This window comes from Podarcis gaigeae (assembly GCF_964106915.1).
Source record: "Podarcis gaigeae genome assembly, chromosome: 3".
NCBI lineage: Eukaryota > Metazoa > Chordata > Lepidosauria > Squamata > Lacertidae > Podarcis > Podarcis gaigeae.
In genome coordinates, this window is record NC_139680.1 from 47,132,170 (window position 1) to 47,420,527 (window position 288,358).

The 288,358-nt window shown below is 40.9% G+C and overlaps 1 protein-coding gene and 1 long non-coding RNA gene across 2 annotated transcripts; both read right to left on the minus strand.

The window, feature by feature from the left end:
• Window positions 1–14,016: 14,016 nt before the first annotated feature.
• On the minus strand, window positions 14,017–228,487 carry ASCC3 (activating signal cointegrator 1 complex subunit 3). Its single transcript, XM_083731023.1, has 42 exons — window positions 228,328–228,487; window positions 222,362–222,510; window positions 219,752–219,902; window positions 214,184–214,767; window positions 202,098–202,218; window positions 200,692–200,899; window positions 198,419–198,560; window positions 196,183–196,308; window positions 180,589–180,789; window positions 179,978–180,118; window positions 160,032–160,196; window positions 151,466–151,642; window positions 149,133–149,204; window positions 128,640–128,774; window positions 112,445–112,636; window positions 111,888–112,112; window positions 102,526–102,645; window positions 99,784–99,948; window positions 98,532–98,618; window positions 96,622–96,798; window positions 95,347–95,572; window positions 94,793–94,947; window positions 94,126–94,224; window positions 93,355–93,523; window positions 90,680–90,900; window positions 90,262–90,347; window positions 89,192–89,358; window positions 88,937–89,082; window positions 88,699–88,819; window positions 87,087–87,229; window positions 75,947–76,084; window positions 75,712–75,832; window positions 74,319–74,451; window positions 73,243–73,368; window positions 61,894–62,005; window positions 61,420–61,554; window positions 40,146–40,370; window positions 28,903–29,054; window positions 26,828–26,969; window positions 19,358–19,567; window positions 14,916–15,091; window positions 14,017–14,814 (listed from the first exon to the last, which is right to left on the minus strand). The coding sequence occupies exons 2-42, from the start codon at window positions 222,449–222,451 to the stop codon at window positions 14,667–14,669; spliced, it is 6,630 nt and encodes a 2,209-aa protein (XP_083587149.1). The 5' UTR covers window positions 222,452–222,510; window positions 228,328–228,487; the 3' UTR covers window positions 14,017–14,666.
• LOC310841083 lies at window positions 20,840–25,388 on the minus strand. The gene is made up of 2 exons (XR_014562335.1): window positions 24,140–25,388; window positions 20,840–23,911 (listed from the first exon to the last, which is right to left on the minus strand). It is a non-coding gene; the product is annotated as an uncharacterized lncRNA (long non-coding RNA).
• Window positions 228,488–288,358: the final 59,871 nt, after the last annotated feature.

Genomic DNA, 288,358 nt, shown 5'->3' on the forward strand with positions numbered 1-288,358 from the left:
AAACAATAATACAGTGGTACCTCGGGTTAAGTACTTAATTTGTTCCAGAGGTTCGTACTTAACCTGAAACTGTTCTTAACCTGAAGCACCACTTTAGCTAATGGGGCCTCCAGCTGTCGCTGCACCCCTGGACCACTATTTCTGTTCTCATCCTGAAGCAAAGTTCTTAACCTGAGGTACTATTTCTGGGTTAGCAGAATCTGTAACCTGAAGTGTATGTAACCCGAGGTACCACTGTATATGTATTTCTAAAAATAACTGCTTGGAAGAGAAGTAATATATATACAAAGAAGAGAGAACTGGGTTCTAACTGTACTCACTGAGTTACTTTGTTTATAATATTATATTTTAGTCTCAGTTCCCTAGCCCTAAAATGGGAAGAGTAGTCTGTTCTCTTGAGGAAATGAATGCTACAGCCGATACAACATATTGCTTGTGCTCTGTGCTATATGAAGTTTTATTTATTTATTCCAAACTTCTAAGGAACATCTACAATTTGCATTCTTGTAACCCGGAGCTGAGAGCCCATTTTGAATGTAGATTTTAGATTTCTATACTCAGTCCAGATGTACAACTGGCTTTGCCCTCTGATAGCGTTTTTCTTCTACTCAGCACCTTTTGCTGTTCCTGGTAGAAATGATAATGAGAAAGTATTCCAGCAGGAGGAGCTGGTTTAGAAGCAAATGGATTCCATGGCAACTCCTGACTCTGCATGACACCGAGTAACAAGCCTCAGTGTTGGAAATTGCCTGCATTATCTTCCTTCCCGAGATCAGGTCTTTACGTAGGGGTTTCCTTGTTTTAAATCAAAGATGTTAAGAGTTTTGCATTCTGTGCACGGAGAAGCACAAAAGGGAGTGTCTGTCCACGTCAAAATATACACATAGGCTACTATCCATTGAGCTTCAGGGGTCCCCCCCCCAATGCAGCTCTCAGATAATGATGATGATAATAATAGCTGAGAAATGCACTGAATTTGGTCCCTTATGAAAGAAGGCGCTTCTGTAGCAGCAGAAAAAACACAAGCGTTGATGAGGATCAGCAAAATATGAAAGCTGAATCACATTTGGATTGGGTAAGCGGTCAGCAGCTGCAGTAAAACTTGATCTGAAGCAGCCCAGTAGGCTTGCTGTACTCTGAAAAGAAGAAGATGCTCCAGTGAAAAACAATTAGTGCTTCCCCAAGGGGGCTATTCCATGAAACTTCAGAGGAGAAAAGCTGGGCAAGATGTTGCATCTGTGCAGGCTGGATGGGTATTTACAGGGGTGCTGAAGGCACCACACAGTTAAGTGGCATAGGACTGCCATACGTCTGGATTTTCCTGGACATTACTGGGATTTCAAAGGTGGAGTTGACGTCAGTGTGTGTGTGTGGATTTATGAAAAGGTGGCTTTGTCCTGGATCTTAGGCAAGTCAATTGAAAAATCACATTTTTAAAGTGTGTGTGTGTGTGTGTGTGTGTATAAAAGCTCAACTTTTGGGATTGAAATATGGCAACCCTAAAGCAGCAGGACTTTCAAAGTAAGAGTATAGCAAGAGTTTACTCCTTCAATGGGTTGCGTCTCTCAATCTTGCTAAGCATTCTTTTTTACATATTGCCAGTCGGATCTGGAGGGTTTCAGCCAGCCTCAAGGTGGGTGTGGCTCGAATTGCAGTTCAATAACAACTCATGTTTATTATGCATCAAACAGCTACTACTAAACTAATGAAATGACATTGTTGTGAACTTTTGGTGGGAGAAACAAAGCCAAACAGGGCCGCTGAGAAGCAAGGCGTATGAAGGAGGTTTGCAGAAGATTGGGCCTGTGTAATGGCAGTGGAATGTTGAGCATCAGCTGGAAATGGAAAAATGAGAATTGGGAGCAGGAATGGAATCCCTTGCTTGAAATGCACAATTTATGGGCAAAGAGGAAGGTTCCTGCTACAAGGTGAGAATATACAGCAACATTTTGTTAACTACAGTGGTACCTCTGGTACCGTTCCAGACCCCTGTTCACAACCTGAGCAGAACGCAACCCATGTGTGCGTGTCCGCGGGTCACGATTTGCCGCTTCTGCACATGTGCATGATGTCATTTTGAGCTTCTGCGCATGCTTGAATGGCGAAACCTGGAAGTAACCCTTTCCGTTACTTCTGGGTCGCCGTGGGACGCAACCTGAAAACATTTAACCCAAAGAGACTTTAACCCGAGGTATGACTGTATATCCATGGATGAGTACCAGCATGGTCAGTTGCTGTTTCTGACATATAAGATAGCACAAGGAATTCATATTTTGTGATCGATAACTGTTCTGATTCATGTATTTTATTCATTTAACCTATATTGTTTTGAATCATTTATTTTACTTACAGTGGCGTAGCATGGGTTGTCAGCACCCGGGGCAAGGCAAGTAATTTGTACCCCATAACCCGTGGATTTGCACCCCCTGACCCGTGGATTTGCGCACCCTAACCCTAACCCCCAGATGTTGCGCCCGGTGCAGCCGGCCCCCACTGCACCCCCCACGCTACGCCACTGTTTACTTATATCTTTATTGAATTTTTTCCTGTGTTTAGTAATTGTTGTTTGTATCTGTTCATGCTTTATTGTTCTTGTCAGTTGCTTTGACCTCAACGTGGTTGTTGGGAAATTAGCATACAAATATGAAATCAAATCAAATCAAATCCATATTGCCAGAATGGCACCCCCCATGCAGAAGAGAGATACATCTTCAAGGGGGTGTGCAAGCTCAAGCTTTGCAGAAGGACAGTTGTTTGAAAGAACAGCTGCCTCCCAAAACCGGCCAATGAGCAATGAATTCTGACTATTGGGAAAATTCAGAAAAAAACAGAAGAGGGAGAATGGAATGGAATCTATTGGAAGAGGGCTGGCTGACACCCTGAACAGAACCCTCAGCAACATTTTCGTTGCTGTTTCCGTTTGTTACTCCTTCTTCTCTTGCTAATACTAGTGATAAAGAGCTTAATCTGCTTTGTGTTTTCTGTGTCTGCAAACAAACAGATAAAATTCCATTTTTTCTTCAAATCTTTTTGTATTCTGTGCTTTAATTTGATTTGATACTTAGGAAGCAGCCTTATAACAGGACGGAAGCCTTCTCCATCTTCCCTGGCATTGACTACCCCAGCTATGGTCTGAGAATATACCTTCTCAGGTATATTTTCACAGCCTAGGCCAAGGGCTGGCAACAAAACCATATCTTTGTTACTTAACAGAGCCATGATCCTAGTAAGCTCCATGACATAGGACCCAGAGCTCTCTGACTTGACTAGATCTACAGATTACTGTTGTTCAGCATGTAAGCAGTGCCATATATTATAACATGGTTCCCATTATACAACTATGATTGTGTAATGGGAATTTATGAACAGTATGGTGCATAGGCATTTCTGGTTGGTCTCATAGCATATCTCACAATAGTTATCACTGTTGCATTGGAACAAAGTTGTCTCTTGTGGTTTGTGTTTATATTATATGGCTCCGTTAATAACAGCAAACACTTCTTTGTGGCAAATGCCAGTCTGCATTTCCAGTAACTTGCACTGAGAACAAACAAAACCCTACTACTTCTAAATTCCTGATGGGGGCAAAAAACTACCTTCTCCAATGACTCAAAGGGCAACATGATTCTTGTTTGGGGAGGCTGCCACCCAGCCCATTTCAGAGGCTCATCTTCATCTTCTTTTTCCTGAAACACAAAGTGAAACTAAAAAAGACAAATGAACTGAATCTGAATGGTAAAAATACAAGAGAAATAGTGGAAATAATTTGAAAACCCAAGCAGCTTCAGTGCACAGCATTAACACACACACACACACACACACACACACACACACTCCCTTGACTGTCCAATTCCTACACAGGAATTTAAGTGAAACTTAACTTTCACATTCTCAAAAACCCCCAGATAAATGATAGTCAGAAACTGACACTGGGAGCGATATTACACAGAGTAATTAATCCCTAATGATGGCAAATAAACGAAGTTGGGTGAAAACCCCCCAGCAACCTTCCACCAAGTGTAATTGGCAACAGAAGTTTGTTCTAAATGGAAGAGTTGTAACACTTAGCAGCAGGGAGGAAAGATACCACTGGAAGCACAGTGTGAAAGCATCTCTCAGTCTGTGCCAATTAATGGGCTGCACTACTGCTTCAAGGTGTGAATGCTCATGGTCCGAAGAATCTAGTTTACAATAATGGCTTCTAATATGTTAATAAGCAGCAAAGGAAAAGCAGTGCTTCACATTTGAAGGGACATGAAATGACAGCAATATATTAAGTTTATATATAAATGTAGGGATGCACATAGGGATATGTCACAGTCTGAGCACTCAGATCGTCCAGAGGGGGGCTGCTAGTTGTCCCACATGTAACAGAAGCCTGACTGGCCTCCACTGGAAGCCAGGCATTTAATATCGCTGGTCTGATGCTCTCTCTTCCAGCAGATATTTGGCAGGCACCCTCGCTTTCGACTTTCAGGCATCTCTTGAAGACTATTTTTGCCTACAGACCCATGCAGTTAACTTCTTTCTTAAGTAGCCATTCATTTTAATAATTGCTCTGTACTGCTTTTAATACTTTTTAAAAACGTATATTGCAGTGTACCATCCAGATATCTTGTTGGAGGGTGGAATTCTTATTCTTATTTGCAAATAAGTTAACTGTTGGTGATGATTTTGACTTTCAAACATCACTTTCCACATTCTTTTCTGAAGTCGAGCTAAACATGTCACAGCTATTTGGAAAAACGGCAATGCAGCCACTTTTAACTTCGATCTCCTCTGACTCCTACACAATTCATTTTGAAATGCAGTTGCATTTGTGCACTGGGATTACACAAATGGCTTTTAGATAAAGATTGAAGGCAACTGGCTCTGTATCTGGAACCCAAATCTGAACATGGAGATGACAAAAGCAGTGCAGTAGCCATTGACTGATCTGCCCTCCAAAAGTAAGAGTAGGATTCATCAAGTCCTTGAAAAACACAGAATTTGACTTGTGCCATGATTAGAATGACCGCTTGAACCAACTATGTATCTAGGATCTGTTCAAAAACTTTCTTGAAGCAGTAAAATAAATTGCCAAGATTTTCTCACCACATCAGTTGTTCACCCAAATTCACATCCTTTTGAATTTTTATGCAAAACGAACTCCAAACAAGATTGGAATGACTTTAAAATAAACAAAATACAAGTTTTGAGGCAGAAATTTTAGCTCCTTCAGCATCTTCCAAAGCAGGGACCAGGAAGCCCTTTTCATCCCTTGGGATGCATTCCTTTCTGGAAGACGCATGGCACTAGCAGGGCAGGGCCAGAGGAAAAAGTGAGCGGAGCAACAAAAGTGAATTGTTACTTTTACACAGGTAGGTTAGTGTCTACACCCCCACTAGGCTCCAGCCACCCATCAAAGCAAGAAGCACCATCAGGAGACAATCACTCATTCCAACCAAGTAAAAACACCCAGGAAAGATGCAAAGTAGGGGTGGGTGGTAAGGGATAGGGCCTAGGGAAGAAATTCAAGGGCCAGACAGAGAAGACCAGAGGGATGTATTTGCCCCATGGGCCTGAGGTCCCCCAGCCCCGTTCCAAAGTTATTAGGAAAAATTATGGGTCTTTAACTGCAGATTACTGAGTAGAATTTTGAAATGATATGCGGCTTTCACAAATAAGCACTTCTGTGTGTGCATTTGCAATTTATAACAGGAACTACTAAGCAATGTGAAGTGCAAGAAAAGTCAAAGCACATAAAGCATTTAAAAAACATATTGTCAGGAAAGCATTGTTCAATGTCTGGACAAGATATAAAGACCTACTTGAAAATAAAACCCCAAGGTGGTTGTCACAGATGGAAGCGAAGGCTCAGAAAAAGCTCAATATGGAGGCCAAATGGCCGAAATATTGGGAAATTTTGGAACAAGAGGGAGATAAATTGAAATTGCAGAGCTTTGAAAAACTAAAAGACAAAGTGCAAGATTGGCTTCATTATTATCAAATAATGGAGGCATACAATTTGGACAAGAAAATTGGCTTCCAGGTGGAAAAATCAAAATTGGAAACAGAACTGTTAGATCCCAAAACTAAGATTCTGTCAAGAATGTATAACTTGCTGTTGAAATGGAACACTCAGGATGAAACGGTGAAATCTGCTATGATTAAATGGGCACAAGATGTTGGACATAACATTATGTTGGCTGACTGGGAACAGTTATGGACCACAGGTATGAAGTTTACGGCATGTAATGCCTTAAGAGAGAATATTATGAAAATGATATACAGGTGGTACATGACACCAGTCAAGCTTGCAAAAATATATCATTTGCCTGATAATAAATGCTGGAAATGTAAAGAGACCGAAGGTACATTCTTTCACCTTTGGTGGACGTGCCCAAGGATTAAGGCTTTCTGGGAGATGATCCATAATGAAATGGAAAAGGTATTTAAATATACCTTTCTGAAGAAACCAGAGGGCATGGTCGGCCAATCGGTGTTAAAGAAGGATAGAACCTTTTTTATGTATGCTACAGCAGCAGCAAGAATACTCATCGCAAAGTATTGGAAGACACAAGATTTACCCACCAAGGAAGAATGGCAGATGAAGGTGATGACTATATGGAACTGGCGGAAATGACTGGCAGAATCCTAGACTAGGGAGAAGAATCGGTAGAAGAAGTTTGGAAGAAATTTAAAGACTATCTACAGAAACACTGTAAAATTAAGGAATGTTAGAAGGATGCTGGAATGAAGTTATGTGGTTTTAGCAGTAATGTTATAAAGGAGTATGTAAAAATGGGTTGTCAACAGGTTATTAAGATAAATGATTAAGATAAAAACAAAGATGGAAAGGATTTGCTGAATTAACTAACTGAACTAGAATACAAAAAAGGGAGGTGTGAGGAGGTCAAGGAAACAAGTAAATGAAATATAAGTTATAGAAAAATTGATTTGTTTTTAATTGTTTTTATTTTTCAGTTTTTTGTAATTTTTTGTTTTATTACCTTTTTTAACTTTTGTAATTTTTTGAAATTTTAATAAATATTACTTTAAAAAAAATGAAGTGCAAGAAAAGATTTGAGCAGTGGCCAGCAGCAGACGCAATTTGCCAACACCAACCATACAACGTTTATTAGGAGGCCTCATCAATGCGGAGAATGGTGGAGCCAAGTTAAAATGAGAAACCTGGAGCTTCATTAGAAGATACAATCCAAGACTCTTACTAATATATTTAATTGTTATGCAATGTAATAACTGTGGATAATCTTTCTTGTAAAGGGATTATTTTCTGTCTATAGTAAGAAATTCTCCATAAAGTAACTGACATAGAGATCCAAGTGGGAGATTTGCAAGAGATCTTTCTCAAAACAATTCCTAGCAGGGAAATTATACTCGCTCACTTAAAGGCCCAGTTGTTTAACCTCACCCTGCTGCCAGTCTTCCTTATGGATTTGCAAAATAAAAAACTATAGATTTTCTTCAGTGCAGGCTGGTTGTGTCTCAGATCCAACAAGGCATGCTAAAATACACAAGGCAAAGTTATGTTTCAGATTGTGGGGCTGATGCTTCTGAATTGACTTTTATTTTTTAAAAATTGTTATTTTCTATCATTTCTCATGACTCTGCACCGTGGAATGAGAGGTGCTGATAAATTCTTTTTCTCTTTTTTTAAATGTTACTTGGAATTCATACTCCAAATCCCAACATTGCACTTTAAAAATGCTTTCTCATAATCACAATTTAACATGAACTACTGACATTTTTAGAGGAGTTGGTGTTGCAATTTAAGAACCAAAAGTTGTCATCACTAAATGCTGACAACAAACAAGAAGCAGTTACAGATAGGTAGCCGTGTTGGTCTGCCATAGTAAAAAAATAAAATAAAATTTCTTCAGGTATCTGAAGAAGTGTGCATGCACACGAAAGCTCATACCAAGAACTGACTTAGTTGGTCTTTAAGGTGCTACTGGAAGGAATTTTTTTGTTTTAACAAACAAGAAGGGTTCACTAATCACAATACATTTTCCAAGGGACACTGCTGGAGAAGACAAGCCTTGGTCTTCTACAGAATAGTCTTTCTTAATTAAATCTAGGCTGTTGTTGTTGTTTAGTCGTTTAGTCGTGTCCGACTCTTCGTGACCCCATGGACCAGAGAACGCCAGGCACCTCTGTCCTCCACTGCCTCCCGCAGTTTGGTCAAACTCATGCTGGTAGCCTCGAAAACACTATCCAACCACCTCGTCCTCTGTCATCCCCTTCTCCTTGTGCCCTCCATCTTTCCCAACATCAGGGTCTTCTCCAGGGAGTCTTCTCTTCTCATGAGGTGGCCAAAGTACTGGAGCCTCAGCTTCACAATCTAGGCTAGTATGCTCAAATAAAAACCATGTTTTTAGAATTTAAGTATGTGGCTCAGAATGGAAAGGGTCATGCTTCTTACTGCGCAAATGTGCTCTCATATCATATGCAATCTTACAAACAGTTCAGTGAACTTTGGCCCTCAATTTCTATGGTTTCTGTCCGAAGTATGATTGTAATGGACCATGTATTACTCTACTTCAGAAAAACTGAGACATCCAAATAAATCAAAATACTCTCTGCCCCCCCCTTTTTTTGAAAAACAAAGGCTTAATATCTAGTCATGCATTTGTCCTGCAATACAGCACTTTAGGCTTGGCAATTGTTTTAAAAAAAAATAAAGTTTTTTTTTAAATAAAAATAAAAATAAAATAAAATGTTGCATTACATTTTAAATATAAGGTCATAAAGCAATGAGCTTGGGACCAGTTTGGTGAGAAACCACATTATACAAGCCGGAATAACTACTTATTAAGTTCTGAGATCTGCAGATAGGCTTGTGAAACTGTTCTGATGTTCTTTATCTCTCCCCTTGATAGCATTAAAATGACAGCACTTCAGTGACATTTTCCAGTGCATGAATATCATCTTTCAGCTCTATAATGGCTTCCCAAACATCTTTGGTTTCCATCTTCATTTTCTCTCTCTCCATGTGGCGCCTGAGGTTTTAGCTGTTGGTTGATTAAGATGTCATTTTCAACATCTCTTACCATTTTCTAAATCACCATCGTTAGTTATATGATCACTCCCTAATTCATTGTCATTTGTTCCAAGATATTCTCATAATATTGGAAAAATGCCTGTCACACAGAATTTGCCTTTAACCTGCAAGGTTTATCAGGGAACAGTGAAAAAAAAAACCACACACCACACATAAATAACTACATCAGATGTTTAGAATATATATATTTTTCCTTGGTTTAAAATTCTCCTGATTGATTATGGTTGCACAGCCTGCTGTCTGGAATATATATAAAGTTTGCTTAGGATCTATTTTATATAAAGCTGATAGCAATAAATTTACCTCCATTAGGTAGACTGTGAATTTATTTTACAAAGCCAATTATTTTTTCGCAACAAGGGCATTTCAGACATATTTTGAAAATCTAATGTCCTAAAAACATAGCAAACAACACTAAGTGACAAAAGTAATATGTGAACACAGATATTTGGCATGAATAAACCCGCTTCAATTAAAGCGCAACTTCATATTGTGATAATATGAAAACCATCCCAATGAAACTAAAACTAAAACCAACTAAAACTAAAACTAAACTAAAATTAAAACCAATAAAACTAAAACTAAATTAAACTAAACTAAAACCATCCCAATGAAAAGGAAATGCAAGAAAGCAAAGTGGCTGTCCAACGAGGCCTTACAAATAGCGGGGGAGAGAAGGCAAGCAAAATGCGAGGGAGATAGTGAAAGATACAGGAAATTGAATGCAGATTTCCAAAAAATAGCAAGGAGAGACAAGAAGGCCTTCTTAAACAAGCAATGCAAAGAAATAGAGGAAAACAATAGAATGGGAAAAACCAGAGATCTGTTCAAGAAAATTGGAGATATGAAAGAAACATTTCGTACAAAGATTGCCATAATAAAAGACAAAAGTGGAAAGGACCTAACAGAAGTAGAAGACATTAAGAAGAGGTGGCAAGAATACACAGAGGAACTATACCAGAAAGAAATGGATGTCTCGTATACCCCAGGTAGTGTGGTTGCTGACCTTGAGCCAGACATCCTGGAGAGTGAAGTCAAATGGGCCTTAGAAAGCACTGCTAATAACAAAGCTAGTGGAAGTGATGATATTCCAGCTGAACTATTTAAAATTTTAAAAGATGATGCTGTTAAGGTGCTACACTCAATATGCCAGCAAGTTTGGAAAACTCAGCAGTGGCCAGAGGATTGGAGAAGATCAGTCTACATCCCAATCCCAAAGAAGGGCAGTGCCAAAGAATGCTCAAACTACCGCACAATTGCACTCATTTCACACGCTAGCAAGGTTATGCTTAAAATTCTACAAGGCAGGCTTAAGCAGTATGTGGACCGAGAACTCCCAGAAGTGCAAGCTGGATTTCGAAGGGGCAGAGGAACCAGAGACCAAATTGCAAACATGCGCTGGATTATGGAGAAAGCTAGAGAGTTCCAGAAAGACATCTACTTCTGCTTCATTGACTATGCAAAAGCCTTTGACTGTGTCGACCACAGCAAACTATGGCAAGTTCTTAAAGAAATGGGAGTGCCTGATCACCTCATCTGTCTCCTGAGAAATCTCTATGTGGGACAAGAAGCTACAGTTAGAACAGGATATGGAACAACTGATTGGTTCAAAATTGGGAAAGGAGTACGGCAAGGCTGTATATTGTCTCCCTGCTTATTTAACTTATATGCAGAATTCATCATGCGAAAGGCTGGGCTGGATGAATCCCAAGCCGGAATTAAGATCACCGGAAGAAATATCAACAACCTCAGATATGCAGATGACACAACCTTGATGGCAGAAAGTGAGGAGGAATTAAAGAACCTTTTAATGAGGGTGAAAGAGGAGAGCGCAAAATATGGTCTGAAGCTCAACATCAAAAAAACGAAGATCATGGCCACTGGTCCCATCACCTCCTGGCAAATAGAAGGGGAAGAAATGGAGGCAGTGAGAGATTTTACTTTCTTGGGCTCCATGATCACTGCAGATGGTGACAGCAGTCACGAAATTAAAAGACGTCTGCTCCTTGGGAGAAAGGCGATGGCAAACCTAGACAGCATCTTAAAAAGCAGAGACATCACCTTGCCAACAAAGGTCCATATAGTAAAAGCCATGGTTTTCCCAGTAGTGATGTATGGAAGTGAGAGCTGGACTATCAAGAAGGCTGATCGCCGAAGAATTGATGCTTTTGAATTATGGTGCTGGAGGAGATTCTTGAGAGTCCCATGGACTGCAAGAAGATCAAATGTATTCATTCTTAAGGAAATCAGCCCTGAGTGCTCACTGGAAGGACAGATCATGAAGCTGAGGCTCCAATACTTTGGCCATCTCATGAGAAGAGAAGACTCCCTGGAAAAGACCCTGATGTTGGGAAAGATGGAGGGCACAAGGAGAAGGGGACGACAGAGGATGAGATGGCTGGATAGTATTCTCGAAGCTACAAACATGAGTCTGACCAAACTGCGGGAGGCAGTGGAAGACAGGAGTGCCTGGCGTGCTCTGGTCCATGGGGTCACGAAGAGTCGGACACAACTAAACGACTAAAGAACAACAATATTGTGATAATATGCATCAATGGAAAGCATTACCTATTTATATATGGCATGTAGTTTCCACATAATCCACATTTAATGGATAGAACAATGCTGCTAATGGTCTAGTCCATCTCCAGCTCAGTCCCGTATGGGGCTTCGCTTTACCAGATTGGTGTTGATTTTTTAAAAATATTTTACAGCCTGGTGAAGTAGAGGTAGCCACAATGTAAAACTCAAACTCAAAAGCACTCCAAGGATATAGTTAATTTCTTGAAACAGTTGACCCCTGCATCTCCGTACACTGGTCCTACTCTTAATGGGGGAAAAAATTAAGATAGATATTAACAACTTTTTTGTTGTATTACCACTATTCAGCTAATTATGCATCACACTGATTTAATTCTAGGAAGCAATTGCTTTACAGCTGTGGGCATTGCAAAGCCATTCAATTTATTTCCTGGCACCATGAGGTGTATAGTTAAAATATCATAGCCTTTTCAAAAATGTAGATTTGGATGCAAGCTGAACACAATAAAAACTATCTGCAGCTCTCTGAGGAAGTTCAAAATGGCTGGATATATTTCTCAGACTCTCTCAAAAATTAGAGCATTCTAGTGGGTATGTTTTAAAAAATGACTTTGAAAGGGTTATTTTTCACTGAGGAGCTGACCCTTTGAAACTATCCAGTCCATTGTGTGCGCAGGGATAATGAAAATATCAGGTAGATATTTCCTTTCTATGGAAGGCATTCAGAAATACCCTTCTGTATTCTCTGTGTTAACTTATCTGAAGCACAGTGAACATTTATGTAAAAATACCCTCCAAGGAAATATAAGTACTTTCAGGTAAAGAACAAAAGCACCCAGTATTGCAAACCAGAGAGTCCTTGAATAGACTCTTAAACCCATAAATATGTTACATTAAATAGCAGGATTTCAAAGGCAACAAGCAAATATGATGCACCTCAACCAATGTGACCAAATGAGCATGATATGTGTATATTAATTATTCTGTTTGCAACAAAATAGTTTAAGAGCTTTATATCAGAATATTAGACAGGTCTCAGCAACATCATTTAGTTGTGATACAAAAGGTAGGAGAATAGAACTATTATTGGCATGTCATTCCATATTTATTTATTCAACTTGTATGGTGAGGTAGGTGAACATAAAAATAATAACGTAATTATACTGACATTGGAAACAAAGCACATTTTTCTGAAACAGTGGAAAACCTTAATACTGAATACTGAATACTGAATTGTGGTGCTTTCTATCTAGCTCCCTGCTGCTGTTGCTGGCTTGTTAAATGGTTTAAGCGAAACGCTATAGCTGCTGCTCTTGGGCAATACCTGGGCTCACCAAAAACAAAGCACACGGTTCTCTGCTACTGGTTCAATCCAGACAACATGGAAATAGTTTTAGATGTGGTGCATCAATGCAGATGCGGGTTCATCCTGCTCTGGAGGGGTTTACATTGCCCCTAAAGGATCAGGGTTTGCAGCTTGGGAGATGTTCACTGATGCCACCTTGTTGGTAGAGACACAAGTGGCTTTTGCAGTGCAAACAGCCTTTTGTTAACTTTAGTTGATATACCAACCACAGCCACATCTGTATGGAGACAGCCTTCCTTCAGTTATCAGTGCTGGTAGCCTCCTGCTTTGATTATTGCAATGGAGTTGCCTTTGAAAATGATTCAGGAGCCTCAGTTGGTCGCACTTACCTGGGACCGTGCAATTAGCTCATATTACACCATTGCTTTGTCAGCTGTCCTGGATTCCAGTCCGCTTCCAGGTCCAATTCAACATTCTGGCTTTAACATATAAAGCTCCAAACACCTTGGGACTAGGTTACCTGAAGGACAGCCTCTTCCCTTATGGACCAACACATATCAGGAGACCACTTTTGGAGGCCCTTCTTCATGGACTTTCAGTGGCAGCACCTTGGGAGTGGAATGCTCTCCCCAGAGCACACACTTTACTGTATTTTTGGCAGCAGATAAAACCCTTTTTACTTTCTCCAGCTTTTTAAATTCTTGATTTTTATATCGCAAACCTATTGAATGTATTTCTTTGTGCTTTATTATCGTAAGCTGCCCAGATAACTTTATATGCCACCCAGAAACTAACAAACAAAAATACCCATTAACATTGTTTTGTACTAGCTATTAATTAGGCCTTTCTAAATACATTTATCAAGTACAGTAGCAGTGTTGTTTTAATGAGGAATTATTTAGACCCCCCCCAATAAACTTACCAGTATTATCCACTGCAGTACAAGTCACTCTACAGACATTAAACATGCATTGCTCCTTTACATTCCTAATTTCAGCTCGAACCCCTTTGTATGTAACTTGAAACGCCACAGCCTATTGAATGTACAGTCAATACTGAAGTCCTTTAAAAGGCCCGTGGGTACAATGACTTTTCAAACGTATGATGTGCTTAAGTGCTGAACTTTATTACTATTTCCTATACATTTTACACAGAAAATTCTGAGATGACAAAATGTGCCACAGGCATTGTCTTCAGTACAAAACCTTGCAATGTACCTCAGCAACGTTCCCCCATCGCCATGTCTCATAAATTAAAGGGGGGAAAGGACCATTTACACAGAGTGGCTGTGACTGAAATACTTCATTCGTGCACAAACCATCCATGCAGCTGGAACTTTCTTGCCTCTTTGAGAGCTAGTTTGGAATCTCCAGCTTACTTACACATAAATGGTGTGTTTGGATCACAGAAAGTGGCTGCAATGATGATTTCAGGAACACTAATGAAAAGGTTAAGTTTTTGCAAATCAAAGTATCTGTTCCTTTCATTTCCTGACCTGCTGAAACCAACAGTGGTAATATACATTAATAGGAAAACAGAGCCGCTTTGCAAGAAACCTAGAAAATGATTTATTTTTAAAAATGCAACCCTTTTATTGGGTAAAAGGCCACTGTGGCTAACTCTGTGTTATCAGAATCAATACAGTAGTCATTTTCAATTTCCTAGGTGTCGAAGTTGGATGCTGATTGCACTTGGGCAAACACAATTCCCTTTCCCAGAATGAACATGTGGGCACAGGTGAGTACAAAGGCCATGTTAGTTCAGAGCCAGGTCATTTAAGGCACCAGAGATCTCTGTGTTGACCTGTGCTGCAGTATTGGTTGGTAGGGTATTCAGATAAATGTCATACTGTTGGTCCATTCCGAGGTAGCTGTCACTCATAAGATACAATGTGTAGATATACCTGTGATAAAGTGAAAGAAAAGGATATCAGTTTGTTTTGCTCCCACAAAAAGGAGTCCCAGTTTCAAAAACCAAAAGACCTTTCATTCAGTAATATCTTACTTTCCAGGAATTTCTGGGGTGTAAAAAGCAACTGAAACCGCACTCTGATTTCTGACATATCCAACTCTTTTCAAAGCAACAAGTTCCTTTTTGTCCACTTCTCCTAGGATCAAGAACCACCCTTCGTCTTTAGTCTTGGGGAACCGCGGTGCAATGGCTTTGGTGTCTTGCCTGCCCTGGAAGGAAGAAAATGCACATTTATTGAATGACCACCCAAAATTTCTAAGTTGTGCGCAACAGTTTAAAAAAGCACAGTGGGCAAAATCAAAATTAATTGTAAAAACAGAATGCGGACTTAATATAGGCATTTTAAGCTGAAATAGAAAAGTATTTGTCAAGTACTAGAAGTTCAGCAGGGAGGTGGCCTGTCTAATTCTGGCCAGGAGGGACTTCCACAGGGTTGGGGCTACAATACTGAGTGCATGGCTCCTGGTGGATATGAGCTGTTCATCTGAGTCATGGGTAACCACTAATACAGACCTCCCCCCAATGTACCCATTGATTGGGCAGGAATATAAGGAAACAGGCAATCCTTAAGCCAGGCATAGCCAAACTCAGCCCTCCAGATCTCAGTGATCACGGGTAGGAGGAGGAGTTACAGAGGAGGCAGGTTTAGTCGTTGTCTGAGGACTACTCCTGCCTCCGGGTCAGGTCCTGACCGGATGGATACTAGAATCAGCAAGGGATACCCACATGACCTGAAGGTGCTGCTGTGCAATGCCAGGTCAATGATTCATAAGACCACTGCCATCCATGACTTGATCATGGATGGAGGACTTGACCTGGCATGTGTAACAGAGACTTGGTTGGATGAAGCAGATGGGCCTGTCCTTGCCGCTGCTTGTCCACCAGGTTTCTCTTACGCACAGCAACCCAGGTCATGTGGGCGGGGAGGGGGGGTTGCAGTGATTTTTAGAAAGTCATTAGTTTGCACCAGGCGTCCTATTGGGAAGACCCAGTTTTGTGAGTGCATGTTCTGGAAGTTGGGCAATAGGGGCAGTACAGGATTCCTTTTGGTGTACCGACCTCCCCGCTGCACCAAGGATTCCCTGCCCGAGCTGCTTCAGGTCGTGGCGGATGTTCTCCTGGAGACACCTGGCTTGGTCGTCCTAGGGGGATTTTAACATCCATGCCGACACGACCTTACAAGGGGCAGCTCGGGACTTCGTGGAAAGCATGGCCTCCATGGGGCTGTCCCTGAATAAGTCTGGCCCAACCCATAGCCGCGGACATGCCTTGGACCTGGTGTTTACCTCTACGGATGTTGGTGATCTGACACTAAGTAAAAGTGAAACAAAAGAAGTGCCATGGTCAGATCACTTCCTGGTGCAACTGGACTTCTCTGCGACCCATCCCCTCTGCAGGGAGGTGGGACCAATTCGGATGGTCCGCCCCCGCCACTTAATGGATCCAAATGGTTTCCAGAGAGTGGTAGGGGATGCTTTATCCCATGTTGATGGCCTTTCAGCTGATTCCCTGGTGGCCCGCTGGAATGCGGAGTTAACCAGGGCTATTGACTGTTTGGCTCCGAAGCGCCCTCTCCGATTGCATGGAGCCCGGAGAGCCCCGTGGTTTTCCACGGATCTGAGGGCAATGAAACAATCGTTGAGATGGCTAGAGCGCCGGTGGCGGATAACTCATTCCGAATCTGACCGGACACAGGTTAGAGCTCAAGGTCGAGCCTACCAAGTGGTGATAGCGACGGCGAAGAAGAATTTCTTCACCGCCTCTATTGCATCTGCAGAAAACAGCAGCAGGAGACTTTTTCAGGTGGTTCACAATTTAGCGGAACCACCTGTAACATCGGGGCCCAGTACGGGCCACATATTCTCCTGCAATGATTTTGCAAAGTTTTTTGCAGACAAAAACGCTCAGATTCGGGAAGAAGTAGACTCCACCGTGGGAGCAGGGCCGGGGCGGGAGAGTGCTAGAGTTCTGTCTAGTCAAGTTGAGTGGGATCAATTCCAATCTGTTACCTCCGAGGATGTGGACAGGCTGCTTGGACGAGTGAAACCAACCACCTGTCTCCTGGATCCTTGCCCATCCTGGCTTATAAAAGCTAGCCGGGAAGGACTGGGCGATGGGCTTCGTGGGGTGGTGAATGCTTCCCTCCGTGAGGGAGCCTTCCCAGACCCACTGAAAGAGGCGGTTATTAAACCGCTTCTTAAAAAACCATCTTTAGATGCGGCCACAATGGCCAACTATCGCCCAGTCTCAAATCTTCCATTCTTGGACAAGGTGATAGAGCGAGCGGTTGCCGAACAACTCCAGGCACGCGTGGAAGAAGCGGACCATTTGGATCCCTTCCAGTCAGGATTCAGGCCTCATCATGGGACTGAAACTGCCTTGGTCACACTGGTTGATGATCTCCGGCGGGCTAGGGACAAAGGTGAGAGCTGTTTCCTAGTTCTGCTGGATCTCTCAGCGGCGTTTGATACCATCGACCATAACATCCTTCTGGACCGTCTTAAGGGGCTGGAAGCTGGGGGCACTGTCCTACAGTGGTTCCACTCCTTCCTCCTGGGCCGTGTTCAGAAAGTGGTGGTGGGGGATGAGTGTTCAGACCCCTGGGCTCTCACTTGTGGGGTGCCTCAGGGTTCTGTCCTCTCCCCCATGCTTTTCAACATTTACATGCAGCCACTGGGAGAGATCATCAGGAGGTTTGGGCTGGGTGTTCATCAGTATGCGGATGATACCCAGCTCTACCTCTCTTTTAAATCAGAACCAGTGAGGGCAGTGAAGGTCCTGTGTGAGTGTCTGGAGGCGGTTGGAGGATGGATGGCGGCTAACAGATTGAGGTTGAATCCTGACAAGACAGAAGTACTGTTTCTGGGGGACAGGAGGCGGGCAGGTGTGGAGGATTCCCTGGTCCTGAATGGGGTAACTGTGCCCCTGAAGGACCAGGTGCGCAGCCTGGGAGTCATTTTGGACTCACAGCTGTCCATGGAGGCACAGGTCAAATCTGTGTCCAGGACAGCTGTTTACCAGCTCCATCTGGTACGTAGGCTGAGACCCTATCTGCCTGCGGACTGTCTCGCCAGAGTGGTGCATGCTCTGGTTATCTCCCGCTTGGACTACTGCAATGCACTCTACGTGGGGCTACCTTTGAAGGTGACTCGGAAACTACAACTAATCCAGAATGCGGCAGCTAGACTGGTGATTGGGAGCGGCCGCCGAGACCATATAACACTGGTCTTGAAAGACCTACATTGGCTCCCAGTATGTTTCCGAGCACAATTCAGAGTGTTGGTGCTGACCTTTAAAGCCCTAAACGGCCTCGGTCCAGTATACCTGAAGGAGCGTCTCCACCCCCATCATTCTGCCCGGACGCTGAGGTCCAGCGCCGAGGGCCTTCTGGCGGTTCCCTCATTGCGAGAAGCGAAGCTACAGGGAACCAGGCAGAGGGCCTTCTCGGTAGTGGCGCCCACCCTGTGGAACGCCCTTCCAGCAGATGTCAAAGCAATAAACAACTACCTGACATTCAGAAGACATCTTAAGGCAGCCCTGTTCAGGGAAGTTTTTAACGTGTGATATTTTACTGTATTTTTGGTTTTTATGGAAGCCGCCCAGAGTGGCTGGGGAGGCCCAGCCAGATGGGCGGGGTATAAATAATAAATTATTATTATTATTATTATTATTATTATTATTATTATTATCCAGATGTTTTGGGACTACAATTCCCATCATCTCCCTAGCTAACAGGGCCAGTGGTCAGGGGGTTGTAGTCCCAAAACATCTGGAGGGCCGAGTTTGCCTATGCCTGGCTTATGCTATCCTGAATCAAAGTTGTTAGGGGCCTTGTAAACTAATAGAAGAACTTTGAACTTTATCCAGTAATATATATGGGCAGCTGGTGCACACTTTTAAACAGCAGAGGTATGTGCTGGCACTCGTCTGCTCCCACCAACAGTCTAGCTGCAGCGGTTTGCAACACATGGAGCTTCTAGACCTGGTCTCGGAGAGATCTGGTATATACCACATCAAGAAAAAACAATAGCCGTGTAGATAATGTCTATGAGTCTGTACATGACTTAATGCCTTATAGCTGAGCATGTGGTCAGGGAGTGTTAGGTTCACACCAGCCGGCCCCACCTCTTTCACTATGTCATATATCCACATATGGGAGGTCTCATATGCACATGTGATGTCCTAACCACATGGTCCTAAGCACATGGCACATGTGATGAGTGAATACAGCTATTTGTCTGAATCTCAACCTCTTGATTATTCTACAGCTGTGACCATCCACATTGGGCTTAGAATTCACAATACGGCAAATACAAGCCCTACCATGTGATTTTTTCAAGCAAATTAGTCATCATATGAAACTGACCTGATGGAGCCATACCATGATGACTCTAAGATATCCAAAAGGAGGACAAGAAATGGGCATTAGGCACCAGTGAGAGCGACAGGGACAAAGAACAGCAAAAAAATTCTACCTTGGTGTAGCCCACATGCAATCTCCTCAAGTTTATTTGGAGGACATATTCTTGGTCCGCATGCAACTTGATCCACTTTTTGTTATCCCGCATGTTTGTTGCCAGCATTGGGACAGGTAGTTCATTCTGTTCTTGAACCTCATCATCCGAGCCACCTTTAATAGTCATATTAACTTCTATAACGGGCAAGTGGGACAAGAAATGCCAAGCCTGTAGAGTAGGAAAAACACAAAAAATAAAATTGTCTCCCAAACATTCTCAACTGTTTTTGTTTTTCAATTTTACGTGCAAAATCTCATTCTGTAATTATGTGTTTCATTCTGGATTTTTCTATATAACAAAACTGCTGTCCATTATTCCTTCGCAGGTCTTAACTTTCCATTGCAGGGGTGGGGAACTCTTTTGGCCTGGTGGGTCAGATCACTATTAGTCCCCACTCCTATAGGCCAACATTGACATTAGGACGCCTTATGAGTGGCAAGTGTGCTGCCTCACCCACCTGCCTAAGTCCCTTGTGCAGCATTTTCCAAGCGTCTGAATATCACTCAGTTGGCAGGCATTTGGGAAATGCAGAGCAGGGGGATCCGCCAGTCCCAGGCTTGACAAAGTGGCAAGCACAAGGCTGGGAAAGCTGCTTACTACAGGACCCAGCTGTGTGATCGATATCCCCAGGGGGAACTCAAGTCATGCAGCTGATCTGTGTCTCTACCCATATCATGTAAAATGTAGTTTGGCAAAAATGGCCTTGTGGGCCAAACAGGGACCTGTACTGGGCCAACTTTGTCCTGTGGGCTGCAGGATTCCCACCCCTGCTCTGTTATCAGCCTTTTTTTATTTGGCTCCTCTGCTGCATTGGGATACCAGGCTCTGATACCTACTTACTCTAGAGTTCAACAGATCAGATTGAAAGATTTGCAGAAAAGTGCTACCTGCAATGGGCACTCATATTATATCAACGGTACCCAAATTATTCCCTTTTTCAGCTGCTCAGCTTCCCTTAGTACTGAATCTATTGGTATAACCACAGGACATCTGCTGGGTAGGGAAGAAGATAGAGAGATCTCTCCACTTTTAATTTTGGTGAGAATTTTGGCCTACAATCCTACATGCCAAGCGTTGCTTGCCTGAAAGACATCTTATACCACTAGTTTACGGGAGGCTCCTCTGCACGTAATGCTACTCTATATGCTGTTTGGATTGTAGGGGATGTATGTTAATGAACAGCTAATGAATTAATAAATAATTTATGTTGCCTGATTAAAGAAACTTAACCAATTAAATAGTTTTAATTTAAACCATCAATTAATTACATAAGCATAATTTGACTATAACAATATTGAAGAAAACACAACCATCAATAAATTAAACCTGATTATGACCAAAACAATAAATTTGAAGAAAACACCTACTTTGTCTTAAGCCAGTGCATGCATCTGCCTTCTTGGATGAAGCGCACCCTGCCATGTGACACCAGGTTTCCCCCCATTGTGGCTTTGATTTAATGGAAGGCCCTTTTGCTTGTGCAATGCAGAGTATTCCATTTTAAAAATTATTCCCCTGGGTTATTGCAACCTGCCACACAATATTCCACTCTGTCACAGACGGTACCCCAAAACTTAACCACTCTGATGTCTGTTGGAACTCAGACTCTGCCAAGAATATAAGGTCCAACAAATCCCTCAATTGCGTCACTAACAATTTCATTTCCCAGAAGGTGGAAGAAGCAACAAGGGGGTCATCTCTCTTGGCCCTAATTGCATTCCTGTTAATCATGGGTATATGGTGAGCAATGATCAAAGCTGAGGGGCAACAGGCAAATGGTTAGAACCATAAAAAGAACAAGTAGCTAGGTTTGCTATCCTCCAGGTAGAACAAACTTAATTTGGGACTAAGCTGTCACACCCACTAACTCAGGGGCCAGCTTATTCAGCCTCTCATAGAACTGAGAATTTCAGTCAGTCCCCAAGATACATCCTGATGTGGCATCATTACCCATTGATGGGCAATGAAGGGGACACAGAAAAACACAAGGCAGGCTGGACACAGCTCACAGGCTGTGATTGAAACAAAACATGCACACATGTGTTTGAACATACAACAGGATACCACACACCATTACATTAAACGCACACACATAAATTAAATGGCTTATCTGGCTTTTCAATAGCTCAGAAACATGGAAGATCCATAAACACACAAAACCAAGACTGGACACCAGCACTCTGTGAAACATAGTCTTAAAGTACAAAAATAGATGTTTCAGAAACATCCACCCCTGTGTCTTTCACACAAGGATATGGGCTGGAGCTACATGTCACAACTGCCATGGTAGTCCAAGAGAGAGGGAAGAAGCATGGATCAAGGGTAGATCATTCCTGAATCCCTCCAAAATCGATCTCCAGTGCTTTAGGGATATTTCCCCATTTCTGTAAGAGCCAATGGGTCTGTTTGTTTTAACACGACTGCTAGAATTGTCACCATAAATATTTCCCTCCTTAATTTGACTTTGCCTGCACAAACAAAGCAAATATGAAACCCCTGAAGAGTACTACACATGCTTTAGAAAGATTATTTTATGTCCATTTTTTATGTAAAAAATGGTCTTACCCCTACTGATTAAACTATTCTTCTATAAGCCACTGAAAACTACTTATAATTACATTCTGAATTAAATCTTCCCAACATAATCCATAATGAGTGAGTCACTGAAGTGCTAATTAGTGATAAGGCAAACCACAGAGAGTTCAGAGGATCAGTTCAGATAATTACCCAAAAGTTCAAATTCTTATGGAAAGTTATCCGCATTCAAAGTTGCTTACTGCAACCAAAGTGGATTGAATCTTTAATGTCCTTAAAATAGTTAGCGACTATCACTTTTTCTATACCTGGCAGTTTTCAGGACTTCCTCAAGATCAAAAGTTCCTTACATTCCAGATCAGCTTTGTATTTCAAACTGGAGCTATAGTTTGAAGTGAGCAAGGGCTAAGCCTTGAGTAGCTTTGGCTGTGCCCAGAGATTTACTTCTATATGTGCTAGCTAGTGCTTGCTCTGGGTTTTGGGCAAGACAGTCTCTATGTATACCTGAAGGAGCGTCTCCACCCCCATTGTTCAGCCCAGACACTGAGGTCCAGCACCGAGCACCTTCTGGTGATTCCCTCATTGCGAGAAGCAAAGATACAGGGAACCAGGCAGAGGGCCTTCTCGGTAGTGGCGCCTGCCCTGTGGAACACCCTCCCATCAGATGTCAAAGAAATAAACAACTATCTGACTTTTAGAAGACACCTGAAGGCAGCCCTGTTTAGGGAAGCTTTTAATATCTGATGAATTAATTATTGTATTTTGATGTTTTGCTGGAGGCTGACCAGAGTGGCTGGAGAAACCCAGCCAGATGGGTGGGCTAATAATAATAATAATAATAATAATAATAATAATAAAGTCCCACCACTTTTCACTCTGCAGCAACTTGACAGAGATCATCAGTGGGCCCTTTGCTGGGATGTAGGTCCTTGGGAGATGCCTGACCATGTTCAACACCCCTCCCCCCAATGCTGGCACTGATGCTGACACAGGCACACACTCTTTAACCATTTCCTTATTCCACTGAGTACAGCAAACAAGGTTCCTTCAGAATTCTCAGCTTAGTCCCTTAACGGCTCACTTATTTTCTGTGACTTGGCTTGTACAGAACTGGGCAGCTGAGGGATGCAAGGGGGGAATTCTGACACAACTTCTGTTATAGTTCTCACTTGGACAAGGTTAAAAAGCTTTTCCTCTGTGCCAGTTGCCTGGCACTTGTGTGGCTCCCTGTTCCCACAGTGTCCAGTCAAATGCTTGTGGGAAGCACTCAGTGACAGCCTGATGGGAAATGGGCACTGGCCATTATTGCCTAATCCATCACAGTCAAAATGTCTTTCTTAAAAAAATGATTTTACAAGTCCCTTAACTGCAACTGCAACTTTGATAGCTTTAATCTCTATTTCAAGACAATGATAGTTTTCAAAGGAAACCAGATATAGATCTGTTGCAGATATTGCAAATCAGGAGTGGAGAACCGTTTTTGGCCAGAAGGCTACATCTTTATACCGCTCACCCCTGATAGGCCAAAGTTCACAGGGGGGCAGGGCCACCCCCTTTCAATTACCTGGCGCTGGGGGATGTTTATAAAGGGCTTTTAAATGCCCCCCACAATTCTATTTTGAATCTTCATGGAAGTTTGAAGCAGAAATGTGGGGGTGGGTTTTATTTTTGAAGGCCTTGAAAAATCCATGCTCCTACCCTCTTGTCAGCTGATGGGGTGGGGTGAAAATGCATTTTCAACCCCCCCCCCCATCCCCTACAGTTTCTCCTTCAAATCATGGAGGTCTGAAGGAGAAGCACTGGTGGGTTGTTGTTTTGTGTGTGTGAAAGGTTTCTCTTCTTCATTCCTCTCCTACCCCACTGCCTCTGCTGCAACAAGGAGGGAGAGAGAAAAAGGCTGCATGTTGAAATCCAGGTACCTATATCAAACTTCGGTACCCTTGACAAAATTGAAGTGCAGCAAACTCTTCGCAGGAACTACGTACAGTGGTACCTCGGGTTAAGTACTTAATTCATTCCGGAGGTCCGTTTTTAACCTGAAACTGTTCTTAACCTGAAGCACCACTTTAGCTAATGGGGCCTCCTGCTGCTGCCGCACTGCTGGAGCAAGATTTCTGTTCTCATCCTGAAGCAAAGTTCTTAACCCGAGGTACTATTTCTGGGTTAGCAGAGTCTGTAACCTGAAGCGTATGTAACCTGAGGTACCACTGTATTGTCTTAGAGCTTTGGCCCATATAAAGTGATGTGCTTTTGAAAAACTGTACAACAAAACAGTGGGCAGGATCTACTTTACTGAGGGTGAAGCACCTGCTTGTGCAGGGTTCCAATAGGATTCTATCTCACACTCCTTTACTGGAATGTTAAGGGGACTGTGGGAGATCGGTAGGTATATTTACCTTGTGTCCATCCAGCACACAAGAGGCTTCCAACCCCCCAAACATGCTGTCTACCGTGTGTAAGTGATGGTGAGGAGGAGAAACCTCTGCCTATGGATGCTGGACCTGTGTTGAGAGTCACTCTTGCCCATTCAGATTACTGTAGGTTCATTTTCACAGGTAATTCGTATTTTCTTTGGCTTCTTATTTATTTGGTTTAGAAAGAGGCAAATGAAAAATTAAGCCCAATTAAGCCCTGCTACTTATTTCTGTGATAGTTTCTCTTTTAAAAATAATGACAAATGTTTTAGAAGCATATTTTGATTTGGGCCTGCAAAGCACATTCATACAGATATGTTGCATGGCCACTTCGAACTCAGCTGAGCGTTTCCTTCTACGTTGTAATATAATGTATTTATTTACACTTACATGCATCTAGATGTATAGTGTAAGCAGAGTTTATGTTATTGACATATTAAAGAGACACATGAAAGATATGGGCACACCACATACACAAAAGCTATTTTTGAAGAAACTGCTAAGACATTTCAATACCAGCCAAACATATTTATCTGAGGATTAATCTTCATCTATTGAATCAGACGCGAACACTACCATGCATACAATTATTTAATTAGCAGCCAAATCCTCTGCCAGTCAGCCACTGTTCCGGGCATACTGATGGGGAGGGAGATGCAAATCTCACAGTAGTACTGCTTTTTCTCATTACTACTGCAATTAGCACTTAAATTGATGCTTTAAACATACTAATTTCTGGAATAATTCAGGATTTGTATGTTACCTGGGATCGTCTCACTGCAGAGACGACACCAGATTGCTACGCAAATTGAAGCACTTTTGAGCCAAATAACCATCATCGTATCAGACAGAGCCAATTTGCATTTGGTTTTAAAGATAACAGAACGGCAATTTATGCAAATAAATTAAGTTAGTTTACTTCTGAGTTTTCCCTGAACTAATTATAACAATGTTCTAATTTTTCAACACATCTACAACTTGGACTTAAGTCAATTGTATATTACGTTAGAAATCTGTTGTTAAAGAAGGTTTTGTTTTGATCTTAATGCATTTTTACTCACAATTTTGATGACATTTTATATATAAATACAGGTGTTAGTAATGGACATTAAAATAGTTACCTTTTGTTTGGAAGCAAAATTTTAGCTTATCTGAAATTAAGGAGATAAGTGCAAAGGACAAAGGATTATATTTAGGTGAGTCACTAACCGCGCAATCTAACTATGTTTACTAAGAATTCAATGGGGCTTATTCTCATGTAAGTGGGGTTAGGATTGCAGCCTTAGGGTACCTGAAATAAAACTTGAAGATTTTATTTTTAGTTAGCACCTTCAGTTTAACTTGACATTCCTGAACCCAGAAAATGCTTCAGCTTGCGACAATGCTATAACATACGCAATCTTTTAACAAAGTATTTTTCTTTTCCTCTCTAAAAACACAGGTGGCAGATTCCTCTGATTTAAGGGTGAATTCAAAAAAATGTTAGAATGTCTCTAGTCACAGTTCTGCTACACTTGAGTTGCCTTGGAATACTAAACTTAATTAATTTCAGCAGCATTTTCTTCTTCAAAATATTATAGCATACCATTTCTCACTGACATGCATTTTATATCAACTGTGTGCAGGTACACCCAAGTACAAGATATGGAGGACCCACATACCGGTACATAAAAACCCCCAGCCCTGTGCAGCAACTTTAAACACACCTTTGTGGTGGGCGATTCGTGTATGGTGGCTACCATTGACCAAAACAAACAGCACTGCTTATAAACACACACACACACACACACACACACACACGAATCACTTGTCATCCTGGAGTTCACCTGTATCAGCCCTAGAATGTCACAGAATACTAGCTCTGCTATGCAAACACTATTTACTGATTAATATATTAGGGTCTATTATATCTAAATATATTTGCTTCTGTTACCTGAAACAAAAACTTATCATATACAGTGGTACCTCAGGTTACATATGCTTCAGGTTACATACGCTTCAGGTAACAGACTCCGCTAACCCAAAAATAGTGCTTCAGGTTAAGAACTTTGCTTCAGGATGAGAACTGAAATCGGGCTCTGGCGGTGCAGTGGCAGCAGAAGCCCCCATTAGCTAAAGTGGTGCTTCAGGTTAAGAACAGTTTCAGGTTAAGAACGGACCTCTGGAATGAATTAAGTACTTAACCCAAGGTACCACTACACACACACACTTGTATCTTGTTACCTGACATTATGGCAAATACATTTAGGCTTCAGTCCTGAATATCTGGTCAAAACTGTTTGTGTTTGAAGCACGGAACACGTTAGATTGAATTAAGCTTTTCTGCACCAATTGTTGAAATCTTAGGTTTTAATTTTAGGTGGATTAAATATATATGTTTGCAAAAATCATGTTGCTCCACTGAATGTGTGTCAAGTGGATTTTTTCCATATATATTGACCCAATAACTTTAAACTGTACCCATGAGAGAAAATGTTACCTGTGTAATTTGTGTGGCATGGAAATCGCGGTCTACAATGGAAGCAAAAACAGTCTCTTTTCCATCACATGCAGCAATCAGTTCAGGAAGACATTCAATAGGCCCTTGGTAACCACTTTTCCTTTTCCCTTGGTTCCATTTCCTAGTAAAACAGTAAAGATATATCCAGTTAAGAATTGAAGCTCAGGAAAGGAGATAAAAAGAAAGGAAAAAGGAAAGTTGAGAAGGTGAAACTAGAAATACACATTTTAAGATAAAAGAAGGCAAAATCTATTTTAAGTGGGGCTTTGTCTTAGAGGTTCACATCCATAGCCTTATGTTTTAATGAATTTGAAATACAAGTTGCACAAACACCACCATTACTGCAAGCTTCATAGTTTAAAAACAGGGTAAATAAGAGAGACTGCATATACCACAGTCCAAGGTCAAACAACATTAAGTAGTTACCCTCTTGCTTTAAACTAGTTTAATAAGGAAGAAAATACCATGCGGATTAACATTATTTATTTCAATTTACCATTTAAAATTAAAAAAGATGACCATCTCTGCACATATCCTTATGCATCTACAACTAAGGTGAGTGTAAAGGTAAAGGTAAAGGGACCCCTGACCATTAGGTCCAGTCGTGACCGACTCTGGGGTTGCAGCGTTCATCTCACTCTATGGGCCGAGGGAGCCGGCGTTTGTCCGCAGACAGCTTCCAGGTCATGTGGCCAGCATGACTAAGCCGCTTCTGGTGAACCAGAGCAGCGCATGGAAACACCATTTACCTTCCCGCGGGAGAGGTACCTATTTATCTACTTGCACTTTCGAACTGTTAGGTTGGCAGGAGCAGGGACCGAGCAACGGGAGCTCACCCCGTCGTAGGGATTCGAACCGCCGACCTTCTGATAGGCAAGTCCTAGGCTCTGTAGTTTAACCCACAGTGCCACCCACATCCCTATAAGGCGAGTGTAGTGGTCCACTTATACGAATTAGTACACTCTGAAGACCACCACCCAGAAACCTATGTGTATCTATCTATTACCATATTTTCTCCTGTATAACACGCCCCCATGTATAAGACAACCCCATTTTTTGGGACTGCAACAAATTGTTTTTTGGGGGAAATTGCCCAAAGTTGTTGAGCCTTTTTGTGGGGGAGACTGCCCAGAGTTAGTGAGCTTTTTTTTGGGGGGGAGCACCCCCCACCAATCGCTCTACAGTTTGCCCGCCACTGTAAATTGCATTGCCACAGACACTTGCCACAAAAAGCCCACCTGACCACTCAATGCAACAACAGATGATAGCATGCCCTATCACTGCTGCTAATCTCTTGCTGGCTGCCACCACCAATTGTCCAGCCCCCCTCTGCTATACATGAATAAATGAAACTTTATTTGCGTCAGCCGTCGGCCATAGCAACAAAAAAACATTGCGATATACACAGAACAAAATAAAAAGTTGATTATATAAAACACAGTTTAGGGTCCTGAATCAGCAGTCAAATAGTGGACCTTATTCTGATTTCCCCCATCTAAAAACCTTGCAACCTTTGCAGTCGTCTGCTCCTTTGGATCTGCCAGGAGAAACGACACTGTGGCAGTGGTTGGGCGACCCGGAATGTTCAATAAAAGAGGCGTAATAATCTTGTTCCTCAGGTCTTTGTAAAGAGTGCACATGAGGAGGGCATGCACCACTGATTCCGTGCTGCCATCTCCGCAGGGACATCAGCATTTTTCGTATGTAATCTGTTGGAATCGTCCCTCAAGTACAGCCAATGCTATACGTGTATAAGATGACCAACAATTTTTGCCTATTATTATTAAGGAAAAAGTTTCATCTTAGGCACAGAAAAATACGGTACTACGGAAAGGATACAAGTGAATACACTCCCAAGTGTTGGACTGGAAACTTGGAAAGATCTGTGTTAACATATCTGTTCATAATGAAGAGGGTGGATGTAAACTGGGGAATAGTGTGTCGTGGGAATTCCCACAATCAGGACTTCATGAAATGGTCCTGGCTCATATGTCACTATGCGCATGTGGGGAAGCAAGGGATATCTGCATTCTGTACCCAAGAAGAATGCATACCTGAAGAGGTGAAGATGGTGGTATTCAACGTTAGGTAAAGTAAGCAAAGAGGAGTCGTGGATCCATCGCCCCTGAATCAGCATCTGTACCAAACTGGTTATGTTTAGAGCAGTCACCAACCAACCTTCGTTTGCTGCAATATCCAGCATTGCCTAAATCAAGAAGACAACAATTTTAGTTACTCCTTATCAATTTCTCACACGATCAATGGAAACCACATAATGAGAAATAATATGATATTGTTTATCTTCACAGTAGTTCTGTGAGACTGTCCACTATTACTTCCTTGTCCCCATTTGGGAAACTCAAAAGAACAGAATTAGTACTTCTAGACTGAGATCCTGTGCAGTGGTTCATGAGCGTATCTTTTTTAAAAAAGAAAAGTGCAGGTCACATCTTGCCTGAGGAAAAAAAGGAAAGCATAAAACTGTCTTCCAAAACAACTCTTCTCCAGTAAGGTGGGTTATGGGGGTCAGCACGATTTTCCATACCAGTGTTAATGGTCCCCAGGACAGTGTTAGCATGAAAACCAACCATGTTGCCAGTATCAACCATGTGAACCACTTCCTTTGAACAATACTGAAATTAGTCACACCACTGTTGAGAATATTTAAATCAGGCTAATGTTTATACAGAGTTTTTTTAAGTGTAATCACATGGGAGTATACCTATACATTTTTCCTAAGAATATTAGACTTTTGCAGCAGGTCAAGAAAGTACACTGCCCTACAGTAAAACCATCAAAATTGCATGTTGACATTAGCAGCAGCTAAAGGCTATCTAAACTGTACATGATGACAAAAGTACAACTGCCAGACAAAACAAGAAGCATTCAAAGAGGTTTGAAAAGCTTTAGTAGGTTGACACTTCATGAATATACCTGGAAAGCTAATCACTGACAGTATTGGAAGCAGAAGGTTTTTTTATTTTCAGTATAAGTTTTTGTTTTATTTTATTTAAAAAATAAATACAGGGAGCATCTAGGCTGCATTTTGATGCTAAAATGTATGCTCCAGCCTTCTTGTACAGCCCACTAGAGGAATGCTAAGCTCTCTATATTAGCCTGTACATTTAATCAAATGTTTTACAGACAAACAAAAGGCAGCATTTACTTAAGGCAAACTAAACAACGAAATCTTCTTTAAACAAAGGAGTTGTTTACACATGCAGAGCTATTTCAATTAAATTACACTGATCCTGGAGAAATGTTGAGTTTAAAAGGTACACAAAGCTGGTGGCAGCCATGGGGGAAGAGATTCAGCTTGGAAATGGTAGTTTGTGCTTACCTTTCAAAAGGTTTATTTCTGACCAAGTTTGCTTAGCGTTTGCTAAGGACCAATGTTCAAAACTATTTTGCCTATGGTTCAATGTCCTGTGAGCTTTTGATTTTTTATAAGAGAAAATGATGTCCAGTGTGATTGTATGTAAAAAACAACACTGCTACCATAACACTCATTGCATGACACTGTGGATTTCAGATGAAGGCAAAACAAATATGGACAGGAAGGTAACTTCATATTTTTTTAAATGGTGATTTCCAATCTCTCTCCTCTTGACACAATCATGTAATACAATTTGAGGAGGACAACTTTTTAGGATTCTTCCAACTGGTAAGCATTTAAAGGGGTGAATGGGCTACTCAGTAGAAAAATGCATGGATGACTTTTTGCATATGTTGGATCCTTACTTCTCTGCTTCCGTGGGAGAATGGAACACTACAAACCACTGCATGCGTACAATGGGCTATGAACTCTGTCTAGCCAGCACTACATTTTCATCCCTGGATGTCCTGGAGGTGGGTGAGAAGAGGAGCAATTCCCCCCCTAGCTTTTTCAATGGACTCTTCCTGAACTTTCAGTTGCCTACTTATAGCACCAGTTTGGACTATGCAGACATTCACTTAGCTTAGGTGTCATGGTACTTACAGAAAATGCAATATCTATCCTTTGAAAAAGCCTTATCAGCATAATTTCTCATTCATGCATTCATAGTCTTTATTGCGCTAGCCAAAGGCCATGGCATCATTCACAAGGGGAACAAAAGGAAAAACAGCAATAACCATAAAAACATTTAGCACTACCAGTGCAATAAACCACGGTCAAGTCTCATAGAAATTATTTGTTGCATAAATTAGAATAGCAGGGAAATCTCAGGTAAAATATGCCAGCTTAAATGTCCGAATCCCCTTTGCAGTTGACTGCTATTTTATCTAGCTCTTTTCTCCTGATCTTCTTAGCTGCCAACACATATAGTGCTACTTTATAAGTTACAAAGTCATTAGTATCACTCAGCAGCCATTTCACCCTTTCCACCCTGTTAGAGTGTATTCCATTCGTAAGCAGGGGTTTTATAAATCAGTCTCTTGGATCTATATATAGTGGGCATTGCAATAAATAATGGTACAGATCCTCTACACAGGGTTGCCCACATATACAAAGTCTCTCTTCATACTGTACTTTGCCGTAGCAACCATCCAACACCACTGAGGGCATCGATTGGAATCGTAATTCTGTAAAAGTGGTAATTTCTCACCACTCATACTTCTGGGGTTGCGGCTGAAAAGTAGCGATACGCGGAAGGGCTTAGCAAACCTCTCTCAGCACACCACTTCATTGCTTCAAACTGCACCCATCCCAACACCACTTTGCAATAGAAAAGATGTGTGGGCAAAGATTTGTGAGGTCATTTGTCTACCCTGATTTTCTATGTAAATCCCTGTAGCTGCCCTTGGGGGGGGAATGCTAGCCACCTCCACCCTGCCAATATGCACCTTTCATTGTTGTCTTTTAAAAATTGATGTATGGGTGAATTAGTTCCAAAATTTGCTTTGACCTTTATCATTATTGGCACCATCATCTGCCACATTAACCATTACTGCATCAGAGGACACCATTGTTTAACACATTCTGCCAGTTACTGATGTAAAACAAACAACATGCATGTGCTAATGCACAACAGGTTTCCTCTAGCAACAGAATAATGCTTAGATGCATCATAAGACAATTGAGGACAAGCATTTGCTGGTCCCAGCCACTCCATCCTTTCTATCTTGAGTTGGGTCTAAAAGAGCTAAAAAAAGAAGAACTGTGAGTGCATGGAGTATAAATGGTAAGGAAGTACAATTTGTGACACTGCACATTATTACTGATCACAGGGCATGTCTTTAAAGACATTAACCTTAGCTTCCAATTTCCTGGCTTTGTTGAGCTTGAATCAACATGAGATAGCCTTAACTCTTTTACCCCACCTACTGACCGTACTGAAATTTATGCACATAGACAGCTGCAGTGATGAAATTCTTATAGTGTAATATACAAATTCAGTGTGTGAAAGAGAGAGGGCTTTGGGCTGCACAATATTGGTGCTTTTTCTTTCGTTTTTCCTCACTAAGCAGATTTTTTTTTTTTTTGACAAAGGAATAAGGACCTGAGCAAGCAAATCTACAATCTGCCAGCTGCAGAAATTTGTTATAGGATCTTCTGCCACACAGAGAGCTTTGCACAAATTGACAGCCGTTTACTCGTATCCAATAAGGAATAACAAACGCTTGAGTGTGTGGGTGTGTTCTACATAGTGCCTAAGGCCCACACGGCAAATCCTCTTTCCCCTCTTATTCTGTGTTCTCTCATCCATAATATTTATTCATAGCATCTCTATCCTGGTGTGAAATCCAGCACAGGGACATTGTGAAGAAATCAGAACCGTAGCCAGATCAGCTTCTTCCATTTGCTGCTTGGAAACCCATTCACATTTTCATTCATTAGCTAAGTGCAACACGCATAAATGCTTAACACATCAATGGAAAATGAAATCCTTTCAAATACTCAAAGTAGCAAATTGAGTCATTCTGCTTGCGCTCTCCAAGTCAGTCAGTCACATGTATACTGGAGCAACTAATGGAGAACATATTTAACATATCTGCTCCATTCTGTAAAAACTGATGTTGCACCTGTAGCTATCACCATAATAGGTATTTTAAAAAAGACAACCTACTATCTCTTTCTTTGGTGAGGTAAATTCTTTCTTTTTAAAAAATGAAACAAAAATATCATATTTATTCTGCATTTCCCACAATGCTTAACTATGTTTTGTTATGCTATTTACTCCGTGCTTCTCTGTACTGACAGGATCACAGCTAGAACCCTCCTTAGATACATTGGGTTCTACAGGCAACCTTGGAAATGACCTCAGCCAAGGTTGCTCTTATTGGCATGAATAGTAATCCATTAATATCTGGCACTGAAATGTCAGAAGTTGTCATATTGAAATGGGATAAAGGACTACTAAACCAAGAAATCCTGACACCTAAGATGGAATATCCAAATGGTACCATTCTCGAGTTAGATACTGTAATGATGCCCCAAATTTGTAACCTGAAGCAACCACCTTGTTTTGCCTTATGGTAGTGTAAGTTGTGGAGCAGGTATATTGTATATTCTAGTGTAATAGCAGAATCTTTTTTACATTGACACAGAATAGATTGAATACTTTGAAAGCCTGAAAGTTCTATTATTTTCATGCTAAGGTAGTAATTCAAATTCCGAATTTTAAAACAGGTTTTACCGTATTTACTTGAGTCTAATGTGCCATCAAATCCAATGCACACCTTAATTTTCGCAACATAATTTGGCCAAAAAAGGTGAGCATTAGATTCGAGTAAATACGGTATTTTAAGTGAAATTTTTTTTGGGTTGAAAGGCACATGTGTTGAATAAAACAGCCACATTTCTTTGTGTGTGATTGTTTATATTATTACATTATTACATTATATTATATTATATTATATTATATTATATTATATTATATTATATTATATTATAAATACAGAAGATGCTCTAACAACTAGCAACAGAAGCATTAAATCATGTGAAGTAACTTCAATGAAATGCAGATTTTTAAAGTTTCTGAAAAATTTGAAGCCAAGGGGGGAAATCGAAAGTTTGTGGAAAAACTAAAATATATGCAGTACTTAATTTTAAAAAAATCAAACCAAAGCTTACTTTACTGCTTTAAGAATCTAACATTTATCATTTACAACTCAGATATGAAATTGTATTATCTGGCATATTTATGGAATTTACAGCTACAAGTACCTAGTTTTGTTAATGCAAAATTGTGACTATGCTCAGCAGTAGTCTGAGTATAGTAGAACTTCCTTCTGTTAGCCATGGTTAAAGTTCACTTTCTATCCAAACTTCCAGATATTTCATCTTAGGTTGGACACCCACAAAAGGGTTTGGTTTTTTTTTGCAGTTTTGCTCCTACCTTCTAATGTTTTTATTCTTCAAGCACAGCTGCTGTTTCCTGAACTGCTGGAGGGAAGAGCTGAAAAGTTGGCCGTAAGGAAGAGGCCAAGTCAAAGGAAAAGAAGAAAAGGACAGTTGCTTCTAATATCATCAAGCTAGACCAAAGGTCACCAGAAGGCAGTAAGCAGCAATTCACAAGCAAGCAACTCATGAAGATGGCAGAACCTTCTGGGTGCAGAAATTTATATTGGATTTGAGTGCTATGTATGTCAAAATTCTCATTCCCTAATGCTGGAGATTATATTTCATTCCCCCCCTCCGGTGTTTCCCCAAATTTCCTCTCTAGCTTTTTCTGTCCCCCCCCCCCCCAGCCAGCCCTTCATATTTCCATTTAAAGCAGATGATATACTATGTAAAAAACATATCTGTGATATCACGGGTGCCCTATATTTGTCTATATACAATTATTTAAGCTGGGCATTCAGAGTCTTATTAATTGTGCAAAGAATTAAACGAGATAACAGCAAATGAAGTGCTCTTTTTATAAGGTAATCATCGTTTACAGGTAATTACCATTCGGTCAAAGCTGCATTAAGATGGTAAGCAGATTTAATTAAGGAAAAATTAAAAAATAGAATTTATTACACAAGCTGACATATTTTGAAAATACGTCTCTCTCTTGTCACAACATGCATCACTGGATACTTTCTTCAATAGACATATTCATTATAGGTAAAGGTAAAGGTACCCCTGCCCGTACGGGCCAGTCTTGCCAGACTCTGGGGTTGTGCGCCCATCTCACTCAAGAGGCCAGGGGCCAGCGCTGTCCGGAGACACTTCCGGGTCACGTGGCCAGCATGACATCGCTGCTCTGGCAAGCCAGAGCCGCACACGGAAACGCCGTTTACCTTCCCGCTGGTAAGCGGTCCCTATTTATCTACTTGCACCCAGAGGTGCTTTCGAACTGCTAGGTTGGCAGGCGCTGGGACCGAGCAGCGGGAGCGCACCCCGCCGCAGGGATTCGAACCGCCGACCTTTCGATCGGCAAGTCCTAGGCGCTGAGGCTTTAACCCACAGCGCCACCTGCGTATAGTCAGCAAATTAAAACAATTAATTTATATTTCAGTGGAATGGTACCTAAATGCCCAGTGTGAAGATTTGCTGTTCAAGATAATAAATCCACATATCCACAACCATCAATTACCTCTGAGAATGAAAAGACATGTGCACATAAAGCTGACCCTTCCAGTGAAGTGAATGGGAAGCCTGGATGAAGACTGCATAAAGCTATAATAATGCATAACTGATTTGCAATTTGTCTGAGTTCTATGTCTGTGTGCCACAAGGACAGATCATGCACCACATTTTTAAGCCAATAGTCTTGTCCACATGCACAACCAATTTCTTCCAATGATTAAGTAAAAAATTGAAATATTCCTTCAAAAACCCCAAAGCATACCAAATTACAAAATTCCAATCCACTTGCCAGGCCACGCTCAATATTCTTGGAAAAGGAAAATCTAAAACCTTTTTTCTCCAGTCACAGCTGCACCTTTTTTTTTTGGGGGGGGGAGGGAGTGAGGGAGTTAAGGTCAATTTCCTTAGAATATTCAATATTTTGTAAATAATTAAATATTTATAGTGTTTCAGAGAATTCTTTTCAACGGCAACAGTTGTTCACAATAACTTTCTCCTGAACTTTTAGCCCTGTAAGGTTAGCATTCAGGAAGCTCAGCTGCTATCTAACAAACTTAATTAATCAAAAAGTCATTTCCGAGCAGTAACTATGAGTAAAAGTGCTTCAAGTGTGCTAGCAAGCCTACAAGTTAATCAAAATGCTAATGCAGTACAAATTAAAGTTGTGATTAACATTTCACAGTAGCTGCTTAAGTGAATTGATCACACAAATGGGTTAAGCATTAGTCATTTTCTCCAGTGCCAACTGGGAAAAGATTTGTCATGAGTTTTGGGGAGGGGGGGGAGGGGGAGAGAATTGTACATAAGGAGAGAACCGTATCATCAAATTGTCACCAAATATACTACCACATAGCAGTACCTACGGCTACCTGGGGTGTTTAAAAACAAACATGTGGGGAAAAAAGCTTAGACAGATGGAAAGTAACTCTGTATTGGCAATTAAGATTTTTTTTTTTAAAAAAATGACATGCTCATTTGAATTTATTAGCTATGCACCAGAGGTACACGGAAGAATATTCACATTTACCCCCTCTACCAAGTGACTTTTTAAAAAGGCTAAGGTATCTGAAAGACCCAGAGATAATTATTTGCACATGGAATGTTTGAAAATGGACAGTAATAATGACCAAGTGGTTCCAAAAATGAAACATGTAGCAAGACACCCAAACGCGATGGGGGCCACAGAAGAAAGATGTATGATGAAAACTGGGACTCTGGATTTAATGGAAGGACCTTTACTTGCCAAATCCACTTTTGGATTGAAGTCATGACTTTCCAAAATTTCTAAGCTGACAATCAAGTTTTTGAGGAATTAAATTGGCCCAGAAATATTGGACCATTAGAGCAAACAATTGTTGAACAAATAGACAACACACTAGGTGCAACATGCACATCAGGATGCGTATATTACACTATATTAATGACATATAAAATTAGCAGAGGGCGAGCCGTGTTGATCTTTTGCAGCAAAACCCACCATAAATACTAACGAATGTACTTAATTTGTTATTATGCTTGTGCCTTTGTGGCATGCCTTCAGATGCATGAAGAGAAATTTTAGTTGGAGAAAATTGTGGAAGTTGACTGGCAATGAGGTGCAAAAATGACAGTCAGTGAGAAATTAGCAATAGAGGCCAGGCAACAAAGTAGTGACAGAGGTCAGGCTTATTATTTCTCCCAAAGTCTAATTGTATGGACTTAGTATTTTGTCCGAAAATCACACTGTGTGTGAAACTGCTATCTCGATATAGTCTGTGGGCACTATTCCAACTACTGCATTCTGTCGCTGTATTTTCATTTGCGCAACGCAACTCCTCCCCTCCCCCTGCGCATGCCCATACCCTTCCCAGATCTTCTCCAGAGGATTGAGAGGATGCCCTAATACGGATAAATGGGGTGTGCTGGGAGAGGAGAGGAGGAGAGAGGTCCTGTGCTCAAGGAGAAATCCTTGTGCTGATGGAACGAGAGGTTTAGTGCCATGTCGGATTTCACCGTCAGGATGGTTTCTCATTTGATATGGGGTACTCAGATGGGTATGTTGAATCTGCCTACTAATAAAAGGGTAGGTATGCATAAACAGCTGAATTTCTCTATAAAATATATGCAAGTGGAAGCAGGAAAATAAATGAATTCCTCCTTCCATTTATTACAAGGGCCAACACAATTATTTCTATCCATGCCTGCCTTTCACAATGATGGGAGTTTTCATCAAATGAGAAGCTAATCTAAAGTTCCCCCCCCTCTTGTGTGTGCGTGTGTGTGTGTGTATAGTAAGTTTTCTGATTCGGATGAGGCATTAAAAAGTCATAAAAACCATGGAGTTGCATGGCAGTGCAAAGTCAAGGCATAAACACCTCCCTTAAGCAGTTAAGAAATACAATTCTAACATCTGAAGCCTTCTCTTCTCTCAATGTACAGGTACCCTACTGAGATGTGCTTAACTCATCCATGGGTAAACACTTCTCAAAGGTTAAGACCGAGCACCATGACAGTCTCACTACTTGGCAATGGTAAAATATTTTATCAACAATTCTACAAGTGGAGGCTCATTGCCAATCAAAATGCAAAGCGGGCAACTGTCAGATTATTTCTCAGAAGAAGTGATTGCCCTCTGAGTGAGGAACTGAAAGGTATCACTACTTCAATTACCTATTACAATTAATACAAATTCAAAAGGCGGTTTCAAACAGCAGAATGAAAACTAATCACTGAACTTGCAGTAATAAAGCATTTGAGGCGAAGAAGGAATGAGTGATTTCACATATTCTGGTACAACACTAATAATATGATGACGTAAAATTACTGAAGCTAACTTTTCAGTACCCCCACCCCAAGAAAGTCTTATTAAACTATTGCCATGCAAATGCTCAGCAATACAGATCAGAAACCACACACACTTTTAACAGAAAAATGGAGCACAGTATTACAGTGGTGCCTCGCAAGACAAAATTAATTCGTTCCGCAAGTTTTTTCTTCTTGCGAGTTTTGCGAACCGTCTTGCGAAGCACGGTTTCCCATAGGAATGCATTGAAAATCAATCAATGCGTTCCTATGGAAACCGCCTTCAGACCAGGTCCGGGGACAGTCTGTCCCCCGACCTCTTCTGAAGGCTGGGGGGGACGACAAGGGCTTTTCTTCCCACCCCCAGCATTTTAAAAAACCCCGGGACAGCGGAGGACTTCTCCGCTGTCCGGGGCGATCTTAAAATGCTGGCGGGCGGCAGCGCTGCCGCCCGCCAGCATTTTAAAATTGCCCCGGGACAGCGGAGGACTTCTTCTGAAGGCGGGCGGGGGGGCGAAAGTCTTTGCTCCCCCCGCCTGCCTTCAAAAGCCGCCTGGGATAGCGGGAAGCGCTTCCCTGCTATCCCGGACTGCTTTTAAAATGCTGGCGGTGGGGTGCAAAGCCTGTCGGCCCCCGCCGGCCTTCCTGGACCTCTTCTGAAGGCTGGAGGGGGGGAAAGGCTTTGCTCCCCACCGCAAGCATTTAAAAGAGGTCCCCGGAGATTTCCCTATGGGCTTGCTTCTTGCGAAGCAAGCCCATAGGGAAATTCGTCTTGCGAAGCAACTCGCAAACGGAAAACCCTTTCGTCTTGCGGGTTTTCCGTCTTGCGAGGCATTCGTCTTGCGGGGCACCACTGTATTTTTAACACACACATTGTTTGGGGAAAAAACCACTACTCGGGAACTTTATTGTGCTACTGGTTGTAAACAATGCTGGATGCCATAGTAACAAGGTAGACTTCTAAGCAGCTGAATCAAAGAATAATGAAAATGTAAGTTCTTGGGTGCTTAAATGCACAGAAACATTAATGACTTGCTTTAGGCTTAATATGAAGCCACTAAAAGACCAATAAATAGATTTCTCATATTCAGCATCCCCTGAGTATGGCTAGCACACGTAGCAGAATAAAGTGATATAACAGACTGTACCAATTTCAGATGGGAAATGGGGAATACAATTTTGAATGCTCCACTGTATAGAAGCACTCCCTCAAAGTTTTAAAGGAGACAAACCCTAGTATATCAGAAAAAAGTTCCCACTATATCTCATTCTCTAATAGGCTGTCTTTTTAAAGGAAGTTATTTTTTTTACAGCTAGTAAAGTCTTAAAAAATGTGACCCCCCTATCTGTGAACTGAAATAGTACAATCTATGCTAACACTTCATACTACTTTATTCTGTTGAATGTGCAGATCAGATCCAGTCTAATGTTTAAACACAACATTATCTTGCTTCTGTTAATCAGCCTTCTCCATTCTGGTGCCCTCCAGATACTATAAAAACTCCCATTAGCCCCAGTTTTGAAGGTATAATTGCTGTCACTGGAAACTGAGAAGCCAGGGTTCCAATTGGTGAGGAGATTTCTAATTGTGTTCAATTACACGTGCTTACAAACCTTCTTCATATGTTTGTTCTAGTTACGCAAATATCTGAAGAGCAGCCTGCACATTCCATTCTGTTGAGGGTGGGGCTTACACCCACTTCCCTGTCCCCATCTGTGTCTGCCTAATCACAACTTCTGTGGGATCAACATGGACTTTGCTTACACCTCAGTCCTAAATTAACCTTCTTCTTCTTCTTCTGACATTCCCTGCATAATGGAACCATCAAAGTCTACCTGCCTCACAGGACTGTTGTGAGGATGCACAAAGTAAGAACTGCAAAATACTTTGTACAGAAAAATTCTAGGATGCTATACTAATGCAATCTCTGTGAACAATTCAGGTGCATTCTTGGATCCGTATCATGACAGCTATCAATAGCAAACCAGGCAAGTGATCATAAAAGAGTGTAACTGTACCTGACATATTCTAATTGACTGGTCTAACACCGTCTTGGTATCAGTGACATAATCCGGGCACGGTAACACAGCGTGTTCAAAATGGGCTTGCATCAGAAGATGGGTTTTTGTGTGTGAACTGTCAAAAGAATGCGGATTGACTTCAAAGGGGACATGTTTGGCCAGTTCACTGTTCATTTGATCTTCATTATGTCGTACTGGAAGGTCTGCATACTCTTCAGCATCCTTAATAATAAAAAGGGGGGGTGGGGAGAGAAAGAGAAAAAACGTTAGTGCAGAAAACATGATGGCTGTGATCTACAGGACTGAGTTTGCTTCTGCAGATCTTGTTGCTGTTCCTTCCCTTCACAACAGCCATTGTGTCCTTCAATAAGCTGCTCACAAGGGCAGGGATACCCTCTGGGTGGCATCTGATGTACTGCAAGAGGCGGCAACTAGAAGCAGACATTGGGCAAGTTCCACATGTGTCCTTAAAGCTCTCCTGCCAGAGGCAGGTGCAGAAGAGGTCTCACTGGGAAGAGCAGTGCTTGGGGAAGAATGGAGAGCGTTTACAATATTCCACTATTTTTTCATCTACTACCAAAGCTAGCAGGTTTTCCACCAGAATGTTCAAGGGAGAGATTTGCAATGGCAAAATCAATACTTTCAAAGGGGAAAGGTCTCTCAACTTTTAATTTCACCAAATACACAATTAATATGGTCTGTTTTTCCATCATTTCTTGAACTGTAGATCTTTGGGACAAAACGGCTACAATTCTCACAAATCCATAGGAATTAAACGTTTGCCCAGATGAATCCCCCAAGAAGCTGTAAATACATTAGCCAAACTTCAGATGTTCCTAAAAGACAACCCACTGTTAATATTCAACAAAACTATTCACTTCTGATTATAAACAATATCACATGTTGCAGCAATGCTACTGCCCAAAGGTAAAAGGATGTTTAGAAAAACTTTGAAATAAAGTTTATGTTTCTTTAAAAAAATCATGCTCTTTAAGCAGGTTTCTTTCTTCCTTGTCATAAAAAGACTGACTGAAGACAACTGCTAACTAATCCTTGATGTCTCTGCCAGATCTCTTGTGAAAACTGTGGTCATTTATTTTCTGAACCTAAAGGTCACCACCATTTTAAGCCCTATTGAATTCTGCATGTTTGCCTCACTCTTATTTAACTTGCACCCTTTTAAAGATATTTTAAAGAATATTTACCAAGGAGATTTCTCCCCTCCCACTCAATACGGCCTAGCAGCTACAACTGGGAGACAGACCGTGCTGGGGGGGGGGGGAGAGGCTGGAGTAGGGGAGGCAGGGTCAGAGGAGTAGCTGCAGCTTAGCTGGTATTTCTGCAAAAAGAAAATAGCTCCCCAGACTCCTTCCCTCCCCCTGCAAATACAACCTGTTTTATTTACTTCCAAAACACTTCTCTTGTTTCAAACAACTTGCCTACTTCATTTCCTGTGTGTGATGGATGATTGTAAGTGAAGTTCATTTTCTTATCTGCATCATGTAAGTAATTAAAGGAAATTGAGAATGGGCACTGAAGCTTTTATACAACTGGGAATGAAGCTGAATGGAGGGCACCAAGGTCAGCACAGTCCATTATATTTTTATGCGAGAGGCCGGTCTGTCTGCCCTGTCCCTGTTTGTTTAGTGTAGGCAGGACAGACTGCTAACTGCAAATCTGTGCTTCTGATTTGCCCAGCTGTCCTTGAATAAAGACATCTCCCACTGCAAATGTTAAATGACAGTGATTGACAACCTGATGATGAACTCTGCTTGTAACCCCCTGCTACTGTTTTCAGATTGCACAAGGAAAGACAGAATAAAGAAACATCCTCCATAATCAAATCAAATAGGCCCGGCTGTTCACTCTGTATTTTCCATTTGGGTTTCCCTTTTCAGTACAAACCTTATCCTAGTCTGCAAATGCCGTGGGTTCAACAATGGCAGTCTAAGCACAAAAATATTTTGTTTCATTAGAGTATTGATTTCAACAAAAAGTTGGCAATAAAATGACTTTCAAAACCCAAGGTACTGAAGTTTACAATTTTAGGGGAACAACAGACAAGAACATCTTTCCTTGTTTTCTCTGATGTTGCTTTGTGTCCTATCATTTAGGACACAAATGAAGTTGAAAGTTGAACAGTTCCAAAAGCTGGAAGCTCTTTGATAACTCCTCTTGGAATAACATACAATTCTCCCATAGTGTCTATATTTTGTCCAGAGGAGGGGAAAGTTAGGCAACTGAAGGTAGATGCCCTGGATACATTTAACACTCACTTTGCTTCTTCACCACCCTCTCCCCCTTCTTTCTTTGGCAGGCTGAATGGAATCCAAGGGCCATTAATTAAGCAGTCACCAAGTTTACTGTGTGGAAGTTCTAACCTACAGCACCCTGACTAAACAATCCATCACCTTTCTATAGATTTCCAAATGCCTGAGGACTGAGTTGACTCACCATGTGCCAGAAGGACATCCCAGTGGCCACACTACATTTTTTAACGTCACCATCATATGTTAATGGGCGTCCAATTCCATCTCTACTATTCACTGCTCAAAAGGCAGTGGTGAGTAGGAAGTAATTCATGATTGTCTACCAGATGTGCTCATCCAAGCATTTTCAGCTTCACCCCAAAGTGACTGAGGAGTGATTCTCCTCAGTTTACTCAGTAACTAAATAAGGTCAGTTTGGAATGATTCATGAAAGAATGCAAAAGGGGAGGATCAGTGCAGAAAATAATAATTGAAATATGGGTGAGAAGAGCACACTGAAGATGACATAGACCAAAATGAGGATAGGAATAAAAACATAAAAATGGGCTTCCAACATCCTAGCTTACAATATTTGCACTTTCATTTTCACTGCTAATAATTGACCACAAAACCGAGATTAGCACAAACCTTTCCACCAACTGTGGAACCTTAGATGGGGAGTCAATGGTTCTTCAGATATTGCTGGATTACAGCTCCCATAATCACTGACCATTTGCTATGCTGGCTAGGCCTGATGCAAGCTGGAGTCCAACAACACCCCATGAGGCACAGGTTCTCCGCCATTCCTTTATTAATGGTTTCACAAACGCCCTCCAAAGCATCATCTTTTTTCAACCTTCTCCCATCCTGTTACCTGTCAACAGTGCCTTTCTTCCAGAAAAAGAGGTGCTGGTACTACGTACCCTGAGTACCCCCAGAAAAAAGCACTGCCTGTCAATTAAAATGTTTTGTTTACTAAAAGTTAGCACAATTTTTAAAAGACTGATTAAAAGGTACACTGGAACCAGTCAGTAATAAAATTAAAAGGCCTAACCTAATATCCCTAATATGACTAATTCTAAGTTAAAGATAAAGGGACCCCTGACCATTAGGTCCAGTCGTGGCCGACTCTGGGGTTGCGGCGCTCATCTCGCTTTATTGGCTGAGGGAACCGGCATACAGCTTCCGGGTCATGTGGCCAGCATGACTAAGCTGCTTCTGGCGAACCAGAGCAGTGCATGAAAACGCTGTTTACCTTCCTGCTGGAGCGGTACCCGTTTATCTACTTGAACTTTGACATGCTTTCAAACTGCTAGGTTGGCAGGAGCAGGGACCGAGCAATGGGAGCTCACCCTGTCGCAGGGATTCAAACCGCCGACCTTCTGATCGGCAAGTCCTAGGCTCTGTGGTTTAACCCACAGCGCCACCCGCGTCCCTCAATTCTAAGTTATGACTATGCAAACATATTCCCAACCGTGCCTATGTTTAAAACAAACAAAGGCAAATTTATTGATGCATAGCGTGGCACTCAACTGAGTCCCATCAGCAGAAGCGCTGATCAAGTACTTCCTCTTGTGTAAGGGGGATTTCCCTCCTCTCCCCACAAATGCCCCTGAAATTGGCCCCGGAGCAGCACAGCGGGGGGGGGGGGTAGGGGGGGAAGATGGGAGATTCTCCAAAATACTTGCTCTGATGGAACGATTGCCCTAGTGTGATGTTGAATTCCTTCCATTGTATCTGAAGGACTGAGAACACATGGCTTTCTTTCTTTTATTTAACAGTCTGGAAAAAAGTCCCTGTGAAATTAATTAAATAATAGGTATCACATGTAAGCTCTTATTTATTTCAGTAAGATTATTCTTCTATTCCAGTGATTTAAATAAAACAAAGCATTCAATGTAGATTTATACAGCACACTAGCTCAAAAATATAAAAAGCTAATAGGTAACACATTTCATAGTAGGCTAAGGCTGCACTCCTTCGCACGCTTGAATACAATGAGTCTTACCCCCAAGTAAGCACGCTAGAATTACACTGCAGGACTGTGATCCTGTGCAGGCTAACTAGGGAATAAGTCCCATTGAACTCAATTATGAGCAAATATGGACTGGATCAGGCTGTGAGTAAGAGATGTGGGATGCCATGACGATGCAGGTGACAAAAGAAAGCCTTATTTATGCTAAAACTTAAGTTCAGCTATGAGAACCGGCAAAGCCTTTAAAGTTAATGAGTTCTAGACTTTTCGGACCAAGCTGATTAATTTGTAACACTGAGGCTTTTAAGCCAAACCAAATTAGTCTCTCACATTCCTGGAGCTTGTTTCCACTACTGAAGGTGCAAAAGTGTCCTCTTTACCAAGAGATTGCAATATTGGCAGATTTCAGATTTCCCTTATGTTTAAATTGGAATTTGAGGTCAAAACTGCCAACACATGTATGCAGTTTTAGATCTATGTAATTTTAGGATGCAGGTTTCATTTTAAAACTCTACCAGTGCAGAAAAGAAGAGTATGCACATGTCAAAGTAGTGTATTCATGAAAGAAATATCTTGCTGCTAGTGATGTTCAGTGATATCAAATCTACACATTTTTAATGGACCCCCTCTTTTTTAAGGAATGCGAAAGGTCAATTGTATTTAATGTCAACTGTGCTGCAGAATCTCATAAATTGTTGCATTTATTTCATTTCATAAAATGTATACACCACTTGATTGTAAAAAAACTCAAAGCAGTTTACAAAAAGATAAAACTGTAAAATGGAGAAAAATTCACAACCATTAAAAATATATATATACAAAAGTTAAAATACTAAAATATATTTTAAATGACCTCAACTTTCTAAGCATCTGGGTAGACTTGTCTAAACAAGAATGTTTTTAGCAGGTGCTGAAGAGGACAGTGAAGGTGCCTGCTTGATCTCAATTGGCAGGGAGTTCCAAAGTGCGGGTGATGCCATGCTAAACAACTGAATTCTTACACATGCAGAATGGGTATTGTGTGGTACCTGTAGTAGTGGCAACTGCAGTCTTCTGCAGTCCGTAGCAGCTAAGGTATCCGATTGAACTGGATTAGCCTTGGAATTTCAAGGTAGCCATGCACTCTTTTTTTGAAGTGAGGCCTCTTACTCTAATTCGTTGCAAAAGAACTGGGACAAACTAGCCATGTTGTTGTTGTTTAGTTGTTTAGTCGTGTCCGACTCTTCGTGACCCCATGGACCAGAGAACTCCAGGCACTTCTCTCTTCCACTGCCTCCCGCAGTTTGGTCAAACTCATGCTGGTAGCTTCGAGAACACTATCCAACCATCTTGTCCTCTGTCGTCCCCTTCTCCTTCTGCCCTCCATCTTTCCCAACATCAGGGTCTTTTCCAGGGAGTCTTCTCTTCTCATGAGGTGGCCAAAGTCTTGGAGCCTCAGCTTCACGATCTGTCCTTCCAGTGAGCACTCAGGGCTGATTTCCTTAAGAATGGATAGGTTTGATCTTCTTGCAGTCCATGGGACTCTCAAGAATCTCCTCCAGCACCATAATTCAAAAGCATCAATTCTTCGGCGATCAGCCTTCTTTATGGAACTAGCCACAGGAGTGTATAAACAAGCTACTACTCTGTGAGTACAAGGGAGCCCCAGTAATTAAGCACTGAGAAGATGGTAAGGAGTCAGGCAATTTAAGGACTTAGGTGAGTTCAGCAACAGGGCAAGGAAGGCAGGGAAGTAAACATTCATAAGACTATAGAATATGGTCCGAAGGCCCAACTTAGTCCAGCATCCTGTTCTCACAGTGGCCAACCAGATGTTTATGGGAAGTCCTCAAACAGTTTAAGTACTCACTTTGTGAAGAAATACAGTATCTATTTTGTTCAGTATGTCCTGAATATTTCAGCATTCAGCTTCATTTGATGACCTCAAGTTCTAGCATCTTCCTTTCTATTTTCCCCACGTCATGTGCAAGCTTGCGCATCTCTATCATGAAGTCCAGCAACATCAGGAAGGTCACAGGTTCAACACCCGATTTATAGAAATGCTACCTCTTCTACATATAGGACCAGGAGTGGATTCTTAATGCATGGATGAAAAGGTGGTGCTAGATAAGGGGTCAAGATATGTCAGACACTGGGGAATATTTTGCGTCAATATGACCCCGATAAAAAGAGAAAGGCTTCACAACAGAGCCAGGCAGCTGAAGTGTATAAACAATAAGGTTTCAGAGCAGCTTTCAAACTCACTTCTAGGGGGAAACCAACAAGAGCTGACTTTGTCACAACTCATCCTATCAGTGATGATTGTGTGACTGCTTCAAATTCTCAAATTGCAATGGAGATACACTTTGCTGTTTCTTTAGCTGTGATTAATCCAGCATGCAAATAACACCAGTGTTTAATTAAGTAGCTGGGGTACAAAGATGTATCCAAGAGGAAGTTTTGAAATCACAAGTGCCTGAGGAAAACGTACATAAAGCCAAATGGCCTACTTTTTTCTGGACGGCCACACTTGGCTCTGACTGTTAATGATGTCAGGCTGTTATTCTCTGCACATTCCACTGAATAAAACTGCACTAAACATAATCTAACATCCCTTTGTATTCACACAGTCTCATCAACCCCCAGAAATGTTATATTAGCCTGAGACGCAGCTAGCCAAACAGCAATTGTTAGAGCACATTTACTAACAGAGTAATCTTAACTCCTCACCACCACCACTGCAGCTCTACAGAGCTGCAGCTGCTGCAGAAGGTGGAGACAGGACAGCTCAGACTTACCCTCAGAATACCTTATTTTGTGGCTTACCACAAGCAAGCCTGACATCTGCTTGCATGTTTAGTGGTTCACAGGGGGCCATCTGGGTCTGCAGAAGTTCAGGGAGGGACATCTACACTCAATCCAACCCCCACCTTCCAATTATCTTAGCATAAGGCTATGCGTGTGGATCGATGCCTAAGGCCTAAAATGAGATGATTATTGTGGGGAAAGTGTTACAGGGTCCTTAGCTGGTATCTTAAAATAAAGGGAAAGAAACCAAAGAAGCAACAAGAAAGGATAAACCACTGAGAGAAAGCTCAATTCTAATCCGTTGCTCAGTTTTTTGGCACAAAGTAAACTGAGTATGACCTACGTACAGGCATGAACCAATTGACATTTTGCATACGATTGCCCCCTAAATGCACACACAGTGCACAATCCACCCAGCAGAAAAGCAAGTGAGAAATGTGTTGTAATAGCTTTTACATGTACAATCTCACTTTTATTATCTCAGAGGAAAGGAAGCAAAACAAGACAGCACATTTTGGATTTTGCTGTTTTCCACGCTTGTCATCAAACATCTGACACAAAACTCCCATTCACTAGCAATACTTCATATTACCATCCAATACTTTATCATTCAACTCTTGGACAGCACATTAAGTGCAAGCTTGATTTATAAGCCCATACATATGTGTACTAGCAAGCAGATGGAATTGAGTCAGGCACAGATTTATGAGCAGCAAACAAACTTAGCAAAAGGAAATGCTGCTGTTCCAGTGGCACCAAGTAGTACCGCTGGTTAAAATTAGGTCTGTATCAGTTAATTCTTCTGACAACTTTCTATTTAGAGGAGTTTATTTCTAGTCCATAAAAAAAGATTGGCCTTCCGGTTCCAACTTTATATTGCACATGGATTTTGAAGTTTTAGAAGCACATAAACAAATTTTTGCTTGTTCTGGCACATATTCAAGCACAGTGAGGACAGCCCTCAAACTGAGGACAGATACGAGTGTGTCATATAAATATGTAAGGGTTTTAAGGGATAAATGTGCATGTCATGTGCTTTCTCTTGCTTTGACTCTATTAAACAATGTGCTGTTTGTACCTTCAAGGAGATTTTAAGGTCTTTGGCATGATCACTCTCAGCAGGCACCAAATCATCTGAGAGCCTGTCTAGGCATCACAGGCAAGGAAAACTCTCAACCGGTGCTTTTTAAGCCATTAGGTAGGGTGAGGATGCTGCTTCAGGTAGCAGAAGGCCCCCAGGCAGCATGCCCACGGGTGCCCTGTCACCTCCATCAGCGGTGGTGAAGTGCCGCCATTATTGCCAATTTTGGGCAAAATCACAACCATTTTCAGTGAGATCTCACCTGAAACCAGTGGGATCTTGCCCCAAATCAGTGCCAATGGCTGTGCCGCTTCTCTGCCAGTGGTAGATGCGGCAGGGTGTGTAGCAGAGCAGGTGGCAGCAGAAGGAAGTGGCGGGAGTGGCAGTATTCCCCACTGTGTTGCCCCTGCTCTCTACCCAACACAAGTCTCAGACCTCACGTACCCAGTTAGCGCCAGGCACAGCATGCAGTACAGTGGCACCTCAGGTTACACACGCTTCAGGTTACAGACTCCGCTAACCCAGAAATAGTGCTTCAGGTTAAAAACTTTACTTCAGGTTGAGTACAGAAATCGTGCTCTGGCGGCGCCGCGGCAGCAGGAGGCCCCATTAGCTAAAGTGGTGCTTCAGGTTGAGAACAGTTTCAGGTTAAGTATGGACCTCCGGAATGAATTAAGTACTTAACCTCAGGTACCACTGTACAAACAAAATGGACAATGCATTTATTTTAATGAAGTATTTCCTTGGACCCCTATCTCCAAGTGGCATGTGGTTAGGGGATACCACATTCATGCCCACATTCAAATACTGATACTTTGAGCTGACTGCTCATAATAGAAGATATGAATAGGCCGTGAAACCAGAGCTCTCTCTTCAGTCATGTTGGGATCATGCCTCACCTAGCAGTGGATGACCGTTAGCCTTTTGCTAGTGGTAAAAGGGATAGCTTTGCTCCAGTTGGCATTTAGTTTTTTCTTCTAAAAAAAGCTCAGATGAAATTAATGTTTTAGCAAAGCTGAGCAAAAAGGCAAACTCTTCCAAGGGTTTAAAGAAAACCATAAGTTCCTGTTCTTCTAGATGAAACTGTTTTAAACTGATTTTAACATTGCATTTTTGTATTGCTAAACCTTCCGTGGTACCTTATGGGGGAGAGAAGGTAAGAAATGTAATGGGTTCTGCTTTGGGGTCGCTAGACTAGGTTATGGTTCCCCTTGCTACAGTTCAACGCTTCAAAAATAAATATTTGGAAATGCATGCTCCTCCCACCATCTCATGTTGCCCTTATATACATATTGTATTCTGAGAGTCTGGAAACAGGAATGGAAAAGCCACAATCAAATATTTCCCTCTGCCAAGCAGTATTTGCTGGGCTGCAGCACCCTGAAACCAGTCCAAAGGGCATGAAATAAGTTTATGTTTGAGATTCAATCTTTATGTTCCCAAAGTTAATATAAACTGGATCATACAAGTTTACTGTCTAGACAAAAAAGGAAAAAAGAAAGAAAGAAAGAAGAAGCAACATTAGTTAGACTAGGACATGTGATCAGAACCAGTCAAGAGACTGAATGTGGGAAGGATCTAAGCTCTAAGAGATGAAAACTGAGAGAATATGTGTCGTTGGAATACTAAGGCTGAAAACAAGGCAGCCGTATAGGAGTTGCTGACAGTAACTCTTTGAAACACATTATATAGTAGCCCAAGTCCTGCCAAGGAGCTGGAAGGGAAGAAATGGAGAGCTCCAGTTCTAGTCTTGTTTTTCTACGCCTTTCTCCACCCTCCCATCCATCATGGAGGGAGGACCTGCCTCGGGCAGAAGACAGGCCAACTTTTAAAAACTTAGTTTGGTTTCCGGCCTTTAGTAGTTTAGTAAGAAAATGACTTCTGTAAGTCAAGCTGCTCCAATTCATTACTTTGAAAAGTACGTGGCTGAAAACAGACTGTGCTATGATCCACTTTTTCTTTTTTTGGATTAAGGAATTACTATTATATGACTATGGCATTTATGCAACAAGATTCCCCTTCATACATGTAAAATCTTGGTCGCACTAAGACAGATTGTTCCATGCTGTCCCAAACCTACATCTTCTTGTTTTTGTGGAAGTTCTCCCTCACATAAAGATCTAAATTCATGTTAGATGATACAATTTCTAGCACTGTGCATAGTGATACAGTGGCACATGCACATGAGGCACCAAACATGGTGCTCATGAGTAGTATGGCACATTCAGACACCTTTTTGGTTCCCATCAGGCCCCTCTGACTGCCCCATAAGTATAAGTGTAATTTTGCCTGCTTTTGGGGGGTGGGAGGGTTCTGAGGACTACCAGTTCTTTTTTTAAAAATGAAATGGGTACATTGTAGTACCCCACAATAGTTTCAGAGAAACACAAAGCACTGCAGGCTGCTTTTTAGCTACATGTTATGCTGCCAGAATTCATCTTCCCATCCCTGCCTGTGATGTAAGTTGTGCCATGCATATAACATGTCACATACTTTAAGCATGTTAAATGCATATTTTAACACACTGGTCCCATTAACATTAAAAACAACAATAACACACCACTCATGAGAAGTACATTTGTGCACAGCAAGACATCTCTATGGCTCCTTAAAACCCCCTGAGCGTTTATTTAGTCTCCAACTTTACCTCCTTACCTAACTGTGCAGAGAACTATGGATGGCATCTGTAATTATCAAGGGATCAGGGATCCAAATGACCTTTCCCACTGTGAAAGAGCACAGGAAGGTCAAACTTAGTTAAAAGCAAGGCAGACTGACCAAAAGTTCAGAGTTCTTTTGGGGTGTGAACTTAAATTGCCATGCTGTAATGAGCATTACACCATAGCAAAATTAGAATATCGTACAAATGACATTTAACACTTAGCACAGAATCAACAAGATCTGCAATTAGAGCAACCTTTTTCACAAACATTTTATAGATATTAGTTTCACTGCCACAACGAAGCATGTAAAAGAAAAAGCTACACCTGTGGATGTATTTGAACGGAGAGGAAATAATTCCTATCAGAATGAATCTTGAAGGCAGACCAAGAGTAATTTCATGGTAGTTTCTTTTACAACCTCCTGGAAAATCTCTGAAAAACTTTTATGTGATAATTTCGTTAATTCCTCACATAAAATTAAACTCTTTCTCAAGCTCCTACAAACCACTGCATTAAATGTAAGGTTCTGAAGTGATATCAGCATAAGGCATAAAGTCTTCATAAACCTAGGATACAATCTGATTCCTATGCCACAATATCCCCCCCCCCCCATTTTTTAGTATCTTATTGATGTTAAGAATGCAAAGGACTGTAAGCATCTGAGGAAAGGTTTCTGGCTAAGTATCAACAAAACTGCTATTATCCATGATAGCTAAATGGAATCTCTGTTAATATACTTTCTGAGTACCAGATGCGATGGACAAGCAATATGAAAATCTAGAGTATTCATAAAAAATCTCAACATGGGGGAAAACATTATCACCCTACATCAGTCTTCCCCAGATGTTTGGGACTCCATCTTCTATCCATCCCCAGCTAGCATGACTAATGAAAGTCCAAAACATCTGCTGGGCACCAAGTTGGGGAAGGCTATGTATTTGAGCAGCAGACCACACTTTTCATTGGAAAACATGAACACAATGCCATGGCGCAGAAAAGATCTCGAGAACCTTGTCAACATTTTATTCCAAACAACTTTCAATATTATATTATACATTGATAAAGTGTCCAAGGACACTTAAAAAGAATGTCTAGGTTTTATGGTTTAAGCTGACTTGTCAGGAGAAAAAGAAGTTTTAACTTACTGCAGTTCCATTAGAATGTCTGCCCATGTTTTTAAGATTAATAGACTGTTTTGGCACAGTTTGTATGAACTGATGACAGTAATAAAGCAGTACCAGCAGATTTGCTTAGCAGCTGCCCAGAAGGAAATAATCGGTCAACTTTTTGTTTCAGGCTTTGAACTAAATACCGAAAGTTAGAGGGAAGCAGACTAGAGCATATGCCTTGGTAAAGTGAAGAACTCAACTTATTTGGCCTCTGTATGGTGCCAAATATACGTTTCAAAGTATTCAGATGCAGGCTGGGAACATCACAACTCCCAACATCGTAAATTGGCGTGATATACAGTGCACTTCTTAGTTTCCCACAATCGCTATGATGCTAAACATACTCATTCCAATGAATTTTACTTCAACAGAAACATATCCAGGACAGCACTGTCTACTGAAAAATTATTTTAGAGCTATAAGTCTCATGAAGATAAGGTTTTTCAGGGTTGACACACACACATATAGTTACATCATTCCAGCATTTTTTAATTTTTTTATTTACTGAGGACTGGTAAAAACAAAACCTAAACTTGGGCAATTATCTTCATTGTTAAGGATATTTTAACAGCAGTTAGGGGAGCCTTGGTTCTCCAGAACTTGTTGCACTACAATTCTATTATTCTCATTATTATTGACCAAGCAGGCTGTGGCTGATGCGAATTGAAGTGCAACAAAATCTAGATAATGTAAGGTTCCCTAGCCTGTCTTACAGTCTCTATTGCCTGTAGGTAGGTGTTTTTTTGTTTTTTTTTAAAGACAAAATCCTGAAACTAGAAGTGAAAAATAGGTTTGTTGGAATCCTGTACTCAGGGAATGCCTGTGTAGATAGGTACTAGCACAACATCTCTCAGCTGCTGCCTGATCTTTGCTAGCACAACAGCACCCAACAGGTCTCTCTCCTTTTATCGACTTTGTCTTGGCTCCTGTTTGCCACATTTCCTACTTCCTCACCTCATTTTCTGGCTGCTCAAACCTGAACTGAGGAACTGAATTTGGACAGTCATTCAGTCAGTTCACATTCTGAACACTGGTGGGTCTGGGAGTCTGAGGCCCCTGGTGTTCCTTAGGGGAATCTTGCTCAGGAGTGCTGTCTCCAGGGGGTCCAGGTGACTCTGGGCTGTTAGGATCCAGTTCATTCAGGCTTGGTGTTGGGGCCTGTGTCTGCATTTACCACTCCAATGACTTGTGCTACTTGTCTTCCTGATCAAACTGACACCTCCCTCTTCATGAGTCCTGGATGCTAGTCAGGCTTATTAGATAAACCAAGGATAGCAAAAACTGATTTTTACTACCAAATTTCACAAAACGACACCACTTTAAAATCAGCCAGTAACTTGGCCCATTGTTTTGGTGAGCATAAAGCAAGCTACCAGGCAATATTAGCAAGTGGCTTTCATCCAAAGCAATGTTAAACTTTTAAGGAGAAAATAAAGGTAAAGGTAAAGGGACCCCTGACCATTAGGTCCAGTTGTGACTGACTCTGGGGTAGTGGCACTCATCTCGCTTTATTGGCCAGCATGACTAAGCAGCTTCTAGCGAAACAAAGCAGCGCACGGAAATGCTGTTTCCTTCCCGCCGGAGTGGTACCTATTTATCTACTTGTACTTTGACATGCTTTCGAACTGCTAGGTTGGCAGGAGCAGGGACCGAGTAGTGGGAGCACACCCCGTCACGGGGATTTGAACTGCCGACCTTCTGATCGGCAAGTCCTAGGCTCTGTAAATAAAGAATAAATCTCTATTTCATTAGCTTGGTTTAGGTGTTTTGAGCTACTAGGAGTACAGTATGTTCCCACTGAGCCATATCCTCTAAAATAATGGGGTTACATGCAACTTTTTGGGGGGGGAGGGAGGGAGGGGGATAACCTGGAACTTGGCAGTTTTGTAAAAGGGCTGGCAATACTGACATTTGATAAGACCTGTAAGCTCTATATTTCTACTCAGCTAACATTTCTATTTGCCACTTGTAAAAAGAAAGAAAATCTAACTATTAAGACAAGATCTGCCAAGAATAATAGAGGAAGATAACTGAAGAGAGCTACTTTTGCTGTGATTCAAACTTGCAAGAACTTCTATTAAAAACAACAAAGAAAAAACAAGAGATTTTCAGTACCAGATGTCTGGGAAGATCCCATTTGGATTTGAGCTACTTAAATTTGCAATCATGTATTTATACATCTAACAGAGCTTCTGTTTCTCCTAGAATCTGAAAATTAACTAGCTTTGTAGCATCTTCCTTGATCTGCCACCCGTGCCCTGAGGATTAGAGACTCCACCTGAGCTTGTTTTACAAGCATAAGAGAAAAAATTAATCTCTGCTGGCAGCGATCCCACTGGGATACTGATGAATAATGATATCCCTCTCTTGCTGCCCTCTCAGTCCACTAGAAAAGCCACTCTAACCCAGCAACGTGGAAAATGCTGAAACCATTCCAGCTGTGGATTAGCAGGCAGTCAAGCATCCATCTGCTCTGTGCAAGGCGAGAGAAGGCAAGCATGCATTCTTATGGCTCACACAGCGTTCACGACTAACATCTTTTAGAACCAGTTAGATAAATATTAAAAGAATCTTTTAATGAAGACTTACAAGTGCTTAATCTATTTTCTATAGAATCATACCATTTCCAACACGATTGCTCTGGGGTACTCTATATTTATTTATTTAACAAAATGTATACACTGCTCGAGTGTAAGAAAATCTCTAAGCAGTTTACAAAAATATAAAATAAAACATTAGAATTTTCAGTAAGAAACAGTTAAAAGCAAGTATACAAAAGCATTCAAAAGACTGATAAAACACATGTAATTTCTACGTGTCTGGACACACCTGCCAAAACAAAAATGTCACAAGCGGATGCTGATTTATATAGCCTTATCTATCATACAAAAGCCAGAAACCCTTCTCCAAGTCGTGAATTGGGCAGTTCATTTAAGCTATGAAATATAGTGAAAGCAATACAGAAGGAATTAAGTTGATGGCATTGAAAATTAATCAAATGTTATCTTATTTGTGGAAGGGGTAATACCAGGCAAACTTCTTGGGATCAAATTCTCACAAAAATCAATCGGAGTAACTTACAAATAAACACGTCTAAGGCACAAGGCAGTCTTGTACATTTACATGGAAAATGGACCATACTACTTTAAAAAAAACAAACCCCAGCATGCTTCACTAACATGTGTCACAAGATGGGCAAAATGACAAATCCAGCAAGCTCTTTTAGAATTTTAGACTAGGTTTGTAACAGCAAGGCCAGAATAACATTCTATTATAAAATAACATTCTATTAAGAATAACATTCTATTAAGTTAGAATGTATTTTAATTAATTGATTGTGATTTTATGTAAACTGTGTTATTTTTACTGTTGTTAGCCGCTCTGAACCCGGCATCGGCTGGGGAGGGTGGGATATAAATAAAATTTTATTATTTATTACTATTACAGCCTATTTCTATTAACAATGCATACGTTTTAGAAAACATACTGTACTTAAAGTTACATTTAATTAAGTTACCAGTAATGGTCGACATGGTGGTGGTGGTGAGATCTGGAATGAGATTCAACTAAATTGTCGTGTGCATAGAACAAGCTCTTCTGCTGCAATGGAATTTTCCATCTCTTGTCTTCCTCCAAGTCCCCAGCACCCCCCTAAATCTGCTCAGTGGGTTTAGAGGATCCACGGGGAAGAAGAGGGGAAATTTCATTGCAAAAGTGAATCTGTGCATACATACCCTACTTAGCACTATCATGAATTCTACCAACAGGCATTAATATCACTTCTAGACCTCCATTATAAGAAACAGAGAAACAGATGGGTCATACTTTTCACCATAAAACTCTTACATCTTACTTTATCTCAATATTCTTTTACCTTTATTTTAAAATCAGCTAGTTTAAAGAGAAGTGAAATTAGACCATGGCAAAAGAACGATAAACATTTGTTTACCCTGAATTAAAAATGAGCATAGAATGGTGATGTATATTCTTTGTTTCCTAAATGTCAGGGTTTTGTGCTTTTGAACTTGGTTCCTCTCTCCATCCCTCTCACCGCCCCCGAATTCTGTGCTGCATGAAAAATACGATATGCCACATTCAGTCAGCAATGAGTGGTGGGCATTGTCATCTTGATTTACCTACTGATTGTGCTTTGCTGGGAAGGCAGAGAACACCAGGTGTTTTTAGTTTAAAGTTAGCTTTAGAACTAAAAGGGAGAAAAAAGCAATGATGGAATTACTTGTGTCTGGGGAGACACTCAGAATTAAGGTCACGGGACTATGGAATGCATGCCCTGAAAAATACACAATGCCACCATGTTCTGGAAAGATGACTTTAGCTTGGAAAACTGCCCCAATTACTTAGATTATGGAAAACCAAAACAAATGTATTTATGTGTGAGCACTATTGTAAACGCATTTCAAAACCTGAGCTACAAATCAGTAAAAGCTATAGTACTTAGATTTAAGCAGAATTCAAAAGTTCCAGAATATTTCAATATTAGTTATACATTTAAGTCAATAGAAGACGCACCATACTCTTTGTGAGTTATGTGGCTGCAATGGCATAGAGTAGTTATGCCTGATACAGTTTCAGTCATAGGTGCTGGCTCCAGGGCACTGAGGCTCTTTGGGCCCCCTAAGTCTTTGTTTTTGAGGCCTACACTGTTGAGGTCAAAAGCGAAGCCTGGCGCAGAGCAACACTAGGATGTCGCATTGGGCCCCCTCAATGGACTTTGGAAGATGGGACTTTTAGTTTCAGTTGACAAATAGTAATGCAGATAGGGATGGTTGATGCTCATCTTCATCTCCCCAAACCATCAGAATCAGGTGAGGTAGTGCAAGTGCTTGGACCATGTTCTGAAAGCAGTAATGGGCTGGAAGAGGGCCAATAAACTGAAGGCGAATCTTCAATAATATCTAGGTGCTATTGGGAGATGGTTACTATGTCTGGAAATTGGGGAAACAACCTATCCTATATAGAGACCGAACAGTTTTTTTAGTTGGGGGGTATTCCTTGATCCAATCCATCTCTGGAGGTAAGATGGGTTCAGTGGAATGGGGTGCCTATGCCCAGGTCTTACGGGTATGCCAGAGGATGTCAGAGCACTGGTTTTGCAGGTGAAAATGGATAAATGCCCAATTAACCTCATGATTATATTACTGCAATGAGCATCTGAAGACAAGCCAGAGCTGCAGCTAGTGTAGAATGTGACCACCTGAGTTGTGAGTGGTGTATCTAATTGGAACGATAAAACACCAATTCGGCATGAACTGCATTAGCTGCCAATATGCCACCAGGCCCAATTCAAGCTTTTGATGCTAACATTAAAATCCCTGAAAGGCTTGGGCCCCAAATATGTGAAGGAGCAGCTCTCACTGTATTCTGCTAGCCTGGGCTTTAAGTTCTACTGGGGCAATGAGATACTGCTACTGTAAATAGATAACAGAGTCCAAGCAATCAACAACTTATAGCTTGCTGAAAGTTCCAGGATCAGTGTGCCTGGCCAGTTCCATGAAGCCAGTGCCGTTCTTTGCTTAAGATACTGCTAAATACAGTTAAAATAATAGACAACATCAGGGAGCTATTAAGAAATATGCAGCTTAGCTTGAGAGACTGGTTGTGTGCATGTGTTAGTGTTTCCCAGGGGAAACACAAAGATCAATGCCTCTAATTTCTCCCCAGCCTCTCTTATCTCCTTATGCCTTAAGTTACTATCATTAAAGAAAGGTAATAATATCTAGGTGCTAGAAGAGGGAGGCTCAGCTCTCCACCCACTCCATGTGGGTAAGCTAGATTGATCTAACATGGGTAGATATATTTCTCCTGCCCAAGTGAGCCCTCAGCATGCAGGGCTATCAGCATTCTGTGATGTGTGTGTTGCTAATAGGATATAGATAATCCTTTACAAGTTGTTTTCAGTTTTGAAAGGCTACAAAATAGAGAGACCATTCACTCTATCTGAAAGTTAAAGCATTTTAGAAAAGAATCGCTCTAACGTATTCAAGATAAATAAAAACCTTACAAATAGATTGTGAACTACACAACTGTTACTGCACCCATGTTTTGCAATGTTGACATGCCTTTTTTCACTGTGGCCCACATTTTTCGCTGCCAGCATCATTAAGAGATTCTTCAAATTACTTTTTAAATATTCATCTCCCCAAGGACTTTCACTTGCATCTAATTAGAGTACTTGCCCCATGCCATGTAATTCCCTGTTGCCAAAACTGTTAAATGCTCCAGTAAGTAAGTGAGAAGGGCATCAATGGAGCAAGGCAGATGCAATGCCACTGGTTAACAATAGAGGTGTGAAGTGACTCCCTTAATTATAAAGCTCATTAATGCATAGTGTTTAGAGAGAGAAAAACACAGCTTGGTGATAATTCTGTTAAAGTGCCTAATGCCTTCAACACAGCAAACAATTGCAATTATAACTTCCAATTTGTACCTTTGGTAAAAAAAAAAGCTGGGAGAGTAGCTTATCTAATAAATATGAAAACCAACATAAAAATGATAAAAAACTAAACTTTAGGTTGAAAGATATGATACAACTTCTCCAAAAAGCCAGTGTTTGAATATAACCACTGTGTGTACCCACTAGATGAGGGGTTTCAGGATGCAACAAAATGAAAAATGTATTTCACTACAATCCTGAAAATTCTTGTCCAGTGCACAGAAACCTAAATCAGAACAACTTACTGAACAATCTTACAAAAAACTTCTTCAATGGGAAGGAAAACATTATTTCTTCATGTATAACAGCTATTAATTCATTTATAACAATTGTGGCAATCTATGTTTGATGAAAAGGAATCCTTATTGATTGTTGGGCAGACTTTAAACCAGGTCAGTTACAGGCTATTTCATTTTTTATGGCTTTTACCAATATATTTCACTTAGGTTTGGTCCACAAGTTTTGAATGGACTTAGTAGTCAGCCTTTATTTCATCAAATCATAGAACCGTAGAGTTGGAAGGGACCCCAAGAGATTCCCATGAATCTTGGACTCCCTTCTCTTTGGGTATCTCTATGGGATCTCTCCAGTAGTTCCTTAAACTTTTTGAAACCGGGCTTCTTAAAGTCCAGAGTGCATGTCTTTCCCTTGCCTCTGTATCATGAAACCCAGGATGACATCATTACTTCCTCCCAAGTTTCCCAGTACTTCCATGGATCATGTCCTCCCTGTTGGGGTCAAAGATAGATGATCCCCTTGTTGTTGCTTCTTCCACCTTCTGGGAAATGAAACTTCAGCGACGCAATGGAGGAATTTGTTGGACCTTACATTCTTGGCAGAATGTCCCCAGTATCTGTTGAGTCCCAACTGATATCAGAGAAACTGAGGTCTCCCATGACTACTTTATCTCTCCTTTTTGAATGTCTGGTGATCTCGTCTAGGAAGGCATCCTCCAAGTCTGGCTTGGAGGTCTACAGCAGGTGCTCACAGTAAAGTCACTGCTGTTTCCTTCTTCTCAATTTTTATCCATTTACTTTCTATCTGCCTTCCTTGCTCCAGATCATGGATCTCTTCACAAGTGTACACATCCTTCCTCCTCCTCCTTTTCTGTTTAGTCTATTCCTCTTGAACAGCTTATATACCTTAGTTTCTACATTCCAGTCATGAGTCTCATGGGGGATCCAAGCTTGAAAATATCCATTCTCTCCCTGCTTGAAAAGCAGGATCCACACTTGCAAAGAAGTTCTCTGAATGCTGCAGGCAGTTCACAGCCTTGGGTTGCTTATATGTGACTTGGGAAAAGGATGCTACCATTGCTATCATTGCAGGTTAATAGAGATGGTTACATATTATTTATATAGCACCATCTACATACTAGGCAAGAAATTCAACACTGTGCTAAAGTGATTGTTCCATCAGAGCTAGCATTTTTGCTTGCCAGATGAGCAATCCTTCCTCTCTTCCCCCTCTGTGCACTTTTCTCACCTGACTCTGAGCCAATCTTGGAGTAAGCATGCGGGGTGGCGCAAAGAGGTGGGAAAATGCCACTGTGTAAGTGAAGTCCTTGTGCAGGCTTCATCACGCATAATACTAGACTGTCCTGCACCATTTCAGAATCTTCCAACACATAGGAGAACACACACATGCACACTGGGCAAGGGACTAAAATGAATTTTAGTTCAGCCCTTTTCCAAGACAGAAACATCCATACCAACTTGGCAAAAGTCAAACTATACAATCTAGATGAACTACAATTAAAGATCAAGTGGACTTCAGATAGCAAAAAGAAAGCCTACAAGTTACAACGCGGGGAATGGGAGCTGAAATTATAGTGATTGTCTCATTAATGGACCAAATCCACAGAATCACACAGCTAGCAGTTGAGCACACCCAAAGGAGTTTTGGATTTTGATTTCTAAAACTTTATGTCTCCCCCACTGCCATCCCTGACACATGTGAAACTTCTTTTGAAACTGAAGGGCCTTTCAAAAGTGGTTAGTGATATGGAATGGGGTTCTGCTGTTCAAAGGGATAAGAGTCACAAATTCCACTGGGTGTGCCCAAAGTAGCTCTCTGGATCTTGGCCAATAGGTTTCAGGGCTTTTGGTTTTTTGAAAAGAAAATTATACTACTGTATAACATGTGCTCCATCTTTCATAACAGCTGCCTTTGGCTGCCAGACAATACATTAAGCTGGCATGGACATAGTTTAAAATTAAAACCATGAAAGAAATTTCCATCATTACAACATGACATCTAACAATATTCAGCAGTGTGAAATATTTCTTTGAATAAAAGGGTAATCAAGATAATTACTCCAAGAAAACAATACTTTACTTTCAACATCTGTACATTCCTGTACTATCACTGTAAAGGTAAAGGTAAAGATAAAGGTAAAGGTAAAGGGACCCCTGACCATTAGGTCCAGTCATGACCAACTCTGGGGTTGTGGCGCTCATCTCGCTTTATTGGCCGAGGGAGCCAGCGTACAGCTTCCGGGTCATGTGGCCAGCATGACTAAGCCACTTTTGGCGAACCATAGCAGCGCACGGAAACGCCATTTACTTTCCCGCCAGAGCAGTACCTATTTATCTACTTGCACTTCACGCGCTTTTGAACTGCTAGGTTGGCAGGAGCAGGGATCGAGCAACAGGAGCTCACCCCATTGCGGGGATTCGAACCGCTGACCTTCTGATCGGCAAGTCCTAGGCTCTGTGGTTTAACACACAGCACCACCCGCGTCCCTCCCGCATAAAACCCATCAAATTCCACGGGGAGTGGTCTTCACATCTGTATTGCCCATTTCATTATAGTGCTGGATGAGCTAAAAATTACTTCATTTGGATTAAGAATTATTTAATCCAATAATTAATCAAACAAAATAGCAACTTACTGTCAGAATTGAGAGCAGATCTTCAACACTAGATTCGGGTTTCAAACGATCCTTGAACATCCTGACGGTTGGGTGCTTCAAATAGTAATATGACGCAATGCGGCCATGAGTCAGAGGTTCAATGCTGTGGTCGTCCTGTTACACATGGGGAAATATATATATTTTAGATAAATATGATTCAAGGTGCTTAGTGCTTTCCTGGAGGTAAGCACATTTTATGCAGTATTCTAATGGAGGTGTTATGTTTTAAAAACTTCACAATAGCGAGATCTGAGTCACAAATACATTTAACAGCATGTTACTGGTTCAAATGCCAAAGGAACTGCAAAACCTCAGTAGCTGCAACGGGAGGTCGCACAGCAGCCTACATGTATTTCATAATTCAACAAACATCAGGATGAAAGATAATCCCTAATAAATATTACTGCTGCCCAGTTCTTGTCAGTCTTTTTATGAAGTATAAATTAGCCTTACCTCCCCTAATTTAATGCAGTAAGAGTATTCCAGATCAACGAGTGATTTCTCCACAAGGTTTGAAAGGAACTTGTTCATGTTGTCATGGCTGACGGCATCTAAGTTATAATAACTGTGTAAATGAAAATGTAATAGAGTTAGATGCTTTGAAAATAGTGCTGACACAAATAAGGTTCTTGTAACACTAGAAAGAACATGACTAAAGTAAGAATGGTCATGTATTATAGGTGGCAATCAATGACCATATCCAATGTTACATCTGCCTGACTGTGATTTTAAAATGATTGCAGGGATGTGGCCAGTTAAGATGACAACAACAAGAGCCATTTCCAGCCCCACCTGAACATGGAACCCCCTAAATTTTAAAAAATGAAGGTTTCATTGTCAGGTTTGACCTACCAAACATTACAAATATGTATGGTTATTTTCTGGCTGCTGGAAGATACCCAATTCCACTCATCTTCTTCCCAGTAGTGCTTTGAAGATTACACAACAGACTGAATTATTTTGTACATGTACCAACAAAACTGTGTTATAATTTTGCACTATTTCTAATTATTCTGATTTCTTTCCTTGTTGTTCTTGATGTATATACTGTTATACAAATCAGGAATGTAGTCATTGAGATAAACATGTAACAAAAACAGATCTAAAACAAATATTTTATTCTGGACTGCTGCATAATAGGCCAGTTTCCTAGCAATAAGAGCAAAATTCATGTGCTTTTTTATTATTCTTGAGCAGATCACATAAGAAGCTAGTTTACGTTATTACATTATTAGCTAGCTGAATACAATGTGTATATTTACTAGAGACGTTGCTATGTAGGATAGAAAATGTGAACAAATGTGTGAATAAGTCACTTTAACAAATCACTTCTGTAGCAATGTGTGATTTGCAAATAAAGAAATAGAAGTGGAATATGAATATCTCTTATAAATATATGGCAGAACCACCCAATTTTAATGGACTAGCTTTAATTTAAAAAAATCAATTAATATAAAACAGTAGTGTTCCCCAGCACTGTTGTAGTCTTTTCATTTCATGTTTCAGTTTCTGCTCTTAATTCTTGTGCATTATCTTTCTCTTTTTCATGCATATCAACACAAAATCTAAGTGTTCTTTGAACTGTCAATTCGTTAATTTTCTTAAATAAGATACAATTTGGATCACTATTCTTGCTTTTCCAAATAACTCCCAACAAAACTCATGTAATGTGCCAAAAACGGTGGCTTGCTGAGAGTCCAGAGATGGGCTTCCAATCAGTATGATGCTGGGAACATGAAATTACAGAACTTTGGATAAAATGGACTTCAACTACCTTAGCCATAGTCCTGCAATTTCATGATCCCAGAATGGCAGCTGAGAGGTCCAATGGTGCTAAGTTAGTACACATTGTAAACATAAACAAAATCCTCCCTGTAATAAAGGAGGAGGAACAAATGAGACAATGGGTGAGAAAGCAGGAAGCTTATTGCTCAGATTAATCACTAGAAGGCCTTTATTTATTTAATGAAATGCACTGTTTGACACTCATGCATACACACAAAACCTGGAAGTGGAGCACTAATTTGCGATAGATTATGAAATATGTTTTTGAGTAGAAAAAGCAAGGCTGTTACTTAATGTGCGTTAGAGATGGGTGTTGTCTTAACTGCATTTCACGTGAATGGCTACTTATCATGGCCACACAAAATATACAAAGATAAAACGAGTGTTGAAGAAAATTATGACCACCTATCCCAAGCTTATAATTAAAAATGTTATACAAAATTTAATGAAACCACATGTTCAGTAGCCTAGATTCTGATTTAATGAAGGCATGATCTAGCCAAAAACTAAGAGACTATAAGACCTTAATTCTCAATGGGATTGGTATGCTTAAATCTCTCTCAGTTGAACCTAAATATGCTTTACAATACTTACTCAGATTTAAGTTCACAGAGTTCACTAGGACTTACACTCAAGTAATTGGGTATAAAATTGTAGCTGACTCGCACAAGCCAGGATCAAAAGAACTACATCAGATGTACCCAAATGATTAAACATACCTAATAGGTTTTTAATTTCCTCCCCTTTCAACAGCAGGCCCCAGGTCATATCACAAACTGCTTTTTAAACTTTCCACATTTCAAAATAGGCTTGTCATGTGGCAGGAAGAGCTGAACTTTAGGGAATACAAGTCTAAAGCTTGAGTAGGTGCACAATACTAGTTTTGCTGCTATTCGAATCCAGATTCCTATTTCCCCCAGGATGTATGTTTCAAGGGTCCGTTGTTTTGATGTCCCTTTGTGCTTTAAAGGTAACTGTTAGTAACTACTGCTGCAAAATTATTTATCTTAATTGCAGCATTGTTTTTAAACCTGTATATTCAAATAAAGCTACATTTATGGACAAGCCTATTCATTTCTAAAAGGTAAAGGTACCCCTGCCCGTACGGGCCAGTCTTGACAGACTCTGGGGTTGTGTGCCCATCTCACTTAAGAGGCCAGGGGCCAGCGCTGTCCGGAGACACTTCCGGGTCACGTGGCCAGCGTGACAAAGCTGCATCTGGCGAGCCAGAGCTGCACACGGAAACGCCGTTTACCTTCCCGCTAGTAAGCGGTCCCTATTTATCTACTTGAACCCGGAGGTGCTTTCGAACTGCTAGGTTGGCAGGCGCTGGGACCGAGCAGCGGGAGCGCACCCCGCCGCAGGGATTCGAACCGCCGACCTTTCAATCAGCAAGTCCTAGGCGCTGAGGCTTTAACCCACAGCGCCACCTGCGTTCTACTCAGAAGTAAATTCTGGAAAGTTTAGTGGGGCTACATCCAGGTAAAGGTTACAGGATTGCAGCCTAAAACTGGAATTATAGATAATTTAATGGTGTGTGAAAATGCTTTGTCGTGATCCTACCAATATAAGGAAAAGCTGAAAATCTTTCTTTTGTTTAAGGAGTGAATTTTGCCAAGCCTTTAATTTTGTTTTCATAGAGTTTGGCTGTTTTTCTAGTCCCAACGCTAGACACATTTCACAACTACAGTATGGCACTAAACAACGGCTAATTTAGCAAGAATGCAGTTGGTGAAATAGTTGAAGGCATTGTATAATACGAATTATTTTTTAAAAAGCACTTAATCCGTGGGAAAAAAATCTCAAAAAATACAAAAGCTATGGCACTTTTTAAAATAAAAAAACATAGCTCTTAATATACCTTCCTTTTTTTAAAAGAAAAACTCAGCTAAAGGAAATCCAAAATAGCCATACTTCTAGGAATCTTAGGTTCCAATCCTTAACACAAGAGAGAGTTAGCCCCACAGAACGCAGTCCGCCTAAGTGTTGAGTAAACAGGCGCAAGACTGAGCTGTATAGGTAGGATTTCAAAGTCATTTTCATGAGATCTCAAGTAAAATGCTTGTATTCTGTTAGATAGAATAGGAATCCAACCAGAGAGATTATGTACTTCTCAGTTAAGATTTTATTAATCCAATACTTTAAAAAGCATACCACAGAAAATCAGAGGTGTTTGAATGCTCATACGTTCAAAATACACTATATATCAGCCCCCCGCTTCTGAGTGACTGTATTATCTAACTATTTAATTACAGATAAAGAATAAAAACAGTGCAGTTTCATGGTCACTGCATTGAATCATCCAGTCATTATTTCCCCTCTGCTGCAAACAGACAACCCACCTTTTTGTCAGTGCACCATTTCATTTATTTCACAGTGAAACCCAGTTTCACAATAATTGACTTGTCAGCAGCTCTAATTTATGAGGCTGGGCTCTGTAAGCCTTCTCCTATATTCTGCTCAACCTGCACACAAGCAAGGTTGAATATTTACAATGCTGTTAACAGGTGCTGAGTTGTTTAATGATTCTAATAGCCAGAAGCGTACTGAGAAAGCCAGCGGGATCACAATTACAGGCTGTTTGAACACAACAATTACTCGTCCCCTGAGAGGTGTGAAAGTCAAAGGCAGTTTTATAGTAACAGCATCTAGCACATGGGGTAGACAGGCTAACTTCCATTAGTAGCCCATTGGGAAAAAAGCAATAACAAACCCCTAGGTATCGTAAAAATTTACAAAGTACATAACATTTAAACAATCAAAACAATGAAGGAAGAAACTTTTCCAATTTCCTTTTAAACAATATATAAACAAACAAACAAACAAACTAAAACTCCCACTGCTAAACCTGAGACTATATCTAGAATGAACTCAACGAGAAACACAAACTTGTTTTTCTAATCTAAGCCAGTGTGGCATTTCACCAGCTGAGAAAAAGGGAGCCGTGCAAGGACATAAAATGCAGATGAAGTTACACTGACCATTTTCGGTTTAATGTGGATTGTGGTGGCAATTGCTTCCTGTTTGAGTTTTATGTAAACCTGATCCAAGATCTGCCTGGGAAATTTTTCATCAGCCTTGAAATGGTAGTGCTATAACTGTCAGGCCTGTGAAGTCATTTGTTACAAACACCATGTTTTTTATGTTCAGATTATACGGTAGTAGTAATGACACAGATAATGAAAGCGAGTCCCCGGGACAACTGAAAAACACTTTAAGAAAAACTCTTGCTTGTAATCCAAGTATTTCTTGGGGGAAACCACAAGAGCTCAGCTCACAATAATTTGTTGAGATTTGCCATTTTGAAAAAGGACGTTTAATTTAAAGCATAGGGTAGACAAATAGTTATCTTCTCAAAAGGTGTTCTGTCGTATTCACTGAGACATGTTGCAACTGAGATGATTTTTCTTAACGTGAAATTTACTAAACCCAGGCCACGGATGTGAGGCTTAGATGAAATCTATTATTCTAAGCCTATCCCTGATGGATGGAACATTGGAGAGATGATCCAATCAACATATTTTCTGGATCTAATCCACGAGTTGTAACGCGGTTCAATGGGAAGGAAACCAAGACACTCCCTTGAGAGCAAGCTCATTTGCAAGAGAAAGAAGGTTTATGTCATTGAGTAATACATTGAATGGCCATCATTATCATTTCGGAATGGCAATCAAAGTGAACCAAATTTATTATTAAAATGGCCACCAACACTTAAAAATACTGTATCTCTGGCACTGACAATCTGAAATATTAATAGAGCCATCTTGTTTTATTATCTCAGAATATCTTTTCTTCACCAACTGTGACCCCCCACCTTTTAAAATATTATTTCTACTTTAATTGTGAAGAACTCAGATGGGTAATTGTCAGGGGTTCAGAAGGAGAGACACAGGAGGGGGAGCAAATGGAGAGTGAGGAGGAGGAGTACGAGGGGGGCGCAGGCAGTGACAGTGGCCAGAGTTATTCCACAAGCCTCTCTAGCGAATCGGAGGACTCACAGAAGGGAGCGCCGGTGGCCAGAGCAAGGGAGATTCCAAGGGAGAAACCTCAAGAGGGAGGGGCCAGCGGGGAGTCCCCCCCATCAAGCAACAGGGGGAGGAGGGCTCTTGGGTGATTTGGGGTCGAGCGCAGATTTCGAGCACACCGCGCAGGAGATGGAAGCGGAGGAGGTCGTCGTCGACGAGCCCATGGGGGACTTCCCGGACTTATCTCGATGGTTGCAAGCCTCAGGGGACGAGCTGTATCCTGGACTCACCCCTACAACAATGGAGCACCCGGAACCCGCACCGGAAGAGGGGGAGGGGGGAAGGGGGGGCTTCGAGGGGGGGATGGATGTCAGGGGTTCAGAAGGAGAGACACAGGAGGGGGAGCAAATGGAGAGTGAGGAGGAGGAGTACGAGGGGGGCGCAGGCAGTGACAGTGGCCAGAGTTATTCCACAAGCCTCTCTAGCGAATCGGAGGACTCACAGAAGGGAGCGCCGGTGGCCAGAGCAAGGGAGATTCCAAGGGAGAAACCTCAAGAGGGAGGGGCCAGCGGGGAGTCCCTGAACAGCAGCTGGAGATCAGGGCCAGCGTCTCCACCAGAGCGCAGTGGGGAGGGGGAGTCCCAGGAGTCGGGACCAGTGTCCTCACCACCAGAGGGAGGAGAGGAGTCAGGTTTGGCAACACCCACATCAGGAAGCGGGGAAACGGTCAGAAGGAAAGTCACCGGCTGGGCGCGCGCGCCAAGTTCAAATGTACAGGAGCGCGGCACAGCGGGGAGCCCGGGAAGGGAGCCAGGTCCTAAAGCCCGCCGGAGGGAGGGGCAAGACTCAGGAGGCTCCGCGTCAGAGGAGTCCAGGAAGGAGGGAACCCCAGAGGGCAGAAGGACCCAACGCAGGAAAGAGCAGCGCAAGAGGTGGAGCCGGGCTAGAATCTTAAACTGGTGTGGGTGGAGCAGTGAGTCAGAGGGGACTTAGCCGGTCTAGCGTTAAGACGTGGGCCTGCGCGCCCAGAGCTTGGAAATGGAAACTAAACTTCAATAAAGACTTTTGTATATAATATCCACTGGGCGTTGGTCCTCTGTGAGCTGGGACCTAGCGGCAGTTCTGACAGTAATCTTTTACTAAAAATTAATATTTTGCAACCATTTGTGAGTTTAATGTAATTTCTAAGGTCCCGATCTTGCGGACTGATCATTATGAAGATCCTTCAGCCATATCAGGGTCCCTTCCAATTCTACAATTCTATGTAATTCACTATGAGGCAAGGTGCATTATTTGTCTCATCAGGTAGAAGATAGAATGACTGGAAACATCCCAAGAAATGAAAAACTAGTTCAAAGTATGACTGAAGGAAAACTAGAAGGACGAAGGACCAGATACAGCCACATATGAAAGAAAAAGATGGGAGACAAATGTCAACCTGGAAAGGCTTATGTAAAGCAGACACAGTTGATAGCTGGGGGGAGCCCAAAATAGTGAATGACCACTAGATTTAAATAACTAAACAAAATAACTACACAGCTGGTAGTAAATGGGTGAGATGTCTTAGACCCATTAGATTCAGTGTAAGATTGCTATATACTTTTCGAGGTTACGGACTACACCTTCAGACTACATTTACAATTAGCCATTGCAACCTGACAGAAGTGCTTCAAGATGAGCATTTGATTTCATTTCAAGCATAGATCTGGACCTCTAGAGCAGTGTTTCCCAACCTTGTGCCTCCAGATGTTTTTGGCCTACAACTCCCATCATCCCTAGCTAGCAAGACCAGTGGTCAGGGATGATGGGAGTTGTAGGCCAAAAACATCTGGAGGCACAAGGTTGGGAAACACTGCTCTAGAGGACAGTAGGACCTAACAGTACTTAACAGAGCCTTCATATTCATCTTTACCCAGAGGTAGGTCTCACTGAGTCATATCTAACAATAGTCATACTCATAATAGTCCCACTGAAATTAATGGAAATGACTAGACCCATTAACTCCAGTGGGTCTATTCAGAGTATAATTTAGTTAGATACAACCCATGATACTCAATAGGGAAATTGCAGCCTTAGAATTATATATAAATGATGAGCCTTTCACTTCATTATAAGATAACTTGTACACCAAATCAAATGCCCATTTGATTTATAAATTCACATCTTCTCCTATTACTTTACTGGCATTTTAGATAATTAATCTACTGTTGTTTACTTCTTATCTTTTTTATATACTGGTAAATTTCCAGTAGTTTATTATTTTAGTATTGTATTTTACTGTGTGTGGCTGTTGTTTTTTCAGTAGTAGTTGTTGCTATTGAAAGCTGCCTGGAGGCCATTCAAAGAGAAAGGCAGAATGGAAACTCCATAAAATAAACATGTTTTTTAATTTCAGCCACATAGGTTGAATATAAAGATGGAAGAAGGTGTACCTAATAATATTTTTGTTCACAGAACATGTAATATATTACATTACAGCCTGCTTTTCTTAATAACAGACAAAATAGGTTTTGGTAGAACCAAAAACATTTTGAAATGCTATGGTCTAAATAAAATTGGGGGGGGGGAACCTACTCCTCTTCATAACATTATCAACAGCTACAACACACTGTGAGACATTTGGTTCCTTCATCAACACTGCCCAACTAATTTGTGGTCTATTTATAATCTCTATTCAAGCAAGGAGTCATTCAACATTCCTTTGAACAAGGCCAGCTGCCAACTAGCAACACTAGCATCAGGGTTTTTTTTGGTGTGTGTTTTATTTTGACAATAGCATTAAAAAAGCATTTTCACAGACAGAACAGATGAACTAACAAATAAGACCACAGAGTTTTGAATCCTATTTTTTAAAAATAGTCTATTGCATTGTGTCAAAATTACTTCAGTATCTGTCAGCAGTTAATTTTCCTGTTATATGTGTTTAAGAAGCACTCGGGTGGAACTGAAAGATAGCAGCTCATTTTTAAGATATCCTAAGCATTATTTAGGGGACACGGGTGGTGCTGTGGTCTAAACCACAGACTTAGGGCTTGCCAATCAGAAGGTCAGCGGTTCGAATCCCTGCGAAGGGGTGAGCTCCCGTTGCTTGGTCCCTGCTCCTGCCAACCTAGCAGTTCGAAAGCACGTCAAAGTGCAAGTAGATAAATAGGTACTGCTCCGGCGGGAAGGTAAACGGCATTTCTGTGCGCTGCTCTGGTTCACCAGAAGTGGCCTAGTCATGCTGGCCACATGACCCGGAAGCTATACGCCGGCTCCCTCGGCCAATAAAGCGAAATGAGCGCCACAACCCCAGAGTTGGCCACGACTGGACCTAACGGTCCTTTACCTTTGAGCATTATCTACAGGAGCCCAAATTTGGAAAAGTTATTTGTGTCTCTGTTTTGTTGAAATCAAGGAGATTTAAGTGAGTAGAGTAGTGGCTAAGCTAATTTAAACTGCACAGATTTAAACAGGTGTGCCAAAATTTCTCTGTACCAATGAATTAAAAATTTCGATAAATGTTTTCAGATACATATTTTCACTGAATCCCTGTGAAGAACACACTTCACAACAACATATCAAAATAAAACATGTTAACATTTAAATCCATACCAGATATATTAGTACATAGGGCCATGGGGCCTGCTCTGATTGTCCAAAAATGGAACTTATTACAATCCTAAATCTGTCTACTACTCATAAGTAAACTCCCAGGAGATTTTGTTTAGGATTGTTCCTAGCTATGGAAAATACTCCCAAGGGAAATAAGGCAATCCTGTCCTTACTTGCGTTCAAGAAACATGTAGAGACTTGTATTTATTGATTCACGTTTTTGGCTGATAGTTTTCTGTTTCTACACTACAGGTTTTAATGGCAGTCTGCAATATGTTAGTGTGTTGTTTTCATGCAATTTATTATTGTGAGCCCTCTTGGCCATCTTTTGGGGAGGGACGGTGGGTTATAAATTCGGACTAAATAAATGGAATAGAGTTATCCTTTTTTAAAAAATATCATCACTATAATCTTTTGTAAAACACTTTAAGCTTTCTACACCCTCTCCTTCAAGCAGTGTGTATAAATTTTAGGAAATAAATATAATTAAAATATTCACAGATAAGAAGTGGCTTCAAAAACATTTGTTCTGCAGATGGACAGTGTTCTGGTTGTGCTCTTTTAGCCAGCTGTATTTCGAGACTGTGGTTAACATAACTTTCTGGTATTCTGGTGGAGTCTTTAACTCTCTAGGCCAATCATCAAACTATTTCGGCTAGAAGAGTTGCACTGGTTTTAACAGAACTGGAATATTAAAATCCAAGTTGTGTGGTTTTTTTATATAAAGAAAATGGAATGATTCAGTCCTTAAGAAGTGTAATTAATTTTATGATAATTATTTAAGATTAATGCAAGATGGTCAGGATCAAGTGAGCCACAGAAGTGGTTCCAAAAGCTCAAGGAAGCTTGTTTTTCTCTAACAACAGCCTGGCCATACAGCCTTTGAAACTGAGGGAAGTTTTTCTGTAGCAGTTTGTGGCATGGCATGGAAAGGTCATTTGTTCAAAGACAAATTTCTACTGGTCTAAGGAAAGCAGCTTGTTTGAAACTCAGTAGTTCTGTGGATCCTGGCTGAGAGCTATAATTTGAGCAGCTTAACTGACAAACCAAGCTAACAAGAGCACTTGGATTTGAACCAATGTGTGTGGGCTTGGTTGCCAATTAGCATGATTAGAAGAAGAAAAAGCTCTGTTCTAAGTAGGGAGGGAGGAATCAACCAGCTATTTATATATTCTCACTTGGTAACATGCAAAACTGGGCACTTACATATAACTAACAAAATAAAAAGCTCTCATGCATATAGGAATTATTTAGCCCCCTACAACCAACAAAATTATCACCACCATTGTTATTATATTTCTTACCAAGATGTCCCAAGGGCAGATTACAAAAATTTTAAAATACAGTTTTAAAAGTAATTTAAAAAGCATACAGTTTGAATAAAATCCACAGCAATGGTGATCAAGATACAACAACACCTGTACTGAAATATATTCAACATGACTAAACCCTAAGCTTCATTTTGAAGATAAAATCATTTGTTTCCACCAGGACCTTGACTCCACTGTTATAGCAGATGAATCCTGAGAGGTGTCCAGAGGGGGATCCTATAGATGGAAAGGGCCCTGAGGTATGCAGGCAAATCCGGCTTTCCCAACCAGTGAGGATCAAAAGCTATGCATTTATGTTAACATGCTGCTACTATATGTAGACACCAGAGAAACATGTGTAACGTTGAGCACTCAGTCAGGAGTTAGTTTGGAGGGAACTAAGTGACTTGCAACACACTTGTGGAACAGTAGGGTGTTTGCGTAAGACCAGGCCTCTGACAATGTTTCCATACTTTCTTTGAATCAGACCCCCTCTCCTGCCCCAATATTCTTCAAAATGATAAGGAGTGAATCAGATACACTGCCAAATGCATTTCTGAGTTTAGAATCAGTAGACTGCCTGCAATGGAATGTGGACTCAGAGGTTACCCGTCATCTACACTACATCAAATGTGTGCCAGAGTGTTCATTCCACTGAAAAAAAGCAGTGTGGATAGACAGCTTTTAAACCTGGATGTAAATTTTGATTTAGGCCTACTGTCTCTGATTCTGAAAGTGATACATAAAGCAAAGTCTGCTTCCATGAGAGGATCTCAACAGCTGAAGTGGGCAAAAAAAGTATGTGGAAGGGATGAAGCAAGGGTGAAAGGATTGTCCTGTCCTCTTTCTCTTTTTTCAAAACAGAAAAAGGAAAATACACAAACTGTACTTTTTTTTAAAGAACCCACTCTTTTTGTTGGTCTAGTTATGATTTCTGTAGTAAACAAGGGTCAAAGTGATTTACCATACTATTACCAATCTACAGGGTGTCTACAAAGTTTCCATTTTACAAAGGAAGGACTTAGAAAAAAATATCTAAGTGATATGGCCAGCATGTCCATAAGCGAGAGGGGATATAAACCAAGGTATTCAAGGTTCCCTACTATGCACACTAAACCTCACTGGTTCTCAATTTCTTAACAGCTCACCTTGGATTCATGATAAGGCGACGGAAAAAGTAGGTCCAGGTGATATAATCCATTGCATCTTGCTTTGAAGTTATAGTTCCAGCTGCAATTTCAGCATTTAAGTGATCAGACAGAACTTCCAGTAAACTAAAACAAATCAACAAAAATTAAAATGGCACCATTTCACTTAGATTAATTGTGGAATAGTATTATGTACTCAAAACACTCAACTGGAGTGGGTAGATAGCTAATCTTATCTGACTACAGATGTTAAAATCTGTAAAAACTGGCTGCAGTACCTGGACTGATTCCAGTGAGCACTTTTTCCCCCTTTTAAATTAAGTTACTTATAGACTGCCTTTTAGGGCAGCAGGACCACAGTATCTTTTACGGAGAAAGCAGCTTGAAATGGATACGACTTTAGAGACTGTCTAAAATGGGGAAATAGCATTTGAGAAGGATACTGCTATTCTAGCACCTGCTACCAGCCGTTATGCTCATAGATGAAACATCTCTCTGCCTAGGGGCTATCAAAAATTACTGGACTAATGGGCTGAGGATCTCCCAACAGACACCGAGACACCAGAAACTTTAAAATGATGTCTGTTTGTGAACAATGTTGCTTTTGTTGCCACTGTTTCATCTATTGTCTTATCCACTTGCCTTTTTAGCTACCCCACCTCCACAGCCCAATAACTTTATGTGTTGGGATTTGTGTGTTTAGGTAGCAGCAGGAAAAAAAGGCAGATTTCACCACAGATACAATGTTGTCATCTACCTTAGATACATGTAATCAAGACTTAGTGCCAAAAATTGTAGCTAAGTCTACTCAGCAAAGGAATTTTCAGCAAAGTCCAACTGCATTCAATGAAGCTTACTCCCAGTTAAGTGGAGTTAGGATTGCAGTCTGACAAAGGAATTATCTTGGCAATAGGGTGTAACTTGGAAATATAAATTGAGTATCTAGGAGAAACCTCCACATGAAATAGAATTTGGATTATCTGAAGATGATAACTTTTCCGTTTGTAGTTCTGTGAAATACAGTGCCTTTGTGAATCACGTTTCCCCAAATTAACTGTGGTATTATTATTTTTTACCTTGATTCTACTGGGAAAGGCTCATAAAGAAATTTTTTGTAGAAGTCTTTCTTGATGTCATGAACCAGAATCACTGCTTTTCCTTGATCATCAAACTGAGGCCTCCCAGCACGTCCCATCATCTGAAGAACATCTGCAAATGTAAATTGATGACAACATTAAGCACACTGTGGAGTACTGTTTTTTTTTATATTAAGGCAAATGTCCAGATACAGCACCACCCTTATAAACAGCACAAATATTGATTAAAAGATATATGAATATTTAAACTGGAAAAAGGACCAGAAAATTTACACTAAAACTGTTCTTTTCCTAATGTTTATTTGCAACATCTGGCTACATACTCGTATCTGAAAGTCGAACTTTGATTTTGCAAAGTCTCAATAAAATGAGGTTTGGGAATCTTGTTTCAAGCCTCCCAAACGCCCCGTCCAAATGCTTTAGCAAGACGCCTCACCTCAAATCAGTGGCGTAGCGTAGGGGGTGCAGGGGGGGCTGGCCGCACCGGGCGCAACATCTGGGGGGCGCGCGTATGCACTTGCAGCTCTCTGCCCCTACTAAAATCCACGGTTAGGGGGTGCAAATTACTTGCCTTGCCCCGGGTGCTGACAACCCACGCTACGCCACTGCCTCAAATAGCCTTTGTTCCACATGGCTGATACAAAACTGACAAGTCTAGAATACAAATATATGAAATTTCCTAGTAGACCCAGTTCTGCTATCTGAGATACTTTTTAAGTGGAGATAGCACATCTGTGTGCAAAGCATGGACTCTACCCCTGAGCTATATCAGTTCACATAGTTTCCTATACTCTGTTCAGTGGTATTCTAGGGTAAAGGTACTGGCCTTCTCCTAATATACTTCTCTGTTCCCATTTGAGTAGTTTTATGCTGATAATTTTTTTTTTGAAGCAATGCTGAAATCAAAACAATGACAAGTATTCCCCATCTAACCTGCAATGTTGCAGGTAAGAAACTGAAACTAAATGCCTGGCTACTCTCATATGCTTTGAGATTAAACAATTAAATAAGGCAAGTTAATTAAGATCAGATTATTATTCATCCATATAATATATCGAATAAGCTATATATCATTTTCTTGTATGCACTTTATGGTATGTTTGTTCAATAGTGACTTTAAAAAAATTTGTTATACCATACCCTCCCGATTTGTTCTCTCTTCTCAGATATTGTTCTTTGCTATCAAATTCCACTCAATTATTCCAATTCAGTATTCTCAAAGCACAGCTAAAAGTTTACCATTGCTAAAGAAACTGAACAAAAGATATGACAGCTCTATTTCAGCTTCCATATTTAACTTCCATGTTCATGGATATCAGTAGTTAATTATAACATGTATTTTTTCTAAGAGTTTTGTGATTTCTGACAATACCTGTAATTGGGTAATCAACATAACGCCTTGTTTTTCCATCATAAAATTCTGTCCCTTTAACAATTACTAAATGCGCTGGAAAATTGACACCCCAGGCTAACGTGCTAGTAGCAATAAGGACCTAAAAAGAAAAAGATACAAGATTAAAAATATATAAAGGACCTCTGTGTGACGTAAACAGAAGTTTAAGAAATGAATAAGAACATCTTAGTATAATATTACAGAACAAGCATACTTGGATTTTGCAATTCACAAATAACTCTTCAACAGTTTTTCTGTCTCGTTCATGCAGGCCAGCATGGTGGATGCCTATTCCAAAAGCAAGGGTCAGTTTGAGATTGGACTCTCTGATTGTTCCTATGATGACACTCATCTGCAATAACAAAAAATAAAATAAAAAAGGATTAATCTAAGAATCTTCCAGAGCATTTCCCCCCAGCAATATGACATTAGTAAATACTTATCAATATACTATACAGTCTTAGTAGTAAACAGAGGAAAAAGACAGTCTCTTCATTAAGGAATTCACAGAAGCAAGCAAATAGAGAAGCATCAGGAAGGGGAGGGGAACAATAAGCTATACAAACACATAGTCACCTTTATAATGCTCTCCACATATTATTAATATACCGTATTTTTCCGTGTATAAGACAATACGTTTTGCTTTAAAAAAATAGGCAAAAATTGGATGTTGGCTTATACACGAATAGTGAATGCAGAGGGGGGACGTGCGATTAATGGCAGCAGCAAGCAGGAGATTGGCAGCGGCGATTGGGCGGGTGATTGGTAACTGCGGCAAGGCCTGCTGGCGATTGGCTGCGGCAAGTGGCCAGGTGATTGGTGGCTGTGGCGAGGCAGGCAGGCAATTGGCGGCTGCGGCAAGTGGGCAGGTGGGCTGTTGGTGGCTGCGAGTGGCAGGACAATTGGCGGCTGCAGCGAGGTGTGCGATTGGCGGTGGCTGTGGCAAGTGATCGGCAGTGGCGGGCAGGCGGGTGAGCGATTGGCGGAAGTGACCTCCCCCACCCCCCAAAAAAGCTAAGCAATTTAATTTCTTAATTTTGGGTTAAAAAAGGGGGTTGTCTTACACATGGGGGTGTCTTATACACGGAAAAACACGGTAACTTTCAGAAAGCAAACCCCCCATGAGTTTCATACTACTTTTGAAATTATAAAAGGATTATTCAAGCAGTACATATTTGCATACTGATGCAAAGGTGTGCATGTAGAAACCCTCAAGGTGGGCCTTCTGAATTGCCTTCTTTGGAAAGTACTCCTCCATGGTATCTCACAACCTGCCTCAAACTTGGGCAAGCTTCAGAAACATTGTTCAAGGCAGCATAAGATGTGTTGTCTAGAAATAATGTGAGTGGCATACTGAAAGTGGCATGGTCTTTAGTTCATGGACTTTAAAAATAGCCACATGGTATAATAGTTTTACATTTTAAGAAACCTTTCATAAATAGTTATAGAAACACAGGGTGGTATTCAACTAGCTTTAATTCAGAGAAGACCAATTGAAATTAATGAGCATAGCTGTGGTAGGTCCATTAATTTCAGTGGATCTACTCTGAATAAAATCTAGCTTAACACCACACATACAGTTCAACTAACTGTTAGTATTAGTCTCCAATAACACTCATTTCCAGGTGGTATTTAATGCCAGCTACATCAATATTCTATGCTGAAGACGCAAAACTACAACACAGATACGTTGAATGTATTTTGGTCATGCCTCCAACTAAGACACTTCCAGATTGCTGTACTAGAAGAAACAAGTATATAAAAGTAAATGTTTCACCACTGCGCAGTTACAGAACTGTGACACGTAAAATACCTTGTTATTTTAGAAGACAGGGAAACAGCACACTTTTAAACAGTGGCCCATATGGTAATTCTAAGTTGAAAAAAAATTAATGTGCCAGTACTGGACAACTGGATGGTAAGAGTATGGGATAGCGTTCAATTGTAAAAACTAAACAATATTCTCAAAATATGAGAAGGGAGACAAATTGATGAAAAATTCATCGAAAAAAGGAGCCCATTTATTGCATGTTGCTACTATAAAACACAATAAAATGCTGAACTATATTTACTGTTGGGTACCTTGGTATTGTAAGAGGCCAATCCTTTAATTCAAAGAGCATTGACATTGTACAGATGTCTGTAAATTGTTTTTGTAAAAGGAAATGTTGTACCTTCTATTATTCTTGCTATACTATTTGCTATTTGTCACTTAACAAAAAAATAATAATTCAATAAAAAAGAAAAAAAAATCTTTCATGAAGATTCTTTCATGTCTATCAAGTACAACCAACTATCCAGTATTATCTCTGCACTGACTGGCAGAAGCTCTCCAGGTTTTCAGATGCAAGTCTTTCTGAGCCTTATCTAGAGGTGCCAGGGACCTTATCTGTTTTTCTTTTTAAAAATTTGAGTAAATAGTAAATTGTATCATGTGAACATGTAATACCAATATTACTGTATACTTGTAAAATTATGGCAAAATGTCATTTAATTCACAAAACTCTTAAAATTAATACAATCTATTCATATCTCACCTATTTAGACTAGTTTGTCAAGCCCAAAGAGCCAAATATAATGTAAATCCCGCAACAATGATCTGACAATGATGCACAACAGGGAACCCAGTTTTCTGAAGTGATGTTTTGGTTCTGCTTGCTGCCAATTTACATGATCTGAGGAAAGCTCCTAGATCAGCCTAAGGATAGACGCTGCTACCCAAATGCTTATTGTAAATCACTGGAAAATGAAAGTTTGATGTGTGCACCAGAGTATTGGATGGGAACATAAGGAAATCATACATTTACAGAAGCTCAACTGGATGGGTAGAATGAATGAATACAGTGCATGGAGATAAATGCAACGGTAGAAGAATAAAAGTGAGGCCGTCTTTAACATACATCTTAAACAAAGACACTATTTTATAGTGGATTATAAAGGGAGCCCACAGCTTTCTGTAAAGGAGCAACAACTGATTTTTGTGTGTGGGGTGTGTGTGTTTGGGGTATGAATTCTTTGAAACTTCTAATCACTGTTCCAAGAAGTAAAATAAGCTTTGTGTTGAAGAGCCAACATATCAATGAAATAGTTTAATCAAAACCTTTGATTTTCAAACAATTTTTTGAGCCAGGAACCAGTCATTGTAAACTGCCTGCTCCACAATTGGGGTCCTGTAGCTAAAACATTTGGTTCACTGTTTGGGAGGAAAACATGCAATGATATTTAAAAGGATCAAGTATACCTAGTGCGTATATTCATTGTATTTGTAAGTAGGGAACATTGCACAGATCAGCCACATCCCTTTTAAGATTGGCTTATGTTGCAAGACCTGCGGCAGTGTAGTTATAGTGCTATTTATTCTAGCTCAACATCAGTGAAATGCTCAGACCTCCAAGAAATATAAAAACATGAAATTGTTTTCTTGTTTACTTTGGCCAATCAACTTTATACTTCCCCTCCTGGTTGTTATCAAAGTTTTAAGCACAGAACATCTCTCCCCATTACACTGCTGGACATTTGTTCACAGAGGAAGTTCTTACCATTTGCTGTGCTGATGATGTTATTCATCCCCTCCCAATCCACCCACTGCCTTTGTACTAAAGCAATGTCCTGCCGTGCTGTTAGCTATACCTGCAAAGCTGTGTAATTTAACACAGCAAAACTAAAGGACCCTTAGCAGGAGTGCTGGCATATGCACTGTGAGCCTGTCATTCTAGCAGCGGGGAATCTTGGCCATTTTTAGCAGACCCCCCTCACTTTCACATAAATCAGCGTAATAAAAAAACTCCAAACACCTATTTTACCCAGAAGCACATTCCACAGCTTTAAAAATTCTTAACAACAATTTGTCTTCTGGAAAACCACTTTCCTGGAGTCTATTTTTGCATGCATATTCCATTCACCTTATAAAATACGACAAAACATGAGGAATGCTGGAAGGACAATTGCCAGATCAACTATGCTGAGATAATAGTTCTCGTGAAACCTCGGAGATGGCTATCAGTGCAAGATGTTTGCAAACTGCCCATCTCAAGCATGAAGCAAACTTTAATGATTTTTCTAGCTTTGCTCAAGACATCACTGCCAAAAGAAAACCTGTGTACACATTAACACGCGTACATAACAGCTCTTTGGAAAGCATGAACAAGTGTTAACCATGAAAAGGCACAGTACATTTACCAGATGCATTTGTTATCAAAATTAATTTGAAGCAGTAAGAAAACTGTGTTTTCAGTCGCTCAGCTAAGGTTTGCTCATTTGAAGTGGGCTGGTTAAAACATTAATATTAATAATAAAAGCGATCCAACCCACTCTGATGTGACCTGTTGATTTTTAAACTCCGAAAAAAGTATAGCCCTCATGTTATATAATTTAACGATGAATGTGCCATTTAAAAGTGATCTTTGAAAGATGCACTTAAGATTCCTTTTGTAACATAAATAACATTTTTTTTTAAAAAAAGTTGCAAGGAGCGGGGGGGAAATCTCATGACAACACCAGCAAGATTTTTCTCAGACTAAAACACTGTATTTTCTCTCTCACTCCTTCCACACATGAAAAATTCTGAACAATTTCACGTTACCAGGGTTTAAAAATATATTTTAAAAAATTTATTATACCTAAAAAGCTTTTCGTAGAAAGATAGAATTCCATTTAAGTAGATACATTACCCTGAGTCTGAAATTCATTCCAGTCAGGGTATAATTCAGCAAGTTGATGACAACACTGGCTCCAAAAGAAAGGAGGAGACCAGATTGGACAAGAATGAGCTAACAGATTGTGCAGCCCAATTCTGTCCCTTTGAGTGTGATATATTGTTTCAAGATGCTAAAACCCCATACTTTCTCAAAGCATATCTGCCGCCCTGGTTTTCCCATTTTCGCAGAATCCTCATTATTAGTACTCTGTACCCTTTTCAAAGCACATCAGACCCAGACCATATGCCACTGCATAATGCTTATCGATTGTCTGAAATGGCTGGTAAAAAAGAAAGAAAGATGGGCTGAACAAAAGAATCAGGAAAGTTATGAAGTCTTTAAAAGAAAATATAATTACACATTTCACATCTGGCACAGATGTTGAGTTTAGTTAAAGTGCTGCTGCGTTAAAAGTTAAATGGCATTTTTTTTATGATAAAGCACAACACTGCAGAAGGAAGAGACACTGCAAATCCTGAGAAAGGACTACATGGATTCAGCCTCATTCTAAGCACCATCCATGCAGCAACAGTGGATACCGAATGGGGCCTGATTTGGGAGGTGTCTACTCAAATCCCCACTCAGCCACAAAGCTTCCTGGGTGACTTCCAGCCAGTTACTATTTTTCAGTCTAATCTACCTTATAGGGTTGTTGTGAAGATAAAATACATATCTTTCCTTAAGATGTTTGAGGGGGAAAGGCAGGATAAATACATATAAACAAGAAACACACACGCAATCCTAATATAAATGAATAGAATTTTAAAAATTGAATTCTAAAATACAGAGAGATTTACTGTGTATTTTTAAAAATTTCCTGCTGAATCTGTCAACTCATAGAAAAGATCCCAACCCTGTCACAACAAACGTTTTAATTTTAATTTTTTTAAAAAAGGTGAAAGCCTAGCTAAAAAAAATATTGGGTTTAAAATAGGAGCAATTGACATTATTTTACAAAGACAGATTTCCAGGTTTCCTGTGAGTGGAGTTCTGCTCAAGGGACACTTCCTGACTCAAGGAAAGGGAGCCTCCCCCCCCCCCGAAACTTTTTTCCTCTGGTCACCAAAAATCTGCTCCAAATGATTAGGGGACCCCATGGAACAGAATAGGAGCCAGTGATGTGGGTTACAGAAATCATTTCCCTCCTTCCTGTTATGGCAGCATTTGCTGAATCAGAATCTCTTCTGCGAATGGAAAGAGCTTTTCCATTTGTGGAAGGGCATGCCTTCATCCAACCCAAACGTATTTGTTTCAGAATATTAAAAGCCCTGAGAAGAAATGATTAAAGAAATATATTTGGGTGAAATCCAGTGCTGCCATTCTGCTTGTGAAATGGCTTTTGATCTAGCAGAGACATTTACTAATGTAAGAAAAGGGAAGGATATTTGCCCCAAATTCCCTCCACACTGCAGACCTTTGCACCCCCAAAAGATCTGTCCCAAAGGGTTGGGGTACTCTCCAGGAAGTGGTGGTAGAGGCCTGCAGACAGAAGGGACAATGAGAGATAATCACCTTTCTTTCTCTCTTTCTGATGGATCAAAATACATTTTGTGAACAGAGAAGCAGCATTAAATTTCACCCACAAACTACAGATTGCCCTAACATTGCCTTTAAAATTGGAGAGAGAGAGCTGTCACATGTTCAAAACCACTCTATTTTTCTTTCTTTGAAAATCATATTGAAAATATTAAGTTATTGATATGAATGTTAGAAGCAAAAGGATATGCTTGACACTCTCTTGACACTCTCTAAACAGAGCAGTTTTTTAAACTTCTATTTTTAGATCTATATAGGAAGCATATTCCTCTGTATACATGCACACACATTTTGCTTCATATTCACAGCTGCACATGCAGTTTCCTGTTCAGAAGCTATAAAGGCCTCCACCGCCTTCCACAATCATGTGGTAGTCTTTTCAATGTTCTTAGCAGGAATTGGATGCGGCCTTCCTAAGTGTTACTAAGCGTCATTGTTTAAAAGATGCTACATTAGCTTTATTAAATTAGCTGTAGTACAATCTTAACAAGCTGTAGATGTTTACAGTACTAAATACACTGTGGAAAGAAGTTGCAATTGTAGTTTAAAAGCCACATACCAGTACTAGATTTCCCTTCTCCTCATGAGTCTCATCTGTTAAAATTTCAGACTAGAGTAAAGAGAATCAAATCCAAGCAAATACTAATTTAGTATGTTGCACTTTTTACATTTGTCACAGGAACTAGCTTCTGTTTTCAACAGGATCTTTCCTAGGTAATTGGCACAATATTGTACGTTACACAGGACTGAATCTGTTGGATGCCCTCTTTGCAGTTTAGGAGTTACATAAATAAATATACCCTATAAATATAAATATACCCTATAAATAAATCTCCTTAGTTTTGTTTCACCTACACTGATCAATCACAAGGAGCTAAACCTTGTGATTAAATACATTAAAAGCAAAGCAAATCACACTACTATGTCTAGTGAGGCTATACTACTATTGCTTCCAAAACATGAATCTTCAGGGAAACTGTCATAGACCCTTTAAACAGAAAAAAATATGACTGTTTCCCTTGATGTAAGAATGCGAGGCACCAAAGTTTGTTCTCAGTACTGTGAGCACATTGCTCACTTGCATCTGGCTTTGGTTACTATGACCTAAGCATGTGTTACTTGTGTGTAGGGAACACAAATACAAACCAGTGTGGGGACACACAAAAAGCAAATGTGTGAGCATCTCCTCATTTGTAGGGGGCTCCCAGTGGCACAAAGGCCTCACGCCAGAAGAGAACCTCACACATTTGCTTTTTTATACAGGCAAGACAGTCACACAAAACACACAGTTCTTTAAGAAAGATGAGCTGATGTTGGAGCAAAGCTAAAAGTGCTGTTCCACTCTAGCTGGTATACATGAGTAACACTTACATAAGGCTGTGTCTGCTAGATCTGTCAAATTGTCAGAATAGCCTGGACTGCTCAAACTGGTGACACACCTAGTAATTTTCTATCTCTTTTGTGCTCTAGCAGGTAACAGACAACACAGGATATTCTCAGAATGGGACAGCATGACATATAGGTGTTTCAGCCTTGTGTTGAATGGGCAGCTCCGTCTACAATCATCAGCTGAAGAGTTTTCTTAAAAAGAATGTAATAAAAGGCAACTGACCTGGATTAATCAACTGGGATTTAAAAAGCGACAGTATTAGTCATCTCCTACAATTGCTCCCAGCACCTGTAGTAGGGTAGGAGAGCTGAAAATAATGCCAATATATTTCACATCTGGCAAACAATGTGCCCCTTTGGTTTCAGATAGTACATGGGTAGACAAGTCTAAAAAGCCCAGGACACAAATTGTCACAGCCCTCTAGAAGCTATGGTGGCTCATTTACCAGGAATAATGTATTTAGCATTATCTCTGGAAGTGTATACTTGATTCTGACCAAACTGAGCCTTCTGATGTATATGTTGCTTTAGGAAGCTTAGTTCTGTCCATCAGTCTGAAATAACTATGCCAAATGTTGTCTGTCCTGAAGAAGATACTGAATCTACAAATCTATTTGCCCTCACAGGAGGTGCTGATGCTCTGCAATAACATTGTTTACATGAACTCTCACAACCAAGGTGGAAGAAGAGGAGACTTTAAAACAATAACAGAAAACATTAAAGCCTACAGACCACATCTGGCCTACCAAAGTTTTTATCCTGACTTACTGCTGCCGTACAGTGATTTTCTGAGGACTGGCTCAGTGGAAAAGTGGAAGGTAGAAACTTTTCATGGGGGCCAAACAACTTGCATCTGTTCAATAAGACACCTATAACCTAGCCAAAATAATTTAGGTCTAAAATTGTAATTGAAGAAGAATTTGGTAAAAGCAGATCACTTGGCTTCAAAACACCTAAATAAATGAAAAGTCGAAAAGGTGATTTTAAGCCAACCAACTTTCAGAGATGTCTATGAATTTGTATGTCAAAGCTTCTAGAATCCTTCCAGTGATTTCAAAAATCTTTCTAAGACTAGCATTGCTTCTGAAGGTTTGTCAGCCATTTCCTAAATCTTAACTGCCTTTGGATAATTGAATGTCCTTAAGTAGACTCTACTTTAAGAACTATTCAAAAGCAGAAACTATTTTATTAGCTCACAACTCAAAAATCTTGCCCCCATCAGTTCTGTTCCATGGCCACTGTAGATATCACATAAACCTCTCTCTTATCAACAACATCTGCACAATGAATTCTCTTTCTCCTTGCTTATGCTACAGTACAATTCAGATGATCGTGTGCTGTATTAAAAATGTTTGGATATTAAGGAAGCTCTCCCAATGCACTGTACACCCTGTCAAGTAGTTTTTCCTGTCCTTAGGAATGTGTTAAAACCTAAAGGCCTATATCACTTGCAACTCAGGAGATACAAACTTAAGTACTTAAGGTGTCAAATCAGTAATAACCATTGTGAACCTGACGTTATCTTCTTTGCAATTTTGTTCTATTTTATTTTCTCTTATGTAGCTTCAGGTATTTCAGCTGATTTCATTGAAGAGGAGGAAGCAGCAGCACCGAAACAGAGTTTGTCGAGTTTTCTCTTTGTATTGTGGATAAGAATGAAAGGCCCACTAAAATATAATGGCCACAGCCACAAAATGGGTCCCACGGGATGCATGGCCAGTCACAAAATGTATTGTACACTGTATGTGAATTGGACCCTTCAGCCCAGCTGCACATGGTGGGAATAATACTGTACTGGCCTAGGTTACAGGGCTGTTGTAAAGATTATGATGATGTTGAAAGTACGTGAAGCAGTATGAGCACTGAAATGTGCTATGAATAGAAATGCTAGGTATCAGTGTGTGTTATCTTTATGTACACCCATGCATAAATAATATCCAACACCTGCACAATTCATGCAACTGATGATGGCTTATAGAAGGCTTATGCAATAATAATTGTATTTGCTTTTATGGTGCAACAGGACCCCTGGGATGTTTTAATTTCACAAGTATCCTCCTGACAATTTTCCTCCTCCTCTTTTACACAATTGCCAAACTTTTTGCCACAATTGTCAACATTTTTGTGCTGTTGTGCTGACGAGCAGTTTTTTCACACCTTGGAATTGGAAGAATATGCTTGCATCTAATGTTCTCAAAATTCCTGACACCCCGGGCACTGTCTCTCTCTGAGTTTGTGCAAAATGTCCCCCCCCCCCACTCCAATCAGAAGATCTCTAAAATGGTTCTTCTTCAATCCATTTACGCATCCAGTGAATTCCCCACCCATGTTCTGCTCCAAATTAATTCTCCTTCATTTACACCACATTCATCATTATACATACCACCTTTACATAAATACCTCTTAAACTGATTTAATTTCCCAAATTAATATCCTATCAATCAAACGGTCTGTGGACCTTTTAAATAAATACTTCTGCTTAGTATCTTTAAAACCCAAACCTCAGCAAGCAGCATAAGTTCCAATGCTTACAGCAACATTTCTAGCACTCAAAGCTTGCAATCACAAGTGCCCTTATTAAAGAACAAACCTCATTTAACTCAGGGACTTGCTCCCAAGTAAGCATGCTTTGGCTTTGGAGGTCAAACACCCTTCCTAAAAATAATCATGTCCAGTAACAATGTTGCATTAAACCACTGATGACAGTTATAGTTAACACTGCTTTAGTTAAAATTTTAAAGACATTACCATCTAAGGACACACTCTGTAATTTTTAGAATGCTCAAGGGAAGATGTGACATTTAGCTAAACGGCTAAGAGATACAAGGTCATTTTCATAATACAAAATGGGAACTGTTAAGTGACAATTTGTTCTTAAGAATTTGACCATACTGAATATGTGATCTGAATCATTTGTTGCTATTTGCCAATTGAATATGATTTCAAGAGTACCATGTGTAACACACCACAAGCCACCTAAGAACAACAAAAAACATAGCTAACTAGTAATTGAAGTCTAACCCTTCGTGCACCACTATTAAGAATAGGGTGCTCAGAACATTTCACTCAATGAAATATGAAGACGGGTTGGGGAGAATTCAACCACTCAATTTTAACATCAGAGGTAAATCATCAGTTTTGAAGCAAACGACCTGCGCCCGCCTAAATTAAGAGGGCAGCAAGTTTTACCAACTCAGGAGACTCCCTAGGCACAGAAAAGTGTGTAACTTTGGAAATTTAAACAAAAGGGAAAATATAAGCACTCCAAAAGCAGCACTGCAAGGAGCTTCCAGGGACTTATGGAATGTTGATGGCGTTGGAATGTATATAAATGAGAAATTCTGGAGTAACTCTCCCACCCATCTGCAGTGCAGGGCATTCCAGCTTCCCATTGAGTGAACTTCCATAGTTGCTGCTACCTTTTGGTTTTGGTAGGTGGAACACACAGCTGCTAAATCACAGCTATGGTATGCTGGCCTGCTTCATTTGTTACAGGAAGATTTCATCCTGTCCCAGTGAAGGGGGAATCTAAAGGAAGCAGAAGTTGAGCACATTGTGCAAGTTTAGTCTATCCTTGAGATCTGTTGTGAGATAGAATGCCAGGATGTCAAGTTGAAGAAAAAAAGCAAAGAAATAAAATGGAAGGGTGGTAAAAAGAAATTGGGAGGGAGGGGAGAGAAGAGAAGAGAAAAACCAGAAACCCCCCTAATTCAATTAACAGAAAATGTATACCTCTCTTTCATCCATATTCAGCCACTGTTTTGGATCATCCTCAGTTGCCAAAAAAGCAATCAACTCCAAAGCAGTAAGTCTAGTCTGACGTCTGGATGATACAAATATAAGAACTGGTTTGGCTGGAGAATGACTCCTGATAGCTGTGGAAAACCAGAAATTCAGAACAATGCAATGTATTTCCTTTAATCAGCAATCCTTGCACAATCCCTTTACATCAGCCATGGATTCATTTGAATGGAAACTGCCTGTGACTTAAATTGGTATTTTTATTATTGTTTTGTTGTGCTTTTGCACTTCGAATACCAAAACAGACAAGCCAAACAATCCAGTTTTATTTTTTAAGTATTTTCTTGCTGAGCATGAAAAGTTTCAGCTGGCAACAAAATTTTATGGGCTGTGAAATGGAGATTATAAAGGAAAATGTTGACACATTCACAACCATATTATATCAAACAAGTGTAAAGAAAACCTCTCTATAAATCAAATTTCTATAGCAATTTGATCAATCAGCCAAGGTTTTAAGAACACCAAGCTACTGTTTCAGATACTATCAATATGTACCACATACTTGTTTAAATGCTAAAGGATTTGCTGAATATAAAATGATTTTATCCCTTCATGCAGTCTTCTGAAGTTCCACTTAATTTTAGGATAAATCATGGCAAAACATTTCTGCAAATGGAAACCAATGCATGTACACATAAGTATGATAGGAGACAATGTAAATATTGTGTCTTCATATAGAAATCAATATATCTATTGCCTAAAGAAAGCTTGACAGCTAATGAATTTTTGTTGCTTCTGGAACAGGTGTAGCTGAACAGCTCTGGACAGATTTATTGTTCATTAGTGTTTTTCTACAATACTCCTCCTTGAGGTGTAAATAATCTGAACTGCCAAGATTGGTCTCCAGTCCCCAATCAATACTTAGTTTCTGTCATAAGGCTAATTAGATCAGCTAAAAAGTCACCTCACAACTGTCGCCTTACAATCAACAGCAGTTCACATCACAAAATTTATTTGGGGACTTCTTTTTAATTGATATAATAAATATTCCTTATGGAACGTACACAGAACATGTTTCAATAAAATATGAAGGTGGTTCTTAAATCTATCCCGCTTGCCAGTTTAAGAATAAAGAATTGAAAACAGAGACATATTTGGACACACTGAATATTCTGAAGTTTATGGTTATTGCCCTGAAATCAGAATTATGCAAGCTTAGCTTGACATGCAACTTCTGTTTGCAATTTTTTAATGCTTCCATGAGGAGCAAATCTCTTACTGAATTAATACCACAAAAGGTTTTATGTTGTAAATCTTAAAATATTAATAGAAAAATGTTTACACAGTGTCAAATGTGAACAGCAATTTCAATTATTCTGTTTGAAATACATTTAAGTTCCACTGACATGGGTGGTGCTAGCATCTTTAATGTACAAGGCCTGAAGCTGGGTAATGTTGCTGAAACAAACAAACAAACAAACAAACAAACAAACAAACAAACAAACATTCTTCTTAAAGCAACCCAAGAAGATACACAACAACACATAACACATTTTGTCTAGCACAGACTTATAAAAATAAAGTTGTATCTTTGGTTGCATACCCTGAAATGCTGGCTTGTTCATGCTAGCCATACGAGGACAATAGTGCTGGCCTGGGAAGCCCTGAATGTGTACTTCCAATGGAACTGGGCGCACTGACGGCCTGAAGTTGAATAGCCCCATCTAAAGAGAAAACATATAAATGGTTCACTGTTCATGCCTCAGGTTGTTTTTATCCCCAAACCAATGCCAGAGTGCCCCTCCTCTCAAAAACAACTGGCATTCATGTCTTTTGCATACCTGATTGATATTTAGCCAATCGGCAAGATCCCTGGCATTAGCTAATGCAGTCGACAAACCAACAACTCTGACAGGCTTTTCTGTGTGAGATGAGATGAAGTTAGTACGAGACACAATAACTTCCAGCACAGGGCCTCTCTCATCCCCTAGGAAAGGAGGAAAAGGAAAACAGACATCAATATTCTTTAAAGTTCAACTCGCAATGCCAGAGCACACTTCAATTCCAGCAATAATAATGGTGAAAACGATGCTCACCTAGCAGATGGATCTCATCTATGATGAGAATGGAAACTTTTTGAACATAGCTTCTGTTCTGCCAGCTTCTGCTGACCCCATCCCACTTCTCTGGTGTAGTAACAATGAGGTCAGCCTGGGCAATTGACCTCATATCAGGAGTCACATCCCCTGTCAACTCCACAACCCTGTAAAGGGAGTCAAATGGTCATTGTGAAGCAATACAACACAGATTCATATCCGTTTTGGAGTAGACAGTAGGTCCAGAACATTAACCCTTAATATAAACATGCAGAAAAACCCCAAACCCTTTGCTGTCTCTGACTAGGATGAATCAACAATAGGATCCAAAGGCTGACTTCCTAATCCATCACCCTAGCTGAAAATGGAAAGTAGTCAATCTCCATTCTAGTTGTAGCAGCTCCTTTTACAGACAAGATCAAAGCTGGAGTTGTCATGAAAGTGGTAGTCTAGAGGTCAGTAGGGAAAAACAATATTCATTTTAATACAGGACCCTACTTATCCATGCTGAAAAGCAGCAGATCTTCTATCTACCCTAGTCATGATTTTTATAAAGTCATCCCTATTATAAAGTGATTTCAAGGTGTGATGTGTGTAGATAATATCTGAACATTTATCACATATACAGATTCTTAGCTAATGCTAGATCAATGTACAGGAAGTTTCTGCTGGGCTAAGATATCTCTCTCTCTCTCTCTCTCTCTCTCTCTCTCTCTCTCTCTCTCTCTCTGTTTGATAGTGAGAGGATCCTGAGCCTGAAGAAATATTCTTCAGAAAAATACTTTTCTTCAGAAAAATACTCTTCAGGAAATTATTCTCTACAAGTTTTACAACTTTTACTGTCATGTACAAGTTATGCTGTCTTGTAAAGACAGCCGAATTCTCAAAGGACAACAAGTTCTGAAAAACACAACTTTCTTTTTTTATGCTACCTGTTGACAATTCTTTTGACATGGAAGCTAACCTTTATCTGAATATGAGGTATTACAGGATTGTTGTTGCTTTTCTTTTCTTTCTTTCTTTTTTTACAAAAAAGTTTTATTTCTGACCATGTTAAAAAGCAAGCTTACTTTTTACCAAGCTTTTCTTCAATTCTAATTTTCCAGTCTTCAATTCTCTCTCGCACCAGCGCTTTCAGGGGAGCAATATACACTGCCTGCAAGACAAAGGCCAAAGGAAGCAAGAAAAAGTGTGAACACACAGACATATTGTAGGTTTTAAAATAATTAATAAGAGCATTTAAAACAACTACAACATATTGCGTTTACTTCCTTGCATTTCTCATTCATTGGAAAAAATATATTCATATTTAGTAGTGGTTTTTCCATTTCACAAATGTGGTAAAACATTTTTTTAATGAACACACTCAGATAAGAAAGAAGTGTTCTTACACAATAGCACTGTCCATTTGCATGGCAAGTTCTGAACTAATAAAAAGCAGAATAAAAAAAGCGAACATTTCTCAGGAAAATAAATGTTTTTGCAAACCTTGGATGTAGGATAGTTGTTGAAAATTCTGAAGATAGCCAGTTCTGCTGCAACTGTCTTCCCAGAGCCTGTTGGAGCTCCAAGAAGAACATTACAATCTGTGTGATAAAGTGTATGGAATATCTGCGTCTGAATTGGGTTGAAATGAGTGAATTTATACAGGGCTTCATACTCGGGACGTCCCAAAGCTGTGATAGGTAAAGGCTGGAGATCCAGTAATTCTAAAAATTGAGGAATTACGATTAGTATATATTTAAGCTTGCAACACGGAACATCACATCATTTATAATGTCAGCACCAAAAACCCTAGAAAACACATAATATATGAACCAGATTGTGAAGGATGCTGTCCACATTGTCTTTTCAAACCTATTGAAATCTAGATCAAAATCTGCCATATCAAAGTAATTAAATCATGGAGAAAAACACTGTGGTTGAGGAAAAGGATACCCAAAGCGTTGAAAAAACAGGTGTCTGCTTATACAGTAGCAGTTCTACTAAGAGAAAAGTCTTAAAATACAGCTGGGATTGGGGGGGGGGGATTCAGAAGAAGAAAAAAGAAACTGTGATGTATAATTGGATTTAATAGTACAAAAGCACAGAACTCAGTACTTGCATGAATGGAAGGCAGCTCACATAACTTACTTCACTTCTTTTTCTCCTTACAATCCCATGCACCCCTCAAATCCCTCTCAATATAGGTTTTTTTTTGGGGGGGGCTGTGTTATTAGGGGCTACAATGGGGGAACTGACCAAAACTGAGTGGAGGGAGCTTGCTCCAATGGGTTCCCCTACAATGTTCTCCCAATTTTTCCATGTCTTGCTCATGACTCCACCGGAGGAGAGGCGATGTAGAAGCCCAAAACTCACTTAATGCTAAACCATAGTTAACTTCATGTCTGAACATGGCCGTTATGTCCTATGCCTAAAAATGATACAAATAGGACAATGGCAGATCTCCCATATTTGGACCTCTAAAAATCTATTCACATGTGCAGGTCTGAATTATGATAATCTCAAAGTTGTTCTACATGGCAAGGCGTGTGGCAGAGGATTGATGTTTTGGTGTTACGGGGAAACTGCATTTCTTTACAACAAAGCAAAATAAACAGACGTTTCTTAATATCTAGTGGGGAAAAACAACATTTCAAAAGAATGGGCCCACTCTATGGACAAGCAGAGGTGAAGCTGAGACCACAACATTAGTCTGAGCAAAGGCAGTTTGTTAACCTTATTGCAGGCTTCCTCAACCTCGGCCCTCCAGATGTTTTTGGCCTACAATTCCTATGTTCCCTAGTTAGCAGGACCAGTGGTCGGGGATGATGGGAATTGTAGTCTCAAAACATCTGGAGGGCCGAGGTTGAGGAAGCCTGCTTTATTGCCATAGTAAAGAAATGACAAATCACCACAGAATATTTGCTTGGTTGATCAGGATAGACCATATCCCAATTATATTTTAAAAATGCAACGAGAAATTCAAGAGAAAGCAACAGGATTATATAGAACATTCTGGAAGTATCTGATTGCTAAACAATTATGAGCTGTGGAGAGCTGAAGCTCTGATATGTATATAACAAGACTGGATTGGACTTCTATTAAATTAGTCAGGACTTGCATCGATTCTGTTACACAGATGCTTTCTTTGAAGTTACGTTTGGCTCAAGATCTCAGTGCCTCTTTTAGGATGCTTCACAGTAAGGTATGGATGGAGAGCCATAAAATCTGCTGAAGCTGCAGGACTTAATATTCACAACATACTTTTCATAGATATTTCAGAACTCTTTCATCATTCCCTGCTAATGCTGTGATTTCTTGGGATCTGTCAGAGGGAGAAAAGGCCTTTTCTTGATCTTTGTCTAGCAGGACCTTTGTACACTTCATTGTTTCAGAGGAACCAGATGGGAATGGCAGTCAATTACCATAAATCCTGGAGGTCCCCTATCTGCTGATGTGTAAATATCTTTTTGTTTCTTCTGAATAGCACTCATTGATCAGTCAATTAGATAAATAGGGTACACGTTTAGCCAGACAGCTTAGGTACAGCACAACAATGGCTAAACACATCCTATGCACGTATGAATTTATACATGCAAAAACAGGGAGCTGTCAGCTCCAGACATGTACATTCTGAATGCACTAAGTATACTGGATTTTAAACAGGGATGATGACAAAAGAAGTCTATACAATAATAGGCACACTGATGTTATATCTCTCTGGTAAACCTAGAAGCAGCAAACAAATGCATGTGCCACCTGTTTTTGATTTTGTGACTAATAAATGTGGGGAATGAATAAAATAATGTGAAAGTAGTGCCCTGTATTAGTTCCTAGATAAAACAAATAGTATAGTGAAGAGAAAATATTATCCCTCTCTTTTAAGGACAAAATATATTTTTCCTAATGGCACAAAATACTGAAAATTCCACTGAGAGACAATTAGAGAAAAATGTTGTAAAGCATAAGTCAATTTGCTGCAGCTAAGAGAGAAGTTCCAAAGATTCATTGAAGATTAGCTAATAGATTTCACTGTTGCAAAGTATTAATAATCTAAATTAGCAACAAGTGAGGAAGGAAAAAACATAAACAATGATGCATATTATCATTTTAGGACGAACGATAGCCTTAGAAATCAAAATGACCTATGATTGTGCAGGAATGCTGCTCTCCTTTGTTACCTGTATGAGGTGGATGTCTTTCTGGTAGAATCAGATGTTGAAAATTGATGATACAGACAGCCTCAGCTCCTAACCATCTATCAGATACAGCCCGGATATAGTACTGGGATGGTAGTGGTTCAAAAATGGGAATTGTGAATACCAACAGCTGAGTCTCTTTTGCAATGACCTATGGTAAAAATAAATGTAAAAAATACACACATATACTACAATAATCACTCTCCAGATGACAAAAATTATGTTGCTCTGTATTTTCATGTAAATGCAAAAAATGAAATACACATAAGCAACCGAGCTTATTGCATCTGTTTATATTCATAAAACACACAGTAAAACAGAAGAGAAGCAATTCCTCTCTTTTGGTTCTTTGGGCTTTAGAGACAGATTCTGTACTAAATGGCTTAACACAATGGGATTGGGCTCCTGCTTATTAAGTGATTTCTTTTGATGGAACTGTAGCTAGTAATAATCTGTATTGACATCTGTAATAGAAGGTAGCGTCACATATTTGATTTTTCATCTGCAAGTAATTGTTCTTTCAGACACACCAGAAAGGCAAATCCTTTATTAGATTTTATTTTTAAAGTGATGCCAGTGAATGATCACACAGAAAGCCAATTTTAGCATGTGAATCTGAAAACAAAATTCAGACAGATACTGGATACCTAATAAAATTGTATTACAACATTTATATTAAACTGATGTTTATGGAAGTCTATCCCACCACTTTACGTGGTATGTGCTTTGAACTGCTGTGTTGGATACATTTACCTGCTTTTTTTGAATAATGAAATATTCTGAATGGTAAATATGATCATTGGTAGGATCTTCCACCCAAATCCACCAGGGCTCTCCACCTGTTCCATGTACCTAGTTGACAAAGAAAATCCACACTCATTAAAAATATTCTAGCTCTGTTAAGACTTTCAATCTGCACATTAAAGTAAACTGGCAGGTGCATTATTTCGACTGATGAAAAAAGTGTTGGTAAAATGTCTCAGAATACCACTGTGCCTAACATCAGCAAGGCATATTTGAACCTATTTAGTCTGGAAAGGAAAGACTCCTATCTCCTATGCATGTCCCCATGCAAGAATGTGTGGGACCAACAGATTTTTTTCTTAGTAGGCTTCTTGCAAAAAGCTATGCTTTGCAGTTTCCCTGGATTCATGGGATTGCTTAAAATTTACCCATGTGGTTGGTAACATTCAGTGTGATGGATGCCAATTTAAAGGCATAGCTTCACAACCAATATGCTTCTGATCTTAGTGAAGCAAAATACAAGTATCATATACCATACGTCAATATCATCTGAAGTATAGGCAAGGAAAAGTTACTTTAAAAAAAATCATGCTCACTGGTTGTGTGTTGAGTTAAACCCAGAGGATTCCAAGTCACTTAGCAAATTCTCTAGGCTTTACGTTTTAGGCATCTTTACCTGATCGCTCCATTTGAAATCTGAAGTGATGTTCAACCTAACTCTCAGCACAGTGCGTGTAATTGGCTGGATGGTTGCTTCCATTGTAATGGAGGGAATTTGATGGACACACTGTTTGACCTTTAAGCCAATATTCACATGATGAAGCATGTGACCTGCAAAGTAAATATAAAACTTGAAACAAATCTGCATTTTACCAGAAGTCTAAGGGAAGTGGTGAGGAAAGGAGGCAATCACACAATCTCTCTCTGGGCCAACTTTTAAATATTGCTTGGCCCAAGACCTTGTCCATGTCATCAGGTCGCATTTCAGCTACATGGGACTCAGTAGCAGGAGGATTAGTATGTTTCTAATATCAAAGCAATGTGCAAGCAAGTCAATATAAATTTAGGTTGTGAGCCTTTATTATAGAGAAGTATTTTCAGTAGTCTAAAATTAATACCACAAAGGCCTCAGGATAAGGGTAGGATTGAAATGCAAGCAAAACAGTAAAGACAGAAATAGAGTTCAAATTAAGTCAAGACACACTGACTTAGCTTTTTCCTGTATCTTACCGATTTCATCTTTCCTCATGTCCTTCAACTTATCAATTGTGAGATTCTTTTGCTCCAATTTGGAAAGGACTGACGGTGGCAGGACTGAGAATTGACGCAGAGGGCTGACCCAACCCCACAATCGCTTGTCAATTACTTTGCTAAGGTTTAGTAGCCGGTATGTCATCGCAGGCCAGCGTTTTCGAAGAGCCACTTCAAAAAGAGCTCGGACAATACGTGCTGCATTCTGTAGGGTACAAGCAGGTGATAAATTGTATTGTTATGTCTATTCCTTATCTATTACAATACACATATGTTTCAAACGGAATGGTGCAACTATGGATGACATTAATTGCTCATATTTATTTCGGCCAAAAACCCAGTGTAGACTACAATTTAAACTATTAAAACAAACAAATGGCACAAAATATTCTCATTCCAACTTCAGGAGCTGACAGCACAAACTTCCAGGCCTGGCCACTTAATTCTGCCTTCCCTTGGGGGCACACAGAACTTTCTGAAGGGATGATGCCCCAACATGGATGTTCAGGAAAGTCTTTCTCCATTGTAGTTTCCATATTATGTAATTTTCTCTTGAAGCGGCAGCTGGCAGCTTCACTTTACAGTTTCCAACAACAAGCTGAAAGCGACTTAGTTTCATAAGTCATTTGCTGAGAAATTAATTTTTAAAAAAACTGCTGCTTTATCTTCTTATCTATGCTATCATATTGTATGTTATTTATTTGTTTCTTGTGGTTGAACATCACCTTGGATATGCAAATGCTTTGAATAGAAAAGCTTTTAGTCAACAAAGAGCACAAAGTTTGTGAAGAAAATACAGAAAGAATTTTCAACCAAAGTTTTTTGAAACCCTAGAGGATAGGCTTTCTGAAAGCCATGATAATCTACCATGATAAGTCTTGCCTTACAATGACCAAACACAGAAGTGAGCACTGGGTATATTCTAAGTCTGACCCTTCTTTCTTGGGTGACAATGGTTAGGTCAACAGATTTTCTAAAATAAGAGAACATTTCCATTGTCCTGTGCAATATTTCAGAGCTTCACGGCAGATGCACAGAGCTCCTCAACAAACAATGTAACTGTGAAAAGAATCCTCTGTGGGCAATAAGCTATATATATATGCATTACATATAGGTTGAGACACATACACACAAAACGATTAGTTTTTCAAATCCAAATCTCATGTCAAATATGTATGGGCTTCAACACATGGGGCCTCTAGTTTTCTGTGTTTCTGGGGTAAGTATTCATGGGATACATGCACACATTCATACCTGTGCAACATAAGCAGAATCAGAAATAAGGGAAAAGCTGTCCATCTCTCCTCGGCTAACATATGTTTGCAGAAGGATATTTATTTTCCCGTAACTGTTCTCTACACCACCAGGAGCGGGAAGTTCACAGAAATCACCCAGCAAGGCTTCAAGCTCTTCTATTTCTTCTTCTCTCACCTGAAACACAAATTAATAGACTTTGAAAAGACTGGTGCAACTTGTTAAATCTTCCACATGAAAATTAAATGCCAATTATCTCTCAATAAATGTGTTTTTAAACAGTCTACAGTTTCTGAAAAACAAGTCTCCCAGCACTGTACTTAATAAAACTTAATTGAAACTATCTTAATAATGACACAATTGCATTTCATTATGTATCACCTTTTATTAAGGTTGCCATTGACACATAAAAATGTGATATGCCTCAAAAATTAAGTCTTCTGACCGTACCATCCTCAACCTGATGAGATTTCCCTTTTTATTTGACCAGAGTATGACCTCTGTCCTTCTGGATTAGGGCCAACCTGAATTAACATTAAATGCATTCATTAAAATCATATAGTTTGCATGTGGCATATTATGTTCTTAGCTCAAAACTCTGAAGTACTATGATTCATGGTATTAAGGTTTTCACTGTTAATAAGATTAAGTCTGAATGCAAGTAAAGAAATATTCATATCTACAGTTTGAATAATGCATAGTATTTCAAATTTTCACTCATACTTGCAAAACAGAGCATACATTTACATATTCTTTGATTTGCTGAAAGTCTATTAGTCTAAAACTTATTTAAAGAGGGTAAATGTTTGGCACCTGCAGGGAACCATACAGAGGCCGTTTCCCTTAAGCCCTGACCAGCTCATTCAACATGAAAGCAGAGCAGAAAAGTCACAGATGTCACTTGAACCATTTGCAGGATTTCTCAATCATCCCCCAATTATGTCACTTCAAGAAGACCCCACGCTCTTAACTACCAAACTACAGTTTGTTAACATCAAATCCTTTCCTTCACTGGCACAGCTTTTGAATGAATGAAGTGGCGGAGGTTTCAATAAACTTGAAGCGGCACCTAAACTCTCATCACAACGTCAGTTTTGCCTTTCTTCCTAACGTTTAGGAACATTTGCATCCAGATTCAAAGCAGACTTTGGGAGATTGCAGTGATTTGATTTTTTAAAATTCTTAATTTTGCAAAAGAAAGTGACTATTCTCTAACACAATGCTAGCCAGTAAAACTCCAACTCATCTTGAAAGGATTTCTTTATAAAGTACACTCAACCTCTTCCCTGTTTCTTGAAGAGCTGCCAGAACAGAACACTCACAGCCCTCTGGGTTGCATTCCTCATTAAGACTATTCACTTTAAAGTGAATTCCATGAATTAAAAACTGGGGGTGAGATCAGATGTAGCATGAGCAGGCATCTGCTTGCGTAACATGGTTTCTCCATTCTTTCTCCCCCGCCCCCCAGCAGCTCTCTGCACACATTCAAAATCTGCTCTAGATAGTTGGGAAACCCTGAGAACAAATTCTGGAAGCATGGAAAAGGGCTACAGAGGAGAGAACAGCAACTGGAAGTCTTGTTGCACTGGATTTCCAGTTGTGCAAGGGAGGTAGACATCACTGAATGTTGTCCGGGATTAGAAAATGTACTCTAGTTAGAAAATAAGATTCTGGCCTAAATCATGTATATCCGGCCAGCTGTACTGAAGAAGCCCCTGTTAGTGTGGGCTTTAGCATTCACCAAACTGACAGGTGCAACACTGTGCATGGGAGACAGAGAGATGCATGGAGCTGTCATTATATAGCAGTAAATGAAGACGTTCCTGTATCCAGTAACACACACACACACACACACACCACTTTCCATGTGTAGAAAAGAAGCCTTTAAAAAAAAGGTGATGTGTTCTTACCTTGATCTGTTCAAATTCCTCTGCTTTAGACACTATAGCAAGAATGTCACCTTCTGTTTTATGAGCATCAAACAGTTCATTGAAAGTCTGCAAAAAAAGAGAGGTTCGCCTTTGAGAATATTTATCAATAGTGCCAATCTAGACACAAAGTGGTAGAGATGGAGAACTTATTGGCAACATCGCCGCTCAAACGAAACCTTTTTTTATTTTGAAAAGTGATGTGGAGTTTTGAACACAGGAAGCATATATACTAGTTTCACATTGTGCAATTTAAACATTAGCTCGAATTTGGTTAAAGGAGCTTGCTATACACAGGGCAAGATTCTTCTAAAAAGTCAAGTCATCAAGGTGCCAATGGTGTATCCATTTTTTAAAAACTGAAAGTTTAAGGTAGTGCATACTAAAATGTGACTGAGTCCAAATATGAGGACATCAATAATTTGATTTTAAATAACCTAAATGGGACTGTATGTTCAAAGATGCAACATCTTTCAATTAAGATCCTCACAGTAAGTCTTTCAAATATGGAGCAACAAATGCTAACACTTTTCAGAAGTTCATATCACTTCTGCAAACACATACACAAATGTTCTTCATAGGGTGTTGGAGAATTATGTCAGAAATGGAAATGGGAGCTGAAATTGCCACAATTCAAATGTCTGTCCAAGGTCATTAACAAAATCATACAAACAGTATTCACTATATATATTTTTAGACTGCAAATAATATGTAAATAATTGTGATTTTATGCATTGGTTTCAATGTTTCCTTTCCACTGAAATGCATTGAAATTAATTACACGATTAATTACATTAGTTCCAGCCATTGTGGATCATGAGACAAATAATCAAGGTTTTAGTGGAAACCATGCTCCTTGTGACCAACACATAACAGGATAGAAATCACTGCCTCTTTACAATCCCGAGTTCTGCAACACTCTAACTACTGAAATGTCTTCAGAACATACACATTTCCAACATGTTGAATAAAATGGTGTTTTCCACAGAGTCAATCCTACCTTACTAGTAGTTTTCTCTGAACCCTCCCTTATAGAATAAGATAATGCAAACGATAATGTTACACCAGATCAAGTCCCCTCACCCCTCCAGAACTTGGATTTAAAAGCACATAAGCAAGCACAGAATTGTAGCTATTTATTTTATTACAAATCTAAGATGAAGATGCTGTTAAACAGATCTTCGTGGCATTATTTCAAAATATGAGAAAGTATGCAGAGAAATAGCATGGGTACCTCAATTGTATTATATTTAATGTAGTAGTGGCTGGCAATTCTGCCTAGATCTGTAGAAGAAAAAAATCCAGTTCTCTCTTCAAAACGAATCATCCGAGCTTTGTCCAACTTTCGGCCAACTTCAATCACTAGCTGCTCTCTGTGCTTCTCTAAGCCTGGATCCATCTGAAATATAGTAAAGCATTATATATATTTATCTGTTGCCTGTCCTCCCACTTTTAGTTTCAGATTAATATATGGATATGCATACATAGTACAATTTTATTGATTTCATTTGACTCTGTTCAATTTATCTAGAATATTTAGAACTGAAATGCTTAATAAGTTTGGGATGTGTCGGTATACATAACTTGACAAATAACCTTATTATGGATAGTAATAACAAAAGGTGGCATATTTTCGAAGAATTTATTGTAGCTGTTGTTATACTAAGTAATAGCCAGATATATTAATGGTTTGAAGAATATTTGCTTAACATATGAAATGCAAGGGGAAGAGGAACTAATTTTTGCTTCGCTATTCCTAAAATTGCACTCACAAAATCAAGCTTCCCCTCTAAGATGAAACCCATCCCTTTGAAACAGTAGGGCTGGGACCAATTTGTTTTGGACTCAGAGATGAGCAAAGTTTTAATTCAGTGTAACCACTGGCTGCAGTAGGAAGAAGTTACTACAAACAACAACTGAATGTTAGCATGAAGTTCTAAATCCCTTAACTATATAAAGAATAAGAAGTCTCTTTTTACCCTGTAGTACATATGAAGACAGGCAAAGATTCACTGTATTGAATTCTCCCTTTTTTCCAGCTTGGGCTCCTAAAAGTCCTATTATCTCCCTATGAGAATATTCTGTGTTAAAGAGGGTCATTTCAGAATTCAAATATATTCAAGTATTCAAATATATTCAAGATGAGTAGAGGGAATTGGATTTTATTTAATGTTATAGGAACAATTTAAGCAAACACCAGGTACTAAAGGCAGATTTAAGAAATTTTCTTAGAATTTTATATTTGAGCCTGAGCAGTCTACATACAGCAGCAAAGACAAACACCTGCCTTTTCAGCATTTGTAAGCTGTAAGTCTCATTAGAATGTGAAAGTAAAGAATAAATTATCAGCCATAAAAAGGAGAAAAGGCCTAGCTTTGACCTAAGTGTGGTCAAATGATATCTTGTGTGACAAAAAATTATATTTGACAAACTATCCAGTCACTGCTTGTAGCTATGATGTTGCAATTCTCTTCCAAGAAAAATGGGTATTTTTTTATCGGAAAAGGATTATACCAAATAGCTATCATCATCACTTTGTCCTACTGAACAAGGAGAAGTTTTCTCAAGCAATGTGGGATGCCACCAATTATCTTTTTGTAACCAAGGTCGACAAATTATTACTATCCTTCTATGAGTAGCGGCAGGGCTGGATTTAGGTTTGATGAGGCCCTAAGCTACTGAAAGTAATGGAGCCCTTTATATGTCTAGCTGTCCTTTGTCAACAACAAATTGTCAGTTTTTTGTGTTGAATATATGCTGTTTGGTAATTTATGGACCTAATAGGTATCAAAATATGTATTTTATCAAAGTAATTGTTGAACTGAAATACAATTAAGAAGATGTTTATTAACAAAAAAGGTAAAGCACCCCTGACAGTTAAATCCAGTCGCAGACGACTCTGGGGTTGCTCATCTCACTTTACAGGCTGAGGGAGCTGACGTTTGTTCGCAGAATTTTCCGGGTCATGTGGCCAGCATGACTAAGCTGCTCCTGACGAAACCAGAGCAGCGCATGGAAGCGCCGTTTACCTTTCTGCTGGAGTGGTACCTATTTATCTACTTCCACTGGCGTGCTTTCGAACTGCTAGGTTGGCAGGAGCTGGGACTGAACAACGGGAGCTCACCCTGTCGCGGGGATTCGAACCGCTGACCTTCTGATCTGCAAGCCCAAGAGGCTCAGTGGTTTAGACCACAGCACCACCCACGTTTTTTATCTTATATTTTGGAAATGTACATCCAGTTTTTCCCCCTTTAAATTTTTTGGGGGCCCCCAAAAGAGTGGGGCCCTAAGCTATAGCTTATTTAGCTTATATGTAAATCCAGCACTGAGTAGCGGTGCTGATCATAAGATTACCTACTGAGTTCATTCAACAGGCTTGCATATTCAGGGTTTATTCTCTTAACCACTATACCAGCACTCACTCTCAGATTCTGAGTGTTGAACTGAAAGAGCTAGGGGTTATCCAACTGCTGGTGTGCCTGGCAACCACACATCCTGGTAGCTGCAGAAGGGTCACATTGAACCCTTTTCTCATAACAATGAATGTGTGGATGTGAAGGGGCATCAGCGATTGCTTACCCACAACTGCTCATGCATTCATGAATGCACAAGGGGGTTCACGTGAACATTTTCACATTTAGTTTGCAAAGCTTATATTTAGCACCGAAATACTGAGAGAGATTGCTGTACGAAACCAGGTCTGAATAGGCCACCTTCACATACGCTGTGTGCTCAGTTGACTGTATTCTGTGTGTTCTGCCTGAGTGTTCAAAACTTTATCTATCAGGATGACTCAGGAAAAATAATTCAAGTTGCTTTCCTTTTTACATTTTGTTCAATGGAGTATTTTCCATGTTTTAAAGCACTTAGAGGAGTTGCTGACGTCAGGAAAAGCAGCACTGGCAAATATTTAATCTCCCATCAGGAAAGGATTATGGAACCAGAAAGCAGGTTAGTTTTTTCATGCATTTTCTACCTGATAAGCCTTGTGACTGATGCCATATACTAATGGGTTTGCTCTCATCCGTACATAAAGGTAAGTGTAACTTATCCACTTTACTGCTTCCTCGACATTTGTCACTGTTCCGAGAGCAATCTGCAAGTAGGAAGAAATAAAATTAAATTTACATGTTAAGAGCCGAAATTGATATAAAGGCAACCATAAATTCTATGAGCAGGAAATGAGGAATTATAATGAAATATTCCCAAGCTGGCAAATTAAGGGGCTTCATTTAAAAAATAAAAATAAAAAAAGATGTACCAAGATTTATTTCACTATTTATTTTTTTGAAGTATTTCCATCCTATGGCTTTTTCTTGAAATCAGAGGCCCTGATAGAAAGTTTCTCCACAGTATCAGTTCTTTCATAGTAGGAGTGTCATATTCTAACAAACTTAGAACGCAGTACACTTGGAAAACCAGATTATGCATTTCAACATTACTGTGATGCTTTATGGAAAATGTTTGCTCAAGTGTCCTGGGCATCAACAGAATATTGAGTTGCATCCAGTTTTTATCCTTCACTCAGAGAAGGCTTTTTACTTTCGTGGAGAAATTCATGAACAGAAGAGAGAAGGCAATTTCTTCTGATTCTCATTTCCCTCTATGGCCTCCCATCATGCAAATGTGCTAAAGGAAGCTGGAAAACTCACTGGTACAATATGGGAGGTTATAATCTTGCCTTCTGTATATTGGTCTGGGTTTAGAAGTTCCATTCCATAAACAGTAGGAGCTTCAATTCATGGGAGCAGAGTTCTACTCACTAAATGATACCTTTCAAATGAAACTTTGGATCCTACTGCATCCCATCATCATTTTGGGCGTTAACATTTTTGTACAATTCCAAGTGGGGAACACTCTTCTATTTAGTCATATGTATTTAAGTGGGAATGCATGTCAAGGTTAACAGATACACACACAAACACTGAAGTGATGCCACAGAATTTGTGTACAATTTTCTTTAAAAAAATACATTTCAATTATTTTACAGCTATATCATTTCTCTTGAACTGCACATCTAGCTAAAGAGGCTGTTTTTAAAAGGGCAATGGCAGAATGGAAACTACCACGATAAGACAATGTCCTGTCACCCCATATAGCTAAAATATATTGTAATATGGACTCTGCAAGCTGACTCATACAACACAAATGCTGAAATGTGATTGAGACGTATAGATAGGCCGTAAATGCACACAATGTCATCAAACTATATTAAGTGCTAAGTAAAAACCAGCACCAAAACTACACCCATTTACTTGGCCAATTCCAAAGCACTAGATTATATGGAATCACTGTAAAAAAAAAGTTCATAAAATAAATTCTGAAATTCCACACTTTCATTGATATTCACTTAGAAATTAGCCTCACTGATTTATATGGAAACTAGTTCCGAGCAAGTGAATTTATAATGGAAAACCTTGTATCCCCAACAAAGCACATTTACTTGAAAATAAGTACTACCAACTCATTTCCCAAGAGTCTAACCATCGTAATCCAATTCCCCTCTCCAAAATTATCCTATAAAACATTTCCATTCGTTCTAACACCCCAAGCTTCTATCTTATCATAAACAAAGCCTTCTCCTAACCGAGCCCAACAACCTGTGTCAGGATGACATGAAGCTGTTTAAAGTATCTTTAATACAAAATTCTCCAACTGCATTAATAGCACCAGATTTTGTTTGAGCCAAATTGTATCTCTCTGCTATCATGGACATTTAAAGTCAAATAAAGGTTATTTTGATATCTAGATGGGGCCGCATAAAGGTTAAAAATGCAGATTTACACTAAATGAGTGCATCTCCATCCAAACGAGAGGAAAAAAGGTACTAAGCCACAGGCATATCACACAATTTGTTACCTAAACTAATGTATGCATTTGATTTCTGCCCATGATTCAGTGAAGTACTTGCTTGTTCTATTTTGAAAGAGGAGTGAAGGCATTTCATCCTATTACACAACATCATTATTGCTCCTGGAAATGTGAAGTTTTGGACTACTGAAACTATAACACTCCTTTCAGAAAAGGTAACAATGTGCTCCTTCTCAACATGTTCTCCCCCTGCCCTGCTATGATAGCGATATTGGCCTTGCAAAAATTTACCCCTCTGAACCAAAATGCTGCTTTTAAAAATAGATAGCAAACAGGCAAATATGCAAAATAGCCCTAAAAAAAATCCTCACTGTGGAATTGCACTCGTTAAACATCAACAGGGCTACTACAGAACGAATGGATTAAAGACTGCAGCCATGAAGATGTTAAACTCTTTAATGTTATTATTATAGCCCTTATTGAACACAGATGGTGCTGCAGAACATAAACTACTTTTGAAGATTTGCTGCCACCTTGTGTCCTCTTCAGTGCCCTGTCGGCTTTTCTTTTTATAGAGAAAAAGGAAAGCTGAGCTGAAACCATCTATTTTGTGTCACTGCTGCTTTTTAAACACCTCCCATTTCAAGGGGGCACAGAAAAATATACTGAAAGTATCATCTATCTTTTTTTGTTCGGGTCATGTGCAAAGGCCCCAGGGAACTGTGGACACACAGACCTTGGAAGCCCCAGAACTCCCGGGATACAAGGGAGAAGAAACCCATTATCCTTGCATGATCACACCTAGGGCAGGTTCCAGACATGAGCTGCCACTTAGGCAAAATCTCTTTGCATACTGTACTCTCCAATCTATTTCCTCAGCAGGCACATTCTGACCTCTGCCATCAGTCAGGAATCCATGCACCACGGGGGGCAGAGGAGGGCCAGCTGCACCCCCACTTCTCAGGAAGAACATAATGGCAAGGGGGACACAAATCTGCCCCTTTCCATTGGCCAAGGAATGGACAATTACAGGAGTTTGCTTCCTGACACCTTGCCAAAGGAACACTCTGCTCCAATGTCCAATTGCCCTCGAGCTGCAGAAGGGGTGGGAGGGAGGAAAGCAACACTCGGGTTCCATCCATTGGCCAAGAGAACAAGGACCACCAACTGGTACCCAAGGAAGACCAGCAGAAAGGAAATTGGATTTAAATGGCTGTAGTTCACCATATACTCTAGGCGTTTGGCCTTTGGCCAAAAAGGCTCAAGAGTGGTTTACAACAATCTGTTCCGACTTTGTTTTGACCTTGAAGAAGAACTGATCTCAACCTTTCCTCTCCACATTCTGCCCCTTATGTGTCTTGTTCTCTTTGTTTGTAAGCCTGGGCCTGTTCCTTTCCTCTTTTTGAAAACTCATGAGAACGGCTTTGGGACAGAACAATTGTCTGAAGTGGCATAAAAATATAGTAAATAGATAGATGGATATGTAGAAAAGAGGGGCTCTCCCTAGACTCCAGTTCCAAGTATGAAAGCTGCCATAGGCATTGCCATAAAAGTACAGCTTCCCCTCTCCCCAAATCTTGGAAGATATCTCTGAGCTGTGCCCTATGGCAGAACCTTAAAAAAAATCCTTTCGGAGGTGTTGGTATACAGGACTTGGACACAGAGAGAAACACTTCATTTTGCGCATGTGTTTGGTAGCTTGGCAAACATGCAAATTTTGACACTCAACATCGCCACCCCACCCACAAGAAAATGAGTTCTAAGACAGGGCTTGGAAATGCTTTTGATTTCTGTGGATGATTCGTAACTACATAACAAATAACATTTTAACATAACAGTTTTGTTGGTTTATTTTCTCCAGAAACTTGACTCCTAAAAAAAGCAAAAAAGCATTGTATTGCCTGTTTGATGAGAAAAACCAAAGTAGAAGGTATAATTCTGCTTTGTTTTTTCTCTTTGCAAAGCTGAATTGATTTTGTTTGTAGGTAGGCAGGCAAAGAAGTAACTGTTCCCTGTTATTTACAAGAAAAGAAGGCAGGCGCAGAGCTCTGTTAGAACCAACATATGCCAGAGGAGATAACAAAACAACTGCTATGTCCAACTGCCATTAAAAACTGTACACATAGATTAGCTCATTTTCAGAAACATAGACTATAATCAGTTAAAATCACTAGGAATGCTGTCCCTAGAGAAAATAATTATTCATTTATTACGTTTATAATTCTATTATTTTAAAAAAATCATACAAACGATCCGAGAGATTGTAATGTGGATTAGTTTTGTTTCCATGCCCTTTTCCCTCTCAAACCAACCATACTTGTGCAGATCATCAGTAAATGTACATCATTACAAATGACCTTGTCCAAGATAAGCGTAGAGGACACTGTAATGAAAGGAAGATCTACACAGAAAGATGTAAAACACTTTTAATGAACTATATCCCTGCACAAAAGTTACTGGGTAGCTGAAGTATTGAACACTATAATTAAATCAACATTTGCAAGGGGGGAAATAGAACATTTGCCTTTGAACTGGCACAGCATGAATTCTTTTGTCAAGTGCTTCAATAGCATAGTCATGCCAGTTTGCTTGTTTTGGAACTGCTACTATATTCTGAATGGCCACCTATTTGCCACAACACCCTCCCACCCCAATATTTTATGTCCTGCCTGAGCAACCTTCAATTTACTTGTTATTTTTAAAGCAACATTTCTGAACTTAGTTGCCATACTCAACAGTGGGAGACATGCTTCATAGTATTTTAAGTCCTTAACAAAAGCACTATTTCAGATACTTCCAGAGGCCTGTTCCACTCCCCTTTCTCTTTCTATATATATTACCCCATCATGTTACAGACCATGTTACATACATCTTGGCATCAATCCTGAGCACTGTGCATACTGATACTTCCCCTCACTTTTCAGAATATGTTTAAGGATGCCAGGTGTTGCACTACTGTACCGCAGCAGGCTATTTATATGAAGCCAAGGCAAGGTTCTCTCATGTCCCACCTTGGAATACCCTCCCCACCCATTGCCTCCCTAGCCACACACCCTCTCTCTGGGTCATGCCCCTCATCAGCCCTGTCCTTGAACTCTGATGATGCCTTTTGCTTGCCTGCATAAAGGTCAGAGACTTGTATGTGAGCATGCATACAAACTAGCCTACTTATAAAATGTACACTCTAACACTGGCACGTGCCCCCACAAGGCTGCCCAGCAGGGAATGTGCCCCTCAGGCTGCAAACGGTTCCCCACCTCTCTCCCTTAGAGCACCCAGCAGCTCACAATCCACCAGATTCCCTTGCAGAGCTTAGGTGCCAAGGCCAAAGATTGAGAGGCTTCTCTAAAGTGAGGTGCTGGGGGCGTGTTTTTCGGTTTGAAGACTCACTTTTCCAAGCTAAGTATTGGAAATGTATGAGCATATCAAACAGAGAATAGCAGCTTTTGCTTGGTCTTTTAATAACATGTATCATTAGTATAATCCATAACACCTATAAACAGCTTACTCTACTAAAGAATCTTATTTTTGAGTGATGTTGCTTATGGAGTCAAAATGGCACCACACACACACACACGGTGCCAGAAGGCTCTGGGGAATTCCAAGGTATGCAGAACTAAAAAACATATTTAGAAAAAATACACTATGAGAAACCACATGTTAAGAACTGAGCATGCTTAGCAGCCATGGAAGGCCGACTGACTATTCCAGGGAGGGGTTATAAAATCGAGTGGGAGGGAAGACAGAATGGAGTATTGTGGAGGAGGGTATGGCTGGCTGGCTGGAGTAAACAAACAGGAGTACTCCAGAAGGGTCAACATTTTGTTGCAGGTTCTCATTGTTCTATTTCTAGTTTTCAGGCTGTGCATGCCGTTGCTTTTGCAGTCAAAATCCCTAATGTGAGCCACCAGCCATGATGTAAGAGAGAGACCTTACCAGAGATACCAACAATCTCAAATCCATCTTGATTTCTGATTAAATTCCTAAATCACCACAACAATTTACAGTGATTTTATCTAACTCATTTTTCCTGGTTTGTTTTTTTTAAACAGTGCATAGGGGTGGGCACTGTGTGTGTGTTAAAAAACGATTCTTATCACTCAAAAGAAAACAAACGATTTCTGCTGGGGCGTACCTGCTTATTTTGTGAACAAAGGTTTCACAAAACGATCTTTTGGGTCTCTCTATAAGAAGCAGGCTACCTGATAACAAGTGTTGTCTTCCACCTGAGGTTGACCACAAATACAATGCCTGTCTGCGTGTGGGACCTTCCTGTAGCAGCCATCTAAGACTGCAGCGGGCTTAACTAGGAAACGCAGTTCAGTAAAGGCATTTCTTATGGAAACTGGTGAGAGTTTGGTCAGATAACTATCTCTAAAATACTCTATCAAAAGTAGATACAAAGGGAAAATCTGGTGTTTCCATTTAGTTGGAGGTCCCTTCTGGATTCTATCCAGAAGACCCAACACCTTAGAACATTCCACATTACAACACTGTGTTGCATGTCCGTCTTGCCCATCTTATTTTGAAAGCCTTTCCTTGTTTTAACCCTAAATTGGCCTTTAACAACCAAGTGTCTTCCCACTGGGACTGATAAGAATGCAGCAGTTTTAATTATGAGCCACTGAAGCATGGCCTTAAACCCAGCTTAGTGCAAGTGGAAGGCAGTTACACACTTACACACACACACACACACGCACACGCACACACACGAACACACAGGATTTCTGATGTCCACTGACATATGCCATTGTTCCAACTGTGGCAACCCCCACAGCCACATTAAATACCATTCTGGAGGCTTCCAGCCAGATGGGTATAAATAATAAATTATTATTATATATATTATTATATTATTACTTCCCAGTAGCTTTCGGGGAAGTGCAGGGTATTCCAACAGGAAGAGAATGGATGCAACATCTTTTTGTGTAATTTCAACAGAATTGAACATAGAGAAGCAGGTGGTACTAATTGCTCTCTGTGTTACTTTTGCTTTTTCAAGCACCGTTAAACAGAAACGCTGGTAAATTTATTAGGATTTCTCCTGATGACTCCAAAGCCCTTTCCCTCTGATTATAGCAAAAGCTAGTTAAGCAAGAATGGAAGATATTTATAAGATCATCTGAACTGAAAGAGATAAATGACTGAGTTACAATCAAGAGAAACGAAAGACTTTTGTAATTGGCCTGACTTACAATTGATTTTCTGTAATCAAGCAAGTACCGATCTTTCCTGGCTTGTCATGTCAGCAGGAAAAGTCATGTCCAGTGTTCCAGAGTACATAAAAAATGATGGTTTCATGGCCCTGTCAGTGCTTCACACTTTTGCTTTTCAGCATTTTCAGTTACACCAGCTGAGATGCATTGCTATTTTCACTAACATAAGTTTATTAGAAATCATTAACACACTTCAACATTGACCCTCAGTTGTCGGAAACTGGCACAGTTCCTGACCATTGAAGATTAATTTTATGCTTACTGTGCACTAGATCTTTTAAAGCATAATTAAACTTTTACGAAAACGAAATTGCATTTTGGGGTGGCCAAAGAAAAATGAGTGTTCTAACTTTCTTTCTGCTTTTTTTCTGATATGGAAGCTAGATTGCCTCCTGTGGTCAATGTTCAAAACAGTACGAGGCAGTCCATGCATGCCCATTGTCAAAATAGAGAGCAAAACAAAGGTCAGGACCAGCAGAGCAGTCCTTCACTTGCTTGTCTCTATTGTTGCCTCAAGAATATGCAATTTTACTGGAAGATTGGGGGTAGGGGGAGGAAATAGGAGAGTGACTACATCTGGGGATCAGGCAAACATTTGTCTTCTCCCAGGCCTTTGGCTAATTAAAAAATCTATGGCATTTAAACCATGTGTCAGGTGGCGGCGGTGATTGCTTTTGATTGTTACTGTTATATGTATTTTGTGTTTTTGTATTGTAAACCATCCTGTGATCCTCAGATGAAGGGTGGTATAAAAGTAAAGGTAAAGGGACCCCTGGCCATTAGGTCCAGTCGTGACCGACTCTGGGGTTGCGGCGCTCATCTTGCTTTATTGGTTGAGGGAGCCGGCGTACAGCTTCCGGGTCATGTGGCCAGCATGACTAAGCCACTTCTGGCGAACCAGAGCAGCGCACGGACACGCCGTTTATCTTCCCGCCGGAGCGGTACCTATTTATCTTCTTGCACTTTGATGTGCTTTCGAACTGCTAGGTTGGCAGGAGCAGGGACTGAGGAACGGGAGCTCACCCTGTCACGGAGATTCAAACCGCCGACCTTCTGATCGGCAAGTCCTAGGCTCTGTGGTTTAACCCACAGCGCCACCCGAATCCCCGAAGGGTGGTATAGAAATCTAATAAATAATAACACATCTCAGAGGACAATTGGTGTATCTATCATACAAGGTAATACCAGCTTGCTAAATTTTTCAAAGAGATGTAAACATAATAAATGCCCTGTTGGTTCAGGTCAAAGGTCTATCTACTCCAGCACTCATTTTGTGGCCAACAGATGACCCTGGGAGGTCCACAAGCAGGGCATGAGGACAATACCCATCTCCTTCTGTTGCTCCCAAGAGATGGGTATTAAGTGTCATGCTTCCTCTGATCCTGGAGGTATTATATAATAATCATGACTAGCAGACTGATGGCCTTTATCCTTTTCTTTTTTTAAAAAAAATGCATTTGTTCTCACCCACAATTGTTTCAGATCTGAATCAACAGCACTGTGATGGGTGCCTTTATGAATCTGCACACTATGCCAACATAATCCTGGCAAATTAGAAGACTGCTACTACAGCTTCTAATATTAACTACTTCTTCTTGACCCAAGACACACGACTCACAGCATTCTCATAGTCTAGGAGACTATGGGAAGGAAGCCCTCTGCAGTAGCCCAAGAAGCATAGAAGTCCACACTTGTGCTGATCCTCCCTTTTCTGGCTCTTATAGCTTGACAGAAAGGTATGTGTCAGAATCCTAAAAGGAGCACAGTTTAATGTGGAGCTTGGAAAATGAATTGGCCTATCCCCTAGTCTTTCCTCACGACCCATCAAACTTCACACAACTCACTTTTTTTGTTTTTACATTTGCGTGTGCAGACTGAAATCCACTTGAGAAAGGTTTGTACTGTACAAGGAGAATAATCAGGAAAAGTATAATCCCTTCTGGTAATATGTAATTATCTCCTTTTTTGGGCCAACCTCTTACACACAACATGTTGCAGTAAGAAGAGCCATTAAATCTTCTGATGTGTTGAGCAGCTTTTAAAAGTGCTTGAGAGCTGTTAAACCAGACTTGGTCTTATTCATAAAAATGGCTAACCACATTAAAAAAAAACAATTCAGTATTCTTTATTTAGAATACTGCTACATTTGCAAAATATGTTACCCAGTGTCATTACGCAAACCCCGGAAACTATTTAGTGAAGCTGTATAATTTAGGAATATAAACAGTACTGAATTTTCTCACATTTTATTCATATTGGTTTCAAAAGGGTCGTATGTATTAGCTACGCAGAATCGCTTAAGAAAACGTACCTCTGCATTCAAGTTGTCTGCCAGACTTTCAAGAAACTGGCTCTCAATTGGATTCTGCTGAGTAAGCAGGGTCAGGTAATGGCTGAGTTTGTCATGTGTTGTAATAATGACGCCTTCTCCAAATTTGTCAAACTGAGGTCGTCCAGCTCGACCAAATATCTGCATGACATCTAAAATTCCAAGGTCAACAAAGGAGCCTCTTTTTGCAGCATAGATCTGTGTTCCCTGGTTGACGAAAAGTTAATAAAAATTAACATAAACACACATGAGTCTAATCCAGATGAGCTGAAGACCAAAATTAGGCAAATACAGAAGGATTTCAGGAATGTACTTAAACTAATCCTTCCATAATCTGTGATATATTTAAATCTTTACTATCCAACTAGATTCCCAAAGGGGATAGACAGCTTTTTCAAGCAACCCCCCCTCCAACATTACTAGATAATTAGCAGCATACCTTACCCCCACAAACCTACCCTTCCTTTTGCAAACAATGGTAAATATATGACACTTTATAGATTTTTAATGGATGATAAGGAGAGAGGATATGCTCTTACCTTAATAATGACAGCATGAGCAGGAAGATTGACACCCCAAGCTAATGTAGCTGTACAAACCAAGACTTTTATATATCCACGAGAAAACAAGTTTTCCACCAAACTTCTGTCTTGCCGCAGCATTCCTGCATGATGAATACTGAATCCATCAGGAAACATTTCACGCATTTGCTTGTTTCTGGATCTTTGAACCTTTTCATGGACAAGTGAAAAAATAATATTTACATTAAAATACAATAATCCTGGCAATCCATACAAAATTGCTTCCAACAACCACAGATAGGATGCAAATAAATGCTCTTCTAATCACATTAGTGGTTTGTTGTTGCTGTTACTGGAAATGGATATCATACTGTTAGTTCTGCATCCCTAAACAGTAAGGTAAAAGGTAAAGGGCCCCTGAATGGTTAAGTCCAGTCAAAGGTGACCATGGGGTTGCGGTGCTCATCCTCGCTTTCAGGCCGAGGGAGCCGGCGTTTCTCCACAGACAGCTTTCCAGGTCATGTGGCCAACATGACTAAACCACTTCTGGTGCAACAGAACACCATGACAGAAGTCAGAGTGCACGGAAATGCTGTTTTCCTTCCTGCCACAGTGGTACCTATTGATCTACTTGCACTGGTGCACTTTTGAACTGCTAGATTGGCAGAAGCTGGGACAGAGCAAAGGGAGTTCGCCCCATCATGTGGATTTGAACCACTGACCTTCTGACTGGCCAGCCCAAGAGGCTCAGTGGTTTAGACCAGAGCGCCACCCGCGTCCCATTCCCTAAACAGTACAGGCCATGAAGGCCAAATGGTGTAAGAGACAGTAAAGCACTGTTTAAGCCAAGTCACAGGGCAACTGGATGTTTTCTACTGCAGACCGCTCCGCAAAGAATTCCACCCTCGCAATCCAAATACACATTTTGAGACTCACTTAATTTACTTCTTAATATTTGTATGATGTTAGTGCTGCTGGAGTGGCTCATTTTAGGTCAGACTTGTTATATACCTTCATTCCTAGTAAGCTAGGAAAGTTGGATGTCATCCATAAATAATAAAGTCAAACTCAGAGCCGATTTACTGAAATCAGTGGATTTGATTTCAACGGGTCTACTCTGACAAACATTGGCTATCACCCTGTGACTTTAATTTTAATCCTGTAAACCATGTTGTGTGCCCACAGACAAAATAATAAACCAAATCAAGTTAATGGAAGTAACTCTTACAAGATCATTCTGATTCAGAGGCCTGACTTATGTCTCAGACAGCAAAATCCTGCGCAAATTGAAGGTTTTACAAAGAATATTGGGATTTCATAACATCCTTGTGGAAATGAGCTCATATTTGTGGGCCAGAAACTGAGAATTTGCAATTCTTCTACAGAATTGCCCGTGTATGCTCAAAGGGGCATTCTCGGGTCTTCCTTGAGCAGCACAAGTAAAATACGCAGTGTAGAGAGGCAGTTAATAGGTTTCTAAATATGCACATCTGCATATTTCAGTTGATGCATGTTTTGGAACAGAGGAACGGACATAGCATCCCAAAACAAAATTGTATTATTTGCCTTCCAAAAGATTGGGTTCTCTTCAGATACTGAATAAATTTCAGTTACCAAATGATGTAGTTCATCTTCAAGAATGCTTCATGGTTAACTTCTGAAGAACTGATATATTACTAGGACACAAAACTCCTTCCTTTCCTGAGGTTGTGGGCAGTAAGAGGAAGCCCATTTTCCAGAACAAACATTTCATGTCTCCAGATTTCAAAGGCACATTAGAAAGGGATTTCTGCTGAAGACCTTAACATAGCCAAGCAAACATTACGTTCAATTTACAGCCTGGGCTCAATTCCTCACTTCCTTTTCAGTAGCTTGTAAAGTATGGATGCAGGACTACAAATTACATTTGAAGGCAAAGAAGAAGAAATTGAGATTTCAAGGGTGCTCTCTCAGGATTTCCATTAAAAAACATAAAACTGGAAAGACTGCTAAAGTGGACTTTGCTTCAGTGGTAACAAAGATAAGAACATGCTCCAAATTGTTCCGCCTCCTAAATGCACACAATCTAACCAACAAAACACATTCTGAAAAGACCTCTGAGTATAGGGAGGAATATAAATTCAATCAATCAATCAATCAATCAATCAATCAATCAATCAATAAAATAAATTCAATGGTTGGTAACCAAGTCCCAACCTACATATTTCAGAGTTCTTTCAAAGGAAACTCATCCTCCAGCAGTTTGAACAATGCCTATTTAGCAACCTTGATTTAATGTTGTCCACAGTGCAATAATCTCACTGGGCTTTCACTATTATTGTGTATAACCTTAAGATTAAATCACAATTAAAGACATTTCTGATTATGTTTGTTCAACCTTATGAAAACCAGGAGATTATACAAAATTACTATAATAAAAATCTGTCACAAAGTTCTGACACTAAAGCTCACCTTCTGAGGAAGTCTACCAACATACACATCCTAAGCTGCCAACTTAAGTATCTCCTCAGGCCATAGAAATTTCAGGCAGGGAAAAGAAAAAAGGGCATGGTTGGTGTAAGAAACAGAAAAGAAGATAATGATATGGGGTTCCTCACCTTTCCTGTCTGTCCTGTCTCCTGCAGGTGCTTTTTTGCTCCTCGACAACAGCTCCCAACAAGGACAATTGTGACATTCTAGGCAATGGCAGATCACATCGCACCATTTCCAAGGTATAGTCCCAACTCTACAATTCTATGATTCTATGAGCTAGTGTAGCAGGAGTTGTTCATTGTTTCACAGTCCAAAAGCAAATGACCCAAGATGGCTCATATGATGGTAGTCTCCTCCCCCCTAGTTGTTTTTCTTTAATGTTCTCATACAATCTTGCATGCAGAGAACAAAACAATGTCATAATGATGTATCTTCTCTCAAGAAGTAGCCAAGAGAGATTAATTTTACTATTGACACTTTTCCTCAAAATATCTTGCAAAGGAAAATGTGCAATCCTAGAATGCTGTAGAGATGGTGCGTCACAGGGAAAACAGAACTCGTATATCAAAGGCAGCAATAATAACCATCTTAATGCAGAATACAATGAATAGGCATACTCTACTTAAAAGGTAAAGGTAAAGGTACCCCTGCCCGTACGGGCCAGTCTTGACAGACTCTGGGGTTGTGCGCCCATCTCACTCAAGAGGCCGGGGGCCAGCGCTGTCCAGAGACACTTCCGAATCACGTGGCCAGCGTGACAAAGCTGCATCTGGTGAGCCAGCGCAGCACACAGAAACGCCGTTTACCTTCCCGCCAGTAAGCGGTCCCTATTTATCTACTTGCACCTGGGGGTGCTTTCGAACTGCTAGGTTAGCAGGCGCTGGGACCGAACGACGGGAGCGCACCCCGCCGCGGGGATTCGAACCACCGACCTTTCGATCGGCAAGCCCTAGGCGCAGAGGCTTTAACCCACAGCGCCACCCGCGTCCCTATACTCTACTTAGGGGTATCTAAATAATAAATACATTTTAAGCTGATGTACTTTGGATTAAGCTGCTTTTCTCAATTTACTTGAGTAGGATTAAACATATTTATCAGGTTATATCCATGCTGCCATTGCATTAGTACAAGAGACTTTCACTCATGCAATGTGAGCCCTGTGCACTCTCAAAAATTTGTTCCAGTGGGTTGAGGGAATATCCACAGCAGATTCTTGGGGTGAATGGGGGCAGGGCTTCAGGGGGGGGGGAAGAGAGGTTGGGTAAGCCCTGCTTTGTGAACTGAAGTCTGTTCTGTTTACACAACAGCAGCATTAGATACAACCCATTGGGTGGGAGTTAGCCAATGAGTCCTGTCAGCAGACACCCTGCCCAAGGACAGCCACTTGCACAATGTGGCTTTCCCCCTGTGCGCTCACAGTGGGGCAGCCAGGAGAACCCTCAGAGCAGAGGAAGGCATGCCAAAATGCTTGCCCTGATGGAACAACCACTTTAGTGAGATGCTGAATTCCTCCCATTATGTTATTTATTGTGGGTTATATTCAGATTGGGACGCAGGTGGCGCTGTGGGTTAAAGCCTCAGCGCCTAGGACTTGCCGATCGAAAGGTCGGCGGTTCGAATCCCTGCGGTGGGGTGCGCTCCCGCTGCTCGGTCCCAGCACCTGCCAACCTAGCAGTTCGAAAGCACCTCCGGGTGCAAGTAGATAAATAGGGACCGCTTACCAGCGGGAAGGTAAACGGCGTTTCCGTGTGCGGCTCTGGCTCGCCAGAGCAGCGATGTCACGCTGGCCACGTGACCCGGAAGTGTCTCCGGACAGCGCTGGCCCCTGGCCTCTTAAGTGAGATGGGCGCACAACCCCAGAGTCTGTCAAGACTGGCCCGTACGGGCAGGGGTACCTTTACCTTTACCTTATATTCAGATTAGTGGAAGGAGACCCTGAAGCATCTGCAGGAAGGAGGAGGGGAAGTGATTCCTCATTCTCCCTGAATCTCACAAACATCTGCTCAGAAGTTAGGGAAATGGTGGTGGAGGGCTGCAGAGGGAAGGGCAAACCCACAAAATTCCCCCCTTCTCATAGAATCATAGAATTGTAGAGCTGGAAGGGGCACCAAGGGTCATCTAGTTCAACCCCCTGCAAAGCAAGAATCTCAACTAAAGCATCTGCTTAAAAACCTCCAAGGAAGGAGAGTCCACTACCTCCTGAGGGAGTCTGTTCCACTGCTGAACAGCTCTTACTATCAAAAGTTTATCCCGATGTTTATTCAGAACATCCTTTCTTGTAACTCGAATGCATTGGTTGGTTCCTAGCCTCTGGAGCAGGAGAAAACAAGCTCGCTCCATCCTCCATATGACAGCCCTTTAGATATTTGAAGACGGCTATCATATCTCCTCTCCTCCTCTTCTGCTAGATCTCAAACCATTTTGTAGAGAGAACTGCAAGGATGAATCTTATTCTATATTTCTAACCAGTATTTCCTATGGTGACTTACCTTACAGGGCAGCTATGAGGAAAAAATGAGGTGGAGTAATGTATCTCAGTTCATATAAAGTAGTTACAAAATAAGTTATAAATATGCCCTTCATAATATGCAACCAGCTGCCAATATACATGACTATAGTTAGATATCTAGTCATACTAGTAATCTATGAAATGAGTAACAGCAAATTTCATTATGCCAGCCTGAACAACTCTATCATCCTATATGCAGATGCCATATCCATAGCAATATTAGGTGGGTTCAAAAATATGTAGTTATCTGCTTTTGAGGTGGCTATATCTTTCAAGAGAGTACATTTAAAACGTTGACATCAGGAGACAGAGGCCAGCATCGCCCAGTGGATGGAAGATTAGGGTTGGATCACTGATGGCAAGGTTCACAAGGCAGCCTCTGCCAGGCTCAGATGTTCAGATATTACAGAGAAAAGTGACGAAAGGGGGGCGGGAAGCTACTTGTGCTTTTGCTTTCCCAATTTTTACTGCACTTTGCAAAGCAAGATGTAAATGTCTCAGCTATAACTGAGATCTTACTAAGAAGGAGAGAGAGCAAGCCCCTGTGCTTCAGTTTTCTGTGCTTTCCCTCTTTTTCATTCAGCCTAAGATTGGTGGCCAACAAACTGGAAATGAGTTAAAATAGCTTACTCACAAGGCCGCAGTGCAGGGAAATGAGATTATAAACATCCCTTGCTAATTGAAACATTCTATGTAGAATGATAAACACAAACTGACCCCAAATAAATGGACTTCCAGTCAGGCTTACACAAGAAGTGGACATGTGATTCTTACAGGACTATCCTACTCAGGTTTACTCCGAAGTCCCACTGTGCTCACTTGGGCTCACTGCCTAGTAAGTGTATTTAGAATTGCAGTCTTAACGTACTACATTTTGATCTACTTTCCTGTAGAACAGAAGGAGTGCTGGAGGGTTACATATATCCAGCCAGGTGCTTGTTAAATTCTTGCAAATATACAGCCAATTTAGGCACCTGACATTGTTGAAGCATAGAACTGGCACCAAAGAGACATTCATTAGTCCTCAATGGTGTTGTTTTGCAAGTTTCAGAGACAAACAGGTAATATACATAATCATTCAGTTGTTTTATACCATCAAGGCATATTTAACAGGGAAGTGTAAAAAGCAACTACACTACCTACAGGAAGGCATTATGTTATTTGGAACATCTGTTATCATTTATCACCACTGAGCATGTTTGAACACAATGGCCCAGGTTGGATGATCCTGGCTTAGTAACCTGAGATTCATAAGTGTTTTCCTCACACAAGCTGCTTTGTGTGAGCTGTGATTAAACCAGGAAGTCTTTAACCATAGTTTCCCATTTTGTCTGAACCAGCTTCAGTCTTTAAACCAACTTCAATGGTTAAGATCCTGTCTTGTTCTGATGCTGGTGAGGATAGTTTCCCAGTTCAGGCAACTTATGGTTAATTAGAGACTTCTTGGTTTGATGACCGCAAACTGTGAAGGGAGGAATCAAGGGGCTGTGTGTGTGAGAAAGACTTCTGCAAATCTTCACTTAAGAAACCAATATATGATCATCTAAATACTGCCAATAACTGCAGAAAGTATTGACCTTGTTAAAATCATTCCATTTGTCACATTCCCCCTCTCACCAGCTTAAAGTAAGAATAGAGGAAAGGTTACTTTCAAAGTGCTGAGTGTAGAAAGTATATTGAAAAACATAATCAGAGTATAAACAAAAGTACTAATACTTAAAAAAATAAGATATTAAAAGACAGCAGCAAACCAGATTATATACTAAAAACACAATCAAATAAGAAATGTGCAACAACAAAAAATTCCACAAGGTGGCTCTCAATACTATATATATGTGTGTGTGTAAATATATATATATATTTGCTTTCGTAGATTTTCACGGGTACAGGAATGCAGGTTTTGGTGTCCTCGGGTGTCTTCCCGTGTAAAAGTTGGGGTGTCTAGGCGACGTTTCGACGAGGTCTCACTCGTCATCTTCAGGCTGGTGCTTTCGGCTTCTTGTTACTGGAACAGAGCGGGATCTCAATGTTTGAGTTCCTATAAATACTGTAGAGGGGGTGTGGTGTCTAGCCTCCAATGTTCTGGGCAGAGAGGAAGTTCCCAGGCTAGTGTGCCTTTTCTTCTTTTGTTCCTTAATTACTTGAGAGATACCTTGAGTGATTTCTTGAGTGATATCCTGAGTACCACTTAGGTGGGTCATTAGGTGTGGATTAGTTGCTAAAGTCTTTGTGTCTTGACCTCTTGAACTTTGTGAAGAGTTTTCCTGAGAAGATGGCTGTATTGCACTTAGTTGTGCTTTGGCTTGGCTTCGTGTATAGGGGCGAGCTGTGGTTTTGTGGCTTGTGTCAGCCAGATCTGTGTAGGGATTGCAGGGGGGTGCAGCATCCGGAGGTGCCACCATGGATTGGCTACTGGATGGTGTCAGTAATTCATCTGTGGAGAGGGTCTGGGTTTGGGTCTGGTGTGGTTGATTGGTGTTGGCGTTCTGTGTGCCTCTGGATCTGGTGTCAGTTTTTGTGGGGAGGGCTAATTTCCAGATGTCTGGCAAGCGGGATGTGTCGTCACGCTTGTTCATGTTGTGAGGGTGTTTCTCTATCTCGATGGCTTCCATGATTATTCTCTTGTGGTGATGTTCCGTGTTAAAGAGCAATTTGGAATCTGCAAAATTAATTTCGTGTCCTGTTTCTTTCATGTGTTGGAAAAGAGAGGAAGTTTTTTCTTCTTTTTTGACGGCATTCTTGTGTTCTGCGATACGTGCATTTATTCGTCTGTTTGTTTGTCCAATGTACGTGGCTGGGCAGACTTTGCAGGGTATTTCATAGATCCCTTGGTTTTCCAACTGGATTTTATCCTTGGGGTTTCTGAGGATATTGGCTATTTTTTGGTTGGTGCAAAAGGCTGTTTTGATATTGTGTTTATGGAGGATTTTGCTAATTTTATCTGTAGTGCCCTTGATATAAGGAAGGAAGAAACAGGACACGAAATTAATTTTGCAGATTCCAAATTGCTCTTTAACACGGAACATCACCACAAGAGAATAATCATGGAAGCCATCGAGATAGAGAAACACCCTCACAACATGAACAAGCGTGACGACACATCCCGCTTGCCAGACATCTGGAAATTAGCCCTCCCCACAAAAACTGACACCAGATCCAGAGGCACACAGAACGCCAACACCAATCAACCACACCAGACCCAAACCCAGACCCTCTCCACAGATGAATTACTGACACCATCCAGTAGCCAATCCATGGTGGCACCTCCGGATGCTGCACCCCCCTGCAATCCCTACACAGATCTGGCTGACACAAGCCACAAAACCACAGCTCGCCCCTATACACGAAGCCAAGCCAAAGCACAACTAAGTGCAATACAGCCATCTTCTCAGGAAAACTCTTCACAAAGTTCAAGAGGTCAAGACACAAAGACTTTAGCAACTAATCCACACCTAATGACCCACCTAAGTGGTACTCAGGATATCACTCAAGAAATCACTCAAGGTATCTCTCAAGTAATTAAGGAACAAAAGAAGAAAAGGCACACTAGCCTGGGAACTTCCTCTCTGCCCAGAACATTGGAGGCTAGACACCACACCCCCTCTACAGTATTTATAGGAACTCAAACACTGAGATCCCGCTCTGTTCCAGTAACAAGAAGCCGAAAGCACCAGCCTGAAGATGACGAGTGAGACCTCGTCGAAACGTCGCCTAGACACCCCAACTTTTACACGGGAAGACACCCGAGGACACCAAAACCTGCATTCCTGTACCCGTGAAAATCTACGAAAGCATATATATATATATATATATATATATATATATATATATATATATATATAATCTCATATATTTTAGTGTTACATTAAAATGTTTCTGTTCTGAAAATAATTTTCAGTTTAAAACTGATTCAAAACTAAAATGCTGGTTTAAGGCATGTGACGTAGAAGTACATTTTTTAAAACATAGTCTTCCTCTCCTCCCCCCCCCCCCTTTGCTTGGTGGAAACAGCTAACTCAAGGTTCACATAACAGATAAGTGGTTAGAAAATAAAAACATAGCAAACCTTTGTAAAGTTGCAGGTGGTACTTTATTTATAGATTGCTTCTTTTCAATCATCACACCAGCTCAACAACTTTGCTAAAAAACCAACTTTTGTGTTGGGATATTCACTTTTTGAAATATGGCAACAGGAGACTAGGGTTGGGAATCAATGAATGAATCCTGTCAGTGGAAGATCTGCGCAAGGACTTGTGGTTGTACAATAGGGGTTCTCTTCTTTCCTCCCCCCCTCTCTCCCATGCCCCTGAAATTGGCTTTGGTGTGGGGTCAAGAGAACTCCCGGAACAGCATGTAGGTGGAAGAGAGGGAAGCCAAAATGCCTTCACACAATGCTGACTTCCTCCCCAGGGTTCAAATCCCTACAAATGAAGCTCACTCAGTGACCTTGGGCCAGTCATCATCTCTCAGCCTAGCTACCTCACAGGGTTGTTATAGGAAGATAAAACAAACAGGGGAGAACAGCGTATAAAACATTGAGCTCCTTGTTCCATGCCCCTCATTCCTAGTCACTACTGAATTTACTAAAATGCAACTTGAAAGACTGTACAACAGCTGCCTGTGGTTTAGCATCATGTCCTAGGAATCTCTAGCCAAGAAATGTGTTTGTTTTTTAGTTACATCTTAGACACTTAAAGCAACTCCCATGGTGCCCCAGATAAGCACTTGCACATGCTTCTAGCCTCTAGGCATCTGTCCCAAAGTCTGTGCCCTGGGGAGCAGTTGCAGTAACAGTGGGCCCTTGCCCCTCCACCAGCTTATGTACCCTCACCTGGCGGGGTGCATGTACACAACCTGAGACTTCTCCTGCACAGAAGGCATCACTGCTCTTCCCTCTTCAGGCCTCTCCTGGTTCTAGGAGACAGCAGGGAGGGAAGTGGTGGGGACTTAACTGACCCAACCCTCGCCTGAACAGCCTCTTCCCCCAACATGCCCATCTCTGTCTCTGACGGCCCTCATCATTCATCTCCCCCTGCTGCCCTGGCTCCAACCTCATGGCCAGTGACAAACCCCATAAAAGGCTGCCCCCCCTCTCCTGGATCAATCCCCTGGCCTCCTGCCTCTATCACACGCTTGTCAGAGCCCTGCCGGTCCCTGACACATTATGTCTGAAGCAGGCTTTCAACTCTGATGAGCTGTTTTTTCTATAAGCCACTGTTTTCCAGATTCTGTCTCTCTGTGTGTGCGTGTGTTCCTTCTCTGTCAACTATTTCCAATTCTTAATGTTTCTGAAAGGGATTGACATCATCCATAATGCCTGAAAGCTTTAGTCGAGAATAAATTCCTGAGAGTAATTCTTAATTACTTACAGATGTCTGTTAATTCCTATGAGAGGTTTTATTTCAAAATTGAAAGGGCAGGTTGTCTCCTGTCAGGCTCTTAAAAAATCCACTGGCTCTTTATTTTGTCAAAATGTTATGCTACGTGGAATAGGAAGCTGCTGAAGTAAAATAGACTCTCTCTTCAATGTCATCTTTCCCAGCATGAGGACAAAAGTAATTTTGTTTCTAAAACTTGAACGAGTTTCATTATTGACTGGTATCCAAACAAATTACAGTTTGTTAATGATTCATGGTGTGGGTTATTCAGAGTGAAGGGGAAGATATGCCTAAAACTATCCACATCTATCCACACATGCATGTATGTGTACATACACACTATCACTGTGGGTCTGCCTCTCTGCCATATGGCTATTATGACAGAAGAGTCCATGTGCCCCAATTAAGTCTGGGTGAAGTCAAGCCAACCATGTCCCAACAAAGCTGGGTTGCTCCTCTATTGGCAACCCATAAGACACAGAATTGAGGTTGGAAACGGAACTGTCCCAGGAACAGCAAGCCCTATGACCTCCATATGTTGTGGACTATACTCCGATCATCTCTAACCACCAACCATATTAGCTGGGGCTGATGGGAGTTGTAGCCCCAAATATCTGGATGACACAATGTGGATAACCCCAGACTATGGAACACCCTCCCATCAGCTGTCAAAGAGATAAACAAGTATCTGACGTTTAGAAGACATCTGAAGGCAGCCCTGTTCAGGGAAGTTTTTAATGACTGGTGTTTTAATGTATTTTTAATCTTTGTTGGAAGCCGCCCAGAGTGACTGGGGAAACCCAGCCAGATGTGCAGGGTACAAATAAAAAAATATTATTATTATTAACAACAACAACAACAATAATAATGTAATGTCTAATTTATAATGTTTGGTTACATATGTTTGAAGCTAGCAAATATCTGCTTTTAGCCCCCTTGCCCCATTGCTATAGTAAGAACAGAAAAATGGAAAAATATTGTAGAGCTGAACTCAAAGTTCCCATTGCTCATAATTTCATTTTTCGGATGGATGTGCTGGACAGTTCACAGCACAAGCCAACAATGAGGGAGGAGCAAAGGGCCCAAGGGTGCGCATCAGCAGGTTGCTCTTTCACATTAAACCATAGTGTATTTTTGCTATGATGGATAATGTGATGCACAAACCAGGCCATTTCCTCTTTTGAATACAAGGTGGATAAGAACACAAGTTCGTTTGACCGCAGTGGATCCCCCCCAATCCCTAAACTTTATTCTACTGAGATATTATCTCATTTAATTATGCCAAAGATATTGCCAGAGTATAGATGAGAATATGAACAGTGTTAATTAATAACACCTCCTATATCTCTCTCCTACATTTATTAAACACTTTTTTCCATTTTATAAGTTCATCTGCAGAATTTTGTAATTACCTGCTTAGCAAGACGCAAAACAGATTAACTTATCTTTTACTGAAAAAGTATTATTGTTCTCAGTAAGCAAATAAGATAATCCTTTTTTTAAAAAAGTCATTTTCATTCAGAACATTTAAAAATAAGTCTTCAGTAAAAGGAATTCATTACAAGATTGCAACATGCTAAAATCAGAAGGGGAGGGGGGAAATGCAGAAAAGGATGCTAACAGCAGAAAGCCCAGAAGCTATTTGGCAGCCAGTGCAGTTGGACCAGGATTGCTGTCATATGCTGAAACTGTCTTGTCCTGGTGAGCAACCTGGATGCCAAATTCTGCACCAGCTGAAGTTTCCAAATTGTCTTCAGATGCAACCCCACGTATAACATGTTGCAGTAATATAACCTAGAGGTTACCAGAGCATAGTCATCAGAAGTTAGGCAATCTCTGCCCAGATAGGGGAGCAGCTGAGCCATCAGTCAAAGCTGATGGAAGTCGCTCCACATCACTGAGGCCACTCAAGCATAGGCGCCGACTCCATGGGGCCTGAGGGGGCCCGAGCCCCCTCAAAAATTCGTTTGGGGGGGCTCTGCCCCCCCAATAATTTAAGAAAATTATTACCGTATTTTTCCGGCATTCTGCCTCAGGGTCTTACTGCCCACCCTGCTCTGTTTCCTTGCTGTGTTTGCTCAAACGGAACAAAGAGCAGGGAAAGCCCCTCCCCTCCAGGCAGAGGGAAAGCAGAGTGTGTCTCTGTGCTCCGTGCAGGAGGGAGAGAGAGAGAGAGCGAGAGAGAGAGAGAGCGAGCTGGCTGACTTGGGTGGGTAGGTGAGGGAAAACTTTTGCCTTCCTTTCCTCCCTCCTCCTGTTATACCCCTCTCCTGCATTCTTAGCCAGCTGCTTCTCTGCACACCCCTCTCCTGCTCCGTGTCCCTTCTGTGTTTTTCCTTCCCTCCCCACTTAAAATGTGGTTAAAAAGCATGGATCCACATGGATCCTCAGGATCTTTGCATTGGGTCAGCCCAAATTCACCATCAGATCACATAGCATGTCCATGGCTACAGCCTGCCCCCCAAAACCACGCACCCACTGTTGCCTGGGGCTGCAATGGTGCAAAAACGTGGTTAAAAAGCATGGATCCACATGGATCCTCAGAATCTTTGCATTGGGTCAGCCCAAATTCACCATCAGAGCACATAGCATGTCCATGGCTACAGCCTGCCCCCCCAAAATCACGCACCCACTGTTCCCTGGGGCTGCAATGGTGCAAAAACGTGGTGACAAAACATGGATCCACATGGATCCTCAGGATCTTTGCATTGGGTCAGCCCAAATTCACCATCAGAGCACATAGCATGTCCATGGCTACAGCCTGCCCCCCAAAAATCACGCACCCACTGTTGCCTGGGGCTGCAGTGGTGCAAAAACGTGGTTACAAAACATGGATCCACATGGATCCTCAGGATCTTTGCATTGGGTCAGCCCAAATTCACCATCAGATCACATAGCATGTCCATGGCTACAGCCTGCCCCCCAAAAATCACGCACCCACTGTTGCCTGGGGCTGCAATGGTGCAAAAACGTGGTTACAAAACATGGATCCACATGGATCCTCAGGATCTTTGCATTGGGCCAGCCCAAATTCACCATCAGAGCACCTAGCATGTCCATGGCTACAGCCTGCCCCCCAAAAATCACGCACCCACTGTTGCCTGGGGCTGCAATGGTGCAAAAACGTGGTTACAAAACATGGATCCACATGGATCCTCAGGATCTTTGCATTGGGTCAGCCCAAATTCACCATCAGAGCACATAGCATGTCCATGGCTACAGCCTGCCCCCCCAAAATCACGCACCCACTGTTGCCTGGGGCTGCAATGGTGCAAAAACGTGGTTACAAAACATGGATCCACATGGATCCTCAGGATTTTTGCATTGGGTCATCCCAAATTCACCATCAGATCACATGTCTGTGGCCACAGCATGAAGCACAAAAATGATACATCCACTGTTTCATTCAGAATGTTTTTTTCCCTTGTTTTCCTCCTCTAAAAACGATGTGCGTGTTATGGTCAGGTGCGTGTTATAGAGCGAAAAATACGGTAGTTATATTATGCTTTGTAAAATCACAAAATTATGTTGGTATTTTTTATTTTCCTTGTTTGATGATAGTTACCTTTTAAAATACATTCAGTAATGAGTTAAAACAAATAATTATTACGGTAGTAAAAGAGGCGGCGCGAGTAGTTTTGCTCGGTGCGTGCGACTGGCCCAGCCCCTCTTTCCTTTTCCTCTCTTCTGCTCTCCCGCCGGGCGCCTGAGGGAGAGTTACTTAGCGGTTCTGAGGAGCCGCTGTTGTTTCGGCAGGGGAAAAACCGCCGCCCGCGAACCGCCGAGCTCCCTCTCTCTTTCCAGCCTCTCTCTCTCTCTCTCTCTCTCTCTCTCTCTCTCGCTATGGCCAAGGAGGAGGAGAAGCCCTTCAGCCAGTCTATGGCCGAGTGGCGGAGGTTCATCTACAACCCCAACAGCGGCGAGTTCCTGGGGCGAACGGCCAAGAGCTGGGGTGAGGAGGGCGAGCGAGCGCGCGCGCGCGGGGAAGGGAGGGGAGGGGGCGGCCGGCACGAGGGGCGGTGGGAGGCGAGGCGCGGCGGGCACTTGCCTTGCCCACCACGCATCTCTCTCCTTCTCGGTCTCTCTCCCTCCCTCAGCTGGCGAGGGGGCCACGAGGCGGGCGGCAGCAGCAGCAATGGGCCGGGAGCGGATCTTATAAAACTTCCCGGGGCAGGACCCCGGTATGGGCCCCCCCAATATTTTTTATAAGTCGGCGCCCCTGCACTCAAGCCATAGAAATGGACCCAGAAGTACCCTCAAGCTGCATACCCAGAGTGGACTCCCTCCTTACTGGAGGTTTTTAAGCATATGTTGGATGTCCATCTGTGATTAATGCTTTAGTTGGGATTCCTGCATTGCAGTGGGTTGGACTAGATGAAGCTCAGTGTCCCTTCCAACTCTGCAGTTCTATGATTCTATGAAAGCCGCTGACATTTTAAGCAAGGTTATATCTGAAGCAAGCCTTTGATGTGCTCTGCTTCAGTTTTGTTATGATAAATGTTTTGCATAAATGAGCTGCAAACTACAAATGACTCTTTCCTGCAAACATCAGCAGATGAAAACATCTCTTTTGTTCGTGTGTCTCACAGGGCAGTGAAAAAGCTCCATTAATTATCACTAATGAGAGAGCAACCTATGGGTTTTAGCAGCAAACTGTCACTTATGGAAACTAATATTAATGTTTTAGTAATGTATAGCTGTTTCTTAACAGATGGATTTTAATTAGCATGACACGTCAAGGAGTACCAACAACAACAAAAAATAGTGAACACACGTAAATCCCATGTTGAAATATTAGCAGACATCAAACGTTCTGCCACCGTAAATTAACCATGGTTGAACTTTGCAGCCACAGCTGGAGCCAGGGAGAAATACAGAAGTCAATGGTAAGAGCTCAGTGAATAAGTAGAGCAGGTAAATTATTAGTAATGTTTACAGTTGGTTTGGTAAATGAAGTCAAGGATGCAGACCTTCACTTCTCCAGCTAGAGCCCGTTTCCACAGTACTGGGGATGATAGGAAGACAAGTCTGTTAACTGACATGAGCATAAACTCAATATGCACCTAAATGTACTCACAGAGCAACATCTACACTCTATTTAAGACCGCCTTAGAATGCCAATGATTCACTCTTGGTAAGCTACCATAACACTAGCATTGATTAACAACCGCAGCTGCCACAATGTGAATGTGAAATACTATCAGAGATACAAAATGTTGTGAATATTTTATCATATTCATATCACATCTCCCCACCCCCAAAGGACACTAGGAATCCTACAAACAGGGCCCACTTGACAGTATATTCATGGGTGTAGGTGTCATGTTGTTCTAGCTAAAAGATTGAGGCCTTTGAGAAGAATGCACACGTGCTCCTTCTCAGTGCAAAATTAATCTCCTGACAACTTAAAAATGGTGGCATGAGAAGGAACCAAGTTGAGGACAGCTCTCATATAGTCAAGATCTTGTGATGTTTCTAAGGTGGTGCAAGAGGGTTAAATGGTACATTGGCTCCCATGCTATGAGGCAACAGCAAAAGTATTATGGGTTACTTCTTACAATATGTTTTGACATACATCTGCCTTGCATAAATAATGAACGCTACATTCATGTTTAAAATACTGCTTTCATCAGAAAAAAACGTATTTGCAGCCCTAGAAGCAGACACAAGGTAAATGCAATGCTTGTGAAATTTAACCCTTAGAATGAATCAGTGTGTTCAAACACAGAACCAATGTTTAATCCATTGAAAAACAAAAGAAAAACACACCACGGTAAGCAGTAAAAACAGGAAGGTATTAATGGACCTTGTTATGGTAGGACATCAAAATAAATTAGCCATAGAAACCACTTACTTGTTTTTCTAGTTGCCCATAGTCAGGACCTTGGGTTGGCAAAAAGTAGCAAATGTGACCGTTATTCTTAGCTTTCTCACGAAGAGCCATTGCAGTTCTGACAGTAGCATTCCGTGCATGAACAAACACCATCACCTTGAAATAAAAGAGATTAAAAAAAATATATTGAGCAATAGGAATTGGTTAAGAATACTAGTGATTTAGGACTAAATTAAATAATAAACAAATAGAAGTCATTTTAATCAGGGTTAGTTAACCCTCCAGAGATTGTTTGACTCAAATTCTCATCAGCTTTCGCTAGCATGGCCATCGATCAGGGAAGAAGGGAATTGGAGCCCAACAACCCTTAGAGGTCCACAGGTTATCCAGCCTGTTCTAATTCAGTGCAAACAAATACAGTGGTACCTTGGGTTACATACGCTTCAGGTTACAGACTCCGCTAACCCAGAAATAGTACCTCAGGTTAAGAACTTTGCTTCAGGATGAAGCGCAGCAGCAGTGGGAGGCCCCATTAGCTAAAGTGGTATCTCAGGTTAAGAACAGTTTCAGGTTAAGAACGGAGCTCTGGAACGAATTAAGTACGTAACCAGAGGTACCAGTGTAGATGGTATGTACACTAAATGAAAGCATGTACACTTTCCCCTCTCTCTTTTTTCCCGCAGTCTATAATTCAGTTTCAGAGCTCTAACTTAGGCTCCCTCACAGGGAGCATATGAGGTTATACAAGTAGTGCCTGGACCACTTCAGACTGTATATGAGTGCTCATAGACTTCAAGAACAAAAGATGATCACAAGTAGAAAACTGATATACCAGGGAGAATGATATTTTAACTGCAGTGTGTATACAAATGTGGGTGACCCAGAGTTTTAGCATTATGAGAAAGAGAGAAAAATGTATCCTATTCCTTTTCCTAAAACTGTATATAGTTTTATAAACCCGCATTACGCTCCTGCTTAGTTATCTTTTCTGACTTGGATGGCAACAACTTCATTTACTTCAGGACTAAAACTTTTTAAAAAGGAAAGGAAAAGACCAGCCTCGATCCAAGACCACAATGTACAGTACTTTCAAAAATATATCTTTTTATTTCAGTCTACTGAATGAGCATATAAAACAGAACAACACTGCAGTTCTAAGCGGGTTAACTTAGCCTGTCCTAACTATGTCAAGAGATTTTTTTATTTTATTTCAGTGGCTAACCTCTATGCATTACATTATGCAAATAAGTTGGGAAAAGTAATTTGGAATAGAGAAAAGTGGTTCCACAGCTACAAGCTGTGTAATTAGATCTGTACTCTGAAGTTCAAAGCTAGTTCTGGTGTCTCAAGAGCTGAGAGCTTGTGTAGCTTTTCTTAGGGAAAAACTAAGCTTTTAAATGACAAAATATGCAAGCAAAGCACAAAGGAAATGTCTCCAGGTTAACACTACAGAATTTTATGACTATCTGGGGGGGAGGGACTAACAATTCTTGCTGAAGACTTTTAAAAAACACTACTGAAAGTGGTTTAAAGAAAGAAGGTGATACTTTCCTTGAACAGAGGTAGTTTTAGTAAAAAGAAATAAATCAAAAATATATTTCTTACTATGTTAAAAATGCAACAGTGGATTTAATTTCTACCAAATACAGCACCTTCTCCCTCATATTCTGCACTGGGTGGCAACAAACAAACAACTTGAGGCAGCTTCCCCCAATGTGGCGCTCTCAAGAACTATAACTCTCATCGAACCCAGGACAATGTCCATACTGCTGGGAGTTGTAGTACAATAAGTTGGTTAGATCATGGTGCCAATGATGCCAAGGTTGCAGGTTTGAACCCTGTATGGGGCAGCTGCATATTCTTGCATTGCAGGCGGTTGGACTAGATTATCCCCAGGGTCCCTTCCAACTCTACAATTCTATGTGAAGTGAACACCTTTGAGACACATTTGTCACTGAACATTCCATTTTGGTAGCACTATTTCCTATTCAACCTCTTTGATGGGATGGCTGACTACCATTGTTAAGACTACCAACAAATGTGGATATTCTCAAAACATTTCCAAATGATCTCTGTGGCTAGAAAACCTAATCATTTTGTTGATCTGTCACCAAAGAGTCTGGTGGTGGCAAGGGCAGATTAAATGGTGACATTTTGAAGCTGACCAGTTTTGGCACAGATCCTTTTCCTGCCCAGTGGAGCAGGCAGTGGTAAAATCCTTCTTCCGTGATGCCACTGCAACTGACAGTTAGCATCCTGTTAAGAATTTCAGTTTACGGTTAAACTAGTAAACCAGGGGGGGGGGAGAAACATTTGGTGGGGGGTGCTTTATCCAATTTTTATGCATGTTGGCATCTGGTTTATAAATAAAAATTAATTCAGCTTGAAGTTGAACAAACACTCAGATTTTGATGAGCAGAAGGCTTCATCTCATGCCCTTTGATTATCTGTAATTAATATTGCTCATCAATAGAGAGGAACACTTAAAAACTAGAAGCCACTTCAAGCTGAGCCATGTTAGTTCTCCATTATTAAAGTTAGTTCTGATAAGCTGGGCCTTCTGTTGTTTTCTTGCTGGGCAAGATGAATCAATGCCTCCCAACAGGAACATTTGGCGGGGTATAAATAATAAAAAATAAAATTTGTTATTGTTGTTGTACACCAATGTGGCAAATCAGCATCATTCTCCCTTCCAGATGTCCACCATCCCTGACCACTGGGCATGTTGGCTGGTGCTGATGAGAACTGCAAATCACAACATTTAGAGGGCACCATGCTGGCTATCCCTGCTGCACACTATTTTTCAAAGCCTCATTTCCCTGCAGGTTTCTGCTATTTCCCCCGATTAACTTTTGGCACAGAATCCGCTCATGGTTGAAATATTTTGCTTAGGGTAGGCATGGACAACCATCCTACAGCAATGAGTGCTCTTTAGCAAAAAGTGTAGAAACTGTGAGCATCTATTTAATATTTCTTGAGTGGCTTTTCTCATTCTGATAAGGAGGTTGCAAAGGCAATTCCTTTTTCTCAAACTAGGATTTTGCTTGTCTATGGATTGTGGGAAGATTTACAGTTCAGTGCTATCAATATATCCAGCCTTAAAAAACTTCTTAAAACTTTTGCGTACAAGTCAGTCAGTAGTGGCACACTGATGGTCTACTACTTCCAATAATAACCAGCATCTTTTCCCCTTCCCTAGTTTGTGTGTATAAATAGGCAAAACTATACTGGGATGACCAAATCGAAAGAAGATACATTTATCACTTCAAGGATAAAGAAAAGAGAATGTCTTTGCTATATCTTTAGTAAAACAGAATTTTAAAGGACTTGATGTCTGCCTGTCCCTGACCTACTTACTGTTCTCTTCCATGGAATTACTCTCTTGCTAACAAATCTCTTCAGTGCTTGACATCAGCTTTGAACCCTGTTACATCTAATAGTCTCCACAGCCATTGCAGATGCCGAAAATCCTGTTAACCATCAACTTCTTCAATCCCCCTTTGGACTCTAAAAATTTCCTAGGTTCACGTATACTTGACCACCAAAGCAAACAATTTCCAAGATACTACCTAATTTAATTTCAGTTCTATAAAATGGCTAGCTGGTAACAAGCAAGTAAGACATCATTACTTTGTGCTTGGTACAAACTTTACATCTTGCCGTCTAGATTTACAGAGCTGCTCTTGCCCCTTCAACATTTGCTGAACCACAGCAAGTATTGCAACAAGCACTATTTTAGCCAGATGATACATCTATCTTGTTATTGGCAGATTCCCCTGCCAACTTCTAAGAGGCAAATGATGAACACCTACAGATTTTGAAGCTTATTAGCAATATTGAGATCGGCTTTTTTCTGGCCAGCTGGGTTTAAAGTGCTATTCAGTCTTTATTTCCTCATTATGGTTTCCTAAATATTTTTTTTTTTAAAAAAATTTTTTATTCATTTTCACAAATATAACAAAATAAAAACATAACATAACATACAATGACATAACATAACATACTAAGACATAACATACAATAACATACATAACACGACTTCCCCAAGCCTTCCCTTCACTGCACCCTTATTTTTTTTTTTAAGACAGCATTTCTAGCAATCCTTCATTCCAATTCATAACTGATTCTCTTTATATTTTATTTAAATTTAAGATTTAACAGCTATAATTCTCTATCTTATGGTTTCCTAAATAAGATTACAGCCTAATCAGGAAAACTTTCAAGTATATCAGACCACACCATCACCGGTGATTTAGTTAAAACAACTTCTGACAAGATGCATGAAAGGGATAATGGTTGAAATGACTGCAAAGCATTTGTTTCCAGGATATATACTTCAATAGCCTTAAAGTTGGTATTTCAAATATGCAAGTCATATACTCCTCTAATTCTTCCAAGGCAACTGGATGAAGGGTTTTGTCAGCATTTATATTCAGTTTCCTTGAGTTTTGGCTTGTCATACTATCTGGACCATGGGTGGTTTATCTTTAAAATATGACCTCCTTTGAAGGAGAGACAGGCCGTGTAGGCCTGTTGCTGCTGCTAAGTATTTCAGCTACTTTTGATACCATTAATCATGGTATCCTAGTAGACTATCTCTGTGGTTTGGGAGTTTGGTGGTTCCTATCCTATCTGCATGACCACCAGCAGAGAACTGGGGGACTACACGTCTACATCTTATGGGGCGTTGCAATTGGGTATCCACATTGGGAACAATCATCAGGAGGTTTGCAACACTCAGATCTAGTTTTCTGTTTCTAAGAAAGGCCATACATAAGCTGAACCACTGTCTGGATGCAGGGGTGCAGTGGATGAGAGTCAGTGAACTGAAGCTGAATCAAGTTACAGAAGAGACACTATGGGTAAGTGGTTACCAGGTCTGACAATTGGTGTGTGTGTGTGTGTGTGTGTGTGTGTGGCCAGCCTGTACGGTCTCCCTTTGGAAAACAGGTACACGGATTGGGTCCAACTTTGTCTGTGGACCTAGGAGGCCTCTGTGGTAAAGAGTACCACCAGCTTTGGCTGGTATGTCAACGACACCCTTTCCTGGATTGCAATAATTTAGCCACTGTGACACATTCATTGATAGCATCATACCTGGACTATTGCAATGACTCTGTGTTCCCTGGTTCAGAGATTGCAGCTTATGCAAAACGCTGCAGCCTGGGTGGTGCTCCTTATTGGACATATCCTGCCAGTACGGAGGAATCTTCACTAGCAGCCTATTAGCAATTGCTCCAGTTTTAAGGTTCTGCTACTAAATAACTCTGAACAAAGTTACCTGAAAAACCATATTTCCTTCCAATGCCTGGTAATGGCAACCAGGAAATGGAACATGGTTGGTTTGGCCACAACCTGGTGATGACCAGCTTGTTGTAACACAGAGGACGGCTTTTTCACTGGTGGTACCAGTGTTGTGGATTATCTTCCTGCTTAAATATGAGAGTTTCCATCTGTATTGGCATGGCCTCTTGAAAACATGCCTTTTTGGCTAGCATTCATCTGAACCTGAGCTTCTAGTCTTATTGTTTTAACTGTCATGCTTTTAAACTTCCTTGATTGTACATTTTAGCTGAGGAAGTTTTAATGCTTTGCTTGGCTTATTCTTGTGTATTTTAATTTTGTACAGATTTTATAATTGATTTTATAGTCGTAAACCACTTAAAAGCCATTTTTGCATAGAAGCGGTTTATAATTTAAATAATAATGTTAATTTATTCCAAACTGTGGCCAGCTGGTTTATTTAAACTGTAATTTGGAATAAGCCATGATCCCTAGTAGGACGCGGGTGGTGCTGTGGTCTAAACCACAGAACCTAGGGCTTGCCAGTCAGAAGGCTGGCAGTTCGAATCCCCGTGACGGGGTGAGCTCCCGTTGTTCGGTCCCTGCTCCTGCCAACCTAGTAGTTCAAAAGCACGTCAAAAGTGCAAGTAGATAAATAGGTACCGCTCCAGCAGGAAGGTAAACGGCATTTCCGTGAGCTGCTCTGGTTCACCAGAAGCCGACCCAGAAGCTGTAAGCCGGCTCCTTCAGCCAATAAAGCGAGATGAGCGCCACAACCCCAGAGTCGTCCGTGACTGGACCTAACGGTCAGGGGTCCCTTTACCTTTACTATGATCCCTAGTTTGAATAAAACAAGTCAAGATCAGCCAAAGTCCATCTCTTAGCCATGTCAGTATGAGAAAAAATTAATATGCAAGCCTGAAGGTCACTGCAGCTCCCTCTTGCGATTGGACATACCATTGTTTGTATGCAGTGCAAACACAACCATGGACACATTACATGTAATCTCCTGCTGATCAAGAAGTTCATTAATGGTAAAAGCTCAGTATAATGACTCAACTGCCTGTACATACATAAAGCTTGCTGAACTAATACTCCAAAAGTTACAGACCAAGGTTACCAATTAACTATTTAATGACTCCATTTGTTGAAATTGGAAAACATAGTGAAGGAATGCTAGCATATGCCATACAAGCATTACATTTGCATTCTTTTTGAATTTACTTCGGAATTGAATCAAGTGTAAAGTTAAAATAAATCATGAAATGTGGTTAAAAGTGGAAGATGTGTGAAAGGGACAGAAACAAATCTCTCATGTCATTTGTTATTTGTGCTGTAACTTAGATGTTTACAGCTCTTGAATTTAATTCTCATTATTAACTTTCTACTTAATTTGTGAGGCTAGAATAGTCCTGTATAAAGCCTAAAACTCACCTGATTGAAGAAAAATCTGGAATACTAATAGCAAAACATGACTTCCAAAGGTAACTTTTGCAGTTTAAAAGCTTGTGGGGTAATTTATATTTGCATAATCTACTTTATTAATTTTTTTTAGCAAGAATCAATTTGTTACCAGTTAGCATGCAAGATCAGCACTAATGGCATATTCACTACACCTTTAGAGCATAAAATCCGGAATTAAAGGCATGATGTATTTACTTATATCAAATTAAATTATGCACACTGAAAGACAGAAATCTTCTTTCCAACTATTTTACTTATGCAACCATCTGAAGCAACCAAATGCTTAAAAGTACTATGATGTCGTTTCTGAGATAAGGTAAACAGAAATGTAAATAGCATTCAAAAATGGTCATACTATGAATTTATATAGAAGGTACAATGTTACAAAAAACAAATAAATGCTACCATATATTCTAAATTTTACTGTGTGAAAAAGAGGAACATTTAGCACACCAAAAGGGGTCCAAGTTAGGATGTGGCTTGCTTTTATTTTATACCAATGTGCACTTGCACTTACTTATACTGAACCCTATTGATCATTCTGTTGCCCAGCCATACGGTTTGAAGAAATTCCTCTAAAATTCTTCACAGTCTGATTTTTGTTATGTTAAATAATTTGGCGTTCTCTGCAACCTGGCTTAACTTCACTTCTCACCCCACACCAGATTATCTGATTCAGTTAATCCTAACACGGATTCTTTCCTCCATTGTGTAAACTGTCCATTTGCTTCCTGTCCTTAGCCAAATTACTGATCTATAACACAAACAGATCTAACCTGCAACTACTAAATTTATAGGAAACTTTGATTATCATAAGCCTTTTCAAAATCCAAGTATGGAGAGCCTGAAGGTTAAAAAAGATTTTTTATTTTTTTTACTGTGACACAATTGATCGCTTAATCTTTTTCCAGCTTCTACTGATAGGTAAACATTCCTGTCAGTAACAATTCAAATATATAGAAAAGCAGTGTCTATTCTTGTACAAAAATTAAGCAAGAGTGGCTAGCCTATTGCCTTGAAAATTTAAGTCATTAGACAGCTAACAAACACATTTCTGTGGATGCCAATGAACTTGAAGGGTTATTATTCAAAATTACAAGCAGCCCAACCAACCCTGGAATGAAGAAAACTAATAAATATTCTGACTGCATATAGCCAGACACCCTAGTTATCTTCCCCCATATTCTCATCTACTCAGGATTAGTGCAGTGTAGTACTTACCAATGTATAGTCCTTCAAAATACAGAGTGTGTATTATGTACAGGTGTATTATATACAATTTATGTTGGTGTTTGGATAGATAGATATAGATAGATTAGATAGATAGATAGATAGATAGATAGATAGATGATAGATAAATGAAGAGTTGGAAAAACCCACTGTTCCATTTATTTATTTCCCCCCCATCCCACACATCCAGTGGGTTTTCCTTGCACGCTGGGCTCTGGGAATGTCATGGGACAGCTCTGGAAGCATCTCAGGTCCTTACTGCAACTTTCCCAGAGCCTGGTTAGCAGCCCTCCACCTTGCAGGGGTAGGGGTGGGGTCGGTTCTGGGCTACCTAACTTTGAGCCATTTTGTCTTTGTGTGTGGACCCCCTGGAACCAAACCCACATTACAGAACACAGGTCCTAACTGCCCCTGCTAAAACAGATTATATTTAACGACAAATCCCCCTAATAATATTAAACTAGACCACAACCATATTGCTTTAGCAGGTGGTACATAGTTTAAGGAAGGGACGCGGGTGGCGCTGTGGGTAAAACCTCAGCGCCTAGGACTTGCCGATCGCATGGTCGGTGGTTCGAATCCCTGCGGCGGGATGAGCTCCCGTCGTTCAGTCTCAGCTCCTGCCCACCTAGCAGTTCGAAAGCACTCTTAAGGGCAAGTAGATAAATAGGTACCGCTTTATAGCGGGAAGGTAAATGGCGTTTCCGTGTGCTGCTCTGGTGTCGTTTCGCCAGAGCAGCTTCGTCACACTGGCCACGTGACCCGGAAGTGTCTTCGGGCAGCGCTGGCTCCTGGCCTCTAGAGTGAGATGAGCGCACAACCCTAGAGTCTGTCAAGACTGGCCCGTACGGGCAGGGGTACCTTTACCTTTACATAGTTTAAACCAGGAATCGGGGAACCTGTGGCCTGCTGTTGCTGGACTACAGGACTGGCCAAGCTGGATGGAGTTTAATGTAGTTAGGAATCCAACATTTGAAGGGCCACAGATTCTCTACCCCTGGTGAAAGAGGAAATTCCAGAATGTTCATAATGGGCTAAATATGTTATACAGCTAAACTGGCCTCTAAGGAACTCATTTGATTCATTCATATTCACGTGCAATGGACCCTTAAAAAGACTTACATGCTTGATATTTTTTTAATGCTTTACAGTGGTACCTCTGGTTACGAACTTAATTCATTCTGGAGGTCTGTTCTTAACCCGAAACCATTCTTAACATGAGGCACATTTTCGCCAATGGGGCCTCCTGCTGCCGCCAAGACCACTTCCGCTCGCATCCCTGGGGCAAAGTTCGCAACAAGGATCATTTATCTCCGGGTTAGCGGAGCTCGTTACCCGAAGCATTCAGAAGGACGGTACGTAACCAGAGGTTCCACCATACTGCAAAACACCTTGAGTGAGATGTATATAAAAGGTAGTCTACGACTAAAGTGATTGATGCCCCCAAAGCCTACAGCCTACCATGAGTGTTCCCTACCCCAACAGAGGGGAAGTGCCTTAAATTCGTCAGAAAACTTCAATTCCCTTTCCAGCTTAGCAGCACTTTTATGCCTTCCAATTCACTCCAGGCTTTTTGCCTCATTACCTCAGAGAAATGAAGGGATCTGCCACTCTGCTCACCTCTATACTACATGTCACAATAAACAAACCCAAGGCTGCAAAAAAGAAGTGAAAAGCAGGTGGCATAGGCCAGTTCTGTCATATGAAAGCATTCAGATACATTAAATATTGCTGAAAAGCACAACTATAAACATATGGCTATGCCACCAGCAACCCACAGTACAGAACCGAGTGAGTGGCTGGATGGTAAATCCTAGTGTTTACCTAAATCTACCTGTGTAAGATTGCATTTAGACATATTCCTTCAGGAGACTCAACACCCTACATTACACGGTCATTACAGTACATAGGAAAATCTTGCTGATATACATCCTTCCTGGGGTGACACTCCAAGTAGAGGCTGGCTATGACAAACAGCCGATTAGCACTTTCCAGCTTTCCTCTTCAATGTCAGAACCCACCCTTAAACCAAATCAGGAGATTTATAATGCAAAAAAAAATGGGAACGCCACTAAGCACAGACTTTTCAGAGAGGAAGGAAGAATATTACTTAAACTGGGACTGACATACTATGAGCTAATGTACACTTTAAAAAATATAAATAGCAGCCACAGGTTGCATCCTATATACACTTATATGGGAGTCAATCTCATTGAACTCAATGGGATTTACATCTGCATTGTCACGCAAAGGATTCCATTGTTAATGTGACTTCAAAATGGTCCTAAATACTCCTAAACCCAAGTCAAGTAAAAGACAGAAATTCATCTATATATTATGACAGGGTTGAAGTAAATATAGTGGTACCTTGAGTTACAAACACCTCAGGTTACAAATGCTTCAGGTTACAAATTCCGCTAACCTGGAAAAGTTACCTCGAGTTGAGAACTTTGCCCCAGGATGAGAACGGAAATTGTGTGCTGGCAGCGCAGCAGCAGCAAGAGGCCCCATTAGTGAAAGCACGCCTCTAGTTAAGTACAGTTTCAGGTTAAGAATGGACCTCCGGAATGAATTAAGTTCGTAACTAGAGGTACCACTGTACAAAAATTAAAAGAAAATGAACATTTGAATAAACTTAAAGGAAATGCAACTAAGCAACCTGCAACCACATTCCACACAGCACTCACTAGTTATTGCTCTCCTACCTAAAGGACAAATTATATTTTCCTAGCACTATAATATGATGGTTTTGAGCATTGGGGCAAGCTCATGAGCACCAGCTACAAATCAAAGGTTCCAGGAAGAGAATGGAATGTGAAACATGTGAAAACATGTTGGAGGAGGTGGCAATGCTGTGGTAGGGGCCATTAATACTGAGGATGAGCATTTAAGTGTGTGAGCTGTATGGGTGAGGATGGCAGGTATACATAATATGTATAGGAAAGAAAGGGGGTTTCAAGAATGCATAAAGAGGATTGCAAATGAAAAACACGGCGAATTTTTGCAGCTTTCCCTTTCTTGGGACTGTTCCTGAAGCAAAGTGATTTGAAAAACTAAGCTGTCTTGTTGACAAGAAAGACAGCTAGCTGGTTCTACAATATGGAAAACCAAACTCCTCTTGCATAAAAAAAATTCCCTTAAAAACACCACACACAAATTAGGAGTGCATGCACTGCAGTTTATAGATCAGGAAACATCCATGTGTGAAATTAGAAGAAGCTGCAAGCAGGTCAAAACTAAAATGTAATCATTAGTTCAGAAGACACTACTCAGCAGTGCCACTATTCTCCACTCCTGCAATTTCTGTCTATAATAAAACCAGTAATATGCAAAGTAACTAAAGGCTGACATTCTCAACAGCAGTTCTCGCTTCAGTGTTACTGTTAAAGCATCATTACGCATTAGTGTATTATATTAAGAGTTTTATGGATGCATGTAATCTTCTCCCCAATATGACAGGAAACGTGTGAGAACCAACATGCTTTACATATATTTAATGTTTTGAATGTGTATTCTAGTTTTACTTTGTAGAGAAGCACACCAAGTCTAACATAGTGCTTCTCAACCTTTTAAAACCCATGCCCACTTTTAGCTAACTAGAAAATCCATTCAAACCTAGCTTTCTGAATTATTTTATTCAAATTTTCAAAAGCATTGAAATATTGTGAATTTTAATTATTATTTTAAAATTATACTGTACTTCTTCTTTTTTGAAACATTTACACCTACCCTGAAACCTTCATAACTTCCTCTGGGTGGGATGGAATGCCCCACCTTTTGATAAGCACTGTTCTAAACATACATGATTAAAACAAGCCATAAAAATGCAAAATCTGTTGACAGCAAGGAAGGATTTTCTCAGTTAATCAACAAATGACAATCTAAATAACAAGTTTCTGCTTCTTAATACGTATGATCACGGTTAAATTTGTTCCTTCTCTTCCTTCTTGTAACGCAAACCAACACTTACTCCTTGATAAGGTGGTCAATTACATATTGACAGAAAAGAATAAAAGAAAAGAAAGAAAGTCATCACTAAAACAGAGGACAAAAGAGAACAGTAGTTTGCATAAAAACTGTACAGTATATCCTAATTTATATGTACAGATGCAAATTTAGAAATAATTACTACTGTAATGTAAATATTAATTATATCATCATAGTGGAGCTGACTGTGACCAGTGACCTATGTTCCTCTGCTATCTGAGTGCTGCTGATGGACAGCTTTAAAGTGTCTGCCCTTCCTTATGGTTTCTTGGGTTTAAACCAGATCTGGGTTGGACACCTTTCAGATAGAGGAGGGTGGGCAACGTTTTACAGCCTGAGGGTCACATATCCTTCTGATCAACCTCCTGGAGGTAACACACCAGTGGAAAGCAGAGCCAGAGCCAAAGCATGGCAGAGCAAGAGCAATCAATGAAAATTTTTATCTTGGCCTGGGGTTCCCCCATCCCTGAAAGAGACTGTACTCTGACAGCCCTTCAAATAGTGTCTCCTCTGTGAAGAGGACATGTTGCCATCCTACTCCATTATGTCAACATCACATTGTTCTGGTTCATTTATTGTATTGGGAAGTGTTGTTTTTATTTCACAACATTTTACCGTTGTGAGCTGCTTTTGAGTTCAGATTGGTTGTTGGGAAAGTGGCATAAAAATATACAAAAGCAAATCAAATCAGAGTTTTCCCACTCCAGGTTCAGATCATTAGCTGCTGGCGAAGGTCTCTCTCCCCCCCCCCCAATCCCGAAATTCATAAATACAGTGTCATTTCCCCAACACCCATAACCTAGTTGGGTGTAATATGCAGCTGTATCCTAATGTACTGTTGGGCTTTGGCTGACTTCCTTTTTTGGGAGGAATGGGCACTCAAAGTTATAGCAAAGGAATGCCACACTTTCCTCCAAATTCATTTTCCCCTTCCCTGTGTCTTGCTGGCTAATTAATAAAAGCACCCCATGCTTTCCACAATCCTATCTAGCCCAGCCCACTTCACCAATATATTGACCAATTTTGCCCAAGACTAGTCACACTAACCTAGGGCAGAAGGAACGTAACATGACTCCTGAACTTCCATTTGAAAACAACAGTAACATGCTTGTCAAACTGAAACGAAGGATCTCTTCTTCCATCTTTTCCAAACAAGGGGAAAAAATAATAATTAAAGTTTAAACTAGCAGGCATAGGAAAACATTCACCAGGGGAGGGAGACAGTTAACCATTTGGAAAGGGAACTCAAAACAGCATCCAATGTCATACTCAAAATCTTGTGAGTATTTAGATTTTTCAATTAGAACTGTTCCAATACATTTTTAGTAGAAATCTTAAGGAAGCAGGCAATGCTCTAGTACAAAGCTAACCTTAGAAACCTACAGCTTTCGTAAACACTACCGAGAAAGCAAGTCAACTCTGTATGCAGGTTTTGTGTGCGTGTTTTTTCACCTATTTTTAAAAGGTTTCCATAAAAGAGGGGGAAGCACAGCAAGACTAAGATATCTATTATGAGCCCTTTCGGCAAGTTAACGCAGGAGGAGGGGCTGAGGGAAGAATGCTATCACTGCGCTTGCATTGAGTAATTCAAAGTGAAGCCTACGAACGAGACATCTCATTAGTTTGAACAGATGGATAAAAATTAAAGGCTGATTCGCCAACTTCTAATTTCCCAATAGCCAAAAGGAGCTCGAAGTCTTGCGGAGTAGGACAGTTGAAAAATCAACATGAAAAGATTTTCTTCCATCTGTCATGAGCACATGCCTGTGTAGAATAAATCTACCTCCCACTGTCCTTTAATAGCAGTACAACATGCAACATCTATTAATGTACACTAACATACAACATCATCTGAATATCACATGCTACAACCTGTATTACAGTAATGGGACTGAACCAAACCAGCATGAATTGCAGACGTGAAAATTATGCCTTGTTAGGATGCTATGTTCTTTGAGGAGCTAAGAATAGTAGATAAAGGATAACCCGTGGATATAATTGATCAAGCTGTCAAAAAGCCTATCACAAACTATTAATAAATCATAGTAGCTACAGTAATGCAGGTAATAAATCCAGTCCTAGCTTTGAGTATGGAAAAATGCATTGCTTCCAAATTATTTCTTCATAATGCTATTCTCATTCTGCCAATGCCAATAAATCACTAATATTTTCAGACACCTGAAGTGGTGGTACATTGATACCAAATAAAGTACCTCCAACAAATAAGTAATACCTTTGAGCATCTTAGAATCATAGAGTTGGAAGAGACCACAAGGGCCATCGAGTCCAACTCCCTGCCAAGCAGGAAACACCATCAGAGCACTCCTGACATATGGTTGTCAAGCCTCTGCTTAAAGACCTCCAAAGAAGGAGACTCCACCACACTCCTTGGCAGCAAATTCCACTGTCGAACAGCTCTTACTGTCAGGAAGTTCTTCCTAATGTTTAGGTGGAATCTTCTTTCTTGTAGTTTGGAACCATTGCTCCGTGTCCGCTTCTCTGGAGCAGCAGAAAACAACCTTTCTCCCTCCTCTATGTGGCATCCTTTTATATATTTGAACATGGCTATCATATCACCCCTTAAACTCCTCTTCTCCAGGCTAAACATGCCCAGCTTCCTTAGCCGTTTCTCATAAGGCATTGTTTCCAGGCCTTTGACCACTTTGGTTGCCCTCCTCTGGACACGTTCCAGTTTGTCAGTGTCCTTCTTGAACTGTGGTGCCCAGAACTGGACACAGTACTCCAGGTGAGGTCTGACCAGAGCAGAATACAGTGGCACTATTACTTCCCTTGATCTAGATGCTATACTCCTATTGATGCAGCCCAGAATTGCATTGGCTTTTTTAGCTGCTGGGTCACACTGTTGGCTCATGTCAAGTTTGTGGTCAACCAAGACTCCTCAATCCTTTTCACATGTACTGCTCTCAAGCCAGGTGTCACCGATCTTGTATTTGTGCCTCTCATATTTTTTTTTGCCCAAGTGCAATACTTTACATTTCTCCCTGTTAAAATTCATCTTGTTTGTTTTGGCCCAGTTCTCTAATCTGTCAAGGTCGTTTTGAAGTGTGATCCTGTCCTCTGGGGTGTTAGCCACCCCTCCCAGTTTGGTGTCATCTGCAAATTTGATCAGGATGCCCTTGAGTCCATCATCCAAGTCATTGATAAAGATGTTGAATAAGACCGGGCCCAAGGCAGAACCCTGTGGCACCCCACTAGTCACTCTTCTCCAGGATGAAGAGGAACCCTTTGGGTTCGGTAGCACCCTTTGGGTTAAAATAACAAGGTTCCTCCCACCTCTCTGCACCATAGGATTCCTTTTTTTGGCTGCCTTTGAGATGTAAATAAAGTCAGTGGAACTGAACCAGACATGACACTGAATGGATAATTTCTTTAACGAGCACTTTTAAACTGGAGCATAAGAGACTATGACTGTGTATGTTGTTGACTCTGGCTCCAGTGCTTCTGAATCGGTATACACACAATGTTACCCACAACGTAGAGCTATCCTGTAATTTCTTTAGAAATACTGCTGTTTGATGCCTTTCTTCTCAACAACAACTTTATTACGGTCATAGACCAGCATAAGGAGGGAGGGGTAGAATAATTCAAAATCAATCTCAAACTAGCTTCAATCTTAAAGAAAAACGTATGCCGCCTTCATGTCACAGTCAAGCTGAGGTGTACACTTAAGACAGCCATTGCGCGTGTGTGGATGACAATGCATGCACAGATGACTGCTTCATTGAATAGAAATTGGAGGGGAGATCCTGGGGAAGGGAAACCATACGGGCATCCAGTTGAAGACATCCCCACCCCCTCTCCGTTGTGTACAACAGTGTGCAAATGTGGCTTGGAACACAGCAAGGCAAAAGAATCTCACTGCCTTTTAACTCTGGCCATGTACACAATAGTAGCAGGTAAGGATGGAGATTTTAACCCTTTCCTCCTCTGCCAAGACCCTAATGAAAATGGTTTCTTTGAAGCTGCTATTTGCGTTGAGAAGAAAACTCATAGGCCCTAAAGGAGCTTTCCTCACAATGCAAACAAGCTGCTTTAAAAGGAAAGATTCTCAGCAGGTCTGCAGCAGGGGATGAAAGGGTTAAACTCTCCCTCCTTGTGTGCTTCCAGCAGCTGCTATTTCCATTTCACAAACAAACAAACAAACAAAGACATTAGAGTGAAAGACATCTCTGATATCACAGATGGTTTGGGCCCCTAGTAAGGCTAGTTATTTCTGACTTCCATACAGTTCAATCTAGGGACCAAATGTTGAATGGAAATGCCTAACACAATTAGCCAAAAGCTAAGAACCACCATTAAATTTATACAATTTGCCTCATGCATGCTTAATGCATATGGAATCATTAATAGGCCCATGGGTGTCATGGCAACCATGAAATCTTCCATTGGTGCCCATGAAGCTTCTGTTTCCCTCCACTCATTGACCCCTTGGTCAGGAGATAGTGAGTGGTTATCTTTTTGCCCCTTGAAAAGTACATAGAGCTCTTTCCTCACTTCCTCGTTCAGCTTTATAAGTCTTCCAACGCTTAGATTAATTGTACTGCACCACACTTTTACACAGATCCTTTGGAAAAGGGATGTGCACTCTGCCTCTCAGGGAACTGATCCAAGGGAGGGGATGACAAATGACCAGGCAGAGCGGCACCCATGACACTCACTCAACATTCAAAATTTGCCCACAGATTTAAAAGGGCTAGTGACCCCTGTAGTAAGTTCTTACACATTAGAGCAGGAATGGGAAATAGCTGTTCAATGGCTCTGAATTCAGATTGCGGCTGCCCCTCCTCAGTCTTGCCTCCCGCCCCAGCAAATATGCTAAGAAAAAGTTTCTGTAGGTACCAATGAAAACTTCCCCCCCTAAGCTTAACTGCTGTGCAGGGAGCAATTTTTAAATCTCTCTCTCCCTCTTCTTTCTGTGCCAGGAGGAAGGGTAATTGAATGGCTCCGCTCACTTTGGACTGGGGCCTCCATTCTGGGTATGCGGTCCCCAAGGAAATTTTCACAGAGGGTGGAGTTCAGCACCCTCTGAGAAGGAAGGCAGCTCTCTACATTGCGTTATAACTTGTAAAGCAGGCATAGGCAAACTCGGCCCTCCAGATGTTTTGGGACTACAACTCCTATGCTCCCTAGCTAACAGGACCAGTGGTCAGGGATGATGGGAGCTGTAGTCCCAAAACATCTGGAGGGCTGAGTTTGCCTATGCCTGTTGTAAAGTGTTTGATCTTCAGAATCCTTGGCTTATTCAACATGAATGGGGTGAGAAGGGTGATCAGTAGCATCAAGTATCACTTAAGTACAAAAACTTTGAGAAACCTAGAATTATCATTTACCCATGTAGGTTGTTGTAGCTTGCTCCTTCAAGATACATTTTTAATTCCTTTGTTTGCTTCTAATGTAAATTCTAATTCTCTTACACCTGCCTCCATTCCTGTGGTTTTTTTAGTATTAAAAAATATAAGTCTGTGGCGGTATAATAAAATCTTATTTCCTGATCTGACAGTAGGAAATGGAAGGAAGATTACCTGCTAATAAAAATGAACTCTTTCAACAACAAACAGTAATTAGTGCTGAATATCAAACTAATCTTTAGGAAGCTTTTTTAAATAAAAAATATTATATATTAATAGCATCTGCACTTATTACATTTACAACAGAAGCTGCTCACCTAAGTATTAAAGAAAGCCACACTTACCTCACTTAAAAGATTAGAGTTTCCAGTGTATAACTGGCTACATTACATGAAGTTAATATTTTTCATACCATATTACAAGTAATGGAACAACAGATAAAACACTGATTTGATCAGTTCTAGTATACAGTTCTGTTTCTGTAATACAGAACTACCTTGGAGAGCCATTGACAGTAAAAACAGACAATACGGAGACAAGTGGCCCAATAGTCTGATAAGGCCACTTCAGCTATTATTTCAATATTATAACTCATGTACTACTTTAACGATCTTGGTACAATTTAGTTGCATATCACAAAATAATAAAATGAACCCACCTTATTTTGTACCCACAATATTTAAATCATGTTTAACTACCGGTACATTAAAATAGCATGGCTTGATTATATTGGAGACAAGTGAGAAGTCTGCCCCTCAGGTATGTATTATAGTAAAAAATCAAAATATCGAACTGTGCTCTGAGTGCAGTAAAGAATCAGCACAGTCCCCAAGCGACTGATGAAATGGAGTTCCAATTTTTATTTTTATAAAGAGCAAGTTATCATATTTTCCTTTAGGGAATTCTGAATGAACAGCTGTCAAATTCTATAGCGTTTTCTAAAAGGTAGCATTTATCAGTGTTTAGGTTACATGTAGGGCATTTTTAAGAGAAAGCAAGTAGGATGAATTAAAAGAAAAGATGATAAAGGTCTTATTTCTACAATAATCTATCTCTTTGGACATATATCTGAAACCATTCAAAACACATCATTCAGGAAAAACACACGTTAAAATTCATTTCAGGAGGAAAACACTTTCTTAGTAGAAACAAACCCATGGAATATAGATTCGGTAACTTGTCATGCATATGGAAAGAAACCAGTTTTGGAGAAGAGGAAGGAGGAAGTATGTATTAAGGACACCATATGAAAACAGCTAGAGGCAGCTTTATTATAGGTTTACTAGTAGTAGGTGGAGAGGTTTTATGTCATACTTTTAATACTTCAATAACAAGTGGGGATATATATTACATTCAACATCTTTTGCTGCCAGAATGCTTGGCACTTCTAACAGCAAAAATAAAAAAACTGCAAAAACATCAGACTCCGTTCTAAGCACACCCAACAAACCTCCCCCCTTTTTTATAAAACGTCTCAGTATACAATCACCATTTGGAAATCCTGTGGCTGTGCCATATAGGGTACATATCCACTCTCCATGCTATTAAGATCAGTGAGACTTATTAGTTATGACCCACCTCAACTTTTGACCCAACTAAAGCCCTGTTAATATTTTCAAGTAGTTATGGATGCTGAATGACTGAAAGACCCACCTAGAATGCTCCAGAATCTGATAGGCACACTAGCCTCTCTCTCTCTCTTTTCTATTTTTATGGAGAAGTGGGTGGTAGTAGAGCTCAATTTTCTTTTCCCAGAACACTGCAAATGTTGAGTAGTTCAACAACATTCTTTGAAACTGCCTGCCGGCACAAAAAATACCAGCCCTAACTAGTAACCATCATTTCCACCCTGGAATGAGATAATATCCTAGCCTTTGAATTACTGTGATGTAGTAAATGGGTCAGTCTTGAGGCTACAAATGGTGCAGAACGTAGTGGTTAGGTTGCTTGTGAGAGCAGACTTCCACAATAAAACATTGCTTGCAGAATTTGCACCAATGGCCAATCTGCTACCAGGCAGTTCAAGGTGTTGGTACTAACATATAAGGCCCTATGCAGCTCAGGTCCAGGTTACTTGAAAAACTGTCCTCTCTTACAGTGGTACCTTGGTTCTTGAACTTAATCCGTTCCGGGAGTCCATTCGACTCCCGAAACTGTTTGAAAACCAAGGCGCAGCTTCCGATTGTCTGCAGGAGCTTCCTGCACTCAAGTGGAAACCGCACCACACATTTAGCTTCTGAAAAACGTTTACAAACCGGAAAACTTACTTCCGGGTTTGCAGAGTTCAGAAGCCAATTTGTTTGGGAGCCAAGCCATTCCAGAACCAAGGTACCACTGTATATACTTTATATATCACTGCAGTCTATTAGTGAGTTTCTCTTGCAATTTTCAAAGATCTCAGAAGCTCACTTTCCAACAACTCAGACAAGGCTTTCACTGTGGCTGCCCTTGTTCGGTGGAATAGCATTCCTGACAAGATATGTCAGGGACCCACTATTTGTACTTTTTGTTCCAGCAGGCTTGACTATTTGTCAAAAAAATTGCCTATTTTGCATTGTTTTAGTTTTGTTTTAAGTGTATCTGCTGTTTGTTGTGTTTTTAGCTTCTTGTTTATTGAACATTGCTTTGAGATGATTGAGCAGAAGGTGATTAGTAACAATAGTAATAATTTCTTTGGAAAATAAAACAGTGCCCACAGAAATCAATAACCAAAAAGTAACCAATGGGTATAAATAGGATAATGACAGTGAACATATTTGCACCCATTCTGATATTTGTTCTGAAATGAAAGAAAGTTGAACCAAATGGGCTGCATTCAGTTAATTTTTCATCTGGTATGAAATGAATGCATACCTTCAGTGGAAAAGTACATTATTTCATTACAGCAGCGTAATTTTTCTCAAGTTACTATACAGCAGAAGAAGGGCAAATAGCAAACGACGAATGGAAATAAATTCTACATGTGCTTGCATTTGCATTCTGCAGTATTTGATTGTGCAGACTTCCTTACATGAAAACCTTTCATTTTTAGAAGCTTTTCACCGCCTCCAGAAATCTCAAAAAGGCCAAGTCAGCTGGTTTCCTGAATAGAACGAAATCCAAGTGTTTATGTGTGCAAAGAATAAATCCTTGTGGATATTCACAAGCAGGTTCTAACTTAAAAGCCAATGAATAAACATACCTGATGTCCAGCTGTTACTTGCTTCAACACATTTTCATAACAAACTTCATCCATATTATTCAGCTGCTGCACCTGAGCAATACAAGACAAATGCTTTATTGTAGTATCAAAATGTAAAAGACAGTATTCCCATGCTACCAACTTTAACGTAGCATAATTTTAAAAATTTATGGTGTTTTACTAATGCTTGACGAAGGCATACTTTTATTATATTGTTACATATTTCTCTTTCATTGAGATGCCGTGGAATCAAAGAGGTACAAATATTAACACCAATAACTTAAAATCATTTCTTCTTAGAGAAGTTCTGTTCCTCAAACTTGATCAGGTCTGCAGCTTGCCTTGATCTGTGCAGGGTGAAGATTTCCTAGTCACTATTTCCATGTCATTAGCGGCACTTGAAATATTCTGAAGTCATCAGAACGACACCACAATTTCAGTGAGTTCCAAGGCCCTACTAGAATGCAAGGCCTGGCAACCTTTTGTACTTATAATATCAAATGGAGCTAGAAGTCACCCCATTTTTTAAATGGACAAAACCAGCTTCACCAGCTGCATACAACACTATGGAACAAACAGATGCCCTACAGGATCGCAGAATAAATATTCAAGATTTGCAGCTTCATGGTTAACAGACTGCCTTAGCAGTCTGGTTGCTGTTAAACCAATCAACTGATGCAAAGCTGCTATTTGCTTCATTTGCAGAGGTGAGGTAAAAGAAGACTTAACAGAGCAATCCTATATATGTTTGCTCAGAAGTAAGCTAGAAGTCAATGAGACTGACAATCAAGTAAATGTGTAAAGCATGACATACTAAATTTACAGGCTGAGGCGAAACATGATGTGTGAACATGTTCAGTGCCACACGGACATAGAGCATGTGACTGTTAATCTCAGGATTGTGGGTTTGAGCCTCACGTTGGGCAAAGATTCCTGCACAGCAAGGGGTTGGAACAGAAGAAACTTGTGGTCCCTTCCAAATATATGATCCTATCCTTCTATCCTTACTCAGACTCCTTATCCTCTCCAGAGAAAAAACCACTGCTATCTGTATAGCCACTTGTCCTGTCTCTGGAGCTTGGTATGTTCCTTCTGAATGAAAGCAGAGGATGGGGAAGCCATCAACTTACATGGAGAAACCTGAACTTCAATTTCACAGGCATTTTGCACTATAGAACCCCTTGTGCCTCTTGACTCTTATGCATTAACATTGATAAAAGACAGCTTCAGAGAAGTAATCTGATATTAACTCTCTATTTATATTAATACTTGGAGAGTAACATAATTCCTGATCACACTGCAACACAGCCAGCTCTACCTGAGTTCCAAGGGGGAAATAATTCAATCATGAAGGCAGCAACAGCTTAAAATGAAGCCAGGGAATTCATAGTCATAGCTGACACTCTGTCCATAGCACATCATTACTAAAAGGGTAGTTGACTAAAGTGAATAAATAACTCGCTAGCAAAGAAATAAAATGCAAACCGCCATCTCTATTATCGTGGCAAAACGTAATCATGAAGGAGGGAAGGGAATTTGACACTATTGAGCAAGTCAAAGAAGTCTCAAATCCAACTCTCAAATGCAAACTTAATGAAGAGAAACAACAATATTCCAAGGAAAAAGAGACGCTGGATATTTCTTCCAACATCAGCAATACTGTACTGCTGTAGTATTATGCAGGAACACATAAGAATCAGACAGCAGAACTGAAAAGAGAACTCCAAAGCAATTCCCATGCTTCCATGAATTTATCTATCATAATTACTGTGTTGCTGGGTAAAGTCTGAAGCAGTAATTCACACATCTCCCCTGTAATGAGTGTTGCACAGTGACTAATAGTTTATTACTGCACAACTATAGTCAGATGTTCTGTTGTGCAATTAGAATTGCAGGCTATGTTCCAAATTCAAATCTCAACTCAGCAAAAGATTCACTCTGTTGCCTTATGGCAAACCGTGGATCATCATTTGGTACACAGGGACCTTGCAGGTTTGTCATAAGGATTGCCAAGAAAGCATACGTGAATCACTTTGAACAATATACACATGTTAACATACTGGATATTGTTTATTTTCATGTCTGTGAAACAGACAGGGCAATTTGTAGAGTTTTGTAAACCAAACAAAAATTTAATAAGACCCTGACCCCAAAGTAGTAGTCAATCTAAAGCTAATGCTGAAGAAGGTATTACAAGGAAGGGAGAGACAAAGAGATGATAATATGACAAGGATGGTGACTACTACAGATATATAGGGAAGTACTACTTGAACATGTTCCTAAGAATGGTTGTCTCAACATCTCATTCCAAATATTTTATAGCAAAACTGTACCTTGTTAGTTGTCTTGATACCAAGAAATGTCTGCCCAAGTGGAACAGGCCGGAAACGGCCATCAAAATAAAACAGTCCAATATAGGGATTAACATGCAGAAATGTAGCAACATCAAGGTAATTAGGTAAAGTGGCTGAAAGGCCCAAGATCCTAATCATGCTTTGGGTAGATTCAACCTGTAAAAAAGAAAAGAAAATGTCATTAAGTTAGCACATTTTAAATAAAAGTCTAGAGTTAATATTACCTTAATAAAATATAAAAATAATTTCCACATAAATATATAAATATGTGTTAGTGGATACTAATATTTTGCTCAATGTGTAGTACAGCAGAAGTTTTTCCTTTTCCTAACAAAACCCCCAAGACCCAGCAATTAGAGACACATTCAAAATAGCAGATTTGAGGGTGTGTTGTTGTGGTCAGAACCTGAACTGAACTCATAGTCCTTTCTCAAAAAACCCACTTCTGATTTAGAGCAACTCAGTTTAGAAAGCCAAAGCCAAGTTGCTTCCATGGTTAAACGACTGAGTCAGAAGGCTCTAGAAGTACTGCAAATCAGTTCAGTTCTGGCATTTAAGGAGGCTTTTAAAATGTATCTTTTTACTATTGTCTTCACTTACAAGAATTTTTGTGATGTACTTCATTATCTTTCATGTAGCTTACTTGTCTGCGCCAGCTCTGCCTGTGGTTCTATAGCAATATTTCTCTCTGAGGGTCACTTTGTGAAATCTTAGCTCTGAAAAGCAACTAATAAATTACCAGAATGAACAAACAAGCAAGCCACATCACTCAGATATCTGCAGTAGGTCCTGATAGGTCTTGCAGTGGACCCAGCACTTATCTACAGAACGTGCTCTCGCTCTCAAACCATGGCACAAAAAACTGTGTGTATGCTCCAGATGGAGAACACTTGAGGTAAGATCTTCAAAGCACGTGGAGTTCAGAACAAAAAGAAGCTGAACAAAGTTGATGATGTTAAAGAACCTGGCAGCATTAAATTTATAAAGCAGAGCAAGGATTTTCTCAGTTCATGTTCAAATCCATTAATTCTGATATTCACTTGGGTGTGCTCAGAACTTTATGGAAACTTGGTACTGACGGGTTTAACCTCTATGTAACTTTACTGAAGCTATCTGTTTTCTGAGCTAGTGTTTGAAGACTGGTGTCAAATGGATAGGGGAAGAATAGACTAAAACTGAACACAGAAAACAAAAAAAAAGAGGTGAGGAGGAGGAACGGCTGTGGTCTGGAGAGGGAGATGTCTGCCTGTGAGTGATTGTATCCATGTGAAACAATAATGAAGGGGCCTTGAGGATATTCCTAGATCCAGCATTGATTCCTAAGTTGTCCGTACAAGTTGTTGCTAGGAGTGGCTTTATCTGTCTTTGGCTAGTAAGGGGGCATTTCCCTTTCAGACAGATCAGATGGATGCATGGTTCTGGATCTCTCAGGCTTGATTACTACAATGCACTTTTCACAGCACTCCCCCCCCCCAGACAGTTTTGAAATTTCACCTGGTACAGAATGCTGCTGCATGTCATCTAACAGGTGTTGATAAGGGAGAAGGCTTTCCAACCTTTTCTGTGGTTGTCAGTTTGCTCCAGGGACCTAACTTACGTATTTCTTTCAAGGAAGAAACTTTTTTGTGTCTGTTTCAAATCTGTATAGGTGTGCTGTTCTTGTGCTTATTGTTTTGTTTTTAAATCTCATGCAAGTCACTTTGAACTGCTGCAAAAGGAGTACAGAAGTAGACAGACAGACAAACAAAGAGAGGCAAAGAACCAACAAGGACTTGTTTTTGATTTTTTTAAAAAGCAATTTAATTTGTACACCAAGTAGTCTGAAAGCAACGCTGTTCCACATTATGATGGTAACACCGAAACGGATTTGAGTCAAAGAGCAATCCTGTCATGATTTATAGGTGTATCTAATTGACAGGTAACTGTAACAGTGTGAGGAAATATGGGAAGCGTATAATTTTTGCAATTACTGAAACTAGTGCATGAAAAAGAAAAGAAGGGTGTAGGCAGTTTTTATGGTTCTTTCCAAAATGTTTTTCAGTGACACCTAATCTTACTGCAAGTAGTTTGAGGGGGAGATCAGTACTATACAGTATTATGAACTGTTCAAAGTAGCTCTCTGCATGTCTTAAAATGGCATCATGGCACTGAATGTGACATTTGAAAAACCAGAAATATATTTTTGATAAAGATAGTAAGTTCAAATATTAAACAACACTTTTAAGGTTCATCTCCAGCAGCTTTAGATGCCACTTAGATTGAAATGTACTAAAAAATTAACATGTGATTATAGCTGCAATACCATGCTGTTGATACTGAATTTACTATGACTGGGAGTGGAAGAATTCTGACGAGAGATTATGAGGTTAATTGGAGACACGGCTGAATACTTTAATCCCTCATGATGCAAATATACTACCATTGAGTTATTTTAAGGGAATTAGTATTTAGCTAATTGCAGCAAAGATTTGTAAAGCTGAAAAAAGGGGGGTAGTGGCAGGTGAGAGAATGCACCGCCCCAACAGAATGGTTCCAGAAGATATGGTCAACAGCTTTTATGACCCAAGTTTTGTTAAGAGTATACGGAGACAGACAACAAAACTCACTGAAAATTGAACTTTTCATTATGTATTAGAAGAAGAAGAAGAGTTTGGACTTGATATCCCGCCTTTCACTACCCTTTAAGAAGTCTCAAAGCAGCTAACAATCTCCTTTTCCCTTCCTCCCCCACAACAAACCCTCTGTGAGGTGAGTGGGGCTGAGAGACTTCAGAGAAGTGTGACTGGCCCAAGGTCACCCAGCAGCTGCATGTGGAGGAGCGGGGACGCGAACCTGGTTCACCAGATTATGAGTCTACCGCTCTTAACCACTACACCACACTGGCTCTCAATGAATGACAAATTAACAAACTGACGACTAACACCACCAGGTAACGCTTTTAGCATTGCCATGAAAGCTTATCTTTAATTAAAATATATTAAAAGTCTGCATGGTAATGTTTTTTGTCTGCAAATCTTTACTTTGGATTTTGTGAGTACAGCAAATCCTATTTGCCAGTGGTGGGAGAAAGCCCAACACACTTGAACTCAACACTCTTGGGCACACATATACACAGGACAAAGAGCTCCCCACTTTCCAATCATGCCCTCTTTCCGCTCATCAAATGATCAATCTGATGAACGGCGAGGAGTCAATTAGCACTCCTCTCAGAGAGCTGAACTACCTCAGCACCATGTCTACTTTTTCTTTTTGCACCATTCAGCAAAATTGGGGGGGGGGGGGGGCTGCTTGGCGGGCAGCCTGATCCAGTCTCTGGCTACACACATTGGCCTGAAATCCATGGTACATGGTCAAGTCACATTTCCAAAATCCCCATCCTGTTTCTCCTTTGCATCGCAGCAGTGGGATGAGCAATTTGCAAGAAAGAGGCGGAGCTTAGCCCATTTCCTATCTGCCACTTACCCCCTACAGTCCTCCACCCCACTGTTTACCCCTCAACTAATCTTCCCCCCAAAAATGTTGCTTTCCTGACATTGAAAGAACACATCAGAACTCTCTCTCTCTCTCTCTCTCTCTCTCTCTCACACACACACACACCTGTAAGTTAATGGAGACTGACAGATAGGATGGAGGACTGTAATTTTGGAAGACATAGAGATTCAAGTCCTACAACAGAACTATTTGTTACCATTAAGCCTCTATGAGGAAACACCATGCTAAATACTTTTATTCAAGACAAACAACAACAGTGGGAGTCAGGGGGTCATAGCTGAGCACCAAATTCCATATCACAAACTGTTATGGGCCTATGCAAGCAGGCATTTCTACAATTATGACTAAATATTCAGGGTTTAATTATTTATCCATCCTTAACTGCAACAATGTAAAGACACAAAACTGCAATAATGATTAGCATAGAAGTTATGCACAAAAACCAACTGGAAAGCATATGTGCCTTCACTATTCAGAACAAAAATGCATTTGTTACTAGGCAACTACCTAACTGAGTAATGCTATATATGGGTTAATTCTAGCAAATGAATTCTGGTGTTTAAAGTACTCTGGCCTCCTGAGCCTCTATTAATAGTAGTCTTAAATCAAACAATAGAGGGAAAACCCACTGAGTGAAGACAACACTCAAAGCTTTGTAACTCTGCAGTATTCTGTGATGGATAAACATCCATACCTATTTTATGAAGCTTTCACACCTGATAGTTAAAAAAGGACAATCAAATTTCTTTTGTACGTGGTGTGAGCGTACCATAACAGAGGTTCCTGTAAATGCCAGATAGAATGCAAGAGAATCCCAACACACATTCGACCAAGCAAAAGTTCTGCATTTTTATTATAGAGCAATTTAAAATTAATTAATTTTATTTTAATGAAATAAATTTCTATATTGCCCTTCACCCAAAGAACACAGGGCAGTTTACAAAAGAAAAACACAAACATACATACCCATAACAACAAAAACAATACCGCCCCCCCCCCCAGTTTAAAAGGTCATAGATTGTTTAAGTAAAAGGCCAAGGATGATAGACAGAGGAAGGGTTAGAATATGTATAGAGAGCATGGGAAATATACTACTATTATGTCCCATCAGCACAAGAATTTCCATGTGTTCAGTAGGGCTCCCCCCCCATGCCCTCCCCAAACCTGCCCCAGAGAGTTCAGGGAACACCTAGAAAAGACTTAGGGTGGGGTTGGGGGACAAGAAGGTAAAAACATTCCATTGCTGACGCAGAAATCCTTGCATTGATGGAATGATTGCCATAGTGCTACATTGGATTCCACACCAAGGGTTTGCAGCATTTGCACTGAAATTAATACAAATTGAATGTCCTATTTCAATGAGCACACCACCGCTTCTGGGTTTCTTATGGGGTCAATGTCCAGAGACACCTGCTAGCTTTGACAAATTGATCGCTGAATGAGTAATGCAATGAACAGCAGCAACACACCACTAATGAGGGAGAACGCAGGAGAAGTCAAAAAGAGAAGCAGCGTAATAAAGGGACAATGGTCCAGGTGCCTATTCAGAGAATAGAAAACCCTACAAAAAAAGTGAATCTACGGGGCTTCAAAGTAGATGTAAATTCTATGATTCTATAATCAGAAGCGTTCGCTGCCTTAACAAAATCGAAGCAATGGAAGGGAAGAGATAAATATCTGAAAAGAGGAAGGCTTCTGTTTCCACCATTGCTGCTTAACCCCCTACCACCACAAATCTTCCCCCTTTCTCAAGGGTAAGATTTGGGAATTGGTGTGGGGTACAGGGGGCTGATGTGTAACTCCTTTGTTCTTATTGCAAACCTGGACAGAGCTCACAAAAAATGCTGAGTTTTTCTCCCAGACTACTGCAATAGAGTTTAGGAAAAAGAAGCCAATTTCAAACTGAGAAGGGGGACGGGGGGGGGAGAGTGAGTGGTGGGAGACTTTTACCATCACTAATTTAGACAAAATGTCTAAGTCAGAAAAGGTAGGCATCAATGCACCAGCCAAATGATGACCAGAAACTTAGAAATTTAAAGTGCACTAATTTGCTAAGTAGATATTACTGAACTGCATGGTTTTTTATTGAACTTTTTTTCTATTTTAAACATTTAAGCATTTTCATCTTACATCCCTGTTATTTTCAGGAATGCACAATTTTAAACATCAAAGCTACAATTAGTTTCAGAAGAGTCTTTTGATGTTGTATCCACAGCATATGAGCAAAGCTCAAAGCCTTTTTCCACTAAAAAAAAGTTTTGTCAATTCAATTTAAATATCTTGTAAAAGGAACCTTTAGAATTCACAAAGTGCATAATGTGCATTCGTGTTTTATACCCTTTTAGCTAAGGTCACATCAGCTTTTACCCTGCGAGATATGTAACTTGACCCCTGAGTTGAAGGGACCAAAATCTGAGCTCAGCAAAGCACATCAAAAAGACAGCTATCCTCCAACCTCCAACCATCATCTCATATACTGCTCTAATTCACAGTAGAATGCAAAAAAAAACCCCCAACCCTTGAGTATTGCCACTCTTCCAATATTTAAACAAAGAATTGCTGAAAATTTTAAGCACCACTTTAGCTAACATCTTCAACCAGAGGATTTCATTTTCACACCTGTGCTATATTCAGTGTATAATGACATTAATATTTCTTAACCAATGTTTAAATATTGTAAGAGGACTCAACACTTTCTGAGGGTTCCAAGTGTCAAGAACTGTTCAATTTCAAATATGAAATCACAGAACTGAAACTACAGACAGGATTCTGCGGAAGCCCTGCACAATGGGGCTTGATCCCGTCTCTTCTTCTCCTGAGCACCCCCAACGCCTCCCTCCCCAATTTGTAAGAGGGATCAGGAAAACCCCAGAATTGTACATGGCGTAAGGGAATGGATCCAGCTGACAAGCTGCTATGGAACATTTGTAACAGTGTAACACTAAATTTCAACCACAGTATTAATACTTCCAGATATTCAACTACAATTCCCATCATCCTTGGACCTTGGACATATGGGCCAGGAGCAATGGCATTAGCAGTCCAACTATATTTCATATTCTGACAGAGCAAGGATTTACCGTTGCCCAATGGAACTCCACCAACAGAGAGGAGCGCTTAACCCCAGAGCAGATTATTGGAAAAAGGGGGGGGGGGTAAAAAGACGGGGAAAGTTGCATTGCACAAGCACAAACTATTGCACTGATGGAACAAGTAAACCGGATTCCGTCCTCTGTACTAGACTGCAGGAATCACCCTTTCAATTTTAAATAAGGTCCTATAACTCCAAGATAGGAATAAATTGTCTGCTTCAGATTGCCTAGCAAGAGGCATATAGTTTTTTGTTAAAAAATACTTAGGACCTAACTCCTGCAAATTGGCCAAAATCAACAAAAACCATAATAACAAATGTTGGAAATGTAAACTACAAGTGGGAACCTTCTTTCATATGTAGTGGTCATGCCCCGAAATAAAAAAAAAATCTGGGACACGATCTACAAGGAAATGAAAAAATTACTAAAAATCACATTTCACAAAAAAATGGAATCATTCCTTCTTGGGATTCTAACTGACAATATCCCAAAAGAAAGATTAAAACTATTTTTTCTATGTAGTGATGGTGGCTAGGGTACTAATAGCCAAGTACTAGAAGAGTGACCATATACCAACTAGAGAAGAATGGCTACAAAAGCTGAGCAAGTGCTTGGAACTCGCTAAGTTGACTGAAGCCTTAAGGAATAAGTCAAACAAAATAGTCCAGAAGGAATGGGAATACCTAAATATCTACCTATCGAGTCAAGGTTCAACAACCAAGATTTGGTTGTGTTTAGAATAAACCCGTAAGTAGGAAAATGTCTCCTTATACCAAGACGAGGAATATATTGAAATACAGAGAAATTGCTTTAGTTATAAGAAACGTACCACCGTGAGGTCGACGGAAGTCAAAAAACCAAAAGTATAATAAAAAGAGATTCACCCCAGAAGGGTCAGCATCTCTGTAGAGAAATGACATTCTGGGCTGTCTATTCTAGTTACCCTGAGGTATACTTATGTTCTTACTTTTTGCATTTGCTCTGCTTTGCTGTTTTCTGTTTTCTTTTTCTTTTGTTTCTTTTTGTCTTCCCCCCTCTCTTTACTCTTCTTTTTTGTATTCAATTGAAATATTTTTATACCGTATTTTTCACTTTATAGGACGCACTTTTTCCCCTCCAAAAATGAAGGGGAAATGTGTGTGCGTCCTATGGGGCGAATGCAGGCTTTCGCTGAAGCCTGGAGAGCAAGAGGAGTCGGTGCGGAAGCAAGAGGGGTGGGAGACGCAGCTCTCCCACAGCTAGAGGAGAGCTGCCTGCACCCCGAAGCCTGGGGGCACGCTGAGCTCAGCCCCCCCCCCAGGCTTCGGGCATCGCACAGCTCTCTGCAAGCTGTGGGAGGGCTGTGTGAACTTGCGTAGCTCTCCCACGGCTTCCACAGAGCTGCCTGCACCCCGAAGCCTGGGGGCGCGCTGAGTTCAGCGCCCCCAGGCTTCGGGCTTCGCGCAGCTCTCCAAAAGCCGTGGGAGGGCTGCGCGAAGTTGCGCAGCTCTCCCACAGCTTGTGGAGAGCTGCCTGTTCTGGGGGCTGGGGAAGCTCGGGCTTCCCCCCGCCCCAGCCCTGCGCCTGGGGGGGAAATAATTTTTTTCCTTTATTTCCCCCCAAAAAAACTAGGTGCGCCCTGTGGGCCGGTGCGCCTGTGGGCTGAAAAATACGGTACTTTGTTTCATTTGTATTTGTATAACAATTCAATATAAAAAATACTTATGAGTGTCTTATTTCAGGAATTATGTGAGAGATTTTGAATTATTCCTTATTTTATTCATGTTACCAAAACAGAAAGTTTCCAGATTTACACATTTTCATCCTTACTCTCTCTGTTGTCTTTCACAGCAGCCTTAATTGACAGCTACACGATCTGGAGGTAGCTTAGGCACAATGAAGGAACCAACTAGAATTATTTGTCTTCTCTATGTTCATTCTAATGTTTAATCTGGCAGCTCCAAAAAGAGTTTTGCACATACCTGACGTAAGGTGCGTGCCACTAAACTTTCCAGCACAGGTCCTCTATCTTCATGTAGAAGGTGCACTTCATCAAGAATAAGGAGCTTCACAAGTTGGGAGAGGGCTACATCTCCAACACTCTTCCTTGTCACAACATCCCATTTCTCTGGAGTGGTCACCAGCATCTGACAAAGACAAAAGGAGCAGACACATTTTTATTTATTTTTTACTGTTTTTTTAAAAAGCAAAGCAAAACAAAACAAACAAAAAGAAATGGCTAATAACAAGTTTGTAAACCAATGAAGATAAGCTTATTCTTGCCATAGCAGAATTCCACTGCCATTTTGTGTTACAAAGCACCCTGGCCTCAAACCACTTTCCTCTGATCTCATTCTGAGCTATCCAATGTGGCTCTTACCTTTCTACAATAGGATACTGTGATGGGATAATGAGCTGCTTGTGCGTAAAAGCTGAATCCCTCAGAGCTTTGCATAGGTCTCAAAGCTCTGCCTTTACGGGAGCCCTCAAAGCATGACTCCCTTAATCGCTGGCAGAATCCGTCAGTGGACGCTTCCGGAATTTACGCCAACATAAGAGTTCCTTAACGGAAACTCTACGTCTGGATTCTCTGCGTGACAGTTTCCTGCGCGGAGTGGGCGTCCCCAGCGGAGGTCCTGAGCCCTCCCCGCTGTTCTCATTGGAAGCATCTTGGAGCCATCCCTCCGCCTGAGTTTCTGCAGGAACTCTCCCTCTCCCCCTGCTGGTTCCTTCCTCAGCATCTGAGGGTCTCTTAGCCTCCTTGAGCCCTTCCACCACCTGACTCTCCGATGGCAGTTCCCTGACAGATACATTCAGGCCATACATACAGTACACCTACCTCCATTCAAGCACATAAGTAGTATCATCAACACAATCCAAGGGCACATTCTAGCCAGGAAAAAGAATTCAAGGAGGGCATGGAGCAGGGTCAGTAAGAGGTATGGCCTGGGGAGAGGCCTAGAGGGAGGAATTCAGTCTCCACGCCTTAAGTTTCCCACTTTCCCTTAGCAAAACATTTCAGCTAAAACTTCTGAGTTATTCAAAAGCAGTGTTAGAAACTGAGATATAAAGGCTAGGAGCTAAATGGCACCTTAAACCTAGGTTATGGGGGCAACAACGGAATGTCTAGGCGCACTTTTTTATAAGATGAAAATAAATGAACTGCATCTAAAATATCTGTTCATTTTTCACATGGTCTAGTCCTGACCCTGCTCACCCCCCTAATATTCTTAGGAGGGCCTCTTCTCCAGTCTTCAGAAAGTAGCTGGAAGTGGGGAGGCAGAAAAAGGTCCTCCTTTCCTTCCATTTTGCAGTGTTAATCTGAAATCTTAGGTGTGGTATTGCATCCACAGCTTAGAAACTGCTTGTCCTAATGAAAGTCCCTGCCACAAAATGCACCTAGAACAATGGGAGTTTCGAACACTGTTCAAAAGAGCTTCCTTCACAAATAAGAAGAACTTTGCAGGTAGATTTTAATCTGATTAAACATCCCCTCTCAAACAATGCAGTTCTAAAAGACCACAGCCCCAACTAACTTAAAAACAGCCAAGATCTCTCAGTCTTATTTCTTATCTAAAAAGAACAGCAGCACCAATCCCTGAGAAAGCTGTGCACCTGGAACTTCTCTCACTGATGCATCATGCACTGACCTGCTCAGCTGGCCTTAGCATAGCACTGGAAATCCCTCTGTACCTTTCGGTAGGGAATCTAGCAGCCAAGGCTGCGGCTGGTAGACTGGCAAGTCCCCAGAGGACATTAAGGCCAACAAAACTTCATCACTTAATCAGGAAATTTCCTCCTACCATCCGATATATTTTGCCCTGCAAGGACTACATCTGAATAACGCTTACTGGGCAGTGTGTGTAGTTAAAAGGATGATTGTATCCATAAACTTCTTTAAATATGCCACCATTTCATGCATTAACACTGCAGGATTAATCATGTCCACCAGAAATTCAGAGTAACTTCCTAGATGTTCACTGCCTGGCACTTATTGCTGAGATTTGAGGGAAGTTATCTGTTGTATATTTGCATCCCTGTAGTAGAAGTGATAAATCACCAGACTGGAAATAATAAATCTGAGGTTTCAAGGACAGGCAAAAAACATTACCTTCCTCGTTCTTTAACAAATTCAAGAACTACCTTATAAATGGGAACAATTCTAATCAGGCTTCAGCTACTATACAGAAGGTACAGCTTTAGATGTTAAAAAAAGGAGGCAAATTCTCATGTAACTTAAAGGGGGGGAAAATATAATGAGCTTTTGTTTATTAGCTAATTTAGGACTGAATTTTTCTTGCTACACTTGAAAATGGTGCCTACTGGTTAAATAATTTATTCAATGTGGCCTTTATAATAGCAATACCTTCCCCAACCTGGTGCTCTCCACATGCTTTGGAGTACAACTTCCAGAGTTGCCAATGGTGAGATGTTTTTATTGTTTTATTACTTGTTGCTTGCTGCCCTGGGCTCCTTTGGGAGGAAGGGCCTGATATAACTGTTTTGCTAGTCAGCATACTGAAACGGAACATGGACACTCTATTATTCACTACCTATTGTTAATAGTCATTGATAGCTTCCCTTATGTAACTGGCTAACTTTTAAAGAAAATTTTTCCATCACGTATTTTGTGCTAGAAGACTATGTAAGTTGGTACTACTTTTTTGTTTCTGTTGTTGCCTTCTGCCAACCAATGTGAATGGATGTCCTGAAAGTTCAACTTCTAATGAAGTTGGTGTGTGTATGCTTGCACACAGGCACACACACAATTATACAAATCTTTCACATTATCACTCTACTGAAACCTAAGTATCTAATGTATTTACTGATACAACCTGGGGGGGGGGGTTATTTAAACATGGTCAAATTTTAAAACAAGCTTTAGTACAATCAGCTAAGTCTAAATGTTGTTTGAAAGGTGTAACGTGTGTTAATTTTTCATCCAGGATCCTGTAAAATGTGATGTGTATCTTTCTCCACACACAAGCATACGCAAGTGCACAGTCACCTATACTACTAAATGCTATACTATACCTATACTACTTTTACCTTTATACTGCTAAAGGTGGTAGTGGTTATTGTTTTGTTTGTTACCGTGTTATGTATTTTTTTGTTTTTATATTGCAACCTGCCTTGTGATCCTTGGATAAAAGGGTGGTATAGACATTTAATGAAAAAAATAAATATAAATTTAAATTAGGAAACAAATAAATCTAAGGAAACCAGTTGGAATTGCCCTACGTTCTCTTTTAAATGTGTAGGCTGATCTAAATGAATCTATACAAAACAGAACCAGTGAGTGTGTGTGTGTGTGTGTTTCAAAAATAGAAGACAGCTAATAAATCTCTATGCCTATGCTATGTAACCTAATAAAACATTTATAGATGCTGCAACACTCTATATGTGGAAATAGAGGCAGAAATCTTCTGTTTTTGTCCACTTGTCAGGCAAATCCCTCTTTATCCAAACGAACCTTACTGAAAGTACTGTCAGTGCCCTTATAGCCACGCCAGCTAACAATCTACCCTGACAATAGCTAACAATCTTGCTAAGATAGCTAACAACTTCCAAGAGGCACAAGATTCTTAGAGCTATTCTGCATTGGCGCTTTGGCTATGGTTGGATTCCAGGGATGGTTTGAAGGGACTTCAAAGTCAGAGTCAGACCACCGGTCAATTTAGCTGAGTTTTGTTTAACTGATTAGCAGCAGCTCATCCAGATTTCAAAGCACTTTTCCTAGTCCTACCTGCAAAGATTGGAACGGGGAGCATGTGCTCCATCACCCAACTTTGACCCTTCCCTATTAAATGCGGAAGTTTAATGCAGTAGAAAATGTGGTTTCCAATTATGTTAACTTTTAGACTGACTCGCTTTGAGAAAATGAGAATAGCTAGTGACAAAAGAACAAATCAAAAGCCGAAAGCTACAGGCCAGCAGTCATAGCTAGTCAATTGTCCCTGCATCTCTCACAAGCAAGGGAAAGGGAATCATCCCCCGTCACCAGCATCTGGTTGCCTGATGTGGAAAAAGATGGACATGTTAGTCACATTAGACTCAGAGAATCGCAACAATACACTGTGTACAGGGAAGATACTGGCTTCTAAGTCTTTGTATGTAATGATGGTGGCCTTTAATGAACCCACTCTAACTCCAAATAGTGAGTGTACAACCAGCATTTATAAAATGCCATCATACCACTACAGATGTAACTTATTACCACTTTGAAATGAGCCATGTCAACCACGAAAATTAGCAGCTGTAATTTTCATAGAACATTAATTAGCAAACTGTGATGAAATATATTTAGCAAGGCATATTAAGAATTTAAAGGTGTGAAATGCTACAAACGCAAGCTACTTAGCTAATTTGCCAAAGCTAAACTGGTACTGCTGCGATCACACACTTTCTTGTACCACAGCCCTGCTGTCACAATTTAAAATAAAACAGATGCATATTTTCTTCTTCTTCAGTTTTAAAGTATTTAGACACATTCGGCGCTAAGCGTAAAGCTCTTTTACGGCTGCATGTTGTAATTAAAAGTTGCTGATGGCACTCTAAATAACGACGTGAATTAAATGCGGAGTTCTGTATATTGTTATTCTGAAGACAGTGTGAACACATTGAGCACAGCTGCTGAGCAGTCTCCAGCATTGAATTTCAATAGGACTCTGACACAAACACCATTTAAACAAACTGAGGGAGAAAAACAGTGCCAGTGTCTGATGGACTGGACCCAAAGTTAGAAGAACAGTGCATGTCTTGCTAGACAATGCTGTTCATTTTCAGATTTATGACTAAGAATTTAGGCTCCTGTGAGGAAAGGAGAACAAACAGTCCGAAGATTTCCTCCTCTAAGTGCAGTTGTGTGAGTTGTTTCATCTCTGAGGCAAGATGAGTAGTTTACTGCTCATCTTGCCTAGAATTCTAACACTGTAACCCAATTGCCTTGTAGCACTAAGTGCCAAGGCATGGGGTGGATGAATGAGGGGCTGTTTGTTCCTCCCCTCCATTTGCTGCATAGGATAGTTGGAAAGGAGATTTGGGCAAGAGCAGGTGTGGCTAACATGCAGCCATCCAGATGCTGTTTGAATCCAATGCCTATCAGTCCCAGCAAGTATGGCCAATAATCAGGGATAATGGGAGGCGTGCCGAGGAGAAGGAAAAATATATAAAGTCTGAAGAAGGGCCTTTTAAGCTTCAAAAATTTAGAATTAGATTTAAAACGTTGAGCTTCCAAAAGTGGGATTGATTATGGTTGTAAGATACACTTTTCAGGTTACCTTCCCCAACCCACCCTCAGGATATGGTAAACCAGGGATAGGGAATTTATGGCCCTCCAGTTGTTAGACTACAACTTGCACCATTCCTAAGCTCTGGAAATGCTGCCTAGAGATAATGGGAGCTGTGAGTCCAACATCTGGAGAGCCACATATTTCCCATCCCTGTGACAAACTGTTAGGTCTTAAGCACACCCATGTCTACCACCCTACTCCAGTTTATTATTTCCTTTTGACATATTCAACATGGCACCTAGAGAAATGCTCAGTTCTTGACTGAGTAAATACATTTCTACGTACTTGGGCAAGTCCTCAAAGTATTCGGAAATCTCTACATTCTCTTTCCAATTCAACTGTCTTTCTGGTAGGCACAAGACCACTACTAAAATTAGCTACTGGAATAAAGGGTTTAAAAAAATATTTACATGTGGTGAGGGGAATCAACACCCCCAATCCAACTGTGTTTGCAAGAAAATATTCAAGTACAGTAGCACCTTGTGTTACGTACTTAATCCGTTCCGGAGGTCCATTTGTAACAGGAAACCACTCGTAACATGCTGCCACACCGCTGGGAGTACAACTTCCACTCGCATCCTGGGGCAAAAGTCGCAACAAGGGGCATCTACTTCTGGGTTAGTAGAGCTCGTAACCCACAGCATTCGTATGGGGGATGGTGAGTAACATGAGGTACCACTGTGGAAGCAACTCTCTATTTTTGTGCAGCCAGCATGCATACAACCGCTGATGAGCACACAGTTTTTGGCACCACAACCGCTGATGAGCACACAGTTTTTGGCACCGCAATGGGGCAGGGATGGAATGGGGCAGGGGCACAACAGGCTTACACACGTTCTGTTGACGCGAGCGGTGCCTTGGAATGTAACCACCCACGTCAATAGGCAGTTGCCTGTATAACAACAAGGAGCTTGCCTAGAAATGCAAATCTCTGCTCACATCAATACATTCATCTAGGACAGGCATGTCCAACTCCCAAGAGACTGTGATCTACTCCCACTATAAAAAAACTGGCAGTAATCTACCCATTGGATTGACCAGAGATGTTGAGCTTTTTGGGGGGAAGGATGAGCCAAAGTTGATGAGCTTTTCAGGATGAGGAAGAGCCAAAGTTGTTGAGCTTTTTTAGGGGAAGGTAGAGCCAATGTGATTGGGATCGAACAGGGGCAGCCCACGATTGACCGGTATATCGCGATAAACCTGTTGGACATCCCTGATCTAGGATATACAATTGGGGCAAAATGAGCAGTACAGTGAAGCTGGGTATATAGGTTGCCCATGGGAAGTGCACATTTCTATACCACTAGCCCACACTGAGTTGGGATAATCATAATTATTTTTGTCATCTCTTCTTTCTTACAGTGACCATGGCAAGCTTCACAGATAGTCATAGCATATTCATTTCGTGACACTGGAAAACCATTTCATTTTTAAAGGAGTTTTAGAATACCTTTCTACAGCCATGTTTTCTATTCTCAGTGAGCAGCACTGCAAAGAGTTTTCATTTATATCACTATTACATTACTTCAGTTCTCTCAGCACAGAAACAGCCAGGAAATAAAGTGTCACATTTGGTTAATGAATTGAAACTCATGCAAGACATTTCAATCTGGTTTTCGTATTAGGGCATGGCCAAATAGAAATGGGCTAACTGTCAATATTTTGACTGTCAACTTACATTTCTCTCTGTCCATGTAATTTCTTCCCACACCCTCTTCAGTGGTGCCCAGATTAGTATTAGGAACTACTCCAAAACTAGTTCCATCACTGGGTAAGCATAGAATAAATGCGTGCAGAAGTCCAAAACCGCTGGTCAATAAAAAAATTAATATCAGCTAACAAAAGTGCAACATTTAAGACTTTGGATACAGATATTTAGGTTCCAATCCTATGTTGTGTTACCTGGGATTGAGTCCCATTGAATGAGGTGGGACTTTCTTCTCAGTATACACAGGATTGCAATGCAACAAAAAAGTATTGTAAAGGCTGCTATTGCTATGCTAAACCTTTGCTCGTTTCCACCCGCTCCCCTGCCCCCAAGGAAGCATGTCACAAAAAAGCAAACCTAACTTGGCACACTGTCAGGACAACCTAGTGCTTTAGTGCAACGGAAGCATGACCAATACCCATTCCCCAAAATGGGAACTTTTTTTGGCATGAAAAGTTACAGTCTTTCTGTAAAAAGCTATGGATCATGCACAGATTGCTACAGATTCTACATGACCATCTAGAAAGTCTGAGGGTGCAAATCAACTGGACTGCAGGAGCGCACATGACCATCCCAGTATATTCAAGAGCAAAAATAAGCCTGATAGCACACTGTCTTTGCAGGACTCCTAAAATTTCACTTAGTAACTACAAAATTCCTATATCCCATCTGGCCAAATTACAATAAAGTGTTAAAATCATCATAAAGTTACTAATGAATTAAAATAAGTGAAAAACATCACCCTTATAAAAGCAGCATCCAGATACAGATCAACTGGAGTTAAAAAATTAAAACCCCAGTGAAATTAAAAATGCATTCACCTCATGGTAGAAAGGCACCAGATTGCCGGGCTAGCATTCTCTGGGGAGAGAAATTTTAGAGCTGGGCATCAGCACAGAAAAGGCCTTCTCCCAAGTAGCCACCTGCCACATTTCAGATACAGGGGGAGCCCACAAAAGAATACCTTGTGAAGTACAATGTGCTCTTAATGGCTCTCTCCCGGTTAATCTAACAGCTGTATTCTGAATGGATCACTGAGACCAGCTATCTCTGTTCGAGCTGGAAAAAGTTGTTCCATGTCACTGAACATGTAACATGCTCACAGTAACATTACGACAGAAATATTTTTTAAAACAAAAACGAAAAAGGTGTTGAAGCTCTCTTCATCCAGATATCCACATAAAACCAGAAGTCAGGGAAGATGCTCACCCTAAATTTAAACTCATCAGTACAGAAAAAACCATGTCAAGATAACGGAGGATAGCAGAGTTTTCTTGTGACATCTCAACTATTGCATGCCAGAAGTGGGTGAGACCAGAAACTGTGGTGGATGTAGAACTAGAATAGTAAAGATGGTAACAAAATGTGACTCTGCTGAAGATGCATAGTTGTTTAACTGGGAATAAGCTTTAATAGTTTACTAACCAATTAAACTGATTAAGATTTGCACCTATATTTGTATAATAATCTGCAAACATATCAAAAGATAAAAGGACATAAGGGAGCAGAGAGGAGAAAGTGCAAAGAAGGAAGGATAAGATGGGGGAAAGTCATCAGAATAAAGCATATTATGGTATACTGATAAAAAGCAGCATCAAAACAGTATTCCAGTACATTTTTCTAGGGTAAGTATGTCTACACAAAGCACATTTTTAGCCTCCAGAACAAAAGAGGAGGAACAGCTTGTGTGCTTTGTGAAATCCAACACTTGTATTGTAAAATACATAATTAGCTTCTCAGTCTGCAAGTTTAAATAATGATTTAAATGTTTTAAACAGGAGAGAAATTCCATATTATTATCCTACTTTCTTTGCTCTAATTCATTTCACTAATCATGGTTATATCAACTCCAATACTCCAGTGTCAGCTTTGACTGATGCCAATAAGCTCCTTAATCAGGTATGACAACTTTCAGCTAGCGTGCCTCATTAGCACACAGCAATCCTGTTCATAATTTTCTCTTTCCCCCCACATTTCATTGCCCATTTTAACAGGCGATTCTGTCAAAGTGTGAGGTATAAATCAGGCATGGGGAACATCCAGGCTGCAGGCCAGATTAGGGCCATAAGCCACACACACCTGATGTCATACAGAGTTTCAGGTATGGCACAGGCATGACCCCCTGCTGAAAGTGAGGTATGCAGGTACCACCAATCAATAGCATCTTCAAAACCCTTGTGCCTTTGGGGGGGGCAGGAATATTTTTTATTAGTTTTCCAATATTTCTCCAATAATAGCTAAATTATAAAATTATTACAAAACCCTTGTGCCTTTGCCTGCACAACTTTATTTCAAACCATGTGACAATGTTCACCTACTGAAATGGCCCATGGGAGTTAAGGGAGGTGAGGATCTGTCCCTCTGGCTAGATCAGATTCCCTACCCCTGTGTAGTGAAAGCTGATTGACAATTTGTTAAGAAAATATTCAGTTCTGAAATATGAAAAAAATTGTGATGTAAAGCAAAATGAAACAAAAACCAAGTGTTTTCCTTTTCCTGTACATCACAGGGACCTGACTGATTGTGATGGAACACACGCACAGCTAGGAAATCCTACCATCCTATTATTCTGCCTTCACAGAGGGGATTCCTTACATCTAGGAAATGCATTCTGGCTTTCCAGCATGGTAGCTTATTGGCGGCTACATAGTGCAATTAAGTCTCCATCACATACTCTTCCTTCATTCTCTAGGGAGGAAGAGAATGTTTGTACTATGACCATGTTAGACTATTTGTCTCGCTCAGGCAGAGTGCTTCTCCATTGCCTGCTAACTTACTCTTTCAACCAGGAGAACAGGGTTGAACTTAAAAATATTCTGCATTAACAGCACATGCTCTGCTACTAAGATGTAGTCCCGACCCACTGCTTTATTTCAGACCTAAGTTCTAGTACACAGAGTCAAACTACATGTTGCAAGACAATCATAGCGATCCAACCCCCGTTTGTAATGGGATGGGAGTGTGTTGGAGGTGGGGAAATATCTGCAATAAAGGATTGGCAGATATGTAAAATGCTTAACGGTTTTTAGTCAGTTTAGTCAGTTTTGTTTGTTTGTGCCAACTGAGTTCAGAAATGCAAATTAAGCCCAGCTGGAGGATGAGCCTCTGAGAGCTAATTTCAGAGGAGACTTGGCAAGTGTAGGAGGGATTAAGCACTACCTTTTCCTGATCTGCCCCTAAAAACCCTGCCTCCATCCTGCGTGTGAATTTTATTACTTCTGTAAATGTGAACTAAGGGTCTCTTCCTTTGCATGTTGCAACATATGCAGGGAAAATAGTCCCTCTGCTTTCCCCCATCTTCTCCATAATGCAACATATGAATTAGCTCTATGGTTCTTTCATTCTCAAATATGACCTACTCATTCTTCATTAGAGACAAATCAGTGAAGGGAATTCATTCCTGCAACATTACACCATTCCCAAAACACTAAGACCTCAAAGCCTTGGAAAATCAAACTGCTGATGTTGTTTTTTTAAAAAACCAACAACAATTCAGCAGATACACTCAAAACAAAATCAAAATACCTAAACAAAGGCAAAACTTGTGCAAGCAAAACAAGTGCCTCAGGGTTATATTCAGTTGGTATCGGGTAGCTGACAGAATGTTATTTGATTCAGCATATTTGATTCAGGCTTGGGTCAGAAGAACAGGGATCAAGGTGATCATTGGTGCTTTCCCCACAAAAAACCTCTGCTCTCAATAGCTTGGGGACACTTCAGAACAGCAGGGAGATGATGCAGAAGATCACCTTCATCCTTGCTGCTGCTGCTTTTGATTCATCAGAGTCTTCTATCAAGACCTTCTGAAAGCAAAGAAATGGCAGGAGGATGCAATCTGCAGAAACAGTGTTTAGACTACTTAGCTTTATAGAGGCTTTAGCTTCCCATTTAAACTTCCATCATGCAAAGATTGCACACATTTCTAATTTAAAAGCAGAAATCAAAATTAAAAGATTGCTGATTTCCCTAACTGCAAGTTGGTCAAACAGGGACTAAAATCACGCTGGGAACAACAGCGCTTTACTTTTAAGGCTTTTAGCATCTGAGAGGTAAAGATTAATTTGTGTGTTTCAATTAAGCAGCTGAAGTAAATTCAATCTGATGGCTACTGAATTGGCAAACAAAATTATTCTGCATGAATTTCAAAAGAAAGCCCAGTACACTAAACTGTTATAAAGTCATTTTGCATGCACTGATACTATGGTTATATATATAATACCCAATTTGTTCTTCATTTCTGCTTTTAGATTAAATGTTAAGTACTATTGGATTCCTCGGTGTTGTTGCTTATTCTATATAATCATCACACTAAAAGACAGAATGTTTTTGTTTTTAAGAAAAAGAACAAAAAGAAAGAAAGCATTCCTGTGTTCCTCCACTTCCATTTTGCCATCCCTCCCCTACTCTCCACATTTCTCACCATTCAAATCCATTTCTCTGCTCAAGAATATTCACTCAACAAGCACAGCTGTTATTCTGAAATCTTTACAGCTAAATCAAAGATAATTGGACTTCAGAGTACTTTTAAATTGTAGCCTAGGAAAAGAATCTAGCTTAATGCATCATTTGCATTACCTATAAAGACTGCTTTTCTATCCTTTTAAATTTATAGTGCTTTTTGTATGGGGGGAGCACAAAAGAGTTATACAGTAGTTTTACAGATATGTGGATTTCTTTGCACAAAAGGGTTTTATGAGAAGCTATTAAATCTTGCAAAAGTAAAAAAAAATCAATAACCAACTCTGGGAATTCTACAATGTTTAAAGTTATTAATACAAGTAATGAAATATTTCTCATAAGTGGGTCCTATTTGTTTTATGTATGTTGTAAAAATCATATTTGCACTCAACACACAGTAAAAAGGGTCATCATTTGGTGAGATTTTTAAAAAACCATAATGCAATCAAGCATTAACAGATTTACAAAGCAATTATATAAAGGGAAATTAGTAAAGCTTTATTGTTATAGCAGTTTAAAATGATACAAATCATTATACCCAGAGTTTGCCTGAAAAAACAAATAATGTAATGTTGTAATTCTGGCATGAAGTTGCACACAATATCACCACTTTGCCACAGCAGTCAGTATACCATATCCTAAGCAGTTAACACATGAGCATAGAAAGTCCTGCAGCTCTACTGTTAGATATTCCACATCTGTCTCTGTAAAAATATTATTAATAAATCTATTAGTAACAAGTCGGCCATTTATTAAACAAGCACTAATTGCAATCATATCTGGCAAAACATTGCAAGGAGGGCAGCTAGTTATTGTTGTTGCTACTTTTCAAGGAGGAAAAAGGAATTCTGCCTTTAAATGCTTTCCACTAGCACCCAGAGCACTGAACTGCAAGCCACTTTGTGCGACTCTGCAAATGATCACCAGAATGAGCATCTTTTGGTCCACAGGACAGGTGGTCTGCTTTTCCTCTTCTCATCTTGCTCTTCTGCTTCATTTCCCACCAGATGACGAGCCCTCTTGAGGCAAGGTCTCTCTCTTTTTCATGTGGAAAGCAGAACAGGTTTTAGAAATTCAAATTGAAGTTTGAGATAGTAAGCAGTTACAAGAGAAAAGGCTTCAAAGTGAAAAACATTTTAAAACTTTGTGAGGCAGGTGCACTTGCTAAATAGCTTATTCAAAGCATTGCCAGTGGTTGACATCTGCAGTCTCAATGCTGTGTTGTGGAGGGCAATAGGAAATCACCGCTCTGATTTCCCAAATCCTGCAGCAATCCTACAGCAGCACCATGCAAAAAGCATGACAAGGACCATTTGTAAGCCAGAGATAATAGAATTGTGAATTTTGAAGTAAAAAGTTTTCCCAGCATCTTCCTAAGGGTTCTCTTTCCATTTATGAAGCCTGACTCTGAAAAAAATAACCTTAAGAGATTTTGATTTTGCATTAATATAAACATTTAATAAGATTTCAAAAATAAAAAAAATACTCATCAGACAATGGAATGTCACTTCAAAATGCTTGCCTGCATGAATAAAGACAAGACTATTAGTGTGTTATCATCACGTTTTACAAATATTAAATCAGATCTAAAACTGACTAGGTAAACTTTCAGAGCAGGGATGGGGCGCTATTCAGATGATGTTGGACTTCCAGCAATCATCAGCTGCAGTCAGCATGGCCAGTAATACGGGTGACAGATGTAGTTCAGAAATATTCAGAAGACCACACATTCCTCATTCCTGATTTAGGGGAAGTGTCACTAATTTAATCTAATGTACTGTACTGTGCGCTTTATTTGAAATTCACCCTGAATTCACTATAAACATTCTTTCAACCAACGTGGAGATGAAGAAAAGGTAGATGAAAGGTTTGTAGGCAAAAGCATTGCTAGCTTGGGTTATATTGAATTGAAAAGTAAAACATTTAACCTTTTTTATTTTTTTATTTTAAAAAAACACTAGCTCTTCTACAGCATCATATACTGGATTAACAACTACAAGAATTAAGAAACACATTTTGTTCACCTGCAGGTGACACTGTTGGACCAGTCCATGAAAACACATAAGCAACAAGCAGTAAATATTCCTTTTCAGCGTGCTCAACTATTTTGGATTGATGAGGAATCCAAAGAAAAACATTATTTCTTCTTTTTTATGTTAGCCCTTTAAAGTTGTACAACAATAAACCTCAGCATAGCTATTAATTTAACTATTTCATTTTTAGGCCTACTAACACTGATTTTTTTCAGACAGTGAGTAAAATAAATGGAAGAGTGTGCATACTTGAAACTAAATCTTCTAAGCAAAAAGCCTGCTTCAATCAACCAGAACATATATAGTTTTGAAATAAAAAAGCCTTTATTCTAAAAGGGGATTAAATAATTTTGTCATTTAAAAAATAGGAGAGGGTTCACAAGGAAAGGAGGCTGAATGAAATCAACATACTTTAAAAAAGGAAAGTCATTTTTTTGCAATATTAAATTTAAATTACCATTAGTAATTTAAAAATAATAAAATATATACTACCTTTCCCAAAATTCAAGGTGCCTTACTCTGCTCTTATTTAGCACTTACTGAACGTTCACACTTCTTTGTACAAATCACCTCCCTTCCATCTCTTGTCCCAGTCCAAATTAGGACCCCTTGGCTGCCACCATTTAAAAGGAGGAGAAGGAATGCAGTTGTGGCCACAAACCTAACACACTGTCTAGCTGGGTTTTGAGCAGCATTAGAAATTAGTTGCATGTTACAACGGGCTAATCAGGAGAACGAGCACATGTCTCAGAATGGTACAGATGACTGTTTTGCAAAGTGCTTACTTGAATACGTTGGTAGCTAGTAATCTGCCATCATCACCTGTTAGCGTGTCACACGCAGGAACCTTGAAAGCTGCCTTATATTAGGCCTGTCTACCTGTCCATCGGAACCAGTACAGTGGTACCTCGGGTTAAGAACTTAATTCGTTCTGGAGGTCCGTTCTTAACCTGAAACTGTTCTTAACCTGAGGTACCACTTTAGCTAATGGGGCCTCCTGCTGCCGCACAATTTCTGTTCTCATCCTGAAGCAAAGTTCTTAACCCGAAGTACTATTTCTGGGTTAGCGGAGTCTGTAACCTGAAGCGTCTGTAACCCGAGGTACCACTGTACTGCTTGTTAGGACTGTCAGTGGTTCTCCAAGTTCTAGTCAATCCTCTTGCCTTGAGATGCCATGGACTGTACCTGGGACCGGCTGCAACGGAATGCATGCGCTCTACCACTTAGCTGTCTAGGCATAATGGTATTCCATATGACAAAGTGATACAGAAAACCCACAAAGGGTGCATGCAGAGGGTAGAACTCAGCACAGTGCTAAGTGGGGCATGAGTGTGGGAATGAGGTCCAGTCACACAATAAGACTTCCTCCTCTTGCCCCTCACACCACCTAAAACTGTTCTGGGTTTCCCCTCAAACCCCCAGAACCTATTTTTTTTTGGGGGGGGGGACGGGTGGGAGGAGAGAGGGAGAAAGTTAGGTTGTGCAAGCAGACCTCATTTTGTGCATGGAACAACTAGTTGAATCTTGCCTCGAGCTCTTTGTGCAATGAATCAAGCATAAAAATGTTTAGATGTTGTGCTCTGAATGACATCTGGCAGAAGCTCTGTGAGAAGATGGGATGGGCAAGGGAGTAGATAGTCTTGGAGTTCTGCCCTAAAGACTGGGGGCAGGATTCCCCATATGTGTTCCATGAGCATAAGGCATGCTGGATCTGCTTGCACAATGGGACTTTCATGCCGTCCTCCCCCTCACCCCCTGAAATAGCCAATAGGGGGCCCGGAAGAACCTCCAGAACAGCATGAAGGGGGAGGAGAGAGGGGATCATTCTATCTGGCAAGCTGCAATGCTTGGACAGATGGAAGGTTCGTAAGAGCACTGCTGAATGCCTCCCAAAATATACAATCAAGTGGGATGTAACACTTTATTCTGGGGCACATAAACCACTCTACTATAAAGATGAATCCATAAAGGGAGAACACAGTGTGAAATAAGGAAGACTTCAGATTATAAAAATGATTGCATATGAAAAGGATGTTCAGCTCCCTCTGGAGAGCTAGACGTTTTTCCTAAGTATCTTCAGCCTCGAACACCACTACCAACCTTTGGGTACATTGTGCTACATTTGAAAAAAGACACAGACATTTTTATATTTCCATTTGTAGTTCGTTTAAGGGGGAACAAGAATCTAATTTTAAATAGGGCATGCCTTTCTACCTTGTGAATAAAAGAAATTACTTTCAGCATAGCTGTGCCACTGAGAAATGCTGCAAGAGATTTATCAGCAAAGGAACAAGGCTTCCTCTTTATTAGCAATAGCTTCTTGATGTATTCTGGTATTGCTACAGGTCCCAGCCCAAATGTCGATCAAAGGCAAATATTCTGATCCCGAAGCTCTGTGGGTGGGCAAAACGCTCAGCATTAGTTTTTTTCTCCATCTAGTTATGACGGAAGAAAATACAAGTATTATAACAACTGCTTTTTCTTTTCAGATGTAACGTTTTTAATGGGGAACTTTTCTTGGTAATGTCGGGGTCTTCAGAGAACCTACTGTGATTCCAGCTGCTCCTATTTGTGCTCAAAAGCCATTATTCCAAAAGGTCTCACATGTAAAAAAAAAACAAGCTGGTCTTAAAAACAGCAAACATTAAGAAACCAGGCTACCCCAGTTGTACTGTCCTCACTTATGACAGTGCAGAGTTGTGATGCTGATGAGCGGAATAATTTTTTTTGTGTGTGTGTGTGTGAATATGTGTGATATATGTCTATAGTATTTTAATTAAAACAGACCTTTAATACTAGAAAAGGATACCCACAGACTCCACAAAGTGTCTGTTCAGCGTATCACCCAGTTATTAAGGCTGCACATCAGTGGTACTGGGCTTCTCTCTTTCATTCCGCCATTTTAAAAAAAGGTGGGTTTTTTTAGTTTTTTTTACTGCCAGGTGGTAGGTAGAAAAGGGGTGAGGAATCACAGAGTATAAATTAAAGAAGAGGTGAGCCATGGGAGGATACACACATCTGGCTCCATCTCGTGTAGCATTTAGGAACCAATGGCCCTTTAAAAATTGCAAGTGAAGCAGCAGTCATCAGGAGAAGGAATGTCAGAGTGAGCAGAACAGCAGCTGGGCAACCAACAACCTGAGTAATTAGCAATTCCAAATGGAGACTGTACTGACTGAACATACAGAGATTTTGTCACACGTGCTTAATAACTAAAATTAAAATAAATAATAAAATTATTATAATCACAATTATTGTATTTCCAGAAATGAAGCCATGTTTGTCTGTTTCAGTTTAAGTTATAATGCATTTGTTAGACTTTAAAGTGCGACAAAAATACTCTTAGTGTTACATTATATACTAGCAGGGAGTGCCCAGCCCTGCATAGTATTCTTAAAAACAGAAAATATTGTGATTTTTAAGTGGGTAGTGCACTTTGTGAGTTTGAACCAATCACGTCAAAAATCAGGTAAAATCAAGAGTCACCTTTTGGTCTGCCATCTTGGTTCAAAATGGCACCTGATACTCAAACATTATGGGAAACTGCTGTGCACACCTGTGGAAGCCCTCGTGTCAAGTTTGGTGATGATATCCCGAGAGGCAGATAAGCCTATGCCAAAAAACAGGCCAAACAAAAATGGGAGTTGTGCCAAAAACTGTTCTCTCTGACAAAGGCAGGAAGACACCTCGGAAGTGAGGAATTCTAGCCCTTCCCCACACACTTTTGCTTACCTAAAGCTGGTTGTCGCTCTCCCCTTGAAGGGAAAAACTGCATTGTTCCCTCTCCTGTCAGGATCATTTGCCACTGGACAGAAAAGCCATCATAGCTGAAGTGTCTGAAGTCCATCAGCGGACAAACCCATCAGGGTGCTAATCCATACAGCTCAAAAAGTCCTGATATCATTTGCCACCCTCAGGGCTACTTGCTCTGTTCAGCTGTGACACGTCTGTTGTCTGCTTTACTTCTTTCTACTGCACTGTCATCACAAAAGCAATCCATCTACTAATCTTTGAAATGGCAATCTGCTTGCCCCCTCCAAGCTATTTCTCCATTCCAGAAAAGCAACACTGCACGCGTAACTGGAGAAGTGCCCACTTCACTGAAATATTAGCTTACATAAACAAGTTGTATTTTCGCAAAGTAATAAACCAGTTATATGTAGGAGTTGTGCTACCGACTCTCATTATGGATTTATTAACGTCTCTGTCTCAGAGTTTCCAATATTACCTAACATAATAAACCACATCAACATCTGTCTCACAAGTGTGCTTACCACAAATCTGGTTAAAATAGACATTAATGCTGCTCAGATCTTTACAGAAAACCTCTATAAAGGAGCTTCAGGAAACTAATTTGCCCACGCCACCTTTTCTAGTATGTGGGGAGACAATATGTAAACAGACAGTCCCTGCTGGGTTCTGCTGTGCACAAAGAACTGTGAGTGAACAAAGGCAGCCACATTGACTTAAAGTGTCTGTTCACCATAATAGATTTTTGTGCACCCACGTATCCACTGCATGTGGCACTTTTCCAGTTACTGGAATTGGGCTCTTCTGGCTTATCCAGAGCTCTGTGTGCACATCCCAGCCCCTACATCTGAGCCTAGAGTTTCTGGTTTAGGGCTAGAAATCAGAGCTGGCGTAAAAAAGGATGAGACATTTTGAAAACACTTAAGTGCTTCAAATACACATTTCTGTTGCAACAATCCTTACAAAACTCCTTTAGCTAGGTCAGTATTAAATCCCTATGTTGCGTATGGAGGCTGGGGTGGGTAGGTTGTCGACAACGTGTGTGTTTAATTTGTGCGATTTCAGCTGGCCAGCTGCCAAACATGTAAAGCTGGGATTGAGCAAGTTAACCAAATGCAAGTTGCAAGTTGACCTGTACACAAATAGTTAGATAACAATTCAGTATCTGTTTGAAGGAAAGAAACAGAAAGGCTGCAGAGAGATAAGAACAGGGTATACATAACAGCACAGTGCCCCTTATGACTGACATGACTGACATCACCCAAATAAACTGGCCCACATCTTAAAATGAGTTTCTGCTCTCTATCCTGTCACTGATTAAAAACTCAGGCGATACTTAGGGTCTTCTCAGAGATGGTGCCACAGTTTTGCAAAACCCTCTTTGGTGAAATTTAACAAGCTCTCTCCTGTCTCACTTTCAGCCAGAGTGCTAAGATGATGGTGATGATGATGATGATGATGATTTAGACATGCTTTCAGTATGAACTCTTGGACATCCCATGAAGCTCAGTGTTGAAAGCTTCAGTACTTTCTCACACAGCGCATAGCTCAACTATGGGATTCACCGCTACAAGAGGCAGTAATGGTCGTCAACTGCAATGGCTTTAAACGAGGATCAGACAAATTCACTAAAGATAATCAATGGATATAAACAGCTCTCAATGGCTACTAGCTACAAATGGCTGCCTCCCTGGTTGGAAGCAGCATGCTTCTGAAAATCAGTTGCTAGAGAACACAAATGGGGAGCCTGTACTCAGGTCCTGCCTATGATTTTCCTGTAGGTATTTGGTTGAGCACTCATTTGGTATGAGAAAAGCAAGCCTTTGGCTTGATCCATCAGGGCTCTTCTTATGCTTACACAGAAGCTGAAAGCTCCATTTGTGTATCACTAGATCCATTCACTTCTCTCTCAGATCTGCAAGCGGTAAGAGCACTGATACTGGTGCCATGGCATAAAACAGTTTTTCAGAGTCATCCAAGAGACACTAGGGCCATTTGGAAGTTCATAGGGAGTTGGTTTCCCAATAAAAGTATCAGTAAATAAGAACAAGTTTCACTGGATGACTTATTTCTTCATCACTACAGTTTGTGCCTTGCCACTTGAAAGCAGGCATACAGTGGAGTGGTGTGTGTGATCTCTGCTCATGCAAGGCACTTGTGAAACGCAAAAGGCTTGACTAGCACTATGCATGGACTTTCTTTTTTCTTTTTTATAAATTTTATTTTCCAATTTTGGATTCCGCCCCCCCAGAGACATACAAATACAAAACTTCCCAATAAACGTATATATTTTGACTCCACCCCTTTTGCAGTTTCTTATCATTTGTAATACTGTGTTTCCTATGTTATTCGATTTATTACCTATTCCCTGATTTTTCTTTAACGTTGCATTTAACTTATTGCTTTACGTTAATCCTGCTAACAAGCTTAAATATATACAAAAACTTTTCAGATATTCCACAAATGTTTCCCTCTATGCATGGACTTTCAAGGCAGCTTAGAATGTTTCCCACCATCTTCTGCAGCAGGTAGCATTGCAGAAAAGCTAACCTGATGGCAGTAAGTTTGAAAAATCACTGCTTTAATTCATGAATCAAGAATATTTCATTGTTTTGTTAAAGCACATTTATACACTACTCTTGCTTGCTTGCATCCATCAATATATTTATGTTTGTCATGTAGCATACCTGGGTTCGTAGAATCTCACTTTTCGACAACTGCATATCACCAGTCAGCTCTTTCACTGTAATGCCTAGTGGCTCCAGCCGCTTACTGAAGTAATTTGTCATCTCAGCTGCCAATGCCTTCATAGGAGCAACATAAACAATCTGTACCAAAAAGGACACCAGTTTGATAAATGAGCAAAGTGTACAAGACTGTTGGTTTTGTAGCAACTGATACAAATCACAATTTATTGTGAAATATTATACCTAGCACTTACAGCAACGGGGGAAAAACTTAATAGTTGTATATGGAAAGTGGTTATCGGTGCTGGATAAGTGTGCAGCTTTTTAAAAGACAATAGATTTTGTTTACATGGGCTTATCATTTTGAAAATTGGTTCTGCATCAAAGCTAAATATATTTTCAAAGCTTTTCACATGGGTAATAAGATTTTCAGAACAGAAAAAGGAATTACATAACAGAGATGAAGTAAATCAACAGGCTCCATCTCCGTGTGACTTGGGGAAAACACAATGTCCTTGAAAACTTCTTGAATCCATATAAATGTGCACAACTCTATAATGGGCTTTATCTTACAAGTTATAAAGCTGTCCTGCAGTTCATTAAATTCCTACCTTAAACTCGTCCTTTTTGATGACTCCTTGCTGAACATGCTGACGGATTTCATGCAAAACTGTTAACATGGCAATGTTAGTCTTTCCAGCCCCAGTGGGCGCACAGATTAGCATGTTTTCATTTGTATTGTAGGCAGTTTCAAAAACTATGGACTGGATTCGATTTAACCTTTTCATGCCCTTGAAAGCAAGTTGCCCAATCTGCAATAAAAGTCCAGAAAAGAAAAGAAGCATTCAGCTAAATAATTAAAACAGTTGCTGTTGACAAGGACTAAAGCCTACAATTCTCTCTAACTTTAATATGGCATTGTTATGAACTACACCAGGGTGGGGAACCAGTAGCCCTCTAAATGATACTGGACTCCTGGCTCCCATCACCCCACCCAGCCAAGCCAACAGCCAGGGATTATGAGAGTTATATTATTTGTCCAACTTTTAATTAATTTGACTATTTATGTATTTCTTACCTGCAGTTGATTCTATTTGGTTTATATCAAGGTCAACAAATGCAATCAAGATAAAAAAAAAGTTAAAAACAAACTATAAAAGCAGAAATTACTTTAATTGCTCGCTCGAATAAAAGTCTTCAGCTGTAGTCACAACAACATCTGGAGGGCCCCAGTTTCTATCCCTAGACTACATCACACCTAACATTCAACTAACTGAAAAGCATAGTTTCACATTTATCCATTCCCTTCTTCACTTTTTTGCTCCTCAGGTCCTCTTAGTTGTCATCACCTGCCAACTTTCTTTCCACTTTACTAAAAATAAACATTTCTCACAACTTTTCCCTTAGTCACACTTCGTCTCCTTTCAAGTTCAGCTAAGATTACAGTCTACCACTTTGACCATTACATACTTCCCCCCTCCCACTTTGCAATCAACTTTTTTCTTCTAACAGCATATATCTTGTGGCTTTGCACTCCTTGATACGGACTGATAACAGTTCATTTTAGGCAATTTATAAGCAAGTAACGTTATAAGAATGCTATGCACAATGCTGGTTAGCCCATATCAATGGAATATGATTACTTACTATATTTCTACACCCCCTTTCAACTAAGGATCATGGGATGGATTTCAATATAAAAACACAAAAAAACACAAACCATAGTAGCAAACAAAAACAATACACCCCCCCCCTTTTAAAAGGCCACAGATTTTTTAAATTAGTCAAAGCCTGGGAGAAGAGGAAAGGTTTTTTCCCCCGCTTTGAGGTTTTTTCCCTTTTCTTTTTTTTCCACATATTACTTTACAATACAGATATATCAAGGCCAACACCATTTCCTCCCCATCCCCCATACATTTACATTTCTATTTCCTCAATCCATCATATTATTCTTTTCTCCCTTCCACTTCCCTCCTCCCCCACTCGATTTCCTCTACATTATACAATTTACAATAATCTTTGCATCCTACAACCTTCTCAAATTATCTACATATTCTTATTATCTTTCCTTACTAATTTTTCTTCCATCCAGCACTTCACATTTTAATCTAGGCATATTAGGAAAGTTTTTGCCTGACACCTAAAAATAAAGGGACCAGGCGAGTCTCCCTGGGGAGAGCATTCCACAAAGGGAAAGCCACCACAGAAAAGACACATTCTTGTGTTGCCACTCTCTGGGCCTCTTGAGGAGGAGGCACATGAAGAAGGGCCTCAGATTATTACTGCAGGGTCTGGGTCAGTTCATCTGGAGAGAGTTATTGCAGTCTTGAGACATTTGAGGCTTTTAGGTCAAAAAAAGCACTTTACATAGGACCCAGAAACTATTTGGCAGCCAGTGCAATCAGGCCAGGATTGGCATCATATGCCCAAACTGTCTTGCCCCGTTCAGCAACCTGGCAGCCAAATTCTGCATCAAACTGCCTTTAGAGGCAGCCCCATGTGTAACTTGTTGCAGTAATCTAACCTAGAGGTTACCAGAGGATAGATGATAGAAGACAGGCTATCCCTGTCTAGATAGGACATAGTTGGACTAACAGTTGAAGCCAATGGAAGGCACTCCATGCCACCAAGGCCACTTGAGCCTCAAGTGTGAGCAGTGCATCCAGAAGTTGCCTCAAGTTGTGTTTGAAGTGGGTAGGGGGAACCTGTGGTCCTCCAGCTCCTGCTGGCATACAATTCCCATCATCCCTGGCAATGCATATGGGAGTTGGGACCAATCACAACTGAGGTTCAGCAACCTGTGGTGGGCCACAGGCTCCCCACCACTATCAGGAATGTATATTACGAGAAGCAAATGTTAAAAAGCAATTGAAATGATTAGGGGGATCAAGCATCTTCTGTACAAATAACATCAGGACTTTTAAGTATACAGGGAGCAGAGAGGATGGAAATTATTATTTCATTTTATACAGTAAAACAAAAACAAAGCAGTTTTAAGATTTCCTCACAGGAATGCACAATAAACCTATGAAACCTACTGCCACAGAATATTAACACATCACTTACGTCAATAGATATTTTTTTAAGGTAAAGATAAAGGGACCCCTGACCATTAGGTCAAGTCGTGACCGACTCTGGGGTTGCGGTACTCATCTCGCTTTATTGGCCGAGGGAGCTGGCATACAGCTTCCGGGTCATGTGGCCAGCAAACCAGAGCAGCGCACGGAAACGCCATTTACCTTCCCGACGGAGCGGTTCCTACTTATCTTCTTGCACTTTGACGTGCTTTCGAACTGCTAGGTTGGCAGGAGCAGGGACCAAGCAACGGGAGCTCACCCTGTCATGGGGATTCGAACTGCCAACCTTCCGATCAGCAAGCCCTAAGCTCTGTGGTTTAACCCACAGAGCGACCCATCTCCCTTTTTTTTTTTTTTAATGAGATGGTAAATTCATGAAGGACATATTCACGTAGTATATTCCTGACACTCAGATAACAGGGCACAGAGATATGGGGCATGCAAGCTTTCCTGGCACATTAGGCTGGCCACAGATACCAGAGAGAATGTTGAACTAGACAGATCATTTATTTCACCTAGTATTCTACAGCTGTTGTGCAAGATTATGCATGTTAATATACGCAATCCAATTTTTTTAGCAATTTCTTGATCATGCTAACTGGGGTCAGGCTTGGGAATGAAAAATGTGTTCCCTTTGTTTCTACAGCAGTTCTCAGAAACTCGCCACGTGAAAAGTCAAAGTCATCTTAAGGTTTTCTATTCCAGGTGTGATCAATTCATAAGTGTAGAAGAAAAAGAGAAGGGCAGAAACAGTTTCCAGGAGAAGAATTGCTACCGACATGCTTTGATTTTTTTTTTTTTTAAAAATAATGGTTACACCAGGCAGAGGAGGAAAAGTAGTAGGAGTGAGCAACGACAGATTTTTCAAGATGGGCTGGCAGTCTGTCAAGTCACTACTCCTAAAAGGCGGCAGGAACAAGAAATCAAAGCCCAGAAAGAATGAAGCGATCTTGGAAAGCTCTTCAAACATGTACTTCTAAGAGACGGTGGCATGAGGAAAGAGAAGGAACCACAATTTATGAAAACAACCTAAAGAATAGTCTGTTTGAGCAACACACCTTCAGATGCAGATCACTGCTCATGAACCCAAGTCTCTATTCTTGCCTGTTTGCAATTGATCAGTTTGCAGCAATGGGAAAATAGGCAAGGGTTAACCCTATCACCACTTCCCCCCTGCAACCCCATCCCCTCCCCTCCGCCAGTCACTTTCCCTCACAATGCAATAAATGTATCTGGATGGCTACAGGAGCTGGAAGAGGTAAAAAGTAATGTTTAGTGCAAGTCCAGAAAATATTTCGCTTTTTCTGCTGCACCCCATTTAATTAGCCAGCCCCTTTGCAGCTGTTTCAAAACGACCTGAATTGCCAAACTCAGATCTGACAAATTGGTAGTTCTGAACTAGTTTTCTTTGTAAGAAAAGGCAGGGGTCATCATGCCTTTCATTTCTCAATGAAAACTTTCCCACTTGTCATGTATTCCCAAATTCATTGCTACTTATGACTCTTGCTTGATTTGATAAGAATTAATTGGTCTTGAACAACATGTTTACCTAACAAAATAATATAAACAAGCAAAATGGAGAAGAGAATTGAAGTTTGCGATGGCTTTGATTTGCCTTGAAAATTATCATTAAGTTTGTTCTTTCCCTGGAGAGCTTGACCATTTGGACTTTTATGGCTAAAGGAAAAAAATCGGGACAGTATAATTGCGCATTGATTAATGGGTATGATGCTGCCAGTTCTTATGAGTTGACTCTTTTAAAAGGTTTAGCAGCAGAATTCTAGATTCCTGTGTAACATCCACTTATTAAAATAGGTTTTGGGAAGATGATTTATGATGGTTGTAAGATATTTTATCCCAGCTTGTATTTGTCCCTTCAAGTCACACTTTGAATATGAAATACAAAGGAGTGAATAGAACAATATCTCACTGATACCTAGTTGCCAGCTAACCTGTGGTGGTACGTTAGGTTTGTGCCTCAAAGGCATTGGGTTTAAATCTTACATCCCTGGAGGTCACAGAATGCAAGGAGCTCGTCTGTTTGTGGAGTTTATTGTTCCTCTACTCAGAGTTGCATTTGTTTTTACCATCCGTTGATCTGCTGAAATGTTCTGAAAAAATCCAGAGCCAATCTATTGTTCAAAATTTGCTAATAGCTAAAAATTTCTTTGCTGGACCACAACAATATCCACCTATTCCAGAATTCCGCAGCTAAGAAGCAATTGAAACCTGGGTCTGCTACAGTAAATAACATAATTGAGAGGATTTGATAATATATTAACCAACTCAAAAGCCCTGTTGTCCGATACATATTTCCTTTGAACAAGGTTCTGTGGGACCTTAATGTCAGCCATGAAGTGTCCAATAGCTGCTTATTTCCTTCATTCCACTGTTGATTCTGGCAGCAACATAACATCACATTTTCGATGAAAAGGCTCGGCTGGTGAGCAGTTGCACTTCTGGATCATGACAGGACACAGGAAAAGCCAATTAGCCACCTGCCAGCTAATCTTATGCCTACAGCCAACATTGTCAGGTCCTGTTATTGTAGATGAAAACAGTTCTGCTGTTTGTGTTACAAAAATAGTGATCTACCCTAGTTTCTCCTCTGTGCCACTGCAACAAGCAACAACACCCACTTGTTAGAAAAATCAAGTGGAGTACAGAGTGAAGATGGCAAATTAAAACTGGAATATAAAGAACAAATGCAAGACTATGTTTGGCCATGCAAACAAATTTAAAAATTCACCCACCCACGGTTGCCACTGTGACAAGACATGACCAAAGGCTTCTCTCAGCATCCGTGTCTCTCTTCTTCCTTAGATTTACACCATAACCAAGCACTTGGATTGCAAAAACAAACCAGCAACAAAGAACTGGGGGATTAGTACAACTCTTCCTTTAAGCTCATAAACTACAGATGAATACATGACAGGACACATGAAACAAACCACAAGTTCAGGTTCAGATTCTGGCATGTTTCATCACAGGCACAGCAAGAGTGTGGGACCAGCGCCCTGGGGGTTCCACTCTTCATTCACATCAAACAAGTTTTGTTTTAACCTATAGTTTACTGGGAAATGCAAACTGGGCCACTGCTTTTATTTTTGCATGTTGCTGTATTCATGTTTCCCCACTAAACAAAATTTACTTTCGTTTGGGAACAAAATAAAGAACGCTGTGGTACCTTAGTTAACCAAGTTACAGAGGCATGAGCTTTCATTCACCATTTGTCTACAGTGGTACCTCTGGTTACAAACTTAATTTGTTCCAGAGGTCCGTTCTTAACCTGAGGTACCACTTTAGCTAATGGGGCCTCTTGCTACCGTCGCTGTGCCACCACCATGCGATTTCTGTTCTCATCCTGAGGGAAAGTTCTTAACCCTGAGGGAAAGTTCTTACTACTTCAGGGTTAGCGGGGTCTGTAATCCGAAGTGTTTGTAACCCAAAGTACCACTGTACTTCATCCCATGCACAAAGTAGACAGTGAAGATGTTGAACACCGCTGTCACCTGTGTTTGGGCAACATTCAGAATAAACTACAATGCACTGTAGATTAAGACTGCCTTTGAAGACATGTCAGAAGCTTCAATTGGTCCAACACTCAGCAACTAGGCTCCTAACCAACCAGAAATTTAGAACAATGCTCACCAATTCTAAAACAGCTTCATGAGCTCTCCCTCCACTTTATAGGGGATAATCATTTTACTTCAGATCTGAATACTTCTAGAACTTCCTGTTCCTATATGAACTAGTTGGCTCATCAGGAAAAACTCTTCCCAACCTAGCAAGGTAAAGAGAATGACCATTGGGCCTTCCCTGTCAAGACATCTAGATTATACAATACCCCGTTATGAGTTGTTGACACAAGGTGAAAACCCAGGCCTTTTAACCGAGGAACACTGTAAATTTATTTGGAGCCTGTTTTTAGCACTGTTTTAGCCTGCCTGCTATTTTACATGCTGTTTTAACTATTCCCCCCTTTTATATCTCTTAATTTAACTGTTTAAAAGTAATAAATTACAGACTCTCATGAGTCAAGAGAGCTATTAAACAAGGTGGAGTGCACAGCTTTCAAACAATGTTTAAAGCTACATTGGGGTGGGAGGAGATAAAAGCTCAACAACCCATTCAACAAAATGCCCGGTCACTGTCGCAGGAGGTAACTTTGCTGGTATTCCCTACTTTTGAACAGCTTGAAATTAACAACATGAGAATGCACAGGGATTAACTCTGTGTCAACCATAACTAAACTACAGAGATATTCAACAGGTGCCCAATATGCTCATCCAACCATATTCCACTCAGCCTTGCAGTCACATTAGAAAACAAATGTGCTCTCTAGAAGAGCACCTGGTTCACCCTACTGCACTTTAAGTTATTGGAAAAGATGATTTCACAGCAACAGAAGCACAAACTGCTGGAAGGTGTGCTCAACAAATGTGTATTTACTGCGAAATAAAATGGTTGAGGAGAAAGACCGTGAGTGAAATTTCCTTCTCTACAGGCACTAACTAATGGCACAGCTTCCAGCTGTTCAGGCATGAGTCACGATTAAAGCTCTTAACAATCTTATCACTTTAGAGATTTCCACATGTACTGAATAATGATTTTCAGAGTACATATTTAACTTGCTTGTTCCCTTATGATGGGAGATAAACCACCTCCTTCAAGCTTGGTGCTACAATATCTATTTAACAAAAAGGGGAAGAACTAACACACGCTACTTTAAAGGGTAATTATAGCTGACAGAGATAATAAACGTTAACCCGTCAAGTAGGAGTGAGGCAACAGAGAATGGAAAGAACTTTCTTCTGGGGGGGAAAACAGAAATGTCGCGAGCATCTACTTTTTAGAGTGCACTTATTTTTTTCTTGTTTTTTATCTCATGCAATAGCAAGCTAGAGTAAGCAACTAATTATGTGTAACTGTTCAGGATCCCAATAGCTCTTCATCAGGTTAAATAATAAAAAATATAAGGTGGCGGGCATAAAGAAAAGGCTGTTCCTCAAGCCATATATGTGTGTATTTTGTAAGCATCTTAAGGTAGAACATGAGAGAAAATTCAAGCAAAGAAAACTTTTTTTGCCTTAAAAACTTGAAAACCTGCACAATGTTTTGTGACGTTTTGGTTGGTCTGATAACGATATTACCTAATGTGTAATTTGGTCATCCCCCCCTTATGGGTTGACATGGTTACCTTTTTGTTTGTTTGTTTGTATCCTAATTTCAATCTCACAGCCCCAAAGCAGATCACCTTCTGTGCCAAAATTAAAGCAAAAATGTATTAAAGCTGATAATTTGACAAAATTGGTACCATTACATTAGTTTACACAGAAGGAAAATTGGGGGGTGGAGACTTGGTAAAAGGCACATCTCATATTGATGCAAGCTATTTACTTTCAGGCAAAGAACATAGGAATACAAATATGGACAAGCTTCATCATGACAGTACCTTCTCTAATTTTGTGTCCTGCCATGTCCCCCTGACACCCATTTTGTTCTATGTCAAACCCCCTTGGAAGCCATTTTGTAACTGTAACCCATTGTACTCTGAAAATCTGAAATGTGCCCACTACATCAAAAAGGTTGACAACCCCTGTCATAGATGATATCAAGCTGTGGCATCCAAATTAAAACATGGGCTTCTGTTTGCACAAATTGAACTTCCCCTTTCTTCCCCTGACAGTACCACTTCACCAGAATCTGCTACAGAAGGCTGGGAGACCATCTGGTATACCTATGGAAAACTCCACAAGCACATCTTGGAGTTGGCTGAGGACCCACAGAATCCTAACTCCATTCCACAGACATATCCCCCAAAATGGCCCTACCTACGCCAGTCCTGGAGGTGGTGTAGTTAATTTCTTTCAGTTGACTGCAATGGAAGAAGACGCACCCCCTCAAAAAGGTAAAAAAATAAAGTCTCCCACCTCTCATCCTGGCTGCTATGTGCTGATAGGGCTTAGCAACATGTGATAGCTCCCCAAAGAGATTCCCCCCTGTTTCCCCCCACAGAAAAACACCCATAAAATTCCTCTGTAAACTCTGTAAACATCGTTTCTATTTTAAGTGTGTTTTATACTTTGAAACATTCTAACAGGCAAATTCTCCAAGTACCTAAAATATTATCAGACGTTACAGCCTGTTCTGGAAAAGAATAGTTTTCCTAATAATTATCATCTATAATTTTTTAGGGCACATTATGTATATGTTCTTAATGTCTAAGACTGAAACAACAAGATGGCAGTTCATTATTGTTATAAAAAACATACTTTTAATATGTAAACCTTTAAAATAATTAAGAATGTTGAGAGCCAGTGTGGTGTAGTGGTTAAGAGCGGTAGACTCGTAATCTGGGGAACTGGGTTTGCGTCTCTGCTCCTCCACATGCAGCTGCTGGGTCACCTTGGGCTAATCACACTTCTCTGAAGTCTCTCAGCCCAACTCACCTCACAGAGTGTTTGTTGTGGGGGAGGAAGGGAAAGGAGAATGTTAGCCGCTTTGAGACTCCTGAAGGGGAGTGAAAGGCGGGATATCAAATCCAAACTCTTCTTCTTCTTCTTCTTCTTCTACTGTTTGTATAACTTTCATCAAGCGTGCTACACAGAAATCTTAACTCCAGTTAATAACAGTGTTCAAACACTAGTTGTTTCCTAGTAATTATAAGGGAACAAAGCAGAAACTTCATGTTTCCTGAAGTAGAAGTTACACAACGCTTGCTTTTAGAAAAACTGAGAAAAACTCTGTACATTTTAATTTCACCAAACATTTTCCTGTTCTTGTTTTCAACGTGAACAAAAATGAGGTGTGGATTTTTGTTCTTAGCTAGAACAAATTAAAAATCAAAATTAAATATAATTTGTGAAGGTGAAAATGTATGGCTATAATCTGAAGTACAGCCTTAGTATGCAAAACATCCCTGACTAAATTCCTGCCATTTTCAGGTAGGGATAGAAAAGATCCCTGTCTAAAACTTTGGAGAGCCACTGCTGGTCAGTGTGGAGCTGGGTTGGAGAACCTGTGGCCCTCTATATGTTGTTCGCCTACAGTTCCCATCATTCCTGACCACTGGCCATGCTAGCTGGGTCAGACGGGAATTGAAATCCAGCCACATATGGAAGGCCACAGGTTCCCCATGCTCAATGTGGACAATACTGAACTAGGTGGATCAAGAGTATGACTCAGTATAAGGCAGCTTCTATGTTCCTGTTCTAGGAAACAAGTAAGAAGGTTGTAGAATGAGGAACAAGAGGAGCAAAGATACACTGGGAGTTGAGCAAAACACATTGGACTGACTTGAGCAATTCCATGACATTTGCTTTAACAGCTATATTTGAGTCCCAAGAATTCTGAATATTTATTCCTCATTTACTGGTGGTAAAATACATTTATGTCCAGTGATTTTGAGCATCTCTGGGGCTGGTCCTGGGTACCTCCATTTATTAACATGGATTTCACCCTCTGATCAGGGGCACTCTTTCATTGGACTCCAGCTTCCATCAGTCCCAGCCAGTTTGGCCAATGATAGGGGAAAGAGTTGTACTGCAGCAACATCTGAAGCCACATGTTCTTCACCCCTGCATAAGCCCAACCCTTCAGACTATTAGCAATTCACCACCATTACCACTTCAATCCAGAACTCTCCCTATTTCCCACATACATTTCAGCTACAGCATGGCTTGAGACGCTCCAGCTAGCACCCTAGTTTCCCATTGGTTTACATGATACATATTCTGTGTCCAATTTTGTCTCTGGACCAGCTCAAGGCTTGATGAGCTACAATGCATTCTGAGCTGAAAAGTTTCAAACTAAATGTTTATTTTTACTTGTTTGTAATGACACCTTTTGTTACACTAACACAGGAACAGCTAAGAGAGCGAGGGAGCCATATTCAAATGGACAATAAACCATGGAATAGTGATGTACAAATAGAGAGCATTGATTACAATCAATAATGCAAATAGAAGCTTTCTACTTGGTAATTAATACCGTGATTAAAATCAATACCCATGAGTCTTATGGCCATGTCCCTTCATCACCAATCCCTGATTTTATAGGTATGTTTTAAAAATTTTAAAAGCATATTAAACAATTTTTTCTTTTTAAAAAAAAGATAAACACATTAGGAAATACTCCACAGGAAGCAACACTTAACATCTATTTTCTACACTAACTTTTTTCAAGATGTATTGTTGGTTAATATGTACTCCCTACTCACTGTTCTTTCATTGCACTGTTCTAATAAAGTGCATCTTGCTATACAAATGTATATGATTCTTGTAGACAGTGATACTGTATCCATTCCAACAAAATGCATCAGTCTATATAAGCAATTTTTTTTGTTTTTTGAATGCTGAAACCCTCTTTGGAAGGAATGGAGGTGCCTGAATCCAACTTTACCCCTTCACTTCTCCCATACTGATCAGCACAGGATTCTGGATATTGGACTGGGCTAGAAAATGCAACTGGCCCAGTTCTTAAGCCATGGTTTGAAGTTGGTTTAAGTTCCTGGCTTGTACTGAAACTGACAAGTATAATTATCCAGTTAAGACTAAATGGGAAACCTTGGTTATGATGTAGATTTCCTTGTTGAAATTGCAGCTCACCACCATAAGGAGGTCTGAATGGGCTGTATGTGTGAGCAAAAGGCTTGGGCATATCTTGCATTAATGAGCAAGCATAGGCCCTCAGCGTGGCTCAAGGTTTCATGCAGCTGAAGCCATCCTGGGGAGAGTGGCTCTGTAAGCCCCTGCTAAATAAATGCAAGTGGTCCTGTGATAGGGTCTCACCCAGTATTGAAACCACCTGCCTGATAAAGCCCAGCTAGCTGCAGCCAAACAACTTGCTAGCAACCAAATGCCTGGGAAGTTCGTGCCAGAAGATAATCAGCCTAAGAATAATGCCTACCAACTATTTTCAAAACTCGCTTTTATAAACATTTCAGATATGTGGCCCCAATACGTCTAGGCAGAAGGAAAAAATAGCACGACTTCAAAAGAGGAAGAAGATAAATTACTATATTACATCAGAATATCTGAGCAAAAATGAAGGTCATTAATGCTGGATTTTATGCTATCTGGACAGCTCTTAAAAGACGCATAAATAGCATTTTAAAATTTTCACTTCTTAATAATGTGCATGGTTATATAAATGACTGCTATATATAAATACACCCCATCCTTCCCGTTACCCTCCTCAAACAATATCTTGTTCTGCATTTTCAAAATCAAGTAGTCCTGCCATACCAAAAAGTGAGTGTTCAGTTATCTCAGGAACTTCTCTAGTGCACGATATGCACCTTTCAAACAGCGCTCCTTTTGTCATCAGAACAGTTTTCAGGGGATGTGGAGGTATGCAGGAGGCAGGGGAATCAAAGCTTGCCTCCTTGCCCTGTTATGCCAATGGATTTCTTCCAATACCAGACAGACAGAGCACTGGTTACTCCCAATAGTAAGGATTTCCAGGTTATTAAAATAGTGGTAGAAGAAATGTACACTCTCACTCCTATCCCCTCCTGCTTGTTTTGCTACAGAATGTTGTTATGGCTGCACACACAGCAACAATATTCTTCAAAAGACATCAGTTACTGTCAAGCTTTCATGAAATATCTAAAAAACAATAATGATTGACCTCATTCTTCAAGGGAACCTAAGAAACAGTCAAAACATCCTGAAGGGTGACGTCAAAAGTAAAATTTATACATTAATATGTCTGCCTTCAACCAGCCCTGCTTATTAACTAAAACCATAAAAGCAAGAAAACATTACGGAAAGAAAATGAGGGTATTGATTTTGTAATCATTCCTAACCATTATGCAAAGAAAAATATGTACTTTTTTATATTTAGGCCATCGATTAATTACAGCAAGTGAAAGAAAATGGAAATGACATGAAACAAGGAAATAAATCCTATCACAGCCATCCACTTTAGGTAACAGTAGAGCCATTCATCAGCAACATGGATGTGTTAGGTAAGCCTTTCTTTAACCTTAGAAGAGTGGTGAAGAGAACAGGTTTAACCTTGTATCGCAGCCCTGTAAATAGTTTCAATACGCTGGCCTACACAACTCCCATTCCAATGCTACACATCACCCTCTGCCTGCCGGCTCCTTGCTTGCACCACAACAGCGTTCTGTTTTTGAGGAAGAAAGAGCATAGCGGAAGGCATAATAGCATCACAGCAGTTTGGCCAGTCCAGGATAAACCACTGCAAACCTTTGCATTAGGCTAAGAAAGACTACCACACAGCCAGTCTTGGCTATCCTACCCAACAGGAAATAGGACTAGTCTTGACAGTACCTCTTTCTTTCATATCCCAGTACGTTTCCGAGCACATTTCAAAGTGTTGGTGCTGACCTTTAAAGCCCTAAATGGCCTCGGTCCAGTATATCTGAAGGAGCGTCTCCACCCCCATCGTTCTACCCAGACACTGAGGTCCAGCACCGAGGGCCTTCTGGCGGTTCCCTCACTGCGAGAAGCTAAGTTACAGGGAACCAGGCAGAGGGCCTTCTCGGTAGTGGCGCCCTCCCTGTGGAACACCCTCCCACCAGATGTCAAAGAGAAAAATAACTACCAGACTTTTAGAAGACATCTGAAGGCAGCCCTATTTAGAGAAGCTTTTAATGTTTGATGGACAATTGTATTTTAATATTTTGTTGGAAGCCGCCCAGAGTGGCTGGGGAAGCCCAGCCAGATGGGTGGGGTATGTATGTATAAATTATTATTATTATTATTATTATTATTATTATTATTATTATTATTATTATATCAGCAGTATGCTCTGGCAAAATGTTAGAGAAACAGCAGCATGGGCTTTGCACTGCTTTGTCAGGCTGGCAAATACTAGGCCTGTAAAAGCAGCATAAATTACCTGAGGAAGGAAGGGCAGGCCACCATTCACTTGGTCAGCAAAGGAAAAGAAAAAACTTCTCTTTGTCCCAAGTAAGCAGCAAGATTTTAATACCTTAAAAGCACACATTTCAGGGATGCATAAAGTAAGCATGTTATATGGGAAAGTTTAGCAAACTGAACCATTTTTCTTTTTAGTCTGCTGATCCCCCACTGTCGTGGGGACTGCCTTCAAGGCAGGCTGGACTGGAAGCCTCAAGTTTCAAAACATTATAGATCAACTGTTATCCAACCGCATGCATATTTCTAGGGACCCTTTGCGTTTTAAGCAAAATGTGTGAAGGTCATCCTTTTAATTACTATGATGCTAATACTTCAAAATCACATGTAATTTTCAAAAAAGAGATGCACTCTGCCAAAGTATGAAATCCTGCAATGGGTACTAAAAATCCCAGCTCAACTTCTACCAAGCAGCTTACATGACTATGTTCCACTGGATAAAAATGTTGGGAGAAGCATAGAGGGAAAGGTCACAAGTACAATAATGTACCTCCTTTAGCTCTGAAGGCTTATGGCATATCATTTCAGCTTTCCATCTGCCATTGGAATCTATTGAAAACCGGTTGACAGATGTCCTTTTACCACCTACTGGGCATTGTGTAACCAAAATTAAGCACTTGTGCTTTTCTAAGTGAAATCAGAGAGCCCAAAGTGCTAAACATTTGCTGGATGATGCCCAAAAGCTAATGCTAGAAAGAGTCCACATCAAACATTCTGTATTATTGCATAATTAGTGCAATAAGAAGAGAGGTATGTAGAAAAAAAGAAGTGTATGACCTGAATCAGAGAGAAAAGGATTTAAATTCCTGTCCAGTGGTTGTCTTGGTTACATCTCTGCCTCTTAAGACTAGCTTGTAGTGTCTCACAAACAGCTGGAGTTCAAATGTACACCCCCCCCCCAATATTATACTTTTCTGTGGCTCACTTCATAACTTCATGTTCTCAACATCCCACCATAAATTACCATGTAGCAATCCAGCCTCACCATCCCAAATCTTGAGGAAAATCTAGATTTATTCTTACAGCTAGATTTATTCTTCACTAGTTTTAGTACTAGTGAAATGAAAAAAGAAACTCAAAAACTATACACATAAGGTGCTAGGTGTCAAAGAAACTGTCCAAAATGTAGCTTGCTAGTTAATTCATGTCTACAAATACTTAAACCAGAACCTCTTATTGCCATTTCTTGCAGCAAAGGAGCACAGAGGGGAAACTGTTTATTTTCCCAACAGACAAATCCCTTAATATCTCGACCAACAGTATCAGGGGTCAACAGTATCCCACAGGTTTACAAAGCCTTTTTACAAACAAAATTAATCTCTGTGCCCCCACCTCCAGTTAAAACCTCCTTGTGAAAAACCTGCCTTTTTCATCATACCTATTTTATGTATGTTTTTGTAGTCCTTTATACTTTACATTGTGGGGTATTGCCAACCCAAATTTCTTATTTGCAACTATGGTGCATTGCTGGAAAAAAGAAAATTCTCAATGAAGGCATAATTCTTTAACTTGCACATTATGTCATGCTTATTACCTACCCTTGAAATAATTTGATTTTCTGGTTTTTGTAGCATGCATTTGACACACAGACACCCGCATCCAGACTGATTAAAGATTATGTATTGACAGAGGGTTAAGGCAGATTACATTATCAAGTTTTCAACTAAAGATAACAAAATTACGGTCTATAAATAATTACTATATTCTCTTCCTGTTTCTTCCATCTTGAATGAATGAATTGATTTATTTCGGTCACTGACCAGAGTGATCTTGGATTTGATCTTCTACCGCCTTTGCCACCCCACCCAATAAAAGCAAGCATTTGTCTTTTTTCTACTTATGCCATGCTGTAAAGTGTTAGAACATGTGAGAACACTATGGCTTGAATCAAGAGAAGTTCAAAGAAAGTTGGGCTTGCACAATGGGGCCTTCTTGCCCTTTCGGCCCCACTGCAACCTTCTGTGCCTGCAAAAAATCCACTGTTGAGTGCTGACAGCGAGAGATGTGGGGTGGGGAATGGGGGTGGAATGGGGTGGGGTGCTCAGTGACGTGCAGCTTATCCAAAACAATCCTTGATCCAACCTGATATCAATATTGAACCACACAAAAACTGAATTTATCTTTTTCTTTCAAACACGCCTGATTATATACTGATACAATGGAAGAAAAGTTTGTATACATGTTCCATAGCACACCACAAAAGTTAAGTTTTCCTCACCTCATCCAAATCATTAATGTAAACTGGTTTTTCCTCCAAACCAATAGGCATCGGTTCGGTGTGAGGGATCTTTACTTCTTCATACATTTTGTTATTTTCTCTCTCAATACCCTCTGGCAGAAGCATCTGTGAAAATTAAGCAGGAGAAAAGAAAGGGGGGGAAACAACTTAAAAATAATTAGCTGAATAAATAATGTTTTGATTCCCTTCCACAAACAGGTAAAAATCAGTTTGAACAGAGTCCGGAAATAACACAGCTAGCATCAAAAAGCACAAAGTAGCAAAAACTAAGCAAAATAAGTTCCATGGGGGGAAATCAGTCCCATCTCCACTACAGATTTTAGTGAGCTTTAGGGGATTATTTGGCGGTTTTACAAATAAACAACAACAACAACCCAGTTTTACATGAAGGTTTCAAAGTAAGCCTTCTAGAGGAAAGAGAGAGATCAAAAATGTATATAGAACATCAATTAAATCTTTATGGAAATCATGGTAAAATTGAATCTGTATGCTGTTATTTATTTCATTACTTCAATTATATTAATTCCAGAGAAAGGCTTCTGCTTATAATTTGATTTAATCTTGATTAAAGATATCCTCTTGGAATGTAGAAATACAAAGTGAAGTTATTTTCCAAGCGGCAAAAAATGTGTAAGCAGCCCAGAAACTGAGTAAGTGGTTTGGAGAAAGTCATACTGATGATTACAAAAAATGTGCATCCGCAAGGTATTTTGTTTCTTGCTGTTTATTTCATGAAATGTATATACCGCTTGATTGTAAAAAACCACACACCTTCAAAGCAGTTGCAATACATGTTTTAAACGCTTGCATTTTGGGTGGTAGTGACCAGTTAAGCTAACCAGATTTATTAATTCTATTAGGAAAAGAGCTTGAACTACAAAAATTTCATATTACTTAATTCAAGCTACTGGTGGACATGTTCTGTGCCACAAAGGAAAAGGTACAGAATCAGTAAGCATCTTTCATTAATCTGACCACTACTTTAAAAATATTGCCACGGGCTTATTTATTTACAGAGAAGTCTATTTCAAAGCACAAAGTCATAGATCACCTGCATGTCCTGTTTCATAGTATCTTCTCTTAGATGGTGCTGAAAGAGGAATTCGGGAAGGAAAAGGCTACCACTGCTTACTAACCATGATGGTTTTGTTCCATCACTATTGGCTGATGCTCTACGCCTCTGAATGTCAGTTGCTGGATATCGCATGTGCGAAGCGAACTGTTGTGCTCAGATCCTGCGATAACAGGATGCTGGGATACATGGGCCACTGATCTGATCCAGCTGGGCTGCTCTTGAGCTGTTTTGTGTTCTGTCTCTCTCTCTCTCTCTCTCTCTCTCTCTCTCTCTCTCTCTCTCTTTCAAACCACATTTGGAGGCATGCTGTAGGTTTCACACTGCCTCATATCCTTCTCTCTCCTCCCCCCACAACTTTTCCCCTGCCCCCCATTGTAATGCCAAGAAAATTTCACGGCCAACAAAATTTCTCTACCAACCCTTTAAGCAAGGTTTGCAGATGTGTTTTCAAACTCTACCTAAAAGCCAATCACACCTATATTGAAACACAGATGGTATGGCATGAAATCACATGCGAAATCAAAGGAGAGAAAGTGCGAGCATGGGACACTTGCCCGATCTCTTACCCATGGCTAGGAGCTACAGAACAGCGCTTGTTTCTAATTAACATGGAGCTCTAAATCCAAAGGCTGGATTTGGAGGACAAATGCATTCTGCACTGTTTCAGCTGGGAAAGACTTGAAATGCTGTAACCTGAGAGCCACCAAAACCAGCTCCACTCAGGAACAACTTTAATTCACAACCATAATGTGAAAGCTTGTAGCAATGTCTTTAACTGCTGGGTGGTCCATTGTATATATAATCCCACCAATAGTCCTTAAGAGGATTGTTCCACTTTCAATATTCCAAGAAAAACAGCTGAGTATGGCAGAGGCTGCCAAGACCTCAAAACCACTTTAGTGGAACTAATGGCAATGAATTCAGCAGGATCTCTCTGGAATAAGTGACTTCTGGCTGTCACCAAGATTACCAAACATGCAAGTGTTCATTGAATAGGGGGAAATATTATTAAATCAACGTGAAGACAAATTATTGCCTCCTTTGAGTGGAAAATGTGTTTCTTTTTAATATACAAATGGTTTTAAACAAGTTTCATACTCCCTCAAATGCAGAATTTAGAAACAAACACCCAAAGCATACCTTTGATCCTCCAATAAATGCTGAGGTTCTCCTAGCTTCAGCTTGAGAGTCGTAAACGTGAGGGTAATGAATTTTTTCAAATTCTGTGTCTCGCTGTCTGCCCAGCACTGGCGCTGTGCGGGCGTTCAAAAGCGCTTGTTCTCTGTAATCACAAAATAAACCACATTATAATCAAGAGGTTATATCATGCAAACTCAGCAAAACATTTACGTGTATTACAGTTGTTAGAAATACCTTTTACTTGAGCAAACCTGTAGTATAAAATGAATGAACCTCCTATTGAAACACACAGGAACTATGAAATTTCTCTCAGTTGCTTTTTAATTCAGTAAACATATCAATATAGAATAACTTTTCACAACCTGTTTGGGAGTGGTTTTTTAAAATTATCTACTGGTTTTCCATCTTTTCTTTTTCTTTTTAAGTAGGTATACAGCTTGAAGTTTCAATTAAATTCAGCTTTCTACAAAGGAGACTAACACCCAAAGCTGACTGCTTAGGCGAATTCACATGGAACCTTCCTCCCACCAAGCAAATTCAGCTTCAAAATAAATATTCAAAAGAGAACAAGTGTGACCTGAAACAAAATGTTACAGTAGGTAGGACTAGCAGCCATTTTTGCCCTCCTGCAGGATACACCATTCCATTTCCCCTCTTGTTTTTTGTTCCTGCCCCTGCCCCCATCAGCCAGCATTCCATGCCGATGGGTGATTCACTCCTGGTATATCAGACAAAGGCACAATAGTTCCCAAGAACATTTTTTTGAATGTTGACCCTGACAAACCACAAAAAAGCCAGTCGGGAGCCTGCAAGAAACTTGGGCCAATTCACACACTGAGCAGCTTTTATAGATGGGAGAAGAAGATTGAGAATAAAAATTTACGGTGGAGAAAGATGGAGTCCTATCACTCAAATAGCATCTAAGCTAAAATATTACTTGCACCAAAATACTGATGAGTAAAAAGTAAGCAAAGTGTAATATGCTAAACCCAACACTGTGCAAGGAGAGGAGTTGGGTGGAAAAGAAGATTGCAAAATGCTGGTCAAACCAAGAGCTCTCGCTTCAGGAAGTAAATAATGAATGGTGCTCGTCTTAATTAAGGTGGTGATCAAAGGGTGAATAGCCCAGAAATTTCCACTGAACGGGTACATACGGGGTTGGAGAAAAGGTTGAAGGGGCAAGGGAAGTAGAAAAAACAATGGAAAGAAGAAAAAGCTTTTGGCTTTATTATTACACACCTTACTGTTCCCCGACGAGCCTCTAATTGTAGCCCAACCTTCATTGCCCCCCTGACACCTTTCTCCCTCACTTCCTCCACTGTATTTCCTCACCTTCTCTCACTACCTCATCTTTCTCGTACCCTTTATATTCTCCACTTGTTCAGAGTAAAGGACGCAGCCTGCCCATTAAAGGACATGCCCCACTTGCTTTCTGGCATACGCAGGAAGCCTGACAACATCTTTTAAAGAGGGGAGGAGGTTCTTCCTTCAACAAAGAAAAAGGAGCTGGCAAGGGTAACCGCTGTTCCACTCACAGCTGGACTGGAGGGAAGCTCAGGTGATTTTCAAGCAAGAGGCAGGCTTAGCTTAAACAAGGAAGAGAGTGCAGCTGTGTTTTGACAGCCAGCTAGCATCTCTCGCCAGCAAGCAAGAGTTAGTGGCCAAGGACAATCCTCTGCCACCAGAAATATCCCCCAGCAGCACAGTGGTGCAAGCCCTAAAATGGGATGGTTCCAACAAATATAGGGGCAAAGTGAGGGCCATTCCAGCTCCCATTCCTTTCTGCACTGATGCAAAGTCTTTACTATTGGAAGGGATCATCCACTCTTACCACTCTCCTTCCACTAATGTACCTGTCTAATTACATCCTATTTTAGAAATAAACAAATATTGTAATCAAGCTTTCTGCACGCCCCACTCCTCATCCATAATACAATGGCAATGTGAAAAAGGACTGATCTAATGATGAGACAGACAGTTTTAATGCACTTAATATAGACCTTTTATGTTTTAAACTAAATGGACAGTACCCAAGAATGATAGGGTGCCTTTTGCATCTTTACCTCTAACCTGTGTGGGTTAGACTGTGGAGAATGTAATTAGGCAGATCACTGCTCTTTTGTTTCAAACCAAAAATAATCTGTAGTTGTAATAAAACATGCCCTGAAGGTCAGGTCTATCTAATCCCTAAAGATGCACTATGAGATAACAAATGCTTACTATACATTAAAAGTTAACAAGAACAGCATTTTTCCACTGATGGCATTTATTACCTTTGACTGCGGAGCTCTTTGGGATCAAAGCACATTCCTCCATCAACAAAAACGTCTCCATCCTCCCCAGTTCGTTTTTCTCGCCGGGCATTCCGCTTTTCTTCACGACGACATAGTTTCATTAACTGCTTCTCTTGTTCAGACTGGATTGTTACTTGACAACCATAGTTTGGCTTAGTGTTTTCTCCAGCAAGCTTCCTGAACTGTTCTGCAACATGGAAAAGGGTACAGCTATTTGTAGCATCATGCTGTCTGCTATGTGAGCTTTTAGCAAAGTTATTAAATTTCTAAGTAGCCTGGAACATTATTTTTAAAAGTTGGGAGGGGGGAGCTTTCTTTTGAGAATGTTTTTAGATTTCTAAAATATTGTTAAGTTACTTGACACATTCTGAAACATTTGGTTCACCTCCCATACTGGGAAATAATTAGCACTGGGGTAAGGAAGGAAGTGGATACAGTATAACCAGCTTGTTTTCCACAACACATTCAACCTCATTTGAATGATTGAATCTTAGCTTAATAAACTGAGATAAGAACAAGCCTTTTGGCTGCATATACAGCCCCTTCACTCCTTCATTTATAGGAATCATCAAACTAATCAGCAAGGCTTCCTATTCCTAGTTTAATCAAAACTAGGATACTATTATTAATAGCTTCAGAATAAACTAGGAAATTAAGACAACCATGGTTTAATATCTTGGTTTGTTGTTGTATATTTCTTTATACCCCACCTTTTCCCCTCAAAGGAACTTAAAGCAGCAAAAAAACAGAAAAAGCAATGATTAAATAAGAATTAGACATTAATAAATTTAAAATATCTTTATTAAAAACATACTGATAATTACAAAAAAAAACCAGCATGGCACCACCCCTTCCATTAAAAGCAGTCAGTTCCCAATAGCCCATTCCAAAGTGTGCCAATAATAGTTTCTCTATTTCTTTCAAACTATTAAAACTATAGTTACAGGAAGACTTTCTAGTTTTCAGGCTCATGCAAGGGGAGAAGAGGCTTCATCGTGTTTCAGCCTATTAAGCTGAGATGTGATTGTGTGTACTCTCCCTCACTATGAAACCATATACCCTTAACTGTGGAGTTACAGCAAACCCACTAATAATTGCTGGCCTTCAGACAAGTTTTTTTAAAAAAAATTACTAAAACTATGAACTTGGAAAAGGAGAAAAATTGAAGAATAAATTTGTGATCTCAAGTTATTGTATTCAGCTTTTCAAATTAGAAAATGTGTTTTGTTTTGTTTTTTAAAAAAATACACTAAAATAAGTTATTTTTGGATGTCTGCCATCCATACCCATGACCACCTCTTTCCCCTGTGTGAGTGGTGTTGCTAAGTTTTTAACCAAGAATTAAGCCATGCAACTAGTAAAAACCCTGTGTGCTATTACTTTACCTTGCAGAGCCTGCAGCTTATAATCATTTGGTCCCGAGAAAGATCTCTCCACAATTGTTGATCTGTTCTGCAGGAGTTTCTCTATGAGTTCAAATCCCTCAGGTCCTAGCAGCTCAAACAACTAAAGAAATGGAAGGAAAAGCCATTGTCTTAGTATTATCAATTATTGGATGAAATATACATTACAGAATTGTACTTGTTCACAACTTCCAGGCACTAAGCTGTGATCAAGAAGGCTAAGAACATGTGGAGCTCCCACGACCCATTATCACCTATGCTGCTGCTGTGTATGGAGGATACTTCTGCGGCTGCATCGAAGGATGCCCCCCAAGAGCTGATTTTCAGGAGTGAAAGTTTCTGTCCGTTTACACAAATAGATTCAACACGCTACCAAGCAGCAAGCATGCAGATGGCGGCTGCTCTCAGCACTGACAAAACTGACTGCTTACGAGGGATATTATGCAGAATCCAATCCAAAAGATGATTCACACATGGAAGCCCAAGTTCACACTAGTTTTCTGATTAGTGCTGGGAGATGAGTCCAGATCAATCAAGGCATTTAAAAAAAGAGACTTTCTTGACACAATATCAGTTCTGTTGGCAGAACAGTTGATCTGTAATGTATAAATGATAATCCAGACTTAACGAGTAGCGCGCGCACACACACACACACACACACACACTGCTTTCCAGTATAGCTAAAAGCATAAGGCCAGATTCAGAGTTGAACCCCATTTACTACACATTCCTGCAGGTAAAGAGTGGGGAATTTTTCACCAATCCCACCACCCCAAATGTTCTGCAGAGGATTGACAAAACCTCCAGAAAGCTGTAGAAGGTGGAACAGGGGGAAGGTGGGGAGGAAACCAGTGAAAATCACCTCCCTTTTCTGACCACAGGAGCACTCAACAAGCAGAGGAGTGAGAATGGAAATTCCACTAGCAAATGGCAGCAGACCTTTGCAGAGGGTGATTGTGATGTCCAGATATAACATACCAGCTTCCACATAAAACATTACAAAATGCCTGGATACTACTAGGAAATCCCCCCCCCCAGACCATGCACATGTCCCATAGGATCAGCCAACAACCCCTCTCAGTTAAATCAGGCTATTTATATGGAAGTAATGGTAATTGATCCCTGGTAACAAGTCAACTGATCTGAGGGAAGTAGAACATGAGTCTCTATCCTAGGATTGTCGGTTTGAACCCAGCATTGGGCAAAATATTTCTACACGGCAGTGAGTTGAACTACATTATCCTCGTGGTCCCTTCCAACTCTACAATTTTATGATTCTACTTATAAGCTGAGGGTTGCCAAACATATACATTTGGCACATTCATACTTAATACGTTAAATTTACACCTAAAAAAGGAAACATAAAGGTTTCCTTTACCTTTTCCATTACTGACACTGCCTTTTCATACATAAAAGGACACATATGGATCAGGCTTTCAGAAATGAAGTGATTGTTTCAATACTGCAAAGTTGCCACAGCCTTCACTCCTTTCACACAAACAGAGGCATGGAAATCCTTTGTGCAACATGTCAGAAAATGTATGATTAACATTAATTAAGATTGTTAAGCTGTGATACTCCACTATCAAAACTCCAGTGAATCACAGTACGCATTTCAAAATGAAGCAACCCTCCCAGTAAAGCTGTAATTATTAATAGTACCATGACACTATTTTGATAAGTTTGGAATGAAGTGACATAGGTAGAATCATTTTCAGAAACAAGAGAAATTATTGCCTTTATACTGCATCGCCTGTATACTGAACACCATATTATTCCTTCCATGGCATATGAAAATCACCTTCCTGGCCATAGGCAGATGTCTAGATCAGGAAAATCCAATTCAGCAGCCGCCATATGCTATTCAGACTTCCAACTTCCATCTGCCCTAGCCAGTGTGGTCAAGCGCCAAATGTAACATCTGGAGGGTGCTATATTGGCTATCCCTCGTCTAGAGCAACTGTATTTTATATAAGAAAATATATCAGGATCCAAAGCACAGCATGCTCAAAAAATCTTTGAGCTTTTATTTTTCAAACAGCAACCAGCAAGCCACTTTTGAGACCCTGGGGGCTTTAAAAAGCAGCTTCTCATCATATGGCAGGAAAGTCTGCTGGAGAAAAAAAAAAAGACAAGGAAAAGTGTACCTAAAGCAGATCTTTGGATCTCAGCCACTGTATCTGCATCCATTTTCATCAGTTCTAGCAAACCACTAAAAGACTGAAATTCCCAACCCCATTTGCTACTAAGTAACGTGTGGAGATCTGCCAGTTGATATAGGTCTTATATGGCCACATGTGAGATGGAAAGGTGTGGTGGAATGCTACATGAGGAAGACAACACAAAACAGGGTCCAGAATAAGTGCTGCATTTCCAGACTCAGTCATATGTGCCAAAGGATTTCTACGCACGACTGAACTTGTAAGCATAGCAACTGTAAAAGGTATGTCCTACTAGAAGCTTTAAGATGACATGACACATGTCGGCCAATTCCAACCTGTTTGTGTAAGGTTGTTTGAACCGCAAGATGATCACATGCTCCTTAGACATATAAGATGTGTGGACCCCTGTCAACTTTGCCAGCAGATATAACATACCATAGCTGTACTTGTGACACTGTCCAACAATGAACTATTAAAACCATTAAGGACCACCCCCATTAGATCTCCCATGCGTCTTCAACACATGAATGAAAATACCAAAAGGAGACACTTCATGTCTGAGGGGGAAAGATCTACTTCTTTTCGATCCACACAAGTCAACAATGAAAATGAAGTCGAGAGTAGCTTTCTGAAGGATTGTGATTATGTTGAACTATGTTGTTACTGTGAGGAGGAATTAAAGTGAGGATGAATTAAAGAACCATTTCATGAGGGTAAAAGAGGACAGCGCAAAATATGGTCTGAAGCTCAACATCAAAAAAATAAAGATCATGGCCACTGGGCCCATCACCTCCTGGCAAATAGAAGGGGAAGAAATTGAGGCAGTAAGAGATTTTACTTTCTTGGGCTCCATGATCACTGCAGATGGTGACAGCAGCCACGAAATTAAAAGACGCCTGCTCCTTGGAAGAAAAGCAATGACAAACCTAGACAGCACCTTAAAAAGCAGAGACATCACCTTGCCAACAAAGGTTCGTATAGTTAAAGCTATGGTTTTCCCAGTAATGATGTATGGAAATGAGAGCTGGACCATAAAGAAGTCTGATCGCCGAAGAATTGATGCTTTTGAATTATGGTGCTGGAGGAGACTCTTGAGAGTCCCATGGACTGCAAGAAGATCAAACCTATCCATTCTTAAGCAAATCAGCCCTAAATGCTCACTGGAGGGACAGATCCTTAAGCTGAAGCTCCAATACTTTGGCCACCTCATGAGAAGAGAAGACTCCCTGGAAAAGACCCTGATGTTGGGAAAGATTGAGGGCACAAGGAGAAGGGGACGACAGAGGATGAGATGGTTGGACAGTGTTGTTGAAGCTACCAGCATGAGTTTGACCAAACTGCGGGAGGCAGTGAAAGACAGGAGTGCCTGGTGTGCTCTGGTCCATGGGGTCATGAAGAGTCGGACACGACTAAACGACGATGACGATGTTGTTACTGATATCAACACACTCCAGTTCAACAGTGCATGTGACCAAAACTGAAGTAAAATAGATTATTAATAGATAGCTTATTAATAGTTTATTAGTTTATTAATATATACTTTTTCCTCCACAAAAAACAAAACAAAACTCAGTTTTGCTATTAATATTAACTTTTGGTGACTTATAGATATAGGTCATAAACTTTAAAAAATCTTCTACTTATTTTTTGCAAAAAATGTCATTTTTCAAGACCCTAATTTTAGTGTCAGTTTTGTTATAAATGCCGCCACCACCATTTCAGAAGAAACCAATTGATTATATAGTGGATCAGAAGCTTTGCTCATGGTAGGACAAAAAGCAGCTGCAATACAAACGCTCCAAGTAAACCTTTGGTTCTGTTTCAACTAGGAAGAAAGGCAGCAGCTGGAAGGCATTTGGGAACATTGCATGTTGATTCATCTAGAGCAGTGTTTCCCAACCTTGTGCCTCCAGATGTTTTTGGCCTACAACTCCCATCATCCCTGACCACTGGTCTTGCTAGCTAGGGATGATGGGAGTTGTAGGCCAAAAACATCTGGAGGCACAAGGTTGGGAAACACTGATCTAGAGGGAGAGAAAGGGCACCAGCTAATATCTAGAAACTAAGCTTTGGATGCTATTGGAGAGCAGCGTGCCAGCAGGGAGCAGAGGTGGGCTGCAGAGTAAGATTTGGAAGCATCTGCTTCGGGACAATTAAAACCCAATTTCCCCACTGTTATAAACAACAGCGCATGCTAGATTTTCATACATTTTTCTGATATTAGAAAAAAACACTGTACATAGGCATGTATTAAAACAATTTGCATTCTATGTAACGTAAATAAATGATACATTCCTACCAGAATACATTTCTTTACTTGATGATGCTGATCTACATTAAACCTAATTCCAGAAGCTTAGAATGCTAAATGTAAATTGTAAAGCAGATTAAAAGTAGATTAAAGTAAAAAAAACAGCCATGGAGCACTGAAATTCTTTATGAGTTTTGCCCATCTCTCTGTGCTCTTTATGAACCCCCTTCCCCCTGCAACAGACTCCAACCTACACTTCCTGCTGGCCTTGCCTGCTAGCTCTCAGGGGTAATCAAATTCAAATGTGTGATCTCTTCCTAAAATGAAAAGGCAAGGAGACATCTTTAAAGGCCCATTGGGCTGTTTAGTCTTGAACTTGGCCCCATCAGTCTCAGAAGAAGGGTATGTAATATGGAGAATCTGTTAATACACAAACTTCCCTATAGAAGATCTAGCTCAAGCCTTCCCCAGCCTGGTGCCCTCAAGGTGTTTTGCACTACCATCAGCAAATGACAGTTGTAGTCCAAAACATTTGGAAGTAGCTCCATAATTCTCTACCTAAATTAGCCAACTGGCAACAAACATTGCCACAACCACACTAGATTCTACAGATGGACATGATCTCTTTGTAGCTATGCAGTAAAATACACAATATATTTCTATCTACTCCTAGGCATTCATTAGCATCCCATCTTTACTGTACAGTGGCATCAGTGGCGTAGCGTGGGGGGTGCAGGGGGGCCGGCCGCACCGGGCGCAACATCTGGGGGTTAGGGGGCGCAAATCCACGGGTTAGGGGATGCAAATTACTTGCCTTGCCCCGGGTGCTGACAACCCACGCTACGCCACTGAGTGGCATGACTTTTTAGCTATTGTTACTTACTGAGAATGTCCTCATTAGCATTCTTGTACTTGAGTTTGCTCCCAGAGTCCACTCCTAAGTCAATGAAAGACTACCCTATGAAATCTAAAGACAGGTTAAAGGTAAAGGTAAAGGGACCCCTGACCATTAGGTCCAGTTGCGGACGACTCTGGGGTTGCGGCGCTCATCTCGCTTTATTGGCCGAGGGAGCCGGCATACAGCTTCCGGGTCATGTGGCCAGCATGACTAAGCTGCTTCTGGCGAACCAGAGCAATGCACGGAAACGCCGTTTACCTTCCCGCCGGAGTGGTAGCTATCTACTTGCACTTTGATGTGCTTTCGAACTGCTAGGTTGGCAGGAGCAGGAACCAAGCAACGGGAGCTCACCCCGTCGCAGGGATTCGAACCGCCGACCTTCTGATCAGCAAGCCCTAGGTTCTGTGGTTTAACCCACAGCGCCACCCACGTCCCAGCTACCATTAACAGGACTATAAATTACTATGAGGCTTTTGCCCTGTGTTTTTCTTTTAAAAAAAACAAACATTATGTAGATATCATTGCCGTAAATCTGTATTTATTTGAGTTTTCAATCTTCCCTATCCTCGATGGTGTGATGAAAGAACACAAAAAAGAAAACAAAAGCATTTAAAACTCTTGAAACAGATTGAGTTGGCTGCAAAATAAGTGAGTCATGACCAAGCATGACTAACGTGTTCTCGATCCAAACCACAGTTCCAATTAAGAACTCATCAACTTAATGAGATTAGTAGAGAATACCCCCAATAAAGCATGAATCTTTATTAAGCATGAATCTCTTAAGAATCTTCTTATCACATCTATTCAATGGGCCACGATTCATCCCATCTGCAACAGGAAAATAAAGAAAGTGGCCTAACAAAGTTCTTGTAAACAGCAATGTGATACTCTCTATGCCAACACACTATATCCAATTATCAGCAACACATCTTGAATGAACATTCTTCCCCCATCCCCCAAAAGTCCCACCCCAACAAATAAATCTATCTGTAGTAAAATCAGTACACTATTTAGGCAGTAATTCAGAAGATATTTATCCATGAAGATGTTCTGGTTCTTCAGTTTATCTGAAAAACAGAGTAATTTATCGCAACAAGGCAAGGAAACTTAAAAGAATTCAATTTCTTCCCTTTAGTGCTCAATATACAAAACAGCCCATAGATTTCATTTGGGTTTAAACCTTTAGGTCAGTGAAAAATGTGTCTGACAAAAATCTGTGCCCGTGAAACACACTTTCTCTGCACATGCACGTTAAGCTTAAAATGACAAAGAACTGCAAAGCACCTCAAACACTTCAAAGGGGGGAAAATCTAATAATAAAAGTACCTGAAACTATTCAAAACAAAAACGGAGAAATCACATGTAGATACAGCCCACTATTTTTAAAGTAGACATTAGTTACATTCAACCGTAGCAGCTGGAGCACCAGTTCCCAAACTTTCTTTGGACACCCCCCCCCCATGGGTCCCATAAACTCAGGGGTCAGCAAGGTTCACTGCAGTGGAGATTCCTCTGTGGGCTGGATTGTGAGCGCATGCACCCGCAATTTCCAGCATCTGTGCAGACATGATTTCCGGCATCAGTGTCTGCACAGACACGATTTTCATCGTCTGTGCATGTGCAGACGCAATTTCCGACACTACGGAAGAGAGTCCCAGTGCCACACTACACCGGTTTAGCACACCAAGTGGGCGGCTTGGTTCGGGGGCAGCTCATGGGCTGCTTGTGGCCCATGGGCCTTAGGTTGCCCACCCCTGCATAAACTCATCCCCAGCGCTCTCTACCCTACTCAATAAAAAGCATTACTCAAATTAGCAGTTTGCATGGCCCACCAAGAAAGATAATAGCACAATAATATTCAAAACAGTAACAATTAATTGTGCATTTATTCAAAATTCAATTTGAACCAAATCATGCTCTTATTTCTGCATGTCTATTTCTGAGTTAGCCAGATATAACCCAACCTATACAATTTTACGAAAAAGGCTAGGTACCAAAATCTTGTTGCACAAAGGTCACCATGTTTATATACAATCATTGTTAGCTGATGGTGCAAATTTCTCTGGTTAATTTCAGTAACAAATGAGATTCCGGCATACTAAAAAGACATGTGACCCCAAAGTTGCCAGATATATAAAGCTAAATAAATAAATAAAACTAATGCTCTTATATCTCAATAATTTCAGTGAAAAATGAGTATACTCAATTTTGGGCAGGACAGAAGCCATGATTGTTTATACTGTATCTACTGTGGTGGTACAAAGTTCCATTGTCCTGGGCAAAATACAGATACAAAACGAGGATGTTTTCTCTTTATAGTATTTGTAAGCTCAACTTGGCAAACCAAACAAATGTTGTAGAAACAGCAGGATACAGAAATTAAATCGAGAGGAAACAATTATACAACGTTCAACAGTGAAAGAGACAACCCCAGCTTATGTATGGATGCCATCACAGTAAGGGAAGTTCTGGCAGCATGCTGTCTCCCAGCATGAGGGCAAAATATAAAGGTGTTTTGAGCTACTTAAAGTAAGCAAGTACTTGGAAACTCTACTGGATATCAACACAACAGGAAAGATAGCAAAAGCCAAGAAAGGGCTTAAAAGCTGTTTGTGCTTAATACTGTCAAGAAAGGGGAACTAGTGGAGGATTCCCAGAAGGTCAGTCACACTGTAAAGCAGAGATAGCCAACATGGTGCCCTCCAGATGTGGCTGAGTTCCAACTCTAATCAGTCCCAGCTAGCATGGCTAATGGTTAGGGATGGTGGATTTATTCTCCAATAACATTTGGAGGTACCACATTAGCTAGCCTGCTGGAGGAGTTATAATGCATCTTGAAGGAGCAGCAGCAGCAGCAGCAAATAAGATGGGATCCACTAAGAATAAACAGAAAAGATGAGAGGAGCCCCTTCACTTGTGAAAAGCTATTCAACATGATTTCTTCTTACAAGGAAAAAGCGAGCGCCAAGTTACATGCAGCACCAAATCATATGTAATCTTTCCCTGGGGACTTTGAAAAACACCCCCACACAATGTTATTCCGTAAACTGATTTAACAAAAAGCAACAGGACCAGAGGGAGGGGGGAATGTGGGGGTGATTTTCAGCAATTGGAGAAAGAAAAACACAGGGGAAAGGGTTTTTAAGCTCCTCACCCTGCCATAAGTGCTCCGAGACACATTATGGCAATCTCTCTGACTGCAGTTTGGGACACAAACACACCCTCACAGGACAACACTACAAGCAACATGCATATTACAAGTACAGTGGTACCTCGGGTTAAATATGCTTCAGGTTACATACGCTCCAGGTTACAGACTCTGCTAACCCAGAAATAGTGCTTCAGGTTAAGAACTTTGCTTCAGGATGAGAACAGAAATCGTGCTCTGGTGGCGTGGCAGTAGCAGGAAGCCCCATTAGCTAAAGTGGTGCTTCAGGTTAAGAACAGTTTCAGGTTAAGTACGGACCTCTGGAACCAATTAAATACTTAATCCGAGGTCCCACTGTAGTCTGGTACCAAGTGCAGATACAGAAGGAAATAAAGATTTGAAAGAAGTTTTTATTTTTGAATGGAATTCTTTTACCAGTATGTTAACGAGTTCCAGCAGAGGGAGCTATGGTAACATGCCTGTAATTTGGAAAGGAACCAATTCAATGAAAGGAAGTACGGTAACAGAATGGTGGGAGACTCCAATTCAAACTACACATCCCCAAACCACATGTGACCCTCAAGGTCCTAGAGGGTTTAGGAAAGTGCATTTGAAATCAGACGGCACATTCCAAAAAGCATAAAGACCACTGACAAAATAAAGCAATTAAATACATTAGTAGCAGAAGATTGTCTAGACCAGGATTCCTCAACCTCGGCCCTCCAGATGTTTTTGGCCTACAACTCCCATGATTCCTAGCTAGCAGAACCAGTGGTTAGGGATGATGGGAATTGTAGTCTCAAAACATCTGGAGGGCTGAGGTTGAGGAAGCCTGGTCTAGACTCTAGAGAGGTGGTCTGGACCCTTGAATGACAAGGGAGTCACCTTTGACAACAAGGGTTGTCAACTTTTGACAACTACCAGTTTGCATACAGGGCAAATAGATCCACGGAAGACGCTATCACTACCACTCTCCATGCTGCTCTGTTCCATCTGGAGCAGCCGGGGAGTTATGTGAGGCTGCTGTTTGTGGATTTTAGCTCTGCTTTTAACACTATCCTCCCCCATAGACTGGTGTCCAAGCTAGAGGCGATTGGACTCTCCAACTCCACCTGTCTCTGGGTTTTGGACTTTTTGTCAGAACGTTCTCAGAGGGTTAGAGTAGGGTCACATATGTCCACAGCCCTTAGCCTTAACACCGGCTCACCACAGGGTTGTGTGTTGAGTCCCCTGCTCTATACTCTCTATACGTATGATTGTACAGCCATTTATTCCAGCAACAAAATCATCAAGTTTGCTGATGACACTACGGTGGTGGGGCTCATTTCAGGAGGGGATGAGTCCGCCTATCGGGACGAGGTGGAGCGGCTTTGTGCTTGGTGTGGAGAGAACAATCTGGCTCTTAATACGACTAAGACCAAGGAATTGGTGGTGGATTACAGGGAAAAAAAGGCGGACATTCAGCCCTTGTATATCAACGGGGAACGGGTGGAGAGGGTGGCGGAATTCAGGTTTTTGGGAGTGACTATCGATCAGGGCATGACTTGGAGCGCAAATACCACTGCTCTGGTGAAGAAGGCCCAGCAGAGAATTTATTTCCTCAGACTTTTAAAGAAGAACAATCTGAGTGAGAGACTGCTGGTGTCCTTCTACCGAGGCTCCATAGAGAGCATTCTCACATACTGTATTTGTGCCTGGTTCTCCAGCTGTACAGCTAGGAAGAGGAAGGTGCTCCAGAAGGTCATAACCACAGCCCAAAGGATTATTGGTCATCCCCTCCCATCTTTGGAAGAACTGTACGGTTCCCGTTGTCTTAGGAAAGCAAACAATATCCTGCAGGATGCATCTCACCCGGGACACAGTCTGTTTGTACTACTGCCTTCTGGCAGGAGATACAGAAACATCAAGTCAAGGACAAATAGACTGAAAAATAGTTTCTATCCAAGAGCTGTGGCCTTCTTAAATGCAGTAACTCGATAGTGTGACCTGGGAGTTTGATGGGTGTGGGTGTGGGTGTGGCTGGAATGTGGTTTGTTTGGTTGTTGTTGTTGTGTTGCTTTTGTTGTTTTTAAGGGATGGCATCCAATTTCGTTGCACTTGTGCAATGTTGCACTTGTGTAATGACAATAAAGAATCTATCTATCTATCTATCTATCTATCTATCTATCTATATGTTTTGGGGTCTGAAGTGGCAGTCACAGACAAGCAACAAGACCTTGGGGGCATAGTGGACAGCTCAATGAAGATGTCAACCCAATGCGCTGTAGCTGTGTAAAAGGCAAATTCCATGCTAAGGACCATTAGGAAAGCAACCAAGAATAAAACTGCCAATATTATAATGCCATTCTACGAAACTATGGTGCAACTGCAGTTGGAATACTGTATACAGTTCTGATCTGAAAGCATATTGCAGAGCTGGGAAAGGTTCAGAAAAGGGCAGCTGAAATGATCAATGGGACAGAGCAACACCCCTGTGTGGAAAGGCTACAGCATTGGGGACTTTTTAGTTTACAGAAAAGGTGAGTAAGAGGCAACATGACAGAAATGTATAAAATAACGCACGGCATGCAGAAAGTGGACAGAGAAACCTTCTCCCGCTAGAACTTGTGGCCATCCAATGAAGCTGGAAGTGGAACTCGCTCTCACAGGAGGCCGTGATGGCCACCAATTGGGTGGCTTTAAAAGAGAATTGGAAATATTTATGCAGCACAAGGCGACCAATGGCTTCTTCCCACAGTGACTATGCTTTGCTTCCATTGTTGGAGGCAGTAGGCTTCCTGAAGAGTTTGGATTTGATATCCCGCTTTATCACTACCTGAAGGAGTCTCAAAGTGGCTAGCATTCTCCTTTCCCTTCCTCCCCCACAACAAACACTCTGTGAGGTGAGTGGGGCTGAGAGACTTCAGAGAAGTGTGACTGGCCCAAGGTCACCCAGCAGCTGCATGTGGAGGAGCGGGGAAGTGAACCCGGTTCACCAGATTACAAGTCTACCACTCTTAACCACTACACCACACTGGCTCTCTCTCCTGGAAACCACAGGAGGGTTTTCACTCAAGTCTTGCCTGTGAGCTTCCCATAGGCATCTGGTTGGCCACTGTGAGAACAGGGGGCTTGATGAGATGGACCACTGGCCTGATCCAGCAGGCTTTTCTGTTCTCTATTTCCCTACTATCGCTCATGAGGCATCCTGTTCTTTACAAAAGAATCAAAAAGGAAACAGCACACAAAACCCAGTTTCTAGGCATTGGTTTGAAATGCAATTTTTCTCAAAACACAGTAAACCCCCGTTTCATATATTTCCCCATTACAACTATTGTAAGAAGCTGAAGTACTGCCACTTCACAGCAAGTCAGCAGAAAATTACCCCCGGGATTATTCTCAGACCACTTTACAAAGGAGTGGCTTCAAGAAGCGGCAAGCTGTTTCCATATTGTTTTCTCTGACTCTCCCACCTCAGGCCATTCCCAAGGATTTCCTGAGCATCGGGCCAGGCTTATGGGGATGGGGAGAACAGATGCAGCGGTAGCACGAGGGGGCACTACTTAAGCACGCTCTGGTTCCAAGCCACTGATACTTAAGGTAATAACGAAAACATTATGCATACCGTACCTCATTCTGAAGCTCATCACCACTTTTATGCGAAGCTAGCATCTCATACAAAGTGCAGCAAAGATCCTCCGTTGTTGGGACTCCAGGGGTTTCTTTTAGTGATTCACTCAGGTACTTTCCAACCTCACACCACAGAAAAGAATCATCCACTTTGTCCAATGACTTCATGCCAGAGCTTTCATCATAGCCATTTGGGAAACGTTCCAAATGGTTATTTAGAAATTTCTTAAAATCCAAGCTAATACCTTTCTGTTCATCCATTTCTCCGTTTACTGGGAGTTCTTCAAAGTGATCCAAATCATACATGTCAAAGGAAAACGCGATGTTTTTACCAAAACACAATTTTCTGTCATCGCTTTTGTCTTCTGTCATCTGCAGAAGGCCAGCTAGCTGATCTTCTATGAAATGAGAAGCAATCCGATAGGTGGCTTCGCAGGCTTCCGTCGCAGAGGATGAGGGAAAGGGCCCAAACATCTGCTTGATGGCTTTCGTTTCCTCATGACCAACACATTCCTTTGTGTGAAATGTTTTAAAAAGGAAAACAGCACCACTTTCAATGGCTTCTTGACCATTCTCAGATCCCACTGTTCACAGAAAAGAAACCCAGAAAAGGTTATAAATACCTACAGTTTAAACCAGCTACCTTATACAACCACCATATTTGAATGATTTTTGTGACAATCAGGTAAGGGACACAAAGCAAGAATATAAATTGAAGAACAAAACTCTTCTGAAGAACTGAAGTCCTAGGAATTTGACAAATAACAATGATATTCCATTGGATCCAATCTACACTTTATACAGAGCTAATAGGCTGCCAGTATGCATGTATGTGAAGGTTTGAGATGGGTGGTTAGGTGGAGAAGGGACATAGTTTTGTAATGCTGCCCTCATTTTAAGTTTCCTGCATGTAATAAACTAGAACAGTGCAAGAAGGCTAGCCTAGCCATCTCCCTAATGTGCTAGGATGATCACATGTAGGTAGCACTTTACATAAGAACGGCACCATGCCTCCTACTGATGCTTTAGTAAATGTCTAAAAGATGCTGCTGCAGGTGAATTTCTGTGTTTTTTCCTTAGGATATAGCCAAGGATGAGCTCCCACTTTAAGCTAGAATCCCAAAATGCAATTTAGACACTAGAGTCATGAGTTTTATCACTTACCTCCCATCCTTTCAGTTAATGAAGACAACTTCTCTTTCCTATACCAAGGGCTTTGGGTAGTAACTTCAGTTTTCACCCATCCTCCTCCTTGCCTGGTTGTAGCTGATTTTCAGCCCCAGACCAGAATCTGCCACCTTTCTCCGCACCCAACATTCCCCAATTTGCAAATATAATGTCAATGTGCTTCAATAACTTAAAGAGGAGATGGGGGAATGAGAAGCTCTACACCAATGGCTTGACACCATTTCCCCTCAGCACCAGCCAATAGCCAGGAATGATGGGAGCTGAAGTCCTGCAACATGTACAAGGCAACATCTACAGGGTATTGCACATGGCCAGAAACAGCAGAGCCTTGACCTAAGTGAGATATGCAATTCCCAGGATATCCTCCCAACCCTACCACCCTAAACCTGTACTTCAGCAGACAAGATATGCAGTCTGCTTTGCTGAAACGGCAATGAATGGGAGCCACAATGATTTTTCAGCACAGTCTTAACATTTGCTCACAAACTTCAAGTAATAAATCCATTTTCATCCTTTTGACATTCTTTGTACCACCTTTATTTTATGAGACCGAAAGTAGGACATCAAGGACACCCCATACATCAATGATCTGAATTAATGTTAAGATGTTCTACTGGACAGGTATTATAAGCTACACAAGTCTGAAGTTATACATTTAACACTTCTATATAGAAATATGTTATTCTACAGCTAAAACCGATGCAAATTCACATTGTTAGGTTAAAACAACAAGAAATCATTTTTTACTTATGATCCTTTTCATCAAACACAGGAAGTGGTCGGGAAGTCAGTAGGCATGGGAGGGGATATTGTTTTGTTTTTGTTTTAACTATTTATGTTGTGCTTTTATTCTTTTTTTTAATCTTGTGAACTGCCTTAAGATGCCTTCAGATGAAGGATGGTATATAAATTTTAATATAATAATAATAATAATACCTGTGTGCACACATGTATTATCTTATGCATGCCTATGAAATGGAAGAAGAGCACAAGCACACAAGCATAGCATCAAGGCTAGGAGTTTCCCAATCTTTCTGGAGTAAAGAGGACCAAAGGACAGAGAGCACTGATTCAGCTAGAGTGTTCAATTCCACTTCTATTAAAGGGCACAGAGGATACCTGTAGACTTCCAGATGGTGTTCAACTACAACTACCATTACTACACTGGCCATGCTGACTGGTGCAACAATTGAAGGACCACAGTTCCTCTAACATTGGAGTACAAGTTGACAAGTAGCCAGAAGGAGAATCAAGAAGAGACAGGAGGGCTGTGCGTACTCTTTTCTGACCAACCACACTTATGCATAAACCCCACTCCCATTCCACCATGGTTCATTGCTAAGACAGACCATTACTACTCCAGGTCAAAATGAACTTGGGTTTGCTTGTAAATTCACTTTTGAAAAGCTGGTTTTCATCACAGTGAATTTAGGACTAAATTCACATTGGTGTTCTCTAGCGGTCTTCCATCATACTAAACCAGGGCAGAGCAGAAGGGAGGACCAGGAAAGTGAATGACCCATGTGATCTGCTCCTAATTTCTGTACTGGTTTCCAATCCAACCTGGGCCTAATTGTCCCAATGACAGCAAGACAGGCAGATTTATACTCCATATGCTTCATATCCTCCAAATCTCTTCATGAAAGTAATCTCAGCAGTCAAACTCTGAACATCCTACAGGCACTTCTTATGGTTCAGAACTGATCCTCCTCTGGCCTGGCTCATGTTACCCAAAGCAGTCAGGCCAGCTGTGAAGGATGTGATTCAGTTACCCAAAAAGGTAGCTCGTTTCTAAGCAAACACTGGATTACTTTATAGACTACACAGGCTTGCTGTCAGCACAGAACCTGGTTGCCCCTGGCAACTAGATTTGGCCAAGGCGACCCAGACATTTAGTCTTGCAACCAGGTGGATCAGAAACCCCAATTTAAAAGATTCCCTAGCAACACAAGTCAAACTCTTAAAAACACACACCATTCAGTAGGATCACTTCAACACTTCAAAACCTTAGCACTCAGCTCCTCCATTGGCATCGTTTTGGTACACAATCAGGACCCAGTAAGTTAAGAGTAGATGGCCCATGCTCAGAGTGTGCCCTTCAATTTACTTTTCCTTTCCCAGATGCAGAGTGCTAAAGTGAAGTCTAGAGGATTCATATCCCAATTTTTGATCAAATTATTCTCAAACTTTCTTAGATGAGATTTTAATAATGTGTGTGCACAACACGCAGGCAAAAGCCACACAATCCAGCAAACCTTAGTCCCAGCCCAGTATGCTTCCCCTCAGCCCTGTGGTCCAAGGGCAACAGACGGTAGGACCAGTGTGTTCTTTCTGGCTGGGAGGCGGATGGAAAGAAAGCTTTGTGTATTTACAGAAGAAGCTGAAGTATGCTGGTACCTCACTATCAAATTACTTTGCAATGATTTTGAAGACTATGCAAGATTGCTTACATTAAATGTATTAGTGGAGGAAATAAGGCACTTTATTAATACTTGAAGATCAAATGTTATATCACATACTATTGGGGCGAATTCTGCCAGTAAACATCTCTTGCATTAGGAGCAGAAAGAAAGGAAAGAGGATATTAATGGATGTGCCATGGCCTGCACTTTTAGGTGCAGCAATTATGAAGCGGCCGGGGTGGGGGGGAGGTTGTGTGCCTTGTGCCTTTGTTCAGTTAGTCTGTAAAAGGGAAAACAGCGATGATTATAGGCATCATGGTGCCTGTGGCTTTTCTAAAGGTACCTATCTGGTATTACACCGAAGTGGGGAGATATTTGGGGTGTTAAAACTGTAATCCCAGAACTGAGTTTTTTAAAGGTGTTCACTCCAAAGTTTCAGATTAGAGATCCGCCCGCCCCCCCAAAAAGGTGATTTTTAAAATGTAAGGATAATAAGATAACAACTTTTGAGGACTCATCTGAAAAGCTAGCAGATCATACCGTTAATATCCTAGAATCATAGAGTTGGAAGAGACCACAAGGGCCATCGAGTCCTACCCCCTGCCAAGCAGGAAACACCATCAGAGCACTCCTGACATATGGTTGTCAAGCCTCTGCTTAAAGACCTCCAAAGAAGGAGACTCCACCACACTCCTTGGCAGCAAATTCCACTCTCGAACAGCTCTTACTGTCAGGAAGTTCTTCCTAATGTTTAGGTGGAATCTTCTTTCTTGTAGTTTGGATCCATTGCTCCGTGTCCGCTTCTCTGGAGCAGCAGAAAACAACCTTTCTCCCTCCTCTATGTGAAATCCTTTTATATATTTGAACATGGCTATCATATCACCCCTTAACCTCCTCTTCTCCAGGCTAAACATGCCCAGCTTCCTTAGCCGTTCCTCATAAGGCATCGTTTCCAGGTTGCCCTCCTCTGGACACATTCCAGTTTGTCAGTGTCCTTCTTGAACTGTGGTGCCCAGAATTGGACACAGTACTCCAGGTGAGGTCTGACCAGAGCAGAATACAGTGGCACTATTACTTCCCTTGATCTAGATGCTATACTCCTATTGATGCAGCCCAGAATTGCATTGGCTTTTTTAGCTGCCGCGCCACACTGTTGGTTCACGTCAAGTTTGTGGTCAACCAAGACTCCTAGATCCTTTTCACATGTACTGCTCTCAAGCCAGGTGTCACCCATCTTGTATTTGTGCCTCTCATTTTTTTGCCCAAGTGCAATACTTTTACATTTCTTCCTGTTAAAATTCATCTTGTTAGTTTTGGCCAAGTTCTCTAATCTGTCAAGGTCGTTTTGAAGTGTGATCCTGTCCTCTGGGGTGTTAGCCACCCCTCCCAGTTTGGTGTCATCTGCAAATTTGATCAGGATGCCCTTGAGTCCATCATCCAAGTCATTGATAAAGATGTTGAATAAGACCGGGCCCAAGACAGAACCCTGTGGCACCCCACTAGTCACGCTTCTCCAGGATGAGTACCATATTTTTCGCTCTATAAGACGCACCCGACCATAAGACGCACCTAGTTTTTAGAGGAGGTAAACAAGCAGCAAGAAAGCAATGCAAAGCTTCTTGAGCGAAGAGGAAGGAGTGCTCCAGCTGCGCTCAAGAGGCTTTGCGTGGCTATCCCTGAAGCCAGGAGAAGAAGAGGGATCGGTGCACACCAATCCCTCTTGCTCTCCCGGCTTCAGCGATAGCTGCGCAGCCTGCATTCGCTCCACAAGATGCACACACATTTCCCCTTACTTCTTAGGAGGAGAAAAGTGTGTCTTATAGAGTGAAAAATACGGTAATTATGGATATGCACAGGAAAACAGGCTTGTGGATGATTAGGAGCCTTTTAAATGTTGCGGCCTTTTGTTCTGCAAGACTAGACTACAGTGTGGCTCAGTCATCTACAAATACTATCCCACTTCTAAATTTCCACTTACCTATTTGTTTGGAAGCTTGTAGTATTGTCTTTAAATCTTCAAGTATGGATTGTTTGTTTTCCTTGGCTGAATTTTCTTCAACAAAGCTAACTATTTTCTTCCAGGTAAGACCAGAGTTCAGTTGCTCTTCTTGCAATTTGGTTCTTTTATTCTGAAGATATATATATATATAAAACACAAGTAGTCAGAAAGGTTCATTTTCTTTGAAAAAAGGTATTCTATATGGTAAGAAAAGGAATGTTTTCAAATACTTCCAAACACTATCTACCTATTGCTTAACAGAGCTGAAAGTTCCAAATGCTAGCACATTATTCATGTGTTAAAAATGATTACTTTTAAAACAACACATAAAATCTAGTGATAAAATTGCATGCTTGAATCTCACACTGTTCTATTAGTCATTTCAGCATTCATCACTCTTTAGCCATTCCTTTAAACTTGACTGGGAGAAGGGGGGAGGCAAGGAGAGTAGCTGTTACCATGCAGAGTTTAAAGCAGTGATGGCCAAACTTGGCCCTCCAGCTGTTTTAGGACTACAACTCCCATCACCCCTAGCTAACAGGACCAGTGGTCAGGGATAATAGGAATTGTAGTCCCAAAACAGCTAGAGGGCCAAGTTTGGCCATCACTGGTTTAAAGCACTAGTAAGAGATGAGCTTTGGGAGTAGCTTTAATTCTGAACCACTCTTCACTTATGGCTCTATGAATTTGGGTTCTAACCATAGTTAAGGAGTAGGTCTGTGTTCAGGCATATTGCTAAGTGATGGGCTAATTTTATCCAAGGATTATAGAATTATAAATTATAGATTAACCCTGGCTAACGAGTATAGTTTTAACTGTTGTTTATAAACCATAGTTTATAAGGGCCAGGTTTGGAAAATCAACTTTAGCTAATGATTAACTAAATCAGCTTATAAACCATGCCAATCTCTAATGATTGACAATGGGATTCATGAATCATCTTCTATCTAAAATTTGACTTCTCCCTATTTTTCCCCCTGCCCAATCTTCCCCTTCCCCAAACCCCTCTCTGATTTGGGAAACTCTGAAATACAACTGACTGATCCATCCTATACCATTTCCCCCCTTTTTCAAAAGGACCCCACTGGAGAATGTAAACAATTCTCCTTCTCCATGACTGATACCACCCTTCATTCCAGCAGCCAATCACAGTCCCTTTTTGAGATTCTTTCCATTCTCATGCAGTTTGGGGGGGGGGCTGCTATTGCCATAAAAAACAGGCACCTAAAAAAAAGCTGCACAGATTATTATTAAATAGAGCTAGTATTCCAACTCTTCTTTGAGAGCCATCAGAAGATTATTTAAGAAAAAATGCATTAAAGTGCTGTACAGTATGTTCCTTAAATTTATGCTATATTAGTTGTTGCTGATGCTTGTTTCAGTGAATGGATTCTCTTTTAATGGTTCATTTAGTAGTGCACTTACACAATTTCAAATGACATGAAAAGAGAGGGCCAAATTGATGCTCTAGTTATAGTGATGAAAGAATGGAATAGAGGTAAGATTAGAGGAGTTACTCTGGGCTTATAGCGACATGACGGAAATCAGAATCAGCTCTGAAGTGCTTGGGTAGGTGTACGCGTAGGCGTAGATGGCATCTCAGTATCAAATTGCCAGATGCCAATTTGTTTCTTTTCAATTTACTTTGAACAGAAGATGCCATTGGCTGGCAATGACTATTTGTGCTATTTTGCCTTTTGTTTCAGGAGTGTCTGCTATTGGTTAAAAGTTTTAGCTTTTCACTTTCTAGAGAGATCAGCAGCTCTATCGCCATAGCTCATTAAAAACAAAGCAAAAGGATTACAGTTGTACCTCTGGATGCGAACAGGATCCGTTCCGGAGCCCCGTTCGCATCCTGAAGCAAACGCAACCTGCATCCGCGAGTCTGCGGTACGTAGGTCATGATTTGCCGCTTCCACGTATGCATGTGACGTCATTTTGAGCGTCTGTGCATGCGCGAGCAGCGAAACCCGGAAGTAATGCGCTCTGTTACTTCCGGGTCGCCATGGAGCGCAACCCGAAAAGCCTTAACCTGAAGTGACTTCAACGCAAGGTATGACTTTATTTTCTCATGTATGCCCAGTGATGTGGGTTTTCCAGAAAGTTTTGTCTGTTTTAGCCTGCCACTCCACTCATGAGCCTGGTAAGACCTCAGATCTCATGGCATCCCCCATGGTCTGCCTAATTTGGCCCAGGAGCTAGACATTACACTTGCCTGCTCTACAGATTACTGGCTGGCCAGTGACAGACTGAAGGTCAGAACTAACCCGTAGAATGTCACACTCTGGTATGTCCACAGATGCTAGCAATGGAAAACTGTAGAAAAATACTGCACGCGCATACAACTGTGTGACATTAAAATGACTTTTCGAAGTTACAAAATTTATGGCACTACAGCATCCCTTCACAGCTCTATCCTCTCCTGTGTGAGCTTAAAAAAAAAAGATTAATGGGGTTTTTTTTGGGGGGGGGGGAATAGATAAAAGCACATAATCTGAGGCAAAGCTGTTGACAAAATGACTGAACATAATAAGCAACTAAAAACATTTTAAAAATTCTCAATATTTAAGTTTTGAACAAATAAATTACCGTTAAGTCAGCAGATTCTTCACTGTAATCATCTTGTTTAGTGACATTTGAAAAGGAGCGCAGGGCTCCTGTTAGGCGAGGAAGGGCCATTTATTACCCATTCAGTGATCCATATGATGAGACATTAAATTCATCTCCAACGGGTAAACCTCCAAAAAGAACATCAAAATCACAGTTAAGTTTTGCCAGTGCTTTGGGAACTTCTCAGTTTAAGTAAATAAACTATTTTATGCAAACAAATGGATGTACACTCAGAGCCTCTGCGTATAACCTATGAAAATTCTTGAAGGACAGGTGAGATCCCTACAGACTGGAGACAGGTAAATGTTGTCCCGTACAATCATAGAATCATAGAGTTGGAAGGTACCCTGAGGATCATTTAGTCTAAACTCCTACAACACAGAAATATGCAGCTGTCCCATACCAGGGACTGAAACTGTGACCTTGGCATTATCAGCACCATGCTCTAACCCAGTGTTTCCCAACCTTGTGCCTCCAGATGTTTTTGGCCTACAACTCCCATCATCCCTGACCACTGGTCTTGCTAGCTAGGGATGATGGGAGTTGTAGGCCAAAAACATCTGGAGGCACAAGGTTGGGAAACACTGCTCTAACCAACTGAGCTATCCAAAAGATATCTTCAAAAAGTGGGGGGAAAGAAAACCCAGGTCACCAACCAGTCACCTTGACATTGATAGCAGGAAAGGTCCTAGAGCACATAATTAAACAGTCGGTCTGTGGGCACTTAGAAAACATGCTGTGATTATTACAACCCAGCACAGTTTCTCAAAAGAAGTAATGTCACATGAATCTCATGTGAAAAGAATCTAGGGGTCTTGGTAGATAGACCACAAGCTGCACCAACAGAAGTATAGTGTCCTGATTAAGTGAAATAATACTACTGCTCTATTTTCCCTTGGTCAGACCATACCTGGGGCACTATGTCCAGTTCTGGGTACCACAATTTAAGAAGGATGTTGACAAGCTAAACCGTGTGCAAAGGAGGGCAGCCAAGATGACCAAGGGTCTGGAAACTGAGCCTTATGAGGAATGGTTGAGGGAAGCGGATATGTTTGGCCTGGAAAAGAGGAGACTGAGAGGAGATATGATAGCCATCTTCAAATATCTAAAGGGCTGTCAAATGAAAGATGGAGCAAGCTTGTTTTCTCCTGCTCCAAAGGGTAGAACCCAGACTGATGGCTTCAAGTTACAAGAAAGGCGATTCCAACTAAACATCAGGAAGAACTTTCTGACAATAAGAGCTTTTTAACAGTGGAATAGACTCCCTTGGAGGGTGATGGACTCCGCTCCCTTGGAGGTTTTCAAGCAGAGGTTGGATTGCCATCTGCCATGGGTACACTACAGGGGGCTGGACTAGATGATCTTTGGGATCCCTTCCAACTCTGCAATTCTATGGTTCTGTGTATAGGATTGTACTTTGTCTTAAACCGGCAGGCAAGAACTTTAGCAAAAAGAAATTACTTTAAATTATTTGATGAAATAATATAACACAAGCAGCATTGTAAACTTATTATAAAAAGATAAATTCATTTTCACTAATTAACAGATAAAGCATACATTCACTGAGTAGGCAAATAACATCAGGAATTTTATGGTACAGCAGCAGCTAAGTCATACTGTGGCAATGACTGAATACATTTCCTCAGGCTCCAATTGTTTTCATATTTACTGGGGAGTAATTCCCATTGAACTCAATGGGGGTGACTTCCAAGTAGATATTAAAGGACTAGATTATTAACATCTGATTTATTACGTGGGAATGATAAGCCTATCCCCCAAAATCAACACATGTACACAGGCTTAGAATACCATCTGTATTTTTGACAGAGAATAGCCAGAACTGATACCCCACCAAATTTCAAGCTGTAAAAGTTATTTTACACTCGGTGTATAATCTATAAAATGGGAATCATATGGGCACAGCAGCCTTAGATACTTCAGTAGAGAAGGTTTTAGTAGTGAATGATGAGGTGCTGTGGCAAAGCCAACCTGATGCTGCCTTTACATTGTACATGCACCACACTGAGCTCCTGCTGCCTTGGCCCTTCCCTTCACAGAAAGCCCCAGCAACCAGCTGTGTTGAGGAGCAGGAAACAAAATGGAGAACCGCGTTACCCACCTTACCAGCCATTCCTAGAAGGTTCCAAAGTCTAAGACAGGTTTAGGCAAACTCAGCCCTCCAGATGTTTAGGGACTACAACTCCCATCATCCCTGACCACTGGTCCTGTTAGCTAGGGATGATGGGAGTTGTAGTCCCAAAACACCCTGACGGCCAAGTTTACCTATGCCTGGTTTACGATAACAAAATGCACACAACATTGTATACTTGGTAGCAACGTAACATAACATTGGCTCCCTGCCACCTGCAGTTTGTAAACTGAGATCCAGGCTAAGGAAAATGCACTTCCCTCATTGTCTGTTGCATTTTTCCCATTTCTCTCCAACCATATTCAGCACTAAACATGATTCAGCTTTATAGTTTCACCTGTACAAATCATGGTTAACACTAACCAGGTTGTTCCTTAACCATTTGAAAATATGTTTCACTGCCCAGTGTAACTTGTTTGAGTGTTATCATAGTCAGCTTTGGGGCAGATGTAATTATGGCTAATGAAGGGATAGGGATTTGCACCAGATGGAAGAACAGAGTTAAGTATGTGTTCCCAAGGCTGGCTCTGTATTTGTAAAATATACAAAGCCAACATTACATCTTCACCAAGTCAATCATGAAAAGGAAATGTCAATGATTTAAGACATGCTGATTTTGTATGCATAAATACATACAGGACTGCATTAACTCAGAAGAGATGTGGTGCCACAAAGGGCTACAGGAGCAAGGAAAGTCACCTCTCATTGCCCTTCCACCAGTGGAGGCCTCCCATGAACAAAACTCTAGTCATGGAATACTCCAACCACCAGGAGCAAACTGAAGATCCACATCAATATCTTTTCCTTAAAGGAAATTGTTGAAACTATCAAGCAACTGGAAGACTTCAGCACCCAGCAAATTGAAAAGGCTTAAATTCTTCCAGCAAGACTTTAGCAAGCCAAGTATGGGAACAAGCCCTGCTTCATGTCATCATCTCCAAAGCAAACCAAATAGCTGTGCTCTCGAATAGGAATAAAAGTAGTAGGAATAAAACCTACATACAAATACCTAAGGCCAGTCACCAAGAACTTCCCAGGTTCCTGTCTCCTCTCTCCTGGGCATGTCATTCTCTCTTATCATTGCAATTTTCAAAGCTATAGAGAACATAAAACTCTTTTAGCTACTCTGCTAACTGAAGAGCTTTTCTCATACTTTCTTATGGCCTTGGATCATGCAGTACTGGATCACCCACTTATAGTCAAGAGACTTTTAATGCTCCTGCAGAAGAGCACATTCTTTACACCAACAATTAATTTTCCATTTTGGGGACTACTTGCTACCTAGGATTTTTCCAGCCTTTGCAAAACTTACACAGAAGAGATTTTAGTTAGACGGATAACATGTGGACATGATGCTGTTATCAAGTCCTTTTGTTCCACCTTCATTTGTCAAGTCTTATTTGGTCCAAAAGCTCTCTGGATGGAAACAGAAGTACCACTTGCTTTACTCAGCTGTCAAGTATGGAGAGAACGCTTTTCCTATCCTCGGAAAATTTTAATGGAACTACACAACCAGTTGAGTGTCTATTTATGGTAGAATAAGCTGGAAACCAAAACAACTTCAACAAGAAATCAAAAGATTAAAGCAGCACATACCTTTCTTACTGATATTTATAATAGCTTCTCTTGCAAAATAACACTAATGTCTTCAAAATGCCCCAAAGCTACTTATTAGTAATCTCTTTCACCCACTATGTCTGCCTTGTTTTCATCTTACTATAAACAACGGAACCAAAAGCCTATTTATTTTATTCCTACTTAACCTAATTTGTATACAGTGGTACCTCAGGTTAAGAACTTAATTCGTTCTGGAGGTCTGTTTTTAACCTGAAACTGTTCTTAACCTGAGGTACCACTTTAGCTAATGGGGTCTCCCACTGCTGCTGCGCCACTGGAGCACGATTTCTGTTGTCATCCTGAAGCAAGGTTCTTAACCCGAGGTACTATTTCTGGGTTACTGGTGTCTGTAACCTGAAGCGTCTGTAACCTGAAGTGTCTGTAACCCAAGTTTACCCAAAATGTAAAATATACATTAAAATGCAAGATTCAGCAGCAAGTGTGACCAGTTTATCAGAAAAGACTACAATTAAAAAGCAAATAGGCATAATACTAGGCTTAAAAGGAAAAGGTAAAGGTACCCCCTGACCGTTAGGTCCAGTCACGGACTCTGGGGTTGTGCGCTCCTCTCACTCTATAGGCCGAGGGAGCCTGCGTCTGTCCGCAGACAGCTTCCGGGTCATGTGGCCAGCATTCTGGCGAACCAGAGCAGTGCACGGAAAAGCTGTTTACCTTCCCGCAGGAGCGGTACCTACTTATCTACTTGCACTTTGATGTGCTTTCGAACTGCTAGATGGGCAGGAGCTGGGACCGAGCAACGGGAGCTCACTCCGTCACGGGGATTCGAACTGCCAACCCTCTGATTGGCAACCCTTAACTCAGTGGTTTAGACCACACCACTTTACATATTCTTAATACAGGCAGCTGCCTTATACCAGGTTAGACTATTTTACAACTAACCCAGTGTGATCTACTCAGACTGGGAGGTTCTTGCCAGTGTCACTGGTAAAGATCTTTGCCGTCACCTGCCCAATCCATTTAACTAGAAATGCCATGGGGCATGTAAAGTGTGTGTTCTGCCACTGATGTGCCTCTGAGCCTCCCCAGATTATATAATCGGGAGTATTGAGAACACGTTTTATGTAGCCTGAGTAACATATACCAAAGGTGACCAGTCTTCATTGGCTTGATGGCCACATTCACTCTGGGGCTGCATGTCAGCAGTGGGTGTGGTCAAAAGTGGAAATGGCCACCCACCCTCTTGCACACCTCTAAACACACAAGGGTACAAAACCAATTTCCCACCTTTTCAGCTGATCCATGCAGATGAACTGAGAAGCAGCAATCTGTGTGGAATGGGGCTATTTCTCCACTTAGCAAATAATCAATGTGATGCACAGGGAGGAAGTGATGTTGAGCTCTCTGCTGACTCGTGTGCTGTATCTACTTTTTTCTTCTACAACCACTGCCAACATCAGTGGGGTGGGGTGGAAACTGCTTGGAGATGCGTTAGATTACAACCTTATATAGCACCTATGGTGGGGGCAGTACTATTAAAATGCACTATTTGGCTCAAGGCCATCTACTTTGACTTAGTCACTGGGAGCCTGAATGGGGATGGGGAAAAGTAGCAAGTCATGACGTCTTTTTCCAAATATCCACCTATCCGCAAGTAGGAAGCCCGGGGCTCGCGCAGGCAGCCCGATTTAAGAGACGTCAGGCTCAGTTTTCCTTTAACTTGCAATGCCAGTCGCTTACCCCCCTCAGCGGTGACAAAAGCGGTCCCTTGCTTACTTGTTGATCTGCCCCGTTACCCAATGGACTTTACTCCCAAACGGCCACGAACAGGACCAGAGAGAACTGGGAAGTTTGCCTGCAAGAATAAACACGACCGGGACCGAGAGGCAACCGTCACACCGAAGTGTCCCTAGACCAAAGTCGCACCCGAGTAAACGGGCGCGCAGGGCTGGGCTATAAAAGGCTGCGATCCCCGTCCTCTTCCTCGGGAACGTGGGCCGCTGAATCCCGTGGCTACAAGAAGGGAGGGAAGCCACGAGAAGCGAGGGACGGGCCGGAGACTGTCGCTGCCTCGCTCCGATCCCGGCGGGAAACCCCGCACTGGGTGCGTCAGGGGCTCAGCAGGGCTGAGTCTTTTTCTCTCCCTCCCACGGAGGGCGCCTCCTGCTCAGCCCCCAGCCGAGAAGCGGCTCCGTCCGGCTGCAGCTGCTGCCCGGCTTACCTTCTTCGCTTTGCTGCCACGCCGCTTCTCTCCCATGGAGGGCCGACGCTTACTATTTCGACCCAGCCGCTTCCGGGTTCCTCTCCTCGCGCAGCCGCGTTCCTCCTCTTCCGCCGGTTTTGCCGGCTGGGCCGCGTGCGGAAAGCGCGGTGACGGCAGCGCGGCGCTTAGGCCGAGGAGTCAGCCAATGAACGTCCCCTCGTTATGGAAGGCTCCGCCCCCTCTCCTCAAGACTTCGACGTGCGCAAACCGCCCTCGGAGAATCCGACTTTCTCTTTCGTTTCCTGATGCGCCCCGGAGCTGAAGGGCAAATCTGCTGCCGGCAGGAAGAGGGGAGGGGAAATCCTGGTTCCGCCTCTGCTTGCGGGATAATAGTGGCAGCTGCCTATGTATAGGGAACAAGCGAAATTCAGAACTGTGGCCGAGCTGCTTCCCAGTTGCCAACCGCACGTTCTGCGTGCAGAAGATCCCACGTTCAATTTCTGGCATCTCCGGGTGGGCGGGGTATAAATAATAAATTATTATTAATTATTATACTAAGGTTGGGAATGACTCGTGTCTGAAACCCTGGAGAGATGCTGTCGGTCAGACAATGCTGAGCTAAATGGAACAGTGAATGGTTTGACTCGGTCTAAGGCACCTTATTGCAAAGAGTCGTTGGCAATAAGTTTTTGTTTTGTTTTTAAAGGACCCAAAAACCTTAAATACAGATTAAATAGGGGGAAGTGGGGATCCAGGCTGCCGTTTTGATGCTAATGACCTTGTGTTGACACTGCAAAGAAGTCTGTGACTCCACAATGAGCAGGCATCTGGAAGCAGAGAGAGAGAGAATTATTCTCTGAAACATCTTTCACATCAATCAGGAACTGGACCAGAAGTTGGAATTTTCCACTTTTTAATGTCAATTTCATTACATAGATTATGAAGGCCTGTCATGTGGGCTTACCTATTTAGGAAAAGGTATAACTTGTATTTCTTTACTCGGGTGACTTTGACACATTTCAGGACATTCTTTGAAACATTCCAGCTGTGCATAGATCTGCAGAGCAAGTCAAGCCGTTTGACCAATGGATTTGAGCATAGTATTGTGACCAGAGATTGTAATTAATAAACTTATTTAAATGCCTTAAGGCTTTTCTCCCTTCATACACTCTGCATGACATCAAAGGTTGCATCATAAGTCTATACATTCTAATTTGAAAGAGAAAAAACTCTTGATTCCACCCCACCCCACACAGCTAGTTTGGTGCTCCCCTATTTTTATTATAGTGTACATGTCTTTCAGTGGGTTTTATGTAAGTAGAAAAAATATTTCTCGCAACTTTTTCTTCTTAATTTTTCAGAGTTCTATATCTAAACACACACTCATGTTACAGCCAGGCTGCTGTCCAATATACAGTATAATAGAACTGAAGCTCCAGCCAAAAGAAAAGCATGAATGACAGAGGTGATTGTGGTGGGGAGGGGAAAGCAGGCAGATAAAGCCAAATACACAGGCTTCCCTTTGACAGAAGACGTCTGTTCAGATCACAGTGTACAAAGTTTAGTGACATGACGTGCTGTTGCTTGATATGTCAAATGTGTCACCACGACTGGACTACAATTTTAATTCTGCAGTGCACTATGTGGAAGACTTCCACTATTAAACTACCAAATGTGGGGGATTTTTTCCACTTGTTTTCCATTGGTTTGTTTTAAAGTCACTAGGTGCAAGATTCAGGTTTTTATTTATCAACCACCTATAGGATCCACAGCTTAATACAGTATTAATAAAAAACTGCCTTTCCCTCCTATCCTTCATACATTTCCTCTGCCACAATTTTATTCTAGCTTGTTTGACATAGTCTTATGTCTATATCCCGTGTCAGACTGAAATACTTGTATTAAACAGAACATTATAATTTTATTAAAAACATACTTTATTATTATATTCATTTGTGAATTGCATCCCATGAGACGTCCCAAAGTGATTTATACTATACAATTTAATATATAATTTATTTACTTTCTTCTAGCTTACATTTTCAGTTTGTTAATTATTTAAATAGGTTTCAGTCACTATAAAGAGGACATTGTATGCCCTTTTAAAAAGTGTTAGGGGATTATTGGGTTGTTGTTTTTATTTTGATTATGTATTTTGTGGTTTTATATTCTGATTTTATTCTGTTAACCGCCTTGAGACCTGTGGATATAGGGCAGTATAATAATAATAATAATAATAATAATAATAATAATAATAATAATAATAATAGTTGGAGGCTACCTATAACAGCATGCCAGGTAATACAAAGCTGGCAGAAGCCAGGCAGTACAATGTTTACTAGCTGCTGTTAGTGCTGCAAAGGGTGAGGAAGGTAGAAGCCTCCTTTCATGAGAGACAACAACCTGCCTCCCACTGGCCACCAAAGGCATAATGCACTCCAAAGTTCCCCTTTTAGCTAGAGGAAGACACATGAGCCTAATTTCTAGACCAGCTAAGCCAGCTCATTTAACAGAAATATCAGGGCGCAGCGGCTCAAATTTATACTTAGCTTTCATTTAGGAAAAAAAGTAAGTTTCTAAGAGTCTGGGCCCCTTTCTGGTGTTTTGCAGTCCTGTACAATTGACTTATTTGCACTCCTATAAATATGTCTCTGCCACAAAAGAATACACCTCTTGAGTCTACTGCTGCTGTCTCTCTGTCAGACTTACTTCAGCTTTCCTCTGAAATCTTCATTTTGGGCAGGTACTTGTAGACCCTCAATGACAACTGAGTAGCTAACCACGAATGAATGTTGCCTGTGCTTTTGGGAATTTGCACATTTCACACATGACCCTTAAACACGCTTGAGGAAGGAGTGAGATCTTTTTTGGTGGTTGACGCACACTGCCCTGGGCATTTGTTTAAGGGAGTTCAGGATCTGGGAAATCAAATGCATACCAGGATCTCAAATTGAATGCCAAAGCACCAGATTTATTAAAGTGAGGTAGGAAAGGGAAATTCAATTACACAATAAATTTGGTACAGTATATTAAACATAAATCCCCTTGTGCCTCTTACCTAATTCCTTACTGCATTCACATTAAAATGGAGAATAAATTCTCAGAGTGGGGGAGAGAGAGAGCTATGTTAAATGCATATGTGAAAAAAGATGGGAGCTTGCCAGTTTGGCATCAGACTCTGAAAAACAGAGAAGGGGTTAGTCATTTACCTATCCAGTGTTCAGAGGAGATCTTGGCGGCTGTAAATTGATATTATGGTGTGGTATATTTAAATACCGCCTTTTAGCCCAAAGGCTCCCAGGCAATGAGAACCATTAATATTAAAAATACACAATAAAAGTACAGTACATAACACATCAGTCAAAACAATACAAAAAGGTGATGTTGTGTGTGAATGTACAGATACCAGAACCAGGTGCCCAGGTGATTACAGCTCCTGGTGTTTGGATGCTGGTCCCTTGTTTCACAGAAAGTTTGGTGTAAAACGTGTTGGCTTATTTGCCCAGCTATGTCATAACCCAAGGACTAGTGTCTGTTGATTACAACTGTTTTGTTTAGTCATTTCTGTCAGCCTCTGCACTGCTGCAGCATATCAAAGTAGAGAGCTAGGAACTCATGTCAATATGGCAAGGAGGAGGATTCCCAGCACACTCTACTGGTTTCTCCAAGTTTCTTAGTCCAGTGTCTAGAGATTAAGAACGGGCTGTCAGGTTACATGAGGTGGGCTGCCTGGGAATAGGTGTGAGATGCACTTAGGCAAGTATCACTTGATGAAAAGGGAATTTAGTGCCAGGAACTCCCCTGTGAAGGTGAGGTCATAAGTCCCAGGGCACCATTGGTCTCAGGCATGGATTGGCAGGCTATGGAAGTAAACCCCCTGCCTGAAACCCTGGAGAGCTGCTGAATGTAGACACTACTGAGCCAGATGGACCAACAGGTCGACCCACGATAAGGCACCTTTCTGTGTTTGCAATCATACTTTTAGCCTGCTCCCCTAATCCCCACCTTCTTCGAAATACAATTCACAGAAGCTAGTGGAGCTTCTAATTCAATGTGTTTAGTACTAAAGTGCAGTTGTTACAGCATTTGTTAAATAAGCAACACCACTTTTTGCATGTAGTGCATATCCACATGACTAGCAAAATGGCAATTTCCTTTTTCATTATGCTGTATTATGCTTAAGACAATTTAAAATTAGCACTGATTCACTCTTCCTTTGTAGCAAGAAAGGAAATGCAGCTTTCCTTTAAACACTTCAGTGTGTGCAAACTGGAGAGCAAAAGCCACCAGCTGCTGCCCACTCCTTCTGGGCAGCGTGCCCTGTGTTCCTGGCAAGAAGCTGCTAAGGATATTTTGAGCAAGATACCAGCAGGATGCCTCATCTTGTAGTAAGGAAGATTTGCTCCTTTTTATCAAACTCAGTGGGAAATATAAACCTGGTCTGGTTGAAATAAAAACAAAGGGAGAGGCAAGAAAAGAATCAAAGAAAAAAGAAAGTCAATATAGTAAAAATAATTTTGAGGTTGCCTGTTTGGGGAGCTTGGTGGGCCAAGAGAGAGAAACCCCATGGTCTCAGACAAGTCATTGGGAAGGCAGCACCTTCAGAGGCAAACAGTTTTAAGCCTAAGCTTTTGAATTCCTAGAAAATTCACAAAAAAGAAGAAGCTTTAAGCTAACCTAAACTGCAGTGCCACTATTGCGGTGTGATTCTGCCCCCAAAGGGTATCGGAGCCAGGGTTGTATCCAACAGTGTTGATCAATTGAGGGTAAGGCTTTCATTTGTCGGGAAAATGAGAAGAGAACCAATTTTCAGTAATTTGCTTCCCCCCTGCAGTCACCCCCCAGTAAATCTGCTCCAGAGGGACTCTATAGGTCAGGTTGGGGGGTCATGGGGGAGGGAGGAAGGCTATCAACAAGAATGGTTTCCCTCCCTGTTCTGCTGATGGAAGCCTTACTGACAGCTGAGCAGCACAACTGGATACAATCCAAAATAGCTTTTGTTTTTGTTGATAATTATCTGAAGGTTATCCCATGTGGTCAGCTTATTAAAGATTTTTTTTTCTTGTTTTCAGCAAACACGTCATATTTCCAATTTTTACTCAACGCATCTTCCTAATAGATGGCACACAAAGCAAGGCCTTGGGGTGGTAGTGAGAGTTGATGACTAATGCAATTGGCAATAAATGCTTTTTTCTTTGCATTCCTCGTTGTTCTCCCAATCCAGCAAGAGTGATGTATGCATGGATCTAGATCCCCACTTTTGCAGTTGATCCCACTTATTCTGAAGGATGCTCTGGAAGTGATTTTTTTTTTTTTACATATTGTTGTTGTTGTTCAAGACTAAGACTATGTTTATTTTGCTGAATTAAGCGGACTGTAACTTTAATTATCCCCTTCATGGAGCACTGCCTTGTCGTGGCGAAGGCACTTGCATAACTCAGAGAAGCTATAAGCTATGCTGTGCAGGGCCACCCAAGACGGACAGGTCATAGCCGAGAGTTTAGACTAAATGTGATCCACCTGGAGAAGGAACTGGCAAACCACTCCAGTATTTTGCCAAGAAAACTCAGTGGACATGAAAAAAGGAGAAGCTGTGAGAAGAATGTGAGTGTTTCCAAGGCATGCTCTGGTTCATGGGGTCACAGAAAGTTTAACATGACTAAGACGACTAAACAAACAACAATTATAATGCAGATAATTTATTGAACTGTATTTAAGATAAGCAAGTATCATGCAATAGAGCCTTATTTTTTTTGAGAGGGGGGCAGGGGCGGCTAGCCAGGGTTTTTGCCCTGGGTGAAGCCTCCAGAGTGGCGCCATTGAGGCTCTGAGCCTCTGCATGTGTGTACACAAATACATGTGTGTGTGTGTGTGGTGGTGGTGCCAAACTGGGTCTTTTACCTGGGTGAAATAAAGCCTAGTTTCTCCCCTGCTGTGCAGAGCTGTGCCTTTTAGGACCATATACTAAGCCAGACCGTTGCACCTCCCGTATACTTCAGTTGGGCTTGCAATGTTACTTTTTCTACAGTCTATAATAACCTCTTGCAATCAGCTGTGGGGTTACTAGCCCTTAAGATTTTTTTTTTTAAAAAAGTACAGCCATTTAAATATTGAAGAGATGGAAGTTGGGAAATTTTGGTTTTAGACTAGCTTGGATGGCTACATCAATCCAATAAGAAAATGTTTGTTTTAAAAGTCTAATAGAAACCTTAATGACTGCTACCGAAAGCAATTTACTAGGAAAAAATGGTAAGCTATTATTTGGTGCAATGAGGCTTTTGAGCAATTTTCTGAAAATGTTTCCCTTTCACTACTCAAACAATCTTAGGAGCTTCAATTAATTATTTAACAGCACCCAAAATAACAGTGTTCTCATTAAAATTGTAACTAGACTTTAACACTTTCTAGTTGATGCTGGTGTAAACCTGTGCCAGATGTTGAGCCCATTAGAAGCCCTGGGGAGGTGGGGAGGGGAGCAAGCTGGGCCAGGGCATGCTGGGCTTATATCCTATGGGTGCTGCCATGGGATTGGCCAGGAGATCTGCTGGATCCCCAAGATCCTATTTGGAGCATCCTGGGTGGGGCTGCCATCCAAGTTTGGGCCCAATTGCTGAGGATCGATCCCTTCCCATTTTCTTCTGGGGTGGTTTTTTTTACTGGAGCAACTCCCACAGGGTTCCTAGGGTCACAAAAGAATGTGCAGCCCCCATAGTCTTCTGTGCAGAGGTAATATTGTAGTCTCTCTCTTATCCTCCTCTTTAAACTCACTTTACCCAGTCTGGTGTTCTCCAGAGGTTGCTGAAATACAACTTGTGTCACCCCTGACCATTGGACCATACTAGCTTGGGGGGTTAGCTTGGACACAGTGCCCAGATCTGTCAGCCTCTTATGTGAAGTGATGGCAGTATCACTCCACAAGAGCAGGGTTCTGTCTTCTATCTGCCCAATGAATGGATTAAAGCCCCCCAATGGGCTGCTCTGGGGATGCAGAAATACTTGAGTTGCTTCCATCAGACAATGACACCAGGGCCAGTTTGCTTCTGTTTGCTGCACTATTTCAAGGAATAATAATAATAATAATAATAATAATAATAATAATAATAATAATTTATTTATACCCCGCCCCCAGCCACTCTGGGCGGCTTCCAATCAAGTGTTAAAAACAATACAGCATTTAATATTAAAAACTTCCCTAAACAGGGCTGCCTTCAGATGTCTTTTAAAAAGAAGATAGCTGCTTATTTCCTTCACATCTGAAGGGAGGGACAACCAAGTCTTATAATGCCTTAAAGACTAACAGATTTGTTATGGCATAAGTCTTTGTGGACAGAGGCAACTTCGTCAGATAAATACCATAATATATGGGATGCTAATCACAAAAAAGTCATTAATGCAACGGTTATGTATTTCTCAAAAAAATATGCCTTTCATAAGAAAAAGGAAACAAGTCAATGTCCAGAACAGCTCAGCCCTTTTCTTTTGGCAGAGGCAAACTAATTTACCCCACCCTAGTTTTATGTCCCTTTGAGGTTGTGTGGTTTTTTTGTGGGGTTTTTTGGCAGAACCTGACAGACATACTTGACTCGTCATTGATCTCCACAGCTCTCTCTTTTGTGATGAGTGTATCAAGCAATTGAAACAAAACTCCTCTCTGCAGATGCTACTGTTAACGGAAATTGTGAGAAGAATCCTAAATCAGTGTTATTATGTGGGGACAATGCAACTTCCTCAGAAAATATCCAATATCTCTATTGCCCATGATTATGAAGCTATCATACTGTTCGTGGCAACAACAGCAGTACACCATACTGGGTTGCTATCATTTAGAATCAACTGTCATTCTTCCCTAGTGATCTTGTTCCTGTGGCTTTTAATACCTCTTTTCAAAATGACAGGAAGGATCTAAGTGGTCTGTGGGCTCTCGGGAGAACTAAACACATTGTGTCTCCCCCCAAAAAGGTATTGTTGCTGTGTAACATTTGCAAGTCTAATTTGCTTCTGTAGTTATTCTTTATTTGAGTACTAGTTAAGGAAATGGGTCTGAAGTCTCCTTTTATCAGCTATACCTTAAGTAGAAATATATTTAAAGTTTTATTGCGAGTTTGTAATTAGATTGCAAAAGTTGTCATTAATGATGATGATAGTAACAACAGTAACAACAACAACAAATTTCTTGTTCCCCACGTGGGTGGTGCTACGGGTTAAACCACAGAGCCTAGGGCTTGCCAATCAGAAGATCGTCGGTTCAAATCCCCGCGACGGGGTGAGCTCCCGTTGCTCAGGCCCTGCTCCTGCCAACCTAGCAGTTCAAAAGCACATCAAAGTGCAAGTAGATAAATAGACTGCCAACTGGTTAATAATAGCAGCACCAAAATGATCCTGCCCCTGAAATGAAGAAAGTTTTTGGTAAAGCAGGAGTGGTTGTGTGTATTGGAAAGAACTTTGAACTCTGTTCAGTTCTAGCACATAAAACCAATTCCTGGTCTTGGAATTCTTTAATTCTAAGTGTATAACTAAATATGTGGTTCCAGCTGATACATCTCAGGGTTATAATAAAAACAACAACAAAGTAGATCCTGAAAGTCCAAAGTGTGCCTATCCCTGGTGTGGGGAATATCATGTGTTTGCCAGCCCTTGAGACATGAAATTTCATTAGTGCAACAGGGAACATGGTGTCTTTCTTCAAATGAGGCATGGGTCAATTTGAATATTAGGGTAGCATAGCTGTTAAAAGAGCAAGGACAACACCTGCTTTTTGACAACAAACCATTAGGTAGATTTAACCACTATTCTTTCAGCCCCTCTCATCTAAAATAAGGGGCCAATAATGCAGGCTTCCCCTGTAAGGATTAGTGTCCTTGTGGCATTTTAAAGACTAACACATTTATTATTGTGTAAGCCTATGAAAGCTTAAGCCATAATACATTTAGTTTTTAGGTGCCACATTTTGGGTGTATGTACTACAGCTAGGGATGGATGACTCTCAATTTTGGTTTCTCCTTCTTCCAGTCGTAAAGGCATTTGCCCACATTTCCGCTTCGGTTTGTGCGTTTGTTTGTATGAGTGTATAAAATTTGTCAGCATTTTAGAATGAACTTCTAATAAGCAGATTTCTGTCAGCATTTCCCTTAATATAATGCACTTTATATGTTGTTTTCACTAATTTATGCATTTTTATGAACACTTCCCACCCGAATGTATGCATTTTTATACACATTATTTGGTTGGAAAGCTGGGATTACAAAATTCGGGGAAGTGCAATTTTCACAGGCCAGCTGTGTTTCGGTTAGCATATTGTTTTAGGGCATGCAAATTAGGTAGTTCCTCCTTAAAATCTAACCAGAGCCCTCTGAAAACCAAGGTAATATATGCAAAGTACATTGAATGCTCAAAAAGTGCTATAGGACTGCTAAATATTCTTCTTATAGCTGCATGTAAGCGCAGAGGGTGCGTGCACGCAATATACATGAGCTGCTGAGCTACACTGAGCTCATTTGCCTTACGAGGCTGCATCCATCAACTAATACAACTGGATTTTCTTCTCTTTACTGCTACAAACAACGCCGCCTCTCCTTTCTCCTTCTGAGGAAGGACCAAAGCCAAATACTTTTATAAATGACAGAGCTTAGCCAACCAATTCCTGCCACAATAATAGCTTGCAGTCATTAGCCTTGCCTCCTGTGTCCCGCTTCGCTTCACTTACATGCACTGGATATACTGCCAGCCTCCCTTATCTCAAGTGTATCGCTTGTTGCTCCTTACACAGCCCAAACAGCCTCAAAAGCACCATGGAGTCAGAAACCACCTATCTTGATTATTGCTCTTATCAGTGCTCTTGCACCTCACCAGGCAATCTCATAGTAATTCATCCAGTGAACCAAGTGGAACTTGAATATGAGCAAAAGAACTAAGCCCTACTATGAGTGTGTGGAGGCACACAACTTCCCTTAGCCTAAATGGAATTTCGTCAACTAGTCACATTTATTCTTCTTTAAGAAATAACTCCCTGTACCGGCCTTAGGATTAGGCAGTTAGGTATACTAGACAAAATATGGCATGGAACTTTTTCATATAATTATGATGCATGTGCTGTGCAATTGTATGCATATTTACCGGGAAGTAAGTCCAGCTATGTCCAATGAAGCACTTGATACCGTTTTTACTGGGCTGTTTTATTTGTGTTGCTAATAAACAAATGATAGAAAGCCCTGTGTCCAGGTGAACAGTCTGAAATACTGGTCCTTTTTGGCATAATTTGGCTAAGTAAGGGTGCTTTCAGGTGGTCTTAATACTGCAAGCAGGTCACTGACATATTACAAAAGGCAACAGGATTTTTTAAACATCGTTTATTTTTCCTGGCTGTGAGAACTTTGGATTAAATGCAGATAAAAATATGGGCTGTCATTGTGGGTGCTGGAGAAAATGTACATTCACAAGCAGCACCAACCACGCAAGAAACATCCACCTTGATGCACTCCATATAATCTTTTGGATGTTTTGTTATAACAACAACAAAAAGATAATAGTGTAGTACATGTTTTAAAAACGGAATTCCTTGGGAAATGAGATATTTAGGATGATCTCATTATATTAACCTGGCATATTAAGTATGTTGTTAGTGTTAATAATTAATCTATATGCTGCTTACCTGCCAAAATGTGGTTTGCAAGCATAAAATCAGCTATAAAGGCCATCCATAATTAGAATAAACAAGAAAACATTAAAAACACCCATATTTAAAATAAACCGCAAAACAAACCCATTAAAAAGTATAACAATTAAAACAGCTGCCTCAGGAAGTTCAAGTTCAGGGGAATGCTTCTCTAAACAAATGTATCTTCAAAAGCTAGCAGAAACCAATACAGATGAGGCCTTTTGTAAATGAAACTGTAACCTGATTTTGTTTGATACAATGGTTGTGGGATTTTTTTTTTAAAATCATCATTGTCATCATCCTTACCACAGCCTGCTATACAAAATGTTTTGTTTCTATCCAACCATGATACTGGTGGTCTCCTTTTAAGCAACCAACAAAGGGCCTCTCTCTTGCTGCCTTCCATTTTAGCTTTAGGTAAAAGGGTACATGAGCAGCTTTCTGAACTCTTGCAGGCAAGCCTGTGACTCCAGACACCAACACATTTGCAAACCTTTCCACATTCATCAGTGCGCACAGAATCCTTTGTCCACCAAATAAACTCCCCATGTTATGATGGTGATGGTTTTTTTTTTGTTTTTTGTTTTAAAAAGGCCGACATAATTACTGAGTAGCACTGTTTATAATGAGCAATTTGTTTGAATAATATGACCTTGTTTTCTGTTTTTAGAACATTTTGACTAGTACTGATTTGTTTGCTAGTTGTAATCCTTTGAGTGCTTAATGGGCACAGAATTCCAATAATAGCTTGCTTGCAATTTGTATTCAATGTAATACATTGTTTCATTACTGCATGAGTCATTATTTTACTTGTATGGCATTATTTCATTCTTTCTTTGAACAAGCAGGACTGTAATAAAGTAGCTGAGAGTTCAGTCAATGTGCCCAGCTAACTGCTCTCTTCATATAACACCTCTGATGTATCTAAATCAAAGTACACAACAGCAGAAAGTTAAGCAAAAGTTTGCGCACATGTCCATTTCCCTTTTTCTTATCCTTTGAATCCTATGGAAATATTGTGTTTTTAATATTCAGTTGGGAGCCGCCCAGAGTGGCTGGGGAAACTTAGCCAGATGGGCGGGGTATGAATGAATGAATGAATATAATAATATGTAGGATGGGCCTTGCGGATTTCATTAAACTCTCACTCGCTTTTCTCTGTAAGATTTGAGCCTGGACAAGGTGTCTTAAATACCCTCCGAGTCTTTATTTCACTATACATGGGAAAGTTTGGTTGCTGCAATGTGAGCGTGGAGCAAATCAGAATGTGTATCCTGGTCAGGGCACATTTTATATTTGCTTTACAAACTAGCACTGTTTACACCACTACATAAGGAATCCTGAAAGCAAGGAGGCATTAAGAGAGCTTTGTAGAGCTATGTTTCGCCTAAGTGTGTTTGCTGCCATCAAGTGTGTTAAAGGATGCTGTCCAGTTTCCAGTGCTGAAGTGAGATTCAGAGTTCTTCTAGAGAATCCAGACTGTCACTATTTTAAAGTGGGATTCAATCACATGCCCCAGTGCCCATAAGCTACTGGGACAAATTCAAGGTTCTTTTATTAATTTGCAATGCCCTCAACAGTTTGGGTCCAGGATACATGCAAGACTGCCCAATCCCTTATATCCCTCCCTAATTACTGAGGTCTTTGCAGAAGTCACTATTAGTGGTCCCCCATGGTTTGGATGCATGGCTTATATCCACCAGGAGTCATGTGTTTAGTACAGTACTGTGAGCCTAATTTTATGGAACTTCCAGTTAAGGTCAGACAGGTCCCTGTTGAACTTCCAGCACCTGATGAAGAGTATATATATTTCCAACAGACATTGTTTTTGTATTGCGATTCTATAGTTTTTTTACCTGCATTGCATTACGTGTGCACTGCTTAGAGAGGATAGAAAGGATAGACATATTTCATCACATTGATACCCAAACTAGAAACTGAAAAGACACAACTTAAGAATTACCGCCCCATCTCCCTCCTAAATGTGGACTACAAAATATTTGCAGACATTTTAGCAAGCAGATTTTAAAAAGTTTTAAATGAAGTAATTCATAAGGACCAGGCAGGCTTTCTCCCAGGTAGACATTTGTTTGCGAATACAAGGAATATTATTGACATTTTGGAGCTTTTGCAAACAAATATTAATACAAAAGCAGTGTTAATATTTATAGACGCGGAGAAGGCCTTTGATAACATCTCATGGAAGTTTATGAAGAAAAATTTGGAAGGGATGGGAGTGGGACGGGGGTTTGAGAATGGGATAGAGGCAATTTATTCGGAACAAAAGGCTAAATTGATAGTAAACAATGTGGTGATGGAAGAGTTCAAAATTGAAAAAGGAACACGACAAGGTTGCCCTATCTCCCCTTTGCTATTTATTTCGGTCCTGGAGGTGCTCTTGAACATGATTAGAGGAGACCGGTTGGTGGAAGGAATTCAGGTCGGAGCGAAACAGTATAAACTTAAAGCATTTGCAGATGACCTAGTTTTGACCCTACAGGAGCCAGAGTCTAGTACGAAAAGGGTATTACAATTGATTCAGGAGTTTGGTCGGGTGGCGGGATTTAAACTTAACAAGCAGAAAACCAAGGTTTTGGGGAAAAAATTGACACCTTTAGAATCAGAAAGGTTTCAGAAAGAGACAGAGTTAAATGTGGTTAAAAAAGTAAGATACCTAGGGGTAAACATAACAGCGAAGAATATGAGTCTATTTAAGGATAACTATGAAAAGTGTTGGTCTGAAATTAAAAGGGATTTAGAAGTTTGGTCAAGATTGAAACTTTCCTTGTCAGGACGAATTGCTGCTATAAAGATGAATGTATTGCCAAAAATGCTGTTTTTATTCCAGACTTTACAGATTGTGGATAAAATGGAGTGTTTTGGGAGGTGGCAAAGAGATATCTCCAAATTTGTCTGGCAGGGCAAAAAGCCCAGAATTAAGCTTAAGATACTAACTGATGCTAAAGAAAGAGGGGGCTTTGCCCTGCCAGACTTAAAGCTGTACTATGAATCAGCAGCTTTCTGCTGGTTGAAAGATTGGCTGCTTCTTGAAGACACTGATGTTTTAGATTTGGAAGGATTTAACAACATTTTTGGATGGCATGCATATTTGTGGTATGACAAGGTTAAAATTCATAAGGCTTTCAAGAACCATATTGTCAGGAAAGCAGTGTTCAATGTCTGGATAAAATATAAAGACTTACTGGAAAATAAGACCCCAAGGTGGTTATCACCAATGGAAGCTAAGGCCCGGAAAAGACTCAATATGGAGGTCAAATGGCCGAAATATTGGGAAATAATAGAAAAAGATGGAGATAATTGGAGGTTGCAGAGTTTGGAGAAATTAAAAGATAAAGTGCGAGATTGGTTACATTATGCTCAGATCAAAGAAGTTTTTAAGTTGGATAAAAAGATAGGATTCCAGGTGGAAAAATCAAAGTTAGAAACGGAATTGTTAGAACCTAAGACTAAGGTACTTTCAAGAATGTATAATTTGCTGCTAAAATGGAACACACAAGATGAAACGGTCAAATCGGCTATGATAAAATGGGCACAGGACATAGGGTATAATATTATGTTTGCTGACTGGGAAAGGTTATGGACCACCGGTTTGAAATTCACAGCATGTAATGCCTTGAAAGAAAATATTATGAAAATGATATATAGGTGGTACATGACCCCAGTCAAGCTTGCAAAAATATACCATTTGTCTGATAATAAATGTTGGAAATGTAAAGAAACTGAAGGAACGTTCTTTCACCTCTGGTGGACCTGCCCTAGAGTTAAGGCTTTCTGGGAAATGATATATAACGAGTTGAAAAAGGTATTTAAGTATACCTTCCCTAAGAAACCAGAAGCCTTTCTTTTGGGCATCGTCGGCCAGAGGGTGTTAAAGAAGGACCGATCATTTTTTATGTATGCAACAACAGCAGCAAGGATACTTGTCGCTAAATACTGCAAAACCCAAGATTTGCCCACACTGGAAGAATGGCAGATGCAACTGATAGACTATATGGAGCTTGCAGAAATGACTGGCAGAATCCGAGACCTGGGAGAAGAAGTTGTGGAGGAGGACTGGAAGAAATTTAAGGACTATTTACAAAAATATTGTAAATTGTATGAATGTTAAGAAAGATGTAAGATTATCAACAATATGGCACCAATAAGTTAGTTAAAAAGAAATATGAAGATAAATGAAAATATAAGAAAAGATAAATTTTGGAGAAATATTATGTTAAAATTAAGCTTTTAAGGTTTGGGTTAAATTATCTAAAATGAGGGATACAATATCAGAAAATTATAATATAAGAATTGAAACAAGGTGATAAATTGCTGGGTAAAGTTCGAAAATTTGGAACGCAGGAACGAGAGATGCGAGGAAGTCCAAAGAAGTGAAGAAAATGTGGATATGGGAAAAATTATATGTTATTTTGTTTGTTTTTTCTATTGTACTAAGAAAATCTTTAATAAATATTTATAAAAAAAGAAAAAGAAAGGATAGACATATAAATTGTCAAAATAAATAAACACGCCAGCTTTATTTTATTAGGAGGCCTTGCACAACAACCCCCCCACCAAAAAAGATTTGAATTTTTGCAATAAGGAAAGTGACAGGGAAATGATGTGCAGAGAACAGATTTTCTCACCTCACTGCCCTCCTCCACACATTCAAAAGCCTCTGCTTGGTCGTGTGAACAGAATTACTGATTTGGACAAAAACCACTCTAAGCCTCAAACGTGAACACAGCCACTGATTGCTTCTCTGCAGGTTGTGTTTTTATGGGAAATGTGTCAGTTACCTCCAGCTGTTTCTGTGCTGAGAAGACACAATCATGTGCATTACAAGTTTCAAAACAGCAGGAGCATATAGTATGAGAACAAACTCTTGCAATACTGGCATATGTTTCCTGGGTGGCATAGGCCTACAATGGGACTATAGCCTGGGGAGAATCTCATGCAAGTTGAATGAAGACTCTGGGATACCGATAGTACCAAATTTCAAACCAGAGTTTTTTTTTCCAAATCTAAGCATGTCTGATTAAAGGGATTCTTCAGATATTCGTATTTCAAATCTTCATTTTGACCTATTAATGTACCGTATTTATGTGGGCTTTCTTTTTTTCAAGTTTACATTTGAGTTTGTTTCTAACTAAGGTCCCAACTGTGCTATGCATTGAAAGCAGCAACATAACCACTTCAACAGGCATAGTTTTCCCCAAAGAATCCTGAGAACTGTAATTTGTTAAGGGTGCTGACAGTTGTAAGGAGACCCCGATTCCCCTCAGACAGCTACCATTCCCAGAGTTCCCTGGCAAGAGGGAATGATAAACTGCTCTGGAAATTGTAGCTCAATGAAGGGAACAATGGTCTCCTAACAACATTTAGCATCCTTAACAAACTAAAATAGTCCCCAGGATTATTATTATTATTTTGGCAGGGGAGAAGCCATAACTGTTTAAAGTAGTATGCTATTGGTTTAAGTATATAGCACAGATGGGCCCTATCTTATACCCAGAGTAGGCTCATTGAAATAAATGAACATGACTCATGTACGTCCAGTCATTGGAGTCTTCAGTAGCCTATTCCCAGCCACAAACACATTGTGCTAATGACTGAGGCATAAATCCCCATCACTGCATCTATGGAGCAAGAAAAAGGTCCAGCTGTTAAATTTTTACCTGTATGCATCAGGAAAGAGCACAAAACATGCAAAAGAAAAAGCACCCCGAGTTTGACCATCCTGATATAAATACTAAGATATTACAGCAAGGAAATAATAAAATACATTTTTGTGCTTCCCTTATCTGCTTTATGCCACATCAATAGAAAGGCAGATTTATTATAGCATATGAATGTAGATTTCTTCAGGACAGGTATGTTTTGGGGTTTTTTTTAAACCCTCCTATTGTTCAGATACATGAAATGCACACTGTCTGTGCACAAACATAAAACAGATATATTGCAACACTTGAATATTGTTTATTTTAAACCCTCCGTACGTGTTTTATGTTGGAAATGAGAGCTCTTTCAATAAGGAGGCATATTTTTCTTCTTTGCTTTGAAAGAAAAACATGCACTTGGATTACACTGTGGGGCAAGGTGGAATAAATAAACTCGCATGCCATTGTTCTAAAGAGGGAAAACGCTGTTTTGCAAAAAGGAATTACAGCTTCTGCACACAGGTATGCACATCCTTCCCTATGAAATCCAGATGCATATCTATAAAGCTGACCCTAGAAGGGTCTCAGGGCACCTGATGCAGACACTTTGCTGAAGCTACACAGGTGGCTATGAATGTCAGTAGCCTCTGGCCATGAAGGCTATGTTCTGCCTCCACTGTTGGAGGTAATTACCAGGAACCAGAAGTGGAGAAGCAATGTTGCACTCAGCTCCTGCTTGCAAGCTTCTCATAGGCATCAGGTTGGCCATTGTGAGAACAGGATGATGAACTAGATGGGCCTTCAGTCTGATCCAGCAGGGCTACTCTTAAGTTAGGAATGAAGGAACATAGGAAGTTGCCCGGTCAGATCAATGGTCCATCTAGCACACTGACTGGTGGAAGCTCTCCAGGGTTTCAACAGGTAGGCTTGTCTCCTAGCCCTATCTGAATATGCCATGGATTGAACCTGGGACCTTCTGCATGAAAAACCATGACCCCCAAATGTTCAGGCCTGGGACTTGTGAGTGCTTTGATAATATAGCACCTGTCAGTTCTAGGTACACAGATTTGGATTCCATCATTGTGGTAGAAAGGTGGGGATATAAACCAGAAACACTCTGGGCTGATATTGTATTCCCTGGTGGCATCAGTGCTCAGTGGCAAAGGAGAAGAAGACAGTTGCTCTCTGCTTAATCCCCTGCTGCCAAGTCCCCACAGAGACAAGGGAATTGCCAAAGAGACCTCTTCAATGATACTGAAACAAATTTCCTGATGGATGGGATATCCAGAAGAGCACAACTCTTACTCATGGTCTTTTTGGTCCTTAGGGAATAATGGCATGGTGACAACAGAGAGGAATATGAGAAGCAGCAGCAGTAGGGGTCCCTCCCATGCATTTATCTCTAGCACAGGAGAACAAGGAAGCAAAAATGGGGTGCACAAGTTTATCTTGCTCAACTCTTCCTCCAAAGCAAGCCGTGAAAATCTTGATTTTAAAACAATTTCTGTTTAGTGTTCTGTCACCTGTCTTTTGGAATGAAAAACAAACATCTGGCTGCTATTGCAAACGAAGGTGATTAAAGCTGCAATCCTATCCCACTTACTTGAAAAAAGTCAGTTTTTATGTCACCTAGCAAAAGGAAACTTTTTCATGAATTGAATTATTGAGCCCCCCAAATGTTATTTGTGAGCTGCCAGTTTTTGCCTGTAACTACCCATTTTGGGCCTGAATGCCCATTAAAAATGTTATTGGGATGAAATGCAGTTACTCTTTACTCATTGTTCTTCAGACCTAAAATAATTGTAAAGAAAATTATGGCAAGCAAGTGGATTAGGCTTAGGAGAAGGATTTCTCCTTAACTACCATTTCCCATCATTGGCTCTAAACAGTGAGCTAAAACTAATAACAATTTTGCAGTGTTTCACTCAGCAAACAATGACTCATTTAACAACTTGTTCTTACTTATGCATTTGCACTGAAATAAAACACTTTAAAAAACAACAACAATGTTGAATAAAATAGGTTCATGTTGTGCAATTTTGTGATTTTTTTTGTTTATTATTTGTAACTCATGAAATTTCTGTTAAACTGGATGCATTTTAATTAAGTCCTGCATACTTCTACTCGGTTTACAAATTAATAGCCACTTTTTAAACAGGATCTCATGCCTAGAAGTTTTTAAAATAAAAATCTAAGTAGGCTTTGTGTCTGTGGGGGTAAAAAACAACATGGCCTGCAAAGTCTATTTTGTCTCATCTTTTATTTTCTTGTTAGATGAATACACAACTTTTGTGCTGGGCTCCACCCCTAGATCCAAACCTGCTAGAATCTGTACCATGTGGAAAGATGATCACTATGTTGAGCAGATGCAATGGACAGCAGAGATTTGGTACTTTTCCTTTTCTGTTGTGGACCGAATTTTGGCAGAGGGAGGTTGCAGTGAAAAGAAAATGTACCTGCTAGAATTATTTATTCTATAGGAACCATAAAGGAACATCTGGTTTATCTTCATAACTTATCCTTGTGCTTAAAAAGCATCATTTAGGACAGGGGTCAGCAACCTTTTTCAGCTGTGGGCCAGTCCACCGTCCATCAGACCATGTGGTGGGCCGAACTACATTTTGAAAAAAATATATGAACAAATTCCTATGCCCCACAAATAACCCTGAGATGCATTTTAAATAAAAGGACACATTCTACTCAGGTAAAAACACCAGGCAGGCCTCACAAATAACCCAGAGATGCATTTTAAATAAAAGGACACATTCTACTCATGCAAAAAAGGTAAAGGGATCCCTGACCATTAGGTCCAGTCGTGGCTGACTCTGGGGTTGTGGCACTCATCTTGCTTTATTGGCTGAGGGAGCTGGCGTACAGCTTCCGGGTCATGTGGCCAGCATGACTAAGTTGCTTCTGGTGAACCAGAGCAGCGCATGGAAACGCTGTTTACCTTCCCGCTGGAGTGGTACCTATTTATCTTGCACTTTGACGTGCTTTTGAACTGCTAGGTTGGCAGGAGCAGGGACCGAGCAACGGGAGCTCACCCCGTTGTGAGGATTCGAACCACTGACCTTCTGATCTGTGGTTTAACCCGCAGCGCCACCCGCGTCCCATGTAAAAACACGCTGATTCTCGGACTGTCCATGGGCCAGATTGAGAAGGTGATTGGGCCATATCCAGCCCCCGGGCCTTAGGTTGCCTACTCCTGATTTAGGATTTTGGAGATCACATTTCAACATCTTTTTTGCTCTGAATTGAAAATGGATAGCTGTTTGTCTTGATCAGAACCAGAAAACCTGAGCCCTCACACCCTCATATTGCTGGAGCACAACTGATCTCCTGACCAATAGCTATGCTGGCTGAGGCTGGTGGAGCTGCAGTCCAACAACAGATTCCCCATCCATGATATAGAGCTACACAATCTACTTTTGAATTTACAAGTGTAGAATTGCACTGCTATTCTACATGTTTACTTTTTATGCTAATAGTTTATAAATAGCTGTGATGCTCTTGTGGCATAGTGGCTAAATATGAGGACGAGAAGCTTCAGGTTCAACTTATTGTTTATTGAAGGATAGTATTTTAGACCCTTACATCCACTGTACTCACTGATAGCAAGGTGGAAAGATAACCTTTTCTAGTTTTTCTCTAGAGACTCCACTATTAATAGATTTGAAGATAAACTAGGGAGCTAATTCACAATTTTGCCTAATTAGCCACATCCCAAGGCTCTCTCAGGAAACATCATGGTGAGGCAAAAAGCACTGTAGTATATAGACCTCACATACATACTGCTTACATAAAAGATTTGGAATGTAATTTTCTGTGCAGTTCAGCTGCTTAAAACCACTGAAGGGCTTGTGTTGATTAAACCAATCAAACTGTGAGTAGCATTGCAACCTAGGAGGGCAGTGCAGAATGTGGTGGAAGTTCCTGGTACAAATCTGAATTTTACCATCAATTAAAGGAGTGGCCACTATTTCTCACCCTCTCAACCCTGCTGATGTAAATTCATGATAATAATAATAATGCCTTTGCCTTATACGGTCATTGCAAAAATGATTTAGGTAACATATATGAAGTACAGTGGTACTTCAGTTTAAGAACAGCCATTTACAAACTATTCGGTTTATGAACTCCACACAACCAGAAGTAGTGTCCCGGTTTGCAAACTTTACCTCGGTCTAAAAACGGAATCCAAATGGTGGAAGGGCACCGGTAGTGGGAGGCCTCATTAGGGAAAGCGAGCCTCAGGTTAAGAATGGTTTCGGTTTAAGAACGAACTTCCAGAACGGGTTAAGTTCGTAAACCAAGGTACCACTGTACTTTAAGCATTTGGGGGGGGGGGGAGACACACTATGTAATACTCAGTACAAATACTATTATTAGTTCTATGCCAGTAATTGATTAGATCAATATCTTTGGCATTTCTATACAGCAAATTAGATTTGTTAAATTCAAATTAGGTTTTGGCCAAAGAATCAAACATATTGATCTACAACATTCACTGGCCAAGACACACTGAATATATTTCCCTATAAGTCTCAATCTAGATTTTAATTTGGGTTTTCCTGGCAGCTAAGTGATATTCAGGAGCTGTTAAGCTCCAGAAATAAAGACCTTTTGACGCTAGCATTGTTAAATGTGCCAGCTACTCTGGTTGGGCATTTTAAGAGAGTGCCAATGAGTGGTCGACCCTGACCATGTGGTACTTTGGTGACTGAATCAGTGGCACATGCAGGAACATATGACACTGAATCAGACCATTTGTCTACCTAGCTCAGTACTGTCTACCCTAATTGACCATAGCTCTTCAGGGTTTCAGCAGGAGTCCTTCCCAGACTAACACAGAGATGCCAGAAATTGAACCTGGAATCTTCTGCATGCAAAGCAGATTCTGTACTACTGAGCTGTAGCACCTCCTAAATGACGTGTGTATTGTTACAAAGGTTGTGCGCACCCCCCCCCCAATTTCTGCTGAGTGGTAGCACAATTCCAGGGAGTTCTAGGCACTTAGCCAGGGTTGTGTTTCATTGGGAATCACCCCATCTGTCTATTCATTTCCTATACCAGACCTATGTTTTTTTTGTTTTTTTTTTTTTTAAAAAAAGAACAGCATTTTCCTGTGCCACACCACTCCCACATTGCCCTGGCAACCTCCCTCTCAGTTACTGGTAGGGTCTTTTGTCTTTCAGGTTGCTTTTGTGATGGGTTAATGGCAGGGCCACAATCTCCTTCTGCCCCTCTGTCTGGCAGAAAAAACAAACTCAGCCTGTCAGCTCACCTTCATTATCAAAGTTCTGTGTAAAACCCCAGCGCCCAAGAATCTAGAGGGTGGGGGAACCTGACACTCAGGGCTCTGGGCAATCCCTGTTCCTCACTAACCCATAATAGTACATTTGCTTTCATGTTACACACAATGGGCTAGTTATATCTTCCTTGTAATTCTTCAGAGAAGTCATTTTTCAGCATTTGACCACCCTTCAATATCAAATATTCTCATTGTGACTTATCTAAAATGATGATAATGCCACAGAACAAATGGTATCTTCCATTTAATCTGTCTTCCACCCCCTTCACTGTACCTGTATGGATTTGAATCCCTCTTCCCCACTCTGCATGACTCCTACTTTTTTTTGAAAAAGGGCTCACACACAAATCTTACACTTAACATTATATAGTGTTTGGCACTTCGGGCTATTAGAAATGGAAGTTTCTAGAATTCTTTAGTGAAGAAGGCCAGCTCTCAGACTCTGCTGCAGTCGAGTGGAAAGGAAAACAGAGCTAAGTGTAAACAGAGCCTGCTATTGTTTGCTATGGGTGTGTTGACAGAAACTAGTCATATTGGAATTAGTGCAAAGTAATGAAGCGTGTGTTAGTGGGCTGCCTGTCACAACTGTAGACAGTGCGGCATGTGAAATTATTCAAAATATATCTCAACATCCTATGAATAAATATGATGTGGCAGCAGATATCAGAGATTGTGTCAGAGTTAGGAGCGACTTTTTGTTTAGACTAGAGTTAAAATGGGAAGGGGCTATAGATACACTTTACCCTTTATGATACCCCAAAATAATCAAACAGCCTTTATTTTTTTGTATGCACTCTACCTCTCAGTCAAAACAATATGCAGAAGGCATCATCATCATCATCATCATCATCATCATTATTATTATTTCTATACCATCCTTCATCTGAAGATAACAGGGCAGTTTGCAATATGAAAATACATAATATAGTAACATACAAAAACAACAACCCTGCAACAGTTTGATTGTTTAATTAGCCAAAGGCCTGGGAGAAGAGGAATGTTTTTGCCTGGTGCCCAAAGATATGTAACGAAGGAACCAGGCAAGTCTCCCTCAGAAAGCATTCCACAAGTGGGGACCCACTGACAAAAAGCACCATACTTATGTTGCCACCCTCTGGACCTCTCCTGAAGGAGACACATGAAGAAGGACCTCAGATGATGATTACAGGGTCCAGGTCTGTTCATGTGGAGAGAGGCAGTCCTCAAGGTATTGAGGTTCCAAGCAGTCTTATGCCTTATAGGTCAAGACCAGCATTTTGAATTGGGCCTGGAAAATAATTGGCAGCCAGAGGAGTTGGGCCAGGATCATACCCAGTGAGCAACCTGGCCACTGAATTCTGCACCAGCTGAAGTTTCCAAACCATCTTCAGAGGCAGACCCACATATAACATGTTACAGCAATCTAACCTAGAGGTTACCAGAGCATAGACAAAAGTAGTTAGATTTTCCCTGTCTAGATAGGGGTGCAGCTGGGCCACCAGCCAAAGCTAATGGAGGGCACCCCGCATCACTGACAGTGCCTTTCATACTTTTCATTCTTTACTAATTTAGAGATGTTCTACAGCTTTTTCATCTGCTCTATTTACCCTCCAGGTCAAAGAAAGCTCTTCACAGGATCAATATTCTTGTAGTTAAACACTAGGCAGAACATTTGTGGAGTCCCAGTAAGAGGGAATTTTACTCCACCACAAGATCTCAGCTATACTTAGAGATGACAGCATTTTATGGATAGCAAACCTAAGCAGGATGCTATTTTCATATCTTTATAACTGTTGCACAGCTTCCCCTGAGAATGGACTAGCATGCCCAAAATGCATTAGGAATCTGCTTGGCATTAAATCATTTCTACACTTTACCAGTTTTCACCTTTGCATCTTTTCGGGAAAACTGAGACTTCCTTTATCTCACTCATCACAGCAAGCCCTTTGGGAGGCCATTTTATACAATTTCTATGAACAGAGAACTGAAGCTGACTGGTACAAGACCACCAACTGAATCCATTATTACTGCTTTAGGTAATACATGTAGGCATTGCAGTTTCACCTCTGCCTAACCGGCCCAGAGTGGCTTGAAGGGTTCTTAACAGAGCCAATTTCTGCAACTCTGTTAATCTGAATAGTACTGTACTATCCTTTGTAGTCAATATTGATTCTGCTGCAACCCTTGGGTGATGACCTAATGCTTTAGCCTCCTTGGAGAACCAGAAGCACTTTATTGCTTAGCAAAACATGATTTTGGTTCTGGCCAGGAACCCCTCTAGGCCAGAAGCAGACAACCAGCAGCTGTCATTTGGCCTACCACAAAGCGCAGCAGCTAGATAGCCTCCATAGTGACACCCTAAGCACCTCACTCTGTGATTGGGTTGCAACAACCCAGTCTGCTCTTCCTGACTCTTCTGTAAAGGTACAGCAGGCAGTGGTGAATAGGTGGGGGACAGTGACAGAGACAAGTACCAGAAATGTGAGAGAAACAAATAGAATGAATGCCAACAGATGATGCATGAATGGGATGCACACGGGTGTGATTGTGTGAATGGGTGGGAAAGAGAATGGATGGTGAAGGGAGGAAAGAAGAGAAGATAGAGAGAAAATGTTCTTGCCCACTTTTGGCTTTAACCTGCCCTCTGCCAGCTCTGGGTTCTGAACACTTTTCCCTGACGAAATGCAATCTTCAGCTTCAGAATGTTTGCCCACCTCTCCTGCATGTTTGCCCATAATGAATCAGGGAGTGCTGAAGTGGTATAGTTTGCTGCTGTGTCATCTCAGGTAGTCTCTCTACCACATTACTTTACCATCTCATGAATTTGCTAGCTTATTTTGTTGTACTTTGAGCTCACAAGGAGGAACTCTAGTGAGGCAAAGCAAGAGGAAAGGAGACGTAATACAAAGAGGGAGAACGTTGTGTGAACATCCTGGCCTCAGAATACACACAGGAACTTTGCTAACACTGCTTTTCCTCTTCTCTCACAAACACCTATGCTATATCCAACTCCCATTAGATGTGCAGCTCTTACCTGCTGTTGTGGCTCATTGGTTGGGTAACTGCTTTCATTTGCCTCTGTTGCAATGTTTTTGAGCAGGCATTCCAAAGCTGGATGGAACCAGATTCCACCCTGGTGGGGATGAATTCCTGTCTGGCTTCCCAACTCTGTGCCCTGTGCCAGAAATAGGGCACCTGTGGCCCTCTAGACATAGCTGGACTCCAACTCCCAAAAGCCCCAACAAGCACAGCCAATAAACAGGAAGAAGGGGAACTGTATTCTAGCAGTTCTTTAGCAGCAGCTGCAACTGCAGCCTAATCATTAGCCGCACCTGTGCTACCAGATGCTGCTCTGCTTGCAAGGCCCAGGCTTGTCCACTGACTTCCTACAGCAACCACCTGAGGAAATTTCTGCTTTTTCTCCAATTCTGAGCTCGTATACTCCTCCTCCTCTGAAGATGAGAAATCAGAGTCCAGGTTCACAGCATAAAGTTCTCATCCTTGATTTACACAGTGAGTCATGATGCTGTTGTTATTGTGTGTCTGGTCTGATTGCATGTCCTGGTCTCTCCCTTTTACTAGTCAAAGAGTCCTTTTATTCCTCAGTGGGTCTTGCAACCATGACCCAGGAGAGCTATGTATTCATTGTGTGGACCTCCTGCCCCGGTAGCTGTATGGATGCTGTGTTGTGTGTGCTCTCCTTCTTCCCCCCCCCTATTGTGTGTTGTGATTCAAAATGGTGGTTATGAATAGCACAAGGAGATCCAAGTTTCTACCTGTAGGGTTGCCTGGAGACTGGGCAGTAGTGGGGCCATTGTTGCCTGTGCTACTGAGGTTTATGGAGTAGGGGTGCTTTGGGATTTTAAGGGGTATGTGTAGGGGGCGATATAGAGAGGTCTGGTGGAAGTGTGTCCTCACTGTTGTCAGTCCATGTGGGGGGGGGCATATGGGTCTTGTTGCTACAAAAGTCCCTGATCAGTAGGCTTTGGCTGTGCTTCAATGGGCACATACCCTCCCAGGCTAAGGGCATGTAGGAAGGATGGGGAACTGTAGGTCTTCAGATGTATTGGACCTCCAACTCCCCTCAGACCCAGGCAGCATTGCCAATGGTCAGGGACTGTGATAACTGAAGTTCAGAAACATCTGATGGGCAATAGTTTAAACTCCCATGCTGTGTAGAATATGATGGCCTCTCTGCTGACAGAGTGGATTCACCCTTCCTCTACCCACCTCCCCATATAATCAAAGTATAGTATTGATCTTCCTGCTCTGTTTTGCTTTTGTTATGGACTTGCAGTCAGGAAGACTTTGCATGGGTACACATGTGAGTACAAATATGGTGCCTGAAAGGAATAAAAGTGTTAAATCAAATCTTTTGACAACTGCAGAGGCTATCCAGCAGACCTGTACTGCTTATGTAGACAGTTAGCTACAATCTGTATTTGGCTGCCTTATTAATAAACCTGAAATTTGAATATGTAGACTGTCTGACAGGTTTCCTGGGTACTGCTTTGACTGGCAGATTTATTCTAGACAGATGACTGCTTTACCTTTTTGGTAGATATTATCCTATTTTGCTCACAATGTGATGCTGATAGAGTTCCTTAGATCAGTTTTCACCCTGGATATGATGTTCTTCTGCAGATGTGCTTACATTTGTAATGATTCAGACTGATGGTTGGTGGGTTTTTTTCTAAACAATAGCATGCAAGAAAAATTAAATATGTGACAGGAGGGAGGGAAAACCTGGCCCTGGGCGTACCAAGCTAATAGCCAAAATTACACTTTTCAGCCTCAATTAATGTTTTTAGTTCCCTTAGTTCACATATGTGTTTGAAAGATATATTCTGCAGTGGTAAACACTGCCAAAGAACACACAAAACAATAGGAGAATGTTAGCAATTCAGTGCCATGTTTGGGTGGTGTGCAGTACAAGGTGGGGGTGGAATTGAGATGTTACAGTGATAGCTGCCCTTACTCTGTGAACTTATCCTCCTACAGAAGAAATATTGAGCAAATGTAGGTGGGTGCAATGTAATTAAATGCAATTGAAGTTCAAAAAGGCTGAGTGAAATCTGTACAGTCACATTAATCAGGCAATGACTAACTCTCTAGTATCTGAGTTTTGCAATCAGTGGTTTGCACCTGTAATCTGGTTTGTGGAAATCAGGAAGGTAGCTATGAAGTTAATTTTAGCTGCACCTAATAAAGGAGTGTATGTAACACTGAAGAGCATCAGGCATATGCAGTGTTTTCAGGTAAACTATTTTGTAGCCTGGTGTTCTGTGCAGAGATGCTTTGAGGATGGTTCCTCTCAAGGCACGCCAACTGTAGGGAGCGGAGATAACGTCACCTCCCTCAATATTCCTTAGCAGGGGGCTCAGCCTCCCCCCCCATTTTAAGGGGAGGGAGGAGGCGGAATCGCTGAGCCGAGTGCAGCACAGCATAGCACAGCAGGCTCCTCCTGAGTGCAAGAAAGGAGGAGCTGTGGCCACTGAGGTTGTGCATGCTGGGCAAGGTCTGCTCCCGATGCCTTGCATGTGCTGTTATGCACTGCTGCATCCCCAATCTTTGGCCCAAGGTGGTGCCTCTGTTCCCCTCTCCTAAAGAAACTTGTGACTTAACCCCAGGCTCACAGTGCAGCATTTCCCCCCCCCCCATTAGGGTATGTATCAGTGTTTATCTTCATGCCTTTGTGGAGCAGCACAAGGGTTCCTCACATAGGCCTCATAGACACTTGTCAGAAAGAAAGGTGGAAAGACGAGTCTGACCTTGTGATGGCCACCAAAATCACATCCTGCATCAAGCAGCTTCCCCCAACTTAGTGCCTTCTGGGTGTTATTGAACTACAGCCCCAGTCAGCAGAACCAATGGTTTTGGGTAATGGGAGTGCACCATATTATGGAAGGCTGGTTTAAAGGCTCCAGACTTCTGCCTTCTCCCTATGTGTTCCTTCGATCTAGTTCTCACTACATCAAAGTAGGAAAACTAGTGTCTATCAGGGGTGAGCAAACTTTTTCAGCAGGGGGCCGGTCCACTGTTCCTCAGACTGTGTGGGGGGCTGGACTATATTTTGGAGGGAGGAAATGAACAAATTCCTATGCTCCACAAATAACCCAGAGATGCATTTTAAATAAAAGAACACATTCTACTCATGTAAAAACACACTGATTCCCGGACCGTCCGTGGGCCAGATTTAGAAGGCGATTGAGCCGGATCCGGCCCCCGGGCCTTAGTTTGCCTACCCATGGTCTATGCCATACTCTCGGGTACCACAATTTAAGAAGAATGTTGACAAGATGGACCTTGTGCAGAGGAGGGCAACCAAGATGATCAAGGATCTGGAAATGAAACGTTATGAGGAAATGTTGAGGGAGCTGGGTGTGTTTAGCCTGGAAAAGAGGAGAGTGAGATGAGGTGTAGAAATGTAATATTCTGTTTGTGTACCTGTGATTGGGGATCCACTTGGAAAACAATTATGAAGTCTAACTTTACAAGAAAAATGTATGGCTACAAATTTCAAAGAAACTTGATAGCTACTGGTACTTAAAGGCACACAGAAGACGTGCTTCAGTCAATAAATTGGAGTAATTGTTTGGAAAGGCCATGGGTTTGGTTTACCATAATGTACATATTTTTCGCCAACTGCAAGGGGTTTTGCCCTTTTCTGTTTGTGTTGCATGCTGTGGTAGATGTAGCTCACTATGGGTACAAGACCCTGATTTACTTCTTACTGCTTTGATCTGGCTAATGCTTCCCCTCACCCCCATCTGATATCTGCACAGCAAGGAATGATTGCATTCTCAGGGTTCCTAGTCTGGTTTTAAAGTCTTCTGTAAACCAAGTCAGGCATGTGCCTAAGGAAAGCTTAGTCTCTCTGAGCAGCTGTTCTTGCAACAAGTGATCCTATGTGTGCACCTGATTTCATCAGATATTCTGGCCCTCTGAAATTAAATATGCTTACTGCACTTTGCAGTAATCTAATCCTTCCCTCCCCTGTTGATCTCTTGTAGTCTGTATGGTCAGTTCTAAACTATTACTGTTTTCAAGTGGGATTCAAACACTTATCGGCAAATTCAGTATGAAGTAGACTTGATTATGTAATTAGTTTTATGTGGGTAGTGTCCTTGAGTTCAGTAAGGAAGTTTCATGGGTGCTTTCTGGAGTAACCTATCACCAACATCTAACACCTGTGTTGAAAGTGTTGCACTGGTTGCCAAGCTAGATTAAAGGTTTTACTACTGGTGTAAAAAGCTATATAGTTCTTGAAAGAGTACCATGGTCACCTTAGATCTTTGGATAAATATCTGTTGATGGTGCCACGCATTTCTTGTGGATTCTTGCACATATAATTTAGCAAATTAGCAATCATAGTCACATTGGGTATCCACGTGTTGATTATTTTATTGTTCAGAATATATACTATCTAGTAGGAATTTAACATTCTTGAAAGACAAGTAGTGTCTTCTAAAGAGCTACTGTGAAATTTATGTAAAGTCAGAGGTTATGGGTTCTTCCAGGTGGCAGTATATTGTAGACTCAGTACTACTCATGCATCAAAGTTTTTGCAGGGTCTCGCCGGCTCCCTCGATCAATAAAGCGAGATGAGCGCCGCAACCCCAGAGTCGGTCACAACTGGACCTAATGGTCAGGGGTCCCTTTACCTTTACTGCATAACTCTGCCAATAACAAGATGCCATTTCATATCCACACATACCCATTTAATTTGGATTTACCACTTCTTCTTTTTAACCCTGCCCCCATTTTTGCTTAGCTGATTTCCTGCAGAAAACAGCACCATGCCCATAACAAACTGCTGGGTTGGAAAACATCCCATGTTCCTAACAGGCAATCATTTTCCTCTACTTTTTTGAAGAGGTTGGCTAATTGTACCATGAAAGTTTTCCTATTGTATAAAAATGGTGTTTATTTTACTCTTCAAGGTAGCCTGGGATATGTGAAATCCCCAATGATTAGTGGTTCATACATTTAAGGAGATAAATAGCTAACATTGCTCTTGTTAGTCATATTGGGAAGAATATGATTCACTAGATATGACTTCAAGGTTAGACAGAAGCATTATGAAAAATGAGGAATAAACAAACCATTAACCATTGATTGGACATCGTAGATACAAATGATTCAGATGTCCATAAGACATCAGGTCCTTTGTATTCTAGCATATAGCAATGTTCTTTTTCATGAGAGACAGACAAATGATTTTGTGCAGCTTTAGATAATATTTATTCCATGCATGTACCTTTCTATTGTTCAACATACCCTTGAAAACTGATAAGGCCTCAGCAGATAACTAAATAATCTATTAATTTATGTCTTGTGTAATGAATGCTGGCAGAATTCTGTTGCTACACATGCTTATAATGCTGCTATACAAATCTAGTGTGAGGCCAGGCTTGGAATATTGGGTACAGTTCTGGTCACCGCACCTAAAAAAAGGATATTGTAGAGCTGTAAAAGGTTAAGAAAATGGCAACGCAAATGTTCAAGGGGTGGAGCAACTCCTCTATGAGGAAAATTTACAGTATCTGAGCCTTTTTAGTTATGAGAAAAAGCAAGTAATGGAGGACATGATGGAGGTGCATAAGGTTACACATGGTATGAAGAAAGTTAATAGAGAGAAGTACATCTCCATTTCTCATCCTACTTGAAGCCATACAATGAAGTTGAATGTTGGAAGGTTCAGGCAAACAAAACAAAGGACTTCTTCACATAGCCATAGTTAAATATGGAATTTGTTCCCACCAGCTTGGATGGCTTTAAAGGAAAATTAGACACATTCATGGAGGATTAGGCTATCATTGACTATTAGCCATGATGACTATGTTCTACCTCCATTGACAATGGAGTATGTCTCTGAATGCCAGTTGCTAAGAATAGCAAGCGAGGAGAATGCTGTTATGCTCAGGAGTTGCTTTGGGGTTTTTCATAGGCTTCTCTGTTGCAGCTATGGGAACAGGATGTTGGACTAGATGAACCTTTGGCCTGATCCAGCAGGTCTCTTATTATGTGTGTCAGAATAGTCTCTTTGCATGTGTAATATTTCCCACACAAATAATTTTTGCTCATAAGAAATGTGATATAAAATGGTTGGATTTAAAATTAAGTTATTCAGGTTTACAGCAGTAGTTTCTTTCTCTTGTTTGTTTTTTAAGTGGTGTGATCAAGGATTAATTGAAAGGATTACAAGGGTGTTTTGCTAAACTGTGTTTAGTTTCATTACATTTTTTAGCATTCAACTAATGAGGAACTGAAAGCTGAAACTGGACTATTAAAACTAAAACACTCACACTGTAGCCAAATAAAAATTAACAGTGGCACATAGTACAGAAACAGCAAATGTCAGCAGAAGGAACTACAGACTCTGCAATACATATTTTAAAAATTAGCTGCTTAAACCAGTCAACCATTAATTCTGCCTTAACAGGACTAGCATAGAGATTTGATGAAGTAGGATTTGATTCACAAATCACTTTGGCACCACTTACTTTAAAAAAACCCCTACCTAATTTATGTGGGTTTCACACATTTCCACTCCCCAAGGAACCCTTCTTCTAACATGAAATGGTTTCAGCATCACTTCTATGACTCTGAAGTGTGCCTAATTTGGCTGGGGCGGAGCTAACGAGAAAGTAACTCTGCTGTCTCAGCTCCAAGGAGAAAAGGAAATGCCTTTAAATTCTAAAGTGTGTTTGGAGCATCAACGAACTTGGGCAATGGTTCTAGGGTGACATGCAGCTATTAATGTTTCAGGATTCAAAAAATTGGAGGTTTTTGTTTTTTTTAAGAGACAGGAAAAAATAATCAGCTACTGAAAATAAGGGTTGCATATTCATGTGACTTTTGACTGACTCTCAAGTGGTAACCACACTGGACATTCAAGTTGCTTCAGTCAGACATGATTGATGACTGTATCCTCTGAATAAGTCTATTGACTCTCATGGGCTGTTTCATCCAAAATGCACTCCCCACATTTACATTGAGCACAATGATGACATTCTTAATTTGAACAATTCCAAAGGCATAGTCAAAACAGGAGGCCAAATTCAGTGGTCGTGATAAACCATCAACTGTCAGTGATTTTACTTTGCCTGCTTTACATCAGACTTGAATCTGAATCCGGCAAACAACTAAATAATTCAGTCTTCTAACTGAAGATTTTTATTTTATACAGCTCTTCAGACATCAATGTTCCCTTTACCTCTCTCTTCATCTTCAGAAAAATATTTTAAAAATCAACCCTGCTTCCCCACCCCTTTCTTATGTTTAGGAAAAGCAATGTTTAAAAAATGCATTCAGTAAATAAACACCTGGTCATTCAGGTCATATGTCATGTATTTCTGTAGAATCTCTTTGTTTAGTTACAGATGACTAAATAATTCAGACTGGTGGAAAACTAGTTATCATTTCAGTCTGCCTCTACAGCTGTTTAGATCAGGAGAAGAGGTTCTTGTCTTCTTCTGGGGACAGGGAATGGATAGCTCAGATGGATGGCATTTAGAAACAAACAAACAAAACAAAGAAGGATGGGATATTTCGAAAGCAGTACAGCCGCACTTTGGAAATGACCATAGAACTTCTTTGTATGGCAGCACAGAATAGGATTGTTTAAGCTCCATTACATCATGCTGTGTTACACTGTGAAGTGGAGTGACTGCAATGCAATTGAAAAGTAGCTGATATCAAATCGCTTAACAAAAGGGGAAACATAGCATAAAATCAAAATGGGCTGGAATAGAGAGCAGAAATGGTGAACTGGAGAGAAATTTCTGTGCCCACCTCTCTTATTAAAATCCTGCCGACAAGCGGCTGTAGCCCCACTAAAAATATATAGTGTCTGCCCCTTCTCACCTTCACCGACCATCCCAATGAATAATAGCTGTGCGAAATTGATACCATAGTGATGGATGCGATATATGAATCTGAATAAAGCACATCTTGTTGTGGGATTTTGAAGTCTCCATTAACTCGTGTTCGTCTTATTGCTTCTAAATAAATATTAATTTTATAAAAGAAAAGAAGCTTAAGCAAGATAACTGACTATGGCTCCAAACAATATAAGATTCAGAAAAATGGCACCACCATAAACACCACCATCTTATTTCTGTGTGTAGGTTGGCAATATATTATGATATTTGCTGTATCCAATCAGAAGCAGTGTTAAATAGAGCAAAGTTCTCAGCTGTGAGCTATTAGCCCAGGCCCTCATCTATACGTTACTCTTTATGTAATATTCTCTGTCCAGAATGCTGGGCTCCAAAGTTCTTTAGCTCCTGCACACAGATAGGAGAAGCCAACAGGATGTAATGGGTGACTGGCAGAAAGATGGAGGGACACGCAGCATAATAACTGGGGCCAGAAATGAAGTTCACATGACACTCACTGCATATGTTGAAAGAACACAAGGCTGCTGGTTTTTGCCTTGTAGATGGCATGGCACAGCCATACATCCTGTACTTCGACACATACAGCAGAAATTCATTCTCCTCCTCCTCCTCCCCATCTGAGCTCTACTGTCCCATTAAACTTTAATTAGTTTAATGTAAATGCCCAGTGCGCTTCCATCGTCACAAGTCCCACTACAGCAGAGTATTTCGCACAGCAGTTGAAGAAGGGCAGGAGAGGCAGTATCTTTTCAAAGAGGAGTCTTGGAGCATGTGGTTTGTAACTCAAAGATAAGGTTTATTTACAAAAACAAAAACAACCCTGGCGAAGAACCACACATCTCAGCAAACACGCCCAAAAAAGGAGGAGAAAGAGGAGAACAAACACACAGGAGACTATTTATACAAACTCATGTTCCTGGAAGCCTAATGACCTCCAGCTGCTCAGTGATTAGAGCGTTTCTGCTACCTTTTAACCCTTTGATAGCAACACCCCCTCTCGCTCGTAACACTGAGCTGTACCAACCTTAATTCAAATTTAAACCTGAACAGAAACATTTATGAGATTGCGGACCCAAAGCTTTCGTAAAACCGTCTGCAAGGTTTTCTTGGCTTGGACAATACTTTAGTTCAATTAAACCTTGTTTTACACTTTGGCATACATTTTGATAACGGATATCCAAGTGTTTTGTGTGGGCCTTGAATTGACCTGATTTAGCTAGTTTAATACAAGGTTGGTTGTCTTCCCACACTCTGATAGGTAGGGAACATTCTCCAAACAATTCTTGTACCAGTTGCTTATAAAATTCCAGTTCTCTACATACATCTGATAATGCATTAAACTCAGATTCAGTTGAACTTAAAGCTATAAGTGATTGCTTTCTTGATCTCCAACCAATTAGTGCATTTCCAAATTTTATCGCCATTCCTGACACTGATTTTCTATCTGGTCCAGCATCTGCCCAACTACTGTCGGCCCAACATTCAAGTTGTGTGCTGCCCTCTGATGATAGTTTTAAGCAAAACCTTTTGGTAGTTTGGAGATACCTTAAAACTCTTTTTACTCCTTGCCAAGCATGCATTGATGGTTTTTCAGCTTGTCTACACAGCATGTTGACAGCATATGTTATATCGGGCCGAGTCCACTGTGCAATGTGGAGTAGACTGCCTATCGCTGACTGGTAAACCCCGGGATTACTGAACTCTGTCTGTTGCTCGGCTTGAGCATCCTTTATGTAACTTAGCTCCATTGGGGTTTTAACACCAGCACAGTTGTCCATTTTAAACCTTTCCAGCAACTGCTGGATCTTAGCTTCTTGGCTGAGCCAATAGTTCCCATTTTCATCTTGCTGAATTTTAACTCCTAGATAAACAGATACATTGCCTAGTGATTTTATCTGAAACCTTTCTCCAAGCTTTGTGGCAAATTGTTGTGCAAGTTTATCATCCTTTCCACTGTATAATAAATCGTCAACAAATATCAAGACTGCTTCTTGTTCACATCCCGAGCCTTTTAGATAAAGACACGCATCTGCTGCGCTCTTTCTGAACCCCATGCTCTCTAGAGCATCGTTTAAGCAGGAATTCCAATTACGGGCGGATTGTTTCAACCCATAAATGGATTTGTGTAGGCGCCAGACGTGGTTTGGTTTGTCTCCTTCAAAACCCGGTGGTGGTGTCATATAGACTTCCTCCTGTAAGTCTGCATTTAAATAAGCCACATTGACATCAAAATGAAACAGCTTATTTCCCTTCTTAGCTGAAGAGGCTAAAAGCATTCTTAATGACTCCGATCTTGAAGTAGGGGCATAGATTTGAGAATAGTGAACACCTTTGCGCTGCGAAAACCCTTTTGCAACTAGTCGGGCTTTATATTGCAACTCCTCAGTAGTTGTGGGCTTTAAACGATATACCCATCGACAACCTACAGCTTGTTGCCCTTTCGGAAGCTCTGTACTTGTAAACACACCGAGAGACTTCATTGAAGCCATCTCTTTTTCCATTGCTTCCTGCCACTTAACGGCTTCTGAGCTTGGAAGCTGTTGTACTTCCATATAGCTATCTGGCTCACACTGTGCCATATTTACGTATACACTTGTCACCTTAAACCGCTCTGGCGGCTTGCCCTTTGTGGCACGATTTGACCTGCGCAATTGTTCCTCTTGTGCCCCCTCTGACCGTTGGCTGTCAGAATCTGTCTCAGACTTTATACCTGGATGTGCCTCTAGGGATAAAGACCTCCGTTTAGATACCTCCCTTGGGCTTGGTGTTGCAGGCGACCTGCTTCGCTTTTGCTGTCTGCTAGGCCTACTGACTGGCGATGTTGGAACACCCCTAGATTCTGGCTTTTCTACCTTAGGAGAAGAACCTTGTGCCTGGTCAGAATCTGCATCTGAACCATGTGCACCATCCCCTTCTGGCTCACTACCCTCTGGCCTTTCATTCTCAGCATAAATGCCTAAATCATCTCTCAAAATGTCAGGGTTAGCATGTAAGTGAGTCCATCCGGATTGCTCACAAAATTCAGCGCTCCTACTGAGGACCACTCTTGTAGTATCCCCATTTGGGTTCACGAACCTCCAAGATTTGGCGTGTGGTTCGTACCCACAAAAGATGAGTTTCCTAGCCCTTGGACCTCCCTTTTTCCTTAACGCTTTTGGGATAAGTACATAGGCTGGACATCCAAACACCCGAAAGTAATTAATTTTGGGCTTCTTCCCATATAAAGCAAAATATGGGGTAGTGGCAATTACCGAATTATATACTCGGTTCAGAATATGAGTAGCCGCCTGCCAGGCTTCCGCCCAGTAACTTTGAGGGAGTTTAGCATCAAACAACATAGAGTTTGCCAACTCTTGCAGAACCCTGTTTTTACGTTCGGCCACGCCTCCTTCTTGGGGGGAATAAGGTGTAGACAGACGATGCTTAATTCCCTTTTTCTTAAAGAAATTCTGCAACACAGACCCGGTAAATTCTGACCCTCTGTCTGTCTGAAAAGCAAGTACTCTAGTACCGAATTCAAGTTCCACTGCATGAACCCAATTTTTAACTGTTTCTGCAGTATCTGCTTTTGTTTTGAGAGGAAAAAACCATGTAACCTTTGTTTTGTCATCCGAGAGACACAGTGCATACCTCGAACCTCCCATGCTAGCAACAGGCATTGGGCCACATAGGTCGATATGCACAAGCTGGAATACTTTGTCAGATTTCCTATCTGAACTGGGATAGCTGCATCTATGAACCTTCGCCCTTTTGCATGCAGTACAATCCAAATACTTAGTACATTTGTTCATTTTGCACCCTTCTGATAATTCAGGTTGCCTTTTAACATACTGAAAATTAATATGTCCCAGACGGCGGTGCCATAAATGGACACAAGAATTATGGGTAGGCGTGTTCACACAACTAGCATGAACCTGTTCAACTTCATCTGGACTTGTCTCAAAATAATATAACCCATCTCTGCATTCCACCTGCAAAAGAGATACGTTATTCTTTGAAATAGTGCAAACCCCATTTTCAAACACAGTTTTAAACCCATTTCTATCAAGTTCTGACACAGACAAAATACACCCCTTCAATCCCTTTAGCACGTAGGCATCAATTTCTGTTTGCAAACATTTCAAGAACACTGTGCCTACGGTCTCTAAGGAACGTTTAGTTGAATCTGCCATTGTCACAACTTTAAGGGTTTGCAAATGTCTGCAATTCTGCAAACGGACACTAGATGGCGCCACCAGGTGGTGAGATGCACCACTGTCGATCAACCAGCGTAGATTGCTGCCTTGGCCACGCCCTTGCATCAACGCCATTGCTGAAGCCATGTGCTGTGTGCTGTGGGAGTAGCCACGACCTCCTCCTCTCCTTCGACGTCCCCTGGAACTCCTTGTCTGGTAACTAGGGGTAACGGCCTTGGTGCTGTCTTGACCAGGTTCACGTGTGCAATTCCTAATTAAATGGGAAGGGGAACCACAGCGAAAACAGTGTCTAGCTGCAAAAGCATTTACTGTGTGCTCAAACTCAGCATCAACACTCTTAGGCACAGCATAACTCCCCTTTAAAGACAAACCTCTTTCTCTTTGCCTCTTATCCTGTTCATCTGCAAGCCGAGATGAAATGTATTCAAGGGTTAATTCAGTTGAAGGCATAGCTTCCAAAGTTAGAGCTAGAGTCTCATAGCTTTTATCAAGAGAAGACAACAATATGTATGACTGCTGCTCCATAGAGAAAGGAATGCCCAGCTGTCTTAGTTGATTAAAGGCAGACACCATTTTGGCAATATGTTCTTTCACACACGCTCCCGGTTGGAGACGTAAATCAAACAAACATCTTGTAGCATGGATCTTGGCCCCCGCAGTGTTTCTGGAATTTAGCCGCTGCAGAACCGTCCAGACCTCATGCGTGTTCTTTAACTCAGAAACGTAAGGCATTTGCTCTGGTCCCACTGCCAAAAATAGTAGACCTTGGGCTGTCCTGTCACGTTTCTGTGAAGCTGCTGCTGTTGCTTTGTCTTCTGCAGACGCGTCTGCAGCTGCCTGTAAAGGCGGTGCTTCAGTGCAACTCCACAACTCTTTTGCTTGCAACCAAACCCTTACTCTAGCCTTCCAATCTTGCCAATTTTTCCCATTGAGTCGCGTAAACGGGACAGAAAAACTTTCCTGGGACTCTGCCATCCTCCCTGGGGCTTAGGAACGATACTCACACACCTGTAGACCGTCTCCCAGCTGCTGAGGTGGCTCCTTGAGGAATAAGACGTCTTCCAGCGAGTACAAACTGCTCAGTGCCTGTTTAAAACTTTTCTAGGCACATTGCAGGACTCAAGCTGCTTTGAAAGCTTTCGTTGTCGGCAACCGCTTCTGACTTCGCTCCAGTCCTTTCATAAATCACTCTGAACTGCACTCCTTAGCTCCTTCTTGACGTACAAACATCCATAACCTGTCCCATTAAACTTTAATTAGTTTAATGTAAATGCCCAGTGCGCTTCCATCGTCACAAGTCCCACTACAGCAGAGTATTTCGCACAGCAGTTGAAGAAGGGCAGGAGAGGCAGTATCTTTTCAAAGAGGAGTCTTGGAGCATGCGGTTTGTAACTCAAAGATAAGGTTTATTTACAAAAACAAAAACAACCCTGGCGAAGAACCACACATCTCAGCAAACACGCCCAAAAAAGGAGGAGAAAGAGGAGAACAAACACACAGGAGACTATTTATACAAACTCATGTTCCTGGAAGCCTAATGACCTCCAGCTGCTCAGTGATTAGAGCGTTTCTGCTACCTTTTAACCCTTTGATAGCAACATCTACACACATACTGATTTGTAGATGTAGAACTCTTCTACATGGAAGCAGACTTTAGCCCAATTAGGGTCACACTTCACATGGAAGAGCTGCATGCATGTGTATCAGTATGCAGGTGGACCTCTTCCCCATGGATAGCATGGGATGGTTTCTCCTGCTTAGATGTGGCTGTGGGATGCAGTGTAGAGCCAAGATAGTTCATACACTCGGCAATCCTGCTCACCTTATTTCAGAGGAGGGCGGTCATTTCAACCTCCCTATGGAGATCCCAAGGACAGTGGAAGAAACGTAAAAGTCCTTTCTTGCCTTTTCCCCAAAACAAATGAACAAAGGCAAGAGGCACAGGCAGTCTGGGTTACAAACTTGTACTGGATCCAGAGATATGGTGCTTGGGCAGTGATTGTGCTGAGCACCAAGGGCATGGTTTCCAAAGCAGTGTTCATGTGGTCAGCAGCCCTGGCTGGAGTCCATAGCTTTCAGCAAAGGCTAGGCCAGTTTCCAAGATGTCTAAAGTAAACAAATCCTTTTTGAAGTAGTGGGCAACAGAAAGCCAACTAAAGCATCTATCAGAGGGATGGATACATGAGTTCAGGTGCCCACACAGAATTCTTCTAAGATGAGGATTCTTAGAAGAATCCTTACTTCTCCGAGTATGGAAGATCTCATGTAGGTGGCCTGTAAAACTGCCGTTCTGCCACCTGACCTAGAGCCACACAGGGCGGCATGTATGGTGTCCAGCCATCAATGCCAGCCCTAGAGCCCATGCATACTTGCTCCATCAGACTGCAACTCCCAACAAGGTACATCTGAATTCTATTCATCCAGGTAATGTATAAATAGAGGCATATGGCACCTTCCATTAAAACCTGGTAAGTAGATCATTTCAAGCTTTAGCTTTGCCTGTTGACAGGTAATATATACCACATGGAGCAAAGATCAGCTCATTTGCACACTGCTGGAGGAAGGAGTGGTCATTAGCTAGCCTACAAAGTACCTGCTTCCTTACAGCCAGCTGTGTTGGTCACTACATTTCAAAGCTTTCAGAGATGCAATTCCGAGGCATAATTCACATCAGACATTGTGGCTTAAAAGGATTTTAGGTTACCTGCTTCTGGAGCAGAAAATGTAGCTCACTGTGAGAAAAAGGAGGGGTGTGCGTGCCCAGGGTTACACTCAGCTGTGATCTGAAAAGAGAGAGTATTAAAAGAAGGAGCTTGTCTAGCTGAACTAGATTTGGCTAGGTGGTCAAAGAAAGATGATGTTTTGTGGAGGTGGTGGGGGGGGGGGGAAAGACTGCACAAGAACAGAAATGCTGCCTTAAGAAGATTGGAATCCTATGCAACAAATGAACAAGAACTGAACATCTATTATCAGGGGACAACATAATACAGTGGTACCTCAGGTTACATACTCTTCAGGGTACAGACTCCGCTAACCCAGAAATAATACCTCAGGTTAAGAACTTTGCTTCAGGATAAGAACAGAAATCGCGTGGCAGCAGAGGCAGGAGGCCCCATTAGCTAAAGTGGTACCTCAGGTTAAGAACAGTTTCAGGTTAAGAACGGACCTCTAGAACGAATTAAGTTCTTAACCTGAGGTACCACTGTAATATGGAAAGGCTTTTATCTGAATGCATTTGAAAGGTGTCACTCTTCTGCAGTTTGGGAGGAAAGAGCTAGAAGAAGACTTTGGACCACCACACAGACTTGGTAAGCACTATCATGAGATGATGCGGTGCAAGAAATGTTGTGAGGTGCCTTATGTAGCAGGAATCTAGAGACCCCGTGTAAGAAGAGATTGCACAGCAACATGTGCTATGTGGATTTGAGTTCTTTTTTCTCTTTTCTTGCACTAAGCCTGTCCCATCTATTTTCCTGCACCTGAAGGCATGTGCCTACACCAAACACAAGGAGTCTTCTGAAATGACACTGTTTGACCTGACCATCCACCACTACCCCAGAATTCCTCCTGGGAAGAAGCTGCACTGTGTAGAAAAATGTGAAGTCTTCCTGCTGATGAACCTCAGAATCTAACTTGGCATATTTAGTTGATAGGGACAATAACACCAATGTCTGGGTATTTGTGACTTTGATGTGAAATGCTGGCTTTTGATCCACAGAGAAACAACCAGTCCTCACAAACAACTCCAGGGGGTCCTCCAAATGACCCATATTCATCCTGATTTGCTTGCACAAAGCTTACAAAGGTTAGACTATATCCAGTCTTTACTGAGCATTCATTCTGATTTGTATATGGGGCAGTTATCCTACAATAAGCATCCATGCTGATTTTCTTGCAGAGTGTTTATATTTCTTTCCGCTAATCATTCATTCATTCTACACTTTTCGGTGTATTTCCTTGTTACTTTCCTAACTGCAAAAAGCCTGTTTTATTTTTGTTTTTAAAAGTGGATTTCTTGTGCAACAGGTGGCATAGCACTTTAATCCAGTTTAATTTCACAAACCTAAATTTATAATATGCACTTGAAACCCTCACTTGAAGTAGAGACAGTCTGGAGGCTCTCTAGGAATGAAATGAACATTTCCCAAAGCTGTACCAAGCAAGTAAAGGTACAGGGTGGTATTCAACTGAATAATAGTGCTAGCACAAGCAATTGAACATTCCCCCATGTCATCCCTTAATCTGCTCCAGAGGGTTGAGGAGGAACCCCAAACAGATGAAGGAGGCACTTGTTGGGAGGAGAACATTCCATTGTCTAAGGAGGAATCCTTGTGCTGACAGAACACCTACCTTTTTGCTACGTTGAATACAGCCCATAGCTTCCAGCTTTGTTTTCATGTCCTCAGAAAGCTGGTTGTGCTTGTGTCTGTCCAGGTGGAATGTGCGGGTTATTATGCACAGGGACATCTCCCCGTGATCAACAGTGCACCCAAGAAAAGCTGCCTTTTGTGCTACTCAAGCGTTGAAGATATAAAATGGCATTCCTCTCTCTGCAAGTTGTTGTCTGGCTGCATCCACACCTTGGTCTTCTGCTCCTATTAAATTCACCAGCCAAATTCATATTGACTGTAATAGGAGCAGAATTAGACTCATATTGAGATATTGGAACTGCGTAGCTCATGCTGTCAGTAAGATTATGAGTTTCACCATCATCTCCTTCCCCTGACATCTGTCTCTTTCAGCATATAAATGAGCTCACTCGCAACACACTCACACTTCAGGACATTTATACATCTGGCTTTATTGGCAACCAAAAGGAATGTCATGGAGTACTGGAAGCCTGACAAACCCTCTAGCTTTTATAGCTTGGATTACAAGTGTTCTCAATTTAGCCTCATTAGAAGGCTAAATTGATGGCACAGAAAAGAGAGGGAAAGGAATATATTTTTCTTGACCGTTTCAGATATGAAATGCAAGTGACAAAATGGTCAATGAGGCGTAACAATGAAGCCGGAACAATCCACAATAGCTCAGCATTGTTAGTTCTGATGGTCAGCTACCTCTGCATGCACTTGGCAGAAATGACCTCAGCCAATGCTATGGCCATTTGGGTACCGATGTAAGTGTGGTGGTATTGACTGAGGCAAATGAAAGCTAGCCCTAAACTTTGACCTTAAGGAGCATCCTTTCCCCATATGCTACTTTGCACATGCACTATTCACCATCTGATCCAGATAGTTTGGCCTTAGGAAGCTGCCTTATACCAACTCAGGCCATTTGTCCATCCAAATCAGTGATGTCAACAATGACTGGCAGTAGCTATCCAGGGGTTTCTGATAGCTGGTTCCCTCACTGTGAGAAGTGAAGTTACAGGGAACCAAGCAAAGGGCATTCTCGATAGTGGTGCCCACCCTGTGGAACACCCTCCCACCAGATGTCAAGGAAATAAACAACTATTTGACTTTTAGAAGGCTTCTGAAGACAGCCCTTTATAAGGAAGTTTTAGATGTTTGGATGTTTTATTGTGCTTTTAATATTTTGTTGGGAGCTGCCCAGAGGGGCTGGGGCAACACAGTCAGTTGGGCTGCCTATAAATAAAACAACAACAACAACAACAAATATTGTTTGGTTGAAAAGTCTTCAACAAATGTGACACACTGTGTGTTTTGTGAATGGAATACGCTACACCAGTGAAATACTATGAAAATCTTGGCTTGGATTCAAACCTTGTCCCCAACAGTAGAAGAGGAGGAGATATTCCTCTACATCCCCTTGCATTTCCTGAAAATTTCTTCCAGGGGCTGTGGGACCCTGGGACTGTGGAGAGAGATGTTGGCTAAAATCATCCCCTCCTCCCTTCTGCCCAGTAGGATCCAACTGCTGGATCAAAATCTTTCCATGCGTGGGAAGAGCCATTCAGTTTGCAGATGCAAACCATATATAATCACCCGGAAGAAATCTTCCAGCTAGCAAGTTAGTGTTGTTAACCGATCACGTGCATCAGAGATAAACTCCTAGGGAATTGTTCTCTTGTGTTTAACGTAGTGCTGATTTCTTATTAATTGCAGTAAACATATGAACAGCAAGCCTCAGCAAAACATATTCCTTCCATGAAGCCCTTCTTATCTTATGGGTTGTCATTGGCATTTGTATTCTCTATGTACTTGGGTCCTGAAGAATTTCACTCTGTTAAATACAGCCTGATCCTACTAACACAGCAAGGGAATATCTCAGAGGTGTAAGGAAAGCAGAGAGAAAAGAGCTGCCATTTCCCCTTACCCACCTCCTATACCATCCCCACTGGCCTGAAATACAGTACATGGTCATATTCATGGGCGTAGCTGGGGGGGGGGCAGGGAAGGGCAGCTGCCCCCTCTAGATCAAGTAAAAAAATAGAAATACTTAATTAACTGACCATTCATGTTGGTTCTGCCCTCCCAAACAAAAGTCCTGCCCCTCCAGCAAAGTCCTGTCCCTGTAACAAAAATCCTGGCTATGCCCATGGTCATATTTGTATTCCTGTATTACCAACGTGAGTGTTGACACTGAGGATGAGAAATAGTGACATGCCTATGGCTGCACAGGAAGTTGATGGCTGAGGTTAAATTGAGCTTACATTTTCACAATCAAAAGGTATGGCTCGTTGTTAGAAGCCCTTCTTTAATTCCCTATTACAATAACACATCAGAGAAAAAATAACCTTTGAATAGCCCTTAGACTTTAGCCTTACTGATTAAAACTAGCTGCAACTGATTCATCTACTAATTAAAACCCTCAGCCCTGTAGCTGATCAGGTAGCAGCACTGCAGTAGTGTGGAATTTTATGTTATCTGAATTTCACAGTGTTGATGAAAATTCAATGTCAATATTTGAGAATCAAAATTACGATCCAGAGTAAGCAGAAATACCATGTCATTACTGGGCATATTGATCTTGGTGGATCTGTGAATTGGAGCTGTTTTCATTATTCAGTGAAGTAACAGAAAATGAGTTGGACTTTGTTTAGCCTGGCACATGCATCATCAGCTGCATCTAATTGCAGCATCTTCTGACAGATGATGATTTATAGTACAGAAAGCACAGTAATTTTTATTCAAATGCCACCCTGATTGTCTGTAGCAACAGTTTACTCAACTGCTCATTTCTGGGCTAAACACATCTGACGCAGTGGGGTTTCAGGGGAAGTAAATGAGTAGCGCTAGAATGGAGTCACCTTTGGAGGAAGTTGCATTTTGCTTATGGGGTGGGTGAGTTTTAAGCAGGGAGCTGGTCAACCAACCCTCCCATGTTTACTAGAGTTAGGGTGCTATCTGACTCCGCAGAATCAGTAAGTGGTGGCTGGTGGGGATCAGATGGGGACAATTTGTTTTTATTTTCTCCCTATCCTCCTCCTTTATGAATGTACTGCGGACATTCAAACAATGCAGTAGTATAGTTGCTGAATAACTAACTGAACTCAACCTTGGTTGGGAAATTAAGAATATGACTTGGGGTGGTGGGCAGAGTTCACAGGTCTGCCAAACTACAAATTTGGATTTTGCAGGGACTTAAAAATATAGGTAGGAGCCTGACCTAGTCATCAACCTCCCCTGGTATGAGCAGCCATAACTGTCACTCATCTCTAAGTGCCTATCTTATGGAACCAAAATGGCACTGTGCAAACACCAGAGGGAGATATCACCAGGCCTGTGGGAACCCCAAGTAGAAATTAGGGGTGCCATACATGTGCGATTTTCCAGACATTACCGGGATTTCAAAGGCGAAAGTGATGTCTGTGGGGGGATTTCTGGAAGGTATTGGTTTGTCCTGGATCTTTGGCAAATAAATCTGGCTGGTGTGTGTGTGTATGGAATGGAATATTCTGGAATAGGGCATAACTGGTTGGAACAAAGTCTCTACACTGTGTCATTTTGCTATAGCCTACTTTATGAGCAGATTCAGGATACGGGTGGCACTGTGGGTTAAACCACAGAGTCTAGGACTTGCCGATCAGAAGGTCGGTGGTTTGAATCCCCATTACGGGGTGAACTCCCATTGCTCGGTCCCTGCTCCTGCCAATCTAGCAGTTCAAAAGCACAAAGTGCAAGTAGATAAATAGGTTCCTCTCCGTCGGGAAGGTAAACAGCGTTTCCGTGTGCTGCTCTGGTTCGCCACATGACCTGGAAGCTGTACGCCAGCTCCCTCGGCCATTAAAGCGAGATGAGCGCTGCAACCCCAGAGTCGGTCACGACTGGACCTAATGGTCAGGGGTCCCTTTACCTTTACCTTTATGAGCAAATTGCCAAACCCCTTTCAGCTTCTCCGCTTTTCACCTTGTCTGAAACCCTGGAGAGCCACTTCAAGTTTCCCTTCCACTGCAATTTTTACTAACTCTCCGTGACCTCTTCCCTGCCAAGAAGCCCATCTCACCTGCTATCCCATAGCACTTTACCCGAAAATTAGTTATCTGTACTCTGGTAGAACCTTGCCGAGTTTCTTTTGAAAAATCAGGGTGTATGACATCTACTTATCTCACATAGCAGTGTCTTCTTCAAAGAACTCCCAAGGTAAGCATGGGTAGCCATTGGCAGAATCTATGCTAGTTGTTCTTAATTGAAATTGGCACCTGCGGGTGTGCTACTGCAAAGTCCTGTATTAAAACATATCTCCCTTTTCCTGCCCACGTGAAACTAATATATCTGTTTTACAGACTCCTAGGTTCAGCTCTTTTACATTATTATTAAGTGAAATATTGTCAGCAAAGCTTTCAATCTCTTGACTACGATAAATGAGTTGAAATGTCACTTATGGTCCTGGATATTTTTCTGCTTCATATTTTGGTATTTTTAGAAGTAGGTTATCATATTCACATGTGTCTCACACTGAGAGTTATGGTAATGATTTGAAGCCAAATTTGGAATGCAGCTTTACAGGTTCTTCTTGATTTATGCCCAGATTTCATAGTGAATTTATTAGATTGCCCTGAATACAATATTCAGTCCAGAAATGTATTTTGTTTGTTTTATTCTCTGCAACTATTTGACCTAACAACATATGCAAGTGAATTATGATATTTATGCACCACACAGAGGAAATATATCTTTTGATATTTACAGGGGTGGACAAGAATTCCATTTCATGCATGGAATTTGACAAGTCCACAGACAATAGGACTGCAATCATGTGCACACTTAGCGGAGAGTAAATCTTATGAAACACAGTGGGACTGACTTCTGATTGGGATTGTGCTATAGGTCAATCAATGGCTATTAGTCATGATGGATATATGGACCCTCCATATTCAGATAGGACTTAAATGGCCTTAAAATCTTTGGAGGAGGGGTGCCTTAGAGCCCCATAAGACCTCAATGGCATGCAGTGTTGAGTGACTGAGTGGGGAAATCTATTAAGTAAGTGAGAGTAGAAATAGAGTCTAGTGTATTGAATGGAAGGAGGGAGGAACAGAGACATTGATACAAAAATGGCAGAATAAACCATCTCATTAGGTTGAATAGGTCGCTGCATACAAGACTTAATATCTATACATGTATTTGTACTGGAAGGAACACTTTATTCCTGGCAAATGTTTTTAAAATGTACAATAGAGTTTGTAATTAATTAATTAATTAATTATACAGTAATAATAATAGTGTCCCCAAGTAGAAGACAGAGCTGCCCATATACATCAAATGAGAGATCTAATATCCTAATGCACCTGGGATTGAGCCATGGTGTGTTCATCCCACCCACCCACATACCTCCCCCCCCCAAAAAAAAGACAAAATGGAAAAACACAACACCCCAACAACCCATGCTGACTGGCTTTTGGGTGGCAGGTCAAAAAAGGGGGTGGTAGAGGAGAGGAAATGGAATATCCTAGAAGGGGGCATAGCTGGCTGGTTAGAACCCTGAACAGGAGCACCCCGCAGTGCCCACACTGAAATATTTTGTTGCAGGTACTTCCTTGTTTGCAAATTTTAATTCTATATGCTATAATAGTAGTTTCCTGATCATGTATATTGCCCTGTGCTTGTTAAGGATCGTTTTCATTGCTTGCTTACCATGAAGGAGGGTTTGTTCTGTAAAAGGTTAGGAAAATTACAAAATCCCTTTTGTGAGGGAGCCTTCAACATGTTCTAAGTTCATACCTAACACCAATTTCCTTTCCCCTGCATGGTTCTTTATTTCAGTTCCTTGTAAACAGTAAGTGAAAATCAAAGCTGTCAGCCTATCTTCAACTTTTACCTTAAAGCACACAACCCACACATTATAATTTAGTTCTTCTAAGCAGCATGGACTTTTTCTGTAGTTCTTGATAACCAGAAGCTTTGCTTTATCTGTAATAGTTATACCGGCTGGCTTCTGGATTTTTCCATTAGCCTCCATCCACACACTGCCCATCACTTTTAAAAAACCAAGCTGTGATAAAACGTTGTTTTAAGGACCACCATCATTCAACCTGAACATAAACTGAAATGAGGATGGGAAGCAATTGTTCAGCAATTACAAAAGAAAGAGGCACTAATAAAGATCTGAGCTGATTTAAATTTTAAAATCCAAATCTAATCTAAAGAGAACAACAATCCCATTGTGGATGAAAGCTAGTGACAGGTGAATCTCTCAATTTAGGTTTGCTTGCTTCTCACTGTACTAATTGTAAATTCCATTTTCCAATTTTTGGCATCACTTTGCATTTTTTAAAAAATGTAACCCATCCACTTGAAAATTCATCATAATTTTAGTATGAATTTCTCCCATTGTATGCATGTTAATATGCAGTTTCCCCAGTGCAATGTTATTTTGACCAATGCATGCATTTTTATGCACACTTTACCCTGTGGTATATGCATTTTTGTACACAATACTCGGCTGGAGAACAGCATTGCAAAATTGGGAGAAGTGCGAATTTTGAAGGATGACTGCTTCTTTTCACATATTGTTTTGGAAAGTGTGAATTAGGTGGTCACATTTATATGCAAACTAAATTGACTTTCTCCCCTCTTCCCTAGTGAAATCTTTGCATACTTTTGCATGCAGCAGGAAACTGTAACTACAGAAACAAGCTTTTGTCCCCCTGCCCCGATGAATAAAAATTATGAAACCAAAACAAAGGAGAACCCCCCATCAATAGTTCCCCCCATCTGCAATTGCCTTGTATAAGAAAATTTCCATTTTTTGTTCTGATGAAGTATGAAATGGGATGCAATCAAGATCTCATTTAACAATGTGAGGTGTTTGGAGAAAAATGCTTGTAATTGTCACACCACCAGCTTTTATACCAATTTCATTTTTTCAGTGTGTGGAGGGAGGGGGGTCCTGTCACTTTTGTCTGTTGCTTTGATATGCAAAGAATTGTGCATCACACAGTACATAGGAAACAAAGAGGATAAGGTTGTTTTTCATTTTCTACCTTAACCCTGAGTATCATTGATTTCCACAAGCCAGCCTGGTATACTGGTATACTGGTGTGAAACTGATTATTCCCTCTGGTAATATTTATAAAAGCCATCACATTGACACTCAGTTTTATTTACTTTGCACAAAAGCTGCTCCAAATGATAATTGTGTAAAGAACAAGGCATCAGGTAAATAGTCCCTACGCACTTGGAAGTGATTAAAAATGCATTACACATTTATCTGAGGTTTAGCTTCAATGTCCTGTTTTCTTTGAATGCCAAGCTTGGTGGGAAATATTGAACATCAGCCACAAGCCACAGGCTTTCTACTATTTAATGTAGGATTGTGCTTCAATGGAGCCATGCCAAAAATGGCTGGATTTATGTCTTTATGCATGGATTCCCAGGACACAGAGGCTGAAACCCTACACACACATACTTGAGAGCAAGTCTCAATGAAGTCAATAAAAACTTCTTCTTTTTTAAGTAGGCAGGCATTGGATTGCACTGAAAATTTCACTTTTTCTACTACTGGTACATATCCTCTAGAGCTGTGCATGAGCCCTCAATTCAATTCAAAGCCTAATCTAGCACTTCAGAATAGCCCTGATCCAAGCTAGGATTATCTGGGACTGACTTGACCTGGATCTGGGCCCTGAACTGATTTAGGGATTGTGCACAGCCATGTGGTCAGGAGTAGGAAACTCTTGTATTCTCCCCACCCACCTACACAAGGCCTCCTGAAGGACAATTAGATATGTTTGTTCCCTGAACCTATTCCAAAATTGCCAGGTCTACTAAAATCTCAATAGAGCTACTTCAGTACAATATATGATGATCTATGGGTTGTCTGAAAAATACCTTCGAATCAGACAAATCTCTTGAAAGATGATTTTTAAAAAAACATAGCAAAATAGCAAGAAACTTTACCAGTTGTTTCTTCAGCCAAACAACTCAGTGGCATCAGATTGGCAAAGCCAGAGTCAGATTGGTACTTGCTTTTCATGCCCAAACAGGGACTTGAATAATTTCTTTTGAAATTTGGCCAAGCTGTGGGTCGCGGTCAGTGTGCTCTGCAACTGGTCCTCTCTGCCAGAGGTTTTTGTATGGTCTTCAGAATCAAGCTTCCAACCAGCTTTTTCAAAAGGTTTCTAAATGGTCTGTTTCAGATTTGGTCCAGGCCGGTGATTGATCTGGTCAATATGAAAGTCCTGGCTAGGAAATTGAGGAGTTTAGTGAGCAAAGCCAACAGGGATCAATAAATTAGTAGTCATTTTCTGGACTAGATCACTAGCAGGATTTCCTCTGCCTCCCATACCCAGCTGAAGTTCTTGCTCTGTCTCTCATGTTTATGGGGATGGGGAGGCAAATGGTGAGTGCAGAACTCAACCAATTTATATAATAAAAATCTGTTTCCATTGATGAAATATTTGGCATTGAGTGTGTTGAGAGTCTGTACTCCATGGCTTTGAGGGCAAAGGTCAAATTCTTTGCAGAGTCACCAAATTACAAGATCACTGCTAAGATCCTTGTCCACATACTCTCTGTCAAACCACATAGTGCTGTTTCTGAGAGACTCATAAGTGCAAGGGTTGTGCTTGAGTGAAAGCAGATCCTGAAACTTCTATATTTACATCTATCATAATATGGCACCATTGGCTAAGTGGGGCCATAGACCAGCTGTTATGCATTTGTTGCAGAAGAAGGAACATAGGAACACAACCAGGAGTATTTTAAGGATATTTACAAGGATGAGATGAAGTGTTACCTGCCTGGAGATGAAGGTGCAGAAGAGAAGTTTCTGGCCAAAAAGAAGGTGGCAGTTCTCAAGATTGTTGAGGCACTTTAAGTATGAAAAATGAGCCCATTCTACACTTACAGGATTTGTGTACATACTGCCCAGACATTGCCTGTGCTTAACAAACACATACTCCTAATATGTCTAGTCCCCTGGCTCCTATTTTATAACTGCATTTTATCAGCTTTCCAACTGCACAGTTTTTCTTCCAACTGCACATTTTGTGTCTAATTTCACACTGAAAAACAAAACAAATAAGCAAACCCTGTGTGGGGACAGGGGAGGGATCATATGTCTTAATGGTTCCAGAGGACAAAGGCTTTGATAAATCATGACACTTTTTAGCCAGCACAGTCTCTTGTGTCACAACCTACTTAGAAGCCTTTAGTTTATGTACTGACTTGATAAACTGCAGTGTCTTTTAGGGTGCTTTTAATGTCTGTTTGGTCTGTGCAGGTGTCACAAATGCAGAATAAGCAACTATTTCTAGATCATTTGGATGCTGGGTAGTTTTAAGCAAGTACAAAGAATTTCACAGGGGAGTCATTCATATGTCATGCATCAAGGTTGGTGGTAGCAAAGCAGGAATTTAGTAGCACTTAAAACTGGTTGAAATTTGACAAGGAAGATGAAATCCTTAAACGAAGTGACATACCTTGCTAATGCTAATTTTTCTAAAAATACACTTGTATTATGGTGTGATCCTACGTCCCATAGGAAGGTGGTCAGGGGCTGTAGGATACTGCAGACCTTTCTCTCCATCACCTAACAGATATCATTATTTGATTGGTGTCATGATCTCTGTATCCAGCAGTGATGTCAACAGAGGCTGCAGGGGCATCAGATTGGAGAGAGACAGGTCTCTTTCTGGGCTCAGAATTGACTGTGGAAGATGTCTGTGCTTGGAGAAATACTCCCAGACCACCCAAGCTGATATAGACCTTCAGGGACACCTTTCCTGAGCCTGATACCTCCCACCACACATCTCTGGTCCAGGCCAGAAGGTTGGTCCTTTAAAGGTCTTGTGTTCTCTCAAGGAGGTAGAGCCTGGAGAAGGTAGCCTGGAGGTGAAGACATAAAACACCTCCATGTGATAGCAACCTTTGTTGCTGACTTGAAGCTGTCTGTGTTATGCAACCTTTGACCAACCTCACTTCCAGCCTCGCCATTTCCCCCGCAGTTTCAGGCATTTGACTAGAACATGACTATTGGTTCAGCTGCAGTGACTATCCTGCCAATAGTGGTTTGTAAGTGGGAAATTCAAAAGGGGGGCCTGTTGGGGGAGGTCTTGAAATCTGCCCAATCCGAAGTCCCCTCATTCCCCAGACATGGTAGAAACTACACAGATTATTATTATAATTTTTTAAAAGGGGAAAATCCAACAAGAAAATGAAGGCAAAATAAAGTTAAAAGCCTCCTCCACCTTATGCCTTGTCTACTGCAAGCATTGTGAGACTTGGGAGACAGCAGCTCCTCTGCCAAATGTCCACAAGTTTGCTTTATTTATGTTAAACTGGCAGTACAATCCTGAACATACCTGTTCAGAAGTAAAACCCTATTTATCTTCAATCAGACTTATTCCCAGGGAGGCCAGTATGTCTTTCCAAACTTGGTGCCCTCCATATGTTCATATCTGCAGTTCCCATTATCCCTTCCCTCTGGTTGTGTTGGCTGAGATTGATAACCATTGGAAATTGGGATGCAACTCAGCTTACAGAAAGGGGTTTGCATGGATTCTTAGACCATCCCTGTACATTCGACTTCTATGATGACCTCTCTATCCTTGGAAGTCCAGACTAATACATCTTAGGTTGCATCACCTCCAATTTCTGCCTCCCTCTCACACTCCTCTCTCAGACCTAGGGATGAGAGGGCATCTTATGAACAAGCATGGCTGCCTTTTTCTTCTCTAAATTGACCAGAACTAGAAAGTTTTCTATCTAACTTATGTACTTCCTAGAATAAAATGACTTTATTATTATTTTTCTCTACAAATATCTTTGTGTGTGATTGCAGCCGGTAAAGTCTACTCTCTAACCAGATTCACAAGCCACACTCGACATACAAAATTTCAATAATCTGAAGGGCATCCAGCTGCCTAAAACTTTGTGATTGATGTAGAAAGAAATGTGATCAAAGGCAGAAGGATAAGTATACAGTGGATTGGATTATACATTCCATTGGAAATTTTATTCTGTAATGTTTCTGATTGTGTTGTCTATTCCTGTATATGGAAACAATATAATTTTTAACCACCTTTGGGATTTCTTCCCGCCTTTAATGCATGCTTCATTGATGATCAAGACCTCTTCAGAATAGCTAGGGAAACAGCTCTTTGCAATATAAATGGGAATGCTGTTCAAATAAAGTTCAAGGTAGATTCCAGCAAACATTTCAGCTTGCCTCACGGATTGTGAAGGCTCATTGAATTGCATCTCTTTGCTGACAATGAGAATGCAATCACAAGGGGCTTCTCCTTGCTGCCACAACACACTTCCCATTCTCTCCCCTGACAGCCTTCTTGCTGGACCTCAAGTAGAATTTTGGCCTTGGCCTTTGGTGTTGTGCAAACGTTTGAAGTTGATGCCTTCTGCCAGATGCCGGAATCTTACTGCTTTTTGGTGCCATTATCCCAGGCCTCAGAAAGCCTCCATTTCTCTGCCACTATTATTATAGCCCTGTTCCATCTTTCACACTATTATGTCTGTTTAGTTCCAGAGCAAACAATACAATCGTGGCAACAGGGTACACAACAACCATCTGAATTGATCGGAGCTTGCAATTCCTGCCTTTTGTATGCAGCTTTAACTACTGCTTCTGAAAAACCAGGAAACCATGTATTTCCACAATGGGAGTTAATGCTGATGAATGGTTTGTAAATAGCTTTGATGAGCTTGGGATAACTGCCTGTATTATTCTACAGTACTTTGCAGAATGGACAATAGCCCCATTAACAACTGATTCACATGAGCTGGCAGTGTTTAATCACATTTCCAACACAATAGAGCTTTATAGCTCTTCAAATAACAATTTTCAGTGGTTTGCAATGAAGTGTTTTTGTTTTTTTCACATAAAAAAATGCTTTCTATTTTTGTGACTGTCCATGTGCGCCTCACTTCCGTTACATATATTATATTACCTCTAGCTGACAGTGTCTGTTACAGGTGCAGCTGTCCTAAGTGTGCGGACAGCAAGTCTTTCAATTTCTAAAATTGCAATAAGATAGAATTAATCATTGACTATACAGATAGGGCATATTGCAGACAAGGTGAATCACTTTTTGCTTCCAATGAGAGTTAAGGCACATATTTAAATCTTTCCCATTTAAACTAATGGGATATAATTTTTGTTAATTTTAGCTAGAGTGTGCTAATAATGGTTACTGCTCCCTTTTTCGTGTTATGGTGCTTTTTCCATCCTTATACATTTTATTTCACAGCAGCCTCTTGAAGTAGATTAGGTTGGAAGGTAACAGTGTCTGCAATCCCATACCTGGGGGTAAGGCAAACTGAATTTAATGAGGCTTCCTTCTGCACTGATATAGGTGTAGGTCTGAAATGTTAGTCCCTTCATCTTCATCTCCAGCTGTAATGGAGTCAAAGTACATCTCAAACAGTGTTTGGTTATATTCACCTTTCCCATACTGGAGCATCTCTTCCTCCTCCTTCTGTTACCATCTCCACTATCTGAATTTAGATTTCTAAACTCCTTGGGGAGAGTCCTCTCTCCCACTTTTTAGCATATGAAACTCAGCAAATCATTATGTGGGGCTGCCACCCAGAACATTGTTGAGCTCTCTAAAGACAAACCCCAAAGTTGTTGAGCGATTTTTTTGGTTTACTTGCTGAAGAACCAGGACAAGCTGCCATCCAGAAATTCTCCCTGGATGTTACTTCCGCCTTTGAAATCCTGGTAATGTCTGGGAAAACATATATCTCAGCAACCCTCTTGCACCTCCACCATTTGTAATATGAGGATAATAATAACATGACGTGTGTTTAGTAGCTCTTTGACCACTTAGAAAAAGTGCTGAATAGTTAAGTAATGTCTGTGGAATGCTGTGGCTACCTGCTATGGTATTTTTCTGGAAAAGAAATGGATTTTAGTTCATTTAATAGATTAACAATTCCTAGGAGCTGTGGCCTGTTTATCTATCTCTACTGTTGCAAAGCGAATTACTTTCCCCTTATTATCTCATGTGCCTGTATTCATGCTTCCCCCTGTCTCTGCTTTTTAAACTCTTTTTAAAGAATTTTTGTTCTAGTTTGGCCCCAGGTTCTTCGACAAGGTCTTGCCTAGCAACTTGATGCTTAAGCTTTTAGGACTGTGTCTGTTTGTTCCTTTTGCAATTGTGTTAGCCAGATATTAGCCTTGATAGAAAGATGCTGTATTCTGGCTATTGCCCAGCGAAGTGCCAGTGTGAAAGTCATTTAACTTACGGCTGCATTTGTGTTTCAACTAATGCTTGTCACTCTTGGACTGTACCATCAAGTGGTTATTGGCATAGTATACAAATGAGCCATTGCAGCGTTTTCATATCGCCCAAACACAATGCTTCTCAATGGATTCCTTTCTCCCAATTGAAGTGCTGAGTCAACATGTAATCAGTAATCAAGTGATAAGAAATCAAATGATGCACAAGCATCTGTGAACCAGCCCTGTGAATTATGTTGACTCAGCTGCAGCAACACCCCCTTCTCCATCCTACAAAACTGGTATTCCATAAAAGTTAGAATCATTAACTGGTCAGAGTAATGTATGCATGCTAATATTGTGGGAGAAGCACTATGTGAGCCAGGGCTCAGCTTCACGCCACTAAACAATATATACAGGGATGCCAACAAGCTTTCCTGGGCCTAGCACACTGAATGTGCATTGGACCCCTGCATCCTGCTCCACCACCCATCCCACACAAACTATAGCCAATAACTGCTGCTTATAAGGTAAAGGTAAAGGTACCCCTGCCCATACGGGCCAGTCTTGACAGACTCTGGGGTTGTGCGCCCATCTCACTCAAGAGGCCAGGGGCCAGCGCTGTCCGGAGACACTTCCGGGTCACGTGGCCAGCGTGACATCGCTGCTCTGGCGAGCCAGAGCCGCACACGGAAACGCTGTTTACCTTCCCGCTGGTAAGCAAGCGGTCCCTATTTATCTACTTGCACCCGGAGGTGCTTTCGAACTGCTAGGTTGGCAGGCGCTGGGACCGAGCAGCGGGAGCGCACCCCGCCGCAGGGATTCGAACCGCCGACCTTTCGATTGGCAAGTCCTAGGCGCGGAGGCTTTAACCCACAGCGCCACCTGCGTCCCACAACTGCTGCTTATATACACATATAAATCTAGCCTAGCCTACCCTGCAGGGCTGATGCAAATATAAAAGGGAGAAGGGAAGAAAAATGAACCCAATCAACCATGAGCTCCTGGCTGGAAAAGCCAGATACAAATATATGCTGCACTATGCATAGGGCATGGAAAATCAGTATGTGTGTGCATGCAATGTCACATTTTTTTTCTCAGTAGGAAGGAAACCTCACTTATTTCAAGGGATCTGCTTCTGAGTAAAACAGAAATCAGCCAATTGTGTTTTATTCTGTAACACGGGGTTAGGGAAACCTTTGGTTCCTTATCTGGATCCACCCCACAGGCCAAATTTGACCACAGGCTGCCCACCTGTCAACACATGACATCACATGGGTTTAGCCAAGGTGGGGCAGAGGGGCAACTGCCACCCCTAGATCATGTAAATCAATAAAAATACTTAACTGAGGTTCTTCCCCACAACATGAAGCCTGCCCCCTTAGCATAAATCCTGCCTATACCCATGTGACATCAGTGTGATGTCACATGATTAACAGATGGAGAGGCCTGCTAACCTGTAAAATTCCCTTCTGTGGCTTTGCAAAGTGACCATAGAAGCAGTCTATCCTCTTTTAAAGGTGGGGAGGCTGTTCCAAATAGTGTTTTGCTGTGGTTCTCCTTTAAGCAGATGGGCAGCAGCAGCCGTGTGGCCCCCTGCTCACTTAATGGGGCAGTGCACCCAAGCTCTTCAGTAAACAGGATTGCCTCACCCTTCACCACATTGGCTGATGTGAAGGGAAAGGGTCCCAACTCTGCGCAGTGCTCCATCAGCATTGCCTGCATAGAACTTAGGTGTACATAACTCAAATAGATATCTTTGACCTCCAGGGGCTATGTTTGCTAAGAACAATTCAACATCAGAATTTTAGAAATAACATATACAAAGCAGATGCCCAATCACTATGTTTTGCTCTTGTCTAGAAACCACGTGCACTACAATCTTGGAGCTATATGCAGCTGCTTACATAAATCCAAGTGTTAGATTTCAGCTCTTTTTGCCTAGCTAGCTAAGCCAGAGTCATATCTATGGTCAGCTAAATAATATCAAGTAACACATGATATGAGCTTGTAAAATTTTAAATGTGACAAGGTGCACTTAAACCAGCATGTACTTGTACTGAGTTTGGGCAGGCATGCATTTCTACACTTCACCCAGCCACGGCTGTAAGGATGAAACCTTTCTGCTTTTATTTGTACTTATCTGAGCCTAGGGAAAAATAAGGTCTAGGGGAATTTTATTGCCGCTGTGGTTTCAGCAATTACATGAGGGGGAAAGTTCCAACTAAGTTTGTCACAGCCATAAACCCTGTAAGAGAGAATGCTACAGATGTCTCTTTTTCTGGGTCGGGATGATAATTTGCATGATCTTGGAAGATACTTGTCCCATTACTGCAAACAAAATCTGAGAGCACAGTTCCAAAGACATTTACACTGATGATGATTCACTGAATGTAGTGGAATGCTTTTAGCATTAAGTGATGCTCAACCACTCAGCCAGTATTCTACAGCTCAATTCCCCTGGCACCCTTATATACCCTTTTTGGGGCCTATGAAGTTCCACTGGCCATCCCAATATCAGGTTCCCCCCCTTTTCCCTTTTGGGTTGTTTAATTCAGGCTGTTGTTGCCTGGGTTTTTTTGGGTGTGGGGTGGCATACCAGCCTTTTTGTCTGCACTTTATTTGTTTTGTGGTGCATATAGGTGTTTCTGAGCATCATTCATTTTTCTTCCGTGAAATGGCTATATTGTGGTACTCAAGACAGATTCTTGGCCTTCCGAATGTTTCTCTGGGCTGAAAAACTTTGGGGAGCGCTCCTGCTATCCTCCACTGTTTCGTCAAATCTTTGCTACTGAGTCAGAATGGAAAAGGTTTTTTTTTACAAAAGCCAGAAAGAATTATGTAAATGAATATATTCTTTAATTAGGAATAGGCATCATGATGGTGCACAAGATATATTGAAAACAACACTGTTGTTGTGTACATAGTATTTCATGTTATGAATATGTGTAAGTATCTTTATGTATTTGGGTGGGATTTAGCTAACTAGCACGGTCCATGGAAGCCCTTGCGTAATGGGGCTGTATTTATTTATTTATAAAAGTATTTATATACCACTGTATCATAAAAAACTCCACAGTGGTTTACATTGATCTCCTTCCCCCATGCATCTTTGCACCCCATGACTAGTTTGGGGGGGCAAGAGAACCCCCAGAATAGCACACAAAGGAAGGAGGAATACTTCCATCCAGCATGCTGAAATACTTGTGCAAACAAAATGATTGGGAGAGCGTGACATTGAATCCCACCCTCTGAATATTCTGTGCTGGAACTTAAACAAATATTTCTACTTCTCACAGAAAACTTACTTTTCTTAGGAAGAATTCATCGCCACACAATATTCTGATGCCTATGAATTGCGCTACTGGCTTCTTGTGCTAAATGCCATTCATACCAGTGGGTGTGGTGTGACGCAACAACAGACCTCATGGCGATATGTTGTCACCCTTTAGACGTGTGTGTGCTTCTGCTCCCTCATGATTTACCCAGGAAAATGGCAGGAGAGAACTGCGTGGCAGAATAACCCCTCAAATTTCATCCTCTCACTTTTCTGGGCTAATGGGTAGCAAACAGATGTTTTCTGGAAGCACTTGACATGGAAATGAGGGCTACATTTCCACAAGATCCTGCTAGATTTCCAGAAGTGGTTTTCACATAAAATGTGGAAATTATTGGGTATGGAAACATTGGGAGAATGAAATAAAGCCTTGTCTGACTGTAGCCTTTGAGTAGGCATGGCGAAGCAGTAGTTTTACTTATTCCAGTAGTTCTGCTCTTACATAAATGAAAGGATTTGCTCCCAATTACTATTTGCCAGATTATTAAAAGCTCTCATGTTAGCCAGCCTTTGGTGCTTAATTGGATACCTTTCAGAGGATACACCCAGCCTTTCTTCTCTGGATGAAGGTCACAGGAATAGTTTAGCCAAAGGGTGAGCCCACAACACACACCCTACAACTGCTATAATTGCTTTGCCTTTTTATGTATTCATAACATGATATGTCACATTGTTTCATAAGGGTTGGCACTTCCTCAGAAGTGGACAGAGTTCTCTTCAAAGGCAAGGCGGAGAGTCAGTAAGAAAGCACTATCACTTCAGATGAACGACCACCTGTTCTATAAGTAAATGGAACTCTTAACACATCCACACCATGCATTGAGAGCGCCTGGCTTCCCTCAAAGAATCCTGGCAACTGTAGTTTACCCCTCTCAGAGCTACAATTCCCAGCACACTTAACAAACTGCAGTTTGTGAATGTGACTAAACCAAACAAGTCTTGCTTTATTAAGTCCTGCTGCTCACCTGAAAAGCCAAATGACTTGAAATCTGCATAAGACATAATTATAATACAGGAAGGATTGTGTGTGTGTGTGTGTGTGTAGTTATAAAGAGCTCACAAGGAGGAATATCAAAGTGAATTCATAACCTTGAACTTTAATTGTAAATCTTTAGAATAATTAAAGTGTCTTGATATTTTATACTGGAGATAACTCTGCTAGCTTGCAGATGAGACGAGCCACATGCATAGCTCATAAATCCAAAGGATCATATAAAAATGGAAACATTTTTTTTTAAATTCCATTTTGCAGTTTATCATTCTTTTCATGGTCAGGGCTAAATAATAGTTTAGATATGCTAGCAATATACATTTACATTGAGCATTGTATGAAAAGAGACAGTACTTTTATGCCTGTGAGTTTGAAGGTGTCCTCTTTCCTCATGCAATCTTAAATTTAAAGCACCAACTATGTATTGCAGGAGGTTGGACTAGATGACCATTGGGGTCCCTTCCAACTCTATAATTCTATGATTCAATGAGCATTCATTACCCCCCCCTCCCCGCACACCAATAGATTGAGAGAAACACTTGTAGGACCCATTGGATTCAATGGAAGACAGTCTTGTAGAAGATTTATAGACTAACACTTTACTGGAGAATAAGGTATCAATTTGCTATGAAAAATCTGTGGATCTTTAAGGTGCTTCAAAACACCTTGCTGGCCAAATCCAGTGCACAGCTAGTGAAAACACACTGGTGGAACAGCTGAAATGTGGTGGAGCTGTGGGGAGGATGAAGGCAGAACAGTGCAGTAGTCTCTCATTGAGACTATGACCACACCCGACTTCCGGAGGCGGCGCAAAATAGCAATGGCGGTCCTCTTTATCTGGTGAAGAGGGGCTCCGCGAAAAAGGGTCGTCCGTTACGGCAAAGCGGAGACCCGTCAAGAAAAACCGCAGGCAGAGCGAGCCTGCGGCCGTGGGACTTGGCGGGCGCTCAAAGCCCCCCCGGAAACGAAGAAGGGGCTCCGTAAGGGGCTCCGGAACGCGAAAGGGGGAGCGGCGCTGTGAGTTCATCGCTCTTTTCGTGGATGCAAAGCCGCGCTGCTGCTGCTGATGAGCGCCGACCTTTCTTCTTGAAAACATCAAAATTGGCTGTTACATACCCGTGAGTAAGGGGAGTTAAACATCGGAAAATTTGGGAATTTGGTTGAAATTCGGCTGAAAACGGGAGGCGAGTAACAGGAAGTCCGTCTCCCGACCCTGCTAACCAGATTAAAGCAATTGCGCAGAAGAGTGCTGAAGCGCTGAAAGGGGACTGTAAAAGTAAAACGAGGGTGTATTTGACAGACTTTGTAGTGAAAAGACAAGCAGGAAATTTCTGTAAAAGTTGTGGATTTTATTTTTGGGACCTTCTTCCTAATTTTGAGCTAAGTGGAGTTAAAAGAGACAACCCAGCGATCGGGCTGTCAGTGTGCAAA

What these genes read in the sequence shown, in the direction of transcription:
- ASCC3 (XM_083731023.1), bottom strand. Translation starts at nt 222,451, where the DNA reads ATGGCCCTTCCTCGCCTAACAGGAGCCCTGCGCTCCTTTTCAAATGTC. An exon ending in ACAACTATCCTACATCCAAG is followed by an intron (nt 90,348 to 90,679) that starts GTTTGCAAAAAC and finishes TTTGTCTTGCAG; the next exon opens with GCAGTGTATATTGCTCCCCT. An exon ending in ATCTGCTCTCAATTCTGACA is followed by an intron (nt 40,371 to 61,419) that starts GTAAGTTGCTAT and finishes TTTATTATTAAG; the next exon opens with GATGCTGAAGAGTATGCAGA.